The sequence below is a fragment of the Sarcophilus harrisii genome, chromosome 5 (assembly GCF_902635505.1).
Source record: "Sarcophilus harrisii chromosome 5, mSarHar1.11, whole genome shotgun sequence".
Taxonomy (NCBI): Eukaryota; Metazoa; Chordata; class Mammalia; order Dasyuromorphia; family Dasyuridae; genus Sarcophilus; species Sarcophilus harrisii.
The window spans coordinates 114,374,486-114,619,324 of record NC_045430.1 but is presented as its reverse complement, the minus strand read 5'-3'; the positions used below and the strand labels follow the sequence as shown (position 1 = coordinate 114,619,324).

At 33.8% G+C, this 244,839-nt stretch overlaps 1 protein-coding gene across 29 annotated transcripts; it reads right to left on the bottom strand.

The window, feature by feature from the left end:
* Window positions 1–36,474: 36,474 nt before the first annotated feature.
* On the bottom strand, window positions 36,475–228,931 carry PLEKHA5 (pleckstrin homology domain containing A5). Of its 29 annotated transcripts, none has more exons than XM_031938383.1 (31): window positions 228,418–228,541; window positions 228,181–228,260; window positions 225,110–225,167; window positions 157,636–157,719; window positions 147,933–148,053; window positions 135,593–135,697; window positions 133,324–133,396; window positions 121,179–121,279; window positions 119,550–119,665; window positions 119,204–119,221; window positions 111,978–112,445; window positions 98,750–99,215; window positions 97,426–97,509; window positions 92,940–93,059; window positions 92,059–92,112; window positions 84,489–84,569; window positions 79,940–80,002; window positions 77,902–77,982; window positions 77,612–77,761; window positions 73,843–73,944; window positions 72,243–72,354; window positions 71,968–72,014; window positions 70,902–71,090; window positions 70,021–70,138; window positions 67,853–67,971; window positions 59,252–59,461; window positions 57,831–57,989; window positions 49,254–49,381; window positions 48,651–48,796; window positions 46,827–46,931; window positions 36,476–37,340 (listed from the first exon to the last, which is right to left on the bottom strand). In XM_031938383.1, exons 1-30 carry the CDS (start codon window positions 228,507–228,509, stop codon window positions 46,837–46,839), a joined length of 3,840 nt encoding a protein of 1,279 aa, XP_031794243.1. In that variant the 5' UTR covers window positions 228,510–228,541; the 3' UTR covers window positions 36,476–37,340; window positions 46,827–46,836. The 29 variants fall into 29 exon arrangements, 27 of the variants coding, with proteins under 27 accessions (XP_031794245.1, XP_031794259.1, XP_031794243.1 ...); XM_031938381.1 differs by having other exon boundaries at window positions 46,847–46,931; XM_031938385.1 differs by lacking the exon at window positions 46,827–46,931 and having other exon boundaries at window positions 36,475–37,340.
* Between the last annotated feature and the right edge of the window lie 15,908 nt (window positions 228,932–244,839).

Below are 244,839 nucleotides of genomic sequence, written 5' to 3'. Positions count from 1 at the left end.
CCATAAATTTCCAAATGCCTGTAGGACAATTTAAACTGGATGTTCTCCAAAACCAATCAGTAGCCAGCTTTTGTTAAATTACCTTCTTAACAGTCTTGCATATGTCCACCCCTTTTTCTCCTCAGGCAAATGCACACAATCCTGGTGCATGCCCTCCCGACCCTAAGCCTGAACTATTTCACTAGTTTACAGGTTGAACTCCTTCCCTCAAATCCTTCTCTACTCCAGCCCAAAAGCCAACTTTTTAAAGTCTAGTTTTGACCTTGTAATCCCAGCCCACATACCTCTCCCCTCCCTACACACACACACTCAAACAACAGTTTGAGTTACTTCCAAGATCCAGTGTTTGACCCATTAAATCCTTTGTAATCTAGCCCTTTCCAGTCTCTGGAGCTAGTGACACTGGACCTTCTTGTACTTCAAACACTTCATCTTCCAACATATTCAAATATATACAGAGAGAGAGAGAAGTAACTAGGAAAAAATTTTGGTAAATACTCAAATTTAAGGGACAGGATTTTTTTTTTTAATAGAGAGAGAGAGAGAGAAGTAACTAGGAAAAAAATTTGATAAATACTCAAATTTAAGGGACAGGATTTTTTTTTTTAACTGCACGTCCCCAGGTGAAATCCTCTCATCTTTACTTCCTGACTTCCTGGTTTCCTTCATATCTCAGCTATTCTCCTCCCCCCCCCCCCTGCCCCCCATGCTAATTCCTTTCCTCCTGAGAATATTTCCAATTTATTCTATGTTATACCTCTTATTTGTACATAGTTGTTGACATGTTGTCTCTCCATTAGAGTATGTGCTCCTTAAGAGAAGGGACTTGTTTCAGCTTTTTTTCTATCCTCAATGCTTAGTACAATGCTAGGCACAAAATAGGTACTTAATAAATGCTTGTTGACTTTCACTTACCTACCATTGTTAGGTCATTTGGAAGTGGAATTTAAACTGAAATTCTAATAGTTTAAGTGAATAGCTTGGCATGCAAGAAGCAAAAGCTAACAATTTACATCATTGAAGGGAGCCGTTTCAAAGTATTTGAAAAGCATCCAAAGAGATGGGAAAATATGTAAGAGAATATATGGAAGTAATTATCAAGCTCAGTAACAATCATTTTAATAGATTTTATCATCACAATTTAATGTTTTTTATTTATATTCTCAAGGCATTCCTTTGAAATATTTGAAAAAACTGAGACTAAGATATTAAGCATCTTTCAGCTAAGTATCTGGAGGATTTGAATTTTTATCTTCCTATTATTCATTTATAATCTCAAAAAAAAAAAAACCCTGCTTTGACAGGAAGTGCCATTAGAGGTCTCAAGCTAATCTTCAGGTTATAGAAGCAGAAGCAGTATAATTAGATTTTGAAAGACAAATTCTTCTATATCTAGTTAAGATCTTTGTTCTTTCCCTTTCCCTAAATGGATTACCATATTGATTTAGGGGAAGAAGTCTATTTTCTTGAATAGCTTTTTTTTTTTTCCTTTTCTTTTTTGGGTATGGGGGAAGAGGAGGAAGGAGAAAGCAAGAATACTTGGAGTAAGTTGTTTTAGAAGGAATAAGTGGTTTTAGGGTAATGATTCTCCGAAATTAAGTGATTATTCATCTGGATTGATGAAGAAAACATTTTTTACCTCATCCTCAGCTGTGTAATTTATCATTTCAAAATTTTCCTATGCTCAAGAATCTTGTTATAAATCTTAGCCTTAAAATATTTTCTGGAGAAGACATGGACCCCTGCACAGGAGACTTCTCAGTTTGAACTTCTCTCAAGCAGAACAATGCTTAAGTTTAGAATAACAGCAAATTAATAGAAATCGTTTGTAGCAGACTTGTGCCTACAATGCAAAGTACCAACTTTTTTCTCTTTACAAAAATGAGGAAGTGAAAGCTCAACAAAAAGTATGATTTATGTGATTTATTCAATAAGCCTTTATTAAGTGTCTACTGTGTGAAAACTTTCTACAGAATTGTTTTCACTTCACTAACTTTTCAGTTGTTTTTTTTTTTAATGCCCTTAACCTACCACTATCTAAATAATACAAATAGTTTGTGAATCCCCAGAAATTTACTCTAGACTTAATGTGCTCTGTGGATTTCTTTACATTCAAAAGCTTCCAAGTCCCCAGTAATAGATGTTTTTTACAGACCGTATTTTTTAAAACCACAGCACATTTAATCAAAGAGCATAGCAACTGTGACAAATATTATGAAGGTAAAATAGTTGGCAGTCTAATCAATATGCAGGAGAGTGAGAAGTCAAAAACTTTTCAGAGAAAGAAGCAAGGTGGGAAAAAACAGGTTTGGGAGGAAAACTGATTAATTCAGTTTTGGATAGAATGAGTATTTGAACATGTGGGGAAATCCAAGTGGGGATGTCCATCAGGCACTGTACTGAAATTTAAAGGAGCCATTAGAATTGTATTTATAGTCTAGTCCTCAGTATATAAGTAATAAGTGAGCTCCTGAAAGTGAATAGGATCATGAAGAGGAAAAAATATATAAATATATAAGTAACTAGGAAAGAAATTTGAGAGATACCCAAACTTAAGGAAAAGGAATTTTTTTAATGAATTAGCAGAGAAAACAGTAGCAGTCAGACAGAAAAGCAAAAAAAAAAAAAAAAAAAAAATGTGGGAGAGGATAGAGTAATGTAATACTAGAAGAAAGATTATTAAAGAGAAAAGAGTGATCAGTGATATCACATATTGCAAAAATATACCAATAACAATGTAAGTTGAGAAAAGGTTATTGACTATAGTAATTACAAAGTTATTAATGTTTTTAACTGCTTTTTAAAAAATTTGTTGGCTTTTTACTTTTCTTTTAGTTGTATGCCCAAATCTGATCGTTGATATGTCAATGAAAGTATTTAGAAGTATTTTCACCAAAAGATAGGCTGCTTTTGCCATGTCCCAAAAGTTTTGATATTTTCCAGGGTTGTTGTGAAGATACAATAAAATAATATTTGAAAGCAAACCCAAGAACACTCTATAAACGCTAACTATTATTGTTGTTGGGGGCAGCTAGATGGTTCAGTACACAAGAGTGCTGGGCCTGGAGTTAGGAAGACTCATCAACCAGAATTCAAATCTGGCCTCTGGCCTCAAACACTTATCAGTTATTCGACCCTAGGCAAGTCACTTAACCCTATTTGTCACTATTCTTCATCTATAAATTAAGCTGGAAAAGGAAATGTCAGACCCTTCCATCATCTTTGCAGAAAATCCCAAATGGGATCACAAATTTGAACAAGACTGAAAATGACTTAACATTATTGTTTATTATTATTAAGAGGACCAATTTTATCTTTTGTAAGTAACTCTATCCTTTGTATGGTAAAGAATAGGTCCCCTATCATATAATTGTGAGAGCTATATGATACACACCTCTTCTAAATCACAAGGTAACATTTTCACTCTTTTTGTTGTTTGCTTGCATTTTGTTTCGCATTTTTTTCCCCTTTTTGATCTGATTTTTCTTGTGCAGCATGATAATTGTATAAATATGTATACATGTATTGGCTTTAACATATATTTTTTAATGTTTAACATATATTGGATTACTTGCTATCTAGGGAAGGGGGTGAGGGGAAGAAAGGGAAAAATTTGGAACACAAGATTTTGCAAGGATCAATGTTGAAAAATTATCCATGCATATGCTTTTGAACGAGATGAGGTGAGATCTTTCAAGACAGTTGTGAAAACTGAGTAAGGCTTCATCTATTTCAGAGTTGGAGTAGGCCTGAAGGATCAAGTCAAGGGTATACTTAAGTCCCCTCCCTGCTATCCCCTAAACTCATACTTAAGTCCCCTTGTTATCCTCCTATGATATCAGTGTCTTTCTGTTTAGGTCAAATATGGGCAACTATGTACTTATTGGAAAGCGTTGACCCTGCCCCCAATAGCGCTTCCTCCCTTCGATTGTCTGCTCCATGAGTGGGACACCCGATTCTCAAGAAGGTATAATAAACTTTGCTTTGCTTCTAGATATTTCCCCAGCTTTTTTTTTATTAAATGCTGTCTGAACCACACACTTTGAAAATAAAAAAACTATAATAAAAAAATAAAATTTAAAAAATAAATAATTTCTCAAAAAATATAATGTGTAGTATGACTTCTTTCTTTAAAAAATTTATGAATAGTATTATATTTTTCCAATTACATATCAAGATAGCTTTCAACATTCATTTTTGTAAAATTTTGAGTTCCAAATTTTTTCTCCCTCCTCCCTGCCCTAACTTTCTTCTTCCCAAGGCAGCAAGCAATCTGATATAGGTTATGCATGAACAATCATTTAAGACATGTTTTCATATAATCATGTTGTGAAAGAAAAATCAGAACAAAAGGGAAAAACCAGGAGAAAGAAAAAACAAACAATCCACATTCAGTCTCCATAGTTCTCTCACTGGATGTGGAACTGTGTTGGATCATTGTATTGCTTAGACTAGCTAAGTCAATCATAGTCTATCATCACATAATCTTGCTGTTGTAGTATGAATTCTTACAAAAATAAGACAAAAATATATTGTTAGAGTCTACATTTTAATCCATTCTGCTATCCTCTCTTTTATATATGAGTGCATACCATTCATGTTTATATTTATGATTGTTAATTGCTTGTCTTCTACTTTTTATACTCCAAAAGGAAGGAAGTTTAGGAAAGAAAGAATAATCAGCATTAATACTTTATAAATGAAGTTTGTATCAACATTGTACCCCAAAACATCAGAGAAATAGGGAACAATCATAAGGACAAAAAATATTTATAGCAGCGCTTTTTTTTTTGTAGCAAAAGAATTGGAGAAAGTAAATGCCCATCAATTAGAGAATAATGAAGCAAATTATAATAGATGAATGAAATAAAAATTATTATGCTGTAAGAAATTATGAAAGTGTCAGATTAAGAAGACTTTGGGAGAACTTGGATGAATTAAAGCAAAATATATTAAGCAAAACAATTTCTCAATTTAGCACTGGTTCTGGAATTAGAAAGACCTGAGTTAAGATTTCTCCTTAGAGACATGCTCCCTGTGTGACTCTAAAAAAGTCATGTTATCTCTATTTGTCTGACTTTTCTCATCTAAAAAATGATGACAATAGTAGCATCTACTCAGTATTATTGTGAGGATAAAATGAGATACTCTTGGTAAAGCACTTTGTAAACCTTAAAGTGCTATGTCAGTGCTAGTTATCATTTTGGCATTTAAAGAAAATGACTTACATGTGATAAATGTGATGAATAATCATAACTCTAGAAAAAGAGAGAAGATACAGGCAGAAAACTTTAGAAAAGTAGCAGCATGAGCAGCTCAATAGAGAGCAACCTGACATCACTAGAAAACATCTGTAACTACAATACTGGAGACAATAGTTTCCCTGACCATGCATGTTTCCCAGCATTTATGTTCCCCAAATGTGTCCCCTCCCCACTGATGGAAGAGGCAATCTATGGGAAGAATGTATTCCTGCATGTAAAAGGAAAATCTATCTTGTCACTTATTTTGCTACACTGTTTGATCAAATGCTTCTACTTTAAGTAAGATGTCCTTTCTTTGGCCTTTTCAGTCATGTTGCATCATGTTCAGTCATATTGAAGAAGGGACTCCGAAACTCTCTAAAACTCCTTGAAAGAGGTCCCTTCTTCAATATCCAACTCTTTGTAACCCCATGGTCCATAGCATACCAGGCCCTTGTATCCTTTAATATCTCTTAAAGTCTTCCCAGGGTCATGAGTGTTGCTTCTACTATTTATCTCATCCTCTGTTGACTCCTTTTCTTTTTACCTTAAGTCTTCCCAATAATATCAGGTTTTCGATAAGCCCCATCTTCTCATTATGTAGCCAGAGTATTTAAGCTTCAGCTTCAGTATTTTACTTTTCAATGAATTATCTAAATTAATTTCTTTGAATATTGACTGATTCAATCTCCTTGCTGTCCAAGGGAAAAATGGAATGGTAGATTTAAAGTTGGAGTAAACCTGAGAAGCCATCTAGTACTACTTCCTTACATAACAGAGATGGACATTGAGACTCAGACAAACTAAGTGACCCAAAATTAAACAGATACTAATAAACAGTTAACATTTGAACTCTGATCTTCCTGTTCCAAAAACAATGAATGCTCTTCTCATAACACACTAGGAAGGTGAAGATTAGGCAGGGCAGATGCAAACCTTGGTGATGTCTATTTCAATTTATTTTTATTATATTTATCCCCTGCCAACTCTCCCCTAAGAGTAGACAATTTAGTCCACTGAGTGCTGGCAAGAAGTGAGGAAGAATAGTAAGAGATGAGGTAGAAAAGATAAGTAGAAGCTAGAATGTGTAGACTTTTAGGCTCTTGAGATCCATTACAGGCTTTTGAAGAGATAAATATTCCTCATAGGAATTCATTAGAAAATTGTCCAATAGAAGAAATCATGTGAATGGATGGATCTCCATTTGCAATGTATTTCTGAAAACTTTGCTAGGCAGAATATTCAAGGATGAGAAATCTCAAGTGATACTTAGCTTGCTGAGGAAGAACAAAGAATAGTTTCACTTAATTGTTTGGTGGGAAATGAGGATGTCTAGGGGCAAGAGAGGAGGGCCTATCAATGCTGGATTCTTTGAGATGATAGTCTTGTTCAGCCCTGGGACCACATGAATTCATGTGGTCCCAGTATATCTCCCCATTTAATAAAGTATTAAATTGGTCTCTTAAAAAAGAAAGAAAGAGAGAGAGAGAGAGAGAGAGAGAGAGAGAGAGAGAGAGAGAGAGAGGAGGGCCTAGCAGATTTGGAAGCTAACATAAATCAAACAGAGTGGAGGTGAAATCTTGACAGGTCAGCTAACTGGAAAACAAAGGCTTGAGATGAAGGATCTCGGAGGTATAAAAGTTGAGCCAAAATAAACAGCTGGCCAGCATGGTACAGGACCTAGCCAAGGGACCTGGACATTAGTCATTTGATAATAGCAATGAGAAGGGAACTTGAATATAAATGTCTTTGAGAAGGGGTTATTGAAAAGGGTTAGAATGTAGGTAAATTTTTGTAGAAACTGGAGTTAACCTACAGCCTAAGTGTTGCATCAGTACTAGCAAAATGTAACAAGACCCAAGGGAGAACCCACACCTTGTTAGGTCACTGAGGTATGGGGAGGGGCAACATGAATAGCATTGACTAATATATGGAACAGTTTTGTCAGATTTGGTGTCATCCCTGTTCTATTGAAAAGGACTCCTAAGCAAATGCGATTAGCAAATAAATACACAGAGAACAGCTAAGCAGTGTTAAACATACTATATGAACCTGAGTTGAGCTCTGTCCTGACTTGTATGTGATGCATGTGGTCATGTAAATGCAGTATTTTTTTCCTTTTTTTTGGTCTCATATTGTTGTTTTTGGTACTGCAACAGGTTCTCTTTTGTCTACTTACATAAAACAGCACCAGCCTTAAGGTCGATTCGGTAGAGTCAGACTAGATTATGAAGGACTTTAAATGATAAGTGGAGAAAAGTTTATCTTTTTATCCTGGAAGCAACCAAAAAGCAATGAAGCTTCTTGAACAGGGAAGTAACAGTCGGACAAGGGTTTTCAGAGCATTAGTTAGCTCTTTAGAGGAAGAACTGGAGAGAGAAAAGGTCATAGACAAGAACCCAATTAGAAGGACATGGCAATAGTCCAGGCTAGAGATGATAAGAACCTGAACTAGACCAATGACTGAATAAAGATGGAAGAAATATTGTGGAGAGAGAACTGACTTTTCTTAGCAACTAGTTGATTGTATCTCATCATGAGAAGGCCCAGTTAAACTGCTTAATCCCTATTTATTTCAGTCTGATCTTCCTGTCTGCTCCACTTTCATTCTGGCTGCCTCACAAAAGTATTTTCCTATCTCCTACTCTCTCCTTTTTTAGTTCCCCTTTATGTTTTCATCTTCTCCTATCAGAATGTAAGCACAGTACCAGAAACAAAATAAGTACTTAAAAAATGCTTTATCCATTTATGTATTTCTCTATCTGTCTACCTATCTATCATCTGGGGATGACTTGAATTAACTAATAAGCCTTTTGTGGGAAAGAATTCACACACACCCATATTGAACTTACACAAAGAAGGCCAATTGTATCAATTTTGTTGTCCTTTTTGCCCTGTGCCTTTTTCATCAACATATCAGAGGTCAGTAAAACTTATAAGATTTTTTTATATTTATTTGAATTTATAATTTATCAATGAATTTATAATAAGGAAACAGCCCTTTCTCCTAATCATGGAACTGTTAGTAGCTAACTTGGGAATTACATATATTTTCAAGCAAAGTGTCTAGGAAGAAAGTTCCTGAATTGCAATTTATAAAAGTTGCCTTCTAGTGAGAGAAGGGAAAGTTCCTAGGAAACACCACTCTTAGGACTGCTTTTACAGAAACTCCAAACTTGAGAGTTCCAGGTTTCTACAAAGAAAATGGGGATTTTTCCTGGATGATAGCAGTCTCTTAGGGAGAATAGGATTACAGAAGTGTTTCCTAGAGCTGGAAGAAGCAGAATGGAGGAGCAAAATATTAAACTTTGGCTTCTGCTGTTACCATGAGTTATTTGGATATTGAATCTAATAAAAGGGGGTTGACACTCCACTAATCCCAAATTTGCTTCCTTGCTTGCTTACTTTGCTTGGAAGGAGGGATGGCTGTGGAATTCAAACCCTTAGGGTAAGAAGCACAATGCCCAAATTCTGTATGCATGAGTGGGGTGAAAGTGGGACATGTTGCAGTGCTGACATGGATGAGAGGTTGCCCCTCTAACGATTTCAAATTTGTTTCCCTTTTGAAAAGAGTCCAAACCACAGCATAATATTATGCATGTGGAATACTGTATCAGGCACAAGGGTACATCTAGAACTCAATAAAGGCTTCTCTTATCTATGATATACATCCTTGACTTGTATGAAATTAGAGACTCTTTTACATCATTGCAGAATGAGACACAAGATATAATTGAGCTATTTTCAGAGATATTCCACAGGTTAAGGCAAAGCAGGTCAGTTATTTGGGAGGGCCTCCTCCCACTTTGAATCCAGTACATGTAAGTGGAGAATCAGAGCTGCAGACAGTGTCAAAAAGTGTTTTTAATTTTTTCTTTAAAGGAGCAATTGTGCTACCAAACATTTTTCTAATTTAACAATCTAATTCTCTACATTTAGAAGAATTGCACATATTTATATTATATTGCTTGCTTTCTCTCTAAGAAGAGAAGGAAAAAAATTTGAAACACAAGATTTTGCAAAGGTATTACTGCATATATTTAGAAAAATAAAAAGCTATTTTAAAAAAAAAAGAAAAAAGAATATATTCTCTTATAAATTCAAAGGCTCTAGCTTTTAATGATAAATTGAATTAATTTGTTTATTTTTACTTTCAAATCTTAAAAGACGCATCTGATAAATGTGAAAATATGTATAGAAGAGTTGCACATGTTCAACCTATATTGAATTACTTGCTGCCTAGAGAGAGGGGAGGTGGAGAGAGAGGGAGAAAAATATGGAACATAAGGTTTTGCAAGGGTGAATGTTGAAAACTATCTTTACATGTATTTTGAAAAATAAAAAGCTATTTTTTTAAAAGACATCTAAATTATTCAGAGTATGGGATGAGAAAGTAACAGACTAACTGGATACAATTCTGGAGAGTAGGAGAGCAGCCTTTTCTCAAAAGCAGAGCACTTCAGTGACATAAAGAAGCAGGAAAAAAAGCTTTCCTTTATTTTCACTACCCAAAAGGTTGATGCCTAAAAGTAGAAGCCATGTGGGGAAAATCTATCCTGTGTAAAAACAAAACAAAAGTTAGTTCTTAAAAAAAAGGAAAGAGAATTCCCTTCACTTTTTCTTTGCCTCAGCTTTGTGCTTGCCTCCGTATCTTTTTCTGTCATTTTAGGTGGAAATTAATCTGGTAGCTCAAACCTGGTTGTTTTCTTTTCTTTCTTTCTTTCTTTATTTAATTTTATTAAAGCTTTTTATTTTTCAAAACATATGCATGGGTAATTTTTCAACACTGACCCTTGCAAAACTTTCTGTTCCAAATTTTTCCTTCCTTCCTCCCACCCTCTCCCCTAGATGGCAGGTAGTCTAATACATATTAATATGTTAAAATATATGTTAAATCTGATATATGTATACTTATTTATACAGTTATCTTGCTGTACAAGAAAAATCGGATCAAGAAGAAAAAAAAAACTGAGAAAGAAAACAAAATGCAAACAAACATCAACAGAAAGAGTAAAAATGCTATGTGTGTTACACACTCAGTTCCCACAGTCCTTCCTCTGGGTGTGTATGGTTCTCTTCACTACTGAAAAATTGGAACTAAACTTGGTTGTTTTCAAAGGTCAGGAGAGTAAGCCTTTGGAAATCTGGGATCTTTGTCCATGACAGGTGTGGCAGCCAGCCCAGCCTCAGTGCACCAGGGATGGAGGGAGATACTGTCAAGACCCAACTTGTTTTTAGCCAGATGAGATTCATCAGGCATTGATGCTGTATTTGAACCTGAACTTGGTAGAATCAATGTTACAAAGAAACTTTCCACTTTCCTCAGGACAGAGATGGTATAGAGGAAAGTGTGCTGGTAAAATTAAAGGAATGTTTGTATTTTTGTTATTGCCATGTCCTTAAAATAAACATCCCTTTATAAAAGTTACTTGGTGTTAAATGGTTAAATAGAACTGGACCAGTAATCACTGGCAATTATCAGCTGTGGAAAGGCACAGCAGATAAGAGACGCCCAGAGTATCCCTAGAATTCTGAAGGGAAGGTTCTACAATTTTGTACTAGCATGATGACAGACTTAAGCATGTTCAATACACAGGAAATATAACCAAGTACTTAGGCTACTGGAACTTTTTATCTTACTGTATTTTACAAGGACAGTGACCTGATCTAAAGGAAAAGGAGCCAAGTTTTTTTAATATGAATGGTGCTACTCATAACAAATCTTTTTTACTATCCCTTACATGACTTAGAATAATTAAGTTCAAACCTTGTTTGCTTGCAGGAGGCAAATTGAAGGCCTCTAGAGAAAGCAAACATGAGCCAGAGAGACCCTCTGTATGAGGCAAATGTAAACCATTGGGAATCATAATTATTGAGAAAGTTCTGATTGAACTTGGCACCACGTTAGTGCAACTTTTTTTTTTTTTGGGGGGGGGGGCAGGTTAAAGGATATGGCTTATATGCCAAGTGAATAAATAGTATTTAAATGTTTAGGTTTTTCCCCTTCCTTTCCTTTTTTCCCCCTTTTCCTCTCCTCCTTTATTTCCTATTTGTTTTCTTCATTTTCCCCTTCCTTCTTTTTTTTATTTCCTTCTTGGTTGTTTTTAAATCATAAATATATGCTATAATCATGGTTGACTCAATTTTGTTTAATTAGCACCCAAGGGAAATAGGCCTAATATAATTTAGTAGATATCTATAACTGAGCTGACATGGCCTGAAGAGTACCATGAAATAAATACGTGGTTAAATAAAGGAGAGTTTTTGCTTTAATCTGCAAAAATTCCAAAAGAACTCTTCTTAAGGAAGGTTTTTTTTTTCGTTTAATGAAATATACAGATAACTGATGTTTCAAATTTCCCAAAAGGGATTAAAAATATTTTATTCTATTGTCCCTATAAACTATTAAAATATATTGAAAATTCCAGTAATTCAGTTTATAATATAGCAGAATAGATCAAGTAAGTAAGAATTATATCAAACATATATTAGAGAATATAAAAAGCATAGATTTCTGTCAAATCAACTTATATTTTGCTTCAAGTCTGTCTTTCCCTTTACACTCCAAAGCAGCAAGAAATTTGCTATATACATTAAAATAATAGCAACAACAACAACAACAAAAAAAAAAAAATGGAAAGATATCCCCTTAAGAAGAGTCTGACAAAAAAGGAGCAGAAGGCTGCAACACTGTCAGCCTTCCTATGTGATGAACTCCCCCTCTGGGCTCCATATGGCAGTGACTCCTGTAACTATAGGAAGAGAAAGCTGCTGGGATTATAAATAGGTGTGGTAGAGCCCTACCCAGAACCTCAAATAACTAAGTTTGTCCCCTTATTTAAAAAATATCTTTATAAAACTTTTAAACCTGTTTGTCATGTACTTTGACAACATCTATCAACTTTCTTTCTCCTTTTTCTCAAGGAAGTGTTTATCTTTCTCTGTCTCATAATGGGCCCAAATTAATTCTGTTAATATTGAATGGATTTATAATAAGGTACTTTCCAAATCTACCATGATCTATATTATACTCCCAAACATTCGTTTTAAGACTGATAATATGTGTCAAATGTTCATATATGTTCTTCATGTTTAACTTTGGGTTCAGAATGCCAGTAAATCTCTTGACACATACAACCCTAACTCTGTCATAATTACATAAAAATTCTTATCTTTCTAAAGGGATTCAGATTGAATCAGTCAAGCCACTCTCTTACAATTATTCTTTTATATTTCCTATTCTATAAACAAGTAAATAAAATAAGTGTTTTATATATTTGAATACAGTATTAGGATATAAGCTTATCTTCTGTATAGGATAAACTGAGTAAAGACCTCTCTGGGAATATGACCTTGAGGCTTTACAATAACAAGTTGAGCTATAGTTAAAAAAAAAAAAAAAAAAAAAAAAAGCTGCAAGTGTTGGACTAACTTGGATGAACATTTCCCTTCCTATTTCCTACCACCTCTTAATTAGCATTTAAATACTTGTTTTAAAGGTGATGATGGCTTTGGGAATTCAGGTAACAGAATTATCTTATCCAAGAATGTCTGCTTGTATAGCAGTTCTCTAGGATATTTTAATTAAGAGTTTGTTATTTACTAAAATTCGTTTGTTTCTGGGATAGACCTTCATGTTTAGAATGTTCCGATGTGGGGGCTTCTGGTCTATTTAATCTTATGTTTTGCAGTTTGTGCTTTGCACTTCTTTATTGACAACACTTGTCTGTTGGGAGTTGCCCTTTCTCATGAGATTCTAATAAATCCATTTTGCCTTCTTTACTTCAAGAGTATCTGATTGCTGTGATCCTTACTTTCCCACACACTTCTCTAGTCTTCCTGAAAGAATCTTCAGTATAGCTCTAGAAGCAGGCATGGATGACACTGATTTATATATATTTCATCCTGTTCTGATTCCCTTTTCTAAGTCTCTATATTTTGAAAGTTATTCATTCCTAATAGCTTGGACATTACAAATATTTGATATTATATCATCTATCTGGATAATAGTGGGAAATAGTTTATTCTGTGATAATGTTTATTGATTGCATTCTCAAATACATTTTGAGGTCTGTATTTATAGGATAGGAATTTGTTGCTTATTAGTCTATGAAAGATAAGAAGCTCCTGTTGTATAATTCTAGCCATACCATGTTAGGTTTAACGATGTTTCATTAAGTACTAAAATTTTGTAGCCTAGAGTTTGAAGTGTTTCATAATTTTTAGTATTTCTGTGAATAATCTGATTGATCATTCATTATAGAGCTTGTTAAGGATAACCTGTCTGTAATTTCTGGTGGTGGTAACCTGGCCCTGAAATGCCCTATTTATAATCCCCTTTGTTCCTATGAAAATACTTATAATTTGCCAACTTTTTTGATCCTTTTTGTTGACATATTTTTGGCTTGATTTATGTAGATTTTGCCCATAAGGGGCTTTTGATTCTATTTCTTGGATCCGAGCCATTTCATAGACTCCATCTGGAAGTACAACATTTTCAATTACATTTGAAATGCATTGTTGGTAGCTTTTATTATAGGCTAATGGAATGATCTTTTGTTGTTCAGTCATTTCATTCTCATCCAACTCTTTGTGACCCAATTTGGGGTTTTTTGGACAAAGATAATGGAATGGTTTACCATTTCCTTCTCTAGTTTATTTTACAAATGAGGAAATTGAGGCAAGCAGGATTAAACTTCTTGCCCAGGATCACAGGTTAGTAATTGTCTGAAGCTGGATTTGAACTTAGGTCTTCCTGCTTCCAACCTGTGCTCTATCAACTGTGCCACCTAGCTGCCCATAAGCAATATTCACTTGTTCCAAATGTTCTGTTGTATTTTGATGTGTTAATTATAAATCTGAGAATGGGTAGGCCTTTTTTTTTTTCCCAAGATAATTCATTGGTCCAACTTTCTTTAATGTTCTATTTAATTATGTTTAGGAGAAATGATAAAATCTGTAAAACCAGGCAGAATGATAATAGACTTAAGTGTTTCATTTCATGGCAGTTGCCCTTGACATTATTGTGTTGTGGGTATGTTTCAAAAACAAAACAATCTTCCATGTGTACATCAAGTGTTTCATTGTTTTCACTTTACTTGGGTCTTTATATATTTGGAGTACATGAAAATTCAATGTATGGGAGACTCAGTTAAAGTCTCTGTGACAATCAGTAAAGGCAATGTAGACATTATAGTTGTGTTTAGATATGCATGGATTGTGGATATAAGATTGTCTAGATAAAAAGTAGACAAGGATTGTAATTTAACACAGTAACAATCAATTAATGCTAAGAATAATTAATCAATATGCACTTATTAAACTTTTAATATGTTAAGTTCTAAGGCTACAAAGAAAAAGCCAAAAAGAGCCCCTGTCCATAAGGAGCTTACATTCCAGTGAGAGAAACCATGTATAAATACCTGTGTATATATATAAGATTCATATAAAGTAGTTACAAGGTAACTTTGGAGAAGAAAGCACTAGTGTTTGGGGTTCTGTGAATAGCCTTTTATAGAAGATACCACTTGAGCTGAGTCTCAAAGGAAGCCAGGAATTATAACCAGTAAAGCTGAAGGACGAGGGACAGTTGGTGCTAAGGTACAAAAATGAAAAATGGAGTGTTATATGTAAAAAACAGTATATTGAACAGTATTACTGTACCAAAAAGTATATGGAGGAGGCTAATGCATTTGAAGATTGAAAAGACAGGAAGGTTCCAGGTTGTCAAGACTTTTTAATGTCAACAGAAGAATATATTTGTAATATAAAAGAAGAAATGGTAATTTCCTTTCATGTATTTGTAATAGAGGTCTGGCACATCCCCAGCCTGTCTTAGACAGCATCTTAATGGTGAAGACTCTTGGAAGAAGATAGCATCTCTCCATATTGAGGACACTAGGGAACCGTTTCTGGGAGAATTGTGATAACATGAAAGTGCCTTGAAGAGACAGACTTTTGAGTGTGTGTAGACATTTTGAACTGATTTTAGTTGGCTAATCAAATGTTGCTCTTTAAAAAAAAAAAAAGTATTTTGAAAACGAATATGCCTCTCCCATAATCCCACATCCACTGAGCAATTTTTTTAAACTTGAAAAATAAAGCCTCATAAATACAGCTGCATAGTCCAGCAAATAAAAAAAGAGAAAGGAAGGAAAGAAGGAAGGAAGGGAGGAAGGAAGGAAGAAAAGGAAGAGAGGGAGGGAGGAAGGGAGGGAAAGAGAGAGGGAAGGAAGGAGAGAAGGAAGAAAAAGGGAGGGAGGGAGGAAGGAAAGAAAGAAAAGACGGAGGAAGGAAGGAAGGAAGAAACAAACAAAAAGGAAAGAAAAGGATGGACCTCATATTGGCTATATCCAAAAATATATCTCTTTCTGCATTTTAAATTCATCACTTTCCTGTCAGGAGATGAGTAACATTTTTTATCTTCATTCTTTTGGACTCATGGTTTCTCATTGAATTGATTAGAATACTAGAATCTTTCAAAATTGTATTTCTCTATAATGTTATCATGTTCTTGTATGTTCTCATAGTTGTTATCATGTTATCATCTTATAATATTATTATTATATTGTCACTTCAGTTTCATCAATCACAGAGGTTTTGCCAGTTTCCTCTGAAATTTTCTATTTCTTAATTTCTTATAGCACAATTAAAAATCCATTAGATTCATAAGCCACAACTTGTTTAGTCATTCCCTACTAAAAGATTACCTCCTTAATATTCAATTTTGAATTACCACAAAAAGAGCTGCTATAAATATTTTTGCATATATAAATTCTTTTCCTCTTTCTTTGAATTCTTTGGGGATATAGGTCATGTAGCACAAATGAGTCCAAAATTATGTATAATATGATAACTTTCTAGGTTATAATTAAAGCACAGTGAACAGTGTAACTCTTTTTCCAAAGTCTTGCCAACTTTTGTTATTTTCCTCTGGTCATCTTTTCCAGTCTGATGGATATAAAGAGAAACCTTTAGGTTGTTTTAATTTTTATTTCTAATTATTAGTGATTTAGAACATTTTTTCATATGATTGTTGATAGCTGTGATTTTTTCCTTGGAAAATTATCTATTCATATCGTTTGACTATTTATTATTTGGGAAATGAACCTTAATCATATACATTTGAATCAATTTCTTATACATCTTGGAAATGAGATCTTTTAGCTGGCTAAAACTTGTCCCATTGGAATTAATGAAAAAAAATCAAATGATGGTGGCTTAGCTGTACCAGATCTAAAATTATATTATAGAGCAGCAGTTACCAAAACTATTTTATTTGGGAAAGATTAGTTGATCAGTGGAATGGATTAGGTTCAAGGGAAAAACAGTCAACAAATATAGCAACCTAGTCTGTGACAAACCCAAAGATCCCACTTTTGGGATAAGAACACTGTTTGATAAAATTGTGGGAAAATTGGAAACAATATGGCGAAACTAGGATTGATCCAACTTAACAGACACCAAGATAAGGTCAAAATGGGTTCATGACCAATAAAGAATGAAATTATTAATAAATTAGAGGAACAGGATGTTTACCCCAGACCTGTGGAAGGGGAAGGTCTTTATGACAAAAGAACTAGAAATCATTACTGTCACAAAATAGAAAATTTCAATTATAAAATGAAAAGTTTTGTACAAAAAAACTAATGCAGAAAGATTAGAAGGAAAAAAACTGGGAAAAATTTTACAGTCAAAGGTTCTGATAAAGGCCTATTTCCAAAATATATAGAGAATTAACCTTAATTTATAAAAATCCTTCTCCAATTGAAAAAAGGTCAAAGGATATGAACAGACAATTTCGATGAAGAAATTGAAACTATTTCTAGTCATATGAAAAGATGCTCCAAGTCATTTTAATCAGAGAAATGCAAAAAACAACTCTAAGATACCACTACACACCTGTCAGATTGGCTAAGATGACAGGAAAAATAATAATTGTTGGGGGGATGTGGGAAAATGGGAATTGATTCATTGTTGGTGGAGTTGTGAACAATCCCCATTTTGAAGTAGTTTGGAACTATGTCAAAAGTTATCAAACGTGCATACCCTTTTGATCCAGAGGTTACTACTGGTTATATCCCGGATTATAAAGAAGGAAAGGGACCATTGCACGAATGTTTGGGGTTTTTGTAGTGGCTGAAACTGAAACTGAATGGATGTCCACAGTTGGAAATTGAATAAATTGTGGTATATGAAAATTATGGAAATTCTGTTCTGTAAGAAATGACCAACAGGATGATTTGAAAGGCCTGGAGAGACTTACAAACTGATGCTAATGAAATGAGCAGGACCAGGGAGATATTAATACTTCAAAATACTGATGATGACCAGTCCTGATGGATCACCATCCTCAGCAACAGATCAACCAAATCATTTAATGGACAGTAATGAACTGAACTAGCTATACCCAGAAAAGAACTCTGGGGAGATGACTAAAACCACACTTGAATTTATCCATATTTATACCCAATTTTTGATTTCCCTTCACAAGCTAATTGTACAATAATTCAGAGTCTGACTTTTTGTACACAAAATAATGTTGTGGTCAATACTTATTGTGTATCTAAGTTAATTTAAATATTTAACCACTGGTCATCCTGCCATTTAGGGAGGGGGGGGTGGGTAAGAGGTGAAAAATTAACAAGAGGTTTAAAATTGTTAATGCTGTAAAGTTACCCATGTTATATATCCTATATATATCCTGTAAATTAAAGGCTATTAAATAAAAAAAAAAAAAAAAAAAAAAAGAAATGTTAAAGTTCAAAAAAAAAAAAAAAGAAAGAAAAGATGCTCCAAGTCATTATTAATCAGAGAAATGCAAATTAAGAAACCTAAGATCCACTACACACCGTCAGATTGGCTAAGATGACAGGAAAAATAATGATGATTGTTGGGATGTGGGAAAACTGGGACATTGATTCATTGTTTGGAGTTGGGAACCGAATCCAACCATTTTGGAGAATTTGGAACTATGCTCAAAAAGTTATCAAACTGTGCATCCCTTTTGATCCACAGGATACTGGGATTATATCCCAAAGAGATTTAAAGAAGGGAAAGGGACCTGTATGCCGAATGTTTGTGGCAGCCCTTTTGTAGTGGCTAGAAACGAAACGAATGGGATGTCCATCAGTTGGAGAAATTGAATAAATTTGGATTGAAATTAGGAATATTACTGTTCTGTGAAATGACCAACAGGATGATTTAAAGGGCCTGAGGATTTAAAAACGATGCAAGGAAAGAGCAGGACCAGGAGATCATTATATCTTCAAAACAATACTAGATGATGACAGTCCTGATGGATCAGGGCCATCCTCACAACAGATCAACCAAATCATTTCTAATGGAGCAGAATGAACTGAACTATATACCCAGAAAAGAACTTGGGAGATGACTAAAACCACTACATTGAATTAGTCCCATTTTACACACCTGCTCTTTGATTTTTCCCACAAGCTAATTGTACAATAATTCAGAGTCTGATTCTTTTTTAAGCAAATAATGTTTTATGTATACTTATTGTGTATCTAAGTTATATTTAATATATTTAACATCTACTGGTTCCTGCCATTTAGGGAGGGGGGGGGTGGGGTAAGAGGGAAAAATTGGAAAAGAGGTTTGGCAATTGTTAATGCTTAAATTACCCATTATATATATCCTGTAAATTAAAGGCCAAAAAAAAAAAAAAAAAAAAAGAAATGACCAACAGGATAATTTCGAAAGGCCTGAGAGATTAATGAACGATGCTGAGTGAAATGAGCAGGACCAGAATCTTTTCTTAACAACAATACTATATGATGACCAGTTCTGATGGATCGGCCCTCCCTCAGCAAGGGATCAACCAAATTTTCTAATGGACATAATGAACTGAACTAGCTTGCCGAAAAAGAACCTGGGAATGACTAAAAAACCATTACATTAATTCCCAATCCCATATTTTACACCCATTTTTGATTTCCTTCACAAGCTAATTGTACAATATTTCAGAGTCGATTCTTTTCTACAGCAAAATAACATTTTGGTCAGGTATACTTATTGTGTATCTAATTTATATTTTAATATATTTAAATCTACTTATCCTGCCATCTAGGGGAGGGGGGTAAGAGGTGAAAAATTGGAACAAGAGGTTTAATTTTAATGCTTAAATTCCCATGTTATATCCAAATAAAAGGCTATTAAATAAAAAATAAAATAAAATAAAACTTGTCCCATTGGATAGCATTCCTTAGATTAGAAGCCTAAAAGAGAATCTGCTTCTAGACATAATTTATCTTAGTTTATTAGTGTAAAGACTCTGTTATCAGGAGGCATGTAAATATCCTCTTAATAGGCCATTGTGAATCTTATAATTGTATCTTAAACTATAGCCTGACTTAGTTTATCTATTAAATCTTTATGTACTTCTATTTCTTTAGGGAATTTATGAGATAACGATTGTTTAACAAAATTTGTTCAACTTTTATGACCTACATAAATATATTCTATGCCAAAAAAGTATTTTCTGCCTCTCTATTTTGTCTACAAAAAGGCTTGTTAGAATCCTAGTATTGGTTCAGAGATATGTGTCTACCTCCGGAACTTGTGTTTGAACAGAATAAAATTAAAATTTTTCCCTCTGTAAAAAAAGGAAGAAAAAAATGAGATCTCCTAGGAAAACTTGTTGCAAAGATTTTCTCCCCTATTTAATTTCTAATTATCCATTCTGATTTATTTGTGTAAAAACTTTACAATTTAAAATAATTAAAACTCTCCATTTTATCTTGCATGATCCTATCGCTTGTTTTGTCAAAATCTTTCCATCTTCCTAATTCTGAAAGGTAATTTCTCCCTTGTTCTCCTGGGATAGTTTCTAGTAATTTTGGTCAAATAGTGGATAAGAGGAATTTCCTTAACTGGCCACAGAGCAATTCAAAAAGTCTTTTTAGCTCCAGCTACCATCTCTTTTTTAAGTGCTTTTGGAGGAACTCTGCAACTAATAAATGTAGCAAAGCCTATGACCTTGTGAGTTTAAAAGGTCCAGAGGATTTCTTGGACATTCTATTGTTCCAACATTAAGATTTATAGACAATGTGAACTGATTCAACCATTCTGGAGAGCAATTTAAAACTATGCTCAAAGGGTTATCAAACTGTGCATATCCTTTGATCCAGCAGTGTTTCTACTGGGCTTATATCCCAAAGAGATCTTAGAGGAAAGGGACCTGTATGTGCAAGAATGTTTGTGGCAGCCCTCTTCGTAGTGGCCAGAAACTGGAAACTGAATGGATGCTCATCAATTGGAGAATGACTGAATAAGTTGTGGTATATGAATATTATGGAATATTATTGTTCGGTAAGAAATGATCAGCAGGATTATTTCAGAGAGGCCTGGAGAAAGTTATAGCAACTGATGCTGAGTGACATGAGATCATTGTACAGGGCAACAACATGATTATGCGATGATCAGTTCTCATGGATGTGGCTCTCTTCAACAATGAGAGGATCCGGACCAGTTCCAATGATCTTGTGAGGAAGAGAGCCATCTGCACCCAAATCGAGGACTTTGGGAATGAAGTGTGGATCACAACATAGCATTTTCACTTCTTTTGTGATTGTTTGCTTGAATTTTATTTTCTTTCTCATTTTTTTTCCTTTTGATCTGATTTTCTTGTGCAGCAAGATAATTGTATAAATATATATGCTTATATTGGATTTATATATATATATTTTTACCATGTTTAACATATGTTGGATTACTTGCCATCTAGGGGAGGAATAGGAAGAAGGGAGGGAAATTGAAATACAAGGTTTTTGCAAAGGTCAATATTGAAAAATTATATTTGCATAAGTTTTGAAAATAAAAAGCTTCAATAAAATAAAATAAAAATATTTGTAGCCAACACATCATTAATATCTCGAAGAACAAGGCATAACCATTAGAAGTGACCTTTGGCACTCCAACTCAGGGTAAATGAGAAAAGGATTCATCTGGCAATGGTATCACTTGCCATATATGAACTTGGTGGAAGCAGTAATAGGTAGAAGCTAAACTAGGGTAAGACTACACTTCCTAGAGACTTTTATGCAATAGGGGAGAGTATAATCTGAGGTTTTGGGGTAAAGATGTTTTTACTTTGTTTTTAGAAGTAAATTTTTCTTTGTAAAAGTTACCCAATGTTGAATAGTTGAATGGAACTGGAGCATTAATCACAGGAACCTCTAAATGGGAAGAAAACAGCTGGGGAATGGGGAGGTAGGAAGGGATTTAGAGGGAAAAAAAGCAAAATCCCTTGGGTTGTTGGAGCCCTGAGGGGATTGTGGGCTGCTTAGCTTTGGGAGAAATGACCAAAGCATATCAGAGTACATACTGATGCATATAGTTATAATAGTAAACTATCACTGTAAGTGATGAGATCCCAGGTAACTAAGTAGGATCTACAGAGAAAGCTAGAAGTACTGATGAGATTACTCCCTGAGATAATCAGGGCACTGATGAGAATCAGCTCAGCTTTTCAGTCCTATCCCTGTCAAAGTCCTTGGTAACCCCACTTTACTGTATTCAGTCAGAAAACCAAGTTACATTAAATCTCCAAGGTTAAATTTCCCCTGTAAATCTGTCCATGGCCTATGTCATCTTTGCTGAATGTCTTTTGGATTAGCCCGCTGGGGGATTCTGTTGATCCACTTGTTTTCTTTTATGTAATGAAGAATAATCCACAGAAAAAAAAAAATTTAATAAAGAAAATAGGATGTACACAGTAGATTTCTCAGTGGATAGCACACCTGGCCTAGAGTTAGGAAGACCTAAATTCAAGTCTAGCCTCAGACACTCATTAGTTGTTATGGCTCTGCAAAATCATATAATCTTGTTTGCCTCAGCTTCCTCATTTGTAAAATGAGTTTAAAAAGGAAATGGCTAAATTTTTCCAGTTTCTTAACCAAGAAAACCCCAGATGGGGTCATGAAGAGTTGGATATGACTGAACAACTAAAGAACAATAACAACAATATTTATTGAATATCTAACAGGACTAGCTATTGAACATAGAAGTTTTATTTTTTTAAATCTCTGTCTATTATTGGGGAAAAGAAGGAGGCCAAACTGAAGTAATATTCAGTTAATAGAATTTATTTAAAGGAAAAGGGAAAAGAAATTTGGAGGAGGGGTAGCAAATATCTTTAATTGTACTAATGCAACAAAATAGGCAGCAGCAGCAACAGTAGTTTTTGGTTTCAGTCTCTCTCTAGAGAGGAAATTAGGAAAGCTGATTTCAAAAATCTCATCTGCCCACATATTCCCGAAATGAAAGGCAGATTTTAGACCACAAACTTATAACTTCTGTGCTCTCAAATTCTATTTTCCACTTCTCTTCAGAAAACTCTTCTAAAAAGTCCCATTTCTAAAACACCATTCATTGGTAGACTACTTGGAAAGCACCTGCTTGGATATCTTATCACCATGTCAATGCAGGGTTACATATTTGATTCTAGAAGTAATAGGGAGTCACTGTAATTTATTAGGTAGTTGGGGAGAGAGCAACATGGTTATATCAACACTTTCAGGAAAATCACTTTGGCAGCTATGTGGAGTCTGGATTGGATTGAGGAGAAATTTGAGGTAAGGAGGTTGTTGCAATACGGATGAGAGGTAACGAGAACCTGAACTAAGGTGGTGACTGTGTGAATGAAAAGAATTGTAGGGATAAAAATGACATGGTTTGTAACTGATGTAATGCTTGAAAATGGGAGGCTGAAAATAACACCAAAGTTGTATACCTGAATGAAAGTATGGTAGTGCCTTTGATGGTAACAGGAAAATTCAGAAGAGCCATGACTTTGAATGGGGGGAAAATACTGAGTTCTATTTTTGGACATACAGACATGGAAATACAGGACAATTCAAAATATGAAAAGACAGTTGATGATGTAAATCAAGAGTTCAGGAAGATTAGAGCTGGATAGCTTGATCTGGGAGTCACAAAGCCAATAATTGAACCCTTGGGAGCTGATGAAATCACTGAGTGAGAGATTATAGAAAGAAAAGAGAGTTCAGGATAGAATGCTGAGGTACAGTCACTTTTAGTGAGTGTGTGACATATATGAAAATTCAACAAAAGAAAATTAAAAGAAGCTGTCACCCAAGTAGGAGGAAAATCAAAAGAAAACAGTTTAAAAAAAAAAGCAGAGAAGGGTTCCCATATGTGCAAAAATGTTTGTGGCAGTCCTTTTTGTAGTGGCAAGAAACTGGAAACTGACTGGATGCCCATCAGCTGGAAAATGGTTGAATAAGTTAAGATATATGAATGTTATGGAGTATTATTGTTCTATAAGAAATGATCAGTAGGATGATTTCAGAGAGGTCTGGAGAGTCTTACATGAATTGATGCTAAGTGAAGTGAGTAGAACCAGAACATTGTACATGGCAACAAGAAGATTATGTGATGATTAATCATATATACATATTTTTTAAATACAACCTTTGTGTAATAGAGACACATAGTTTCATATACAATCTTCTTTTCCTCTGCATAGGGAAATATTCATTTCTGTTAATGTTAGAATGACAAAAAATTTTTTAAACAATTCAAAGCATAGGGAGCAAGAAATATAAGCAACAAGAAATGAATCAAAAGATAGGCAGACAATTCCAATAGATTCTCTCCATCACAGAACATCTACATCCAGAGAGAGAACTATGGAGACTGAATGTGCATCACAACACAGTAATTTCACCCTTTTTCATTGTTGTTTGCTTGCTTGTTTTTGCTCTCTCATTTTTTCCCCCTTTTTAATCTGATTTTTCTTATGTAGCATGATAAATGTGAAAATATGTATAGAAGAATTGCATATATTTAACCTATATTAGATTAATTGCTGTCTAGGGGAGGAAGGGAGAAAAAATATGGAACACAAGTTTTTGCAAGGGTGAGTGTGGAAAACTAAATCTTTACATGTATTTTGAAAAATAAAAAAGCTATTACAAAAAAAAGGCAGAAATAAAAGTTATGAGAGGAGATTATGACAGTGGGGGCAGCCAGTAGGAAAAGATTGAAGGGATGGTATCAAAGGTAGAAATAGGGGAATTGGCCTTGGCAAAAAGAAGGGCCACGTCTTTATAAAAGATTGAAAAAAGGGGAAAATAGTGGAGGATATTATGGGGTAATATGAAACCTCATTTTCTCTCCAGCCATTCCCTCCACTTTTTCCAGTTTTGTTGTTACTGTTGAGGATCTCATCGTCTTCCACTCACTTAGGTTCACATCAGTTTAATGCATGACTTTTCACTTGCACTTGATCTACACATCCAATGAGTCAAGTTTGCCTTCATAACAGTTCATACACATGCTCTTTTTGCCTCTCACAGGTAACTTTCTGATTGGTCACTCTGCTTCAAGTCCCTATCCCATTCTATTCCATCTTCCAGTTAGCTGCCAAATTGATCTTGCTAAAACCCTGTTTCTCCCTCCCACACATATATATTCAAAAACTGCATTTTTCCTCTCAGGATTGAATATACAATCCTATTTGGCTTCTAAATTCCTTTGTAATCTGGTTCCTTCCGATCTTTCTACTCTTCTTAGAATCAAATATACAATCCTATTTGGCTTCTAAATTCCTTTGTAATCTGGCTCCTTTCTATCTTTCTATTCTTTTTACATACTCCTTCTTGAAGGTATTGTATGCTGGATAGGCTCTTTGCTGTTCCTGGAACTAGACACCTTATCTCCACCTATGTATTTTCATTGACTGGCTCTGGTGCCTGGAATCCTCTTCCTATCCCCACCTCCAGGCTTCCTTAACTTCCTAGGTTTCCTTCAGTTCTCAGCTAAAAATCCCCTCTTTCTGTAAGAAATCTCTCTGTCTCTCTTATTACCAGTATCTTTCCCTTCAGATTACCTGCAATTTATCCTGTAGATACCTTGTTTTTTACAGTTTTTCTTAAATTGTCTCCCTCTTTGGAAAATGAGGGCAGACCATGTTTTTGCTTTTTTTTTTTAATTTAAAAATTTAAAATTTAAAAACATTCATTTTCAAGGTAAGCTTACCATAATTGTTAATTCACATAGCAGCAAACATCTTAAATGAGAGGCAGAATGGAGTAGCTATTTTGATATTTAGGCAGCATTCCTTCAGAATGCTTAAAATACTGAATTGAACTTAAAATACTGAAATGAAGATACTATTATTTCAGAAAAAGTTTTCTATACTTGCCATAAGTCAAATTACTTATGATGACTTTTTCACTGGCTGTGGAACATGTCTTAATAAATACTTATTACCTAAGATTAGAAGGGAAGAAAAGGGAACTCCTGGTGATTTGCCTCAAATTTTTTTTTTATTATAGCTTTTTATTGAGAGAACATATGCATGGGTAATTTTTACAGCATTGTCCCTTGCCCTCACTTCTGTTCCAACTTTTCCCTTTCCTCTCTCTACTTCCTCCCCTAGATGGCATTGCCTTAATTTTTTTTGATGATATAAGAGCCAAGGTAGTCCTTAGTTGAGAGGGTGGGGTGAGGAGGTGCCCTGGTATTTTCAACAAAGAAAATGGAATAACTGTAAGAAATGGGAAGAAAACTGTAGCTTTGCTCAGGCTGATGGTAAAAGTAATCATCATTGCATTAATGTGACTAATTTGATAGCAACACATTTTTATTTATAAAATATATTTTAATTAACTATACAAAATATATCTAAATATCGACTTAGTTATTCATAAAACCTTCATTATTGGAGCAGCTAGGTGAGGCAGTACATAGAGCCCCAACCCTGAAGTCAGGAGGACCTGAGTTCAAATATGACCTCAGACATTTAACAGGTCCTAGCTGTGTGACCCTGGACAAGTTACTTAACCCCAGTTGCTTCAGCAAAACAAAACAAAACAAAAAAACCTTTATTATTATGTTTCTTGCAATATAATTTTGAAAAATATTTTAGAGCAGTATTCATATTTGGGAATTACAACTACAGTGTAGTGTATATATAACATTAGGATATTGGATACTCTTTGATTTTAATTTTATGATTAATTTTCAAATTAGAGAAATATTTGTCTAATAGACATAATACTCTCCCTCTGGTTGATTATCTCAGTTAAAATGTATACTTCCAGAAAGTCAAGTGCTAATGCGATTTTTTTTTTTAAATTTTGGCAGAGAATACACAAGCATTTTCTTTTAATTTATTTTTTACTTTTCCTAGATGATTTTATTATATTTTTAAATTAAAGCTTTTTATTTACAAAACATATCCATGGGTAATTTTTCAACATTGACCCTTGCAAAACTTTCTATTCCAAATTTTTTCCTCCTTTCCACCTTCCACCTCCCCTAGATGGCAAGTAGTCTAATATAGGTTAAACATGTTAAAATATATGTTAAGTCCAATATATATACATATACACACATATTTATAAAGTTATCTTGCTGCACAAGAAAAATCGGATCGAAAAAGAAAAAAAACACGAGAAGGAAAACAAAATGCAAGCAAACATCAACAGAAAGCATGAAAATGCTATGCTGTGGTCCACACTCAGTTTCCACAATCCTCTCTGGGTACAGATGACTCTCTTCATCACTGAACAAGTGGAACTGGCCTGAATCATCTCATTTTTGAAGAGAGCCATATCCCTCAGAATTAATCATCATATAGTCTCGTTGTTCCCATATATAATGTTCTGCTCAATTCACTTAGCATCAGTTCATGTAAGTCTCTCCAGGCTATTTTTATTATTTTTAATAGTTTTATATTTCCAAATACATGTAAAGATAGTTTTCAACATTCATTTTTGTAAAAGTTTGTGTATTAAATCTGTCCCCCTCCCTCCCTTACTTGCCTCCTTCCTATGATTGCAAGCAATCTGATTTAGGCTAAATATGTGCAATCCTTTTTAAGCATATTTCCATATTTGCTATGTTGTGCCAAACCTAATTTGACTTTGAAATATAGTCAATATGGTCTTACAGACTTCAAGGACAGGTACATCCTATCATAGAGGATTAGACTGCATTTCATGATGACTAAGAACATTTGGAATTTAATCAGATTGTGAAATCTGGAGCTACATAGTATTTAAATGATAATTTGATGATTATTCTTCTAGAGATAGGTACCTCTGCTGTAGGCTATTCAAAAGAGTTTTATAGCTTTTGTTTTTTTAAAGATCCAACTTTGTCAATGTTTAGTGATAAGGCTTATTTTTAGCCTTGGGCAAATGTCTTCAAGTCCTGCGAGTTTCTATGTCACTGAGATACTCATTTATATATATATATATATATATGCTTCAATATAATTTGAAAAGAGAGAGCAGGCTGACTGTATTAGGGACCTTTCCCCTGCTCAAAGAAAAAGATTAGTTTCTACAGTCTCCAAGCCAGAAAAACCTTATGGCTAATAGTGATGGATGCCTTTCAGGAGGAAATGTGCAAAAGCTTTGCTGGAAAACCCACTTGTTGAGGATGTTATAATGGGAATTCTTTTCATTTGAGTTGTTCTAGATGGCCACTGGGGTCATTTTCAACTCTCAAATTCTGAGAGTGTGAGGTTTCTTGTTACCTAGGCCTGGGATTGGCTAACTGCCCTTATTGTTCTGTGCCTTCTCTCATCATTCTCACACTCACCACTTGATAACCACTAATGTGTTCTTTAAGAAGAAATTTGATCAGTGTACACAGTGGCATACAAAACGCTTGCAATAATTAATGTACACCATGTTATGTTTAACCTATATTGGATTACTTATTATGTTAGGGAGGGGATTGGTGAAGGAAGGGAGAAAAATTTGGAACACAATTATTTTGCAAAGGTGAATGTTGAAAAACTACCTTTGCATGTATTTGGAAAAATAAAATACTATTACTGAAAAGAAAGTACACCATGTTATCTTAGATAACCATAGTGTCCATTGCAATGATACCGCATTTTGTAAAAGAATAGTCATAGTTCCTTGTATTAGTAATCTGAATGGGATGGAATCACATTGTCTTGGTATTACAGAATCTACAATTGGAAAAAAAAGTGAACAGTTGTAAATTCTTTAGAGTTTTTTAATTACCTTTTTTTTTTCTTTTTAACAACCTGTCGTTTATGAAGACTTTTATTATTTTAAGGGGAAAACTATCTGGGACTGTGGTTTATCCTTAATTTTCCAAGAGATAATTTAGAACTAGAAGAAATAAGTAAGATTTAATTGAACAATTGTGGGGTAATATTAACATTAGAATCTCAGTGTGAAATGTACCCAAAGATTTAGAAGAGACTACCACTTGGGATAATTGAAACAAGCCAAATTTTTATGAAAAGGATCCAATTAAATGAGTTCAACCTGGGTTATGGAGAGCTCTCCAACAGTATTGTTCCAGACAGCCTGGGGAACTCATGGATAAGTGTATCTGTGATCCCTTCCTTTCCTATTTTGCCCCAGATTGCCCCAATAATCCTTTCAACTCTCTCTTCTATCTTCAATCTCTCCTAATCTTCTCCCTAAATTTACAAACAAACGTTTATCTTTCCCATTTTAAAAAAATCATCACATCACACCATCCCTGAAAACAGTCTTTTATCTCTCCTCTGGCTCACAATAGGTAGCTTCTAGGTAATGGTGCTCTCAGTAGAGTTTTAAGTCTGGAGTTAGGAAGATCTGAGTTGCTTATTGTCTGTGTGATCCTGGGCAAGTCACTTAACCTTTGTCTGCTTCACTTTAACTATAAAATTGTAAAAAATCTGTAAAAAGCTAGCACATTATCGAGTAATGAAATATTTTCAAAGTGCTTGGCACAAAGTGGGCGCCTATTTAATACTTGTTCCACTGGCCTGCCTTCCTTTTTGTGGCTAATCTTAAGAATGCCAGTATAATGTTCAATTGGACCTGCACTAAGGGGAGCAAATTATTTTATTTGGTAATTGATTCTCTTTTTTTTTTTTTTTTTTTTTTTTTAACAGTAGATGTTAAATATATTAAAATATAACTTAGATACATAGTAAGTATACATGACCAAAACATTATTTTGCTGTACAAAAAGAATCAGACTCTGAATTATTGTACAATTAGCTTGTGAAGGAAATCAAAAATGCAGGTGTGCATAAATATAGGGATTGGGAATTCAATGTAATGGTTTTTAGTCATCCCCCAGAGTTCTTTTTCTGGGTATAGCTGGTTCAGTTCATTACTGCTCCATTAGAAATGATTTGGTTGATCTTGTTGCTGAGGATGGCCTGATCCATCAGAACTGGTCATCATCTAGTATTGTTGTTGAAGTATATAATGATCTCCTGGTCCTGCTCATTTCACTCAGCATCAGTTCGTGTAAGTCTCTCCAGGCCTTTCTGAAATCATCCTGTTGGTCATTTCTTACAGAACAGTAATATTCCATAATTTTCATATACCACAATTTATTCAGCCATTCTCCAACTGATGGACATCCATTCAGTTTCCAGTTTCTAGCCACTACAAAAAGGGCTGCCACAAACATTCGTGCACATACAGGTCCCTTTCCCTTCTTTATAATCTCTTTGGGATATAATCCCAGTAGTAACACTGCTGGATCAAAGGGTATGCACAGTTTGATAACTTTTTGAGCATAGTTCCAAACTACTCTCCAAAATGGTTGGATTCGTTCACAACTCCACCAACAATGAATCAATGTCCCAGTTTTCCCACATCCCCTCCAACAATCATCATTATTTTTTCCTGTCATCAGCCAATCTGACAGGTGTGTAGTGGTATCTTAGAGTTGTCTTAATTTGCATTTCTCTGATTAATAATGACTTGGAGCATCTTTTCATATGACTAGAAATAGTTTCAATTTCTTCATCTGAGAATTGTCTGTTCATATCCTTTGACCATTTTTCAATTGGAGAATGGCTTGATTTTTTATAAATTAGAGTTAATTCTCTATATATTTTGGAAATGAGGCCTTTATCAGAACCTTTGACTGTAAAAATATTTTCCCAGTTTATTGCTTCCGTTCTAATCTTGTCTGCATTAGTTTTGTTTGTACAAACTTTTCAGTTTGGTATAATCGAAATTTTCTATTTTGTGATCAGTAATGATCTCTAGTTCTGCTTTGGTCATAAAGACCTTCCCCTTCCACAGGTCTGAGAGGTAAACTTTATATGCTTCTGTATATTTATCATATTCTTTATTTTTTGTAGTTCTGCTGTATATTATTACATTCACACACCATGTTTTGATGAACTATTCTCTATATGATGGGCATCTATTTTGTATTTAAGTTTTTGCTGTTATACACACAAAAATAAAGATGCCATAAATATTTTGATATATATTAAAGTTTTCTTTTTGTTAATGATATCCTAAGGGCATAGGCAGTGGAATCTTTGGGTCAAAGGATATTGCTATTTTAGCCACTTTATCTGCATCTATACTAATTGCCTTCCAGAATGGCTGTATTAATGTACACCTCTACCAACAATGTATTACGGTGCTTATCTTTCAACTTTTTCTCCAGCACTGACTAATCTCCTTTTCTGTCATCTTTTCTAATTTTCTGGGTGAAGTGAGATCTTGCCTCTCTTTTAATCCTTTCCTTTCCTTTTACCTTCTTGGGAATTGTCATACAGAACAGTTTTCCACTTTCAACTTTTCCCAAAACAATATATCTCTGCCTACCCTTTCAAGTTCCTGGATTTACCTTTTCTGTGCTACCTGACACACTGAGTGAGGAGGAAGAATGGGCAGTTTCCTTATTGTCACTTCTAGATCTTCTCTCCACTCCATTTACTCAACAAGCTGAGATTCATTCTGTCTGTTAATTACCCTAGTCATATTCGAATTAATGCTCATTTTCTTTCCTTTTTCCGGGAATTTGGCTCCTAGCTCACTATCTTTCTTTTCACCCAACTTCTGCGTCGTTCCCCCCCCCCCCCTTTTTAAAGTAAATAGTATTTTTTTTACTTATATAGTTTTTCAAAATTCATTTTTTAAAATAAAATTTTGAGTTTTAATTTTTTCTCTTTTTCTCCTCTCTTCTCTCCCCCAGATAGCAAGGAATCTGATCTAGTTTTATATATGTGCAGTCATGGTAAACATTTTTCTACATTAATTATGTTGTGAAAGAACAAAGAGAAAAAAATAAAACAAAGAAAGTGAAAATAGTACACTTTGCTCTGTATTCAGACTCCCATCAATTCTTTCCCTTGATGTAGATATAGCATTTTCCATCATTGGACTTTTGGAACTGTCTTAGATCATTATATTGCTGAGAAGAACTGTATCTATCATAATCTGCTGTTTCTGTGTACAGTGGTCTTCAAGTTCTGCTGACTTCATTCAGCATCAGTTCGTATGTTTCCAGGTTTTTCTGACATCTGCCTGCTCGTCATTTCATTTTTTTTTTCACTTAATAGTATTTTGTTTTCTTCAATTACATGTAAAAATAGTCTTAAACATTAATTTGTAAGATTTTAAATTCCAGATTTTTTCCCCTTCTCTTACATCTCCTCTCCCTAAGACAGCAAGTCATCTGATATAAGTTATATACATATATAATCATTTTAAACATATTTCCATATTAGTCATGTCGTGAAATAAGAATCAAAACAAAAGCAGTGAGGCCTGGAGAGACTTACATGAACTGATGCTAAATGAAATAAGTAGAAACAAGAGAATATAATACACGGCAACAATGAGATTATGTGATGATCAATTCTGATGGAAGTGGCTCTTTTCAACAATGAGAAGATTCAGGCCAGTTCCAATCATCTTGTGATGAGGAGAGCCATCTGCACCCAGAGAGAGGCCTGTGGGAACTGAGGGTGGTTCACAACATATTTTAGTTGTGGTTTGCTTGAATTTTATTTTCTTTCTCATTTTAAAAAAACTTTTTGATTTGATTTTTTTTCTTGTGCAGCAAAATAATTGTATAAATATATGTATGCATATATTGGATTTAACGTATATTTTACCATGTTTAACATATATTGAATTACTTTCCATCTAGGGAAGGGAGTAGAGGGAAGGAAGGGAAAATTTGGAACACAAAGTTTTGCAAAGGTCAATTTTGAAAAATTATCCATGCATATGTTTTGAAAATAAAAAGTTTTAATTAAAAAAACAAAACAAAAAAAATATACCCACCAAGGGAACAAGTATGGCACATGGTGTGAGTGGAAAAAATTGTGCTATTGGTCTTACAAAACTGCCAGCATCTTCTGGTGTTATCTCATTGCTCCCACTAGTCATTAGTGATGTACATTCTCTCTAAAGCTTGGGGCTTGTATGCCATTTCTCTTGAATACTTATTGCCCCTTCTTCATCTGATAAAGCTGCTGTTTGATGTTGCTTCACTAGTTCCATGATTACTGCTAGTTCTCACAGCTCCAATGGGCACACAGCTAGGCGTGAGGCTGGGTACTTTGTTCCAGCTAGAATGCTCCCCTAAAGTGCATACAAGGACACTTATGCACATCTAGGAATTTACAGTTTCATTTTGTGTTAGGCCGACTTGGATATAGGAGATGGAAAAGGCAGGAGGTGATTCTTCCTGGTATGTAAATATATATTGTAAATATATAGGTAAAAACAGCTGGGGCTGCAGGAAGCACAGTGATAAAGCAGTTCTTGGAATTGAAGGGAAATGATTGGATGAAGTATTTCTCAGTATTGAGTCACATGTTCCTGTTCCCAGAGCAGGGACCCTGGAGGGGTCATATGATCCTGGGATATAGTTGCAGGAAGTGATGTGACCTGTGGGAGGCAGCCAACATTAGTGACCATTGGTCAAGGATGGTTATGTCCAATGAGAAGGTTTGGGTCTTTTGCATTTAAGTCCTGGACAAGGTGGAAGCTGGCCAGATTCCAGGAGCACATGGAGGAGCTGGGATGGCTCCTAGGTGTGTCTGGACCTCTCTCTGCAGGAACTAAATGAACGCTTTCTCTTTGTACCTGAAGGTGTCTCTGATTAGTTAATTTGGGAAAGGAAATCTTACACACGTCCCACACAGAATTACAAAGATTCATCTTCATTTTTTTAAATCTAGCCTCAGATACTTCCTAGCTCTATGACCTTGGACAAGTCACTTAAACCTGTTTGCCTCAGTTCATGGTGTATAAAAAATGAGCTGGAGAAGAAAAGGATGAACCATTTCAGTATCTTTGCCGAGAAAACTCCAAGCAGGGTCACTGAGTTGGACGTGACTGGAATAACTGAACAACAGAATAATTACGTAGTTTATTTAGGACCTCAAAGAATAAATATCAATGTCTTTGAAAACTAACAATGAATTTTTAATTTTAAAAATATTTTTATTCTGTCTGAATCTGTGATTTAATTGACATGAATGATTCCTGGTGTACACATCATAAATAACTTAGAAAGAATCACTTAGGACTATTATCGCAGTATTTGTCAGGTAAGATTTGAATAACAAAGCTGGTTGGCCCTATATGTACTAACTATATCAGGCTGCCTCTCCAAAATTAAAAAATAAATGGCTATGTTTAATATTCTTTTTTTTAAAAAATACTTTATTTCATCAATTCTCAAATCCTTCAACTCCTTTACCTGCTGAGAAAATCGACAATATCAATTAAACATGTGAAATCTTGTAAAACATTTATTAGTCACATTGCCAAAAAGAGAAAGTGAAAAAAATTAGACTTCGATCTGCACTGATTCCAACAGTTCTCTCTGCAGATGGTTAAAATTTGGAATTGTTTTTGATCATTGTATAATCAAAGTAGTTAAGTCTTTCACAGTTGATCCATCATCTTTACAAAATTACTATTAATGTGTACAATGTTCTACTTCTGCTCATTTAAGTCTTCCCACATTTTTCTGAAGCCATCCTCCTTATAATTTCTTATAGCATAATAGTATTCCATTATGATCCTATGTCATAACTTGTTTAGCCTTTCCCCAACTGATAAGTAAATCCCTTCAGTTTCCAATTCTTTGCCATCACAGAAAAAGCTGCTCTATTTTTGTAAATACATGTCCTCTTCCTTTTCTTTTGATCTTTCAGGATATAGACCTACTAGTTCCAAATCTGCCCCAGCATTTTCCTTTCCTGCCAAATTAACCAATTTGATAGGCATGAGGAGGTATCTCATTCTTGTTTTAATGTGCATTTTTCCAATCAAAAGCCATTTAGAACATTTTCCCACAGACTATTGATAACTATTTCTACTTCATAGAACAAACATTTCTGCTTGTTTGTTCATATTCTCTGCTCATTCATCATTTGGGGAATGGCTCTTTATACAAATGACTCAAGTTCCCTATACATTTGAGAACCTAGTAATGAATCTTTAAAAAAAGTATACATTACCAATATCTTTTTAAAAAGCATACATTACCTAGAATTAAATTTTAGTTTTATTAAAAATTTCCTTGACAAGAATGAGTATTTAAATACATAAAAAAGGAAGAAAAATTTATAATTAAAATTCTAGATGTTCATTCCACCGTCACTCTGCCTCATATATATCCAGAGAAAATTCTTAAACAATTGTATTTAATGAAAGCAAAATATAACCAATTCCAGATTTTTGTAAAAAAAGAAAAAAAAAATGGTGTACTCTTCCCTTGAACTTATTTCATTTATATCATAGACTGAAACTGGTTTGTAAAATTACATTCTAATATGTAATGTAATTCAAACATTCTATTTACTTTAAATGTTCCTTCTAGCCCCTCTTAACATTTTTTGCCCTTAATTTCAATGTTCATGGTTTTAGAGACAAGAGTGTTCCAAAAGCCTTAGTGAAGTTTTAAGCTATTAAAGCACAAAGAAACTTTTGGGTTTTGAATTACTGATTACTGGATATTATTATTACAAAATCACAAAATTGATTATTACAAAATTGCAAAACTTCTATTTTTACTAAAAAAAAAAGCCTCCTCCCAGTCCCCCAGTACAAAGTTCAATTTACTTTTTATCTTGTGCATTTTATTTCTTGAAATAAAGCTCATTGTTTTTTAAACAAAGCTATTTCACTACACCTTAAAATCCAAAGCATTCTGACTTTCATTGATAGGTCAAGAATAGCCTCAACTGGCTTAAGTGCAAATAAGCCAGTTTTTTCTGTTCAGGCCAGAAATTCAGGTCTTCCTGGGGTCTTCCCCTCCTAAATGGCTACCTTTGTGATGGTAACTTGGGCTGTCTTTTTAAAATGTATAACTCCTTACTCTTTGAGTGGGCCAAGTGTCAAACTAGGAAAGACCTCTCTTGAAAGCCAAGGTCATCCAGTGGATTTCTGAGCCATCACCAGTCATGATCTTTGTCTTGTCCCTGGACTTTGACTGGGGAGGACCAAGTGAGGCACAGCTCTTAAATCTAATTCATCCCAAAGTCAAGGTCACCTTCGTATGTCAGTGGTCTTCTCTGAGAACAAAGGACAAACAACAGTACCCCTAAGTTTTAGACTTAGATGTCAGTAAGAATTAATTGGACTTGCATAGGGGGGAAATGGTTTTTTTTTAGCAAAAGGCCATTTTTATGCAGAAATTCAAAAGGAACAAATTTCCTTGTGTTTTGCCATCAATGTGAAATACAAAGGAAAGTTTAATAGCAGGCAGAATGTTAACTTCATTACTGAAGGATAAAAGAGTAGAGGAGGGGAGTTCTCAACCATTTTTGTAGTGCAGTGAAGCTTATGGATTTTTTTTTTCAATTTTTTTTGGCAATTTACATTCATAATCAAAGGAAATGTTAAATTTCAGGTAAAGATCACTGAAATAAGTATTTGTTTTACTTTATTTCAAGTTCACAGATGCTCTGAAATATATTCACAGCCTCCTTCAAGGTATAGGAAAACTCCAGGTCATGAATCTCTGGCACAGAATAAAAAAGATAGCATTCTTTAATAATGCCATTGACTATAAGAAATGGTCTGGGAAAAGATATGGCATCCCTGAAAATTTCCATGAGAAGGATATATTAAACTGAGTGATTGTTTAGACTCACAAACTTCAATGAGGTGATTCATTATTTTCCCTTTTAAAAACTGATAAAATTCAAACAGAATTGAGTAGGAAGAACAGAATAGAAAGCAATGCAGTTAAATCAAACAAGTATATAGAAGGTAGGAGACTTTGCATATAACTCTCTGCTTTGGATTAGCTGTGTATGCTGACATTTAACTTTGTTGAGCCCTGAGTTTCTTCATCAGTAAAATGGGGAGGCTGTCTAAAACATTTCTTTTGAGTTCCAACATTTCCCTTGTTGATTACCAATGCTATCATCATCTTTTTTCTTCAGTTTTAAATGGAGGGGAAAAAAATCAGTAACACAGATGTTTAAGAACATCAACATTTATTTAACATGATAGAAAAGAAATGAGATATGAACATTTGCATTTAAACAATAGTAACTTTATATACTTATATTGCATGTGCTCATTGTATAATATATACACAATGAACATAATTACATTTGTACACAAACTAAGTACTGGAATTGGAAACCTTATTGCTGTACACACCTACTCCAAAGAAGTAAAAGCCCAGTACCTCAAAATACCTACACTTTATTTATTTTTTAAGGAAAAATAGGCCATAACATTTGTGTATATACTGACAACAGTGTGGCAGTAACTGCTGACGCTGCAATGTGACTGAGTGCAATGTGACTGAGAAATAATTACAGCAAAAAACAGGACATTTCACTTAGCAATAATAAAATGGCACATTTTAAATACACACACATATATATAAGAATTTTACAAACCAAATGTGAAACAATGCATTAGAGTAGCCAAGAGAAAATAAGCTTCAATAGAGATGTGTAAAAAGGAACCAATTTCTAAAAAGTCAAAATCCAAATGTAAATCAACTTTGAATTAAGAAACATTTAAATCTGGAACACAGCAACTAAGCTATGGCTGTAGGCTACACATTAAAAAGCACCATTATTTATGTGCACTGAAATCATAGCAGCAAGCTGGTGTCATAATAGATAACCTTGATATTGTGGAGTGTACCTATGGGCCATTAAAGCTATTTTGGAATAAACATTTCCAGAAGTGATAAAATGATGCTCTGTGGCTAAAAGCATCTGAACTATGAATTTCATAGATTTAAGAGACTGTACAAATTCTTCTGACATTTCCATAGGTCCATATCCTTAACTATGAATTGTTTCAACAGAAGCTGTTGTAGCTAGAAAAGAAGAAAAGAAAATTAATTTTACCACCCACAAAATTAAAAGAATTAATGTTTCACATTTCTAACTGAGGAACATATACAGAAAAAAACATGTTTATATATAAGGCTGTTAAACTACTAAGACACAATAATAAATAAAAAATACTTGTTGATGAAGGATGTTATTGTCTTTTAGGGACACTCTCTTAACCAAGCCCAAAGTAACCATTCTCATGTATAGTTTGTTTGGCAATAATACTTGACCTCTTCCTGTCACATGAGTGTGTTAGTTGCGCTGAAATGACTAAATTAATAGGTCTTAAAGAGGTCTAAGTGGGATAGTTGAGACCTATGTAGCAGATGCCTAACAATAATTTGATAGACCAAATTAAAATATGTAACAATCTGCAAATAATTAACTATACAAGTGTCCTTTGCAAAATTTAACTAAATGCTGCCAAAGTCAAGAATTAAGAAAATAACATACATAGCCAAGAAAATACATTAAAATACCAAAAATTAGGATGACACCAGCAGAGAGACTAAATTATTGTTCTGTGATATCACTGTCCCTTTAAAGTAGTTGAAAATTAAAAAAGTATTGGCTGAATAACAAGATTTTATTCTCAAAATGGGTATAAAATATATAAAAATTTGCCATACATTGCTAGTTTTTCAACTAGTGAGTAGGTTTAGGGCTTGAATACATTTATTTTTTATTGTTTTTATTTAACCAATAATGTTAATTGTCTTTTAGGGACACTCTCTTACCAAGACTGAAGTAACTATTCTCATGTATAGTTTGTTTGGCAATAATACTTGATCTCTTCCTGTCACATGAGTGTGTTATTAGTTGCACTGAAATGACTAAATTAATAGGTCTTAAAGGTCTAAGTAGGATAGTTGAGACCTAAGTTATCAGATGCCTAACAATTATTTGATGGCTAAATATGAATTAGACAATAAAAAGAGTGCAGCTCTGGACAGCAAAGGAATAGAAACTAACAAAAGGGCTGTGCCGTGGTGCCATTTGAAGTCTATACAAATAACAAGCAAGAACAAAAAAGGGGTATTTGTTTCTGTGTTACTTACTGTGCTTAAGTAAAAATTATAAGCACCAGAAGACTAACACACAGTTAAACAATAATTTCTGGATCAAGGAGAATAGTCTGAAAATGGAAAACAAAGGCATTTGGCAAAATACCGAACTGCTGTAGATTCTGAAACAGAAGCCTGACTCACTCAATTTGTTTTTAAAAGAATAAAACAAATAGTAATGATAAGAGAGCTGCAGAGTTAAAACTTTTCCAAGTAGAAGAAAGAGTAAAACTTCAACCATCCCTACCTCTCTTATCTCCAAGCTTTTCCTACCTACTGGATTCTTTTCTACTGTCTTGAAACTTAAGTCTGTTCCCCCACCCCTCCCAGCCAAACTAAAACCAAACTCCTAAACTTAGAGCCTACCATCTTGTCAAGCCATCATCCTGTATCTAACTGCTCCTTTTCAGACTAACTCCTAAAATCAGTTGTCTACATTCACTTTTCTACTTCTCATCTTCTAACTCAGTCTTAAATCCTATGCAATCTTGCTCCCAACCTCATTATTTGAAACTGCTCATTCTAAACAAGACAATGACCTCTTAGTTAATTGCTCAATGCACTAGTTCTTACTCATTCTTTTGGACTTCTCTGCAGCATTTGACATTATTCACTCCCTTTTCTTTCTGGATACTCTCTCCTACTGTGATGATTTATGATTCTATTCTCTCTCTCTTTTTTTTAATAGCCTTTTATTTACAGGTTATATGTATGGGTAACTTTACAGCATTAACAATTGCCAAACCTCTTGTTCCAATTTTTCACCTCTTACCCCCCCACCCCCTTCCCCCAGATGGCAGGATGACCAGTAGATGTTAAATATATTAAAATATATATACACAATTAAGTATACATGACCAAACCGTTATTTTGCTGTACAAAAAGAATCAGACTCTGAAATATTGTACAATTAGCTTGTGAAGGAAATCAAAAATGCAGGTGGGCATAAATATAGGGATTGGGAATTCAATGTAATGGTTTTTAGTCATCACCCAGAGTTCTTTCTCTGGGCGTAGCTGGTTCAGTTCATTACTGCTCCATTGGAACTGATTTGGTTCATCTCATTGCTGAGGATAGCCAGGTCCATCAGAACTGGTCATCATATAGTATTGTTGTTGAAATATATAATGATCTCCTGGTCCTGCTCATTTCATTCAGCATCAGTTATGATTCTATTCTCTTCTGCATTTCCTCCTACCTAGCTAGAGCTAGTCCTGATCAGTCTCCATTGCCATCTGATTGGCTATGTATCTCCATTCTGGAGCCTCTTTATATTGTCCTTTGGTGACCTCATGAATACTATAAGTTTAATTATCATCTTTGTGCAAATGAACTGGAGATATATCCAGGTTTAGTCTCCTAGCATCTAGGATACCAAATGTTTACCAAACTTCCCCTCTCTATTGAAAGTACAGATGAGGTCCAGGGTTGTTAGTCAGAATTACTATAATCTGAAATAAGCAGGGAGGAGCACTGATAGGATTCTAAATGGATCTTTTTTTATTTTGATAAGGCCTTTTATTCAAGTGGACCTTTATCCACCTGGGTGGAGATTTCTGGTAGAATTATTATTAGAATGTCTAGCATTGACAAAACCATCATACATCCAGTTACTGTATCCAATCAGAAAGCCAAATTATGCTGTCCTCAAACTCCCTGATAAAGACCTACTCTCCCAGGAGTTGTAAGGGACATTAGATGTTATCTGGTTTAAATGGTTCATTTTACAAGAGGAACTTGAAAGAGGGGTTTGGCTAAGGTGATATAAGAGATTTGGGGTGAAACAGTAGATTCACCACTGGAACCCACCTAAATACCCAGATTCCCCACCTTGTAATCTATGATTTTGAACTTGTACTGATGAAGAATGTATGCATAAGGGCTGTTCCCTCCTTTAAGAATGAGATCACATTAATTTTGATAAGACTTAGCTTTCCTCAGCAATATAATCATTTAAGAAAATTCCAAAAGTCTCACTAAGGAAAATGCTATCCACTCCAGGGAAAGAATTATGGAATCTGAATGCAAATCAAAGTATACTATTTTCACTCTTTTTTGTTTTCTCTTTCCTGTGTTTTCCTTTTGCTATGATTCTTTCACAACATGAATAATGTGGAAATGTTTAATACGATTGTATATGTATAACCTTTTATCAAAATACAACTGAACTCCCAAAGATCTTGTAAAGAAGAGAGCCACAACTCAAGAGAGGCCTATAGGAACTGAGTGTAGATCACAACATAGCATTTTCACTTCTTTTGTTGTTGTTTGCTTGAATTTTATTTTCTCTATTTTTTTTCCCTTTTTGATCTGCTTTTCTTGTGCAAGATAATGGTACAAATATGTATGCTTATACTGGATTTGCATATATTTTTACCATGTTTAACATATATGGGGTAAAGGAGAGAAGATCTATTTTACTGTAATTCTTTTGCTAACTGTTTTAGAGTGCTAAATTCCTTTTAGTGTTAGCTGGCCAGTCTAATAGAACTTTTCTAACAGAATAATCTCCATTACATTCTTTATAATTTATTCAGCCATTACTCATATTTCCTTAGTTTCTAACTGTTCTTTATCACTCAAAAAAAAGCTCCTAAAATTATTTTTTAGATATATAGGTTTCCTTTAGTCTCTTTGAAACATAAACCTGTAAGTGGTATCACTGGGTCTAAAAGTATGCAGTTTACTAACTTTGGCATTACAGTTCCAAATTATCTTCAAGAATGGGAGGAACAGTTTATTAGTTCAATTAATGTATTAATGTACCTGTTTTGTGGCTTACTTGATGGCTTAATTCTCCACCCACCAAGCCAAACACAACTCTGTTAGGGAACTTGTCCTTTCCCTTAACTGCTAAAACCATTTTTCCTTGATAAAAACCCTAATGGATTTAGCCCACTCTTAGCAGCATAATAAAATCAGCCACTTAGAGGATGCCTAAATCTACAAATTCTTTTTTTGAGACAAGGGATCATAACCCCAATATGTTTTGGGGGGTATTACCTTGTATTCCATCATTTTGGTGGCCTTAGTATGGGGAGAGTCTGATTGTACCCTATATCCTCAACACTATTTCTATCTTCCAGATGCCTATGTTGGATTTATTCAGGACTCACTTTCCCTTACTTCACCTATCCAATTAATCCCAAATACTGTCATTTCTATCTCCATAATTTTAGTAGGCACTGATTTGCCTACTGCTGATCTAGATTACTATAAAATACTCCCTGTTAATCTTTCTTCATTCTAACTCATCCTCTTTTCTTCTGCTAAAGTAATTTTCATTAAATGCAGATTTGAGTATGACACTTCTATGTTCAATAAACATTAGAAATTCCATACTGTCTCTAGTATAAAACATTGACTCAAACTCCTCTGTTAACCATGTAAAGTCTTTTGCAACTTGGTCCAACTTACATTTCCAGCTTCATTATACACTAGTTCCCTCTCACCTCCCCCCATACTCTGATCTAGTCAAATTGACCTTGTCTCTATGCCCTCCCCCAAATTGCAAAGTACTTATTTTTTTTTTATGTTCACTCTTTATGTACAAAGAATGTTCCCCCTGACATGTATATAAAATAAAAGATGTTCCAAAAAGTCTAACTGAAGTCCAAAGTTTAAAAACTTAATTCATTATGCTAACTTAATTATTAACTATATAACTCATACTTAAAAGACTATTTAAAATGTAAATTCTTGAGAATAGGAAATATTTTACTCTTTATATCCACAGGGTCAGGTATAAAATATACCTAAATACAGTACCAAATATTAGGGCATCTGGATACTGAAAACAAAATTCAGAAAAGAACAGAGATTTTGTTCTGAACTTTTCCAGAAGACACAAAACAAGAAAAACAATACAAAGAAAACAACTTAAGATTTGTCAACAACATGATTAGCAAAATCCCAATATATTACTTAATATTGTTTTTGCAATTTAATAAACCTAAAAGCTAATTTAGAAGCCAGATATTAGAGGACAGCTACAACTTTTTTTTCTGTTTTTAAAATAATTTTCTTGGCAGGTAATTTCCTAAGCATTTGTAAGCTGCCCTGCCCTGTCCCCCCAAATATGAAAATACGTGCATCACATTACAACAAAAAATAAGTTAAAAAACCCACTCATGAAATGTCAGTTACTAAGAACTTTAGTGAGCATTTAGTCTAACAATTTATTTTGCACATAAGGAATTTCAGACAATTTCAAGGTCAAATTGTCAATGAGTGGTAGAGCTAACACTGAGTACAAAGCTCCTGATTACTGGTGTAGTACTCTCCCCTAAAGGTAACCATTTTTTTTGTTTTCATCATTTTCACTGTAATCCAAGACTGACTGCTATGGCCTCTTAGATAAATTTCTTTGGGAATTATTTTGATGATTTTTGATATCATATCACATCATTTCATTCAATTTAATTCAATAGATATATAGTAAGCCTTTGATATGTACAAGGCACTTGAACTAGCTGGGACAAAAATTGAGAAAAAAAAAAAACACAAAAGACATTAACACCAAAATATCCATAGCAGTATGTATTATTTGTTATTAAAACTGGAATGCCTCAACTGTAAACTATTATGTCATAAGAAATAACTACTATGACAAACACAAAGCAATGAACTTATATGAAGTGATAAAGAGTGGAGAAATATATTTTTCTTAAAATCTTGTCAAAATTGATATGTGTATATATATATATATATATATATATATATATATATATATTCATTATGAGGAACTCTGGGGAAATATTGAGGCATTTAGTTCATTTGTGTTGTTCTCCTTTTATTTCTTTAAATAAAGAAAGGGGGATATATATATAAATTATTATAGCTTTTTATTTACAAAACATATGCAGGGGTAATTTTTCAACAGTGACCTTTGCAAAACCTTCTGTTCCCATTTTTCCTCTCCTTCCCCCACTCCCTCCCCTAGATGGAAGGTAGTCCAATACATGCTAAATATGTTAAAGCATATGTTAACTGTACTATATATATGCTTAACTATATATATATGTATATTAATATATGTATGTTAACTGTAATATATATATGCATATATTGTATTTATCTTGCTGCACAAGAGAAATCAGACCTAGAAAGAAGGCAAAAAAACCTGAGAAGGAAAACAAAAATGCAAGCAAATAGCAACAGAAAGAGTAGAAATGCTATGTTGTGGTCCACACTCATTTCTCATAGTTCTCTCTCTGGGTGTAGCTGATTCTCTTCATTACTGGACAACTGGAACTGGTTTGATTCATCTCATTGTTCAAGAGAGCCATGTGCATCAGAATTGATAAAAAATTGGCATATATATATATATATATTTTTTTTAATAGTATTTAATTTTTCTAAATACATGTAAAGATAGTTTTCAACATTCATTTTTGTGAAACTGTTTTTCTCCCTTCCTTCTTTACCTCCCCCTCTACAAGACAGCTAGAAACCTGAAATAGGTGAAATATCTGCAATTCTTTTAAACATATTTCCATATTTGTTATGTTTAGATACCTGATTTCATCAAAGGCACATACATTCTCTGTACCACTTCCCTACTTCTTCCTATAAATTCTTCATGGGAGGTCCCCATCATACATCTTTCTGATGACCAGCTTTATGTTGCTCTTTTCAGATAAAATGGCAATGTGTTACATACAGGCTTCTTACCCCCACTAAGCACTTCTTTATTACGTAGCTAGTAGCTATATAGTAATAACTAAATGTCAGGCACTGGGCTAAATGCTCTCCAAATATTATCTCAGCTGATCTTCACAGCAGCTCTAGGAGGAGGAAATGGGGCCAGAAGGGGTAGAAAGGCTTCCCAGAGGACACAGCTGATCAGGGTCTCAAGTCTTCTTGACCTTCTCAATGTTCCTCTCATGGTGCCACCTAGTGGCTAACCAGAGAGTACAGCAATTTATTACTTATCACTATATATATAGATTGATTGGAAGACAGATGTTCAAAAATAAAACCCCCAAAACTAGGCCTTTTATTTCAGGGAGAATCAAGGGCAATCCAGCCCATCAACATTCTTCTATTAAATTCTAGGTCCAGTTTACCATCCATCTTTAGGGTCTGTCCAAATTGGATAGCCAATTGACTGGTTCATAGAATTTTTTTTTTTTTTTTTTTTTTTTGGGTTCATAGAATTTTAAAGTGGAGGTGAGACAAAAAGATATCCTTTATATACTGTGCTTTTCCCATGTGAATAGTTAGTTAGGCTGAACTTTTAGGCCCAGAGTTCAGAGAGATCCCAGTTTAAAAGCTGCAACAGGCTCTTTCCTGCATGCTGTTTGTACTCCCCTCTCTTTCCCTCCAATTATTATCCTTTGATTGGCTTCTTTTTCCACAACAGTAAAATAGAGATAACAGAACTTGCCCCTCAGGGTGGTGAGATAAAACATATAACTTGCATTTGTAAGAATCTCATTTTGTGAGATAATGCTTATATAAGATAAAATAATAAGATAAACTATCTCACAAAATGGGTTAATACTAAACACTTTGCGAAACATATAACTGCTATTATTTTATTTTTATGGATATCATTTCAGGGGCCCTCTAATATTATGTTTGATGTTATTGACAAAATGTCTTATCTGCAAACATCTAGACAGTGGTTCTCAAAGTATGGTCTAGAGAATCCTGGGGATCTCTGAAACCCTTTTAGAGGGTCTACAAATTCAAAAATAGTTTTTATTTCCAATATGGTAAATGTCTATAAATATAATCCAGATAAATAAAAACTCTTTGGAGAGATCCTCAATAATTTTTAATAGGATAAAGATACTGAAAACAAAAGTTTGAGAACCACTGATCTGATTGGCTAAGATGACAGGAAAAAATAATGATGATTGTTGGAGGGGATGCGGGAAAACTGGGACATTGATGCATTGTTGGTGGAGTTGTGAACGAATCCAACCATTTTGGAGAGTAGTTTGGAACTATGCTCAAAAAGTTATCAAACTGTGCATACCCTTTGATCCAGCAGTGTTACTACTGGGATTATATCCCAAAGAGATTATAAAGAAGGGAAAGGGACCCACATGTGCAAAAATGTTTGTGGCAGCCCTTTTTGTAGTGGCTAAAAACTGGAAACTGAATGGATGTCCATCAGTTGGAGAATGGCTGAATAAATTGTGGTATATGAATATTATGGAATATTACTGTTCTGTAAGAAATGACCAACAGGATGATTTCAGAAAGGCCTGGAGAGACTTACATGAACTGATGCTGAGTGAAATGAGCAGGACCAGGAGATCATTATATACTTCAACAACAATACTATATGATGACCAGTTCTGATGGACCAGGCCATCCTCAGCAACGAGATCAACCAAATCATTTCCAATGGAGCAGTAATGAACTGAACCAGCTACGCCCAGAGAAAGATCTCTGGGAGATGACTAAAAACCATTACATTGAATTCCCAATCCCTATATTTATGCACAACTGCATTTTTGATTTCCTTCACAAACTAATTGTACAATATTTCAGAGTCTGATTCTTTTTGTACAGCAAAATAACGTTTTGGTCATGTATTAAAAAAAAAAAATAGAGAGAGAGAGAACCACTGATCTAGGGCCTTACCCATATAGCCAGAAGAAATTCTTCCATTTGGACTCTGCAGTGGACTTTTTACATGATGGCATCAAAAAGACTTGGGATGCATCTATCTCCCTGTTTTTTGCTTTGTTTAATAATCATTAACTCAAATTAATCTCTTTTGTTACTTCTTTTAAGAAATCTTATGTGATGTTAACATATGCATCAGAAACACCTTGTTGAAGAGACCCTTTAATGACTCATTTTGCTCTACTGAAACACATGCTTCCTTCCTCTCCTCCTCTAGTCAAACAATAAAGTGAGTGACTTGATTAAAGGGTTGTTTTTCCAAGATTACTTGGCAGCAATGTGAAGGACAAATTGGAGGGCCTTGGCAGACTGGTGGCAGAAAGACTAGTTAGGCAGCTATTAGAATAGCTTATATGAGAGAGCCCAAAACAGTGATTACAATACAAGTACAACGGAAAGGATGGGTGTGAGAAATCATCTTGGTGGGATAAGAATTAGGAGAATTTCTGAAATAGACAAGTGAGCAGAATGATTATGAATAATACAACTGCAAAGCTCAGGCCTCTCCAGGCTCCAAGCTCAGCCTTTGTCTTAATCTCCACTTGATGCTGATTATACAAAGATGGGAGGTCTGTTTATCCAACATCACTGGAAGCCTTAAAGATGGAAAGTTGTGGACTGACCCATGTAATATACCTATTCACTTTATCATCTTTTCTAAGTCACTCATGTACTATCCAGGCTAATATAGTAACATAACAGATGAACAGACAAGTACCTATGGCAACACAAGCAAAACAGGGGGAAAAAAGAACATACTTCTCTGTAACTATACACACATGAAATGTGATCCTTCTGTGAGTTGTGGTTGTGCTGATGGAACTGGTGATGTTGAAGGCTCAGGTGACTTGGGCAGATTTTTCACTGAAAACAACACACCAAGAAAATATGAGAAAATAAAAAACCTTTTACAATAGACCTAAAAAACAAACAAACAAACAAACAAAAAAAAAAAACCAAACATACAATAGACCTGTCGTCCTGGGACTCTGCTGAGATGGTAACAAATACAGTAAAAAAAAAAAAAACATAATACAAGGCCCTTCTGCTGTGTAGCTCTCACAGTGATATATAGCATAGTATATTGCACACAGTAGGTTCTTGATAATGTACACAGAATGGTTAAACAGAAATGAATAGATGTGTTTATTTGTTATTGCTACTGTCTAATTCAGGAACAAATTACTCAGATACTATGAAAGTTTTCATTAGAATCTTTGTTTCAAATTTTTCATTCTGGTAGTTTTCTAGACTTCTGATTGATAGCTAAATGAGTCACTCAAGTTCCAAATCTGTCTTGGATTTAATAAATTTTCTAGTTTGGTATATGGACAGACAAAGCAGAGGAGGAAAAATATTTCTTTTCCTAAACAATATTACATTGCTTTACATATATAGCTACATCTGAGATATGTAGTATCATACAGCAGATAAACTATTCAGGATTGGAGATCTGTGTTGTTATTTATATACTAGAATTGACAGTCATCGGCTGAGCAATTTCCATCAAGTAATGTCAAATCTTAGGGCCCTGGTTTCCTCATTTGAAAAATGGGGATAATAAGTTATAAGAGTAACCAATCTGCTGTGCAGACAAATGCAAGTACAGTGCTCTGAAAATGAAGGACAAACAACAACAGACAAGGAAACTTGTGAGAAGTAACATGATTTGCCAAGGGTCAATAAGGATGTGAGGCAAGACTCAAGCATGATCTTTTCTCACTCCAGGGGTAAAGCTCTTTTCACAATGACACCAAACTGCTGCCAGGCTGCAAATGTTGTAAACCCTTAAGGTTCTATAGAAACATGACTGGAGTGAGCTGTTTAGGACAAATTTCAGGAGCCAGTTAAAGGTGAAAAATTTGTAGAAGTTAACTCCCTGCTAAGAGAAGCAAATTAACTAGTGCAAATAACTTGCAGTCAGATCTAAGCAAAGTAATTCAATGTAAAAGACAATATTTTATGGTCTAACAAGAAAAAATCTTAGTACAAAATGTTCTATCTTAGAATGGTAGTGAATATAGGTAACTAGTAGAAAAGTGGCTTTGAGATTTCTAAGTGGCATAGGGTAAGGAACAGCAGTAGTATTGATGAGAAGATGTGGACTTATGGTCAAGGCTTAAACATCTATGTGTGATTTTGGACAAATCACACAGAGTCCCAGTTTCTTCATATGTAAACTGGGGATAATTCACTTATACCCCACAATGGGGAAGGATTTAAGGAAGTATATCCTACTTCTCTCTGGAAGTTTGAAAATTATCAGTCAGAAAAATATTGCCATAACAGGATAATACAGTAATTGTTGAGGTAAGCACTTATAGAGTCTTAATAGGCAGAGTCTTCTGCCTATTATGAATTCAGTCTTCAATTTTGGCAAGTTCATTTTGCACATTTTTTAGAGAACCATCTTCTTGTGATAAGTATCAAGAAGACCCATTTTGTAAGTAAAATTATGACTTTTTTTCAGTGAATGAAAATGTTGTTTATGTTTTTTTATCAAGGTCAAAAATAGAAAAATGATGAAAAAATTATATCAAGTATGAGAATGAGAATAAGAATAATACGCATAATGATACTTACCTGCTATTGCTTGATTTCCTCTTGAAATCTCAGCAGTTGATTCAAAAGAAATGATGTTCTCTTGTTGTTCATTGACACTGGTTATTTCCTTTTCTTCTGAGTTGATGTCCGGTTTATGATTTGTGATTAGACTCACAATTTGGGTGCTAATGAATATAGAGGGACATTTTAAAATTTGGTTCTAGATTATGTAATGAACATCTAAATACAACAACTGAACTTAAGATACTGATTATTTTTTCTTATGAGAGATTATGAAGTTAAATCTTATTCTTCTTTTCTGGAATTAAAGTATTTTTTTCAAAAGTTCAAAGCTGAAAAAAGAAGGGGGGTATTATATTTCTCTTCAAGAACATAAGTAAATTTATATTAGTTCATTTGAGTTAACAATAAAAAACATAATGAATAAAATTACCCAAAACAATTAAGAATCTAAATAAAAATAACCAAAAAACAAATCTCAATAAACACAACTTTTATAAGATATAAGTTAAAATGTTAACAATACAATTGATTTGGGGCAATGCTATTTTCATATGTGTAAATTAAAATTCTCTGGTTTCTGGCATCAGTAATTTTTCTAATAGTTAATTTTGTTTTTACCTGTATGAAATATCATCAGATATTTTTTCTCTATCCTTTTGTTTATCCATCATTTCTTCAGAATTTTCTTCTCTTGGCTCAGATTTAAATAGTGTGTCAGAGAATGAGTCATTATCAGTTTTCACTAACTACAAGACAAAAGTTAAAGTTCTTTCAAATCATTCTTAAATGTTTTCACAGATACATACAAAAAGTACGCTCCCACAATTAAAATTAGGACTATAATATATTGTCTTTGTGAAGTCACTGGTATCATGATGCTTTTTATAAGCTTTTCCAAAACACTGAACACTAATGGGGTACCAAGATTCTGGGCTCAATAATAACATTCCAAAATACATAATAGATTGTAAATTATGTCAGCATTCAGAAAGGGTATCATTATAAAGACCTCTCTTAGTCTGAATGTCTACATTTCAGAGTTACTTTGAGAGAGGCTGAAACTATATAATTTCAATATAGAGGTAGCATGAGGCACTAAGTGGTGCAGTGGATAGAGGACCAGCCCAGAAGTCAGGAGAACTGATTTCAAATCTGGTCTCAGACACTTAACACTTCTTAGTTGTGTGACCCTGGGTAAGTCACTTAACCCAATTGCCTCAGGGGGGAAAAAAAAAAAAAAAAAAAGCATGGTCAAGGGAATGTTTAAAAATATTAAATCCTGGTGCCAAGGTTTATTCATATATCTATAAGCTTATCTGAAAAGTTCTATAATCCCTAGGAATTTGAAGGAACATAGAAAACATTATTTCTCAGATATTGCTCAAATGAGTCCAAATATAATAGTTTATCCATTCAAGATTCATTCATCTACAGTAAGCATGTATTAAATGTTTATTATATACTAGTCTATGTGAGGCATTGGACATGCAATAAGTAGTTTAAACCCTACTAAGGGGGAACTCCAGAGATATCAAGGAAATCAAACACAAAATAAATAGAACAATGTAATTTCTGGAAGGAAGGCATTAACAAAAAGAGAGGGTGGAAACTGAGACAGTAACACATGAGTAAGACCGTTTAGGGACTCAAGGATTCCATTAGGTGGAGGCTAGGACAGTAGATCTGGGAAAGGAACATGCTTCTAAAGGCACAGAGAAGAGACGGACATGCTATATGGAGAAAAACAAATACCTACTTGGCTGAAAACTTAAGACAGTATAAAAGAGAGTAATGTGCAGTAAGCCTAGAAAGATGGGTTGGAGTCAAACTGGAACAGAACTAAGATGGCTGCATCAGTTTGGCAGCTCTGGGGAGAATTTTCTGAGAGGAAGAGGAGAGTAGTAAAGGAGGCCATGAAACAGTAGAGTGATTCTGAGTGGAGAGGAGGGGGCAAAATGGAATGCTCCTTCTGAATGCAGAATTGATAAGGCTATATGTGACTGGAACTGAAGGACAGAGAGGGAAGAATTGAGGATGACATTCAGATTATAAGACCAAGTAACTACAAGGCAGTGAGAGCATCACCAATTGACACTAGACAGAGTAGTCAACAAAGAAATAACAGTTAAGATGCACAAGAAATAAGTCAGTGGCCCTGGCCTCAGAAGTCTGTTTGCACATGGCTAATAAATAAGGTCAATTAGGAAAACTAAAAACAAGGAGGCAAATGAGACCTCATTAGCAATATTGAGAGTCAGAAGGATAAGCCCCATAAGTGTAACATAGCTCAAGAAGGGACTCCCTTATTCAACGGAAATGCTACCAGTAAAATGAGGACATGATAACAACCTATATTAAGATGAGATACTTATGTGAAGAAATTTAGGAATCAGAAGGAGGAAGTATGGTAGAGAGCATTTGCATAAAGATCTATGGAAGAAGAAATAGAAGGAATGTTATCATCAGAATATACTGAACACATGGACAGAAAGGAAATACTCGGATGGCAAATAGTTCACAAGTATGGCAGAGAAGCATGATGCATAAATATTAGGGGACTTGAGATAGCAGATTTTAAAAGGTTCAGAATTTTCATTATTCGGTGTCTATTTTGACTATTTCATGGTGTCAAGGAGATACTAGTGTACTGTATGTATTTGTTGCTGTACAAGTGAGATTAAACATCAGTCTTATTGTATATTGTATGTGGAATGTAAATCCCCATCTTGGAAAAATATTTCTCTTATGCAGAAGAAATATTCTATTAAGAAAAACAAGCATTTAGTCTGTTTATTTCCCTATCTCCTGAAAAAAAAGAAAAAGAAAAAATGTACAGAATTCATATAAAATAAACAAAACAAATTGCGATCTTGGTCACAACCAAAAATGTGCTTCCCATTCTAGCTATTGGTTTCCATAATATAAAGTGCTTTTATTCATTGTTCTTCTATAATAATGGTTGATCATTGCATTGCTTAGGGTTCGTAAATCTTTCAGAATTACTCATTTAAAAAATACTGATGTTATTCTCACTCTTTTTGTTGTTGTTTGCTTACATTTTATTTTCTTCATCATTTTCTTTTCTGGTTTGATTTGATTTTTCTTGTATAGCAAGATAATTGTATAAATATGTATGCATATTCTGATTTAACATTTTCTTTCTTTTTTTTTTTTAATAGCTTTTTATTTATAAGTTATATGTATGGGTAATTTTATTGCATTGACAATTGTCAAACCTTTTGTTCCAATTTTTCCCCTCCTTCCTCCCATCTCTTCCCCCAGATGGCAGGATGACCAGATGTTAAATATATTAAAGTATAAATTAGATACACAATAAGTATACATGGCCAAACCGTTATTTTGCTGTACAAAAAGAATCAGACTCTGAAATATTGTACAATTAGCTTGTGAAGGAAATCAAAAATGCAGGCAGGGAAAAATAGAGGGACTGGGAATTCAATGTAATGGTTCTTAGTCATCTCCCAGAGTTCTTTCCTTGGGTGTAGCTGGTTCAGTTCATTACTGCTCCACTGGAACTGATTTGGTTCATCTCATTGCTGAGGATGTACAGGTCCATCAGAATTGATCATCATATAGTATTGTTGTTGAAGTATATAATGATCTCCTGGCCCTGCTCGTTTTACTCAGCATCAGTTCAAGTAAGTCTCTCCAGGCCTTTCTGAAATCCTCCTGTTGGTAATTTCTTACCGAACAATAATATTCCATAACATTCATATACCACAATTTATTTAGCCATTCTCCAATTGATGGGCATCCACTCAGTTTCCAGTTTCTAGTCACTACGAAAAGGGCTGCCACAAACACTCGTGCACATACAGGCCCCTTTCCCTTCTTTAGTATCTCTTTGGGATGTAAGCCCAGTAGTAACACTGGTGGGTCAAAGGATACACACAGTTTGATAACTTTTTGAGCATAGTTCCAAATTGCTCTCCAGAATGGCTGGATGTATTGACAATCCCACTAACAATGTATTAATGTCCCTGTTTTCCCACATCCCTTCCAACATTCCCCATTATCTTTCCCTGTCATTCTAGCCAGTCTGACAGGTGTGTAGTGGTTAGATTTAACATTTTCTACCATGCTTAACATATACTGGACTACTTGCCATCTAGGGGAGGGAGGTGGCAGAAGAGGGGAGAAAACTGGAACACAAGGTTTTGCAAGGGCTAATGTTGCAGAATTATCCATGCATATGTTTTGAAAAATAAAAAGCTTTAATTAAAAAAAATATTGATGCTACATGTTTAACATATATTGGACCACTTGCTGGCTGGAGGAGGGGAGGGAAGGAAGGAAAAAAAATTCAGAACACAGGATTTTGTGGGGGTGAATGTAAAAAAAAGTGTGTGTGTGTGTGTGTATGTGTGTGTGTGTGTGTGTGTGGAAAATAAAAAGCTATAATTAGGAACAGCTAGATGGCACAATAGATAGAGTGCTGGCCCTGAAGTCAGGAGGCCCCTAGTTCAAATCTGGTTTCAGACACTTAATACTTACTAGCTGTGTGACCCTGGATACACTTATTCCCAGTTGCCTCAGCAAAAAACAAAAAAATAAATAAATAAATAAAAAGGCAGCAGCAGTTATAATTTTAAAAAAATTATAAAAAATTCCCAAGGGGAGAAAAATATTAATAGTCAATGTTGGAGGAATTATGGAATGATATAAGGTGACCACCATGTTTATTTATACTATGGCATAAATTGTTTTCTTGGTTCTGCTTACTTCACTCTGCATCAGTTTCTATGAGTTTTTCCAGTCTCAAAAAGATCTGCTATAAATATTTTTGCAGTGAGATTTGTTATCAATTTCCTTTCAACCTTGCCTGTCTCTTGTCTCTTTTGGGGAAGATAAAATGAGGAATTTTGTGGTGGTTTTGCTGGGGAGGCAGCCTTAGTCTCAGTTGCAATAAATAATTATTCCAAAATCTCAGCCAGCTGGTAAAATGCAAACGTTTATTTCTCCTTAGAAAATTAGCCCGGTTAGTTGATGCCTATCTCTCTGCCTGGCTCCAAGAGATCTTGTAGCTTTGTCCTTGGCTTCTGCCTCTGCTTTTTTCAGCCTCCAGTCAGCTCCGACTCGTGGCTTCTCAATATCTAGTCTGTGGCGAGTAATCTTTTCTTCCAGAGTGTTCTGTCTCCTGTCTCAGAGCCCTGTTGATGTTCCGGAGAAATTCTTCTTTTGTTCCAAGAGCTTCTTCCATATATATCATCTCCCAAAGGTTAACTCCTCCTTCTCGTGGCAGGGATTTTGGGTTATCTCCCAGAGTGCTCTCTGGTCCTAAGAACTTCAAGGGAGGTGTGAATTCAGACTAAGCCAGCCCTGAATTCTCCTGTGAACTCCATTGAGTACTTAGATACATATGAGCTCTAGGTGCGAACACAAGCATTGTTCAATCAGTTCCACTTGGTATCTTGTTTCAAGTTCTGGCCCAAAATAACTCTAAGATTAAATTAACTCCAATGTCTTTAACACTTTGTAAAGAAATGTCTTAACACTTTAGTAAAGATTCCAACAGAATTTACTGTCTACTTTTTAATAAAAGCAAATGATATGAAAAATATAGTCCTCTTTTTGGGTTCTATTGTGTATATGAAATGTTCTTCTTTCAAGGCATTTATGTTCAGAAAGGAATTAAATCAATTAATAAAAGAATATCGTATTACATGATTTTCTCTTATTTAGAATAATTGCTGCTAAATTTTATTTTGTATTTGAATCCTTTCCTTCTGGCTATTTGCAGTATTTTTGACTAAGAAGCTGTGGATTTGACTGACATTCCTGAGAAATCTTGTTTTGTTGATGTTTCAGGAGATGATCAGTGGAGACTATTTTTGCTTTTCCCTCTATTTTTAGTAAATAAAGACAATTTTTATTTCTGATTTTTTTTCATCACTATACTCCAGGAACCGAAGTTAAAAATCAAGAGGTCACATTCTAATAGGGGATGAAATGTAAAGGATAAATAAACAGAGGACAATCACATATAAATATAGTGTTTTCTTCTTTCAATGGGGGACATTAATGATGGGAAATATCAGGAAAGACATCTTTAAGGAGGTGGCTCTTCAAGCGAGCTATGCAGGGAGCTAGTTTCCAAGAGATAGAGGTGAGGAAGAAGAACTCCAGGTACTTGATATAACCTGTGCAAAGATACTAGAGATAAAATATTATATACTGACTTATTGTGTATCTAAGTTATATTTTTTTTTTTTTTAATTTACAGGATATATACATGGGTAACTTTACAGCATTAACAATTGCCAAACCTCTTGTTCCAATTTTTCACCTCTTACCCCCCCCCACCCCCTCCCCTAAATGGCAGGATGACCAGTAGATGTTAAATATATTAAAATATATTTAACATCTACTGGTCATCCTGCCATTTAGGGGAGGGGGTGGGGGTAAGAGGTGAAAAATTGGAACAAGAGGTTTGGCAATTGTTAATGCTGTAAAGTTACCCATGTATATATCCTGTAAATAAAAGGCTATTAAATTAAAAAAAAAAAAAAATTATATACTGGGTACAAGTAGGAAAGCCTGGTTGGAAATGAAGAGTACGTGTGGGAATAATACACATATAACACCTATCATCAGTCTGAGAAGATATACTGGAATGAAAGACTTTTAATTCTAAGAGAAGGGCTTATACTTTATCTTAAAGGCAATGAAAAACCCACAGAAGTTTCTTGACCAAGGAGTGAATACAGCAAGCTTTAGGAATATCAATTTAGCAGTTGTGAGGAGAACTGGATTTTAGAGGGGAGAGACCTATGCAAGAAAATCAATGAAAAGTCTACTGTAATAGTTCAGGGGGGAGGTGATGAGGGCCATGATTGGGTGGTTGAGGTCTAAGTGGAAAAATAGATGCAGAGATGTTAATGAGGCAAAATTAATGAGTGTTAGCTTCTAAATTTTAAGTTAACTCAAAATCAAGTTTAGGTTATAAATCTGAATGACTAGGAGAATATTGGTGACTGATAGAAACAGGAAAACAGCAGAAAGAGTAATTTTAGGAAATAATGATTCTGTTTCAGACATATTGAATTTGTTATGCATTTGGGACATCAAGGTAGAAATATCCTTCAAGGCAGTTGGTGACGAGTTGGAGGACAGGAGAGATTGCATATGGTAATATAAGAGATATTACATATAGATAGTAGTTGAATCCTGAACTTTTTAAGATCACCAAGAGAAAGTACAGGAAAAGGATCAGGATGGACTGATCCTAAATAGCCAGATCCTGATTCCTGTGAGTCAAACCTTGGTGGGTCTTACAGGAAACATCACTCAGAGTCAAGAAGACCTGCATTCAAATATCCCCTATTATACCAACTAATTATATGACCCTAGGAAAGTCTCTGAAACTAGAATTTGCAGAATAGATGCTATTCTCTATCAGTAGTGGGAATTCTTTAGACCAATGAGATCACAGATGTATGTGGTTAAAAACAATCCATAAATCAGCCCAGGCTATACAGTATTCAAAAGGAGGAGGACCCCAGGGTCCAACACTATAGCAAGGTTAAGAAAGATGAGAACTATACAAAGAAATTGGGTTAAGCAATAAAGAGATAAGTAATAAATTTCAACTGACTGGTGGTGTCAGAAGTCAGATTTTAAGGGGTTAGGAAGTTAAGAGGGGATGTAAAATAAGGGCATGGTAAGGGGTAGACAAAGAGAGAACAATAAGTAATTATAGATAGCTTTTTCTAGAAATTTAATTGAGAATAGGAGGGAGATATTACTTTCAGGAGACTACTGAGTTATATGAAGTATTATGTTTTTAATAGGTGTTTTTTTGTTTTTTTTTTTTTTTTTAAAGTAGCAGGGAAGGAGCCAATGGTTGAAAAAGCAAATGAAAATCGGGGAGAGAGAAAAAGATAGTTGGAAGGGACATAGGAGAGCATGGTCCAGGATAAAATTAATTAGGGATAAATATAAAGCTTTATATGACTAAAAAAAAATTGTCCATTTTACAAGTATAAGGTAGGGGAAAGAGATGGACAGAAGGTAGCTCTGAAAAAGAGCTACAAGTTTTAGTGGATTTCAAGCTTTTTATATGGTGGGATATGCCAGTCATGAAAACTAAAAACATCTTAGACTAGATTGTGATAGGGGAAATTATCAGGATTAATGGTCCTATTGTACTCTGCCTTGGTCAGAAACACATATATTCAATCTGGTATACCACAGTTTAAGAAGAGATCTTTTAGAAGAGAACAATTAGGAAGTGAAGAGCCTCCAGTTCATGCTATATGAAGAATAACAGAGCATATCTAGTGTGAAAAATAGAAGATTTCGGGAGGGTGAAATAGGCTTTTAAAAAAACTGAAGATAGGTATCACACAGAATAGAAAAATAGCCTGTTCTCTTTGGTTCCAGAGAACAAAAATACAGGTAGAAGTTCTAAAGAGACAAATTTTGGCTGATGTACAAAAATTTTTCCTAAAACATCAAACCTATCCAAAAGTAGAATAACTGATGTGAGAGACAGTTCTCATCATCAATTAAAGCTGGTAACCAATAGTCTAATGTGCAGTAAGGGAATGCTTGATCAATACAAAAAAGAAAGGAATAAGCATTTATTATATATCTATTACATGCTAGACACTGTGCAAGCATTTTATTAATCCTATCTCACTTGATCTTCATAAGATTAAATTATTATCCACATTTCACAATTGAGGAAACTGAGGCAGACAGATGTTAAAAAAAATTGCCCATGGTCACAAAGAAATTATATGGGGGCAGCTAGATGGTGCAGTGGATACAGCACCAGCCCTGAAGTCAGGAGGACCTGAGTTCAAATTTGACCTCAGACACTTACCAATTCCTAGTTGTTTGACTCTGGGCAAGTCACTTAACCCCAACTGCCTCAGCAAAAAAAAAAAATGAAGTGCTCTAACTGTACCACCCAGCTGCCTGGACTAGATGCCCAGTGAGGAGGGCCTCTTCCTGTGAAAGTTTTACTTTTTAATATTACAGTGTTTAAGTACAGGTTATAAAACAATAATTACTTCACCAATAAAATGAAAGCATGACAAAAGGGAGAAAACCAGAAAGGCTAAAATAAGGTAAGAGAAAGATAAGAAGCAAGGGAAAATAAAAATTGTCACTTTATATGTGCTTATATATATATTTTTTCTGAGTAGCCCTATTAAAATAATTGCATACCTCTTTACTGAAATCCTCATCCTGAGGGTCAACGGCAATATTTTCTTTTAGTTGAGCTACTTCTTCGGCAGAAATTTCAAGATTTGATTCAACATTGCTTTCTGTATTGATGTTCTCTGGTTTCTTAACAGTACTTGATATCAAATCATCCCTCTGATTCTGTGCAAAAAATTGAACATTTATAGATTTACAAGGAATATTACATACACACCTTGTCCAATCACATTGCAAGGCACATCTAAAACTTTCTTGACACATTTCTGGCTCACAAGACATATGTTTATTTGTTCTGAAATGAGCTCTCACTTCTGCCCAGAGACTATAATAAATGAGTAAAGAAACTAATGAAAATCAATCAGAAGAAATAATAGGAACAGTTCCTATTGTTTTTGTTTCAAGTTTTTAAATTTAGCTACTTTGGTGGCTGGTAGAAGTATTCAGACTTATTTAATTCCTACTCTAAAGAATAAAATCCTTGAGAATGGAAAAATAAGAATAGTCATTTGTATTAACGCATTACCTTAAGCCTTAAGGGACTGTTAGAAGGCCCGACTACAGTAAAAACAAAAACTTTGTTTTGTGGGCCTTTATATAAAGAAACTTCATAGCCCTGGGTGAGGGAGATAAAAGTCCTCAGCTACTGCATCTGGCCCGCAGGTCGTAGTTTGAGGACCCCTGCCTTAAGGTTTAGATCAACATAATTAGCCACTAGCAGCATCAACTTCTAGTAACAAAGGGAATGAAATTAATTATTATGATGATGGGGAATAACTTTAGGCTGATGATAAAGGCTAATTTGTTGTAATATTCAGGTGAAGCTACATTATGTGAAAACTTGAAACTCAAAACATCTGATATAAGCTATAGTAGGCTCATTTTACATTACAATTTACATTTTTGTGCCTAGGAGGAAAATACTCTAGAAGGTGAAAGTGAAAGTAAGAAATATAATAAAATTAGAAGATTAAAGAGGCAATAGCAATAATACAAAGTATTTGAAGTATTTGAAGGAAAGTAGGATATTTAGACATGGGAAAGGCCTTTTTCTGTCTTTTGCTACAACTTAGATGCAGGGAAAATAAGAATTCAGAGCAACCCACACCATGCTGGAGAGGGAAAAACAGGGGCAAAACATCAAAATTTGTATAGAATCTCAAATTTTCAAATTTTTTAGAAGTGCATTAACTCATAAAACATGCTAAAGAAAAACACAAAAAACCCAAAACAGTAGATGTAAAGGTAAAGGATCTGGGTTTGAGTTTTTATTGTACCACTTAGCCATTTCTGAGACTTTTTTTCCTTTATAAAATGAAGGGATATATATACCTAAAATTATGTCATATAGAATTATAATATTATAATGAACCACTCTGATCTACATGGATTAACATAACTATAATGAACAAAAAATTGTCATTTACCTGGGTCACCTTAAATGGATTATCTCTGCAAAGTGATGGACTCTGCAGGGGTGACTGGTCTGAAGCACCAATAACTGCTACTCCTCTTTTCTTCTCCCTTAGGCAAGCTTGTTGGCGTCTTTTTATTCTTTCCATTTGTTCCTCCAGAGTCATACGAGGTCGAGTACTTTCAGCCAAGCACAGCTGTTCCACTGCGCTTCTAGGCCTTTCCTTGAAATAAAATTTTTAAACATTAAAAAAAAGAGGCAAAACAGTTTTTTGAAAATCATAACTAAAATAAAAGATACTGCAAAGTGTGTTTCAGTTACATTTTTTCTGTTTAAAATAAGCTAGTTTTAGTATTTAATAACACTTGCTATAAGTTTGAATCAACGGGAGACAACTTTTAACCTGACAAAAATTTTTCTAGAGTATTAGTAAACAATTCAGATTAGAAGTAAGGATCTGAAAATTATCAAGGAGAAGTTTCTGACTTCCTGTTAATATACTTTTATTTTGTCAGCTTATAGGTGGAAATATCAGATATGTTTAGATGGCTTCCAAAATGCAGGTTTTATATTATTTGGTCCATTTTTAACTCCCAGAATGACCACTTATAATATTCAAGAAGACACAAAAAGTAGAAAGGTAAAGTGAAGGAACTTAATAAGAGCAAATGCACAAGAGATGAAGAAGTTTGAAAAATAAGTTTAATTTGCACTGAAGATAGGGAAATTTTAGCTGTTGCCTGGAAATACTGCTATTTTTGATCTTAGGATATATTATCTTCCTAGTAACACCATTGGTCTTAGGATACATTGTCATCCTAGTAACACCATAAATTTCATTTTCCCTTTAAGTACTACAAATGGAAAATAGTCTCTGAATCTCATATTGTACTTTTAACTGGTAACAACAAAATGACATTAACTACTCCATTGTTGCTGCATTTGTTAGGCCTAGAATAAAGCACTAAATAATTTCTATTAGATGTAAGAACTAATATAATGTTCATTAATTCTTCCCCCCGCCTTTTGATTCTTTTACATGCTGGGATAATTTTAAAACATAAGGCAAATTCTACATGTAGCAAAGATGCTTGAATATGCTAGTTTTAGAAAGAAAATGACAAGAGAAAGGAAAAGGTTTAATGGCATACATCTTCATATCAATGCCAGTCTTATTTTTATTTTTCTTATTTATTTATTTATATTATATTTTTTTATTTACAAGATATATGCATGGGTAATTTTTCAGCATTGACAATTGCAAAACTTTTTGTTCCAACTTTTCCCCTCCTTCCCCCCGACCCTTTCCCCCAGATGGCAGGTTGACCAATACATGTTAAATATGTTGAAGTATAAGTTAAATACAATATATGTATATATGTCCAAACAGTTATTTTATTGTACAAAAAGAATCAGACTTTGAAATAGTGTACAATTAGCCTGTGAAGGAAATAAAAAATGCAGGCGGACAAAAATACAGGGATTGGGATTCTATGTAGTGGTTCATAGTCATCTCCCAGAGTTCTTTCTCCGGGTGTAGCTGTTTCAATTCATTATTGCTCTATTGGAACTGATTTGGTTCATCTCATTGTTGAAGAGGACCACATCCATCAGAATTGATCATCATAATGATCTCCGGGTCCTGCTCATTTCACTCAGCATCAGTTCTTGTAAGTCTCTCCAGGCCTTTCTGAAATCATCCTGCTGGTCATTTCTTATAGAATAATAATATTCCATAACATTCATATAACACAAATTTATTCAGTCATTCTTCAATTTCCAGTTTCTGGACACTACAAAGAGGGCTGCTACAAACATTCTTCTTTGTCTCTTTCCCTTCTTTAAAATGTCTTTGGGATATAAGCCCAGTAGTAACACTGCTGGATCAAAGGGTATGCACAGTTTGATAATTTTTTGAGCATAGTTGGAACAATGCCAGTGTTTTTAAATAATGGCATTAGAGAAATACTTGAATACTTACTTTAATCATGACAATCCAATCGTGTTTCAGAAAAACATGACCATTTAAAATTTTATAGTGATTAAACAGTAATATGTAACATAGTTTAATAAGAGATTTAATTATACATGTTTTCAATTTTATTTTTCATAATTTTATGCTAGCATTACTGGAAAGAGATAACATCCCTTGTATAATGGTAGTATAATGAAGACCCTTTTCAGAATGTCAATGAATTGGCCTTGCAACTAAAAATGCTAGAAAAGGAACAAATTAACCCCCCCTCCCCAAACACTAAACTTGAAATTCTAAAAATAAAAGGAGAGATTAATAAAATTGAAAGTAAAAAAACTATCGAATTAATTAATAAAACTAAGAGTTGGTTCTATGAAAAAACCAACAAAATAGGTAAACCCTTAGTAAATCTGATTGAAAAAAGGAAAGAGGAAAATCAAATTGTTAGTCTTAAAAATGAAAAGGGAAAACTCACCACTATTAAAGAAAAATTAGAGCAATAACTTTACGCAATGTTATCCCAATAAATTTGATAACAAATGAAATGGAAGAATACCTTCAAAAATATAGCTTGCCCAGATTAACAGAGGAAGAAGTAAATTGGTTAAACAGTCCCATCTTAGAAAAAGAAATAGAACAACTCCCTAAGAAAAAAAATCCCCAGGATCAGATGGATTTACATGTGAATTCTATCAAACATCTAAGAACAATTAACTCCAATGCTATATAAACTATTTGACAAAACAGGGATTGAAGGAGTACTACAAAATTCCTTTTATGACACAGACATGGTACTGATATCTAAACCAGATAGGTTGAAAACAGAAAAAGAAAATTATAGACCAATTTCCCTAATGAATATTGATGCTAAAATCTTAAATAAAATATTAGCAAAAAGATTAGAGAAAATCATCCCTAGGATAATACACTATGACCAAGTAGGATTTATATCAGGAATGAAGGGCTGGTTCCATATTAGGAAAACTATTAGCATAACTGACTATATCAATAACCAAATTAACAAAAACCATATGATCATCTCAACAGATGCAGAAAAAGCATTTGATAAAATCCAACTTCCATTCCTAATAAAAACACTTGAGAGTATAGGAATAAATGGACTTTTCCTTAAAATAGCCAGGAGCATATATTTAAAACCATCAGTAAGCATCATATGTAATGGGGATAAACTGGAACCTTTCCCAATAAGATCAGGAGTAAAACAAGGTTGCCCACTATCACCATTATTATTCAATATTGTATTAGAAACGCTAGCCTCAGCAATGAGTCGAGAAAGAGATTAAAGGAATTAGAGTAGGTAATGAGGAAACCAAATTATCACTTTTTGCAGATGATATGATGGTATACTTAGAGAACCCCAGAGATTATACTAAAAAGCTATTAGAAATAATTCACAACTTTAGCAAAGTTGCAGGATACAAAATAAATACACATCCATCCTCAGCATTTTTAATACATCACCAACAAAATCCAACAGCAAGAGATACAAAGAGAAATTCTACTCAAAATAACTGTCAATAGCATAAAATATTTGGGAATCTATCTATCAAAGGAACTATATGAGCAAAATTAAAAACACTTTCCATACAAATAAAGTCAGATTTAAATAACTGGAAAAATATTAAGTGCTCTTGGATAGGCAGAGCGGATATAATAAAGATGACAATACTCCTTAAACTAATCTATTTATTTAGTGCTATACCAATCAGATTCCCAAGAAAATATTTTAATGATCTAGAAAAAATAACAACAAAATTCATATGGAAGAACAAAAGATTGAGAATTTCAAGGGAATTAATGAAAAAAAAAATCAAATGATGGTGGCCTAGCTGTACCTGATCTAACACTATATTATAAAGCCGTAGTCACCAAAACCATTTGGTATTGGCTAAGAAATAGATTAGTTGATCAGTGGAATAGGTTAGGTTCACAGGACAAAATAGTCAATAACTCTAGCAATCTAGTGTTTGACAAACCCAAAGATCCCAACTTTGGGGATAAGAATTCATTATTTGACAAAAACCGCTGGGAAAACTGGAAATTAGTATGGCAGAAATTAGGCATGGAGCTACACTTAACACCATATACCAAGAAAAGATCAAAATGGTTTCATGATTTAGGCATAAAGAATGAGATCCTAGATAAATTAGATAACATAGGATAGTTTATCTCTCAGACCTGTGAAGGAGGAAGAAATTTGTGACCAAAGAAGAACTAGAGATCATTATTGATCACAAAATAGAAAATTTTGATTATATCAAATTGCAAAGCTTTTGTACAAACAAAACTAATGCAGACAAGATTAGAAGGGAAACAATAACCTGGGAAAACATTTTTACAGGCAAAGGTTCTGATAAAAGCCTTATTTCCAAAATATATAGAGAATTGACTCTAATTTATAAGAAATCAAGCCATTCTCCAATTGATAAATGGTCAAAGGATATGAACAGACAATTTTCAGACAATGAAATTGAAACTATTTCCACTCATATGAAAGAGTATTCCAAATCACTATTCATCAGAGAAATGCAAATTAAGACAACTTTGAGATACCACTATACACCTGTCAGATTGGCTAAGATGACAGGAAAAAATAATGTTCAATGTGGGAGGGGATGTGGGAAAACTGGGACACTGATGCATTGTTGGTGGAATTGTGAACGAATCCAACCATTCTGGAGAGCAATCTAGAATTATGCCCAAAAAGTTATCAAACTGTGCATACCCTTTGATCCAGCAGTGCTACTACTGGGCTTATACTCTAAAGAGATACTAAAGAAGGGAAAGGGACCTGTATGTGCCAAAATGTTTGTGGCAGCCCTGTTTGTAGTGGTCAGAAACTGGAAAATGAATGGATGCCCATCAATTGGAAAATGGTTGGGTAAATTGTGGTTTATGAATGTTATGGAATATTATTGTTCTGTAAGAAATGACCAGCAGCATGAATACAGAGAGGCCTGGAAAGAACCAAGAGATCATTAAATACTTCTTTTTTTGTTTGTTTATTTTATTTTTTTTTATTTTAATAGCCTTTTATTTACAGGTAATATGTATGGGTAACTTTACAGCATTAACAATTGCCAAACCTCTTGTTCCAATTTTTCCTCTCCTTCCCACTCCCCTAGATGACAGGATGACCACTAGATGTTAAATATATTAAAGTATAAATTAGATATACAATAAGTATATAGATCATTATATACTTCAACAACAATATTGTATGAGGATGTATTCTGATGGAAGTGGATTTCTCCAACAAAGAGAAGATCTAATTCAGTTCCAACTGATCAATGATGGACAGAATCGGCTACACCCAGAGAAGGAACATTGGGAAATGAGTATAAACTGTTTGCATTTTTGTTTTCCTTCCCAGGTTATTTTTACCTTCTGAATCCAATTCTTCCTGTGCAACAAGAGAACTGTTCAGTTCTACACACATATATTATATCTAGGATATACTATTACATAGTTAATGTGTATAAGACTGCTTGCCCTCTAGGGGAGGGGGTTGAGGGAAGGAAGGAAAAAAATCAAAACAGAAGTGCGTGCAAGGGATAATGCTGTAAAAAAATTACCCATGCATATGTACTGTCAATAAGAAGTTATAATAAAAAAAAAAAAAACAGACACTATACACCTCTCAGATTGGCTAAGATGACATTAAAAGATAATGATGAATGTTGGAGGGGATGAGGGAAAACTGGGACACTGACGCATTGGTGAAGTTGTAAATGGATCCAACCATTCTGGAGAGCAATTTGGAAGTAGGCTCAAAAAGTTATCAAACTGTGCATATATCCTTTGATCCAGCAGTGTTAATACTGGGCTTATATCCCAAAAAGATCTTAAAGGAGGGAAAGGGACCTGTATGTGCAAGAATTTTTGTGGCAGCCTTTTTGTAGTAGCTATAAAATGGAAAGTAAGTGGATGCCCATCAGTTGGAGAATGGCTGAATAAATTATGGTATATGAATGTTATGGAATATTATTGTTCTCAGCTACGCCTAGAGAAAGAACTCTGGGAGATGACTAAAAACCATTACATTGAATTCCCAATCCCTATATTTATGCCTACCTGCATTTTTGATTTCCTTCACAAACTAATTGTACAATATTTCAGAGTCTGATTCTTTTTATACAGCAAAATAATGTTTTGGTCATGTATACTTATTGTGTATCTAATTTATATTTTAATGTATTTAACATCTACTGGTCATCCTGCCATCTAGGGAAGGGGGTGGGGGGTAAGAGGTGAAAAATTGGAACAAGAGGTTTGGCAATTGTTAACGCTGTAAAGTTACCCATGCATATAACCTGTAAATAAAAGGCTATTAAATTAAAAAAAAAAAAAAAGAATATTATTGTTTTGTAAGAAATGACCAGCAGGATGTATACAGAAAGGCTTGGAGAGACTTACATGAACTGATGCTGAGTGAAATGAGATTATTATACACTTCAAAAACAATACTATATGAGGATCAATTCTGATGGAAGTGGATATCTTCAGCAATGAGAAGATCCAATTCAGCTTCAATTGATCAGTGATGAACAGAACCAGCTACACCCAGAGAAAGAACACTGGGAAATGAATGTGGACTGCTTGCATTTTTGTTTTTCTTCACAGTTTATTTTTACCTTTCTAAAGGTATTTTCCTTTATCCTAAATAGTATTTTTCTTGTGCAACAAGAGAGTACACATATATTGTATTTAAGATATACTTTAACATGCTTAACATGTATGAGACTACCTGCCATCTAGGTGAGGGGGTAGAGGAAAGGAAGGAAAAAGTTGGAACAGAAGTAATTGCAAGGGACAATGCTGAAAAATTACCCATGCATATGTTCTGTCAATAAAAAGCTATAAAAAAAAGAAAAGAAAAGAAAAGAAAACATGTTTCCAGAAAAGAGTAACCAAGATGATAGAAGGATCAGAGACCATGACAAATAGAGGATTAATCAAAAGATCTATGTTTAGGCTGTAGGATGTTTACATTGGAAAAAAGGAGATTCACAGACATTATAACTCTTAAAGTATATAAAGAGCTGCGATGTGGAAGAGGAATTAAGACTTGTTTTTTACTTAGTTTAGAGCATAAAACTGGGATCAAAAAAAGGAAATATTTTAGTTTTAAGACTACCATAAAAATCAGAACTATTAAAAAGTATCATGAATTGCTTCAGAAGATTCCCTAATTATATCAAATCTTTCAATGAAATATAAATAAAAACTTGATGAGTTATTTTGTGGAAGGGATTCTTAGTGAGAATCAGGTTGACTAGAAGATGGCTTAAAAAAAAAAGCCATCTTCTTTTTTGGGGGTGGTGATGATGGTGGTGAGATTATAGGTTAAATTACTTGTCCAGGGTCACACAACTGTAAGTATTAAATTTCAGAAGCTGGATTTGAAATCAAGTTCTCTTGATTGCAGTGCCTATTTAGTTGTCTCCAGATTCTTTTCAATTCTTATAGTCTGTGACTATAAATCTATGATAACTTTCCTCTTTATGACAACACTTTTGAAAATAAACATTTTAAGATATCAGTTTAAAATTTTATTTAAATTTAAATATATTAAATATATTTAATAAAATATATATTATATATATAAATAAAATAATAAAAATATAATAAAATAAATAAAAATATATTTAAAATAAATATTTATTTATCCATAAATCTACATTATACATACCTGAACATGATTACACACACACATATATATAAAGAAATAAAATCTCAGCAATTACACAGACATCTCACCAATGTCAGAATCTATCTTAAAAAGGCAATTCAGATATAATTCCCAGCAAGTAGAGTTAAGTGACTTGCCCAGGGTCACACAGCAAGGGAATATTAAGTGTCTGAGGCCAGATTTCCTCAGGTCTTCCTGACTTCAGGATTGGTGCTCTATCCACTGTGCCACCTCACTGCCCCTCAGATATAATTTTAAATCTATAGTTTTATAACAGTCTTAATTAGAACTCCAATAATTGAAACAAAGTAATTTACAATCATATACTTTTTTTTTTATATAACAAAAGTATTACTGAGTATTAAGAGTGCTGCTTCTGAGGGAAGGCTTACATTCTAGTATGAACCTGGTGCTTTGGAAGGCTCTAGGGGCCTTGGAATTATCAAACAATGGGCCTCCCTAGAGTTATTGGCATACCCATCAGTTCACAGGGATTCCGAGGTAGGTTATCTACTCTGCAAACCCCTAGGTCTTGGGGAATTTTCTTTCTACCAATTTATTCTGCAGATATTTAGAATGGTTAGTGTTTAGATTGGACTTCTAAGAATGGCCACTGGAAAAAGCTATTTTTTACCTCAGATGAACTATCATTAGTCATGAAAGCCTCAAGGAGATCTAACTTGGCCTCAAGATACAGACCACAGTATATGGTAGCAATCAGATATTGGGAGGCTTACATTCCCTTGAATGGTTATGGATCAACTATAATTCAGAAATACCTAAGGATATCTTTTTTTAAATTAAGAATGATGTGCTCTAGCTTGAGTATACATGAAAAAATTTCTCCATGCAGAAACTTAATTTTGTATGAGAAAGGAAAATATTTCTTTTTGTGAATTTTTTTCTGTTAATTATTTTTTAAATACCGTTCTTGTATCAATCATCTTCTTAGTTTTCCTCAAGGTTACAAAAGAGGCTATTGTTGATGACTCAGGTGTTGGTGATTTGGTTCTAGGTGGTACAACTCCAATAGGAAAATGTGAACCTAAAAAAAAACCCCAAAAAACAAAAAAATAACAGTAATTCCCATAAAGCAACTGTCATAAATGTTGACATTTTTCTTTTTAACAATATAATTTCTTTTTCTTTTAAAACAGGCAATGCCAGATCTGGCAGAAAAAAATTCAAGAAAAATGTAGTAGTAGCACACTAATTTTATCTATTTCATTAGCCAATGATACTGATATAGCTGGTTCCATTAATGGGAAAAAAATCTGAAGTCTTATCTCTCTTTATATTAAATGGATTAAATTAGGATTTCTGATTAAAAGACAGTTAATGAATTTTAAAATAAGCAGGTAAGACCTACCATCATTACTACTTCTTATTTTGAAGAACATCAATTACATAATAAAAGTATCAATTAACACTTATACATACATATTAAACTTTAAAAAATGCTTTCCAAATTATTAGATATTGCCTTATTTTATCCTCAAAAAAACTCTTTAAGGCAGTCTAAACAGTAAGCTATCTACTGCTTATATATAGAATTTGAAACACAAAAAGTTGTGATTCTCTTTATTCACATTTGGCATGGTCTGTCTGGAATTTGGGAGAAATGAGGAAACAGATCTTGAGTTAAGGGATCCCTAAGTCCTCTGTAGCCCAGGACTTAAATGAAATCTATCAATGGACTAATCATTCATTAAATCATTAGAAACTCAATAAAGTTGGATAAATGTCACTCTCTCTGCATTTTGGACGTTCTTGTACTTTCTACAAGTGCAGGATCAGAAGACTATTTCACGGAGAAACACAACTAATCTTTAAAATAACCTGAAATTGTTACTAATTTTTTTTTGATTACTGTTTTTTGAGTTAAGTGATTTTGAAGTTGGGGAGTAGAATTGTATACATATATCCTATTATTTAGAATCAACTTATATTGTGTAAGGAACATCTCCAGAACACTAAAGACTCGAATTCTTATTTGGTCATGGACTCTTTTAGCATTCTGGTAAAAACAACTGATTCCTGAACAGGATAATGCTTTTAAATAATAAATTAAATACTAAGTGTTATAAAGGAAACCATTTAGACAGTTACCAAAAATATTAAAACAACAAAATCATGGACTTTTAAAACCTGTTACTCTGTGGATCCCAATTCAAAAAACTCTATAATCTAGAACAGAACTATCAACCTGAGGGCAGCAATTTAAATTTATGTTAAATCTTGCAATTTTAAATGGGACTATGCTTATTTAAAAACCAATCTCACTGAAAGCTATAGCACCTCAAATTTTGAGCTTAATTTAGTACCTTCACTGGTCTTATATTCTCAGACCCTGCATCTCTTTGGATTTTGAATAGATTGAATTGAAAATGGGAAGAATGAAGATATCTATCTATCTTTCTTTTTTTGCTGAGGCAGTTGGGGTTAAGTGACTTGCCCAGGGTCACACAATTAGGAAGTGTTAAGTGTTAGACACCAGATTTGAACTCAGGTCCTCCTGACTTCAGGGCTGGTGCTCTCTCCACTGTGCCACCTAGCTGCCCTTTTTCTTTCTTTTTTTGAAACATGGGAAACTACTAAATGAGTGTTATTTGGTATTAGACACCTCAGAATGGATTATTATAATTGCATAGGAGATGGAAGCAAGAATGAGATAGGGTATAAATATGCAATTTTTTTCATACTTTACTTTGTGTAGATCTTTTACTTCTATAGGAAAAAAGAGAAAAAGAAGGCAGTCATTTTAACACTGCAAAAGAGATTACTTGGGAATTTGAAATATGCCATCTTATTTCCCCATTTATTTCAGTGTCCTTTCTAAAAATATTCTTATATCTAGAGACCCGAAGATGCTAAACAAATAAATGTTTTACACAAGAGAATAGAAAAATATTTAAAATAACTTCTAAAACTAGTCCTAAAACTAAGTACATTGAGTTTAGAATTTTGAAGATTATAGATTTGTAACTAACTGTGAAAGACAATATCTGTGAAAGATAAGTGGTATCAGGATTAATAAACTTTCATTAGTACTGGAAATTACATGGACATTAATGTATAAAAATTAAAAGCTGACCTTTAGTTACAGAATCTATCTCTGAAACAGGTTCAGACTTTTCTTCTCCATTAGATTCATCAACTTCTGCTACGGTTGTTAATTCTGGTTCACTCTTGTAAAGTCTATAATCAGGACCCTTTAAAGTAAGGGAAAAAAGTAAAATAAAAGTAACTAAATTTTCCCCAAGTGCTGTTAATTTATTAAATCTCAAGTTAAATTTGTTAAATGAGATTGCTAATCCTCCCTGTCCAGATCAAAACTTTAAAATATATATTTTTCACCATGACCACCCACTGTTTGCCATAACAAAAATTGTAAGAACAGTGATTGAATTGTATTAAATTACCAGATACTATATGCTAGATTCCCATATAACCAAAATTCTTTTGGTTTGTTTTGTCCCTCAATGGTTTATATTTATAAATATTTATATTTGTATTTCCTTTCTTCCCTGATGTATTCTCCTTGCTTATTAAACTTAGTTTTACAGACTAAATATCCAAATCTTGACCTCAATTATTCTGGCAGGAATTCTGCTCCCATTTTCTTGTCTAAGGACAAAAAAAAAATCAACAGACATAATCCCTGTGTCCCACATTAGTCTATTTTAAATTTGGCCTCTTCATGACATATAAAATAACATTAACTAACACTTTTCTGGCCTCTTCATGACATATAAAATAACATTAAATAACATAAAATAATTTTGAATACATTAACAAAAATTTTAAATGGGGGAGGAGGGAAAACATATATGAAAATGATAACATGAAAAGCAACAAAAAGTATTGTCCAAAACAATACAAAATAATTCTTCAATGGTAAGAGAAAATGATTATGAAAAAAAAATCAAGAAGAAATTTATGATGTAAAATTCTGTGGCAATTTTAGCCACTTACACAGTGAGAGCCATTTCTTGGATATCCTTGAACTTGGTAAATCTTCTTTTCTTCTGGCAGATGTACTGGGGCCCTGCTATAACAGAGCAAGGAGCTGCTATCACTGGGCAGAGGGGGGATTATGGGAGGCTGCTCTGTAAAGTCATAGGACCAAGGAAGTGGAGGACGAGGTGGGACTACTTCCTCTTCCTAAAGATTGTAGAATAGTCACCTTATTTAGATGAGGATATTGCGTTGAGTATCTAACAAAGTTTTCAATAGCATATTAGCTTTAAAAATATATACTATCTCATCAACTTTACATAATGAAAGGAACATTGTAAAAATCACATGTAAAGAAAACAAAAAAGTTCATTATATTCATTAAGTCAAATAAAGTTTGATGCAGTATTTAGGCATGCTTTGGATTACTAAATTTAGCACTTTTTGAATTAGAATTTAAAATTCTATGATAAATCCAAAGCAATACTGTATATAAAAGTGTTGCTATTTAGATATGAGAACAGTAGGGAAAAGTTTTAGTTTAAAACTCCATAAAATGTTATATTTACATTTAGATTTTAAAAAGAAATAATGCTAAGAATTTCCCACTCCCCACTGGAATCAAAATTGAAAGCTATTTTAATATTGTTTAATCATGTTGACAGTATCTCTTTATAGTTAATTTTTTTTAATGTCATGCATAAAATACAACTGAATCAAACCTCCTAAAATACAAGTGTCTACCATACAAGAGTGAAATTCAGTACATTTAGATGATCAGGAAGAAGAAAAATCCTACCTTTTAAATTCTGACATGTATGAACTAACCTAGATTTAATTGTTCCAGGTACAGATTGGGGGAGTGGAAAGGGAACTCAGTTGTTACAAATAAGAAATCATCAATGTAGCTTTAAACATTACTCTTGCAATACCCTTGTAACTTCAAGATAATACAGTAATAGGAACAGAACATTCATAAATCTATTAAAAATATTTTTGTTAAAATATGGGAAATATTTACTCATTCTTTATGGTTAGAAACACATGGATTTGCATTTAGAAATTCAAACAGTAAACACCTTACCTCATTTTTGTACTTAACTGAAGAAAAAGTCTTTGATCCTATGATACCTATTAAAATAATTTTTAAAAATTACAATGTATCAGAATGTAAAACTAAGTACAAAATCTGTCTGAATCTAGAGAAAAAACAAAATGTCATGCTACCTTTTTCCTTACATTTATTCATATTTGTGCTTCTAGTGACTTTTGCCAACTCAATTAATGAAATATAATTACATGTTTCATTTATTTTAGATGTAACTGGACAGCTAATAAAAGATAAAAGAAATCTCTTACCAGCTTCTGTGGTGCCTCGTTGCTGTTTATGTTTACTCAAACCTTCCATGACATCCTGAATTCTCCAAAGTTCTTTCTGAATCTGTGCACGCTGAATTCCTGCTGACTCCGTCTATTAATTATGATATTATGCATTAATTCATAAACAAGAAACTAAAAATTAAAATGTTAATAAATACCTGATGATGAAAAATAAACAACATTAGAGATGTATTAAAACTTAAAAAGACAATTTTATCATCTCTCTCGGGTTGGCAAAAAGTAGTACAAGAATGGTCAAGTATTTCAGCTATCTCTGGTGAATGATCCATAGTATTATTCATATGCCATAGCTTTGGATTCTGCATGCCATCTTTTATGACGATAGGAAGACACACTACAGACTATAATGAGTGGAAATACATTGTATTCAAAGAAAAAAAACAAAAACTAAATTTTTCTTACTTTCTTTTTTTAAAATGGGGGGGAAGGAGGGGCGGAGATAGGTGGCACAGTGGATAGAGCACCAGTTCTGAAGGGCTGACCTGAGTTCAAATGTGACCTCAGACATTCAACATTTCCTAGCTGTGTGACCCTGGGCAAGTCACTTAACCCCAACTGCCTCAGCAAAAACAAAACACCCCCCCCACCACCACCACCATGGTAATATAGGATTAACTTTTTAAGTTCAAAACATGATGAGACATGCAACTGAAAAAAAACACATTCAGGAAATCCAACCGTTCCAAAAATCTTGACTGTGACTGAGAACTGGGGAGGAAAATGAAAAAGTTATAGTACCTGCCCTCAAAGTATTTACATTCTAGAGATAATAAATACATGTAGACAAATACATTTCAAGAGGAATAAGCACTAATAAATTCTGGGATATTGAAGGAAATCAGGAACAGGCCTGAGAAGGAGGATATATGTGATTTCTTTTACTTGCAAGGCAAATATTCACTGGCTCTTATTTCAAACTTATTGTCACTTTGTTTAGTCTGCTTCTACTATTATATCAGGTAAAGACACACATGGGCAGATTTAAAATTCAACCACAAACAAATGCTCATTAAATAAAAGATGACATGAGAGAAGTACATTTTAAGCTTTAAAGAATGACTTCTTTAGGGATATTTTGATAAGTTTGTGGTTAATTTAGACCTTGGGAGTGGGGAAGTCTAGATGTGTAGCTTTATCATACTTTAGGTCTTTTTTTCTTTTCTTTTCTTTCTTTCTTTTTTTTTTTTTTTTTTTTTGCAGTTTTAAGCATCTACCCATACCAATTTAATAGTAGCAACAACAACAATAACAAAAAACAATGAATTTATATTCTACTTGGAGTTCTCTTGATATTAATATTTTTGTTAAGTAGAAATGCAATATAATAGAGAACTGATGCCGCACCTCTTACTAGAGTGTTTTACAATGGCCTCTAGTGAAAAGAAAATCAATTCTGACATGACTTTTACAAAATTCATTTTTTGGTGCATGGGGGAACAAGGAGAAGAAGAAGTAGTTCATTTTGGACTTGATCTCTTATCATATATTAATCTGAAGTTATTTGATATCAAAGTATAATCAGAAGGCCAAAGAAGAATTTGAGATTAACATTTTGTACCTGAACTTCACCAAGTCGATCCAACTGTTCTTGCATTTGGTTCCTTGTAATTGTTACATCATATTCTAATTTGTCATATTCTCGCCATGCTCTTTCTAGTTCCTGAAAACATGATAAACAGCATTTATTAATTTAATAGGGAAATTCATGTTCTTATGATATTGCCTCTAAATATAAAGATTAGTTGAACTTCTTTTATGAACCTCACAGAATATTATGGTATTAAGCGGATAAAAGGTGTTATTCAATCAAATTTCAGTTGTGTCTGAGGCTTTACCAAGAAAAGATACTAGAATGGTTTGTCATTTCTTTCTCCAGCTAATTTTACAGATGAGGAAATTGATGCAAGCAGAGTTAAGGATTTGTCCAATGTTACATGGCTAACAAATGTTTGAAGTCAGAAAGATGAGTTTTCATTGGAACAAGAGGTTTGGCAATTGTTAATGCTGTAAAGTTACCCATGTATATATCCTGTAAATAAAAGGCTATTAAATAAAAAAAATAAATAAAAAAAAAAGAAAGATGAGTTTTCCTCATTTTTTAGGCACTGAAGTTCCTTAAGAAGTATGAACATAGGTGATAGGTATAATGGGAAAAGATCTAAGTGAATGAATGAGAAGTCAAAGTAAAAGATCAAAACAGGTTTTAAAAAGGCAAAAACTTAACACTTAACTGTCTGTCTTTGATGAGCTCATGAATTCAAATAAATTCATTATTAAGATGACTCTAAAATCTGCCTATTTAGCCCTTATCTTTCTTGCGTTCCAGTCCTTTATGGTCACTACCTATTTGATAAGCCACCTGGATTTTTCCAACTAAATGCATCTTTCTCTTCAATTTCCCTTTTTCTTTTAAAGGTATTATTGCCATGTACCAATTGGTTGTCAAATTTTATTCTACCATCACCTCATTTATTAATCTATATACTTTCTTGCTTTCTTACTGATCTCCTTCCTTCCAGACTCTTTCCTCCATTAGTCAATCAGTAAGTATTTCTTAATCTATCACTAACTGCCAGGCAAGGTGGTAAGTACCAGGAATTAAAGAGAGAGGGGGGGGGGGGGGGGGGAGAGAAAAGGAGGGAGAGAGAAACAGACAGGCAAGACACACAGACACAGAGACAGAGACAAAGAGAGAAACACACAAAGAGATACATAAACACAGATACAGAGAGAGGCAGAGACAGAGAGACACAGAGAGAAAAGAGGAAAAGAGAGAGAAAGAGGGAGAGAGAGAGTGAGAGTGTGTGTATGTATGTTTCTGCCATGGAGGAGCTTGCATTCTAATGTGGGTAGACAAAACGAAAGGAAGTGAAAGGAAGGGAGGGATAGGGAGGATTTCCCAATGTAGGGCAATACAATTTGAAGGGGAATGAAACTAGGATTGATTTCTCACCATAAACTGGGGCTTCTGAGAAGAATCAGTCAATCAGAAGGAAAAAGTACTCTGAAGCAGAAAGTACTTGAGTATGAGAAGTAGTACAAAGGAAAAGGAAACTCACTTTTTAAGCATTTTCCCCCACAATGGGAGATTCTGTCATTTCAGCTGTCTGAAAATTTCAGTTTCATTGAGTATCTTTAGCTTATAACCTCCCTGGCAGAAAGGAACCTCAATCTTCTGGAAACATGGCATATACAATGATTTATGAGACTTCCTGGAGCTTCTTAAAGTGGGATTAATTGGGAGATGGGTTTGTCAAAGGAGGAGCAGTAAATAGGACAAAAAGATAAAGCACAGTGTCTGTTTGAACGTGTTAACTATAAGGTTGAAACTGGAAAGGGAGGAATGAAGTCAGAAGTAATGACCTAAAAAACTACTGAAATTTGAGGGAATGAATATCACATTGGTTCTTTTCTTTTCTTTTTTTTGCCTGAGGCAATTGGGGTTAAATGACTTGCTCAGGGTCACACAGCTAGGAGGTGTTAAGTGTCTGAGGCCAAATTTGAACTCAGGCCCTCTTGACTTCAGGGCTAGTGCTGTATCCACTGCACCATCTAGGTGCCCCCAATCAGGATAAGTTTAAACTTCTCCCAAATTCCAGTTCCACAGCTCCAATTACGCTTGCAAGGCACAACTTCACAGAAGGTTACATTAGTATCTAACATTCATTTTTAACTCTATTCCTAGCCTTGTTTTAAACTTCTCTATTTCTGTTAGAAGTACTGTAGAAACACCTGTCAGACTGGCTAGAATGACAGGGAAAGACAATGTGGAATGTTGGAGGGGATGTGGGAAAACTGGGACACTTAATACATTGTTGGTGGAACTGTGAATACATCCAACCATTCTGGAGAGCAATTGGAACTATGCTCAAAAAGTTATCAAACTGTGCATACCCTTTAATCCAGCAGTGTTACTACTGAGCTTATATTCCAAAGAGATCATAAAGAAGGGAAAGGGACCTGAATGTGCATGAATGTTTGTGGCAGCCCTCTTTGTAGTGGCCAGAAACTGGAAACTGAGTGGATGCCCATCAATTGGAGAATGGCTAAATACATTGTGGTATATGAATGTTATGGAATATTATTGTTTGGTAAAAAATGACCAACAGGAGGATTTCAGAAAGGCCTGGAGAGACTTACTTGAACTGATGCTGAGTGAAATGAGCAGGGCCAGGAGATCATTATATACTTCAACAACAATACTATATGATGATCAATTCTGATGGACCTGGCCATCCTCAGCAATGAGATGAACCAAATCAATTCCAATGGAGCAGTAATGAACTAAACCAGCTATGCCCAGAGAAAGTACTCTGGGAGATGACTAAAAACCATTACCTTGAATTCCCAATCCTTATATTTTTGCCCACCTACATTTTTGATTTCCTTCACGGGCTAATTGTTCAATATTTCAGAGTCTGATTCTTTTTGTACAGCAAAATAACAGTTTGTTCATGTATACTTATTGTGTATCTAATTTATATTTTAATATATTTAACATCTACTAGTCATCCTGCCATCTGGGGGAGGGGGTGGGGGGAAGGAGGGGAAAATTGGAACAAGAGGTTTGGCAATTGTCAATGCTGTAAAGTTACCAATACATATAACCTGTAAATAAAAGGCTATTAAAATAAAAAAAAAAAAGTACTGTAGAAGAGAAAAGGCTGGTCAAGAGTACTGAATACAACAGAGACCACTTTAACTGATTATTAGATTAATTAAGAAATGTGCTCAGGAAACAAGACCAAGAGTTTCCTAAGCAATGTGCTTAAGGTCTAAAGAATATGGCAGTTACATGTAAATATACTCTCAAGATTTGATGCTGTTAAGTTTGGGGCTCAGTCAAGAACTCTGGTTTTATTACTTTTCCAAGATAATTATAGAAAAATTATTAGAAACTTCCAGACAATAAATAATTAAGTTAAACTATGAAATTTTTTCTTCAGAATTGTAAACTGGCGATGTACAAATTTTGCTTAATATGTTTATTTTAGCTAGAATTAGCTAGCAATGGAATCACATCAAAATCTACTAATATTTAATTGTGTTGAGAAATGTGCCACATAATATATTCCTATTAAAATGTTACTTTCAAAGTCTATATGCTTATCTTTTGGTAATTATTTTGCCAAAATAATATACATTATTGATTTTAAGATTTAAAATTTATTCTTAATTGTTCCAAGATAATGTTTATTAATGTCATGCAATTTAATATTTGCTTCTTATGCTAAAGAATGAATATTTCAATTTTAAGTAAAAAAAAAAAAAAAACTAAGAAAAATCAAAACCTCAATGATTTTTACAAGGAAAAAAAACCTACTTACCGCTGTAGCTCGAGACAGTTCTCGGCATGTGCTAAGTAGTCCATTCTGTAAATCGTCCCTTTGCAAAACTACATTCTGAATGGCTGCTGGATTATCTGCATTCATCTCTATTTCTTGGCTGGCTGATAGCAAAGCTTGCTCAAGCATGTACTAGTATAATAAAAAAACTAATTTTAATGTTCTGAATTACTGAATATATATATATATATATATATTTTATTTCAGTTATTGTCCTGATAAAAATAAAATAAAATAACATCAATTTTAGGTAATAAACATAATCGCCCTACTTTCTCCTTGTGAAGCTGTTGAAGTTTCTCTTCCAATGCATGTACCACTTTATCTTGTTCACATAATCTGCTTAGTTTGGCCTAGGTTAATAAAAGAAAATTTCTATGGTTAGTAATACTTTTCAATATTTTCCATTTTGGCTTTAAGAGCAGACAACATAAATTTAAAATAATCATTTAATTTTTAATTAAATGATTAAAATGAACATGATCTATAATTAAAATAAAACACAGGAAAAAGACTAAATAGACACTTCAAACTCAACATTTTCCCAGATATATCAAGGCATCAGAAAGCCATCACTCAGAAAGATTTGGGTCTCAAGCCTGCCTTTGACATATATTGAGAAATATCTTAGGTAATTCTTTAAGATTGGAAGCTGCAAAACAGTTATAAGTCTGCTTTGGTAGAGAAGTTTACTCATAGGAAGTTCCCTACACCAAATGTAAATGGTGGTTTGGATTAAAAGAATTGTCTGCAAAGATGAGGCTACATACATTTCAGTGGATAAAGCCAACCTTGGCATCAGGAAAATCTAGGTTCAAGTTTCTGTTTCTCAGATATATTAGCTGTGTGCTTGTGGGCGAGTTATAAACTTATCAGTGCCCTTAAGTACAATGCGACTGTGATTTAAACACTAGATGCTTAATCTTATGAAAAAACAGGTACAACACTTTGCCGGTAATATATAACCCAGACGCACCTTCCCCCCAAAATCTATGGAGGCAAAAAGCTAACCAAAAATTGTAATAATAACTAGGATATATAACTTTAAATTACACTTCATTACATAACATTAGGGTAAATACAAATTATGCAAATATAAATATAATGAAGTATACATTCACCTATCACTATAATTACTCATTTAAATGTGGTTAATTTCAATTTTTTTGTTTTAAAATATCAAGCATTTTATATAATCCTTACTACAAAAACACTACTTGAATTTGATTCCCATTAATTCCTCATAAATTCTAAGGAAAAATTTTAAACACAGAATTATTTTTAATAAAAATAAGAGCTACAGAAATTAGCCATCAGTTCACATATTTTATTAGTTTTAGCCTTAGGTTATAATCTAGAACACAGTTTTAATTTATTCACTGTAATCATATGGAAAATGTTAGAAGCCACTTTAAACTTTGTCAAAATAAATTTGTCAAAATGAAATTTTGACATTACTTGAAAATCCAAGTTAAAGCTCTGGGGAAAATTTTTAAGTATCAAAATATATTTGCTCTGATGTCTCATAACCCAACCTTAGACATAACACAAATAAAGAAAAATATCTCAAATCTTTAACTTCTTACACTTAAAATTATTAAATGATAAAGTAAAGCTTTGGTGCAAAGGTAAAAATCAAATACTTTGCTATTTACCATAGAAAATATTAACAAAACCCTCAAAGAAACTCTGATAACTTATAAAACATATATTTGGAAGTAAATAGAGAAAATAAGGCAAGATAGAAAATACAATGGACTGGGAATCAGATTTGTGTTATACTCTCAATTCTGCCTTTAATTAGTGGTGTGACCTTAAGCAAGATATTCTGTCCGAGACTCTCAGTTCAAATTTAATCATCTCTAAAATAAGCTATATTATTCTGTTACTCAGGATGCTTGATTAGAACAAAGTTATGGAATAAACACTTAAGAACTAAATTGCAAAGACAGAGTAGCAATTTGGGGATCTTAGAGGCGAGGATTACCAGTCTAAATCTGGGATCCAAAAGGGATTATAATGGTAATGGAATTTGAAAAATGGAATATCTCCAATTTTTTTCTTCTCCCAATTTGAAAATGTTATTTGATAAAGCTTTATACTCTTAGTAAAGAGGAAATCTCTGAATATTGTCCTTATTGACTAAATAAGGCATGCAAAGATTTAAGACAAGAAAATAGTGAAAAGGCTAATTTTCAACAATCTATAACAATTCTTTTTACTGGGGAGGCCTTTCTGTGCTTATGTAAAATGCTCTTGCATGACAAATATGGCAAAAACATCAGTGATAAATGTCATAATGATACTTACATCAATATCCACCTCTTCAGATCTGTACTTGTACAATGTACCTCTATACTCATCTTGTGATAGCTATAAGGAAGAATACTATTGTCATAAAAACAACTTCAAAAATACAAGAATGAAAGTGTTCAGTTGGTAGTTAACAGTTAAAACACATTAAATCATTTACATGACCAGTAACAATTTATGGTAAGACAGATTCTGATTTTATTGGACAAACATTTATCAAGTATGGATTGCTTCAAAAAGGAAAACATATGTAAAATTAATAATTAAATATCTTCATATGACCTTTAATTTAACATAATCTTGAAGTTGTTTATTAGGCATGTTTACTATCTCACAAAATAAGAAAAACATAATCATAGTAAAGAACTAAAATTTCAATCAGGTTTAATGATTTCATTGTTGAACATGCATTTTATATATACATATTCATAAATGCTGTACTTTACATTTTAATATAATTTTGTGTGTAAAATGAATCTAATATCTATTTTGTAAATATGCCAGAAATATAAGGAAGGAAGTGGATTATTTTAATTTAAAGAAAATATTGACTCTTATCCCTTGTTAATCTTTAAGATTCAGAAGGTAGAGAGTCTAAAATTTCTTTATATATTTTGTATTTTACTGTAAGTGCCGTATTAGCTTAGTTTTAAGGAATTGCACATTTAGATTTTTTTCCCCCTTTTTAAAAAAATTTTTAAGTGGTTCTCACTAATATATATATATATATATATATATATATATATATATATATATATATATATATATTTGCTCAGAGTCACACAGCTAGGAAGTGTTAAGTGCTTCAGGGCTGGTATTCTATCTACTATACCACCTAGCTGCCCCTCACCATAATACTTTTGCACAAAAAAGTCCTTATATCCAGCAGGATTAAAAAAAAACAAACCTAAATATCATTTCTTATCAAATGTAATTTTTTCAAGATTTCTACAATATGTAAGTACACAAAAGAACAGGTGATAGTCTATGAAGGGATGGCTTAATATCTCATTAATCTTTTTGAATTACCCATCTTAGTGGAATTATGTTTTGACTATGAAGCACAACTGAATTCTGCTACAAGTAACAAAGTTACACACACACACACACACACACACACACACGAAACCATGTGTGTATGTCAATATTATAATAAAAGACAATGAATTGTAATGAAAAGAGCACTTGGAATTAGAAGACCAGTTCTACCACTTCTTAATTTTTATGTTTCCACACTTGAAAAATGGGCAATACTTGTAGTACTTCTCCACAAAGTAAATGTGAGATTCAAATAGGATAATGATATGTAGACTATTTTATGTTACATAAACACAATGTAATTAACATAACTTTATATGACATCTACCATAGTATCAGTTGATATTGACATTTAACCTAGTAATGTTTGAAATGTCAGACTACTTTTATTTAAACTCAAGGATTAGTGGGAAGCTAAACAAATACACATATAAATTCATATATGTGTATATTTATAAACATTTCTAAACACTATAATTTTTAAAAATTGAAGTGTTTCATTTTAAGGTACTACTTAAGAATTATCTGCAAGTGCATTTTGTGATAATTTAAAGGTAGGTACAGTTATATTAAGTCATGAAGTAATCTATATTTTAAAATGAAGTTAATTCTTTCTGGATATACTTTAAAAATCATCTTACCTTTAACTTATTTTGAAAAACTCTAAAATGCAGAAAACATTTATTCTAAAAGCTTGATGATATTTTAAATATCAAATGTTTAACTACATATAAGGTATAATTCTGAGTTACTAAAATCTGATAAAACCTTCAGAAGTAAACATGATTAGTGAAAACTTTCTAGGAAAAAACTTTAAAGGACCTCTCTATCTATAATTGTATATTATAGTTTTGAAATCATATTTTGGTTAGAAAACATCTTTAATAAAAACTGTCATTTAAATTAAATGAATTAAAACCAATTCATAACACTAAACTGTAGCCTTGCCATAAATGAGAAAATTACATAATGAATGAAAAATATTACTGCCTGCATAATTAATTCTGAGTAATCTGAGTTTTCTTATTACACAGAAAGGAAGGCAAACAAAGGAATCTTAGATAAAGCAAGGAACTAAGCAGCTTTGGAATGTAATTTTAAAGAAAATATGTCATAGAATTACCAAAAAAAAAAAAAAGTTCTTCATATATTTCTACCATGCTTGACATATATTGGACTACTTGTCATCGTGGGGAGTGGGTGGAGGAAGAGGAGGGAAAATTGGAACACAAGGTTTGGCAAGAGTTAATGTTGAAAAATTATCCATACACATGTTTTGAAAACAAAAAGCTTTCATATATTTTTTTTAAAATTCTGTTTGACATTTGATGATACTGATGAAGATGTATATAGTAGATCTATAGAGAGCAAGCTTTGGATCCAGGAATACTTGGAGTCAAATCCTGGCTCTGACATACTAAGCTATGTGACCAAAGGCAAGTGAGATACTCTTTTCAGTAACCTAGACAACATTCTAAGACTATAAAAGTTGCAAATCTTCATTGGTGGAGGTATCCACCAATCCAACAAGCTCAAAACTAATGAAATACAAGTTTTGTACTACCAAAAAAAAATCTAGGATGCTTATTATGAGTGAGAGTGTAAGCTACTATCAGAAAAGCAAATAAAAATAAATATAAGCTTTCAGGGTGAGTTATGGGGAAAGAAAACAAAAATAGGATCTCAAGAGGATAGTCAAATTTCAATGGCCACAAATTCAGCCTTTGAGAAATATATTCTAAAATATTTATATTTCTCAAAACTCCTCAGTGTTAATATTAAATTCTTTTTGGCCTGTGAGGTACACAATATTAAGATTGATTTCTTTTCCTAGAATGTTAGACTGGGTATGTATGGCTAATGAGATCAACTATTGAGTTTTTACCTTGTCTCTAAAGTACCTGTAATACTAAATAGATAATAACCTTTTCCCATTCCCCTTCAAAAATATCTGTTTGCCCATTTACATAAAATTATGTTCTTTTAATAGTTCTTTCTGAATTTAAGCTATAGTACTAGAGATTATATTATGTATCATATTATAGTATATGACTTGATGAGGATTCTAATCCAGAAGAGGATTCAAATGATTTTTGCTTTATCAAATCTATATCTGGCTCATATTATGAATTTTTACACATGCACACACACACCCTCTTATATTATGAATTTTTACATACACACCCCCCCCCTCTGTCCCCATATCTTTCTCTTCCTCCCTTCTTTCCTTCTGCCCTGAAACACATCTCCCAATACAACAAATAATCCTTCCTATATTTAAAATGCACAGAAACAGAAAACCCCCCAAGTTTTTCTATAGAAAGGATATATACTAATATATATACGTAAAATATTTTCAATATTAATATTTTCATAGTGCAAGTCTTTGAAGATGACAAAGGTTTTTTTTAAATTGGTAGCTTTCTCACTAAGAATAAAAAAATATTTCTTTGCTTTGAAAGTAAGCTTGTTTTAATATTAAATGCTTTAATTTTTATTGTGAATTATATATAATTTTGTACTAAATTGGAAATTTTATATTTCAATATAGAAATTACAGGTTTTTTTTTTAAAAATAGTTTCACTTTTTAATATTGATCAATATTTTCTTTTATTTTTAAAGCTTTTAACAAGTTATTATTAGTACTATTTTAATAGGTAATTTTAAGTGAATTATTACCAGAAATATCCTAATGTACTTTTGAAAATCTGGTTACTTTAAAAATTATGCAATGTACAACAAAATTTGAATATAAGTTGGTAGAATACTTATTTTTTTGTAGATCTGTGATTAACCATATTTCTAAGGCTAAGTCTTCTACTCCCAAGAGATACATACATAAATATATACACATGCACACACGCATGTTATGTATGTGAAAAATATGACAAATGGAAAGAACTATTTGGAGAATTACCTGAGAACAACAGGAACATGAGAAAAAAGTAACCCCACTTTTTTCCCCCACCAGAAAGTTAACTCAAAATTTTACTACATTTTATAACATTTTCTTCTTCATATTTAAAAATATTTTGATTTAATCTTCAGAATTAAGAACTAGATAAGACAAAACCCAGCAAGTTGTGGGCTAAATAAAATGATTAAGAAATAGATTAAAACTAAGAACCAACTATCTAGAAACACCCTTCTTAAAATTACTTCTGAAATGTTTTTGCATTGATAGAGACAAATGAAAATTCATTAAAAATTTTACTACAGACCTGTAATACACATGATTTGTCAAATATGTTAGACAAAATACTTTAGGGAAAAGACAGACTTCATATTCAACAGCAAAAACGTTCAGCAAAGCCATGCTCACAATCCCGCAGCATTTCATAAAGCATGGATGATTTGTGGCTTTTCAAACAAAACAAAACAAAAAAAAAAAAAAAAATAAGAAAAAAAAACATTAATGTTATGAGTAAATCTGGGGAACAACCAAAACTGTCACTGAGGGAGTTTTGCAGATGATAAAGCAGTATCATTCACTATCCAAGACCTTACTTGCTGGTACAGTTGGGGTCTTAGCGCCGAGTTCTCAATCATAGTGTGAACCATGGTGATTAAAGGTTCATTTTCTTTCATCTATTTCAAATCAGGAGGAGCATACAGCAAACATCAGTTTACAGCATGGCTAGATTTGAAAGACGACACTGTAAATATAGCCTCTACTTGAATGTCTTCCTAACAGTGTAGTAAGTCACACCCAAGTGTTAAAAGATAATAAGGATAAAAAGCATTTTAACTAAGTAACAAATGGTAACTAATAATATAATTGAAAAAACTGTATTATTTTCTAATGTAAACTTGATAACTGTAATTACGTTTCATAAAAATTGTACAATCAATAGTAAATTATAAATCAAAGCATCTATGAACTTATAAAGTAATTTTAAGTAACTCAGTATCATGCTATTAAAATCTTCCAAATAAATTATAATGAAAAGATAGCAAAGTCAGTCTCTAATAAACTACAATATGTTCCTCAGCATACCTTATTGTCTAGAGTAATACATTATTGCTATTTTGATTCAATATATTATATGATAAATGTATTTTGTTTATAAAATGTAAGATATATTTCAAGGCTAAATATACATGCATAACTAAAATCTGCAATATGTTGTGCTTTGTTTATTCTTCAGATAAAAGTCTTAAAAAAGAATGCTACCTTTTAATCAGTTTTATGTTTAGCATAGTTGCCCATGTTTAGTGTTAAAATAAAATTTATTTTTGTTGAACGGAGTATGAACCATCAATTACTATCATTTTAATGATAGTTTCATTCAATAGATTTACAACCTAGGAATTTTGAGATTACAATGCCAATTCAAAGTTTAATTATGTTTTAAGGTTTAAATCAACAACTATTGGTTGGATCTATAGGTAAAATATCTTCTATGTGTGTTTGCTTCTAGAAGGTAAAGGTAGCTATATTAATGTGATGATTGGGATCAAGTCTTATTTATATACAAATGGGCTTATTTTAAAGTTAAAATTATACATCAATATGTATTTAGTTTTATCATTATCTTTCCCTATGAATGTGCCTGCCATAAAAATAATTATTACTCTGGATTACTCCAAATGTAGCTTGGAAATAAGTTACTTTTTGGGGAGGGAAGACATACAAGCAGAATGCATACTCTATTGATTTCTATGTGGAGGAAGAAGTAGAATTCAATTCATTCAAGTAGAACAAAATAAATGCTGGATGCTCTATTTCTGTTGTCTGAGGAGCAAAATGGCTAGAGTTGGAAAGATTCACTATTAGGATGGACAAAGGGTTAGAAAGATTTTAACAACAGCAACTCTTTAAAGACTATTTACTATTTTTCAGGTCGAAGGAGGAACCATATTAATAAAGTCATGGTTTCTTGATGCAATAGATTTAAGAATTTTTCTGGCAAAACTTGAGGGACAAAAGCTTTTCTAATTTACAAAAATTCAAGTTTTCTTTTTCTACCTTCTAGCCCACAAAGAAATGCTAGTAATTTTACAATAATTGTGACAATGATATAACCAACTTAAAGCAAAAACAAAAACAAAAACTCCAACCTCAATATTGATATCCATTTGCTTTAATCTAGCAATACCACTATTAGATCTGTATCCCTAAGAATTCAAAGAAAAAGGGAAAAGATCTGTTTATACAAAAATATTTATAGCATCTTTTTGTGATGGCAAAGAACTAGAAATTAAGAGGATGCCCATCAATTGGAGAACTGCTAAACAAGAAATGATGAGCAGGATGGTGTTAGGAGAATCTGATAAGAATTATATGAACTGATAAAGAGTAGTAGAGTGAGCAGTCAAAAGGAAAATGTACAGAAAAATAGCAATTTTCTAAGGAAGATCGACTTTGAAAGACTTAGTTACTTTGATCAAGACAATGAAGATAATTCCAAAGGATTCATGACAAAAAGTGCTATCCACTTCCAGATGAACTCTGAATGCAGACTGAAGCATTTTTTCAAAATGTTCTCTATTTTTTCCTTTTTTTAAGGATCTGTGTTTTTTTTCAAAGCATAGTTAATATAGAAATATGTTTTGTATGACTTCACATGTATGCTCTCTCAAGGAGGATGAAGTAGAAGGCAAGTGAGAGAATCTGGAATTCAAATTTTATCTTTATTATATTTACTTGCCTAATCCAAGAGCATTTAATATTTTTCCAGTTAGTTAGATCAGACTTAATTTGTGTGGCAAGTGTTTTGTAGTTTTGCTCATAAAGTTTCTGATTTTCCCTTGGCAGACAGATTCCTAAATATTTTATACTATCAGTAGTTACTTTAAATGGAATTTCTCTTTGTAACTCTGACTGTGGGATTTTGTTAGTGATATATAAGAATGCTGATGACTTAGGTGGGTTTATTTTATAACCAGCAACTTTGCTAAAATTGTGGATTATTTCTAATAGCTTTTTAGTAGAATCTCTGGGGTTCTCTAAGTATACCATCATATCATCAGCAAAGAGTGATAATTTGGTTTCCTCATTGCCTATTCTTATGGAATTCAAATTTTAAAAGAATGTCAAAAATTTTTTACATGTAATTGAGAAATATCTAATAAAATAAAACACATTGAAAAATATTGATATCAGTTTGACATTTTCATATCAGATTGATATATCAAAAACACAAGTCAGTTAAATGGAATTAAGTTACTCTTCTCAATTTTCCTTAGAAAAGAAACAATTTCCAATGCTAATTTCCTTTAAAAAATAATTCTACTTTCAAGAAGATATTAATGATTTTAACTAAAACAAACTGATAAGTAAATGAAATCAGGGTAGATAAAATCCTTCTCAGAGTGAAGAAGTGATAAGTATGTTACATAGAGAAGTGAAAGGGCAGACATTGATACAACTGTGTCTTAAAAATAGACTACAAGCTTAAGGAGAAAGAAATTGCTTGCCCTCCCAAGAATGATATATAGCAAAACTATAAAAATTACTAAATGATTATCCAGTTATTGTTTGTCCTTTGTTTTCAAAGAGGATCTATGACATCATGGATGACATCCTGACTTCTGTGTAAACTCTATAAGTCAGAGTTGCACTATCTTCAGCCTCACTTTCTCCTCCAGAGTCACTGAAATTCAGTGGCAAGACAAAAGTCAAGACTGGTGATGACCCTGAAGAATCAATAATGACCTTGATGTCTTTGATGTCTGACCAAGCTTGAAACTCTAAATGCTCCACAGTCACTGCTCCAAGCCCCTTCACTGCTGATGGAATAAATTGTTCTCATCTGCCCATTCTGTTGGGGGTAGTCTCACATGGCTGGGTAGACACTTCCCTATCTCACCAGTCTATTGTTGCTTACCCATTAATTTAGGGTAAGTTTCCAAGATATAAGAGAGAAACCCTCTAGACTTATGAAGAGATAAAAGGGGGCAGCTAGGTGGTACAATGGCTAGAGAACAAACCCTGAAGTCAGGAGGGTATGAGTTCAAATCTGGTCTCAGACACTTAACATTTCTTAGTTGTGTGACCCTGGGCAAGTCACTTAACCCCAATTGGCTCAGCAAAAAAAAAAAAAAAAGAAAAAAAGAAGATGACAGCCACCTTGTTTTGGTGAATCATGTGGGCATAAATGGTGCTTGTAGAAGGAATCTAAAAAGTATTTCTAATGGTCATGATGTCTTAGGCAATAAAGACCCTAAGGGTACAAGTTTTTTTCAAAAAGGCAAGCAATGAAAAAGGGAAAAAAATTTGGAAGGTTAACTAAGAAGGTTGTATGTGAGCATAGATTTGATCATCTTTCTTAATCAGTTCACAATATAAGAGTGAAAGATTCCTGGCCAGAGGAGGAATATGTAAACAAAATGTTTAAAGACACATAGATGGACTTATAAATCAAATAAAAAAAAAGGATAGGTACTACATAAACAGTAGACACACACAAAAAAAGAACTGTAGTTGAGAGAACAAGAAATTCATAGAAGCTAAAAAGAAAAAAGTCAGTAGTAAAACCCATGGTTTAAGTGTCCATACATAAATGTTCTAAGTTTCAGGAACAAACATGATGGTCCTAATGCAAGGAAGTAAAATTGCCCTTATGGGTCTTGTTGTTACTTAAGAATAAGGTTATGGCTGAAAAATTACTCTGGATTGACACTGTGTATTCAAAAGAAACAGGATATGGAAAAGGTGGAAGGGTAGTATTGTTTACTAAGAAGCTATACTCATGTGAGGAAATCCAAGAAAAAGGAAAAAGTATCATGGAGAGTTTTTCAGAAAAAAGATAAAGAGAAAAAAAAAAAGGTTGTTTTTTTTGTTTTGCTTTTAAATCATTGCAGTATATTACAGACCATATGATCAGAAAGAGGAAATAGATGAGAATGGTGAACATCACAGATATGGCAAAAAGATATATTATAGTGATAAGGGAACTTTACCTAGATTTCTTCTGGAACTGTCAAAAACAGAAAAGCTAATTACTTTTGATTCACATTAATGACCACTTCCTCACTCAAAATAATAAATGCTTTTTCATTCCAACACTTATTCTTTCATTCAAATGGTTAGCCTGAAAATGCTGCCATGGAGGATGGAATATAACTACACACGTTACATGAGCATACTGGCAGGAGAGCACCAGGGTGCAGATATATATTGTATGAGAAGGGATAGCCAGAGATGCAGTGTGTTTTGGGAGAAGCCTTATCTCTCTGAGTGGCAAAATGCAGAAGGTATATTAGAGGGTAAAGTTTAAGATGAAGTAAAGTTTACTAACAATAGAATAGAGGATCCAAGGAGCATAATAAAAAGAGCAAGAACATATAGACTAGTAATTAAGAGTAAAAGGTGGATATCAAATATGATAATGATGTCATTATTACAAATGGATAAGTTAAGGGTAAGTGGTTAGGGGAGGTAGGTTGTTTTTGTTTTTTTTTTTGAAGGAAAGATGGTGCTAAGTTTTAGATATAAGTAAATTGTGATGCCAATTATACATCCAGGTAGAAATTTCTAGTAGGTAGCAAGAATTGGAGCTGTGATCAGAGATGTGGGATAGCTGTAAGGTTTAATGAAAAGAGAATGGGATTCAAGGAAGAAAAAGGCTGAAACTCCCTTACCCCCTTTATATATCAGTTATATATATCCTTACATATCAATCTAGTAATAGAAGAACTTTTTGTGGTAGCAAAGAGTTAGGAAAAAAAAGTATTGTTCATCAACTGAGAAATAGTCAAAAAAATATCTAAAACTACACATATATGAAAAATTTAGAGAAGTACAGAAAGACTTAAGTGATACAAAGTAAGCAGAAGGTAGGGGAAACTTCCCTTCCCGTGCTCACGTAAATGGGAAGAAAGTAACTGCTATCTAATTACAATGACCAAACTTTGGACCCACTGAAGAATCAAGAATATGTACCTCACTTTTTTCACTGAAGTGGAAAACTAAAAAGGCAGAATTCTACATATACTGTCAGATACAATATGTTGATTAGATTAAAAAAATTTCTTTCAAAATCTGTGTTAAAATAGGAAAGCCTTACTGAAGAGGAAGCATATATTCAGAAATTAATGTGATCTACAATAAGGTATCAAATAAAACAAATAAAGGAAAGATAATGAATGCAATTTAAGCAAAGGAAGAAAGTTTAGATCCCAGGTTTGCTTGTATGACCTTAAATCCCCATCTCTTCCCTGGCCTCATTTTCTCCTGCAAAATGAGGAAAGAGATTAGACTAAATTGTAGAGATCTCTAAAGCCACTTCTGTTTTTAAAATTCTAAAACTGCAAGGTCCTATAGATATAAATACATATTCATGTAAAGATAACTAAAGCCTTGGAAGTAAAGGAGATTGTCAAGAAAGAGACTGTTACTATTTGAAACTAACTTGAAGGGAAGTTTCAATGGAGTACTTATACAACTATCCTCAGTAATGTTCAACATTTTAAACAAAGTACTGGATGAATGCATAAATATCATGTTTATTAAATTTTCAGGTGACAAAGCTGAGAGCTGGTTAACATTTTCAGTGACAAATTAAGGATTCAAAATGTTTTTGGCACCCTATGATCTGAATCCTAACAAGGTACTTTAGAGAAAAAATAAAATCTTACATATCAACCTCACAAATTTAAGATGGTAAGTCAATATTACTGTCAAGACATAAAGCATGGGTAGATACTAGTTCATATGAAAAAAGATCTGGGGGGGAAAGTCTTGCATTATGATCTTCATATTCAATGATTCATATTGGATGATCAGCTGATAAGATTGCCAAAAAGTGTAATACAATCATAGGCTACAGCAAGTAACGCACAATGGCTAGAAAAAGGGAGGTGATAGTGCCAATGTACTTTGCCCAGGCCAGAGATTTGTAAATAAGAAAATATAGAATGTGAAGAAAAAGATTCAAGATCTAGGTTTATCTTACTACTTAAATGATCTCAAGGTAACTTTAAATATATATCCCTACTACTATCATCGCCTTAAAAAACATCTAATTTTTTCCATGCTTAATTGCTATTTTAAAACAATTTATTCTGAATATAAATCTTTTCTCTGTGTAGAATATTAAGTCAAAGTTTTTATTTTCCCTTTAGGTCACTTTACTTAGCTAATATTTTTACCAATAATGTTTTAGAATGCTGAAACTATAGTTAAATTTCAAGATCGTCAGCTCCCAAATTGACAATTTTTAGTAACAAATGTCAGAAATACTATTTTCTAGACCATTTAGATTGGTAAAACACAGCTTTTACTATAAAAATCTCAGAGTAAATATTCAAAAATTAGCATTTTTAATGACCACAAATAAAATTATTAGATATAAAATACTCTTTTTTGTTTTTTGTGGCACAAAATACTTTTTATTAAATAAATTAACTTATTTTGTTCCCAATGGAACAACGTAATTTAGTTTTCTAGATTTTCTTCATTAATATTTTTTTAACACATGCTTCACTGCTTTTCATAAAGCATTTTAAAATTTAAGATATTAAAAAAATAAAATAAGCACAACTTTCAGTTCACACTGTATTAACAACACATTTCCTGAAAGATTATGCTCAAATAAATTTTGTTTGAAAATGGACTAAAACATTATAAATACTTTAGTATCTTTAATATTAAAATGTGCTTAATAATGAATTTGAATATTGCCAATAAGCTACACAGAAGACCCTTCTTGTGATATTCCCTAATTTCTACAATTGCCTTTATTTTGATTAAATACAAGCTGATACAAAATCACTTGCTAAAGTAAAGAAGGGGAGATGGTGTGATGATGATTCTATACATCCCATTATAAAATAGACTAAATTGGGGATGGAGAAATTAAAGAAGGCACTCTCCGCAAAAATATTCCATATGTATTTCATATAGTAAAGATTCCTTTCAATAAGTTCCATTTAGAAACATCTTTTAGGATTGCTTATTCTATTTTAAAAATAATATTCTAAAATTCTAATAGTAGAACAGTCCCTAAGAACCCAATCCTTCCTAAAACACCACTTAAAATCTGAGGAGGTCCTTTTTTTATGCTTCTAAAATATACCCTGCATATCAAAATGTCTTAAGCACTAACAAGCAAGAAAATTCCAGAAATCCCACCTGATGATCCAAGTATAGGGTGTTCTTTTGAAGATGATGTGAAAGAATCTCATTCTAGTAGATGCCAGTCAAACAGAAAAAGGACAGGGACAGAAAGTCAGGACAGGAATCATAAAAAAGTCAATTTCTTTTAAAATAGGAAAATGACAGTTTACTTTTTTACTAAAATTAGAGTACATTATCATTTTCATACAAGTTTCCACATGTATTGTATAATGTGCAAGATGTGACATGCAAAAGCTGCAAATTACATCTAAACATAAAATTACATCTAAACAAATACATGTTTAAATTGAACAAGAAAAATATTAAATGAGTCCAACTAATAAGCTATCAGTTTTAAGTTTTAACATGAAAACAGAAATTTTTTTCTGAAATATATTACTTGTTAAACATATACATAGTCAAGAACATCCATAAAAAATTTCCATGACTTGTCAAATCAAAAGAAAGAGCTATGAACCCTTTGAGAATTTGGCCATATAATAATTTACTTTTTATAAAAAAAATTTTATATCTTGAAATGGAAAGATGAAATAGAAGGTACGATTAAGAATTTTTTTTACTCAACACCTTCTTTTCTAATCACTACAGTATCTCTCCTTTAAAAATTAAATGTGAAATATAATATAGTACATCTCTCAAGCCTATTATTAAATGTGATTTCAGAAAATCTGGTTTGTATCCTATTTGTATTTTGTTTTGACATAATAAATAAATCAACAGGGCTCAGAGCTCAAAAGGTTAATAGCAGGAAATGATGTTTATCACAGTGCTAGCAATATGCTTGGCAACAATGGCAATGTAGAAAATGTGATTAATAAGTGGTTCAAAATTAGTGATGATGATAGGTGATACATATTAATTACTTTATAGCTGACCTTTGGACAGTGGGCCTCAAGTTTGAGTTGCATTAGTTGTGCTAATGTATTTTCCCGGATACTACTCAGTTCAGCTTGCTGCCGTCTCAGCTTTATTAGCAGCAGTGTGAGCTCCTCTGGCTGAAGGAGTGTAATTTAAGAATCCAAATAGTGGAAAACATTAATTATTTTTTTAAATGACAGTTACTTATACCAAGATTTCTTGGAAAGTTTCCTTTTGTGGTCAACAAGCTGAAATATCAATCATAGTACCTAGATAATATAGGTATTACTTAAATGAATACATGTGTATATACATATATAAAATAATAGAAATAGCATTACTTTTTAAGTTACCAAAAAATACCATTATAAAACAGTATCAGAAACTTCACCTACAAAAGCTCTCTTCTCAAAGCAATGGAGAGGGTATTTCAATATTACATATACCATGCACAGGTGCTGAGAAAATACAGGCCTACAATAAAAATTAAAAAGATTTACAGTGAGGATGGGCTAAACATTGAACTGAGCATAAAAGGCTTAGTTCACTGTATTAAAGATTTCCTGTAAGATAGTGTCTAGTTCAGTGGGAAGAACACTGGGCTTAAGACTATGGGTTCAAATCTTGTCTCTGACACTTTCTGCTTGTGTGACTTTGGGAAAGTCATTTATAAGCCATAGGCTTTATTTATACAAACCCAAAGTAATTTGATTAAATATGACCCAGAGGCCTCTTAATATTTTAGGTCTGTGATCCTATGAATAAATGATATCACATCACATAATATTTCACATAATGAAAAAGTTCTTGGGTGATTAAAAAAATTATTTTACAGTGTAGAAAGCAAATGAAAAGATAAAATTTACATTTTTAATGTTCTTAATTAATGCTTTCACTACATTTTCCAAATTTAACATTCTAATGATCTTTAAAATGAAAATACTGCCTTTCACTGGCAGAAGTATCTAGTACAAATATGTATACTGCCACGTACACACATGGAAAACGTAAGATCTTAAAGTTTTCTTCAATATACATAGATGGAACATTTTATCATGAGTTTCCAAGGGAACATTCTCATACTGTTTTTCTCTCAGAGAAATGTAGGAAGGTATAATCCTTGGCAGTTGTATATAGAATAATGATTTTAACAGTGATTCTAAAACTATACTACGCTTTAATAAAAACAAACAAAAAAATTGGGCTAGAGCAAAGAAAGAATATTCTCTCTCTTACCATAAGGTACTTTTATATCTTGTAGAAACAAATTGTGCAAAATTGGCAAAATACACATGGGGTTTTCAGTAGTGACACAGAATTTTCTGTTTAAGGTCTTATTTTGTTTTCTGATGTCAAAACATAATCTTTTTTTTTTTTAAGTTTCTTTTTACTATTTATTCTCTATCCCAAAACAGTTCTTTGAGAATAACCATTTCCAGATAACTGGAATATCAATAAGAATTAACAAATTTTGGTGGGAGAACAGCAGAACAGATAAAGTTGGCCAAGTTCCTCATGTACATAAAGGATCTCAAAAGTTTAAGTGAAATCTTAAGCTGTAATAGTGTACCACGGGCATAGTTAAAAGTTTTAATTACTTTAAAATGCACTAAGACTTTTGGGATACACCATATACTCTTCTGAACCAACATATTCCTCAAAACAGCCATCTAAACTAAAGAATTCCCAAGTAGTATTCCAAAAACTCTTAGGACTTTCATATGCTAGGATAGCCTACAGATTATGCCAATGAGGAAGGAAAGAAGGTAGGTTATGAGAGTTTTATATTAAAAGAAAAAAGAAAAAGGGAAAGCAAATAATTTTGGAATAAGAAATAAAAGGAACAATCTTAGATATATGAGGAACACTCTGTTCGACTAAGAAGATGAAAAACAAACTTTGATGAAAAGTTTAGTCCCATATAACATTTAACTAGAAGATAACATTAAAGTCAATGATAAAGGCAATTCTTACTGGAAAAAGAACTGTTGGCAAATCCCTTTATCTTAAATGCCCACCAGAGGGAGCAAGGAGTATTAACTTCAATAAATGAATAATAGATACAAGAAAATCATACTTCAAAAGATGTAAAGCCCTCAGGATTGAGAAACATTAGGGTCCTTGAAGAGAATTTATAAAGGTTCACAGAAATAAGTTCACATAAAGAGTAAATATTAGGAACAGAATTCAAAATTAGGTTATCTTTATTTAATAGAGTTGGACAGGGCATTTCAACATGCTATTTTTAACCAATCATTTATAAGGACCGTTCAATTGTTCTCAAAAATGACTCCTACCCACCCATTTCAGCCTCATGGTCTTTTTAAAAGCAACAGACATGCTTCTGCACTTCTGAACATATGTGTTCACAGCTTAGCAGGAGTTGTATAATATAATGACATGGTTAACCACAGAATGGGTTTTCATCAAGGCAATGAGTATGGTGGGGTATCCTGAACCTGAGAGAAACTGAATCAGTAATGACTGTAACCACTATCTAGACATGTAACTGCAAGGAAATCAGTATCTCTCCAGGTATCAGCTGCTATATATTTAAACTGAGGAAGTTGAACAAGACAATCTCAAGATTTCTCCAAATTCAATTTTAAAAATAGGCATGATTCTATTGGTCTTGACTGCCAAAATGCTTTTGTTAGCATATAAAACATTAATAAACAAGTTAAAATTGAGTTTTCTGAGAAAAGCACCAAAAACTAGATAGTAGAATGAATAGTGAAAAAGGAATTTAAATGATGAAAAATAATTTCTTTTGAACAAAACGGTCATTGATATCTAACAAAAAATTTTCAAAGAAATTGTTATGTATGCTGAATATTAAAGCTCCTAAAATAATGCAGCTTTCACAATTATTGAATAAAAAAATGTTATTTGTCTTCTAGGAAGGTTGTAAATGCAGAAAACCATGAATATTTATGAAGATAAATATTACACATATACAGATATTTATTTTTTAGAGACCTCAAGATTTTTTCATGATATTTTTTACTGAAGTTTCTTTCTTTCTTTTTTTTGTAAATGCAATTGGGATTAAGTGACTTACTCACAGCCACACAGCTGGTAAGTGTCTGAAGGCTAGACTCCAGGGCTGGTGCTTGGTACTTTTTATTTTCAAAACTATTTAATATGATTGTTTTCAGAAGTGGTCCAGCAGATAGCAAATAATTCATAGCTATGTAAATAACATGAGTCATATATTAGGTAAGAGTTACAAAGCTTCTAAGTGTCAGAGGTAGGATTTGAATTAAATAATAAAAAAAATAGCTGATATTATAGTACTTATGGTATGTAAAGCTCTTTATAAATATAACTTTATACTCACAACAATCCTAAGAGGTGGTGTTATTATTACCTCCATTTTAGAGATGCTAAAGCAGACAGGGGGTGACCAACTTGCTCAGAATAACACAGTTTCTAAGTGACATATGCGAGATTTGAAATCAGGCCTCCCTGATTCTGGATCCAGTGTTCTATCCATTGAGTCACTTAACTGTCCTTTAATCTAAGGCCAACACTCTTATCCAGTATCCCCAAATTCCTTCATGTGTGATAAATATTATTCTTAATGGAAATAATTCTATATATTTATAAAAATTCCAGAATTTGGACATAAGACTGTTTAAAATTTATGTATTATGTTTAAATCTTGCACATTAACTATGGACATACCACAAATGAAATTATTTAAGTGAATACCTATTTTGCTTGTAATAGAGACCTTACTATATAGACATAGAACACAATTATTTATTATATTCTGGAGCTTGCTGTCTGCCTATACAAGCATGCTTCTCACAGAAATAAAATATACTTCATATGAAGTATATAGCTTCAGAATCAGTAAGATCTGGGTTCAGACCCCATTTTTAACATAACAGATGTGTGACCCTGAACAAGTCACTTAATCTCTCCGTGTCTAAGGCAATTCTCTGTAAGATTACAAATGAGGGAGCAGTTGCTGACATTTCTAGATTCCTATGTTGATGACACTGCAAGTCTCTCCAGAACCTCAACCCAAAATTAATGATCCTCTTGCAATTCTCTAATACACTTAATCTATATAAAATAACAAGCATAATTCATATAAACAAACTTGTAAAATACAGCAAAAATACAATAAAGTGGTAATGTTTATTATTTTTGGCTTATGGAATTTTAGCTTATTACATTATGTCTTTAAAGATGATAAAAACCAAGTTGTTAAAATGTAGCTACAGTTGTAGAATACTATATATTTAGATACTGAATACAGTTTGAATCCTGGTTTTGTAGTCGAGTCACATACTTAAAATAACATTTAATATATGACATATAAATCATTTTCAAAAAAACTTGCAATTCTTCCCTAAAAGTAACTATTTTGTTGCAATACACCTCTAAGAATGAAAAAAAAAAGAAAAAGAAAAAAAAATAATGCCATCTGTACTTTTATTGTTATATATCATTCTTAGATAAAATATGATGTGCCAAAAAATTTCAGCTCACCGTCTTGCCCTGGAGGCTTTGGGGATTAACTGGCTGTAAAGTCAAGCCTGCTGGCATCGACCTTCGATCTGGTACAAAAACATGCTAGAGAAATAAAGGAACAATATAACCCCTGTGTTGAGTTGTGTTTCTGTAGTTTTTCGGGGGGGGGGGGGGGGTAAGGGGAGGAGAGAGGAGGGGAGCGGGAAATAGAGGAGCGCAGAGGGTGTCAAGGTCAGTCATTCAAAATGTTAAGTAGAGTTACACTGTAAAAACATTTGAAATTATTCATCGTGTTGGTGAAAGGAGCCAGATACTAAGCCAATTTTTGTTAATTCAAAACCCAGATGCTCAATACAGGCTAATTCTACTACTTCTATTTAATATAAGGATTATGGTTTGGTGGAATTTTTGATGCAGACATTTAGTCTGCTGGGAACTGGAGAGAAACCACTAATTCACCTCACACAGGCTGCTCAAACACCAGTTAGTTAAGTTCTGCTTAGTAATACAAAGAACACAGAGATGTATATAGTATAAACTTAGAGCAGATAAACCTTATTTAACATGATTTGACCCAAGAGAAAATTAATCGACTTTACCAAAGAAAGATTTATTGATAAAAATATGATAGAATGAAATGGGAATGTCTTATGAAATCTTCTGGGAGCTACTTAAAAAAAAATTTAGATATATGCTTTAAGTAAGTATACTTTTAGATGAACAAGAAAATATTAAATGTTCAAAACTGCTAGAGAGCAAATCAAAATCAGAATAAATAAAAATCAGAATAAAATATTTTTAAAAACCTAGTGAAACTGTGACCATGACTTGGGCTAGGGAAGACTGATTTATTGTGCTTAATCTGACTTGTGGTATATATATTTTTGTAAAATACAGAGTTTTAGTCTGAGGTCTTAAAAGTCCTTCTGAAAGTAAAAATACTGACTACTTAAAAAGGTAAATACTTGTGCTGATATTAAGTTTCAAAATCTTATATAGTAGTGAAATGCACACATTTCAACACATTCAGTATGATCAATAATTGGAGATTAATCAGTATAAACTCCTTGTAGACAGGGACCATTTTCACTTTTATTTTTCTCTGACACCTCTTGTTGATTTGGGTGCCATAATTTGTGCCATTCATAAAACCATACAAAGGGCTGTTACCAAATATATATTCTCCAAAGAACTTTCCTTGTGATCCTAGGGGATAAACTTTCTACCCTGAGTTTGATATTGACTTTGGAACTTTAACCAAAGCAATGGAGCATTACATATGCAAATAAAACTCAGAATATTTAAATTAGTAAATTAAATATATACTTAGTGATTATTTTACCTTTGGGTGATGTGCTTTGTGCCTGCGATCCACTGTTATATCTCCTCTCTGTATTGGTGAAGAGACTTCGGATCTGTAAGTTCGTTGAGGAGAATATCCTTGATAAGCAGCTATTGAACCATGGGAAGGTGATGTAGGAATAGAGTGCATTGTTTGGTCAGAAATATTAATCATAGTTTTAGGACTGTTTAAAGTGCTATGTCTAGTGAGAGTATTTTGCTTATTGTAGTACTGACGTTGCTGCCATTCATAGAGCTGCCACATTGTGTCATCTCTCATGGATCTCCGTTTTTCTTCTGGTGGTAGTCCCATTGTCCTGTCATGAACTGATGGGGTGATGCTGCATATGCTCTCGGGTCTTGTCTTGCTATTTCTTGGGAGAGTTCTGTAGCCTTCAGGATAGCGAGGGACAACATGTGTTCTGTGGCTTGGCATATTTCTTGGTAATGTCTGGTAAGATATCACACTGAAAAAAAATTTAAATTTAAGAATGATAAATTCAATTTATAAACTGGAATGTATTAATTATTACTTTAGTTAACTTCAACTTTGTTACTCCATATAAGACTGAAATATAACACAAAGAAAAATTATAAATTACAACTAAAATTCATTTTAATTTATTCAGAAATATCCTATAACTTAATTCAATTCACCTATAACTACAAATAACATTATAATAAAATCTGATGGATGTGTTTTGTTTTTTATAACATAAACATTTACAGAACACTCCTACACTGTGAGAATTCTCTTATAATAAAGTAAAATGGCTAAGTAAAATTAATAGTATAGTAACCTCATCTGAAAGAGCACCCCTCATTTCCCATTTGTCATCTTTAAAAAAATATATATATATATATTTTTTCCTCTCCTCCCTATCACTAGAAAAAAAAGTAAATTTCTTGAAATAAATATGTATAATCAAGTAAAACATCCCTGAAATTTGTCCACAGAGTTTAAAGACCTTGGATTAGAACAGTAGCTTTTTTTCCTGTACCTTTTTCCTGTTACAGTATAGAATGCATGGGCCCATTTTAATATGCCTATTTATTTTGCCTGAAATAACTTTCAGGTATTAATGGTCACTTGTCCCAACAGTCCCATTGCATCCAGATCCCCAAGAAGATAAAGTTAATTTCAGAATAATTCAAACAGACTACTTATTAAATAGGAACTAGACTTACTACATGATGAAGCTTCTCTTTAACTGGGGCAGCTGGGTGGTACAGTGGATGGAGTACTCAGTTCTGGAATTAGGAAGACCTGAGTTCAAATTCAGCTTCAAGATATTTACTAATCGTGTAACCTTGAGCAACTTTGTTTGCCTAACTTTCCTATTCTATAAAATGGAAATAGGGTTATTGTGAGGATCAAATGAGATAATAATTGTAAAGTGCTCAGGATAGTGCCTAGCACATAATAATGTTATATAATTGTAAGCGATTAATATTGAAATACTGTTGAAAAATACATTGATGTCATGAGAGTACTTATGAGGTACTTTAGTAGATTGCTGAATCAATCTGAGTCTCAGTGACCAATAGGGACAAAACAGGTTAGGGAGATTTAACCTCACAAAACTGAAAATATAAGAGATTTTGTTTGACAATTTCCTTCTCAATATAAGTTCAATCATACTCCTATCTTTGTAGTTCTAGTGTCCACTTTATTATGTAACAGAAATACCATTTAATTATCAGAATAAAAATATTGCCTTTTAGCAAAGGCAAATTAAAGTATATGTCATTTCTTAATATGTCAGAATTGGGGAAACCATTGGAAATACAAGTGCAGGCCTAACATTTTTAGAACTTTTCCATGCAGATTTGTACATGTGTGAGAAAGTGTCAGCTTGTCTGGGGATCATTATTTAGAAAATTTAGGTCACTATTTAGGTGTATGCTGCTAATTATTGATTGTGTCAATGGAATTGTTGTTCAATGTGTTATTGATTCTAGTACCAAAAAAGCCTTGTGAAAATATACACTACGAAACAGCAAAATAGCATAAAATAAAATTACACTTTATAAACAACAACAATAACAACAACAAAGAAAATATAAATAGCCGCTCCCAACTGGTTAGCCTCAGAAGTAATTCTGGGATAGATTTTTAGACCATTCAATTTGAGACTGGCTAGTATTACTGACTATGTGAACTGACAATTGTGGAACAAAAATATGGAGAAATATTATCAGAGAAAGAAGTTTTAATGTACCCAAGCAAAAACAATCAAATGATCCCTGAAAGTTATCCTTATGGCTCTGTCTTATGAATTAATGAAAACACATTTATTAAAAGATTACTGTGTGTTATGTGTTAGGAATACAAATAGAAAAAAATGACAGTACCTACTCATAATGAGCTCATACTCTAATTAAGGAGATAACTCCATATAGAAAAGTTCAGCTGCGGTGGAGACAGAAAGGTCCTTAAGATCCAACAGCAAAGTAGATAGTAGAGCCCAGGGTTCCTTAAGAGTGTACTAGTGGATTATATGGGACCTGAAGGGTAGAGCAGCAGTGAAGGCAGAAAAAACTAGAGGACTATCTTTTCAAAGGCACTTTTCTTCAAAGCTCTATGAAAATTTTAATTGTATTTTATTCATATTATTTATTTTTTGGTATAGAGACATCTGAAGTCATGAGTATTAATTTCTTATCCTCTTCATCAATAGTTAATATACTCCTACCATTTATACATTCCCCACCTCAATTACCCTGAATTCAAAAATGTTCAAAAACTGCTCACTACCCCTTATTGCCCATTCTTATTTCTACCTACCTTGACTTAAACTCTCCAACATCCCACTTCGTACCCTAAAGCCAGTCACTGATAAAACTTGCTTTCATCTTAAATCTTTTCTTTTCTCATTCTTTTCAACCTCAGTTTCTCAGACCAGCTCCCTCCTAAGATCACAAATGTGTTGATCACTCTTTCCAATCCTTTTTCTCATTTCCCTCTGATTCTTTGGCGGGAGAGCTGCACTATTGCTTTCCACTTACAAACTCACTCTTTGCCACTAACATCTGAGAATTTCTTCTCCTTTTGGTTTCAATCAATCCACATAAAACACTTAGTGAGAATTCTGGTAGGTATTGATGACCAGTCTTCAAGACACTTTTCTTAGTAAGTCCAGTCCTTGATGGAGTGTTTCTCTCCTCGACTCCTGACCTTATATTATGGGACTTCAACATGCCTGAGCTTCCTTATTTCCTATGACCCATTCATCTACTTCACCTCAGTTACAGATATGGTCATGCCCAATTCATGAACTCTCAAAGTCTTTCTGATCACAACCTGCTGTCATTCCACCTTTTCTGGCTGTCTTGCAATTCCAAATCCAGTCCTTAATTATCATCGTGACCTCCAGTCTTTTGATCCTTTAGCTCTTTTCCAGGCCACCAGCTGAGAAATGTAGTCACCCCTAGCTACACTTTCTTCCCTTATTCATTTTGACACCTCAGTGAACTGGTTCAACTCTTACATTATGATTTTCTTTTGGATCTGCTTTCATAGTATCCTATCACTAATCTTGTCTTTCTGAGCTTTAGTTCTCAGTTACTCCCACCATTTGCATCTTCTACCTTGACTTCTAAACAAAGTTAAAGAGAATCAGAAAACTGAGCTGAGTGGATCTACAACAAATTTTTGTTAACTAATCTCAAGGTTTATGTGAAAATATTAGAAAGAGTAAGAATTAATGGACTGAAATATAACTATCTAAAACCAAGGGCAAGGAAGACAGCCAAAATAATGCAGTCTATTTCTTCCTACAATTATCTAAGAAAATGCTGGTCACAGTAGTGTTTGGGAACTCAAAGGAGAAATTGCAGTGGATGATCTATCTAGGTCAAGATCATGAATATGATCTATATGCAAATAACACAGGCAAGAAGTATGGCACATGGGTAACCTGGGATCATAGATTATGCTTTCGGAGCACTGAACTATGTCAACAGTATAGGATACCCAGAGTTGATCAAAGACTCAGCCTAAACTTGAAATAATAAGAGATTTGTCTCTCAGGAGTCAGGTATGTAGACCCAAGTCTAGAGCTCTGAGCTATGCCTGACATACAGAGATGCCTGGGATCTCTCTTGGATACAGTCCACAGCTCCAAGCACAGAGTTGCCCAGAGTAGATCACAAATTTATTTTTCTTTCTAGGAAAGCAGTTGGAGGGGCAGATTAAATGATCATTGATTCAGGTCCAAAAGATCTTCCAGTTAGGCCACCAATGACAATTTGTTCAAATCCCTGGAAAAACAGCTAAGCAAGGAGAATAAAAGAGCTTTGGAACCAGCAATATTCTAAGACACAAATCCAATAGGGGAAAATTACCCCAAATTACCCAAAGAAGCAAAATCACAAAGAAAAACATGACTTACTCATAAGATCAAATATAAATGCTATAAGAAATGATGTTAAGTGTTAAAAAAAATGATAACATAAGTGAAATGAGAATAGACAAAGAAATGGAAAAAAAGAAATGAGAGTTTGGAATGAGAATTAAAAGTATTTTGCAAGAGGTACAAAATCTAACCCAAATTACAGTTTCTTTTAGAATTAGAACAGATCTCTGTAAGAAATGACCAACAGGATGATTTCAGAAAGGCCTGGAGAGACTTACACGAACTGATGCTGAGTGAAATGAGCAGGACCAGGAGATCATTATATACTTCAACAACAATACTAGATGATGACCAGTTCTGATGGATCAGGCCATCCTCAGCAACGAGATCAACCAAATCATTTCTAATGGAGCAGTAATGAACTGAACTAGCTATGCCCAGAAAAATAACTCTGGGAGATGACTAAAAACCATTACATTAAATTCCCAATCCCTATATTTATGCACACATGCATTTTTGATTTCCTTCACAAGCTAATTGTACAATAATTCAGAGCCTGATTCTTTTTGTACAGCAAAATAATGTTTTGGTCATGTATTACTTATTGTGTATCTAATTTATATTTTAATATATTTAACATCTACTGGTCATCCTGCCATCTAGGGGAGGGGGTGGGGGGGTAAGAGGTGAAAAATTGGAACAAGAGGTTTGGCAATTGTTAATGCTGTAAAGTTACCCATGTTTATATCCTGTAAATAAAAGGCTATTAAATAAAAAAAAAAAATAGAATTAGAACAGATCAAACAGAATTAATGACATCATGAAATATTAAAACAAAATCAAAAGACAAAAAAAAAAAAAAAACAAACCGACACCAGAATATATTTCACAAAATAATAAGATATCTCATATAAAAAACCCTAACATGGAAAACAGATAAAAAAGAGCTATTTAAGAAGTCACAATGATATAGACTTGAAACCAAAAATATCTAATATTTAACAACTGAACTTTTAACAAAATAGAGCTCCCAAACATTTTGACTTTGAAATAAAAATACAGAAGTAAAGAAAAACAGAAAAAAGCTAAATAAAATGAGCAGTTGGAAGACAATTTTATAGGGATGAAGTGATACAAGCAAGTGTTAAGAATTGTAATATCAACAGTGATCAAAGAAAACAAATAAATAGAGAGTTTGGATATGATTTTTGCTACATTTTGATGACCTTAAAAAGAAGGAATAGAATGTATTTGTAAAATCAGGGGGTGTAAGCAGAGGTCTAAAATAAGGAAAGGATAGAGGAACACTCATAATGACCTGATGCTACATAAAGTGAGCAAAATGGAAGAATTTTATGTCTAATATTTTCCCCTGCAATTACATTAAAACAAATTTTTTCATTCAGTTTTTTAAAAATTGAGTCCCAAATTTCTTTCTTTTCCATCTTCCCTCCCCAAATGGTAAGCAGTTTTATATGAAATTATGCAAAACATATTTCCATATTAATCATGTTGTGAAAGAAAACAGACCAAAAAAGAACAAAAACAAAAGAATAACATGAAAAAAATTAAGAAAATGAAAAATTGTACACTTTAAACTATATTCAGACTACCAGTTCTTTCTCTGGAAGCGGACAGCATTTTTATCATGAATCCTCTGGAATTATCTAGGCAACTGTAATATTGAGATAATTAAAAAATATATCAACACTGCAAAAACAACCAATTTTGAAAATCTTAAGGAAATATGAACAATTCAATTATCTATCACAGTTTCAAAGGACTGATATCTCAAAGAGAGGTGATGGATTCTATATATAGAGGCACACATTTTTGGACATACACAAAGTAGGAATGTGATTTACTTTGCTCTGCATATTTACTGCTAACATTTACTTTTTTTTTTTTAATTAAAGCTTTTTATTTTCATAATATATACATGGATACTTTTCAACATTCACTGCTGCAAAACCTTGTGTTCCAAATTTTTTCCCTCCTTTCCCCCACCTCCTCCCTTATGACAGCAAGTAATCTAATGTTTAAAATGTGCAATTCTTCTATACATATTTCCACAAATATCATGCTGCACACATTTACTTATTTTTCCCCTCATGGAAAGGGAATCACAGAGAGCAGACAGATGTTTGTTAACTGAAAAAATATATGATTAAAAAAGAAAAACAAAACAAAACAAAACAAATAATCAGCTTTAATGGAAAAATTAGAAGCCTTTCTAATAAAATCTTTTCAATAAAGATGGGTCTGATATCTACAGCAATATTATTTGTTATAGTTCTGGAAATACAAACTAAAGTTTTATACAGACAAAAGAAATTGAAAAAATAAGTATAGGCAAAGAATAATGAAATTATTGATTTTTGCAGATAATATGCTAGTTTCCTCAGTCTTTCCTAGAAATTCAATAAAAAAATTACTAGAAACAATAATCTTAGTAAAAGTAGGATACGTTTACAGAAATCAGTCTTTCTGTGCATTACCAATAAAAACAGTTATAAAAGAAATAGTCATAATTGAAACATTATAATATAATAAATGATAACAAAAGGAAGGTGAGTAGCTTATTAGACCAGAAATCAGTTATATCCTTATAAAACAACCTGGTTTGGGTTACAAATTAGAAAAGAATGCCAGAGGGAGAGACCAAGAACACAATATCTAAAAGCAAATGAATACAGAGAATATTGTTCAATAATTCCAAAGAGTTCATACTCCTGATACACAGACTGCCAGAAATTAGATTTAGATAAAAAACTCACAATGTATGAATGCCTGCATTTAAACTCCAAATGAATATATGACCTAGATCTAAAAGGTCAACTCCATTAGTGGAAGTGGGAAGTAGTTACCATTCATAGTTATAGAAAGGAGAATCTATCTTTTTTTTTTTTTTTAATTTCAATAGTATTTTATTTTCCCAATGACGTGTAAAGATTTTGTAAGATTTTGAATTCCAATTTTTTTCTCCCTCCCTCCTTTACTTCCTCAAGACAGCAAGCAATCTGATATAGATTTATACATATACAATCATTTAAAAAATATTTTCCTATTAGTCATGTTGTGAAAGAAAAATTAAAACAAAAGGGAAAAAGCATGAGAAAAAAAGCAAACAACAACAACAAAAGGGTGAAAATAATATGCTTTGATATATAATCAGTCTCCATAGTTCTCTCTCTGGTCGCAAATGGCATTTTATATTCCTAGTCTAAGTGGATTAAGTATTGCTGAAAAGAGCTAAGTCTATTGTAGCTGATCATCACATAATCTTGTTGTTATTAGGTACAATGTTCTCCTAGTCTGCTTACTTCACTCAGTATTTAGTTCATGTAAGTCTTTCCAGGTTTTTCTGAAATCAGCCTGCTTATCATTTCTTATAGAACAATAATATTCCATCACATTTATATATTGTAACCAATTCAGTCATTTCCCAATTGATGAGCACCCACTCAATTAAGGAAAAATTATCACTACCAAAAAGGGATAGAGAGGATTGCAGGCAATAATATGAGTAATTTTGATTATAAAAAATTGAAAAGATCTTGCTGAACTATCAAACCCTATAATCAATCTTTTCTGGTCTCCAAAATCTTGATAAGAATACACACCTTTCAGAAGCACAATTATCCTCGATGAAAGATTGATACAGGGAGCAGAAAAACTTATACAAACCTTATTTGGTAGCAAACCATATATTTATGGCTCATAGTCAATTGAAAAATACAGAGGATAGAAGACCCAATTATGCTATAATTTATTTGCTGACTAAAAGAAAATACTGGCTTCATTAATGCAAAATTCTATTTTGAATGTCTTTATCCAAGAAGATTTTTTTCATCTGTACATTAAAATAATACAATATTCCACGAAAGATATATAATAGCAGTATCTCCATGGAAATTAAAAAAAATTATACAACATATTAAAGGAAAATAGCAATATATCAAACAAAATTTATAGGATATATGAGGAGTTTAGATTTGTAAAGTATATAAAGAATAGTTGAAAAGCATTCTCATTCTACAATTAAAAGTTCAAATCACATGAAGAAATTTTCAAAAAAGAAAACACAAGTTCTTAAATCATTATAATAATGCTTGACCATATCATCACTAAAGTGGTACAAATTAAAACAAACCAGAGGTATGGATTGACATCCAAATATAGTTATAAATTATATTCTACTAAAAGAAGGTATTCCTTTACCAAGGGCTCTCTGGACCACTGAAGATACAATGAGATTTGTTCCAAAACAACAGCAACATTCCAAATTAAAAGAAAAACAAAAATATAATCCAGTTTCTGGCACACCATAAAATTAACAAAGCTTGTCAAACTCACTTCAACTAAGACTGAAGTTATGGACGAGAAGGATGATTATGACCATAACAAGAATCAGAAAAAGTAAGGAAGGTGGAGGATTTTGAGGGACAAATACTGAGTTCCTTTTGAACTTGTAGAATTGAAGATGCCTATGGATATACATACAAGGACAGGCAGGTGGCACAGGATAGAACAGTGGGCTTGGAATCAGAAAGATTCATCTTTAGAAGTTCAAATTTGGCCTCAGCTACTTATTAGATGTGGGAACTTGGGGAAGTCACTTAATCCTGTTTTCTTGGTTCTGCATCTGTAAAATGAACTGGAGAGGGAAATGGCAAGCAAACCCATTCCTGTATCTTTGCCAAGAAAATCATAAAAAGGGATCAGCCATGACTGAAAAACAATTAAACAATAATAAAACATTATACATAGTTAGAAATGTCCAACAGGCAGTTGGTAAAAGGAACTGAGAGCTTAGGAAAGTTTCTAAGCAAACAACTTGTTATTAATAAAGGACTTATTCTTAAATCAGCTATTTGTATCATTAAATCATTTGTATAGTTAGACCACCAACTTATTGGAGCAAAGAACAAAATTATTACAAGTCAGAAAAATAATATGGCGTATAATTATAAAACAACTCTAACTTGACCTATTTAAATTATCAAAACTGAAAAATAGGAAATTGACATTGGAAAATATTTCTATATTGATCACATATATTCTGAAAATTTCTTTGCATGCTTTGAACTGTTAATTGTAGAATATGAATGCCTTTCAACTATTCTTTATGCACTTCACAAATCTAAACTCCTCATATATCCTATAAATATTTTGTTTGAACTATTGCTTTTTTCCTTTAATAACACAATTAAGTCCAACTGTCATGACAAGGTAGTGAAAAGAGCTTTTTATGCTTTAGTCAGAAAACACCTGACTTGCCAAGTGAAGAAATTTGGCAGCCAGGACAATAATGGTTTAACAGTATTTAAACAATTTTAGAAAAGAATGGTGAAAAGTCATCAGTATTACTTCAAGATCAAAAGAAGCAGTAAAGGGAAAAACCAAGTTAAAGATATCTAGAAAACAATAACTATGACTAAATTGAATTCATAACTTTACTAAGATGATTCAACACACGGAAAATGAGACAGTCCACATAAACATCAAATTTCAATATAAAAAAACATGACCAAAACAAAGCACTTATAAAAATCCTAAAAAGAACAGACAAAAGGCCTTTCTTTAATATAATTAAATACATATATTTAAAACAAAAGTTAGCACCATTTCTAATGGAGGAACACTAGAAGCATCTCCTGTGCAAACAAGAATAAAGCAAAGATCTCTCTACGCACCCCAATTATTTGACATAGTTTAAAAAATATTAGCTTTAAAAATAATACAAGAAAAATATTGTTAATGGTAACACTAGCAAAGGAGACAGAAAAAATCTCTATATTTGGATGACAAGATGCTATATGAGGAGAAGCCCAAGAAACTAGCAAAGAAACTAGTAGTATAATAGTAGACAAAACCAAGTAGCAATTTATAAAATAAACTCATAAAAATTATTATCATTTCTGTATATTTTTAACAAAGAAGAAATAATAGAAATTTCTTTAAATAAAATCACAGAATGTGTAAAATATCTGGGAATTCACCTACCAAAAAAAAAAAACAAGATTTCTATAAATAAAAAAATTACATATTAGACATATTAATGCTCATGGTTAGGTCATGCTAATATAATATTGGATTAATAATGGAATATGCTTTAGAAAAACAAAAAAGGAATAAAATTCATTTGGAAGAACACAAGGCTTACAAAAGAAATAAGAAAAAAGTACCAATAAAAGGAGTATAGCATTACTAGATCTTAAACTACATTATAATGTAGCAGTCATGAAAACTATGTAGCATTGATTAGAAACAGTAAAGTAAATCAATAGGAAAGACCAGATCAGTCAGTAACTAATCCCAAAATAGCTCAGTGATTAGCCAACCCAAGAACATAAATTATGTGGAGAAAGATTTCCTTTTTGCCAAGGACTGGTGGGAAAACTGGAAAACAGTTTGTCAGAGATTAGGTTTAGTATTAGTGACACATATCATATGCCACAATATGCTTCAAATAATAAGGCAAACTTTCGAAAAAGAGCAATGAAAAAAGAACAAGACAAAGTACAATTCACAGCTACGGTTAGAAAAAATTCTTAACTAAATAAGAGATACAAGAAATAATAATTAAAAAAAAGAAATCAACTATACAAAATTTTAAAAGTTCTTACACAAATAAATCAACGTATTAGAAATAAAACAATAAAATCAACAAAATTGGAAACTCTTGAGTGAGAAAATATTTAGACAAAATATCTTCTCTAAAAAAACCTGATGCTCAGAATGTACAGAGAACTGATCAAAATGCATAAAAACAACAAAAGCTGCTACCAAATAGACAAATGGTCAAAGGACATTAACAAAATGTTTTCAAAACAAGAATTGCACAGTATAAAATGATCACATGAAAACATATATCAAATCATTAAGAATTTTAAAAAGATACAAATTAATACAAATTTGCGGTTTCTCCTCACATTCAACAAAATGGGAAATATGACAAAATATATAAGACATTTGACAAACCTGAATTAGTTCACCCAATCTGATAAGCAACTTGGTATTATGCCACAAAAGGAAAGTCCAAGGAGACTTAACTAAGTAAAGCCACTTCAATCAAGCATATTCAAGAAAGAAAAGTGAAAGAGGAGAAAGGACATTCTCCTGCCTTCCTCTTTGCCTCAAAAGATGGTCAACATCTTCAGAGATTACTATAAAAAACTCTTCATATCACTTAAGACAGTAGAACTAGAACTTTTGATCTCAAACATTATAGTATTGAATTCAATTTAGAGAAAGTTAGAATGATATTGAGTAAAACAAAGCAACTGTACTAAATCAAATTTATAAAGGAGGTCTGTACTCAAATAATACTTTGTGTGAGGCTTTATTTCAGATGCTGAGGGCAAAATGAATTATTTCTGACCTTAAGACCTTTCTGACCATTGGGCAAAAACCCATGTACACAAATAAATAAATGCAAACTATGCATAAAATTTTAAAAAAAATTTGGGAGGGATTGAAAAGATTAGCTAAAGGGAAAAGAGATCATGTAGGATGACACTTGAGATAAGCTTTGAAGGAAACCAGAGGAAAACCAATTTGGAGTGTACTGAGGTTAATGGCATCTCCCAAATCTGTTCTTTTTTCATTACTAGTCAGTCAGGCTGTTTCAATAATATTCTATTTGTTTTTCCTTCTTCTGGTCTCTGCCTTGTCCAATTTATGCTCCACATTGGTGTACAAATAATCTTCGTAAAATAAAGGTCTGACCATGCTACTACTTTGGGCAAATGACTCGAGTGACTATTGTGGATAGGATAGGATAAAATACAAATTTCTCAGATTAGCATTAAAGTTTCACATGGCCTATACAATTCTTTTGTGAAGTAGCATGAAATAGTGAGTAGAATATGATAGAAGGGTGGACTTGGAGTCAGTAAGATCTGAGTTCAAATCCTGCCTCAGATCTTTACTAGCTGCGTCAACTAGGAAATTAATTTAACTTCTCTGTGACTTAATTTTTTCATTTGTAAAATGAAGGCACTGAAGCATAATATACAGATATGCATAAAATAGAAACGAAGGATTATTACTGGGAGAGAAAGAAGCATTAACAACTGGAAGAGGATGTAAAGATTCTAAAAGCCAGATGGCAGAAGGAAAAATTTTCCAATTAAAGGCACAAGCTTGTTCAAAGGGATATAGATGAAGGATAGGATGTTGTGTACTGGGAATTCCAAGTAAGCCAGTCTGCTGGGCATCTGGAGTAAATGAGAGGGTATAATGTGAAACCAATAAGGGAAAACAGATGTTAGCAAGATTGTGAAGGGTTTTAAATTCCAAATAGGAATTTGCACTTTATCTAGAAGCAAGAAGTCACCATGCTCCTTGAGTCAGGGAGTGATATGACCAGGCTTGTGCTTTAAGAATATCAGTTTGACAGGTATGTAGAAGATGGTTTGGTTTGTCTGGCTCTAGAAGGGGTTCTAGGTGGTACAGTGAAAAGAGTGCTGGGTCTGGAGTCAGAAAGACAAATCTTTGTGAGTTCAAATCTGGCCTCAACTACTTAACCAGCTGTGTGATCCTAGACAGGTCACATAACCATCTGTTTCCTTATCTATAAAATGATTTGGAGAAAACAATGGCAAACCATAGTATTTTTGCAAAAAAAAAAAAAAAAAAAAAAATTCCAAATGGGGTCACAAAAAGTTGGACACAACTGAAAACTACTGAACAAGTCTCACTTTTTGTTACCAGATAGGTTTATAACAGATCATGAAATGAATACAACTCATATTGGTATGGAAAGTATAACATTTTAAATATTTGTAAATTTTACTAAAGAATCTTGCTGGGATAAAAATTATCTGACCAAATGGAGAATTCATAAAAATATAATAGGAAACTTACCCCCTAGTCTCCTCCTCATGACCTTTGCCCTTCTGGATCTTAATCCACTGCTCCAGTTGCAACATCGAATTAGTTCTCTGTATAACTCTATCAGACTCGATATGAATTGGCATAGTATTATGATGACTTCCACTTCTAAGGTCTGAAAGGCTAACGTTGACTGCTTTAGTATCTGAACCATTGGTCTGAGATGGCCTGTAGCGTCCGGGCTGATTTGTGTTGGTTGTTAAACTCTCATATTCAGAAGGCAAAGAATTCAATTTTACACTATTAATTTTTGTTAAAGGTCTATCTTGACCATCCTTCTGAAATCCATATTTTTCAGCTTCTAAGGCCCTTTTCTCTTCATTTTTTCTTATTTCTTTCTTTTTCTGGTTGCTTTGTGTCTCTGGTTTAATTAGCACCCTATGGTTGGAAATATTATTGACTTCTCTAGTTGGTACCTTCTCAGATGTTATTTTATCCACTCTGAAAGCAAAAAAAAAAAATTATAGGTGATTTAGTAAAAGCAGATAAAATAATAAATAGTATTATTGTTGATATGAGGTTCAAATTAAATAATTTAGTGAACTATTTAACAAACCTTTATGTGTTATATAAATGTAAGTTATCATCATTATTTTTTCCCTAAACATGCTCTAGGAAAAAAACAACTAAAATCACTTTTGATAGATACATGATTATAACTTGTGGTGATAGTGGTGGGAAGTATTCATGGGAGAGGAGAATTCACAGTGGATAACAAATGTGCATAAATGGAATTATATTAAAATATAAGTACAACATAGTAATGCTTTTATTACAACAATGGTAAGAATGTTATACCCAACTTCAAAAAATGCAGAAAATTTGGATGAAAAATGTTTAGAATCAACAAAAATGGTTAAAAAAATTGGACTGAGACTAGTGAGAAAAGATGAAAAAAAAAATTATGGAATAGTTTACAGAATTTAATGAACAACATTTTTAATTTCTAAAGATGATAAAACAAAGGGGAATGACGTTAACATGTGGCAAAATTATTTTGTGTTTACTTGGCTGTAAAAGTAATATTTTAGAAAATGTTTGGAAAATTATTTACTAATGGAGACTGTGTTAGCCTTCATCCTCCTCCCCCAGAGTAATCATTCATTTTTCTAGTGCTGTTTCCTGTGTTTTTAATTACCCAGAAAACTTATATTCCATGTTTTTCCTTCAATTTATATTATTGGAAGTTACTTAGAATTATTAATTACTTAATTATTTATAATTATCATTTTAAAACCTTTCGTTTCTTGATTGAAAACTTTGATTATGCTGATGTCTAATTTATGCCAAACATTTTCATCTTTTTTTTTTTTTTTAATTTTTTTTTTTTTTTTTTATTTAATAGCCTTTAATTTACAGGATATATACATGGGTAACTTTACAGCATTAACAATTGCCAAACCTCTTGTTCCAATTTTTCACCTCTTACCCCCCCCCCACCCCCTCCCCTAGATGGCAGGATGACCAGTAGATGTTAAATATATTAAAATATAACTTAGATACACAATAAGTATACATGACCAAAACATTATTTTGCTGTACAAAAAGAATCAGACTCTGAATTATTGTACAATTAGCTTGTGAAGGAAATCAAAAATGCAGGTGTGCATAAATATAGGGATTGGGAATTCAATGTAATGGTTTTTAGTCATCTCCCAGAGTTCTTTTTCTGGGCATAGCTAGTTCAGTTCATTACTGCTCCATTAGAAATGATTTGGTTGATCTCGTTGCTGAGGATGGCCTGATCCATCAGAACTGGTCATCATCTAGTATTGTTGTTGAAGTATATAATGATCTCCTGGTCCTGCTCATTTCACTCAGCATCAGTTCGTGTAAGTCTCTCCAGGCCTTTCTGAAATCATCCTGTTGGTCATTTCTTACAGAACAGTAATATTCCATAATTTTCATATACCACAATTTATTCAGCCATTCTCCAACTGATGGACATCCATTCAGTTTCCAGTTTCTAGCCACTACAAAAAGGGCTGCCACAAACATTCGTGCACATACAGGTCCCTTTCCCTTCTTTATAATCTCTTTGGGATATAATCCCAGTAGTAACACTGCTGGATCAAAGGGTATGCACAGTTTGATAACTTTTTGAGCATAGTTCCAAACTACTCTCCAAAATGGTTGGATTCGTTCACAACTCCACCAACAATGCATCAATGTCCCAGTTTTCCCGCATCCCCTCCAACAATCATCATTATTTTTTCCTGTCATCTTAGCCAATCTGACAGGTGTGTAGTGGTATCTTAGAGTTGTCTTAATTTGCATTTCTCTGATTAATAATGACTTGGAGCATCTTTTCATATGACTAGAAATAGTTTCAATTTCTTCATCTGAGAATTGTCTGTTCATATCCTTTGACCATTTTTCAATTGGAGAATGGCTTGATTTTTTATAAATTAGAGTTAATTCTCTATATATTTTGGAAATGAGGCCTTTATCAGAACCTTTGACTGTAAAAATATTTTCCCAGTTTATTGCTTCCCTTCTAATCTTGTCTGCATTAGTTTTGTTTGTACAAAAACTTTTCAGTTTGGTATAATCGAAATTTTCTATTTTGTGATCAGTAATGATCTCTAGTTCTGCTTTGGTCATAAAGACCTTCCCCTTCCACAGGTCTGAGAGGTAAACTATCCTATGTTCCTCTAATTTATTAATAATTTCATTCTTTATGCCTAGGTCATGAACCCATTTTGACCTTATCTTGGTGTACGGCGTTAAGTATGGATCAATGCCTAGTTTCTGCCATATTAGTTTCCAATTTTCCCAGCAATTTTTATCAAACAGTAAGTTCTTATCCCAAAAGCTGGGATCTTTGGGTGTGTCAAAGACTAGGTTGCTATATTTGTTGACTGTTTTATCCCTTGAACCTAATCTATTCCACTGATCAACTAATCTATTCCTTAGCCAATACCAAATAGTTTTGGTAACTGCTGCTCTATAATATAGTTTTAGATCTGGTACAGCTAAGCCACCATCATTTGATTTTTTTTTCATTAATTCCCTTGAAATTCTTGACCTTTTGTTTTTCCATATGAACTTTGTTGTTATTTTTTCTAGGTCATTAAAATAGTTTTTTGGGAGTCTGATTGGTATAGCGCTAAATAAATAGATTAGTTTAGGTAATATTGTCATCTTTATTATATTTGCTCGCCCTATCCAAGAGCATTTAATATTTTTCCAATTGGTTAGATCAGACTTAATTTGTGTGAAAAGTGGTCTGTAATTTTGCTCATAAAGTTTCTGATTTTCCCTTGGCAGATAGATTCCTAAATATTTTATATTATCAGTAGTTACTTTAAATGGAATTTCTCTTTGTAACTCTGAAAAACATTTTCATCTTTTAGAAGATGCTAAATATAGCAGATTTCTCATTAAGACAGTTTTTTTTCTTTTCTTAGATACTAAGTGTATCCTTCACTTTAAATTTAAGTGTTCAATTTATGCCATATGGTTTTTCAAATTCCAATATACTTAGTGGGAAAAGAGTTTAGGCTTTTTTAAATGTCAGGGTATTTATGTGATGCAATGGCAGAAAATGGTATTTTTACAAACAAAATAGAAGGGTAATATTACAAAAATTCAGGGAAGCATTTATGTTGGCAAGCAAGCTAATGCTCTTTTAAAATATTATTTTCTTTAGTGGTTCTGCTTCTTGAAAACTGTGTGTTAAAAGTCAGAAAGATGTCTTGTATGTGTTTTCCAGGCTACCTGAATATTTAAATATCTGCATTATTGTAATATACCATGTAATACTGTAAATATTTATTATGTAAGTAAAAAAAATTCTCAAAATTACACACACTGACTTATCTTTAAAAAAAAATGAATGGAACAAAGACACTAAAACAAACAAAAGTATTTTAAAATGTAAGTTCTAATTTAAGACTGAACTTAGTCATAATCACAGCAACCAAAGGAAGGATGGGAAATCAGTTAGAATTAGAAATTATTTACACAAGACAATTTACCCATTACTGGCCAAAGAAGTTTCAAATTTAAAAGAAAATATCATGCTCTAACTGGTATCCTTGTTTCCGTTCACTTTTTTTCCTTTAAAGTCAACCTGCATGATGTGGCCAAATTTATTTCCCTAATCCTTAGGCTGAATCATATACCTCTATTTAAAAAAAAAAATCCTTCATTATCTTCTTATTGTCTGTAAGGTAAAATGCAAACTTCAAACTGGCAAATAGAGATGTCCAAAATATAATTATATACAGCCATTTGATCCTGATTTTCTGTTCCTCTTCTTGCTCTCTAGGTACTAACCAAACTAGATTCTTAGCTTTCTCTTGATTTTATATTCTTGTCCTCCCTCTGTGATTTTAGAAAATGAGCATCATATAAAGGTCTCATTTCCAAAATATATAGAGAATTGACTCTAATTTATAAGAAATCAAGCCATTCTCCAATTGATAAATGGTCAAAGGATATGAACAGACAATTCTCAAAGAAATTGAAACTTTCTAGCCATATGAAAAGATGCTCCAAGTCATTATTAATCAGAGAAATGCAAATAAGACAACTCTGAGATACCACTACACACCTGTCAGATTGGCTAGAATGACAGGGAAAGATACTGCGGAATGCTGGAGGGGATGTGGGAAAACAGGGACACTTAATACATTGTTGGTGGAACTGTGAATACATCCAACCATTCTGGAGAGCAATTTGGAACTATGCTCAAAAAGTTATCAAACTCTGCATATCCTTTGACCCATCAGTGTTACTACTGGGTTTATATCCCAAAGAGATCTTAAAGGAAAGGGACTTGTATGTGCAAGAATGTTTGTGGCAGCCCTCTTTGTAGTGGCCAGGAAATGTAAACTGAGTAGATGCCCATCAATTGGAGAATGGCTGAATAAACTGTGGTATATGAATATTATGGAATATTATTGTTCGCTAAGAAATGACCAACAGGATGATTTCAGAAAGGCCTGGAGAGACTTAAATGAACTGATGCTGAGTGAAATGAGCAGGACCAGGAGATAATTATATACTTCAGCAACAATACTATATGATAATCAGTTCTGATGTACCTCCATCTTCAGCAAGGAGATGAACCAAATCAGTTCCAATGGAGCAGGAATGAACTGAACCAGCTCACACCCAGCAAAAGAACTCTGGGAGATGACTATGAACCATTACATAGAATTCCCAATTCCTATATTTTTGTCCACCTGCATTTTTTAATTTCCTTCACAGGCTAATGGTACACTATTTCAGAGTCTGATCCTTTTTGTACAGCAAAATAACGGTTTGGACATGTATACTTATTTTATATTTAATTTATACTTTAACATATTTAACATGTATTGGTCATCCTGCCATCCAGGGGAGGGGGTGAGGGGAAGGAGGGGAAAAATTGTAACAAAAGGTTTGGCAATTGTCAATGCTGTAAAATTACCCATGCATGTAACTTGTAAATAAAAAGCTATTAATTTAAAAAAAAAAAAAGAAAAAGAAAATGAGCATCATATCTGAAATTTTTCCACATCTTCCTTTAAAATCCTTTTCTTTAATGGTTCAGATTATTTATGTATCATTTCTTTATTAAACATTTTCTTATCATCCCAGCTAAAAATTGCATCTCTCCTTCCTTATATATTCTGGGCAGAATATCTCTTGGTTCTTATCACAATCTACATTATAGTATACTTTTTCTGCAAATGTTTTAGCTACTATTTCCAACACTGTAATGTAATCTTTAATGCCTTGTATGAGTAGTAGGTGATTAATAAATTATGGCTTAATTATTTTATGCTTAACATATTTGTTGTATAAAGCATATATTCAATTTGTGTTTATGTACTAATTAAAAAATATTTATACATATCATGGGTTTTCTTCAAATTATTTCTTCCCTAATATATTTTCTTTTCTTTTCTTTCTTTCTTTCGAAAATTCTTTATTGGGAATAAGTACAATTTGGAATGAATTATAGCTAGCTTCTCTCCAGTCTTATATGTTCTTAGCATGAGCCATAAGGTGAAGAAAACAAAAACCTTAGGGGTGGATTTGAAAACAACTCCACCCTCCTGGATGTCCTTCTACAACTCTTGAAATTTGCGCTGGGTAACAGAATGTAAAAAAGGGAAATGAGCTGATCCAGAATATTATTCAATTTGAGGTGCCACATTCTTAGAAGGGCAACTGAGGAGTTCAAGCTTCTCTTTCTGTCAATGTTTTTTTTTTACCTATACCATATTGTTGCTATTGTACAAACTGGTCTCCTAGTTCTTACTTCAGTCTGTAACAATCCATATCTTTCTCCAAAACCAACTTCTTGGTTATTTCTTAAGGCATAATAATATTGCAATGCATTCACATATCGTAATTTGTTCAGTCATTCCCCAATTGTTATGCACCTCTTACTTTCTGATTCTTTGCCACAACAAAAAACCCTACTATAATATTTTTGTATCTATGAGTCTTTCCCTTCTCTTTCTTTCTATGATCTCTTTGGGGCACAGACATAATAATATCATGGAGTTGCAAAAGATATACATAGCTTAGTGACATTTTGGGAATAATTCCAAATTGCATTCCAAAATGACTACCAGTAACAATATACTGTTGGTGTAACCACCAACAGGGCATTAATGTGTCTGTTTCCTTTTTTTTTTTTCTTTTCTTTTTTTTAAATTAAGGCTTTTTATTTACAAAGCATATGCATGGGTAATTTTTCTAACATTGAACCTTGCAAATCCTTTTGTTCCAAAACTTCCCCTTCCCCCCCAATATATTTTCAAAAGAGTTTTATTTAATTTATGGAGTTTAAGAAACAGATTTTCCTCCTATCACTTCTCAAATTGTAGACTAAAGTGAATTATAATTTCAAGTTTAAACAAATGAGATAGGAAGCATTTTAAAAATAATTTGTTTGGCATTCTATGTGTATGTGATCGCATATGAAACCACTATATACTGAAAGAAAAGAAATTATGAGGAAAAAAATTTTAAAAATTCATGAACTTAAAAAAACTGACAAATATTACTTAGATGTGTCATGAAAACACTTGATATTAAAATCACAAGCAAAAATTAAGCAATTTACCTTTCATGTAATCAAATTACATGAAAAAAATAATTCCCTTTTGGGGATTTTAATCCCCAATTAAAAGAAATTATCTTGATGAAAAACATCTGAGTAGAATTTTATTTGTAACAACTAAAAATTTACTTACCTGAAATTAAAGGTAATTCTGAAAGAAGAAAAAACATTGAAGTTTGAACATTAGGAGCCTGGACTCATCTCTAGTATACTGACAGGTGAAAATGAGTCAATAGGAAAGATGGGAGGAGAGATCAAGAAAAGTTCTCAAGGATGGTAAGCTGGCATTAAGAACTGAGAAAATCTACTAATCCTCATCAACTGAGGACATAGATTTCCTATGACAAAGATGAAGCTATAAGGCCCTTGCACACAGATACACATGCACACAGAAGCAAATACAATTATAGGGATACTTATTCAAATGAATGGAAGAAAACACAGACTGAGAATCTGCTATTTCTCCTGTGTGCATTTACCTTTTGACAGGTTCTGTCTGTACAAGTGCAGCATCTAGCATGGCTTTCATCCACAATTCCATTTCCTTTCCTGTATCAGTGCAGAAATAATAGGTCCGCATGTTTGGATGGGCAGCCTAATTGGAGATGACATGGCCATTTAAAATAAAAACATGAGGATCTGGTAAAAGAAAAACAGGGGGAAAATGTTAAAAGTTTTTTTCATCTAGCTTCCTTTTATTTTCTTTAAAATCTAAATTGTCTATTAACAACAGAAAGTTTATTTTTATTTCAGGAAGAAATTAATATTACTTTTAAGATAATGCATTTACTTTTTTACCTTGTTTATTTTATATTTTCAATAAAAAAGTAAATATGTGAAAATATAAAAGTATTAGGTTAAAGGGAAGTAGAAATTAAGTAGATGGGTTATAATCTGAATCTAGCCTGAGCAAATTTTATTGCTGGTTGAGGACGTCACTTCTATTTATCTCAAAGAACACTCACTCACTCTGGGATAGCCAGCAATCCAGTGGCAGATTAAATTGAGATTCAAATTTCCTAACATTCTTCCTTTCTTTAAGCAATTTTACTCAGTCATGAACAGTTCTCCTTAGAACAAGTTGTTTTAAGGCAGATGGTTTTATTTCAAGCAGTCTGTGAACTTGATTGGAAAAATGCATCTTTATTTTCAATAACTTCTAACTGAAATTTACTATTTCCTTCAATTAGGAATGTAGGCAACAAGTGTAGGGATCCATATCTTTGCCCAATCACCAAAGGCATCCATGACACAAAAAGATTAAGATCAAAGTGAAGCAATGGAGAGAAATATAAATAATTCAGGTTATATGTATATTGGGGATTTGTTTCCTTTTCAGGCTTGGAATTTAGTGAAGGGAAGATTTATCAATTAATTGGATACATTTATAATGCTAGGAAGTCAAATTTAAAAAATTAAAACCCAAACTTAGTCTGGGAACTTAGGTTTTTTTATTTTATTTTTTACAACAATCAAATTAATTGGGAAAGCTCTTTATTTTGGGTTTAACAAAACAGTTGTGTATGAAACTAGCAATTGTAAACTCTATCTTAATGCATATAAAATTTGAACAAAACTTTTGAGAAATAAAGTAAGTGATATCAAGATTGAATTCTGACTTACCATTTTGATATGCAGTAATATGTAGCTCAAAGGCTTCTGAGATTGTTGAGAGGCTCATAATTCCAAATAAGCAAATAAAACATTGGAGAGAATTTGAAGCATAAATTATTGTTCTTATCATGAAGATACAAAATATACAAAAAACTTTAAGAAATGAATATTTAAAACTATATGAAAAAGGGTATTTTAAAAAATTAATATTTCTAAATTTCAACATAATGCCAAGTAAACACTTGATATTAAGTTCTGGATTTTGAATAAATAGTTAATCTTCAATGATTAACTTTCTTAAATTGTTATCCTGAAAACTGAATTTTCCTATAATAATGTATTTAAATATTATATTCAGTAGTTAATACAAATCTTTGTGGTAACTATATTTTCTAAAAAAAGAAGAAAAAGAAACAAAAAAATTATCCCCAAATTTTATTTTTCTAATAAAAATCCAAAAACAGAGCATAAAGCATGTATAATATATTCCTTACCTTAAAAGCATGTTTGCGATTAATGTGATCTTCAGAGGTAAGCATGGCTATTTGAAAACTAGGTAAGAGAATGCTTCCCAGTATACCTTCTTCTTTTTCATCTAAAATATATTTAATCAAAATTAAAAATGTTTCCCTACAACAAGGTTCTTCTCAAAATAGTTTAACACATATATTTATATATAACAAAAGCATATGCATATACATCTAAAGATTTAATTAAAAATAGATATTTAAAGACATACACATATATAAAATATTTAATAATTATATTAATTATATCCAAAAAGACATGTCCTTTTTTTCTAATAATTTAAAAGCTTAATGGAAATTCTATAAGATATTGGAGGACTCCATGGTTTAGTGGAAACAGTACTGGGTTTAAGAATAAGGGCCTTAATTTGAGTCCTAATTTTGGTATGTAACATTGAATACATGTCACTTATTCTCTAGACTTCAGTTCCTTCACCTGAAAAACAAAGAAGCTAGATTAAGTAACTGAATCTCCAATCCCCTTTCCAACTCTAAATCTATCAGAATATTATTCATTTAGGTAGAGAACCTATGTCATTATCTTTGCAATAGCCTTTAAATTTAAAGGTTTTCTGTGCTCCAAGTTAAAGTGAGGATCCCTGATTGTTGTTCCATGATAGCTGAATTTTCTGAATTCTTGTAGCATCTTTTCTTTGATGGGAAAAATGTGGAATTGGGCTACAAGGGTATTCCTGAAAAGCTTCATCTGGCAGTTTCTTTCAGGAAGTGATTCCTAGATTCCTTCTATTTTCACCTTGTCTTATGAGTTCTCAGTAAAGTAGACAATTTCCATCTGTGATTTCTTCAGAGACAGTATCTACCATTTATGGTGGAATAGTGGTTTTCAGGTAGTTTAATGATTCTTAGATTATCCCTCCTTAATCTGTTTTCCTGGTCAGCTGTTTTGACAAGTGATATTTTATATTTTCTTCTGGGTTTTCAGTCTTTCAATTTTATTCAGATATTTCTTATTTTCTTGTAGAGTCACTGACTTAGTTTGATACAATCTAATTTTGAAAGTCATTTGAATAAACTTTGCAACTCCTAAATCAAGCTGTTTGCTTTCCCTCCCAAATGTTTTCTCGATGGATCAGATTAAGAAGGGATCTTTAAACTTAATTTGGAACATGGATTCCTTTGGCCGTAAAGTAAATTGCTTTTAAATGTACATAATAAAGTATGTAGGGTTACAAAAGAAGTCAACTTGATCATCATCTATGAAAGACTTGATTCTTCTCAGTGGTTCAGTGATCCAAAACAATTCCAACAGACTTTGGACAGAAAAAGCCATCTGAATCCAAAAAAAGAACTAAGGAGACTAAATGAAAACAACACATTCTATGTTCACTTTTTTTTTTCTTTTTTCTAACTCTCCCAGTCTTTTCCTTTTGCTCTGATTTTCTCTCTCAACATGATTCATAAAGCAATGTGTATTAAAAATAAATTTACTAAAAAAAAAAACCCAAAAAATCAGCCATCAAAACCTTTTTTTTAAATTTAAGAACTGTACATTAAGAATTCTTGCTTTAGAGTTCTAATTCTGTTCATCTGATCACTTTTAAATTCTTGCTTCATTTCTTCCTATCAGAATTAGCACATCTGCAAATTTTTGGGGGCTTTGTTTATAGATATGATGTGTAGTTATTATCTTCTGGCTTTTGATCTGGGCTCCTTAAACTAATATTTATAATATTTATTTATCAATAGAGATTAAACATTTATTAAAGGTCTCCTACATTTTATCTACTATGCTAAACACTGGAATTACAAAGAAAGTAGAAGACAGTTCCTGATCTCAAGAAACTTATAGCCTAATTGGTGAGAACACCATGAAAACTATACGAACTGAACGCAGAATAAAATGAAGATAATAAATAAAAGGAAGACCAGAATAAAAAAAGATAACGAAAGACTTCTTGTCTAAGTTCTGTGAACTTCTAGAAGAAATTGTATGGTTTTATTCGGTCCTGAATTGCATTATCTGGAATCCTTCCACCACTTATCACAATGTCTGGCACATAATAGGTGCTTAATAAACATTTATTTATTTATGATATTTTAATTTATTATTATGATTAATCATTGTAATTATTATGATTGCTTCCTTCTGATAAAGAGTGATATATTTTTCAAGGACTCCAAGTGTGGCTTTAGATTATACCTGTGATATTCTGATTCAGAGTATGGTTAGATCATCACCATCCTATTTTGATCCACTCAGACTCCAGACCCTCATATGTCAGAGTGACAAGCTGCAAATTTTGGGTGTTCACACTCTCATTTTCCCATCCCAAGTATCCAGTTGTAGAATGCAGATTTCCCTAGTTTGTGCTTGGTCAGTGTGCTGGAAAGCTTCTATGAGCCATGATCATGGGCTATTTCTTTTGTTGGACTTCTTCCTTAGTTTCTAGGGGCTTCTGGCAATCCCTGCACAGATCTGGGTTGGAAATATGAACTACTTAGTCTGGTACTCTTTTAAAAATTACAACTAGAGGTATTGAGAGTTAGGGTATTATGTTCCCTCAGTCTGTCATAATATGTATGTCTCCAAAGCAATTTCCCTAAAGTTCAAATAAGTCCAGGCATCTCTCCTCCTCCAGCAACTTCCAAGGATCACATATAAACTCCAAATATGATGTTTGCTATTTAAAGCCTTTCACAATCTTGATCTAACCTACCTTCCTAGTCTAATGATGCATTCCTTCCCTCTGCTTACACTATTATCCAGCAAAACTGGCCTTCTTATCGTTTTTCACATTGAAGATTTCACTTCCCAAAGGCAGACAACCTCAGACTCACAAAATCATAGTGTCTCATCTCTGCTTAGCTAAGCTAAGCCGAGGCTTGTCTCCCATGCCAGGAATGCACTTTCTCCTCATCTTTCTCTCAGAACCCCTCACTTCCCTCAAGACAAAGCTTAAACACCATGTTCTAGAGGAAATTTTTTCTGACCCATTATTTTGTAAGCATTTGCCTCCTCTGGTTAAAGAGGGATTATTTTATTTTACTCTTTGAATTCCCTCAAGCACTGTGCTTAGCACATTAACAAGGTCTTAAAAAGTTTGATGATTAATTGTATTTACCACAGTACCTACACACATTGTCTTGAACATACTGAGCATATTAAATGCTCAATAAATGTTCAATATAAATCAAAATATGGGCCCAGTCCTACATTAACACTGTTTCATTTCAAAACAACACAACATTGTTTTATAATTACACCATTAATATATTATAATGAGAATCAGTTTTGGAATCACAAAGTAGTTTAATCTTTTAGTGCTTCAGGCAGCTCTTTAAGACTCTTAAGTTGCAGAAAAGGTACCAAATTACACTGAAAGTTTCCTCAGTTGGAACCAAAAAAATTGGACATCTGGTTGGAAAAAAAAAAATCAAGAGCATTAAGCAAATTCTAAACTAATGTAACATAAAACTTCTAACATCCTTCTGGACAGCAACTGGCTTTCCTCTGGCCTGTCTGTCCTCCAAACAATGGAGTTTTAATATCTTTCTGTGTCACAGAAACAGAAAAACAAGATATTTATTATATTGCTGAATTCATCATGACACACAGAATATGTAACTGTGAATACATTTTCAACAACAATATTGTTATTCTTTCCTACATAATCATGACTTTTAAGTCTGATGAAATAATACTCTTTCAGGAAACAAGGAATAAGATTCTAGAGCAAACTAATAGAAAACAATCATAAACATAGAACAAATACAGTTAATTTTGGTATTATTTGTATCTACACATATCTGCTATCAAGAAATACAAGATGTTGGTTAAATTTGTTTTTCAGCATAGCAATATCTGGAAATGCAAGTTAGCAAATATGAATATTATGTTAAGAAATGTGACACAGAAAACTACCAACAGCTTGTCTAAAATTTATTTACTTTCTATTGTTCCAGTGGCTAAAATTTCCAAAGAACATGAGGGAAAGGAGGGAGAAGAAAGCTGAAGTTCGGTGACAATTAATTTCTCATAGTTCACCAAAAAACCCAAAAAACAAAAACAAACAAAAAAACAATCAAAAGTCCAATGACAAAACGTCTTCCAATGTGCTCTGTTTGTAAATATACACAAGTGTAGGTCATCAGCTAGAATTTTCTTTTTTAAAACATTTTATTTTTTATTCTGAACTTAAGAAATAAAAGAAGCATTTCCATAGCAAAGTGGGATAGAAAACAAAGGCTTACACTTAAAATTGCAGATCCCTTATGTACAACATACTATTCCTTTTCAAATAAGTAACAAAAATATGTGACTCTTCCCCTTTTCCCCAACTTGGAGATGGCTACCACCAGATAGAAACAAATCTGCATGAGAATATATATATATATATAAACATACACACATACATGCCAGTTTTGTTTCCCTGGATTCAAATAGCACTGTTCTTCATAACATCTTTGTGGTCAATTTGTGTATTTATAATGTAAATTTATAAGATATATTTACATGAGTACATGTAAACATATAATTTTACTTTTATTCATAATATACTTATATATATTTATATACTCATAATGTTATAACTACACATTATAACTCTATATAATGTTCTCTTGGTTCTGCACATTTTTTCTCTTCATTATTTCATGGAGATCTCTCCATGCTTTTCTGAAATCAATGAGCTCATCATTTCTTATAGCATAGTAACATTCTATTTAGCCATTCCTCAGTTGACAAGCAACCTCTGCAATTGCTAGTTCTTTGCCACCACAAAAAGAGTTCCTATTACAACACAGATTTTATTTTCATGTTCCTTAATCATTTTGGGGAACAGACCTGATAGCGGTATTGCTGAGTAAAAGAATATAGGCAGTTTACTAACTCTTTGGGCATAATTTCAATCTCTCTTTAAAATGGCTGGATCTACCAACAATTAAAGTCCCATTCCCTCCCCAATTTTTCAGTTTTCTCTTCTATCATTTTAGCTAATTTTAATGAAATATCTCAAAGTTGTTTTAATTTGCAAGTCTCACCTCTATAAGGATTTAGAGCATTTTTATATGACTACAAATTGTTTTGATTTCATCGGTAAACTGTCTGTTTATATCCTTTGATCATTTGTCCATTGGGGAGCAACTTGCACTCTTATAAATTTGGTAAAGTTCTTTATATATTTGAGATATAAGACCTTTAACTTGGGAACTATCTATAAAAAAACTCTATTTTTTGCTTTCCTTTTGGTCTTGGCTACATTTGTCTTATTAGTACAAACCATTTTTAATTTAATATAATCATTTATCCCATTTTACATCTTACAATACTCTCTTTTTTTGTACATAAATTGTTCTCCTATCCACATGTCATATATATATATATATATATATAAAATGTGCTCCATGTTCTTCAAATTGTTTTGTAATAATCTCCCTTTATATCTAGGTCATATAGTCATTTTGACCTTACCTTGGTAAATAATGTTAAGATATTGGTTCTATACCCAATTTCTTCCAGTCTGCTTTTCATCCCAAAATTTTTTACCAAATAATGAATTCTTATCCTCCAAATTTAGGTCCATACTTGTCAAATACTAGGTTACTATATTTGTTTACTGTGGGAGATCACATATCTATTCTATTTCACTGATCTATCTTTTCATTTCTTAGCTAGGATCAGATAGTTTTAATAACTACAGTCTTGTTATATAGTTTAAGATCTCATACTGCCTCCTTCCTTTATATTCTTTCTACTAGTTCCTTTGATATTTTTGACCTTTTGTTATTATTTTTATAGCTCTATAAAATATTTTTTTTGGTATATATAATTGGGTTTGAAATTGATTATATACATTAACTTAAATAAATTGTCACTTTTGGTTATATTGGTCCTACTTATTTATAAACAATGAATATTTATCCATTTATTTAAATTTGATTTATGTTTGTATTTGTTTTTGTTCATATACAACCTGGGTTTGTTTTGGTAAGTATATTCCCAGGTTATTTTGTACTGGTTAGAGTAATTTTAAAGGGAGTTATCTCTAGCTATCTCTTCCTAAAGGATTTTGCTGCTGATATATTTTGATTAACTTTTTAGTTGAGTCTTTAAGATTTTCCAAATACATCATCATATCTTCTACAAAAAAGGGATACTTTTATTACTTCATTTACTATTCTGATTCCTTCAATTCTTTTTTTCCCTCCTCTTATTACTATTTCTAGAATTTCCAGTACAATATTGAATAATATTGGTGAAAGTGGACATTTTTGTTTCATACCTGATCTTACTGAGAAGGCTTCTAGTTTATCACCATTACAAATAATGTTTGCTTGTAGTTTTTAAAAAAACACCGAAAAGCAGCTGAACACTTAACAGACTTATTAACAATCTAGATCAGGAATTGAAATGTTGGAAAACATCTGCTTTCTTTGTAAACTAGGTACATGGAATGTTGTGATGGTTTGGCTTATTAACCTTTTATTTGTCATCAGGAAGTTCTCAAAAGATAGGAGAGAGAGAAATTAACAGGAAAAGGGTACAACATTAAAAACAAAAGGCATCAACAAAAATTTTAAAGCAAAATATTAAAACAAAGTACAATATTTTTGTCTAACAGTGATAAGAATAAATTAGCTGGAATTTACATATGACTTTGAGATACATCTTCCTGAGTTCTTATCTTCAGATACTTCCACCTGTATTACTCTGGGCAAGTCACTGAACCTTGTTTGCCTCCGTTTCCTTATCATAAACAACCACAATAGCTAAGATTTTCATTATTGTTGCAGGAAATAGAATTAGGCAAAATTTTTATTTTAGAGGATTAAAAATCATAGTTAATACAATTAGATTTTGGATTAGAGAAAATTATCAAAATAATCAGCACAGGGAGCTACCAATTATAAGATTCTGAATTCTGGCTCAGTGTAAACACTATGTGAGAGTAAAATAAGAAACACTGGTTTTGGAATTCACGGGAGCTGTTGGAATACATGAGAGCCACCTGACAGTGGCTGCTGAAGATCCAATCCAGAATGGGATCTCCTTTTGTGAGAGTATGATACAAGGAGAGGCAGTTGATGTTCTCTGACTGAGAGGCCTTTGCACTGTCTGACCTATCTCCTCTTCCCTCTGCCTCCAATTTATCTCATTCCCAGTCCACAACACCTGTGTCAGCAAAGGCTGCCTTGCAACTCCTTCAGATATTATGATTCGCAGCTGTGGAGGCTCTTGGAGAACTGACCTGTCCTTTAATAAATTGGAATGTATCAACATCTTAACAAGAAATTGCTGTTTCAAAAATCCAAGTATTTCAGACCTAATCATGGTTTCATAAAGCTTGTGGAAAAATACAATACCTATAATTATGACTTTATGTTAAATATATAAAATAGGAAGGATATTTTAATATATGTAAATATAAAATCAATAACCAAAGTTTTATGATAAATACAAATTATAAGATAGAAAGGTGAGTACTTATGTTAATATTGTTCAGGGTCAGAGTGATATTAAGATCTAAAGAGATATTTTCCACAGCCAATGGATGTTCTCTCTATTGTGACATTGCCTCCATTTTGTATTACAAATGAAAGGAATTTTCATTTTCTATTGGAAAATATTAACAGTCAGCCCTTAAGTGCTTTTATGCATGTCTTGAAGTTTATATTCTGTACTTCATATTACTAACTTTATAGTTTGATTTGTAAAGTATAACTGTAAGTCATCTGAATACAACTATTTCATATACATGTTTATAATTATGTTGTTCCACAGGATCAAGGATTTTTGACCAGTTTAACATGGCTTTAAATATTTCATTATAATACTATATGAGGATATATTCTAATGGAAGTGGATTTATTCGACAAAGAGATCTAATTCAGTTTCAATTGATCAAGGATGGACAGAAACAGTTACACCCAAAGAAAGAACACTGGGTCTGAATCCAATTCTCCCTGTGCAACAAGAAAACTGTTTGGATCTGCACACATACATTGTATCTAGGATATACTAGGACATATTCAACATATATATAGGACTGCTTGCCATCTAGGGGGGGTGGAGGGGTGGGAGGGAAAAATCGGAACAGAAGTGAGTGCAAGGCAATGTTTGTGGCAGCCCTTTTGTAGTGGTAAAACTGAAACTGAATGGATGTCCATCAGTTGAGAATGGTTAATAAATTGTGGTATATGAAAATTATGGAAATTACTGTTCTGTAAGAAATGACCAACAGGATGATTTCAGAAAGGCCTGGAGACTTTAACAAACTGATGCTGAGTGAAATGAGCAGGACCAGGAGATCATTATATACTTAACAAATATCTAGATGATGACCAGTTCTGATGGATCAAGGCCATCCTCAGAACAGATCAACCAAACATTTCTAATGGAGCAGTAATGAACTGAGCTAGCTATGCCCAGAAAAATAACTCTGGAGATGACTAAAACCATTACATTAAATTCAATCCCTATATTTATGCACACATGCATTTTTGATTTCCTTCACAAGCTAATTGTCAATAATTCAGAGTCTGATTTTTTTGTACAGCAAAATAATGTTTTGTCATGTATACTTATTGTGTATCTAAGTTAATTTTAATATATTTAACATCTACTGGTCATCCTGCCATCTAGGTAGAGGTGAAAATTGGAACAAGAGGTTTGGCAATTGTTAATGCTGTAAAGTTACCATGTATAAATTAAATAAAAAGGCTATTAAATAAAAATAAAAAAAAAAAAAAAAAAAAGAAGTGAGTGCAAGGGATAATGTTGTAAAAAAAAAAAATGAACCTGGCATGGGTTCTGTCAATAAAAAGTTACTATAATAATAACAAAATAAATAAAGAAAGAAAGAAAGAACACTGGGAAATGAATGTAAACTGCTTGCATTTTTGTTTTTCTTCCCAGGTTATTTTTAATCTTCTGAATCCAATTCTTCCTGTGCAACAAGAGAATTGTTCAGTTCTGCACACATATATTGTATCTAGGATACATTGTGACATATTTAACTTGTATAGATAGGACTGCTTGCCATCTGGGGGAGGGGGTGAAGGGAGGGAGGGGAAAAGTCGGAACAGAAGTGAGTGCAAGGGTTGTAAAAAAAAATTACCCAGGTATAGTCTCTGTCAATAAAAAATTATAATTTAAAAAAAAAAAAAGAGAGAGAGAAAAAATATTTCATTATACTAAAAAACCAAACCAACCTGAACAAAAACCAAGAGTCAGGATATAAGATTACCACAATAGCAAAAAAGCTTGCAATTTTGTATTTATATAAACGCTTTGCTTTCAATTAGAAAAAAAAAATTTATGACTAGTTATTTTTTTCTTTTACATTACAGCTCCCTACTAACCCTTCTTTTACTCTATGCAGGAAAAAAAGAGTAAAGCAAAACCTACCATATCTGCCAGTGTATTTGGTTCAAATTAAAAACAAAAGAAAACAAAACAAGAAAAACACCTCTCTACATTGGAGGCTCATTATGAAGTATCTTTGCTAGAGAGCAGAATTTTGCACATGGTGGTTTTGGACCTAATCAGGGACTGTGAGAAATACCAAAAGGTCTCTTACTATGAAGCATTTATATGAGGCTGTTTTATATGAAGCAGCACTGACCCCACAAAAACATAAGAGTGCCAAATGAGATTCCTGGGTTCTTTACATTAATATTCCTTTTATAAATTTGGGATTAATGAAATCAGGTTAGTAAAGTGAGATTTATTAAATTGGGATATTTAGAAGCAAATATATTTTTATTTTTCTGGCTAGCGAGGGCTTGCCAGTTCAAGGGCTGCTTCTGAATGTTTGGTGTCCATCTCATTCATCTGACTTTACCTGTAGCTCTAAGAAGCCCTAACATATTTAATGGTCACACTCCAGTTTACCACCCTGGCAGACAGATTAAAAATCAGGTTGAAAAGACAAGATCTAACTTAGTTTCAATTGATCAAGGATGGACAGAAGCAGCTACATCCAAAGAAAGAACACTAGGAAATGAATGTAAACTGCTTGCATTTTTGTTCTTCCCAGGTTATTGATACCTTCTAAATCCAATTCTCCCTGAGCAACAAGAAAACTGTTCGGTTCTGCACACATAAAAAAAAAAAAAAAAAAAAAAATCAGGTTGAGGATAACTGGCAGACCTCAAAGCAGTCTGTAAGTTAGAGGGATGTTTATTCTAGAGACTTTCTTTGGTGGAATGGATTGATGAAAACCATCTGTTATAAGGGCCATAAAGGTACCTAAAGCAGATATTGTGGAGTGTCAAGATCATTCACTGCATTCTGAATTTTGTTCTGTTCCTGGACTTTGAAGATTCAAGAAAAGAGAGTGAGGTTGATTATTTCCCTTTCTTCTTTTGAGATTCATCTTGAACATGAAACCTTTTCTAATCTTTCACAACTACTGGTGTTTTACATCCCCAAATTACAAAATTCATTTTGTATATGCTTATATACATGATACAGCTACACAATAAAGTGGATGGAGAGCTGAGCCAATATTCAGGAAGATCGATTTGAGATCTTGAAAGGTTCAAATCAGGTAATATTTTTTAAAGTATTTAGCACATAGGAAATCACACACATACACACACACACACACAAGCAATGATGGTGTTGGCTAATGCTGCTGAGAGAAAGCAACATCCACGATTGTTGAATGCTTATTTTCCTAGTTATGTTCCTGATATGTAGTATGTACTTAATAAATATTTTTCAAGTTCTGGATTAAATTGGGAATGCTACATTTTGTAAAGGACACCGATAAAAGGTAGAACATATCCAGGAGCCTAAATAGTATGGTGAAGGATCTAAATATGTGGCTAAAGGAAGATTGTGGAAGAAACTAAGGATTTTTGCCTGAAAAGACAGTCTTAAAGGTATCTCACGTGGAAGAGACTTCTACATGGCCCTGGGAGGTACAAAGAGGACCATAGATAGAAGCTGAAAAGAGACCAATTTAGACTTATTCAACAACTTTCAGGTGACTTTCCTTTAAGGAAAATTTAGGGCTATCCAGAAGTAGAATGAGTTGCCTCAGAATGTCATACATAGTTCCAAAGATTTAGAACTGATAAACCATAATTATCCCAATCATAATTTCTATCATCTAACCCCCTTGATATACATATAACAAATTCCCCCAGGCTCAAGGTCTTCAAGCCAAGGCTTGAGCAATGAATGAATGTATGAATCAACCAATTAATTAATCAAAAAGCATTTAGTAATACGTGCCAGATATGATTTAAGTGTTGGAATTACTATTCTAAAAAATATTGAACCCAGGAACTATATGAACACAATACCAAAACATTTTCCACACAAATAATCAGATCTAAACAACTGGAAAAATATCAATTGCTCAAAAATAGGCTGAACTAATATAATAAAAAATAACAATTCTACCTAAATTACTTGCTCAATGCCATACCAATCAGACTACCAAAAATTATTTTATATCACTAGGAAAAAATAATAACAAAACTCATCTGGAAGAATAAATAATCAACAATATCAAGGGAATTAATGAGAAAAAATGCAAAGGAAGGTAGCCTAGTTGTACTTACTGGACCTAAAACTGTATTATTTTAAAAAATAATATAAAATATATTATGAAGACATCAAAACCATTTGGTACTGGCTAAGAAACAGAATGGTGGAACAATGGAATAGATTAAGTACAAAAGATACAATAGTCATTGACTATATATAGTTAATCTATTGTTTGATAAACCCAAAGACTCCAATGATAACATTCAAAAACAGCCCTTGGATTGGCATAATTGATATAAGAACTCACAATTTGACAAAAGTGATGGGAAAACTGGAAAACAGTATGGTAGAAAGTAGGCATAGGAATGCTGCAGAATGGATTCTTGTTCTTTTATGCTGAATAAGTTGTTCTCTGAGGTGCCATCTACGTCCAAGATTCTATGACTTTGAACCATGCATTAACAGGAAAAAAATAGCAAAATATTGCTATTAAAAATATTTTTTCTTTTTCTTACAACATTTCTTTAGAGTCAAAGATTTTCTGAGTTAAACAAGAGAATATCTGCTCCAATACTATCAATTTATGGAACAAAAATTAGAGGGGAATCTAGTCGAGGTGAAACAACAGACTCTGGACTTCTGGATACTCACCTCTATAATAGAAGAGGCACAGGTCAGAAAGCACAAACCAGCGTTTCTTCCACAGCTTCATACCAGTGCTATCCTGCATTAAATTAGCATGTTTTCAGAATAACTCTCATTTCCAACAATTTAAGATGACTTCTGATACATTTATAATACTCAGAACCATAAACTTAAAGCTCAAAAACAAAGAAAATTCCATAATGAATTATACATGATCCTTAAAACAACAACAACAACAAAAAAACTAAGCTGACGTTTAATATATAGTTTTGTCATTAAAGAATCCCACAGTCAGAAGTTTTCCCAAGCCTACTGAACTCTGAAGTAACTTATATAAAGAAAATGGTATTATTAAGCAATTTTAAATACATTCTTTTGGGCATGATTACTGGCTGGCAAGAGGATAATAAGCAATATGTGCTTTCTGGCAATCTAGAAATACTAAGTTGCTAATACACAATAGGAACAATATAACTATTTAAATCATACCTATAGATAATGGAATTTGAAATGATAGTGAAGAGTATCCTGATGTGGAACAAATTCTATCAACACTATTTTAAAAACATAATTTCTGATCAACATTTGCTCAGTTGAAAGAACAGGTTTACCATCTGGCAACACATGTTTTGCCTGAATGAAGTTCATAAAAATGTATCAATCTTACACAGAATTATGCATTTCCTTCTTAAAAAAAAAAAAAAGCCACAAAACCTACATATTGTAAATGGCAAAACCAAAGAGAAAGAATATACACTGACCCTTCAGAGAACTTATCCTTCAAAAAAAACAACAAATTTTAAATGAATTTAAGAATATAACTATTAAATAATTTCCTTGTTACTATAACCATTTAAAAACAATTCTGAAATTAAAGCAATTAATTGGTTATTTGGAACTATCTTGAGCAAATTAAAAATTGTCAAGTCACCTAATAGGCTCTGAATAGTCATTTAGCACATTTACTACAGTTTGTACAGAAAACCACTTGTACTATCAAATAAAGGGCATACATGATAAACATATACATATAATAAGATCTTACTCATCCATTAAACTCAGCAATCTTATGCAGGGCTGAAAACTAACAAATGAACCTTAAAAACTGACCAGTTAAAAAAGAGCTTCTATGTGTTAACATTCATATACTTTAATTAGAGAAAAGTCATTCAGGCCTTTTTATTTAAACACAATTATGACAATTCATTATTTACTCTTCTAGTGAAAGAGAAGAATGGCAAATAATATGTTTGTATAAAAGTGTGTTGTGTGTGTATTCAAGGGCTGTTATTTCACTGGTAATCCTGCCGGGGGCAGGAGGGGGGAGGGGCACACCAATGAAAGTGAGCACCTTTTCTGAAATTCTAAAGTATAGAAGTAGTTACCAAAAGAATTCATTTATATTGTAATATGTATCAGAGATAGAATTTGAACTTCCTGACTTCAAGGTCAGCTTTCCATTTCACTCTCTCTCCAATTGTGCTGATAAAGAAAATATACTTCAATATTCAATTCAATATTCAACCAATATTCAAATATATTCAATATACTTCAACATACCATGAAATCACCACTGTACCATTATTTCCTAATTATAATATTCATACCATGTAGTTAACTCCATTTAAGAAGGCAGTAAAACAAATGCTGAACCAAAACAATAATACATAGTGTAAAAAAAATTTTTTTTAGCAATATTAAAAAATACTTTTGAGTACCTAAAATTAATTTCTGTGTACTCTCCATTTGTAGAGGGAGTTAACTGATTGTTGTCCTTTGTCCTCAAAGAGGACCAAAATGACATCTCTAAATGTTGGAGTTGGGCACAAACATGAAGAGGAAGTACCTACTCAAGATGACTCATGTTAAATATTTTGACAATCAATTTGTCAAAGCTGAAGTGAAATTGTATATAGGCACAAGTACACATATATGCTTAGATATTTACAGAAGAGAATAGGACCTTAGGCACATTTTTCTTGAGGTATAAGAATTTCTGAATTAAATTTATACCCTAACGAGGTAATTCTGATACATTTATCTTTACATCTTCCAAAACAAATTAATTTTCATCTTTTATTCTCTTCCATAAAAAAACCCTCAAAGTAGACTCAATTTTAAAATGATGAAAATTCTGTTATAATTTTCATTGTTTCTCTAATAGACTTGACAATCGGAAATCAAGAAAAGATAACCTCTGCAAACTTCAAATTTCATTTTTACACCCATAAGATTCAATGTTTCACCTAATATTGCATAAAAAATTAAAAAGTACCTGTTTGTAAAGCCAACCTCGTCTGACAACAGGTGCATTGGGATTCCTTTTAATTGAGTTTGATCTCTTTCCAAAATTATGAACTTTTTTTGAAGACCGTGAAGACTAAATGGAATGAAAAGTTAGAAAATGAAATGGATACCGATGTGATCAAAACATTACTCTATGATTATGAGAAATTTTCATTTATTTTGTAGCTTGTTTAGTGCCTAACACATTGTTTCGCATATGGCAAACATCCTAAATGTTCAATGAATTTAAATAAAGTACTAGAGAAAATATTTTACAAAATATTTTTTAAATCTTGGAAAAATGACACGTGAATAAAAGTTCTTACTGATTGGAAAGATAGAGTAGTAAAATAAAGAATATGGGATATGAACTATTAAGAAAATTTGAACCAGAACCTTGGCTCAGCTAAGTTACCACTGATGTGATTAGGGGAAAACAGTTAACTTTTCCGGGTCTCAAATTCCTCATCTGTAATATTCAAGGTCTCTTTCAACTCTAAATCTATGATTTCATGGCAGTGGATTTTCATGAGACTTATAATATGGAAAAATTTTAATCTCTTCCTCTTTTTAAAGAATTACAATGAAGATTCGGTTGTATACCAAATATTTTTCTCAAGTATGAAAAAACTGTTTTAAAAAAGTCATTAAAATTTTGACAGTTCAGATAACTTGCTAAATCACTCTAAGTTGCTGAGTGAAATGAGCAGGACCAGAAGATAATTATTTACTTCAACAACAATACTATATGATGATCAATTCTGATGGATGTGGCCCACTTCAACAATGAGATGAACCAAATCAGTTCCAATAGAGCAGTAATGAACTGAACCAGCTATACCTAGAGAAAGAACTCTGGAAGATGACTGTGAACCACTACTTAGAATTTCCAATTCCTCTATTTTTGTCTGCCTGCATTTTTGATTTCCTTCACAGGCTAATTGTACACTATTTCAAAGTCCGACTCTTTTTATACAGCAAAATAACTGTTTGGACATGTACACATATATTGTATTTAACTTATACTTTAACATACTTAACATGTATTGGTCAACCTGCCATCTGGGAGAAAGGGTGAGGGGAGGGAAAAAGTTGGAACAAAAGGATTTGCAACTGTCAATGCTGAAAAATTACCTATGCATATATTTGTAAATAAAAAGCTATATTAAAAAAAAATCCCTCTAAGTTAAATCAACCTATACTTTAATTATAAGGACTTTCAAAAGTGAGGTACAGGGGAGAATAGTAAAAAAAATTTTAAAACAGCATACAAACAAAATAAATTCAAGGTCTGAATACTATAAAAGATGTGAAAACTACACATATAGATATACATATGTGTGTGTGTGTGATGAATAATTTAAGAAAAGATTTTAAAGATCTTATGTATAGTGAGCAACAAATATCACCAAAAATAAAACTGAGTATGTTCTGAAAGATAAGAAATGACTAGTTACTTCAATAAGTAATCATTTCTGAATTAACTGTCTGGGTATAATTATACCATTAACTTTCCACAACAAAGATCAAAATAATTGCTAACAAATTAGAATAAAGAATAAAAAAATATAAAGAAAGGGCATAAAATTAAAAGAACTTCAACAGGATCTATTTACACAAGCTATCGAGATGGGGAAAAAAGGGATATTGTAAAAGAGGTCACCATTTCCTAAGGTGTTTCAGTCACCTCAAAGAGGATAATGAAAGAGGCCAGAAACCAATATAATCAGCAAATATTTGCTCTATTTGCTAAGTGGAAAGAGAAGATTGCCAAGGGTCATACTAGTGAGATACAGAACTTGTTATCAGGAGTAAAACGTTGAGTGAGAGATCATCAATAATATCTCACAAAACAGTAAAAAAAAAAAAAAAGTGGAGGAAAAAAAATGAAGTATAAAGGTTGATGAGCCAAATCATTCTTAATGCATTTAAGAAATTGGAAGACAAAAAGGAGGGAAACAATCTGTCAAGATTTTTATAGCACCCCTCCCCCCCCAATCAAAGACCGTGAAATCACATTTGGCCCTTAACATTACAGTTTTGTTGAGAAAACACCATAGAATTATAGATATTTTAGTGGAAAGAATTTTAGAAGTCATATAGTCCATTTACAGTTGTGAACGAGACCCTAAAAGACTGAGGAACATATCTGTCACACCTGTAAAGTGATAAAAACAACATCTTAATTGAGATATGCTAACTCTAAAATCTAACTCTTTCCAGTTTGATTAGACTAAGCATACACCAAGGAAGTCTTTTGAGATTGTTGAAGATTCTCAGCAATTCTGGGAATGGTAAAGAAAGTGAATAATTTTGGAGGAAAAAAAAAGTCTCATCATTACTATCAAAGAAAACTGAGACAATGTGAATAATTATCAGCCTGTGCTTGTATTTTCCTATATCTATAAACTTAATAAGAAAAATTTCTTCATCATTATAAGCCACCTTTAATGAAGGAAGGATATGGCTTTTCTATACTAGATCACAGCTTTTTATGAGGGGATGGGAGAGGATGATAATTAGGGTTACGTTAACTTGCCCAGGGTTACAGTTAGTAAGTATTAAGTGTCCGAGGTCACATCTGAACTTGGGTACTCCTGACTGCAGGGCCAGTGCTCTATCCACTATGCCAACTAGCTGCCCCCAGACCATAGCTTTAAATTAACACTTGACTGAAAGATAGAAAGAATAAATGATCACATTGTAATTATTGTTTGTTGACTATGAAAAAACAAAACAAACCACATTTGATTGGGTAGAGTAAAATGATGTTCTCCTTTTAAGAATCAATATTTACTACATATAACATATATAATTTAAAATTAATTATATTAATAATGAATATTAAGAATTTTCAAGATCTTTGAAAGACCTAATATAGAAAACTCTATTAACTTCTTTTTAAAAATATCAACAAGGCCATATGTTCCTTAAATTTGCCACTGTCCCAGAACTTCAAGTAAAGAATTATGATGGGAAAAAAATTCTTAATGAACAGTGAGAACCCGAGATTTTTCTACTTGTGGATATCACAAACTTTCATAGGATTACCTAAATGAGACCCTCAAATACTCAAAAGAAACCACACCTTAACTTTCCACACAGAAGAAGAAAGTGAGGCAAACAGGGTAAAGTGACTTGCCCAGGGTCACACAGCTAGTAAAGGCCACATGTGAATTCAGAAAGATGACTCAGGCTCAGCCCTCTATTCACGGAGTCTTCAAGTGTCAAAGTGTATGGGGAGACTGTGGGTATATAGGTTGAATAAAAATGCCTGGATTTAAATTCTGGATTCTGGCATTTAAGGGTTATGTGAATCCTCTTGAATAAATAATTTAATTTCTCTTAAACTCATCCTCATCCCTTAAAGAGCTTTTTTATAAATTTTACAAGCATTTCCTGGGCACCTGCCCCATGCGTGGAACTATACAAGATGAAGATACAAAGATAAAAGCAAAAAAAGCTTCTGTCCTTAAGCAATTAATTTACCTAGGGAGCAGAATATGTACACAAGTTAACTGAGAAGATAATTTAATTTTTAAAAAATTTTCTTTTCTTTCTTTTTTTTTGCAGAGCCAATTGGGCTTAAGTGACTTGCTCAGGGTCACACAGCCAGAAGGTGTTAAGTGTCTGAGGCCAGATTTGAACTCAGGTTCTCCTGATGTCAGGGCTGGTGCTCTATCCATTGTGCCACTTAGCTGCCTCAAGAAGATAATTTGAAAAAGGCCAAAGTATTAACAAATGGGGGCCTCACAGTTGCACCTTGATGTTGGGTTTGAAGGAACACCTGGATAAAAGTTCAGGAGGGAAGCAGAGCAGAATGCACAGAATTAAGTATGTAAAATGAGTCTGACTGTGAAGACTTCAAATGCCAAGCCAAGGAACAAGTGGCCAATGAAAGCACAGTCATGGTCAGATTGGTGTTTCCAGGAAGATGACTGTAACAGCTGTGGAAGATAGATTTAAAAGAATAAGAGACAAACATTCAAGAGACCAATCAGGAGGCCTGTCAATTACCTAAGCAAGATGAGATGATGGCCTATATTAAGAGTAGGGACTAGCCAGAGCTAAGAGGATGCTGAGCTTGTGAAGAAGAATTGCCAGATGCTGAACAATAACTGCCTGCAGAGGAGACCAAAGGGAAACCCCAGTTGACTGAGAAGTCTGCATGAAGTGTGAGAACATGAGAACACAAGGAGTTCTGTCGTTTTCTACATATTGCACTTGATGGGCACCTATACAGTGCTTTACAAACAGCTCCTTTTGTCTCCCCAGACTCCTAAAGTTGGTGCCAGGTTGCATGAAGTGTCCCAGAAGATGTAGTTCCCCGTTTTCCCACCCAGCTAGACTTATTTGGGACTTGTTTCTTCACCACATGCTTGCACAAAGCACTGCCCCTCCATCTCTCCATAAAGAACAAAATCAAAACCCAACCACCACCACTGCCACCTACACATATTTTCAGCTGACTTTTGAGTGTCATTTACGCCATCAGACCATCAGCCTGAGGATAAGAACTATCTTGATGTGTCCATTTGTACTCTATGTTCTTAGCAGAACTCTGTGCCTGGCACGAAGTAGACACTTAGTGTTTAGTGTGTTATCTATAAAATTTACAGATGAGGAAAACGGAGGCAGAAAGGTTGCCTGGGCCAATACTGCTAGTATGTAACTTCCTGACTCCAGCTGCCTTGCACCACTCAGCTGCCTAGATAGGCACTGTTATGGGAAAAGAGGGTGACAGAGCTGGGAATCACCTCCATATGTCATATACTCCAAATGATAATTGAATCTGAGAGTTTTGGGGCAGTGGATACACTGCACATAACAGTGGATGGTAACTGACCTGGCAAAGGAAACTGAATCAAGATGAGCATCTCTCCAAACTATTATCTTAGGAAGTGGAGACACTCAGAAAAATTACTCAAGGACACACAAAACACAAGCATGTATCAAAGGGAACCTTGAACCTAGATTTTCCTGGTTCTGTTCATTATGCTATTTCTTCTCTATAAGTTACATACACGTATACAAACAAGATACATATAGAATGATGGAAGAATATAGATAGGATAGAATAGATGGAAGGTACTCCCAGAGAAGAAGGCAGAGGATGCTAATCAAATAGTAGACCAGAGTATTTGAAGGGATGTATATAATTAAGTTTCTAAATAAAAGGAGTAGAGAGGAAGACTGAACTCATTAAAAAATTAGGAAGCCTTATCTGAGAGATAGGAATTAACTGCAACAAAGTTCCAGGATTGGTGACATAGAGTGAATAGAAAGAGATATTGAATCTGAAAGGAGGAAAATTTGCTGAGTGGTGGAAGAAGACAGTATGGAACTGACAATAAGAAACAAGGAGTTTGTAACTCCTCTTAAAGAATGCAGTGGCTCTAGATTTTATAAGTGGATAAAAAAAAGTAAACTGATTGCATTGGGTAATTGAACAGAATGTAATTTCAAGTTTCACATCCCCATGGGAAAAATATTAAATTCAATTTGTTTCTACTTCAATGTATTCCCCCCCCCCTCACTCCAACATCAGTCATCTCCTCTGATAATCAAGAAGAAAAGAAAACCCAGCTAAGCAATAAAAACAAGCTTAACAAAATACTTAAATATTATATGCAGCGTTCTATGTTCAGTCATCCACCTTTGTAAAGAAGAGTGAAAGGCTGTTTTAAAAAAACAAAACAACAACCAACCAAACAAACAAAAACTTCATCAACATTGTGCCAGTGATTTTATATGGCTACCAAGAATAGGATACCACATCCTCCAAAGAATTAAAGTTTTAGATCAATCAAAGGATAATGGAAAAACATATGTGGTACTTGAATAGATTGAAGCATATTTCTAAGAAAGAATGGATATGAAAAAACAGTACAAAGAATGTTATCAGAAAAATGGGCCCTAAAAAAGGAGATGAGTTGGTCATGAAGCAAGAATAAATGATCATTAATGAGCAGGACCAGGAGATCATCATACACTTCAAGAACAATACTATATGATGACCAGTTCTGATGGACCTGGCCATCCTCAGCAAGGAGATCAACCAAATCATTTCCAATGGAGTAGTAATGAACTGAACCAGCTACGCCCAGAGAAAGAACTCTGGGAGACGACTAAAAACCATTACATTGAATTCCCAATCCCTATATTTATGCCCACCTGCATTTTTGATTTCCTTCACAAGCTAATTGTACAGTATTTCAGAGTCTGATTCTTTTTGTACAGCAAAATAACGGTTTGGTCATGTATACTTATTGTGTATTTAATTTATATTTTAATATATTTAATATCTACTGGTCATCCTACCATCTGGGGGAGAGAGTGGGGGGTAAGAGGTGAAAAATTGGAACAAGAGGTTTGGCAATTGTTAATGCTGTAAAGTTACCCATGCATATAACCTGTAAATAAAAGGCTATTAAATAAATAAATAAAAATATCAGAAAAATACTAACAGAAAAAAAAAAAGAATAAATGATCACTGATGGAAAGTCCATATGCTACTGACGTAATGGAATTTTTAAGAAAACAGAAATTTCCCAACTGCCTGGGAAAGATTTATGATAGGATAGAAGGCAACCAACTGAATCATGCCTTCTCATCCTGTGGAACTCAGCTAAACCACTGGAGGGAGCACCTTTATCATGTCATAGATCTTTTAAAGTACTGAAGTAATGGCAGAATCAGGTTATATTTTAACGACAAAATATTTTTCTACTTGCTGTTCAAACAATTGAGAATTTAAAGAAGAAATAAACAGAACCAAACAAAGCTGCAAAGAAAAATGGATGATTATGCTTTTGGCTCTTTATCAATGAAAATATTTTTCAAGCAAGAAAGCTATAAAAATTCAGAATCAGCATAATTAATATTAGAAAATTTGAAGACCTTATAACACAATCAAAAGAGGACAGAAGAGATCTTCTTTAAAGTCTACTAGTCTTTCTCAAGCTTTATTAAAAAGGTTAACCAATTTATATGTATATTATTTATTAATGCTTTAAAAAAAAACCTATGTAAATCAATGCATGCTATGTTCACTTCTATTCCTCCCCCCCTTCTCCATTGGTCTTTATCTTTTGTTCTGATTTTTCTCTCCCAACATGATTCATAAAGCAAAGTATATTAAAAATAAAATTTAAAAAACCTAATTAAGAATATATCATAACCTTATTTATAATATTAAACTTTAACACTTATTTATATAAACTTTTAATATGCTAGGCAAAGCTATTTCTTCATTAAGACAATCTTAGTTTCCACTATACTTCACTAACATTTTCTTAAAATACCAATTTCATTAATAAGGATGATCAATTGTGGGAAATAATTAAGATATATTATGCAATGGAAGTAGAAACTATTTTTGTATAATTTTTAAAATGCTTTGGAGTAATTATTAATAATGTGTAAAGTTCATCTTATATAACTCTCATCATTTTATAGCATCTTCTCTGTGCCTAATCTAGTTCCTATGGGAGTTTGTTATTGCATTTTTAAGACCCACAAATGCTCAAGAAAAGTCTGAAATTTCCATATTCTTGAGTTCTCCTATTATTTCACTTCAAAAACCAACCAATAATTTTATGAGTCATTTAATGAAAATTGACTTTGTGTAAACTTTTAAGGGTTGGAAGGAATATTGCTAAATAGTTCGCTTTATTTAAAACAATACATATTTTAACTAAAGTTCTAAATCCCAGCCACTTTTTTCATGAATTCCTTTCCTGCTCCTTAACATCCAAAAACACTAACATTATCTCACTCCTCTCTCTCTCTCTCTCTCTCAAGAATCACCATTCATTCAGTGGAGGGCAAAGATATGACAAGGACTCAATTCAGTAAATAACATGCTATCTCCTTATTAAAAACAATAAAAGTTTTAAAAACTGAAATGGGGATGCTATCTGCTAAAAACTTCCCATTTCAAGATCATTTTCTTTCTCTTCTCCTTCCTTCTTCAAGTTCTGCTTTAGCTTCTTGACCACTGGTTCAATTTTTTCATTTGAAAACTGTCACTGTCGTATTTTCCATTTTCTCTTGACATTTCAGTATCAACTTTTTCAGCAGCAAGTTTATTAACACCCATGATTTTATTCAGCATTTTAACTAAAGTCAGCACTTCCTTTAAATCATTGCTCTTTCTTTGTAGTTTTAATTTCAACACAGTTGCATCATTATTATTCTAGATGCATGTGACTTTTTGTCCTCTGTAATTATGACTAGGGCTACTCTGATATAGCTGGAAACAAGAATTTTCACCCCAGTCAATGTATAGTGAACAGCAAAGTAATGTTTCCCTTTAAACTGAATATAAGCTTTGTTTGAAATCACAGTGGGATAACCAACTGCTTATAAGCAATAGTTTACACATACAACAATAGACATTTTTGATCAATAAGTTTTAAGTTCATTATCTAGAGAGCATCAGAAATTGTGTCTATAAATTACCATTGATCAGAGAAATGCAAATTAAGACAGCTCTGAGATACCATCACACACCTGTCAGATTGGTTAAGATGACAGGAAAAGATAATGATGAATGTTGGAGGGGATGTGGGAAAACTGGGACACTAATACATTGTTGGTGGAATTGTGAACTGACCCAACCATTCTGGAGAGCAATATGGAAGTATGGTCAAAGGGCTACCAAACCATGCATACCCTTTGATCCAGCAATGTTTCATCCCAAAAAGATCTTTAAAAAGGGAAAAGGACCCACATGTGCAAAAATGTAGCAGCCCTTGGAAACTGAGTGGCTGTCCATTAGTTGAGGAATGGCTTAATAAGCTATGGCATATGAATATTATGGAATAATACTGTTCTATAAGAAACGACCAGCAGAATGATTACAGAGAGGTCTGGAGAGATTTGCATGTACTGATGTTAAGTAAAGTGAGCAGAACAATGAGATCACTGTACACAATAGCAAGATTACATGATGATCAATTGCGCAGGACTTGGCTTTTTTCAACAATGAGATGATTCAGGCCAGTTCCAATAGACTTATGATGGAGAAAGCCATCTACATCCAGAAAGAAGCCTTAGGAGACTACATGTTTTCACAACATGGTATTTTCACCTTTCTTCTTGGTTTTTGCTTTTTGTTTTCTTTCTCATCTTTTTCCTTTTTGATCTGACTTTTCTTGTACAGCATGATAATTGTGGAAATATGTATAGAAGAATTGGACACATTTAACATACCGGATTACTTGCCATCTAGGGGAGGAGGTGGGGAGAAGGAAAAGAGAAAATATTTGGAATACAAGGTTTTACAAGGGTGAGTGTTGAAAATAAAAAAGCTAAAAAAGAAATAAAGAAAAGATCATTAAAAAAAAAAAAAAAAAAAAAAGGAAATTGTGTCTGACATACTGATCTTGTCTATCTTTTCAGGAAAAAATATTACCAAGAAGGTTAAAGATGTTATGGGTTCTATTCAACTAACAAAACTCAGTCATTAGCTAAAATTTTCAAATATGTCCAATGGCTAACACTGATTATATAATTAATGTGGTATATAAATGACTTTCCTGTGAAAACATTGGTTTTGGCTCTATAATCTGACAAATTTTTAATATATTATTTGGTTGTAAGATTCTCAGGGAATTGTTATAATCAAAATTTTCTATTTTGTAGTCAATAGTGATCTCTAGTTCTTCTTTGGTCATAAATTCCTTCCTCTTCCACAGATCTAAGAGGTAAACTATCCTATGCTCTTCCAATTTATGGGGATTGTTTCTTCTGTTGATACTCTCCCCCAAACAAACAAACAAAAAAAACCAGAAAAAAATGTCAAGATTTCTCTCTTCCCCACCAAGGGACAAAGGTGAAAATCAAGTACTAAATAAAAGAGTATAAATGGCAACACGTTCCCCAATAATACTTGGAGTAAACAAAATATATATAGGAAAGGTCTATGTTGGCAGGGGAAGTGATAAGTACTTATTTTTGAAAGGAAATTGAGGAAAAAAACGACTATAAATCTATGCCTACTTTTCCAACTTTGCAAAAAATTTCATGACGATAACCTATAAATGTATTAAAGACATCACTGAAAAAGACATGAGAAAGGTACAGAAATGTTTTTGCAAACACTCTTCTACAGAAGATATTATGGCATTGTACACAGAAAACTGGGCTTGCAATCAAGAAGACAGATACAAATTCTACTTTCTGACAATTATAAGCTATGAAACTGGGCAATTATCAACTAATATATCAATAAATTGCTTTTATCTACTTTGGTGAAATGAGTTCTCTATGAAAATGATAGATCTTTTGTATATCCACTTCTTCTCCAGAATACAACTGACTGAATTTATGAGGATGCCAGCTATTACTTTGCTTATTGAGCATATATTAAAGGAACATTTGATTCAGTACAGCAAAATGTTCCTTTGCAAATTCTTCTATGCATCCATCTCAATAGCAAAATAATCTTCCTTGATGATGTAATAACAGAGATAATTGTTTGATTATCCACTGCTTATTGAAATAATTCAAGGGAAAAAACAGATGTATTTTACCAAAGGTGTTTGTTTCTTATATTATAGCTTTTTCCAGAAGAGAGATGTTAAACTTGAGGCCCTAACCAAATTAATTTGTAACTGGAAAACAGTTAACAAGTTAAAAAAACAATGCAAAATAAATAATGTAAATTTTTGGTTTTCTAAGCCAACATGCAGCCCACAGAAATCCCCTTCTACATGAGTTTGACACTGCTCTAGAGGACTGAAATGATTACATCAAATTTGTAATCTCTTAAATGAAATCCATAATTACTCAATAAAAAACCTAAAACAATAGTGGATGGAAAATGTCTCTTGTTCATACTGTGATATATAGCTGTATAATCAATTTATAGAATTAATCCTTTAGTAAATACAACTTCAACAGATATTTTGGGAACACAATGAATTGGCCCCAAAACCAAGATAAAAGATTAGAGTGAGCTGGATTGTATTTGGGAAAATGTATAGCGCTTTCAGTGATCTAAAACATCTTCCTGGAAAAAGGGACTCATGCTTTTAAAATCAATGCTCTTCTCATTGCTGCTGTATGGATTCCATTCTTGGAATTCCATACTCTCTGAAGAATTATGACTGAAGGTCATTCAAAGGGCAATAGAGACACAGTGTGGGTGTGGGTCATCTGCAATGATGACCAACAAAGAACTGGTTAGGAGAAGCCAAATAAAGGACATCATGGAGAGATACACTCTCAGAAAAGGAAGTGGGCAGGTCATTTAATGAGACTCAGGTGTAAGCTGATCCACAGCTCCTTAGCTGCAAACCAATCTCAAGATAATTATAGGACAACTTCTAGCACACTGGGTAGATCCTTTAAAAAATTATGGGAAGATATGGACCAATCACACAAGATAAGAAGATTAGACAGTGGACATTAGATGCAGAGAAGGGAGTGCCCATATAAGTGGATTAAAGATACATTGAAGCACCATTAAAAGAATTTTTTTTTTTTTACCATTAAAAACATGACACAATTCCTATCTTTGATGAGTTACTACTCATCCACTTATCCACATATGTATCCATACTTATCCACACAATTAATACTGTTTATATGTAAATATTTGGCAAAACAGAAGAAATCTTACTAGTTATTTGGTCAAAACCTTCATTTGACAGTTGTAAAAAGAAAATTTAAATGATTGTCCCAAGGTTACATTGCTAGTTTGTGGCAAAACTGGGATTAAAGACCACATTTTTTGACTTTTACTTCAACATTCTTTCCATTAGACCATGCTGAAAATGATGAATTAAATAAAATTTTGCTAGAGATCATCATAAAAGAATTACAAAAGACAGCAGTTTTACGTATTCATTTAACTAAACCACAATGATGTCAGAAAAAAATTACACTAATCTTAAACAAGTATAGAAGTACTCATCTCTTATTCAGCAATAAGAATTCTGTGATACAGATTATAGGTTTGTCAAAGAAAAAGATACAGAAATATGGTTAGTCTCTAATTTATCTCTTCTAAAAATCTGGAACTAAATCATTTCTTTATAGTAAACACAAATTAATTCCTGCCTTCTAAAAGAAATCATAATAGCAAAACTTTAAACATATTTATTTATATACAAATTTACATTAAAACTTCATACTACCAGGACATTATAAATATTCAAATCGTACTATATTTTAGTTTCTTGTTGTCTTCAAGTGTTCATAAGAACTATTTAATTGTGAATTCTAATTATTCTTAATATGGTATTTCTAGTTACATAAAAATATGCTGTGAAACAACAATGAGCTTTGCTAACCAATAATTAACAGAAAGTATAACTTACTCTGCCCACAGGGCTCACTGGATGCACTGCATAATCTGAAGTCAAATTATAGTTAGCAGCTTCATTTATCATGCTTATGGGTCGTTCCTTCTTTTCTTCAGAGGTCATAGCTGTAGCAGTCCTGAAAATACAATATGCCAAAGTACTAGAACTTGCTGTGTATGGAGATAACTTGTTAATGAAAGTTTCCTACTTGTGGCAATGTAGCCTGCTTTTTCAAACTTTTGAGGCATTGGCTATTGTGCTTATAAGATTTAATCATTCCCATCTAGCTTAATGGACTTTTTACGACCATAATGACACATTCTATCAAGAACTGACTTAATTCTTGATTTGAATATTGTGCACCCTCCACCCCCAAAAGTATTTGTAAATTGAGGTTTGGCAGTACCACTTTTCTCAGTAAGTAGGCCATGTGAGATATCTAAGACTCAAAAATAATTATTAGATACAATTTAAATTAATGAAAGCTGAAATAGAACTTGTCTGAAAAAAATCACTATTGTCAGTACACAAGATGGCCTTCTCCTATGATGTATCTTATTAAGCAACATAGTCTCCTTTTCCTTCTTTCTGTTCTCTTTTTTTCTTCTTGCCACTTCTCCTTTTCTATAATGTGCTTCTTATTTCCCATGCTGTGAAGCAGAAAAGCCTTCTATACAACATTTTTTCCTTTTTGGTGATGTAACAAAAGATTACTTATCCTAGGCATGCTTTGTCTGGTAGTTCAAAATGGCATGACCACTCTACCACCATCCCTATACAATTCCCTTAATGCTGATGCATTTCTCAATCTGAATACCTCTAGAGCAGAGGATCTGGGTTAATTATAGTGAATAGAGCAGAAAGAATACAGAGAACATACATTAAGAAGTAAAAATCTTATGAACAATAACAATCATATTTTAGATTGAAATTACCCTGTAAGGCTCCACACAAAATAAATATATGCTATACTGAAACATACATGTCGCTTTGGAAATTATTTTACATATTTAAATATGATACTAAGAAAAGTCTTAATATCAAAGATCAGATTTAAATTTTATCATGACATTCACTCACCTGTAAAAGTTGAAAAGCAAGAAATGAAAAGTCCCCTATACCATCAAAATAGTTGTCTCAATTTCTATGAACAAAAGTTTGTTGTTAACTTTATTCAAAGGAAAAAGTCCCTCAGAAACTCATTCAGAAAGTGTTTACTCTTGATTATAGACACAGTTGTGACAAGCTTAGCTATTTGGTTTGCCAGCCAACAGCAGATTAGGAATGGTAAATTAGAAGTGTGGGGGAGCTACTATTAATAACAGGCACAATGGCCTCAGAGATCAAATGAGCTGCATCCTTGTATATTAAAAGATTGATTGATGAACTACTGTCAGTGATTCCTGAAAGATCACAGAGAATGAGCTGTCATAGGATCAGGGATGGAAACAAGTTCATGTTTTTAAAAAGAAAGAAAGAGTCTGTAAATTAGAGGTGTATGAACTTGATTTTGACTGCTGGTGAAATGATAGACTATTATTTTTGAAAAGTTACTGAATATGTAATATCTAGAAAAAAATCATTAAGAGTGAGCACACTTTTGGTAAAAATAGGCCATGCCAGCCTATTAAATTTCTTTGTTGCAAGGATTACTAAGCTGAAAGAAGAAGGATGTAGTCAATATGATTTACCTAAATTTTAGCCACACATGCTAAAGGCTTTCCTACCATTCTTGTTGAAAAGATGGGAAGCAATGGGCTAGTCAAAAAATAATTAGAGAGATTTTTAAACAAGTTGATTCACAGGATCCAAAGGATGGTCATTAATACTTTGATGATAACTTGGAAAGATGATCCAGAAACTTTGTGCTTGATCTTATGCTATTCAACATTTTCATCTATGATTTAAATAAAGGCTGAGATCATACATTTTCAAATTTTGAGATCTGAGGTTTCTTGTACAGCATGATAAATGTAGAAATATGTTTAGAAAAATAGCACATTTTGAACCTATATTGAATCTATATATTATTGCTCTCTAGGTGAGGAGGATGGGAAGAGGGAAGGTTTTGCAAGGATGAATGTTGAAAACGATATTTGCATATATTTTGAAAAATTAAAGCTAATACTATACATAAAAAAGGGACAAATGTCAGAGACTAGGTCGATGAAAGACTCAATGCACTTTGCTTTGGTCAGACTACATTTGGAGTATTGTGTTAAGATCTAAGTGCCACATTTTAGTAAGGACGCTGATAAATTAAACATTAAAAGGATAATAAAAAAACCTAGCTTCATTCTATATAAAAATGGAACTGGGAAGGTTTATCCGAGAAGACAAAAACTTGGGGAAAGAGAGAATATGATAGCTATTTCCAAATATTTGAGGGGTTATCCCCTAAAGGGGGCAGCCTTGTTCCATTTTATCCCCCAGAGGGCACAAATGGGAGCAATAGGTAAAATCTGAGGAGATGCAAATTTAGACTTGATGTAAAGAAAAATTTATGGACTATCTAGGCCCCATCATTTTAAGTTTTTAATGAAAGGTGATGATTAATTCAAAATCATGTTGTAGGGAGGATTTTTGTTCTATGTTATTAGATTCAATCTAGCACTGGGAGTAAATGTGCCTTTCTGTTTCTTTCAACACAGAAATTCTAAAATTCTGACATAATAAACAAAACTCTATAGTAAAGGAATTTAATAAAAGACATTGTGAGACTACACCATATAGTCCATGAAGATACCATATTCCATCAAGTATTGATCACAGATATTTAAAAAGCTGACCAAAGAAACATAAACATAAATATAAATTCTTTAAAATTCATTCTATAGGATAACAAAGGGGTTATCCATTTTAGGAAAACAAGTTTCATTAAAATGGTTTTTTAAAAAATTGGTCTTAATAAAGATTTGAACCATCATCCAGTCCAATATCTTTATTTTATATATCTAGGAAATAAAGTCTTAGGAAGTTAAGGAACTTGCCAAAGATTACTCAGGTAGTAACTGAAAGAACTAGGAAGTAAACAGTTACTCTATTAACTCCTAACTCAATATTCTTTCCATTACATCAAGCTGAAGAGTAAGTTTCAGGGGTACAGAAAACTCATTTGTATGAACTAATTTCATCCCTTTAAAAAACCAAAACAAATAAAAAACTCTGAACAAAAGCATTGTCTGTATTTCCTGGGTCATATAACTGGTACAAATTCATACTTAACCTTTATTCCAATATTAATAAAAATGTTTTAGATTTTTTTAAAAAGGAGTTTGATGTAATTTTAACAAAATTTCATATTGGTCAGATTATAGATCTCAAAATAACAACAAATATTAAATTAAGCAATCACTCCATACTACTAGTGCTTTAGTTAAGATATAATGCTGAGAGGCAGCTGCTGAGATTTGAAATGGTATCAACCTCCTAAAAGGACAATAATTTCTTTTTAATAAAGTTTAAAAGTGTGTAATGGGCAAGAGTCCTTTGTAAGTAATTAATAAAGCAACTACACCGTGAATCAAAGGAAGAATTACGTATTGGGAATAAAAGAAAAATTAGAGCAAAAGATAAAAGATAAGAAAACAAATGTATAAAACAGAATCAATTGAAGGGCTCAAGGTAAGTATGAAATAAAGAGTAAAAAGGCAACCCAATTCACTTTTTACTTATATATTATAATACATATATACTTTTATAGTAATATATATTACAATACAGACATATATTAAAAGTAAACTTTTAAAAAACCATACTTTATGGAACTAGATTTGTTTAATATTCCATTCATATATTACAGAATCCTAGAGTTGTAAATGACAGCAGTAGCCACTTGGTTCAACCCTAAAGAAGATTCTACCCTGCAACACATCTGAAAAAGTATCCTGCATTTCTTTAAAGACTTCCAGTGAAGTCTTTTTTTCCCCCCTTTCTTGTGTTTTCCCCCACTTTTCCCTAATTTTTCTTGCATATGAAAAATATGGCAATATGTTTAAAAGGATTGCACATATTTAACCTATATCAGATTGTTTGCTGTTTTGGGAAGGAGGGAGGAGGTAAAGGAAGGAGGAAGAAAAAATTTAAAAACAAAATCTTACAAAAATGAATGCTGAAAACTATCTATATATGTATTTGGAAAAAGACTTCCAGTTAAGAGGAAACTTGTGTTTCTCAAGGCAACTCTCCTTTTTTACCTATCCATAATTCTTAACTGTAAGAAAGTTACATTAGATATACATTTCTCTTTTTGTAATTTAACTTCTACATACCATTTCTAATTTTTCCTCCAGGGCCCAAACAGAACAGAATTACCAATCCTTCTCCTTCCAATCCTTCTTCCTCATGATCCACCTTAGTATACTTAATAGATACAATGCTCACCTTCAAATCTAAGTCTTCAATTCCCTAAGCTAACTGGTGACAGCTTTTCCAAATAATTTTTCATAGAGGATCATTACAAAATATTTTTCTATTCTAAGTGTTCTCCTCTGGTGACTCTTCATCTTACCAATGCTTTTTCCTAAAATGTAGAACCTGAAATTGAATAGGAGAGGGCACAGAGAGGATCCTCCCCAGTGCTGGACATTATGCTTCACTTAATTCAGCTTTAGATCACTTATTTCCTTCAGTTTCTGTTACTGAAATTAGTTTTCTAAATTCAGTATCTATTAAAGGTTTGCACATTGCTATACACAAATCATTCATGAAAAGATTTTTAAATGCACAGGGCTAATAACTCATTGAGTTGCCTCTTGAAGAACTTCTAAGCTTATACCAATTAATACTCAGGGTATTGAAATTAACCTAACTGAATTATCAACTAACTAACCTACAGCTCTGTATCTTTTCCACAAATGGTATCCACTGATGTTATACTCCAACCCACTTTGGTTTCTGGGAATATTCACATAAATATATCTTTCAAATATACAAAAATTACCCTATCACATTTCTTTTGAATAAACTATACCATTCCAGTCATTGGTATTATCCCATCCAAATCTCAACAATGCCAATAATAATTTTAGGTTAACTTAAATGTATTCCCTTGAATTTTGATCCTTAATTCTTGTTTGTTAGCCATACTTTGTTTAGTTTTTTGTGTGAATACTTTGTGTACATCAAAATACAAAGTCATGGAATTTTACCGATTCCTTTTTTGGTTTTTGCCCCTGTTAACTTCTATGTGCTTCAACTGTTCTTAAATAGTTTTTCCTTCCTTGTAGCTATTCCTCAAGATTATCAAGCTTGGTAGATATGTCTAAGTCATTCTCTTTCTCTTCATTATTCTTCAGTTTAAAACTCTTTTGATTAGGTTTATACAATATATATATATTTTTGTTAGGTGCATTTCAGACCTGGTATATGCTTTATACTTATATATTTTAAGCCAAAAACTGTTCTTCTCAAATATCCTGTCATTTCCAAAATTAGCTTTTTATTGTTACAAGGGATGAAAAGACTGATAAGAAAAATGTGTGCCTAAGAACTTCAATTTCCTGTTTGATTCTTCTAGAAGAATAATTTGTGCTCACAGAAATCATATTTGGTTGTAGTCATCTGTCTTGAGAAGATTTGATGGAATATTGAATAAATATCCCTGGAAGATAGCAGATCTCTCTATTAATACCACCAGGAGGGTAAAAAACTTGCCTTCTGAAACTTTCTAGATGATTTCTTATGTGACAGCACCTGTAGTTTTACATTGTCATTCCCTGAACAAATAATTTGCTTCCATCTCAGAACAACGTTTCCTCCATGTAAAGAAAGCCTCAATTTTTTCCCCTTTTGCTCTAATTGTTCACAATTCTTTAACAGCTCTTCCCTTTCTTCTCTACATGATATTCTTGCCTTCTTTCATTTGTCCTATTACTTGGCCAGTCTTATCCACTAAGACCTAGAAAAATTTGCCTTTCATATTTTTTACTTTTTTCCTGCTTGCATCTTAAGCACCCACACTTTGTGGCTTCTGTCCTCCATTAATAATGTCTATCCAGTACATGATTTGTGAGGCAAAATGGATAGAGCACTGAGCCACAAATTAGGAAGAACTGAGTTCAAATATGATCTCAGCTACACTAGTTATGTGACTTTGGCAAGTCATACGTTACTGTGCCTCAGTTTTTTCAATTGCAAAAAGAGGGTAACAGAACCTACCTCTTCCAGGGTTATTGTGAGGATCAAATGAGACTTTATTCATCAAGTAATTAGCAGAGTGCCAGGACTATACTATGTACTTCATGCTTTTCCCCTTTCTTCTTATCATTTCAAAATCAATATGACCAACACAGAACTCAGTACCTTTTCTCCAAAACCCATTCTTTCCCCAAATTAGGATAATATTAAAGTTCCTATTCACAATCCCCATGGAAATGAGTAGTTCCAAATTAAAAATCCCTGCTTTAGAACCTCTTTAGCACTTGATCACTTTGACAAACATTCCAAATTTCCTTTCCTTCCTCTTATCTGTTTATCTAATTTGTCTTACTAATGATATTCTCGGTTCTCCTTCAGTTGTCTGTCTTAACTCTCTTTAGTCTCTTCCCTTTTATAAAAGAGGAAAAGGTTCTCTCTACGGTCTTTCAGCTGGATTCCTCTTCTACAGCTAGTTGTTCTTTCTCCTTAAGATTTCTCCAATTTATTTTCCTGAAAATCAAACTTTGGCTTTCTTTACAATTCTAAAGTCCTGGTATCAAACACATAGTGTCCAGCAATATTGCTGACTGCCACTCAAAGCTGATTAAGATGTAATTGGAATATGTTTAATAAAACAAATAAAAATGTAACAGATAATATTACACATTAAAATCCACATTGATCCTTATGTTTGGATTGATGGCTTCTGTTTTTGAGTTTGACAGTACTGACCTAAGGCATTTCTAAAATGTCTCCTATTAATTCTTCAATTCAAATATTTCTTTTTAAATCATGTAAAGTTAATTTCTTTTTAAAATCACAAAGGGCCAGGCCCATATTTCATAGGCATATTACCAAAGAATTCCTTCCAAATTGTCCTCAAAACCATTAACAATAACCATTTGAGTTCAGCTCTTTGAACACATTTCAACATGTTTACAATGTCTAAAGAAATTCTACCAAATACTTTTGTAAAATGTAAATACTCTACTGAATTAATTATAGAAAATGATAATAATCATTTTTAAAAAGCTACTCAGCTCTTTTTGTGTACTTAACAAATAAAAATGGAAGAATAGATCAAATCATAGGGAAAAAATAGATAAGCAAGCATCAGACATCATCAAACTTAATAACAGATGTTTGATAAGCCTGAGAACATAAAACATTTGAAGAAAAAACTATTTTCCAAGAATTACTGAGAAAATGGGAAAGTGGTCTGGTAGAAATTAGAACTACCCCAAAATGTTGTATAGTTCATGCTCAAAATCTAATCATGCCACAAATTTTTTTTTCTTTTTTTTAGGAAAATTAGATTGGAACTTTTTTTACTACTAAGGCTAGCAAACCTGAGAACCAGGTCAAAAGAAGGGGAGTGGGAATGAAGCAAAACTGGATAATTTTCATTGCATCACATTTAAAAGTTTTTGCATGAATAAATAAATTTCACAATATGAAGGAAAATCATGATTTCCTTAGTACAGCTAATCCCCTCGACCAATTTAAGCTAGCAACTTCGATGCAACTTAATCTTAGAGTTTTCCTGGGACACTAGGTAAAAGCACACTTGTGGAGGGTTACAGAACTGGCATGTGATTGATCTGGGATTTAATCTTAGGTCTTCATGATTCTAAAGTATGCCTTGCATCTACTGCATGGTGCTGACTCTTTCATTAAAGCAATGGTGGTGGTGTTTTTTTTTTTTTCCTGTCCCAAGGCAAATGTACTTTTTAAACTCTCACTACTGTTTTTTTAAAACACTTGCCACGCATAAAATTAAATTTGTTTACTATTTTTTAGTAAAACTTTCTTGGTTACTGCTACCACCAGGCTTTTGTGGTGGAGGACAAGAAATTACAAAATCAGAGAGGCTGAGGGTTGGGTTGGGATTAAGCAGATCTTTTTTATATACTTGTTCATGAAGTCAAATCAAAGTTGTAACATAGCTTTCCTGGATACAAACAATACTGATAAAATTGAGAGGCAGGGAAAGTGTGATGTTAATAAAATTTCATCACAACTCCCTCTTTTGTATAAAAAAGAAGAACAAAATAGACAATCAGGATAATAAGAAACAATCTCACATTTTTTCTCTCTGTTCTTTCCTATTTTGATACTTTTCCCTATCTTCTTATACTTTCCTTTCACAATTTATTCTCATATAACTTTCTAATTTACAATAACACAGACACAATTTGAAAGCACTCCTAGTTTTCCACAATAACTCAAAATGCTGTTTAAGACAGAAGGTAAAGTGAACAACTTATTAAAAGATTTTCATCAAAATATTCATAGAGAGAAATAACCCCTACTAAGCAGATGATACAACAAAGTCAAAGACAATGAAAAGTAAGCGCAACCAAAAGAGTAATATATACAATGACTACAATAATGTAAAGGAAAATAATACTGAATGAGAGCAGAATCAGTGTAATGACCAATCTTGACTTTAGATGAATGATGATTAAACATACTTCCTTTCTTTAGTAGAAAGATGGTCAGATCACACTGTATTAGACATGGTTACTGTGTTGGTTTGTTTGGCTTAATTGTATTTCTTTATCATAATGGATAATTCTTATTGCAGAACATAAGGAAATAATAGAAATGTTTGAAAAAAAGAGAAGGAAAGAAGGAAAACTTGAGGCAAAAGTTTTGGTGTTTAAAAGGATATATTTTAATTACTTGAACAACTCACTCTTCCAAAATAAGGTACAAAAAAAGAATTCCTTCCCATCCTAAAAATTATTCTTAAATATTCACTAAGCATCTGCAAGGGCATGTACTAAGTGCAGCACAATTTGGCCTGGTTTACTTTGATTGTGGACAATTATGTTGTCTTTGGTAATCTGTTAAAATATGAATTTCTTTAATAGAGAACATAGGGAAATCAAATATGATTTTAGGGAAATAGTTTGCATGCAAAAAAAAAAAAACAAACCAAAAACCAACCCACTTAGACATATAAATCACTTTAGATCTGATGTCTTCATTGCAAATAAGCCAACTGCTATGCAAGAGATACCAAATGTCTAAATCTAATTAGAAGGAACTTTAAAAATAAATCAAAATAGTTCAAAAAAACAACTCTATAAATTTTGGGATTTAAAAAATTTCATAACATCTTTCCATTCTCACTGCTACCATCTTAGTATAAATGACATTTTAAATCCTAATCTTTTTCTTCCTGACCTAAAAGAATCTTAATCTTTTTAGATCCTTCATGGATCACAGTGTTAGCACAGTTAGCTATTAATAAATGTTTGTTGAACTGAAGGTTATCAGTTAAATGTTAGTACAACAAACCAAGGACTTACCCCTTTTATTAGTTAAAACAATTTATAAAATCTCAGCCTTCATGATAAAATCTTTGAAGGTCCTTGTGCTATTCCAAAGAAATCAAACAAAGTCATTAGTGTTTGGCAGTTTCACCTGAATACAAATATTCAGGATGGCAAATTTTACTAGAAGAATCTTGCTATAAATATAAATAAAAGCTTCATTCTCTAATAATTTTAATCTTAAAAAAGAAGTGATGAATTAAGAAAATAAGCATTTCATAATAAATTCTTGTACTTACTGTTCATTTACAACAAAAATACAGTTGTCTTGTGATGGTTGTCCAGTAACTGGATGCTTGCAGGTCACCTTCCGTTCATTATGACTATAAGAAGCACAGAAGAAAAACAGAATTTTATATTCTGAAATTTTGTCCATAAGTGGTGCCTGTTCTACCTTTTCCCTCATATGGGACCGAAAATTAGCAAATGTGCATAATAGAATCAATTTCCTATAGAAAGTGGCAGTTTTCATGGAAATCATGGATTTCTCAAAGAGGAAGAAAATAATCTTTATTTTTTATGTTAGTTTTAAATCAAATATTTAGAGAATGAATAGCCTTCTTCTGGTCAAGAAAAGTAGTACAATGTCATTTCCTACACAACACAGGATAGGGGAAAAAAGCCTATTCAAAGTATATCTCGTAATTAAAATTCTTGGTTATATTTTCAAATCTATTACATTCCTCTGACGGTGAGAACATCTATGTAATATATGAACTATTTCCTGTCCTTTTTCTGTCAATTTTAAGACTTTATTTTGTTCAAGAAAGATATGGTGGGGATGGTGGTGCGGTGGATAGAACACTAGTGCTGAAGTCAGGAGAATCTGAGTTTAAATCTGATCTCAGATACTTAACACTTCCTAGCTGTGTGACCCTGGGCAAGTCACTTAACCCCAATTGCCTCCGTAAAAAAAAAAGAACAGACAAGGTATTCTCCCGTGAACTTCAAACACCACTATACTGCCTCAAAAACCATTTTTAGTTAGATCACACACAAATTATCTATCCATTTATCTATTTCTGTGTATACACACATAAATATCAATTTATCCCTCATTGAAATTTAATAAGCAGCTTCAAAATCTAGCTTAACTTCTTCTGGTAAGGCATTCTTATCATTCCTAAGTTCAGTGATAAGTTTAAGATTTTATTGCCCGTGATTTTCACTGTTTCTTCCTGTGTCCCTCAGTCACTGAACTGTCACATAACCCGGCTCTTATCCGACCTTATAAACTTTAATGGTGTCCTGAAAGGCTTTCTGTTGGTCTCTCAGTTGATGGTTTTTGGTACAAAACAACACGTCCCCCCAAACAACAACAAACCTCCCAATCTTCCTGCATCTAAAATCCGTTGTCTTTTCAGCCTGGTTACTTTGGTCCTTAAGGATTGTGCTTTTTTTTTTTTTTTTTTTTAAATCATGATACTCCTTCAGTTTTGCCTGGAGATCTTTAAAAACCATTATTTCTGCAGAATTGGGCCTCACGCAACCATTTGCAAAAACCTTCATCTTACTTTCCCTGGTCCCAAACCTGGGCTTACCTGATGGTCTCACTTTACCTTTGTCATATATATAGTTATGAAATTGTCTCGTGGAAGGGCTGGGCTCTCACTCCCCGACAGGAAGTGTATATTGGGGGAACTCTAGGTATGGGGACCAAAAGGTCCGGGGGACCTCAGAGAAGTGGGACTCCACTCAAGGCTCCTTGGGCTCCAGCAGGGCTGAGAAGAGCTCCTGGGGGGTGGGGGAGGGCTCAAGGCCTTTACTCTCCACTAACCTCGCCCCACCCCCCACCCTTTCCAAACTGGCTGGCGGAACCTCACCCCACAAAAATGTAGTTTAAAAACTGCTAGAATACTTTCAAATGATTAGGCCTTCAATTAAAACGCGAATACAGCCATTAATAAAACGTTCATTTCCTTAAATTTCCTACCTTTGGGTAGAATTTTAGAGTACCGCTAAAAAATTTGCAAGTGAAGTAAAAAATGTGAATCTGTAGGTAAAATAATTTATTCAAACAAGGTAAACTGTATTTGAAATAATAGTTCTATATTTATAACAAAGCAAAGGAAAAATTACCAAACCACAAGCAATGATATAAGGTAGGAATGTAGCTCAGTGTCTATTTCTCAAGCATGATGTTGCATATTCATGCAACCATGTGAAGAAACTATAAAATTGGTTCCTGGTTAGTAGAATATAGGTTTCTTGAGGGCAAGGGACTAGTCATTCTTATTTTAGTATCCTCAGTATCCAGCACACAGTGCTTGATATAAAAGAGATAGTTAATCTCTTGATGAACAAAATTGGATATTTAATTTCATTTTTAAAAAAATTATAACTTTTTATTAACAGAACCCAGGCCTGGGTAATTTTTTACAACATTATCCCTTGCATACACTTCTGTTTCAACTTTTCCCTTCCTTCCCTCGACCTCCTCCCTTAGATGTCAGGCAGTCTTATATATGTTAAATTTGTTATAGTATATCCTAGATATAATATATGTGTGTAGAACCATATAGTTCTCTGGTTGTACAAGAAGAATTGGATTCAGAAGGTAAAAATAACCTGGGAAGAGAAACAAAAATGCAAGTAGTCCACATTTATTTCCCAGTGTTCTTTCTCTGGGTGTAGCTGCTTCTGTCCATCATTGCACAACTGGAACTTAATTAAATCTTCTCTTTGTCGAAGAAATCCACTTCCATCAGAATACATCCTCATACAGTATCGTTGTTGAAGTATATAATGATCTCCTGGTCCTGCTCATTTCACTCAGCATCAGTTCATGTAAGTCTCTCCAAGCTTCTCTGTATTCATCCTGCTGGTCATTTCTTACAGAACAATAATATTCCATAACATTCAGATACCACAGTTTATCCAACCATTCTCCAATTGATGGACATCCATTCATTTTCCAGTTTCTAGCCACTACAAAAAGGGCTGCCACAAATATTTTGGCACACACAGGTCCCTTTCCCTTCTTTAGTATTTCTTTGGGGATATAAACTCAGTAGAAACACTGCTGGATCAAAGGGTTTGCACAGTTTGATGAATTTTGGGGCATAATTCCAAATTGCTCTACAGAATAGTTGGATTCGTTCACAGTTCCACCAACAATGCATCAGTATTCCAGTTTTCCTGCATCCCCTCCAACATTCATCATTATCTTCTTCTGTCATCTTAGCCAATTTGACAGGTGTGTAGTGGTATCTCAGAGTTGCCTTAATTTGCATTTCTTTGATCGATAGTTATTTGATCCTTTCATATGAGTAGAAATAGTTTCAATTTCATCATCTGAAAATTGTCTCTTCATATCCTTTGACCATTTGTCAATTGGAGAATGGCTTGATTTCGTATAAATTAAAGTCAATTCTCTATATATTTTGGAAATGAGGCCTTTATCAGAACCTGTAACTGTAAAACTTAACTTCATTCTTTATAGAAAACTTCAATCCACATTCCAAATGTCTTGTAAGTATTCTAGACTGCTGAAGGAACTTTGGTACTAAGTTTATTAAGACATAATATTAAAATCTAAAAATTAATCAACCAACAAATATTTATTAGGCATCTACAATGAATCCACTGTACAAGAAGTAGTTTAAAAGAAAAAACAAAACTAAACCATTCTGCTACTCCAGGAACCTGCACAGCCCAAATTGTTGCTTTTGAACTGGGAATGGGAGACTAGATTGATGACCCAGAAAGAGAGAGTGAAGCAGCACAATTTAGCTACAAATCTAATTAAAGAACAAGTCAAGACATCATCCATATGCTTATATCCCAAAGAGATTTTAAAGGAAAGGGACCCACATGCACAAAAATGTTTGTAGCAGCCCTTTTTGTAGTGGCAAGAAACTGGATACTGAATGGATGCCCATCAGCTGGAGAATGGCTGAGTAAGTTATGATGTTATGAGTGTTATGGAATATGATTGTTCTATAACAAATTATCAAGATGATTTTAGAAAGGCCTGGAGAGACTTACATGAGCTTATGATAAGAGAAATGAGCAGAACCAAGAGATCATTGTACACAACAACATCAATATTATATAATGATCAATTCTGATGGATATGACTCTTTTCAATAATGAGATGATTGAGGCCAGTGACACTTGTGACATTGATCTTGTGACAAAGAGAGCCATCTACACCCAGAGAGAGGTCTGTGGGGACTGAATGTAGATTACAACATAACATTCTCTCTTTTTGTTGTTTGCTTACATTTTGTTTTCTTATTCATTTACTTTTTTTTTTTTGATGATTTTTCTTGTGCAGCAAGAGAATTGTTTAAATGTTTATACATATTGAATTTAACATATATTTTTCTTTTGCTAAGGCAATTGGGGTTAAGTGACATGTCCAGGGTCATATAGCTAAGAAATGTTAAGTGTTTGAGACCAAATTTGAACTCAGTTCCTCCTGACTTCAGGGATGGTTCTCTATCCATTGTACTACCTAGCTGCCCCGGATTTAACATATATTTTAACATGTTTAACATATATTGGATTGCCTGCCACCCAGGCAAAGGGGTGGGGGGAAAGAGGAGAAAATCTAAAACACAAGACTATGCAAGCAAGGGTCAATACTGTCAAATTATTTGTGCATTTTGAAAATAAAAAAGCTTTATAATTTTTTTTTTTAAAAAGACATCTAATATTATTTTACCTCAACATCACAATGCTACTGGTCTTCTTGCAAAACAAAGGATGAACAATTTGTATCAATATTTAAAGATACTCTAATCAAAGAGAGGAAATGACATTTAGGCCTTATTTTCTGTAACAAAATGTCATTACAGCACAATAAACATATTTATATTTATACTGTAATACAATTAACAAGAATCACCAATTGGGGGCGGGTGTGGGGGAAAGGGAGAAAGGAGAGAAAACACTACTGCCCCTTTAGCTAGCTATTACATAATAATTACTTGCTCTTATCAACAGAAAACACATGCCTAAGTACTCAAGCACAACCAATAAATAAAAGAAATAAATGACACAAACAACTGCTTTGTCTTTGAAGCTGAAGAAGACCAAGAAAATTCATCCGGGCTGACAGGGTTGTTACCCATCCATGAATATAATAGCAGAATGATGTCACATACTAACATAGTATTGTTTTTGAAATAAGGAGATATTTTCCAGGAAAAATTGAACGAATATTTAATTGCACATAGGAATGTCAGTTAACATCATGAATTTGATATTCATCATTTCAAAGCAAGAATTTTACATACTACAAAAATACTTCAGACAATTATTACATATTCCCTAAAAAACTTAGTTACCTTAGAGACAATTAAAATCTGATACAAACTACCCCAAAGTGAACATCTTGTTAAAGAGCTATATTTGTGAAGTATGCTTTATAAAAGTTTAAACATCTGTTGAAATGTAATTGGATCCTGCATAATACTGATGCTAATTTGGTGAACTATAATAAAAATTATAAAAATGGTTATAGCAAAGGATTTTGTTACTTTGTAAAATTTAGTGATACTTAATAAGAAAGTAAACACAGCATATTTTAAAAGATGTTAAACTTACATATGTTTGGAGAAAAGTCTAAATATATTTATCTTTCCTTAAACCACCATTAAATCAAGAGAAGGGGATTTATTATTCTAAATGGAAAAACTTGATATTTGAATTTTTAAAAATTGAATCATTAAGTTTCCAGAATTGTGCCAGGTTGCAAAGGGCTCACCAACTCTACCCTCAAGACTAGGCTTCTTTTAAAGGTAATAACTTGGCCAACATTCACTAATCTCCCAAGATTAATGTCAATGTTATCTTTAACCCCCTATTCTTATTCCTCCCACAATCCAATAAATTGGTAGATCTTGTGATTTATTTCTCCTTAATATCATTTCCAAGTAAGCACAAATAGCCATCACTAAAGTTCAAGCTCTGATCATTTTCTGCCTCAACTACTATAATACTTTCCCATTTGGTCTCCCTCTTTCAAATCTCTCCTTAGTCTAAACCATACAGCTGTAAAATTGTTTTTTTCAAAAGCACGGCTTAAGCCACTCAACAAACACTACATGTCTGACACTTCGGAATCAATACATCTACAATACATCTACAAACTCTGTGATTCCTTTGTACAGCCTGTTCCCCATCCCTAAATCGCATTCCCTTCTGACTTTGGCCTCTTGGAATCCCTGCTTTCCTTTAAGACTGTTCAGATCATACCAGTTGAAGTTAAATAAAAATTTGCTGCTTTGAAATTGGAGGCCACAAAAGAAATTCTTTCAATAGAGATATATCAAGGATTCTGAAATATAGAATTTTTATCAAAATATTTATCTATACAACATGTGCACACACACTCTAGAACAGTAGTCACTAAGGTGGAGGCACCAATCCAGTAGATCTCCAAGAGGTGTATAGTCAATTAATTAGAAAGTAGGAAGATGGGTCCCATTCCTCCTTATCCATAACAGCAAAACAGGAAGTTTATAAGTTTCTCTCTCTCTCTTTTTTTTTTTTTTTGCTGAGGCAATTACCTTGTCCAGGGTCACACAGCTAGAAAGTGTTAAGTGTCTGAGGTCAAATTTGAACTCAGGTTCTCCTGACTTCAAGGCTGATGCTCTATCCACTGCGCTGCCTAGCTGTCCCAACAGGAAGTTTATCTCAAAAACAACCACCCCAAGCCTTCACAATTCTACCCTCTCATACTCCCCTCTAAGAACCAGGCCATTAAGGAAATTATAATCTATAAACCAATGTGTGCATAGTGGCTGTTTCACAGATTCCACTGGAAAAATTCTTTTCCATGAAGCATAACCACCCTGTGTGCCAAAGATCATCTCTCTGCTGTGGAACATGACCTTGAAGGAAGCAATTTCTGCCCTCCAGTCCAATGACTGGAAAGCAATATCACCTCTCTCTACTCCAGCTTTGGAGTGCAACCAGTATTACATGTACCATTACATTATCTTTCACATAAAACCTGCCCTTCTTCCACACATCTCTGTTTCTGTCAATGGTACCACCATTCTGCTTACCCAGGTTCACAACATCAATTTAGTCTCTATTTTTCACTTTTAATCTCCTTAAATATTCAAGCTCTTAGACATGACAATATAGCTATACAGGGGATGGGATGGGGTGGTTTAAAAATATTTTTCCCATGGCATTCATAATCAAAAAAAAATTGGAGATGACTATCTTACAGGATTAGAGTTTAGAGTTTTGATTTAAATTTTTTAGTTTGCTTCTACACTCCTCACCACATTCCCATGCTTTTACACATGCATGATCTTCTTGAACATGAATCTGTGGTTTAGATTTATATAAAATAATAATGGCATCAATTTTTTGTTATGACTGTTTTATACGATGATTTTCTACAGTTCAGCTTCTCTGGATGCACTTCACTACAGACTGCTAAATCAGAAACTACAGTATTTGTAACCAGCCTGCATTTCTTGAAAGTGTCCTCCAGTTTTTTCCTTACCTTGTGCCCAAATGCCAAGAGTTTTTCCTATTATAAGAATGAAAATTTAGGGTGCTGTAGTTCCCTCAAAACTTGTAACTTTATTAATCTTCATCACTATTTCTAAAATAAAAATTCATTCAAATATGTAGATAGAGCTCTTAGGATGCAGAATTTGTAGTGTTTTGTTTTATGCTGAAACAGAACTGATTGGAGTATTAGTGTATGTTTATTAGTTATTAGTGATATTATTTACCTTCTTCATGCTAGTAGCTTTCTGAATAAGCTAATTTTTCCTTCTCATAATGATTTGTATATTTTAGCTACAAACAAAGTATGTGTCTATGTGTGTGCTTGTATATGTGAGAGAGAGAATAAAAGAGAGAGAAAGGGGGGGAAGGAGAGAGAAAGAAGGAGAGAGAGAGAGAGAATGAATGAGAGAATAATCCTATAATCTTTGAGAGAAACATTGGCTTGGGTCATGTGGAAATTTCTAGGCTCTGGCAAATCATCATGTAATATTTAAATGAATATACACTGGTATATTAAGAGTTAATTTTGTTCAGATAAAGAAGTATGAGATACCTTGGAAGTCAGAAGTTTCTCAATCTGTCTGAAAGAGTACCTGTCAACATTTTCTTTGAGAATAAAGTGGCCTTCATGAATTTTCATGATATTTTAATGGCAATTTGGTGGCCTTGTGGACATGCTAATTAGAAATGATTAAATATTATGGATTTCACATTAGTTGAAACTAAAGACTATGTGGATTTTGTGTATTTCTACCACAAATGCTTATTGCCTATAATTTCATTTTGATCCTGATTAAGGTGTTTATGTTGATGAATCAGTAATCCATTATATAAAGGGAAAGCATGTTACCAATCAACTTGTTAGAGTATTCTCCTCTATCCCTTACCTAATTCCAGCACATCAGAATGTTTAAATCAATTCAGGAAAATGATTGCCGAGAAAGGGGGGGAATCTTATCCTTTAAAGGCAATTGGCAAAATGTCAAAAATCTTTCCCTCATTATTCTGCTTTTCCCTTTTGAAAAGAAAGCTTCCCATCTTTTAAATCATATACGTATCTTTTCCTTTGGAGAGAGGAGTAGAAACATTTTCTCAACTATTCTCCAGGGTCAAGCTTGATCATTAAAATTACACAGAACTGAGTTTCTTAATTTAAAAATAATTAATACCAAATAATCTTAAAGATTACTATTAATTATAATGTAGTTTGAGGCATCTTTTTTTTTTTTTTTTTTTAATTTTTCATTATTTCCTGAAATGTCTGACTTTTGTTCCTGAGGTAGGGGAGTCATTTGCTAAGGCAACCACAGGAGATGATGAACTGAAAGATAGAGAACATCAATCTTTCACAACTTGAGTTTTATTAAGTTGCTAAGTTTGTATGGTCCATGAATGAGTTTACAAATATCCAAATTGGCCCTTGACAGAAAAAAAAGGTTCCCCATCCCTTTTTTAGACCATAGGGCTGGCTATGAAAAGCCTTGGGGAAAAAAAAAAGTATATAACATTAATAAAACAGAACTCTCTGACATTCATCCTCATCACCAAGTGAAGCTGCTCTTACCAATGAACTCCTAATTGCCAAATCCAATCACATCCTTTTAGTCTTTATCCTTATTGTACCTCTTCACCTTGAATTTGTGAAGATGATTTTTTATATCCAAAGATAAGATCTTCATATTCATCAATACTAAATGTCATCTTTCTGGATTTAATCCAAAATTTTATTCTCTCAAGATCTGTTGTGTACTGATTGTGTGTATGATCTGACCATTTAGTAGTCAGGGAATAAATGTCAAAATTAATACCAATTTAGAAGGACAAAAATGAAAATATAACATTACACACAATCAAAATATTTCCAACATGAACTATAGGAGTCCAAAAATTGGGAAATGGATAAAAGTAATGATATTAACTTTGATTGTAACTACTGCTTAGAGAAATTTAGCTGATAAGAACACTGCTACAACAAAGTCCAAGAAACTACTTTAGCAAGCAACAAATGACCTCCTGGTCAAACATAATGGGCATTCAAAATCAAGAATCCAGAAATATAACTAGGTTATGGAAAATCTGATCTGAGACCCAACTAAAAACAATCACAACAGCTAGAAACAAACTGTCTGGATTTCCTAAAGCTATAGTTCTCATAATTTAAACTACTGACTTCTAATGTTTAGATATGACTGCTTAAAAAAAAAAAAAGATAAAATCAACAGGAAGGAAGAGTGGGAGAAAGAAAGAAAAAGGAAAAAAGAGGACACTTGTAAAAAAGAGGCAGGTTTTTACAGATTATTTTCCATAGCAATTCATATTGTTGAATGGAAAATGCGGACACTGTAATAAACTCCTGCATTTCCCTTTTGCTATACACACAAACGTGCGCGCATGAGCAATTCAGTATAATATAACACAGTTTTTTATCTTTTCCAAAAGGATAGCTTTCATGTATATATTAAGATGAAGAAAAATTTCCTGACAGATGAGCTAATTATCATCAATCCTTTTACAATCAATACCAAGCAAGACAGAAAACATGAGGACATATCCTTAATAAAAGGGTTCTACACAAATTCAAAAGGAAGGATTTTCTACAGAGACAGAGATTATATTCAGTTTCTCCTCTTTGGAATGATATTGTGATCACATCAAGCTTTTGATTAGTTGTTTCCTTCAATGAGGTTCATGATCATTCATATAAGATTAGCCTAGCATCACATAAAGGAAAACCATCAGAGATAAAGAATAACCACTGGCCAGAATATGATTATATTTAAATTAGTCCAACTTTTCATATATCTAAGATAAAACTTGAGGATCAACAATGAAATGGGAACAGAACCGAAGAGTAGGAAGAAAGCAGATTGTACTACATTTAGGAAATTTCACAGTACTTCAGAAAATTCCCATTTCTTCAATATTAATATTCTCTGGATGGTGCTATATGTCTATGAATTATAAAACACCATGATTCACAGATAATGAAAATTACAAGTGATCCAAAGGGCAACAGAGGGTTTAAGTTGGATGTAATGTACTTCCAACAATAAAATTGTTGAAATAAGAAATATTATGAAGATATAATTAAGTGGAGTGAAAATAACACAATAAGAAAAAATAATAAAATGAAACATTAAAATGACCAAATGATTCTAAATAAAAAAGAGGAAAATTTACTTCTCTATTATTATTAGGTAAGAAAATGTGAGGATGGAATTGGATATAGTTGGTATCTCAAGTTGATTTTAATTTTCCCCTTTTGTAAAAAGATTTACTGAATGGACTGAGGAGAAGAAAATTAGGAAATAATTAATACAAAAAAAGTGATCACTAAAATCTTTTTTAAAAAAACATCCTGGGGCAGCTAGGTGGTGCAGTGGCTAGAGCACCAGCTTTTTAGTCAGGAGGACCTGAGTTCAAATTTGACCTCAGACACTTAACACTGGCCTCAGACACTTAACACTTCCTAGCTATGTGACCTTGGGCAGGTCACTTAACCCCAAATGCCTCAGCAAAAAAAAAAAAAAAAAAAAAAAAAAGTTCTAATAGTGTTCTGTACCTGCACAAATACATACACACCCCTACCCCCATTAAAGAAATGAAATAGTTAGAAAAGCAGATGGAGTGGTCATGTCAAAAGAGCATTTGAATTTGTTGTTCCAAGGTAGAGTCTATTTTGTTTTGAAAAGCCTATCCTTGGAAGAGATTAAAAATTGTATTAATTCACAATTATTAGGGCTTGTAAGATGCAAGAACTCAATATGAGAACTAAACTCTCTGATTCAAAATAGGATCCCTTAGATCAGAAGTTCTCAATCTGGAGGCATAAAGTCTGATCTTTTTATAAATCAAAATGCTGCAGGATAGAGGAGAGAAGAAAGTAAAACCTGTTATTTTCTAATATAAGCTTGGACTCTGCTATGTCTTCATTTATTAAAATTCCAAGTAATGTTTTATGCCCTAAAAAAAAAAAAAGACAGACCAATAAACAAGTTTTAGCTGATGTGGAATTTTTAAGGATCGCATCAAGTTAGGATTTTCACTAGTAAGCAAAAATTAAAAATAAATATTAACTTTCCCCATACATACAATCCTATAAAAAAAAGGGGGGGGGGAGGGAAGAAAAGAAAAGGTTAATATACTAAATATTATTTAGTCACTCCAAATTTTTAATGAAATTGTTTGAAGAGCTGTTAGCATGCCATAAAACCTTAATAAGTTAAGCTACTAAGGAAACAGACACAATAAATTTAAGTTTGCATATAATCCTCAGACCACATCTTAACCAGGAGTTATAATTTCCTCTTCTACTACTCTTCCCCTCTAAAAGACCTAAAAGATAAACAAATACCTTTGGTTTTGAATTATCAGGCCCTGAATAATAATTAAGATGGCCTTATTTTAAGTTATTTATGGTAAAGTTATAGTAAAAAAGGAGGAAAAATTACCAAACATCTGCAACTGTCTTCCATTTTATCAGTTCTGTACATTGGTTCATCAGAGGACCCCGTTCTCTGAGTATTGGGTCTCCAATGGATTCCCCCTAGGAAAAGGGAAATGAAAGCTCTTAAGGGCAGCTTACAAGGAAAAAGGGTAACTAAATGGCCAATGGGACAGAGAATGATCATAGGAAGGGCAAGAGATTAGAAATGGACTCCATAATTTGTGACAAAAGATAATTTCTACTATGGGGGTCTACTTGGTAAGACACAACAGGGAGAGAAAAAGAACAATAGGCTAAAATCTGCTACTTCGGAAGTTTTAATTCTATGAGGAATACAAAGAGATTAAAGAATAAAATAGACCATAAATCAGAGAATAAATCTTCAGAATAGCAAAACAAAACAAAACAAAACAAAAAAACCCCAAACCCTAAATTAATAAAAGTGGCTAGAGGATAGGAGATTAAAAAAAAAAAAAAAAAAAGCTAGATAAACAAAAGAAAAAGGAATAAACAATTTAAAGAAAATACCTAAAATAGGAAAAAGTTGACACTTTTTTGGGGGGAGAGGTTGAGGGGGCAAAAAAAAAAAAAAAAAAAACAGTGGAAGGAAGGCTATATTAATGTTGTTTAAACAAAACTAATCACAGGAACAATTAACTGACAAAAGGAAAAAAGAAATAAAAACCATTTTAGAAAAATTAAGAGTCAACCAAAGAACAATCAAGAAATTACGATCAACTATCAACCAACAAAAGTGGTATAAAAGGCATTATCATAAGATCAGCAAAGAAAATAGGTCAGTAATGTGCTAAATAAACAAAGTTTACCAGTGCTCCAGGGATAGGGATTCAAATCCAGGAAATCTCCCCTTGCAGCATTCCCAAGGGAGATGTATCATTGGCTCAGACTGACCACAAATACAGCCTGTCCAAATTGGCTTTATTGTTGCTTTTTCAATCTACACTTCAGCTCTGATCTCAATATCTCGACCTTGGTCTCTATTAAGCCTAGAATCCATATCCTTTCTTCTCCTCCACAATGGAAGAGCCTTCACGATTCTTTCTATATGAAGGCTTTCCTATTGCCCAAATGGTTTCTGCTGCCATCTTCCCTACATTACATTATATTTATTTTGTAATGGATTCATGCTGTCTGCCCAGAAGAATGTGAGTTCCATAAGTGCAAGGATTCTTTCATTTCTGTTTTTGTATCTTCAGCACCTAGCACAGTATTTGTTAATGAAGTGAAGAGAGTATATAGATGGATTAAAATTTTCATTTGAAGGCCTTCACAATTTAGATCTTGCCTAACTTATTTATTATACATGAATCTCCTTTACCTACTCTATTCTCTAGCCAAACTGGTCTACTTGCTATCCCCCCAGACACAGTATTTATGCCCGAAATACAGCAACTATTTGATTGGTTAAATTGGAAGAGGGATACTCCAGATATACTTCACAAAGTATATTGTGCCTTAGTCTTTATAATTCTTCACGACATAAAATGAAATAATCTAATGACAAACCATAAATCAACTTTATAGCATCATATTAACGTATTACTATTCTAAAATGCTGGCAGATCATTTATCACATTCAGTGTGTAGAGATGCAAATGGATTACACAAATCTAGTCACCTGATTCCTTTTCAGCTAACACCTCCCCTTTTCAGAATTATATTAAATATATTTATATATGTACAGTCACCTTACTAACATATGCCACTGTTAGGTATGCAAAAGTAGAAATGATTTCAGGAAGTCTTTGTGAGCCTAGCTGTTGAAAATAACTAACAATTAGCATATCTTGTCACCTGGTATCACACAAAATACCTCAAAATGTTTACATATATTGCAAACCTGACTTTACATGTACTAATAAATGAACTTTTTTCAAATAAACGATTTAATGTTTTTCTATAGAACCTTGAAATTTCTTTAAAAAAAAAAAAGGCTGTTTAAATTAGACTGAAAAATTCACTTAAGCAAAAATGTCATGAGGATTAAAGATAGCAACTTTATCTCTAATCAATGTTCAACATAAAATCAGTTGTCCACTTAAAATTTGTTTTGTTTTTTTTAACCTGTCACAGAACTCTTCTCCCCAAAACTTAAGATGTGAAGAAACTGAGGATTCCTGTTGTTACAATAAAAACATTATGGATAAGGAATACTAAAGAAATAAACAAATGTTCTTACTAGAAATAATCAATATAATTTATCTTCACTGACAATTTAAGAAAAAAGAGAAATGTTTGTGTTTCAAGTTTGTATCATACTTAACATGAAAGAAAATAAATTGCTTAATTTTATTTAACTTAAAATTCATTTAAATCAAAACAATACTTTATCATCAACAAAGTACTTTATAATTTGTAAAGCACATTCATATTATCTAATTTGGCATCATATCTGTAAGTGAAGGCTTTATAAGGATCTAAAATCTATACTTGAAACAACACCATTTAAAACTATTTTATGCAAATGAATATAAAATTTATCTTTCATATATTATTACTATTAACCCACTGAAAGTCATGTTAAGATAATATGGTATAATATTGGCCTTCTGAAAATCTAACAGCAAAATTGCCTTAAAATTGAACTTTTTTTGAGAAAAGAAAATACAAGAAAAAAGAAAGAGTTGCTTATTTTGACAAATCAAATTTAATTGGCACATAATCCTAATTACACTTATGACAGATAAGGAAATACAATTTCTACAGCAAACTAAGGAGCATAGTAACATTTCTGTACTCATTGATTACAAATGTACTGAAAATATTTGTTAGAAGAGGAAATTTCAGATGGCTAAAATACTCTTCCTTCAGTTCTCTTACAATGCAGACAATATAAACTTCCAGCTTAGTATAAAAGTGGGGGAAAAAGTAAAAATACAACCTTTCTATAAATCTATAATTATCCTTAAAGCAATGGGGGAGGGAAGAATTCATTAACTTACCAAATATAATCTTGGTATAAAACGAGTATTCAAACTCAAGATATTCTTTATCCTGTAGTTTGCCAGACAAACTGAAAACTGTGGTACACCGATGGAAAAAAGAGAGTGTAATGATCTCTGCCTGCTCAGTTATACTCAAAGGACACAGGATATTTTATATGAGCATGCTCAGTATCTAATTTAAAAAGCTTGGTACTTTATCTCAGCATGTGATGGCCTATTTCCAAGAAAACTGAGAGAGCTGTAAATCCAATCTAAAATAATTTGCTGCATTAAACAAAACTGGGCCACCAAATATTGATTTTTTTTGCTTCATGGTTTTTGTGGTTCATGTAGCATGATATGGCTGGAAACTATTATTTATAATTTTATTGAAAATCCTTAGCTTTCAATATTTTTTCAAATATATAATTATGAATAGGCAACAATTTTAACGAATTGGAAACTTAACAACCTCCCTCCCCCCCAAATCTACAAGACTAACATAAGCAATGTTTTATATTTTACTGTCCTGCACCTCTTGAAAAGGGAAAAAAAATTAAGCACACTATTGTTCTATAACAATATATAACTTAACCCATAAACATTTATTCAAGATCACACTTTACATTCCAGGTCTCAGTTCTTCATCGAGAAAATGAAGGAGTTGGGCAAATAACCTTTAACCGCCCCCCCCAACTCAAAAATCATATTAAAACATTTAAAAGTATTTTTTATACTAGCCTTTTATATCATAAGGTATCTCATTTAGAAATTCACTAAATAAAATACACCAATATAAATACATACTACTACTCTGCAGATTCATCTTGATTTTGCAGACCACCCATTCATTACACTCCCAATCTCTATGATACTGACTTGCCAACCCCCTGAAAAGAATCCTCTTAACTCTTCCTGTCTCAACCTCATTCTATGCAACAGACCCCTCTCATGTCTCACTTGGTCTGTAATTCCCACTCAGTAATTGGCAAACTTCTCTCCATCCTGTGCTGGTTTAATCTTAACTTATACTTTTGGCTCTTTCTGTCATGCCTCAACAAACTGGTCCAGGAAGGCAGTAGAAATATTTAGCTTTGGTTATATCATTTTAAGACTCTCTCTTTTCTGCCTTTCCTTAGCAACCTGTCTTTTGAAATCCATTCTATTAAAATGAAGCTTGAAACCATCTTCCTTTCTAAAAAAGTTCAGTACTTGCCCCCAGTCTTTCTCTTCAACTCCCACTGTTGCCCCCCTATCATGGTACTTCCATATGCCTCAAATCAGTAACAAGTAGGGCAACAAGTATTTATTCAGGGCCTACTGTGTGCTGGGAAACAACCAAAAAATGCTCCCTGCTCTCAGGGAGCTCATAGTCTTATGGGGGGAAAAAACACGTGAAAATGGATAATATTATACAGGGTAAACTAGAAATAATCTTTCAGAAAAAGACCTGAGATTATGGAAGGCTCAAATTCCTTGACTTCACCAACACACAATAAAAACATGCTTAATCTTGCCACCACCCATAAATGTTCCTCTTGCATTTCAAAATCTCTGAAGTATTCTTATTTGGTTGTACTTAAGAACATTCAATCTTATCCTGAGCCTTAACTCTGCTAAATTCATTCTTCTACACCACAGTATTTTCTGTTTCTGGCTCCTACTTTCACTTCACTTTCCTCACTTCCCCATTTCAACCCTGTAATTAACCAAATCAACTCTATGCCATCCTGGACTGCAGAATCCTTTGTTTCCTTATCTTACTTCTGCTCATGCATTCTAAATTTAAACCTTTTATTTGAGTAAGTTACATAATAAAAGGAGTCCACTACAAATTCATGGTATCAGTTAATCAAAAAGTATCGATTAAGTTTTCCCCTCCCCCCCACCCCCACAATATGTGTTGGAGATAGAAGTACAAAAAATGAAACCAACCTTGTTAGTAGCAAGGAGCTTCCATTGTAGCAGAGGAGATAAGTATGTGTATAAACATATACAGTTTAAGTATAAAGTGAATAAATACAAATATAGTAATTTAAAGTTACTTGCAGTTGGGGGGGGGGGGTGTCAGGAAAGGTTTCATACAGAATATGGTTTCTGTGCCGCATCTTATTAAAAGAGGTGGGGTGAAAGGAGGCAAGGATGGAGTACACTACTAGAATGTGGAAGAGCCAGTGAAAAAACCAAGGAAGATGGAGAGTGAAAGGATGATTGGGGGAGGTGCAGGAGCAGACAACAGCAGAACTGCAGAGTATAAGGGCAGGGTATGACAGTGGGTAGGTGGGAAGAGAATCATGTCCAATGAGGTTAGAATCATAAGGCTTTAAAAAGCAAGATGAGGCTACATTTTATCCTAGAGGAAATATGAAGCCTCTGTAATTGATTGCTATGAGAAAGTCACATAGACCTGCACTTCAGGGAAGTTACACATACCTATGGTTTCAATCTATTTGTGTAGGCAAGTATGTGTGCATGCATGTGTCTGTGATCTGCAAAGAGATGGGACTTAAACCCATGAGAGCTCATAAAGTTACCAAACGAGGAAATACCTAAAGTACAGAATTAGGAATGATATGGATGAGCTCAGCAAAAAAGACTTCCTCCCAGAAGTGGTTAATAAGAGAATAACCAGGATAAAGTAGTATAAAGCCAACAGAGGAAAGAATATCCACAAGGTAAAAGTAGTCAAGGTAACACAAGAGAGAGCAGAAAAAATAATCAAATTTGGCAATTAAGAGATTATTAAGAGAAATAAGTTTTGGTTGAACAACAAGGTTTGAAGCCCAAACACCAGGGTTATCTACTTTCTTATCTAGATTCTTTAAAAATGCTATCTATAATCATTACTTCCCCTCCTCCCATTTAATCTCCAAACTTACCCAGCAATCTTATCTTTGAACTAGGACATCCAGAATCCAACTCACAGTGAGACTGCACCAACAGACCCAAGGACACAACAAAATTCCATTATACTTGGGTAAAAGCCTACCTAGCTCCAAAACGCCAGCTTGTTTACAGCACCTCAAGAGTAAAAATCTGTCAGGAGCTTGTGCAACCCAGAAGGGCCAGTGCTATAAAGTTCTGAATTGCCAGTATTGGATCAGAGAATTAAGGAAGATTTGGAGAGGGACAGGTCACCAGGAGAGAAATGTGATTTTACAGAATACTTCAGTAAATCGGAAAGAGTTTCCAACAGGGCTCTTCTGATCATCCAAAAGTCAAGTAAAAGCTACAAGCTAAATCCTCAATTCAAATGCCTTACTGATGAGGACAATACAGCCTCGCCCTGGAGAGCATCTGCATTAAAATGTTCCTTTCAGATGCTCACCTTTTTGGATGCAAACCCATCCCAAGTATGTCCCTTTCAGATGTAAAACCTATGCACCTTTTGGATGCAAACCCATCCCAAGTACTTCCTTTCGAATGCAAAAACCCAAATTGTTTTGTTTCTGTATATAAGTAAGCTCCAGAAAATGTCTCCTTGCAATTCTCTGATATTGCCCACTAAGAGAACATCTTAGTGTCTTTCTCTCTTTAATAAAGTGCCTTTTCTTATCATAGCCTTTTGTGTAGCATTTCTCGCTGCGAACCCGCCAAAACTTGGTGTTTTGGAGAACTAGGAGACCAACCCATATTCCTGCCACGATACATACCTCATCATTTGGTGGCCCGTACGGGGATTTCTTTTAACTGAGGTAAGAAGCCCATTATAATTTCTTCTATAGCGGGGGGCAGCTCTGGTTACCCCGGGTTAGAACCTAAGCTGCTGACAGACTCAGGGAGTCGATTAAGAGGAAATTAGTCGCCTACAAGACGTTGTAGGGATGAAATCCTGGTTTTTTGTTGTTGTTTGTTTGTTTGTTTGTTTTTTTTTGGAAGAATTGTCTTCTTACAAGAGGGCCTTTCGTTGACACCTTTCTTGAGACATCTAGAAAGGTTACGCTATAGAATCATAAAGTTGTTTGGGCTTGTGGCAAAAATGGGTCAGTTTCTCTCCTCCATCCCTAAAGATTCTCCATTGGGCTATCTCTTGAGAAATAAGAACAAATTTAGTATAAAAGACTTAAAATCGAAAAGGCTTATCTATTACTGTAATTCTGTTTGGCCTCACTATAAGTTAGACAAACATGAGACATGGCCAATTAATGGCTCTATCAATTTCACCATTATTAGAGAATTGGACTTGTTTTGCAAGAAACAAGAAAGATGGATGGAAATTCCTTATGTTCAGGCCTTCATAGCCCTTTCCCAGAATCCTAAAGCATTGTTAACTTGCAGGATGTTGCTGGCTAAGTCTGTTGTGGAAGAAATAGAGAAAGAAGCTGATCCTCTGAATGACTCTCTCCTTCCTACTTCTTTAGAGGTGCAGGGAGCATCTGCCCCATCTTGCGGCCCTCCGCAGGTTGCTCCTAAATCGCCTCCAAAGCCACCTCCTTACCAGACGGAGGACCCAGGATCCCACACTACTCAACCTATCCCTCCTTCCCCTCCCGAGGTTAGCCCTTCTCGGACAAGAAGAGGCACTACCTTCTCTTCCCGCTCTCTCCCACCTCCTCCTCCTCTACCACCTCCTCCGGCCACTCTGGCCCTAAGCCTTCACCCTCCTACCCCTCTCCCCCAGAGCCTGACCACATCACAGCTGTGGCTCAGGACTCTGGTTTGGGGACCTCTTCTAATCTTTTCCCCCTAAAGGAAGTGGCCAGTCCTGGGGGGGGGGGGGGGGAACGCTTAGAGTGCAGGTGCCCTTTTCTATGTTGGATCTTTCCCAGATTAAGGAGAAACTGGGCAGATATTCTGAAGATCCCACTAGGTTTACTGAGGGGTTTAGAGCTGTTACTCTCCAGTATGATCTGTCCTGGGGAGATGTTAACATCCTTCTCTCTACTTGTTGTACCATAGAGGAGAAAAGGAGGATCTGGGACCTGGCCCAGAAGTTTGGAGACGAGTTGGCCGTCACCTCCCCCGGTAGATATCAAGCAGGGGCTGCAGCAGTACCTGTTGTAGACCCTAGGTGGAACTATCAGCAGGGGAGCGAGGATAGAGAAAAAAGGGATCATTTCCTAACCTGCCCCATTGAGGGTATGAAAAAGGGGATTAAAAAACAGGTGAATTACGATAAGCTTAGAGAAATCACCCAAGCAGCTGATGAGAATCCCGCTTTATTTCAGGGACGCCTCGTAGAAGCCATTAGGAAATATACTAACCTAGATCCCACTTCTTTAGAGGGGACTGCTGTCCTCGGCATGCATTTTATTAGCCAGTCTTCCCCAGATATCAGACGGAAGCTGCAGAAACTGGAATTAGTCCCCCAGACTCCAATGAATCAATTAGTGGAAATCGCCTTTGGGGTGTTTAATAACAGGGATGAGGAGGAGGACCGAAAAGTCAGAGCCAGGAACAGAGAACACGCCCAGTCTCTGGCTGTCACCATTTCCAAGGGCCCCCAAAGCTTGTGCTTTAAGTGCAATCAGCCTGGCCATTGGGCGAAAAAATGCCCTCAGAGGAACCAGCCGCCAGGCCCTTACCCCAGGTACAAATGGGAAGGACACCGGAAGAGCGACTGCCCAGAGAAGGGGAGAACCACGGCCTCCAGCCTCGCCCTCCAGGCCTCTCCAGGCCAGGACTGACGGGGCCCTGGGCTTGGCCATGGACCCCCTACCTCCATCATCGAAGCCGAGCCTAGGGTAACCTTGGACGTAGGAGGTACGCCAGTCTCTTTTCTCTTTGACACCGGGGCTTCTTTCTCCGTTCTGCTGGAGCATTCGGGTCCTACTCGTCCCTCCCCCCATAAGGTAATGGGAATTGAAGGGAAAATTAGACATTGCTTAGAAACTCTCCCCTTGCCTTGTCGGTTCAGGGACCTGTTGTTTCCACATTCATTTTTAATTATCCCTTCCTGTCCCAGCCCTTTGATGGGTAGGGACTTGATGATGAAACTGGGAGCCCAATTCTCTCTGGTGAGGCCTCCAGATAATCTCTGTGCACTTCTCTCCAGACCTCCCCACATTCCCTGTGAAATCTGGGGGGAAATAGACTCTTCCGTGTGGGACCAGGGCATCCCTGGGAGAGCCACGCATGCCACTCCAGCCCTTATTAGACTAAGGGATCCTAGTGTATTTCCTCATAGGCACCAATACCCAATTAAGCGGGAAGATAGGATAGGGCTGCAGCCTTTAATCGACAAGTTTCTTAAATTCAAACTCCTGATTCCCTGCAACTCCCCTTGTAATACTCCAATTCTTTCTGTCAGAAAGCCCAACGGAGATTACCGGCTAGTGCAGGATCTTAGGGCGATTAATGAAGCGGTTATACCAATCCATCCCATAGTAGCCAACCCGTATACAATTCTCGCACAAATTCCAGGGAATACACAATGGTTTTCCACCCTGGACCTTAAAGATGCCTTTTTCTGTATCCCTCTACATGAGGACTCGAGATTCCTTTTTGCCTTCTAATGGGCTAAGCCAGGGGAACTTCCCCATCAACTAACTTGGACTGTGTTGCCCCAGGGCTTCTGGGACAGCCCACATTTATTCGGCCAAGCCCTAGCTAAAGATCTTCGGGACCTTAATCTGTCCAGCAGCAGCCTTGTACAATATGTGGATGATATATTACTTTGCAGCCCAACCAGAGAGGAGTCTCTGATAGCGGCCACAAAGACCTTAAACTTTCTAGCCTCGAGGGGGTACAGGGTCTCCCTGCCAAAGGCCCACATTGCCTGCCAGTCAGTTAAATATTTGGGTCACAATCTCACCCCCACCTCTCGATCTCTAACTGAGGAGAGGAAACAGGTTATTTTAAGCCTCCCAGATCCTGCCTCAAAAAGGCAACTAAGAACCTTCCTTGGAATGGCTGGTTTCTGCAGGATCTGGATTCCTAATTTTGGGATTATTGCCAGGCCCCTCTATGATTCTATTCAAGGTCCTGATAACCTTCCTCTTGAATGGGGACCGGAACAAGTCAAAGCTTTTAAAACCCTGAAAGCCAAACTGATCTCTGCTCCTGCTCTTGCCCTGCCTAACTTACAGAAACCTTTCACTCTGTATGTAGATGAGAGGCATGGACAGGCATTGGGTGTCCTTACTCAGCTTCTAGGGCCTGACCCCAGACCCGTGGCTTATTTTTCAAAGAAACTGGACTCTGTCTCCCTAGGGTGGCCTTCCTGTCTCAGAGCAGTGGCTGCCACAGCCCTGTTAATTGAGGAAGCCTCCAAACTGACCCTGGGTCAGACATTAGAGGTTTTAACCCCCCACAGAGTCCAAAGCATTTTAGAAGCCAAAGGGCATCAGTGGCTCTCAAGTGGGAGGCTTACTAAGTACCAGGCTCTCCTGCTGGATACCCCGGACCTGTCCCTCCAAGTCTGTTGTACCTTAAATCCTGCCACTCTTCTCCCTGACATCTCTCAATCGGAAGAGATTGTCCATAATTGTGAGGAAGTTATAGATTCTGTCTACTTTAGTAGACCCACTGTGGAGGCCAAACCATTGCCTCCTGGCACCTCTGCACAGAAATCAGAGCTCATAGCATTAACCAGAGCATTAGAACTTGGGAAGGGGATGAGAGTCAACATATACACGGACTCCAAATATGCTTTCCATATCTTACATGCTCATGGAGCTATTTGGAAAGAAAGGGGTTTGTTGACAGCAAAAAACTCTCCCATTAAACATGCGGGAGAAATTATGCACCTATTGCAAGCTGTCCATGAACCGAGAGAGGTCTCGGTCATATTCTGTAAAGGGCACCGGAGGGGAGATTCATTTCAAGCAACCAGGAGACTGCTTCAGAATCTAACCTCAGGTACCGTCTGTGCACCTAAAGGATATGCCTTCCTCTGCAAAGTAAGTTCCCCATGCCCCTCCATCACCTCTCAGAGGCCTATTAAGAGAAATGCATCTGATTGGAACCCACTCCCACCTGTGATTCTCTCCACCCGGTGCTTGACACCCTTCAAACACTATGGGTCTTGCACCTTAGGCCACTTGATTACCCCTTTCACTATATACAATGCCAGTGCCCCAAAGGCAGCCCCCATTCCCCTGAGGAGACATAAACGGGGATTTTGGGAAAACACTCTGTGGTACTTGAAGAAAGGGGCCGGGATTTTATTTCCTTGGGTTGGATATTTAGAGCATGAAAGCATTCTCTCCAACCTGACAGCCACAATCCACCAGTTTGCCAACGAAACTCATTCCTTGAGAGAGATTCAGGAATCTCTTGACTCGTAGGCTAATATGGTTTTGGATAATCGCATGGCTTTAGATTATCTTCTTGCCTACAGCGGAGGTGTCTGTGCTCTAGTCAACAGCTCTTGCTGTATGTATATTAATAACTCAAGGAAAATTGAGTTGCGCACAGAGAGAATCTTACAGAAGGCTGCCTGGATGCAAGACATCCATGAGCAGTTTCTTACACCCCCCAAGTCCACTGGGTGGGATTCCTGGATATGGTCCCTACTGGCACCTATACTAACCCCTCTTCTGATTATTATCCTTCTGCTCATATTTGGTCCTTGCGTTTTCAAATTGCTCGTGAGATTTGTTTCTTCTAGGCTACAAGCTGCAAACTTTCAACTTCTCCTGCAACCCCGGAACCCTGAAATAACTGAAACACCAGCTTCGCATCCACTGGACACTATGGCTGCCTCCTTCAGATCTCGCTTCTCTCCTCCAAGCACCACTTCCCCTTCTTCCCTCCTTTAGGTTGAGCTCTACACCCATCCCCAGCAGGAAGTAGATACAGAAGACTAGAGACCACCGACACTTTTCCAAAAGAATTTGTGTTTAGTGCTTGAGGGGGGAGATGATGAGGACAATACAGCCTCGCCCTGGAGAGCATCTGCATTAAAATGTTCCTTTCAGATGCTCACCTTTTTGGATGCAAACCCATCCCAAGTATGTCCCTTTCAGATGTAAAACCTATGCACCTTTTGGATGCAAACCCATCCCAAGTACGTTCCTTTTGAATGCAAAAACCCAAATTGTTTTGTTTCTGTATATAAGTAAGCTCCAGAAAATGTCTCCTTGCAATTCTCTGATATTGCCCACTAAGAGAACATCTTAGTGTCTTTCTCTCTTTAATAAAGTGCCTTTTCTTATCATAGCCTTTTGTGTAGCATTTCTCGCTGCGAACCCGCCATAACTTGGTGTTTTGGAGAACTAGGAGACCAACCCATATTCCTGCCACGATCCATACCTCATCATTACTATATGATTACAAAACACAATAAGCAACAAGGGAAATCCCATTCCAAATAACAAAATGCATAAGGTATCTGAGGATAAACATCACAATTCATAAGACTTGTATAGTTTCAAGCACAAAAAAACTTCTTCAATGAATAAGGAACAATTTAAATGAATATTCAGTGTTCATGGCTAGGCTGTGCCAATCTAATAAAAATATTAATACTAGCAAAGATAAGGATACTTTATAAATAAGAACAAATTCACTTGAAAAAATGAAAAGATTTAGAATGCCAAAGGAAATTTTGAAGTATAACAAGGACAAAAGGAGAATAGCACTTCCAGATCTCAAACAATTATTATAAAGCAGTAATCGTAAAAAATAATTTGGTATTACTTTAAAAATAGTGACATAGATTAGTGGAACAGCCTAGGCAAGGGAGATTCAGAAATAATATAACATAATAAATCAGTATTTGATAAAGAGGAAAACAAATTACATTGGGAAAAAACTACCTATATGTTAAAAATTGGTTCAGGAAAACTTGGAAGTAGTCTGGAATAATTAAGACATACTTTAAAGATCATATAAAAATTTTAAAGAGAAACACATCATAATACTTCTTATAGTTATGGGTAGGAGATGAATTCCTGATCAAATGAGATAAAAGCAATTACAAAAGATAAAATCTCTGATTACTTGAAACTGAAAGGTTTTGGCATATACAACATTAATTTATCTAGGATAAAAAGGGATGTGGTCAAGAATCTTTTTTCTTATAAGGACTTGATATCCAAGATTGTAATGTTCTTCTCTAAAATATACTGTTCTCTGGGAGCAGATTTCTTGGGGGGGCTTCTGGAGGCAGTTCAGTGTAATAATCACCTCAAATGCAGCCAGGTATTAAAGTCCAAATACTTTATTGTCCCCTTCAAAATAGCCCAGTTAGCTTTCTTAGAGGCTTATCTCTCTCCTTGGTTCGGAGAGCTCTTGCCACTAAAGTCCTTTGTCTCTTCCACTTTCAGCCTCTAGCTCCCTCCGAATCTCTAGCCAGCACAAAGGTGGGATATGGAATGAATCTGACTCTGCCTCCTGCCTCCGAGAGTGGGCTTGTAGGCTTCCCAAAGTGCATCCTGGTTGAGGCTCCTAGCTTATATATGCTCTTTTAAAGGTGTGAATCTTGTGGAATTTTTAATAAGTACTATATATAGAGAACTGTTAAGCACCTTGCTGAACAACCATTGTCTATCAATTCCACTGACTTAGCACCTTGTAAGAATCATAACACAAGATATGTAAAAATTAATAAATAATAAATATAAAACTAGTAGCCATTCCTCAATAGATAAATGATCAAAGGATTTTTACAGTTTTCACAAAGAATTGTAAAGTATTCACAACCAAGTAAAAAAAAGTTTCAAATTACTAACGAGAATTAAGCACAAATGTAAACATCATCATACCCTGAAAATTGACCCAAAAAAGACCAAAAAATAGCAAGAGGATTGTGGAAAGTTAAGCACACTAATACATTGTTGGGGGAATTGTGAAATGATACAACCAATTTGTAATTATACAAATGATGTGACTCTTTGATTCAGATTCTCCATTATTGGGTTTATATCTCAAGGAAGTCATCAATAAGAAAAAAGTCTCTACATGCTTAAAAATATTTAAAACAAAAATTTTCCTTGGTATAGTTAAGAATTCAAAACAAAGTCCAAGAGCTGGGGAATATGTAAACAAATTGTGGTACATAGATGCAATGAAGTATTATTGTGCTAGAAGAAATGGTGTATAATAAATAAGAGACATATGGAAAGATCTATATGAATCGATACAGAGCAAAATAAGAGGAGCCAAGAAAATAATATTCACAGCTACAGCAATGTAAATGGAAAGGACAATGACACCAGAAAAAACTACAAAGTTCAAATAGTACTCAAATGAAAATACATGAGAAAATACTCAAGAAACTACCTTACATGGAAGTGAGAAGTCCATAGGTGTTATACAGTGTCCATGATTATCGATTTTTCCCCCCAATGTATTAATCAGTTATGCTAACTTTTTATTTCCTTTTTTAAAGAGTATTATTTCTTATGAAATTGCTCTGAGACGGAAAGGGAAGTATGATCTAAAAAAAACAGAAAATATCAATTAAAAACTTAGTTTTCAAAAAACCCAAAACCAAAAAAAAAAAATAAATAAATAAAGAAAGAAAAGAATGTTATTTTGCAGCTGTATATAAGATAAGAAAGACTGTAATGCTGGAAAGAAAATGACTTTAATAAGGAGACTATAGCAATAGTCCAGGAGTCTGAAGGCGATGATTATGAAAGGTGAGGGGGTTGAAGCAACTAGATTTAGCAAATGATTAGATTATATAAAAGTGAATGAAGATTCAAAAAAATGACTCATACAATAAAACCGGATACTCTAGACCCAGTGAGGAAAAGGGTAGTTTTAAAATAAAGAAAATGAGCTTTGTTTTGGACTAGTTTAATTCAATGCCCTTGAGACATGCAAAGTTAGAGGTAAGTGAGTAGAACTTCAGAGAAAGAAAATGACTCGATAAGTATACTTGGGAATTATCTGCAAAGAGATGATAATTAAGTCTAAGTGATTTAATGACAGTTTGAGACAAGGGTATGGGTCTTGGTTCTGAGATACAACTATACCAAGAGAACAGGATCCAGCAAAGGAAAATGAGAATGATTAGTCAAGCAGGTAATAAAAAATAGCAGAATAGGGTTAGAACTGGGTCAGGAAAACCCAGAATGAAGACAATAATCATAAAGGGTGTAGGAGGAGAGATGTCAACAACACCAAAAGCTGCAGAGGCCAAGCAGGATGACAACTACTATAGGCCAACCTTAACCTAGGCCAGTCCAAGGATGCAGGGTTGGAATTAGAATGCAATGAGATGCTGTGGACTGTAAAGTGTAATAAAAATAACTTTACTGCTAACAAGAGATTAAAAGAATACAAGTTCTAAAGTTTAAAAATATACTGGCTTAGATGAAATATTACTCCCTTTACCTCTAAGTTACCACAGCAACTAAATACTTAAGGCAGGAAGACTTGCTTTCCCACTCAGCTGAGCTCCTGTACTAGCTCCCCCAAATTGGGTTTTTCATGCCTTATGCCAATGTCAGCTACCTTTAGATATAGTAATTGTGAGAAATGCTTTGCAAACCTGAAATCACTATACAAATGTCAGGTTTCGTTGATCCTTACTTTTATTCCTGTTAAAATACAGAAACAATATATAGATATTAAAAAGAGGAAAAATTAAGGTTTGATATAAGATAAAGTATTTCAATAAATAGGATTACCCAAAAGCAGAACTGGCTGCCTTAGAAATTGTCAGGTACTCTCTAACTAGCGATTTCTACAAAAAGACCGAATCAACTACTTTGGGTATATATTAGGGAAAGAATTTTTTGAGATTTTTTTTGTAGATCTGTAACAGATTTTTTTTTTTTTAAATTAAAGCTTTTATTTTTCAAAACATATGTGTGGACAATTATTCAACATTAGCCCTTGCAAAACTCTATGTTCCGATTCCTCCTCCCCTTTTCCCCCACACCCTCTCTCCTAGATGGCAAGTAGTCCAATATATATTAAACATGGTAGAAATATACATGCAACAGACTTTTATCAAATTGTTGAGTAATACAGTATCATGTTATAATAGGAAGAATGACAACATTAAAATCAACAGACTAAGTTAGAATTCCAGCTTCAACACTTACCAATTATGTGAAAATAGGCAAGTCATTTAACATGTATCAGTTTTCTCACCTATAAAACAGGAATTATAACACTTGCACTATCTTGTAGAGAATTATAAAGAAAGGTGATATACTCTTGAAGTTGTTAACCTTTCTTGCATAATGTTGCAAATTAGACTCAAAGTTATACAGCTCCCACTTTTCTACTTATTTGTCTATGGTAATAGTATTCTAACCCACTTTTGTTAACCCTTCAGAAGAAAAACAATAAATTTTTTAAAAAAAATATCTCCATCACTAAAAGGCAAATTCTATTCGAATCATCACATCCTTGGGAATAGAAGATGTTGGTGTAGTAGGTCAAACAAAAGGAACATTCCAAGAGAAGACCTATGTGCTTAATTAACACAATGCTTATAACTGAGTAGAGGTTTCATAAATGCTTGTTGACTTGATTTGATTTTGATTTTAGGGTTGAGACAATTTCATACTCAAAATTAGCAAAATGATGTCGGGTAATGATATCCAAAATAAATTACAATTTCCTTTCATTTTAAGTCAGATTAAACGTAATAATTGGATTTCTTTTACTGAAAACTAAAAGCAAATATGTTATCTCCATTCATAGTATAAAGACATCTATATATCAAATGTAGTTCCCCCATAAAATTAATATACTCTAGATATTTTATCAGTATTAATGTAGATACTTAAAATGCATGTATGAGATTTCCCCTTCTATTTTAGGTTTGTCCTATGGGATTCTATAACACAACCCAGGTTTAAAAAAAATTTTTTTTTTAAATAACTAAGCTGTTTCTTTCTATTCTTGCCCACAGGGAACAGATGAAAAGTAAATAGCTATTTTTGGCTGATCCAAATGTAAAGATAAAGTGCCCTCATCTGGCCAAAATAAAATCAACACTATGGCTACTATACAGATTTCCCAGCTTCTAGAACTAGAATTTAAGTAAATAAATTTAAATTTCAAAAATAAATAGAAAGTCAATGTTATAAAACTTTTTGCTACTTTAATATAAAATATATTTAACAATAAAGTAAACAATTATCTGCTAAATAATCTTGTTCTAACTAGTCAAAAATACTCTAAATTGCTACTAAATGATCTCTAATTTTGCAAATTCTGAAATACAAAATTTAGTGGAATTTTCCCATCACTAAGTTTGAGTGAACTATATATTCATTTATGAGAAAAAAAAAATCTCAGAAAATAGAGTAATCTGCTTGCTTTTTTGTTTTGGTTAAAAAACAAGGTTATTACTGTAGCAATTTATTTTCCTATATTTTAAAGTACAGTGTGGACTTTTCTCAAAGACTTCCAGCAAACTACAGGTGCTGCCAAGTTTAAACATTCTGGAACACACAAACAGTACATCCTCTTAGCTAATGATGTCCCTTTTTAAAAAGGCTATTCTAACTAGCTATTTATGTAGAGGGAAACACATCATGATTAGAACAGTCATATGAGCTGGATACTACTAAAATATCTAAACAATAGCAGCAAAACAAAGTTTCCTTATTTGGAAGTTCACTATACCAATGAAATCAAAAGTCGTTTTACTATACCCATCCAAATAGTTCTCCCCTCTACCTCTTCTTTTTTAACCAACAAGGAAGGAAAGAGAGTATGGGAAAGCTGGGTGTTTTGGTCCTTTCCAGGTCTAGATCTCTCATCTGTAGATATTATGATCTATGAACTGTTTTTATCTGTATATGTGTTATTTCTTACCAGTAGACATTCACCTTGAAGGTAGAGATATTTTTGTTTTTGTATATATGGATTCCTATTACATCTCTGCCACTGTAAATGTTTAACTTAATGATATTAAGTCTCCTAATATACAGACATCTTATTGTGAAAGTTCATGTATAGATAATTAAAATATTCCTACCTCAATTTTCTTATCTGAAAAATAAGAATAATAATATCTTAACTCCCACGGTTGCTCTCAGGGTTAAATGAAATATTTGTAAATTGCTTAGCAAAGTGCCTAGCATATAATAGTTCTTTAATAAATATGTATTTCTTGCTTCCCTCTCTTCTGTAAAGAAATGATAATTAGTTTCCTATTTTTCTATAGTTCCCTTATTCCTCCTAATTTAATTCTTTGTCCTCATTAAAATCTCTAGGACTACTACCCCGTTCAAGTTCTTTCAGTCTACCACTCCTACTTTGGTCTCTCTTTCCTCTCAACAGTCAATCTTGGAGAAATTCAGTTCAAAGATGTCCTCTCCTATAATCTTAACTCCAGTGCTACTTTGCACCATACAATATTCAAGCCCAGTCAATTTCTGACTCTACATTTAATACTCTCCCCAAATATTCACATATTTCAGCCCCTATTACCAAGGAGCTGAAATGCAATCTTCATGCATGGCAAAATTTTTATTGTTGCCTATCTATTCTATTTCTCATGACAGCTGTTCTATAATGTCTTTGTAAAAAATCCCAAATCACCCTCTACCTTGGAATATCTTAAAGAGATGTGCCAAAAAAGTTTTAGAGTTAGAAGGCTCACTAAGAGTCATTAATTTGAATATGTACCTCAAAAGGAAATATAAATCCCAAAGTGATCATCTGCACTGATCAGAATTCTGTAGTTTTGCAGTTATTAAATAAGAGAATTCTGTAGTTTTGTAATTTTAAATAAACATAAATTATCACTTTTCACAGCATCTGTTCATAAGCCCTTCCATTTTTTGGGCAAATTCGTTATATTTACCATTTCTTATAGCACAATAATATTTCATGATGTTTCTTTACCACAATTTATTAAATATTCTCCAAATGATGGAAAACTAGTTTGTTTCCAATTCTTTAGTACCACAAAAAGTGCTGAGTTCCTTCTACTTTTACTTTTTTGGGGATTAAACCCCCACTAATGATATCACTATATTAAATGATATACATAATTTAGTGATTTTGGGACATGTGATTTGAATTGCTTTCCAGAATAGATGAACCACTTTAGGCTTCTACTCAAAAAGCATTCACGTGTGCCTCTTCTTTTGCAACCCTTCCAATAATTGCCATTTCACCTTTGCCAATGAGTATGAGGTTGAATCTGAGTTGTTTTAATTTGCATTTTTTTAAGAGACTTGGGGCCTTTTTTTATAAAGTTGTTTATAGCTTAGATTTTTTTCCATCGAGAAATACCTCTTGCTATGCTTTTACTGCTTACATGTTATATTTGAATCATTTCCTATATAAATCATGGATATCATTCCTCTAAAGAAATTAGCAACAAAGATATTTTTCTCCAGGTAACTGTTTCCCTACCTTAACTGATAGTGATTTCTCTGTGGAATCTGCACCAAATTTGTGGTAGGCAGAATCCACAGTGATTTTACTCATAAAAGATTTTCAATTTTCTGTAATTAAAACTGTCAGTTTTCATTATTAATTGATTGGCCTGACAGATGCTTGAGAGCAGGGTTTTATTGCTGTTTTTTTACACCTTTCTATCCCTAGCACTTAGAATAGTGTATGGCACACAGCAGGTACTTAGATTATAATACTCCTGGGGATAAGCAGGAAGAGTACTGAGGATCATCTCAGCTTTAAGTGAGTTTATCTTTAAACAGGTCTTTTGTTTAAGTGAACACACAGTACCATCCCAGGTGGAGGTCTTTAGAAAACTCACCTCACTGTATCTGAACAGAAAGCCCAATTATGATGCCAAAGCTACGAGGCTACATTTCCCTTATAAAACATCTATTCAAGATGTAGATCTTTGCCAAATCCGATTTAGAGTTAGCCCACTATGGTACCTTGGCTTTAAGTATCTTTGTACTCGCCCCCTCCCTACCACTACTTTATAGCACCTTTCTCCTTGTTATAGCTAACTCTTTTAGGGTGCCAAATCCCTTTTTGGGTTGGTCTACCAATAAATGATGTAATCCTCTTCCCCTTTTGGAGTTAGTCTGCTAAACTTCAGTATGGATTGAGCTTGCCAAGTACTCCCACTTCTTGGCATCTTCCCTTTAATGGCTTCTTTCTCCTGATTAATTGTGAGTTCAACAAGGGAACTTGTTTTCCCCTTATTAATTGTTAAAACCCATTTCTTTGCTAACTTCTGGATGTTAATTCACATAATAAAGAGCACTTCTCTGAACCTTTGATGGAAGCCCATGACATAATTTCTTTATATTGTGAACTGAATCTGTTAGGTAACTTTTGTGCAATGTTTTTTTTATAATGGATTGCTCTCCTGAATCTATAATATTTATCACTCTTGGTGCTTACTTTACCTCTTCACCAAGTCCCAGTATGAAAAACTTCTACTGAAACACAAGTCATCTATCATGACTCATTTCCTCGAATGTATAAGTTGACAGAATCAAAATTTAGGACTTCTACCTACCACAATCTGGTGCAGATTCCACAGATGGAGTCACCATCCATCTATAGGTGGACCCTGTTAGGAAGGAAGCTCTCCTTTACTTCCTCCAGGAACAGAAAGTGCTACTGTATTCTACCCTGGTCACATTACAACTGGAACATCATCTTCAGGTCTGGGTACCACTGTTTGGAAAGGACATTGAAAAGTGGGAGAGAATCATGAGAGGGCAACCAAGATAATTTCTTGAGGATGTGCTACATGAGGATAAGTTGAAGGATCTCAGGATGTTTAGCCTGAAGAATAAAAAATTCATAAGTGACATAATTGACTTTAAAGTATTTTATAGTTTGTTAGGTACAAAAGGGATCAAATTTGTTTGACTTGACAACAATAACCTTGCCTGACAAGGGACGTATGGCCTCACTACTCCTCAAATTATTCTGCCAGTCTTATCTTCATCTGAGAGGAGTGGAATCCAGTCAGATTAGAAGACATGTCTAATTTAGTGTAGGCAAGGTCACACTGGATCAATATCAGACCCCCTTTTCTGAGACTAGTTAGCACCCCTTCTTGGTCCTAGCCAATAGTATTTGTTTTCTAGGAGAATTTCCATTAATAAAATAGTTTTAAAAGAATTCTGATCTCCTGAACAGTACTGGAGAAGGAATTTGATATAAGTTAAAAGATCACAAAATGATACACTCTTCCAAAAAAAAAAAAGCCCTCTAAATGTATTTGATTAGAACTAACAGTTCACATCAAGCTTCCTGATATAAAAACGTGATGAAGAGGAATGTCACCAGATACATCAAGTTTCACAAAACACAGGGGACAATATTGTCAACAGAATTGCAGATCTGGCTCATCTGTAGATAGAATTTTCCTTAGAGGGAAAGTAGGTGATTTATCAAAAACATGCCCACCACAAGATGGGGACATGTGACTTTCGATTATTAGAAGGATGATAATGAGGTTGTTTTAAAAGTTCATTCTAGCTTGCAAAGATACTTATCTACCTGAGACTGGTATGAAGCATGGAAATTTCAGTTGAGTGTGACAGTGACAAATCTCAAATCAAATCTCATGGTTAAATGGGTTGACTGATTTGAAAGATATTGTACTGGTACACTCAAAAGGAATTCATAACCAATTAAATATGTGGAAGAAAAAAAGAAAACATTGTAACACTAAGAGTTAAAACATTTGAGTTTGGTGAATGAAAAGGTCACTAACTATAAGAGCTATGTCAAAAGAACAAATAGGTTGAGGAGTTAAAATCATCAAATCCAGAAAATTTGTATGCTAGAATATTTATATAACACTCAACTGTGACTGCCAAACTATTCATTATCAGGAAACTCTGTAAGATCATGGAGAAGTATTTTAATAATGAAAAAAAATTATGTTCCAATTTTCAAAAAAAGGAAGAGAATGGAATCTGCTCTCTATTGTATTTATTTTTCCAATTATACAAAAAGATAGTTTTTGTAAGATTGAGTTTTAATTTTTTCTTCCTCTTTCCTTTACATCTCTTATCCCCAAGACTGCAAGCAATCTAATAGAGATTATACATGTTACAATCATGGAATCTGCCCTCTAGAGATCATTGACTATGTCCAAATTCCAAAATCAATTAAAGGGAAGATAATATAAAAAAAGGAGCTGTAATCAAAATCAGCCAACAAGATTTCACCAAATCATGAAAAACAAATCTCATTTCGTTTTTGACAGATATAGCTGGATAACACTGTAAATTTTCTTTAAAAAACAAAAAAACAAAACTGATAAAGTCTCATTTGTTCTTAGGGCTAAAATAGGAAGATGTGATAGACTAAAGAAACAAGTCTCTTAATGTTACTTACAATTTTGTTTTGCACAAATTCTTCTCGTGCTGCTTACCTCACTTTGTATCAGTTCAAAACTTCTCACAATTCTCTGAAATAATCTCTTTTAATATAACTATTCTAATACATTCACATATCACAAATTCTTCAACCATCCCTCAAGTGATGAGCATCACTTTAGGTGCCAATTCTTTTCCTTTTTCCATCCCATTCTCTTTCAGGGATACTTAGTGTTTGACTATTCTCACTTGTATTACCTTCTCTATGTAGAACTATCTCCTCTTATCCCTATTGATTTCTCTGTTAAGCATGCTGTGTTTTTACCCCAAACTATTTATGTATTCAAATTTTTTTTGTTTTAGATAATAAGAATAAGGTTCCTCAACTACCCTCTTACCCTGCTCCTTCTTTTACTTTTGTCTATACTTAAAATGTTTCCCTCTCCATTATGAAAGGAAATTCTACTCACTTCTTCCTCCTTTCAATAGTAATGAATTTCTTTTACCTTTCCTTCTTTTTATCTTTGTAAAACTTACAAGATATAACCAATCCACATTCTGGGGGTTCTGTTTTGCTTATTTAACTTTCTCAGTACCCTTTGAAGACATTAAAGTTCTGAAGGGACAAATTTCTTCTCACCCTTACCCGATTAAAATGTAAAAAAAAAAAAAAAGCATCACCACAGAGCTCCTTCCAAATGATCAAAACATTTAACTTTTGAGGTCTCTGTTGTGTTTATTTTTCAAAGTTTTTACTCAGCTAATGATTAAAGCTCCATTTTCATTTGGCAAGATTTCACTGAGTTTTGCAGGGCAAGCTATGTTTGGTTGTAACTTCTTATCTTCTGAACCAAATCTCTCATCTGGGGTAGAAGCTGCTGGGTTTTAGGTGATCCTGACTGGTTTTTTGGTACTGGAATGGTGTTTTTCTGGATGCATGCAGTACTTCTTTTCAGCATGAAAACTCTAAAGTAACTCTTGATCTGGAATATGATTTTTCTGGGGTTTTCCTTTTTAGAGTTTCATTTAGGAGGTGATTGGTAGATTCTTTCTGCCTCTAACAAACTCTGTATACAATAGGTTTAAGGAATTTTCATATAAGATTTCTTGAATATTCTCTCTAGGCTGTGTTTTCTTTATCATGGGTTTCAGTGAGCCCAGTAATTTTTAATTTGTGTCTTCTCCTGTTTGCAAAGTCAGATGTTTGTATTAACAGATTCAATCTTTTAATGTTCCATAGTTTGTTCTCTGGTGAAGTCATTAATTTCTTTTTGGTCTCTGAGGAGACTATAATTTGGGTAGGTTTATTCTTTTTAATTTGAAGCTATTAATTCTCTTTCCAATGCTATTTTCCAGGGCTTTTATTATTATTATTATTATTATTACCTCTCAATTTCTTCTAGATAATCTAGAACAGAACAATGGATCTAAAGCTAAAGACTCTTAGTATTTGTGTGACACTGAGCAAACTGCTTAACTGCTGTTTTGCCTTAGTTTCCTCATCTGCAAAATTAAGATAATATAAGCACTTGCCTCATAGGATTGTTATAGGAACCATATGCTCTATTTGTAAAGTGCTTAGCCCAGTACCTGGCACATGGTAGATACAATAAAACTTTTATCATCTTGCCTTCCTTGCTCATTGATTAAGTACTTAAATGTACTATATTTTTATTTACCCAATTACATTTAATCTGGTTCAGTTTTTCACGTGCCTTATTGATGCTGGAAGAGAACTGGACACTTCTGCTCTACAGCGTCTTAGGATGGGTTTCTAACCATGGAAGGTCATCAGTTCCTGTTTCAAACAAGTCATGACAAATCTTTAACCAGTCTGGGTGTATCAGAATAGGGGTGGCTTGTTTGTCCATTTCTTTACTGTGGCCATGAGCTTCTGTATGGCTTTGAGTTGTTTGTGGGCAGATGAAGTCACTGTAATCTGCCTCTGATCATTTCTTGATCATTACTGGTCTGGGACAATTTCTAGGTTTTTTGCTTTTGTAGATAAAAAGAAACTGGTGAATTCTGTCTCAGTTTAAGAAGACATTTTGGCCAGTAGCCCCAAGTAATTTTTTAAAAGTTAATTTGGCATTTGGTAAATAATGTTGTCTAAATCTTTTGACAAGAAAAAGTTTTTTTTCCCCCTACAATCAATCTTCCTCTCCCTTGCCACTACTATCAGCCTAGTCCAGGGGAATACAACATTTTATATATATATATACACGTTTTTATCCAAGAATATATGCTAATTCTTTCATTTTAAGAAATAGGAGCTAAAAGTCCATACTAACACTTTCATGAAGGGATACTGCATTAATATTCATAGTTAGAAGACCAAAAAAAACCCCAAACACCCTACTATATTTCTGAAAAGTAAGATTTCAAGCTTGCAACAAACCTCCTATTATAATGATGGACATTAAAATGGAAACTTCCATCAGAAATAAGAGACCCTAAACAGCAACTTCTTGATCTTAACTAAGTTACCTAATATATGTAAGGCATATGATAAATGTTAAATTGCTAAACTATAGAAATCCTTCATCCTATGTTGTATTAAAGAGATCTGTAATTCAAAAGAATTTGCCAAAAACTAAACAAGAACTTCTGACTACCCCAAAAAACTACAGCATTGTGTTTGCTAGGATTATCTTTTAAATCTTAAAAAGACTTCAATTCCAAGTATATAATAGATAGCTAAGTCTCAATCATTTAAAATGAGGTGTTTTGAATTTCAACTTTGAGACCACATCCCTGATCCCAGGAAGAGCCATTTATTTGCACATCAAGTTGTTTTGGAAAGATTCATGTGAATTAAGATTATCTTTTTTTTTTTTTTTTTTTCCTGAAGGAAATAGTGTTCTTGGCTTTGTTTTGAAGTTGGCTCCCACACATCCTCAATTCTGGCTAATTTTCAAATGGACACATGTCGTAAATCCTCTAAGTGCTAAAAAGTTTTTGTCTAGATATGAGCCATCTGCATCTTCTTAGCATGTCAATATTTCAATATATGCTAAAGAAATAGTAATATTTTGATAACTTAAGGTACAATATATAAAAAAGGGCCTTTGTAGTGTTTTTAGATTCAGCTACGGTTACCATTACTAGAGAGAGCTAGATTCTGGCCTACTATTAAGATTAGCTGTGGTAAGAGATAACCAGGTTTCTAAAAAGCTTCTTAATGATTGTTCAACCAGTTGGATGAGTTGAAATTGATGGTATTACTTGATTTATGCTACATTCTATTATTCTTCTAGAACAGAATTTCTTAACTTTGTTTTGTATCAGGCAACCAACCCTTTGAAAGTCTTGGGAAAGCCTTCCTCCTTGGAATATTTTTAAGTAATTGCAGTAAACTAGAAAAGGAAGTAGAGACTACAAAGACTCTTTTGCTTCAAAAAGAACAGGTAATATCCTAACTGAGAAATATCACGCCTTAAAAAAATTAGAGAATGCTCATGTCGGGGAGGGAATGGAGGAAAGGGAAGGAAAAAAATAGAACACAGGGTTTTGTAGGGATGAATGTTGAAAATTATCCATGTATATATTTTGAAAATAAAAAGCTATAATTAAAAAAAAGAAAAAAATTAGAGATGAAAGAACTACTTTTCATAATTATAGTGAAGAGCAAAATTTTGATCCAAACAGACAGCAAAGTGGTAAAAAAGACTGAAGACAGGAAGATAAAGAGTTCAAATCTGGTCTCAGGCACTTCCAAGCAAAATAAAATTGATAGGGTAAGAACAGAAAGTGGGGGTGAGGATGAATTTCTGTATGAAACAGCTTTAACAAAACTGTACAATATAACAAATAGATAAGATCAAGAAAAATTTCCCAGAGAGATTAGTTGTCAAAGAATAGGATCATATTCAAATGGGGAATCACAAACTATCACCCAATAAATGCAAACTTAATGAAAGAAATGCAAAGTGTTGCAAATTTGACATTTCATTCAAAATTCATAAGCCTGGCAAAGATAATAAAAGATACAGTTTATATTATACAGGCTAACGGAAGATAGGCACACAAATATACTATTAGTGGACCTATGAATTGGAACAGACGATTCTGGAAAAACAAATCATTCATTATTTGTAGACCCAAAGGTCCCATTACTATACATGCAAAAAACCAAGCAGGAAAAGACAAAAATAAAGACTCTATATGTATCAAAATATTCAGAGTATAAATTTTTGTGGTATTGTAAGGAAAACAAAAATTCAAGCCATTTCCCCACAAACTAGAATATGAACTAAAATGGTATATAAATGAACATAATGGAATGTTAATATGATATAAGAAACAATGAGTAGGAAGAATTCAGAGATATACAGGAAGACATTAACTGATACAAAGAAAAAGTCAGAATCAAGAGAAAAACACAGAACATGACTACAATAATATAAATGAAAATAACAAAAATAAAAGAAAAACTGAGTAATATACTCATGACCAATCTTAATCATTAGCCCTGAACATATGATAAAAAGAAACCTCTCTACCTTGCGTGGAGAGCTGAGTGGACAATGAACGTGGAATTCTGTTTCTTTCATCAGAATTAAAGATTATAGTAATTCTTTTTCTGATTTTTCTTTAATGCAAAGGACAATTCAAGGGCATCCTACAAAAAGGATAATGGCATTCCCTCAAAAGATCATGATACATACACAAAAGTTAATAACATTTTCCTATTAAAAATATGTCATACCACACTGGCTAAGTTACTAAACTGATAGATGGGGAACGCAATAGAATGTGTCCTAGATTTCGATAACAACAAAAGTTTATCAAGCTGTTCTGACAGAAAAAGGCAAAGAGGTGTGGGCTTGAACAAAGCTGCTTAAACTGTGGGTCACATCCCCATATGGGGTCATGTAAAAATTTGGCAGTTGTAAAAGGTATCAAAAATTCTGTGAAGATTTAATTCTTTTTATTAAAAATGCACATTTATCTCATTTAGTATGCAAATCTGCTTGTCTTTAATAAATTGGTAAAATTATATAGATACTAAAGAATTATTTTAAATAAATTTTTTCATGACTTACTATCAGTAAATGTTTGATTTGTATACCTATATTATTATAGACCTATATATATCCTAGTCTGGTAAAAATTTCTCAGGGGTGGGGAGTGTTTAAAGAGTGGAAAAAGCTTGTCAATAGTAGAAGGGGATTCCAGAAGAGATTAACTGCCTAGAACCAAAGAGTATTCATTAAAGGTTGGATGTAAACCTGACAAGTCTTTGAGAAAATGGCTTCAGAGATCTAAATGTGGTCCTATGCTATTTAACACTTCTGTCAATGACTTGGTCTTAAAAACAGATGGCAAACTTTTAAAATTTACTGATGATATGAAACTGAGAAGGATAAATAACACACTGAATAAATCAGAAACAAAAATATCTCGACAAGCTAAAATCATCATCTCAAATATTTAATTATAAAAGTTAAGTCTTATATTTAGTTTCAAAGAACCAACTTCACAGTACAAGATGGAAGATGGACAGTCAGACAACAATTTGATCAAGATCTATACAAACTTGGTAATTCTATAATGATAGCTTCAAAAGCTGACTGCAATCCTGGACTGCATTATGAGATGGATAGCTTCCACGTATACCAAAGCAATAATCCTTTTGTACTCTTATCTGTTTATATCATATTTGGAGTATTTTGTTTGGTTTTGGACTATACTTCTTCAGCCACCTGTCAAAAAGGTAGATTTCAAAAAGGGTAATGAGAAGCCAAGACAGTAGAGCAGCAAGAGTCAGTACTACAAGATCGCCCCACTCCCAACCCTAGCTAGAACTTAACACAGATTCAGAAAATGCAATAGACTGAATCCTGATGGGGAAAAAGTAACAAGCCCTGGTCATGTAAGACAAGAAAAGAGAGGTCTTGGTCTCTGAAGATTGGATCTGGTCAGGAGTCCACTGGGTAGAACACTCTAGTTCAGAGAGAGGTTGTGCAATTGGTCAAGAAGGGGTCCTAGATCCATTCTGAATAGCTGGCAACTGAGAGCTTTTTTGCTCAGCCTCCAATTCTGGATTACTTTCAAGGTAGAATGAGAAGCGGGCCTTTTCCCATGATTAGCATTGGAGTAGGGAGCAGCCCCGAGCTGTATACCTAGGAATGAGAAGAAAGCACCAGTTCAAAAATAAACAAATATTTATGGAGCACTTATGTGCTAGGAACTGTACTAAACCCTAGAGAATATAATATTTAGAGAGAGTCCCCAGCTTAAAAGAGTTTACAATCTAAAGAAAGAAGATAATCCACAAAAAGAATTTAGAAATGGGGGAGGAAGGAGATACTGGGCAAGGTGAGGGCATTTTATCAGGTGGAGCCAAAACCAAGCAGAGAGCTTAAAAGTCCATTAAGGAAAACTGGGTAAAGTTTGATGCTCTACCCTCCAGCCCTCCAATTATAGAACAAGAAGACTGAGGATAATGGGAAGGTGAAGAGTATAGAAAGGGCAATTAGCAGCAGCTCGATAAGATTTGGAGTGATCAGTAGACCCCTTCATAGAATTCTGAAGTGGAATAATAGGGCAGAACAAAAGAAAGCCTGGAGTTTAGTCACTCTGAACCTGCTGGCTACTTTATTGAAGCTGAATTCAGTAGTAGTCAACAGTCTCAGACCCAAGACCAGTTCAAGAACTTTTGAGAGCACTGATGAAGGAAATAGCATCCCAACTTTGCTCTGGAAGCACTGAATGCTTGCAGTTCTCTCAACCAAGGGGGGCCTGAAGATCCCAGAATAACACAATATTTGACTTCAAGAAATTAGCAAGAGGGACTAGACATTCCCTCTGGAAATGCTAAGAGCCTGACCCTAATTTCAAGGCTGAAATAGAAAAATCAGCAAACAAACCAGAAGAAAATCCCACCACAAAAAGCTATTATGGTGACAAAGATCTTCAAAATGCAAACCAGAAGAATGACTTTAAAAAAATGATAAAGCCAAGTCTCAAAGATAAACACAGTGTTATGCACAAATTCAAAGGAAACTCCTGGAAGAAATAAAGCAAGAGTTTAGAATTGTTTTTGTAAATAAAATGAGTGTATTAGAGAGAAAACTTGGAAATGAAAAGAGAATTATAAGAAAAAGAACCAAGAACCAATAGCTTAGCCACAGAAACATAAAATTTAGCTCAAATATCAAACTCCTTGAAAATTAAAAGTGACTAAATATAAACTAATGACTCCATAAGACAACATGAAATTGAGACAATTAAAATAAAACTGAGACAAAAAAAATTGAGAAAATTAAAATTGAGACAAACTAAAAAAAAAAAAAAAAAAAAAAAAAAAGGATGGAGTAAAACTTATGTTCAGCTGAAGCAAAAGTGTTGAGGTATGGGAATAGGGGGAGAGGTCCCCTCTGCTTGGAGCTTCAGGTCCAATACGAAAGAATTCTCAAACTCTGAAATCTGTGGCAAAAAAGGATTTTTATTGTTCATTGAGAAGGAGGTTCTCTTAGTGGGCAAAATTCCTAATTAAGAATTTGGCAAAGGTGTGTTAACAGAACCCTGGTTATATGGGCAAATGTTGGCCTAGGGCTGGGAGCTTTCTGGGCTAATCAATAAAGGACCATCAGACAGAGATCTCCAATTAAATAAAATCTTAACTGGGAGTTTGAAGGCTTTTTCTCAGAGTCTGGGAATTCCCTGAAGGGGATCTGGACCACCCCCAAAATGGAGGGTGAATTGGCCAGGATCTCTGATAAAATGAATCTACTTGGGAAGGGATTGCCTGGGAAGGTATGGTTTTTCCAGGGAAGAGCCTGAGATCCCAATTACCCTTCTTTTACAGGTTAAAGGGGATACAGTTTTAGGGTTCACTCCTATCAAAAGGGGATAGGGATATAAATCATGATCCTTAGACAACACAACAAAAAAAAATGTAAAAGAAATAAACAAGAAGCATACATTTTGATGAAAGATATCAGTGATAATGAAATAATAGTAATACTAAACATAAAAAAGTCAAATGGCATATATATGAATATTTTAAAGAAAAGTTAAATAAGTATCGGAAATAGTAAAAAAGTGGGGAAACTCAATTTATCCCCTTCAGACCTAAGTGAATCTAACCAAAAATTAAACAAAAAGTAAAGGACAGTAATAAAATTTTAGGAAAGTAAGCTATCATAAACCTATGGCAAGATTAATCAATGAAAACAGAAAGGAGTGTATCTATTTTTTTTTTTTAGCTGTGGTTGTTAACCTCACAAAAGTTGACTCTATTTTAGGGCATAAAAATCTCAACAAATGAAGAAAATCAAAAATACAAAAGGTATATTTAAGTACCACAATTCAATAAAATTATATTCAATAAAAGTCTCCTTAAGTAAAAGTAAAAATTTAATTAGTGATCATCATTAAGGATGGGTGGATCAAAGATGGTGTCACAGAAGTTATTCAATAATTTTATTCAAGATAATGATAACAAAGAAAGGGCATACAAAATACACCAAAGCTATACATAGAAGAAAATCAACTCCCCTCCCCAAACTAAACAAAACAAAACAAAAAAAAAACAAAAAAAGCACATTAATAAATTGGAATGCAATTAATAACAACAATAACAATTAATAATGATGGAAAGAAATCTATAGAAAGCAAACCCAGAGTAGATTCTAAAAAGTAGGGTCCCTGCACGAGCCCACTTCGCACTATAAGTGCTTTCTATCCTTTAGAAGAGGTCAAATCAAAAATGTTACCCCAAACCTGATTGATGCTTAGGCAAAAAGTTCCAACTAATAAAGGTCTCAGGTTTTCCAGTTGCCCTCACCCAGCATCTTGAATACCACCCCACATGCTTAGCTATATATTTTTCTTTAGTTATTTAATTTTCCCCCATTTTAACATTTGTTTTTAAAACTTTTGAATTCCAGATTCTTTCTCCCCACCCTCACCCCCATTGAGAAGGTACATGTGAAGTCATGCAAAGCATTTCCATAATAGTCATGTTGAGGAAAAAACAAAACAAACAAAACTACAGATTCCCCTCCACCAAAAAAAAAAAAAAAAAAAAAACTCAAGAAAAATAAAATTTTAAAAGTATGCTTCAATCTGTGTTCAGATACAATTAGTTCTTTCTCTGAGTATAGATAGCATTTTTCATTTATAAGTCCTTCAGAGTTGTCTTGGATCATTGCATTGTTGAGAATAGTCAAGTCATTCACACCTGGTGCTCTTACAACATCCTTCTTACTTTGTATTTAGTATATTTCACTTTGTATGTACTCCATCATAATCACACTACAAATTGTTTAGCCATTCCACAATCGATGAGTACCCTCTCAAATTCCAGTTTTTTTCCTTGAGAGACAAGAGCTTCTATAAATATTTTTGTACACATTATGTCCTTTTCCTTTTTTAAAATTTATCCTTTTTTTTTTTTGTCCTTTTCCTTTTTAAAAAATCTTTTAGGATATATATGTGGTAGGGGTATTATTAAGTCAAAGGGCAAGCATGGTTTTTATAACCCTTTAGGAATACTTCCAAATTGCTCTAAAGAATGGCTAAATCAGTTCACAATTCTAATAATGTATTAATGACTCATTTTTCCCACATTCCCTCCAGCATTGGTCATTTTTTGTTTTTGAGCCGACAGCCAACCTACATTTCTCTAATCAATAGTGAGTTAGAGTACTTTTTTAAAATATGACTATAAATAGTTCTGATTACTTTATCTGAAAACTGTCAATATCTTTTGATCATTAATCAGTGGGGGAATGGCTATGATTTTTATAAATTTCACTCGGTTACATATATTTGAGAACTGAAGCTTTTATTAGAGAAACTTTCTCTCTAAGAATTAGACAAAAAATTTGATGTGGTAAGCATCAAATAGAGTTGTTAAAAATAATAATATTCTGATAGGAAATAATTTTTTGCTGATGTGGAAATCATAACTGTATCACCTATCAGTGTACAAAGATCAAAATTTGTACAAGAATAATAAAAATGAGAAAAAGATATGAAATGCAACAAAAACAACCTTAACTTTATCCATTTAAAACTTACCAATTTATAAGCTTCTGGTAAATGTGAAAGTGACAATAAGGATTCCTGTTATCTAAAGAATTGTAGATCAATTGCCATAAGGAAACAGACCATAAAAATGCAAAAACTATTTCTCTCACCAGACCTTTGATCTCTTTCTAAGTATAAGAGCAATACTTATTTAGAGTACAAATTTAAAGAAGTAACAAGAAAAAGGTGGAAGATTATGAGCAAAACATGAGAACAACTATGAGGAAAACAAGTTTATAGAAAGCTTAACAAGAGACTCAAGCAAAGAAATGCTATAGGCACTTAAAAATGAAATTTGAAAGAAGAGATGGGAAAATATAAAGTATTTCCATTTTTCAAAAAAAAAAAAAAATCAACCATCAATTTATAATGGAGCCACCAAATTTAGATAACAAGAATTTTAGGTGTGCTATATGAAAAACAAAAGGGTACTGGCTGAGATGCGAAGAGCAGGTAAACCATACATGAGATTCCCTACTGATAGAATAAAAATTTTTAGCCTGAAGATACCCTACTCCTTTAAGTATATAAAAAGAAAAAGGATGCCAAAGGCATGGAAAAATATCTTAGATCTTACTATTATCCAAAAAAGGTACCTGCAGAAATATCAATAATCAACTCAAATATCTACTTTTCTATTTCTAAAAGTTTTACAAGAGTAATCTACATTTGCACTGAAGGCATCTTTGATAGATACAAAATGGAAAGAGCCAACATTTCATAAACTTTTATTTTAGATCAGGCTAAAGTTTTACAGTTATACAATGACTAAAAGGTAAATAGAATACACGATCCTATTTGACTATTGTAAAAATTTGACCTAGTAGGATAAAACACTATCTTAAAAGAATTTCTCTAATAAGGCTGTCACTCATATATAGGCTCATACAAATTTGCTTGAAAGGTGCAAAGATGAATTGATCCAATGATCCATTGAATATAAAGCAAGGCATGAATAATGGAGGCTTTTGATCAGTTTACCAGAGACATTTGTCACTATTGCGTAAGAGGTCCAATACAGACTCCAAATGGAAAAAGAATTCCTTTTATATGGTAAGGTTCTTCAGGTATGTTCTTGTTTACAGATAATGTGCTGAATGCATCTAATTGTGTTAATAGGCTTTTTAAATATGGTCCAAGGGAGAGTTAACTGTCTACATGGAAAAAAGCAAGCAAATGAAGAATGTGTATCGTCAAGACTGACAGGCAAAGTTGGGTGATATCCTGGGCATTACTTGCTGTGCCAGGCCATCAGCCCTTAGGAACTAATTAGGCTACACAGTGTTGGTGATTTAAAGCATAGATAGCTCCTGAACATGAAAAATAGGAAAAGGGATAGGCTAAGTGCACTAAGGTCTGCTTTTTAGAAACTTCTATATAAACCAATGCTAAGAAGGGAGAATAGTTTTTCAAACCTAACAGATTTTTGTTTTTATTTAAGAGTAAGCAGTTGTCATTGACCTAGCTATGTCCTTACTTGTACTTGTAAAAAAAAAAAAAAAAAAAAAAAATATATATATATATATATATATATAATATTTGCTGTGCATATTTAATAAAAAGTTAGTTATTATCCAAAAACTATTTCAATTATTTTCTTTAAAAATTATTTGGAAAGCATGTATCTGCCTCATGGATATATAATCCTTTCAGATCCTGAACTTGCACCTGAGACCAGTGTATAGCTTGGCCTAAGGAATTTGTTAGTCAATAGAGTATTATGAGATTGAAAATGGGATTGTGGCTTTCTAGGATGGGGGCTAGCAGTCATGAAGAAAGCATTACTGGGGTGCCCAACATTAATTCCAAGAAATTTTGGCCTCTGGGATAAATTTCTCCAGTGATAAATTTCTCCAGTGATAAACACTAGAGCAAAGACCCAGAAGATTTGGGGGACTGGTTCTGATGGAGAAGGAACAAGATGGCAAAAAAAAAAATAAAAATCACACCTCTATGTTATTCCTTGCCAATTATTAATTACTACTGAGAAGCGATTGCCTGAATAGGGGAAGAGAGGTTAGGTTCCAACCCTAGACTTATTTTGTCCCAAGAAATTTGAGCTATTGCAAATGAAGTTCAATTTGGGAATTTGTGGTAGAGGTAGGCTGTTTATATACAAATAAAGAAAGAATAACTTCCTGACCCAGATCCTCCCATTCTTCTGGGTTCCAACCTGACATCCCAAATTGGCATATGAAAGATAAACCCAATAGCTATGTCAAGACACATTCTGCCACGGGACAGTGAATTGAAAGAAATTGAGAAATATTCAGAAAAGGTAATAAACTGCTTGCAGGCTAAACATTCTCTAAAAAGAAGGCTTATGGGCTTGGCTGGTTTTTTATGAGCAATGAGTGAACACTGGTTAGTTACTGACACTGATTTCATAAATTTGGGGAATTCACTGAGGATCCCCATTACAAGGTTGTTTTAATACCATTTACTGTAGGGATAAGAGTTTTACCTCTGTTCTTATGGTTTCTGGATGGAAATCAGGCAGGCTCAGCTCCCTCAATTCCCTGCCCTTACTGCTTCAATTCAGGATGGTCTTCATTATGTGAATGAGTTGGGGATCTTTGACTGGCTTTACAATCCTGATTGAGTGAACAAGCTCCTATTCCCACAGAGGTTTAAAGCTCAGCTCTTAAAGGATACTTATTCTTTGTGGAAAGTTGTTTGCTATAAGTCTTTCCTATTTGTTATTTTTCAGATTAGATGGACATAATTCTGAAGTCTAGAATATTAAAGCTTCTTGAGGGCAGGAATTATACTTTGCCTCTTTTTGTATCTCCAGTGCTCAGCACAGTAATTACTGCATACTAGGAACTTAATAATATGTTTATTGATTGATTGAACCTAGAATGGATATCCTTAAAATTAAGCAGGTCTTGAGGGAGTCACAGATAAGGAGATTGTTGGCCACCAGCCCTTAGCAGCTTGACTAGATAGTAATATTAATCTAAATATTAGAAGATATTTCTTCTACTTCCCATGGATTCTGATTTCATGGATTTTAAAGAGCCATCAGAGTGAGGATAAGATCTCCAAATTCATCCAATTTTTTTTAAACAATTAGTACTGGGAGGACCCATGCCTGAATAACAGTTTATTGGGCAGAAGAAAGTGTTGACACTCTAAAAGGCCAAATACTCAAAGGAAGCCACGTGATCTTGATCACTAAAGGCACCAATCAGATTAGAAATAGAATCCTCCTGGAAATAGGAGGTTTTGTGAGAGTTACTACAATGGGCAGAAAGAATACCATCTCAATAAAGTTGGGATGACAATTGGTAATACATACCAAAAGGTAAATCAGCCTCAATTTATGGTAAAAATGGATTTGTTGTAATCTGGCAGGAGGAATGGAGATTCCCATCTGGAGATGGGAAGCAACCCTATTTGAGGGTGCTGTTTAATCAGATCCATCTATTAGAGTGAGGAAAATTTATTAGTTTTGGTAAATTGAGTGGCTTCTAATAAATTTACCAAAACTATGTCATACTGTTAGCAAAAGTAGAGCCATCTCCCTAGAGGCATTCCTGAGATGTTCATTCTCACAGGAGACATGAATTTTAGTAATGTGGCAGGAACCAGCAACGTGCCACACACAGGCCCATCAGTACCAAAACCTTCTCATGGAGAAGTTACCGAACTCCTTGGAGGTAAGCTACTTCCCCTGGCCCTTTCGGCTTTGGCCACTTCAACACTTGCCTGGAAGGATTTGGACACTTGGATCATACCTCAATATGGTTACATATACAATATGGCATTACATACACTCATTACAAACTTAGTGTTAAACGTTGTTCTCCAACTAGCCCCGCTCAGTTCTAATAAGTCCTTGATGGATTGGGAGAATTCAGACCATCCTCCTAGTGCAAGAGTTGTTATCTTTGTGTCTGTTAATTTATTTGATATTGTTTAACATATATTGGAATACTTGCCATCTAGGGAAGGGGGTGGAGGGGAAGAAGGGGGAAATTTGGAACAGGTTTTGCAAGGGTCAATGTTGAAAAATTATCCGTGCATGTGTTTTGAAAATAAAGAGCTAGGTGGCGCAGTGGATAGAGCACCAGCCCTGAAGTCAGGAGGACCGGAGTTCAAATTTTATCTCAGACACTTAACACTTCCTAGCTGTGTGATTCTGGGCAAATCACTTTAACCTCAAATGCCTCAAAACCCAGAAAAAGCTGTCCAAAAAAAAAAAAAAAAGAAAAAGAAAGAAAGAAAAAGAAAACAAAAAGTTTTAATAAAAAAATTTTTTTTGATGTTTTGAAAATGAACCTTTTAAATTGGTTTTCACTAAATTCATTTAAAAACAATGCATAAAGAAATGTGTATTTTTAAAAATTAATATACATGTATAACCAGAAAAAATAAAACAATTAATTTTCAAAAATAAATGAAGCCAATAATTCTGAGACGGGGTTGACAGACTTCACCAGCCTGCCAAAGAAATCTATGACATAAAAAAGGTTCAGAAGCTTTGTCCTTGCTGAGCTCTCAATAAGCTGGGTAGGTAAGAGGTTGGCTGGTAAATCAGGAAAATGTTGCTTGACTGATCCTTCTACATATAAGAGAAAATGTCAAGGGCTAGGCCAGAGGACTTCCAGAGGAACTTGAGAATCACTACATTTTCAAAAACAGAGTAATTCTACTCAACCAGGAATGAATGCATCTCTGCTGTGAGGAAGAGTTGCAGCCAAACTCCTGGAGGAAATGAGACAAGGGAAGGGGGAGGGAGATATCTTAAGTCAAGAGATGAGTTTCTAAGTAAGGGCATTATAAAAGCTTAGTTTATGCCTCTGGATACAAATCTGCAACTATGTTGGAGTAAATATGTCCTTCAAGTCCAATTTCTGGTTATCTCCACCTGGTGCCATCCATGTAGTATTATAAATCGAGTGCTAGACCTGAAGTTAGGAAGATTTGAGTTCAAATCCTATCTCAAGATATAGTTACTAGCTCTGTAACCTTGAGGAAATCATGTAACTTTCTCTCGGCCCTGTTTTCCTGACCCTATAAAGCAGAAGTCACTGTCACAGCTATTTGATGGAGTTACTGTGAAGATAATAGAGATAGTCAAAGAACATTAGCATATATATATATATATATATATATTATTGACACAACCCAGCAAAAGCTGAAAAAGAATTTTCATTCAAAATAATTACAAAACACTTAAAATATCTGGGCACTGACCTAATGACACATTAAGAATTTACGTGAATACAACTGTAAAACTTGATAAAAATAAAGGAATGCTTAAGTAACTGAAGAAATAGTAACTATGTCAACATAATAGATGATTCTATCTAAATTAATTTACAAATTTAGTTTTATACTAAAACTATCATTTTAGCATCATAGAACTAGGAAAACAATTACAAGATTTAACTAAATAACAAACAGTCAAGATCATGAAAGAAAATAATGAGAGATGAGAGGGGGATAGTAAGAATAAAAAAAGGACTAGCAGTACTAAATCTCAAATTAAACTATAAATCAGTATTCAAAAGCTATGTGATACTGGATCAAAAACAAAAGCTGATCAATAGAAGAGACTATGTAAACAAGAAATAAAAACAAGTAAACCTATTTGCACAGTGTTCAATAAACTCAAAGACATCATCAATCAGTCTGAGGCAAAGGCTCCTTATTCAGCAAAAACTGCCAGGAAAACTTCAAGGCACTTTGACAGAAATTAGGTTTAGACCAACATTAGACTCACAAAATATAGTTAGAAAAATTAGAATAGAAAGATAAAGAGATATTTCACACTATGCCTAGGAGAAAAATTTTCAACTAAAGAGAAAAAGGGCAAGTCAATAAGCATTATTTAATTTCCTACTATGTGCCAGGCAATAAAGTTAAATCTGGAGATACAAAAAAAGGCAAAAACCATTAATGCAGTTAAAATAGGAGGGAAATAACATCTATGCTGCAAATTTCCTTGGCAGCTACTCCCCAATATATAAGCAGTCAAGACATAGTAGTAGTCATTTCTCAAGGGAAAAAAGAAAAGCAAACAAGCTTATGAAAAATGTTCTAAATCAGTAATAAGAAAAATGCAAATGACAACAACTCTGAGATTCAACCTCACATCCAATAGACTGGTAAAGATGAAAATGCAATTCTTGGAATGACTCTGGGAGAAGTCACACTTTTGCCCTATGAATTGAACTATAAAGTAGCTCAATAATTCTGGAAAGCAATTTCAAATTATACCCAAGTCACCAAATTGTACATACTTTTTTTAGTTTATAACATTCATTTTATTTTTAAAAAATAAGCTTTTTATTTTTCAAAATGTATGCAAAGATAGTTTTCAACACTCACTCTTGCAAAACCTTCTTGTTCCAAATTTTTCTCTCTCCCTTCCCTGAACAGCAAGTAATACAATATAGGTTAAACATACTTCCACATTTATTGTGCTGCACAAGAAAAAATTAGATCAGAAGGGGAAAAAAAGATGAAAGAAAAAAAATAAACAAACAAACAACAACAACAAAAGTGAAAATACTATGCTTTGATCCACATTTAGTCTCCCTGATTCTCTCTCTGGATGCAAATGGCTCTTTCCATCAAAAATCTTTTAGAATTGCCTTGAAATATTGTTGAAAAGAGCCAAGTCCATCACAGTTGATCATCACGTAATCTTATTTATTTGTGCATATCTTTTGATAACATGATCCCACTACTAGGAATATATCCTTTTTTTTTTTTTTAAAATAATTATAACTTTTTATTGACAGCACCCATGCCTGGGTAATTTTTTACAACATTATCCCTTGCACTCACTTCTGTTCTGATTTTTCCCCTCCCTCCCTCCATCTCCTCCCCCAGATGGCAAGCAGTCCTATACATGTTAAATATGTCACAGTATATCCTAGATACAATATATGTGTGCAGAACTGAACAGTTCTCTTGTTGCACAGGGAGAATTGGATTCAGAAGGTAAAAATAACCTGGGAAGAAAAACAACAATGCAAACAGTTTACATTCATAGGAATATATCCTGAAGACCACTCCCCAAAAGAAAAGACACAAGAACTGATAGCAGCATTACATAATGAAGTACTAAGTACTATAAGAAATGGCAAATAACAGATTTAGAAAAAGTTAGAAAGACATGTATGAAGTATGCAAATGAATTTTTATGACTATAATAATGTAGGGAAAACAAACATGAAAGGCTACAGAACTTTGATCATTGCGGTAATAAGTCATGGCTTTAAGAACAATGATGAAATGTGTTATACTTCTACAGAGGTGATGGATTCAAGGTGGAATCATATTTTCAGACATAGATAATGAATTGACTTGCTTTTTAAAATTTTGTTTACTTATTACAAGGCAGTCTAAGGTATGGCAGATGGAGGAATTAGTGGATACATGATGCAAAACAAAGTGATTTTGTTAATATTATGGTAAACTTAATATACTTAGAAATAAACTATGTAAGTTTTATGGTTTCCTACTTAATTCTTTTGTTGTTTACATGCTGAAATGTTGACATTTACTAGGTTTACAATAAAAACTAAGTTTTAAATACTCATACAAAAGGAAAATAAAGATCTATGACTGAAAAGGGTGGTCCAGTCATATGGCAAGAGCAAGGGGTAATTGAAAGAATACATGCTCCATTGGTAAATATGCAACATAAAAAAACAAAACAAAACAAAACAAAAAAACCTAGTGGAAAGTCATCAGCACATTGAATGGACACCTTCTACCAAAAGCAGGTTAGATTTATGGGAGTCCATGTATTTCAGAAACCAAATAATCAGCAAACATGGATGAGTTTTGATCTGTATTACTGGAAGAAATCCTCACATCAATGATCAAAGAAAATATTGCTGAAAACACTACTTACTTCCCACACTGTGGGAATGTGTAGAATACATCTTTTAATGTATTCTAATCAATTATATGTAATCATCACATTATAACATATTACAAACCTTTGTATATCTATGAAATTTCTCCCTACTAGACTATAAATTCCTTGAATATAAGAATTGTGTCTTACTTCATTCACCTTTGTAGCCTTAATATTTATTTGCTTAGTACAGTAAATTACAAAAATACAGTATTTTGTTTGAGGAACGGAGGTATGGTATTATTCAAATACACGATTCTGGTCAAATGCTAAAAAAAAATGAATGGCATTCCAGATTTTTATATTGGAAAAAATTACATTCTTTATTATCCAGAATCTTCCCAAAGAAGGAAAAACTTATTTCCAAAAGTGCTAAGGGAAAAATAATGAAGATCTGGAAGATCTGGCTCTGGATTCTGGGGACCTAGATTTAAAATCTGGCTTCTACTATTATAACATATGTGACCCTGGAAAAAAAGTTAGTTACTCTTAGGAGGTTGAATTACACAATCTCCAAGATCCTTTCCGGTTAGAGATTTATAATATTGTGCTACAAATGTAGCCTTTCTGTGGATAAAAAAAAAAAAATTTAACAAATCTATTTTTCAAAAAGTCTAGGCCTGAAAGTAGAAATTTCTAAACATTTTAAAGAAAATTATTCTTTTTAAGAGAAAAAATGACAACTTTAGGAGAGATTATATATATACATGCACATAAATTCTTTATGAGGTGAGGGCATTTACAATTAAAATTACTTTGGGATGTGTGGTGTTAACATTTTTAACACTGATAGTAGTAATAATAGCAAACATGGTACGAAAGGAAATATTTTGCAGGGTGAGAAGTCAAAAAAAATCTACTGGAAGCTGGTCTGAAAAGCTGGTCTCAGACACTCCCTTACCACATGACTGAACAAAGTTACACTCTCTAGCTTTAATTTTCTTATAAATAAAATAAATACAGTAATAGTGTCTAAATCACAGTATTGTTTCAAGGATCAAATGAGAAAATATAGAGTATTCCAAAAGTTTTAGTGCAGTTTTAAGTTATTAAAGCTTTTAGATAAGTACTTTAAGTTGCTTGGCCATAAGCTAGAGTTTATAAGCAAAATCTATACTAACCCTATACTAAATCTTTTGTGATACCTTGTATCTGGTCAAGCATCTTAGAGTACTATCTAAATGTCAGCTATTATTATTTGTAAAAGACAAGGCAGAGAGGGATTTAGTCAACACACTGAACAACAGCCAAAACAGGAGGCCCCAGTTTAATAAGATTACCTCTTAATAGGGAAAAAACAAACTCATCATAAGAACAACATAGGAGAAAGTATGGCTTAGTTTATGTGCAAAAGATTTGGGGCTTTAGTGGCTTACAAGATAAAAAAAAAAAAAAAGTTAATTAAGCTGCATTAAAAAAATTAATTAAGCATCATTAAGCTACACTAAGAATCTGTCCATAAAAGGGAGATGATAAGATGCCTTGATCAGGCTACCTACCTTTGTCTAAGAGGTGAAAGGCTAAGAAGGACAATGATGAACTGGAGAGCAACCAGTGAACTGTTTTCAAAAGAGTAAGGATAATGGACACATGCTGTATAAGTTCTACCTGAAGGACAAAGAATGTTTTAGCATGAAAAAGACTACTTGGGGAGCAGGGTGCGGGGAAATGGAAGAAATTTCGTCCCATACTTACTTACACATTTCTACTTGAAAATAAAAGAAAATTTAAATTCATAAGAGTAAATTTTAAGTTTGTAGAAATAACCAAACATTTCAACAGAGAATGTTTTGATAATCTATTCTGAAAAATGGGAGAGGCAAGAATTGATAGTGTAACTAAAGATAGAGAATATATTATATCATAAAATTATTATATTATACTATATTTTATTTTAATACATTATAGTATTATCTATATTATAATATATTGTATCATTTACATTATAATATTATGTTATAACATCATCTCATTTGATCCATTCAATAACCCTGTAAGGTGGATGCTATCATTATTATTTTATAGTTTAAGGAAACTGAGGAAGACAGACTTGCCCAGAATCATATAGCTAGTTAAGTGTCTTGAGACCAGATTTGAAATCAAATAATTAAAAGGTAACATATACTTCATAACTTATATCCATAGTGCTTTAATGGGTGTAAGCACATCCTTCATAAGAAACTGAGGAAGAGACAGTCACAGGTCCATGAATATTACTTATATATAAAGTCTGAATTCATATTTATGGATTCTAGTCTGCATATTCTTTCTATTTCATCAACTTGATTCTCTGCAGTGTGGAATAAGATTCCATTTCTTTCAAGGTCAATATTTTTAGGATTCATCTCTTTTCAAGAAATCTACAAATGTGTATTTACCCACATATCACATTACTGAATAACAGCTTTTCAAACACTTGCTAATAACTCCATTGAAATTCCTGCTTCTTGGTGAGGGAGCAATGTTCTAATGTTCTCTTTCCATTTTGAAGAAGAGAGTTAGCTATAATTTTTGTGCTATGATGTTCATCAAGATTTTTATTTAGACCCCAAAAATGTACTCTCTGAAAAGGATAATTTAGAGCACCCAAATCAAAGACAGAAAATATGCTTGTTATAAACAGAATAAAACTTCTGAGCATACTAGGAAAAAAAAGTAAATGATGAATAAGTTATACCTCAAGTTCAAAAACTGGTGAATGCCAAACATCCCGGTAATATTCAGAAGACACAGGTAGCAAGAATTTTCTTATGTTTTTGTTTACATAAACAGAAAGACCCTCAACGTCATGTTATACATTACTCATATGAATATATGCTTCAATACGGATTTGTTAATGACAGTAGTAATGTAAGGTGTTTTCATTCTAATGTTATAGCCTATTTTTAATTTTGTCTTAAGTATCATAAAAATACACTGGAATTTCACTAATTCTGTTCTCCACAGAACAGAATTCAATTATGGATCTCTTCCAAGACAGTTTGTGGGAAGGTTCAGTGTGATGTATAGAGGTAGAAAAATGGTGAGGAGGGCAAAGGGAAACAGTAGGGAGAAAATACTAAAAAGTACAATGTTGGAAATTATAACTACAAGCTACAAGCATAGTAGTCAAAGTTAAAAATGGATTTTCACAAAGATTATATAAACACCTAGAAATTTAAACCACTAGAGGAAAAAAAGCTGTAAGTAGAAAAATAGACCAAACAAAAATAATGACTCCTTGAAACACAATACTAGAACAAAGTCAAAAGATAGAAACATGTAGGAAAATCTTATCTTAGCACAAAAGACCAGGAAAATAGGTCAAGAAGAAAAAATTTAATAATTAGACTCCCTAAAAACAATAATATAAAAACATCTGAATACTGTTTCAAGAAATCATAAATGAAAAATGTCCAGATCTATTATAGGAAAAGAAGAATCCACAATCATCTCCTGACAGAAACCCCAAAAGGCCAGTCACAAGAATTCCACAGTCCAAATGTAGAGTTTTCATATCAAAGAGCAGAAGTAGTCATTCAGATATGAAGAAACCACAGTCAATACACCACACAAAACCTGGCAGCCTCAACCTCAGATGAAAGATACTGAAATCTAATGTTTCAGAAGGCAAAAGGTTCAACAATGTCTTATGCTCAAAAACTATAAAGTAAGAAAATAGAGCATAATGCTACAAAGGGGGGGGGGGGGAATTGAGATTTAATAGAATAGAGGGCTTTCAAGCATTTTTTACTTAAAGATCAGAGCCAAGTAGGAACTTTGAATTAGAAATACAAGCATTAAGAGAAATTTTGCAAGGTAAAATTTCTGATATTTGCAAACACTGTTGATGATGGTAGTGCTAGTATTTTAATTAGGGAAGGGAGAAAAGAAATAAGTGTCTCTCTTAAAAACAATAATATCTTTTACTGTAAGAAATGCCAAAAAAATATGATTTCAGAGAATTCTGGGAAAAGTTTTATGAATTGATGCTAAGTAAAGTAAGCAGAATCAGGACAATCTGTAGAACAATACTTAAAAAACAAAAAAACTTTTGAAAAATCTAAGAACTGTGATCAAATGAGCAACTCTAGAACATTTATGATGAAGCAAGTTGGCCACTTCCTGGACTTAAGGTTAACAGTCAGACATGCCTACCATATGGGTTTGTTGTGCTTTGATTATGTTTATTTGTTCCAAGGGCTTTGTAAGAAATAAAAAGTGAAAGAAATAAAAGAAAAGTGAAAAACTAAAAAAGTAAAACATCTGGTGATATTATCCCTATATAAATACAATTTTAACCATTGAATCAATACTGTAATTTGGATAACAAATGTTTCACTGTTTAAAATCTTTTGGAATCTAACAAACATTACAAAATTAAAAATGAAAATGACTATTTCTTCCCAAAAGAATGTTCTGAAATTTTTTTGAAAGAAGTTTTAACATTTTCATTAGTTCTAATTACTTAAATTTAAATTTGCTTTTTAAAAATCAGAGCTTTTTTAGAAAAAAAATGTTTTTCCCTATACATTGAGAAAAAAAATCACATCCACAATACTGCACCATCATTCCCAGCACATAACAGCTTGTTATTTTTTCACAATTACATAAAAGATATATGTACTAGGGGAGAGAGGAGAATGAGCATTTATATAGTGCCTCCTATGTGGCACTTTTATTAATCTAATTTTCCCCCAATTTGACTTTTACAATCCTGTAAAGTAGGTGCTATTACTATCCCTATTTTACAGTTAACGTATCTGAGGCAAACATTTGCCCAAAATCGCATCACTATGAAGTATTGGAGACTACATTTGAACTCAGACCTTCCTGATTATATCCACTGCTCTACCAGCTGTCTCTGAGAATGGAGAAGGAACAAGCAACAGGAGAAATGCAAGGACAGAGCAAGTAACCTGCTTTTGAACTTGAAAAACTTTTTTCAAAATATTACAGAGTATTTTTGTACTCAATCTAAAAATATGATTTCCTTTATAAATGTCTCTGACTTTCATATAACCTGATGTGGTGAAAATAAAGCCACCTACTAAACTGACATGCTTACACAAGATAATAATGCCAAGTGAAACCCCCAGTTTCAGAAACTAGCTAGGAATTCAAGTGCTGATTCATTCTAATCCCAGAAAGAGAAGTGGGAGGGGTTTGAATGTAAAAGTCATCCAAAAAAATCTTGCTAACCCTTGTGATCCAAAAGTCAATTAAGCACCAAGTTCCAAAGAGAGGTCTGCATAATATTACTGTCAGGAGGCAGTAACAACTATAAAAAGACAAGATAATTAAGATATTACTCATTTCTTTTCAAAGAAAGTTATCTTCCCAAAAAGCAGATGTTTTCTATCCTTGGGAAAAGGAGCTTTTCCATTTCTGTGCCTCGGTGACACATTAATTTTTTTATATAAAAATATGTTAAATCAACATAAAATTAAAACACAAGGACTTCCAAAGATTGTGTTTACAATGACTTTGCAAAAAGGGCAAGTAGGGGGAAGAGAAGCAATGGCAGATAAGGAAGGCATGGACTCTAAATTGCAATACAAGTAAAAATCAATTAAATGCATAGGAGTAAAGGCCACTATCCATTTCTAGGTGAGTAGAAGGAAAAAACCAAAGGAAAAATGATGGAATTAAAAGAGTACGGCTCAAAAAATAATTTTGCACTTGAATTCAAAGACCTTGGAGATTGTGTTTTTCAGTCTCTGCAGCAGGATAAAAGCAAAAATTGAGTTAACAATTTATAACTGACTCTAAGAATGACTTGTAGATTTTTAGTTTTAAGATCTGAAATATACAAATGATGCAATCTCATTAAGAGATGGAGTGCAACAAATAAGGGCTGGGGGGAAATGTTATGGGCCTGGCATTATAAACCTAATCACAAGGACTTTTTAACTGAAAGAATAAGAAGAAAGCTTTGTTACATATTCATCCAGTTAGATAACAGAAAGTAAGTACAATAAATTAAGAACACAAGTTGAGATAACCAGAAATTCATAGGAGACAAAATACAGGAAGGGAACCAGCTAAAGTCATGGCTTCATATGTCTATATGAGGATTCATGAAAAAGCCTAGCATGAATAAAAACAATTGAACAACAACAAAAGAGGGAAGTAAAAGGAAATAAGACAATATAAGGCAGGTGGAAATAAGAGTGTGGAAGATTTATGAGTTACAATTTTATTCAATAGGAAATAAGAAACCACAAGTTTTTGATTGACACAATCAGAATGGTTGGTACAATAGGAAGATTTCTTTGGTGATAACATCACCAAAGTTGTACTGCAGAGACATGAAGCCTATTAGAAAGCAATGTAAGTTATATGGGAGGGGGAAAGAGAGCAATACTGAGGAAAAATTTGATGCTGTAAAAAAAAAAAAAAAAAAAAAAATCAATAAAACTTAATAAGAGCTTAACTGGGAGTTAGAGACAGTGAGCAAAAGTACATATAGGTTAAGACAAAAGCTACAGGCTGCAGCCTCCATAGTTCAATTAGACTGAAGAGGTAACTAAACCAACAAGGGCAGAAATGGGCAAACATTTTTGGTAAGGGAATATTTGGAGCGAACAGTGAGAAAAGAAAGGCTGAAGTATGAAAACCTCTGACAAGCCTATATAAATAGTGTTAGAAAGGAGAGGGGGGAAAAGATGACATTTAAAAGCAGTTCAACTTTCTTTCAAATCTCCCTCACCTCAGGAACTTCACCGATTCCTCACTGTCCCTTACCCCATATAGCCAATCAATTCCGAGTCTTGTCATTTCTATTCACATTTTTCATACCTTTCTCCTTAGTTCACACCCTGATCACCTTACCTTAACTATTGCCATAGCTTCCTAATTGATCTATGCTTCAAATTTTCTCCTTCCAATACACCTGTCAATACAACATCATTATAAAGTGATGTTCCCAAAGCATAGTTCTGATCATGAATGACCATGTCACTCACCTATGCAATAAACTCCAACAGCAGACTACCATCTCCAGAATCAAGTACAAACTCCTTTGGCATTTGAACCCTTTCACATTCCTAGTGATGTATTTCTGATTCCATCTGACTCTACTGTTTTCCTTGTATTTATTTATTTTCTTATTTATATATGTAAATTTCTTGAGGTCAGAAGTTATTTCATTTTTGGCTTATATCCCCAGTAGGGTAGTTCAGTACCTTTCACATAATGTTTAATTATGTCTTTCATCTTCACACACTCAAATAATCCCTATGCCTAGGATGCAAATCTCAACTTATCAGAAATCTTACCTTTCTTGAAAGCTGCTGAGATAACTACTACTCACAAAGCCTTTTCTAATCCTCCAATTTATCCAATGCCCTGCTCCTCTACTCAAGTGTAAACACTTCTCCCTTTTTTCAGTCTCCCAACATAGCACCATGTTTGCACATAGTAAAAATGTACTGAATAGTAAATATTTATTGTTACTGAAATAATCGGCAGGGAGCTTTACCTAGCTTGACAGAAAACTTTCATTAATCTGATGTGGAGCTTCGTTAATCTGAAATTTGACATCTTAGAACAATCTAAAATTAAAGAGGTATTTGTGCTTAATCTCAAAATCAGAAGTAGTATAGGAAATCCTGTGTGACTAGTTAGGCAAGTTTGTCTGTTCTCTTTGAAATAAGCTAGAACTTCTGATACAACAAAGACACACCCCAATTGTTTATTATGGGACTTTCTGATTTGTTTTTCTGATTTGTGATAAAATATCTTCCAATGAGCAATAAAAATTACTTAAAATCTTTTGTGAATGACCCAGTTTAAATTCTAGCAACACTCGACAACTCCCCATTGCCAAAATTATAGCCTTTTTTTTCCTTATTTTATCTCCTTGCTCTAACTTCCTTTATTTTTTTTCCTTTCTTTTTATCTGTATTCTCTAACCTATCTCCACTTTTACCTAATCCTACTGATAGCATTCAATAATCAAGAATCACCAACTTCTGACTTAGTAGAATATGCTTTCAATAAAGCTCTATAGACATTTTAAAGACATCAATGTCCCTGGCACCCAACACAGTATCTGATCAGCAAGTGTTGATTAAGACAAAACATTTTTGGAGGGAGTTTTAAAAATTCTATTCTATAAAATCTTATTATTAACAGCCTTACTAGTACATGCCATCTTTTCAACTGCTAGTAATTAAAATGATCATCAGAACAGTAAAATGAAAGACACTATATAAAACTAATTTAAATTTTTATTTTTTATTTTTCCCAGTTATATGTAAAAACATTTTTTGTGGTTATATATGTACATTCATTTTTTTTTTACATATTTCCATGTGATTCATGTTGGGAGAGAAAAATCAGAACAAAAGAGAAAAAAAGTGAAAATAGTACATACTAATCTACCTACATTCAGTCTCCACAATTCTCTCTCTGGATGTGGATAGCATTTTCCATTCAAAGTTTATTGGGATTACTTTGGATCACTGAAATGCTGAGGAGAAGCAAGTCCATTACAGTTGATCATTGCACAATACTGTTGTTGCTGTATACGATGCTTTCTGGTTCTGCTTGCTTCACTCAGCATCAGTTCATGTAAATCCTCTCAGGTCTTTCTAAAATCAGCCCGTTCATCATTTTTTATAGAACAATAGTATTCCATTACTTTTATATACCATAACTTCACTATATTAAATTAGAGGAAAATTACCTTCCCTAACATTAGGACTTCAGAACTAAGACAATTTATATTTTTAAAGGCTCTAAAATAAAGACATTAAACTTCCCAGCTCAGCAAAAACAAATAAAAAATGAAATCCAATTCTGATGTCAAATACAAACCCAGCTTTTAGTTTTGCATATATTTAATAGTTACCTATGTACAAAAGGCATACAGGACCATACAGTTAGCTTTAGAATGACCTCAGAGGTCATTTAGTTCAACTTCATTTAATAGGTATGGAAAGTGAAAACAAATAAAACTCAAAGTAAAACATAGGCAAGTCCCTTCTCACTCCAAATCCTACTCTTTTGGTACTATACCAATTTTTCTAAAAAGTAAAAACTTTAATTTCTGCCAGAATTATTTTTCCCCCTAAAACTGCAAAGAAAGCATTTTAAATATCTGTGCAGAATTTTCTAAAATTTAAAAAAAATATATATTTGTACCTAAATTTAATGTGTATCAAATGCCTACCAAGTGGTACAAAGTATGCCACAGCTGTGTGGCACAATGGATGGAGTTACTCAACTGGAAGTCACTAAGAGCTGACTTCAAAAGTGACCTCAGATACCATGTGACCCACGACAAATCATTTTTCTTCTCTCAGACTCAGTTTCCTCATCTATAAAATAAGGATGATGATAATAATAGCACCTACTTCTCCAAGTTGTTGTGAAGATCAAATAAAATAAGTAATACACTTTGCAAATCTTGAAGTACTATGTAAATGCTAGCTGGCTATTACCTCATGGAAAGTACTATTTGTCATTTATGGAACTACAAAAATAAAGAACACTGTCAGAATCAAAGAACACTAAACTGGAAGGAACCTGAGAGAGGACGAAATTCTTCTTTTTTTTTGCTGAGGCAAATGGGGTTAAATGACTTGCCCAATGTCACACAGCTAGGGAGTGGCTGAGGCCGAATTTGAACTCAGGTCTTCCTGACTTCAGAGCAGGTGCTCTATCCACTGGGCCACCCAGCTGTCCCCCAAGGAAGAAGTTTTAATTCAATCCACATCTGACCAAGGAGTCTTTGATATAAACTAGATCACAAAGTTCCTTCCTCACAGCAACCTCCAAAGACAGCCCAGTTTCATTGTTGATTAACCCTATATGCAAGGCTTTTCTTAATGGAAACCTAAATCCCACCCCCCTTCTGATTAGCCCTATTTGCAAGGTTTTTCTTAATGGAAACCTAAATCCCACCTCCTTCTAATGGTAGATCTACACTCTGGATGGCAAAGACTCCAAGCCTAAAAATTCTAATCTTATTCCCTATTTCTTGACTGATAACAATGTTTGAAGTACTTCAAAACAGACATCACAGCTCTCTCAAATTATCTCCATGTTAAACATTCCAAGATCCTTCAAATAATTCTTATGATATGGTTTCCATTCTCCTTACTACGTTGGTCACTATCCTCTGGCAACTCTCTAGTGTGTCAATGTCCTTTCACTTAAAGGATAAATACACATCGCAGGTTATCTGTGCAAGCACATCTTTTTGTGAATCACAGATAAAATGTTAAACATTATGAGCCTAAAACAAATCACCGAGGCACTATGAAAAACCTCTTTTCATACCAACATCAAACCAGTAATGACTCTTCTTGAGGTATAATCACTCATCAAAGGCAACTCTACTAGATGAATCTCATAAACCATAGCTTCCTATCTTGTTTCCAAGAATAGTATTAATCTTCATCAAATGCTTTTTAAAAATCTAGGCAAATTATATCTATAGTAGTTCCTTGGACACATACACACATACACACACACACACACACCTATTAGAAAAGGAAATCAGATTAACATGATGGGAGCTGTTTTTGAGAAAGTCATGTTGCTTTTGTGACTATTGCTTCTTTTTCAGTATTCACTGTTTTTTTTTTTTTAAATAGTTTTATATTCATTTTCTATTACCTGTTCTTCCTTCTATCCTTTTGTACATAACTTAAAAAAAAATCCAAGATGGATAATATGTTTATGTCTTGTCTCCCCCAACTAAGCTGTAAACTTCTTGAGTCAAGGACTAATTATTTCATTATATCCAATAAAGTAATAGATCTGAAAGCATTCCAAGTAAGTATAAAATTTTGTATAAATGCAAATGTTATATAACATCATATTAATCTTTCCTAAAACACTTTATTATCCTTAAATTAGTGACAGGGTAGTGTGAAACCTAAGAATTAAATTGGATTATATTTCAGTATAGTTATATTGAAATGAAACCTTACATAAAAGTAAAATGCTGTGCTATTATCATTTTGTAAAATTTTAACTTGATGCTAAAAAAGCAATTATTTGCATAGTGCTGAATTATTCTACCAACTGTTGTTCATTACAACTTATAAGAATACTTTTGAGATTTTGTTGTTAGTATTCTACGTTAACTATGTCAAAGCCATGATGCAGCAAAGGAGATTGGATGACACATCATGACACATTTGATGACCAGTCATTATAAGATGAATAAACTGCCTTTTCCATAAGTAAGCAGTATTTCTAAATGCTTTGTTAATTTCAAACATGATGGATTAGCTTCTACAACTTAAGCCAAGTCATATGGCCAAGAATAAGAATACAGAATATTTAAAACTATACACCACAAGTTATGATCCTCTCTTACAATAAAAATTGCTATAATGACAATTTTCTTTTCTAAAGACACATGAAAGAAATTAAAAGTAAATTGTACTTCATTGTGAGGGGAAACTATATAAGCAGAATCTAAACTGTGTAGTAAAATAAAAAAGAGAGGGCATTAAAAAGCATTAACTTTCTTTGGTGAAATTTTTAAAATAAAAGACTTATAGATTGTCTGCAATTATTACCTTTTTCTAAACTTCTTTAAAACTTGACACTCATTATTTAATGACTGCTTTTTCAGACAGAGAATTCAACTATCAAATCCATCTAACTGAACTATCGTTTAGCTCATATTTCTTATTCAAAAGGGTAATACATTTCTTTTCTAAAAAATTCAAGGAAACTATATATGGGTGTACATGATGTGTGTGAACAGGCCGCAACTTCTGGCCAAGGTACAACTTTGAAAAATAATGTGTCATCAAGACATCGTATGAGAGAAGATGGGCCAATACCATGCAAGAGAAAGGAATGACAGGGAGACAGTGATACTAGTACCCAGCAATGTTGAAACAAAGCAAAGAGGGCTTCCAGAAAGCTGACTGGACATCCTACATAGATGAAATGCATCATTTGAAAGCATGCAATCTGCACCACTGGGGGAACTCCAATTGATGAGATCACAGATCCACTTGAGAACATCATCTAAAACATATCAAGAGTCAATATGGCACCACAGAAAGTTCTGTGTGAGCCTGGGTAAGGAATTTAATCAGTGTTCCTCAGTCTCACTTGTAAAATGGGCAATCAATGAACCTTAAGAAAAGAATGAGTAATTCAGGCTGACTGAGCAAACATTATTAATTATTATAATAATTATCAATATTCGAGACACAATGGCCATCAAAAGCCAGTTTGGTTAATTGGGAACAGATCATGCCATCCTAAATTTATTTTCCTTTTTTTCAAAAGAGCTACCAGACAGGCAGGTAAGCAATGAAAGCATAAGATTGCTTATATACATTTATATGATGCTTTAATGCTCTGTGAAATGTTATATATTACCCCCTTGATATTCAAAGCAACTTATTTTCATGTCAAGGACATTCTTATTATATTTTCAGTTTGAGTTTCAACTTTCCATTAGCTACTGTTGTTTTATAATTTCAAAACCAAAGAGTATTCTCCTATGGCAGAGAAAAATTCTCCCATACTGCAATATTGCATCATCAATATGGGTATTCTGTCCAACAACACAGATTACAAATCATCCCAGCCTGCTCATCAAGTCCACATCCTTCCAAAGGCTTGTAATTGTTTAGCCCCCTACTGGATATTCTGAAGGCCTTTCTAGTATTCTCTTGATAGTTGTAGAATAACAATGGAGTGTCCAATCTATCCAACCATCTGATTCCTTCTGACTTGATGAACAATCTATTTCTTTTCAACATATAATTTTCTGATGACATCTTCTGCATCTCTCCTTCTCTACTGTCTGTCAATTACCCCAAACACCTGTCCTAACCCTTATATGTGCCTCCTATTTGTTTTTGTGGTTTTTCTTCTGGTTGTACATATATGTATATTTGTGTATCAAAAGCCATCTTATTAGTTTCCTTTTGGATTTTTTTCACTCCTGAATATTTAAGCTATTATACTGTTGTATTTTTCTAACTTGGGATATGATGGGGGTTTTCTCCCTTTTCCTTTTCATTTTAGAATCTATTTAATTAGATTTGCAAGACGACTTCAGTAATACACTCTTACTTGCCCTTGTTAAGGAACTGTTAACCCAGACCAATTACAGTATATCATCTCTGTATTTTTGAGAGCCAGTCCAGAAATTTAGAGAATAAAACACAATTGATCATGCAGAGAGTACTTTAAGCTTTCAAAAGCATCTTACATACATTTTATCTGAATTCAGAAGCATCTTACACATGTCTTATCTGAATTCAGAAATAATACTATGAAGCTGATAATGCAGATATTATCATTATCATTTTACATAGGAAGAAACAGCCTCAAAATGGAGAAATGACTTGCTTATGGCAATACAGCAAGCATTGCAGGCCAAAATTTTAATTTTGGCCTTGACCGATTGCTCTTTGCACTATACCAAAATGCATCTCTTCAAAGGGTTTTAAAGAGTAAATTGCCAACTTAAAAAAAAAAAAACACCCACAATTTCTTAAATATTATCAGCAATAACAGCATTATATTTTCATATAGCTATTTTTAAATGTAAATCTTTTAAAAATTACAATAATGTTAGGATTTCTTGTGTAGGTACCATTCATTAAAATTTCAGGTAGAAGAACCTGAATTCAACTCCAGCTTCACATACTAAAACATCAATCTGCTTCAGTTTTCTCAACAGCAAAATAGGGATAATAATAGTACAATTTCTCAGAGTAATTGTAAGGATCAAGTGAGGTAATATTTACACAGTGCCTAGTATAAAGTAGGAGCTTCATAAATGCTTATTTCATTTTTTTAATCCTATATGCCACCTGAGAACCTATTAGAATTCTGTCCTTGTCAATTATTACCTGTAAGAACAAGTTCCACACCCACCCTCAACTCTCAGTTTCTTCATTCATAAAATGAAACAGATGAGCTAGATGTTTGAGGTTTCTTCCAACACACCAAATCTATGATTTTATAATCCAAAATACAGTGGTTTCTACCACTTAAATTTCTCCAGACAAATAATATATTCTTTCATCATATATTAAGATTCTCACTGAAAAATAGTACATAAAAGAAATTCACTATTCCTTTCCATGTCAACAAACCTGTTTTAACATTACCTAAAACCAGCACTAGGAAATAACATAGAAACTCTATACTCCTAACTAGTATTACTTCTTGAGTCAATAATGATGAGACAGAGAATATCTCCCCCCACCATGAATTCATTTGTAATAGTAGCTCCCTAAATTTGTGAAAGGAGAGAAAATTCCAGAGCAAGACCAATTTATGAACCTGCTTGCTACCTTACTTCATTTTTCATCCCATTCCCACCCATTCTAACAAAAGCAAGCATTCTTAACAATTCACACAATAGATGCCATCCAAAATACAATTCCATTTTGATAAGTTCAGACACTTAAAAGTAATGAGCTCTCCATATATGCCAAGTTACAGTACAATAAGAATAAAGTTCATGAAATCACTATAGCAACATTACATAGCTAATTGCAAATTCTCAACAAGATCTGCTGGTCATAGAAATCAACTTAAAACGAGGGCATACTAGTAAATTTGGCCCAGAATATAAAACAAAACAAAACAAAACAAAAAGAACAAAACACACCCAAACTTCAAGTTCTACTCATTTCAACAATGTCTAAATTCATGATTAACTAAAATTAGCTGAAAGATTAAGAATTAAACAAAACAGTTTTAATGGCAAGACTACTCACCTTTCCTTCTGAATCCTATTCTTTTTTTAAATAAATGTCATGCAAAGCAAACAATTCTCAGTCATTCAATTGTGTGAATTATTCAGTATTTTCCCCTTCCCTAGGTTTTTTTGGGGGGATGGAGAGGTTGGTTCAGAACAATGATTCACTGAAATAGGGAACTATTCCAACAGATAGTAACTACATGACCACCCAAATCAACAACTTTTCTATAACTTAAGTCTTACAGATGTGGTTGGGGCTTTGACAGGTTAAATGATGGTAATTCAAGTTTAGGAAGGCTTGATGAATTGAGTCACTTGCCCAAGGTCAAACATCCAGTATGTGTCAGAGAAAGGAAGGGCTCAAACCCAGGTCATCTCAGAGTCAGAGCCTGATCCTCTATTCCTACATCAGAGTACAGAGGAAGGGGATTTAAATATATCTGGAAAACACTTAATAACAAAAATCAGGATATAATAGACTGAAAAATAATATTAATATGTGGTTTTCTAAGGTCTGTAGGAAAGCATAGTATGTCCTTTTCAATGAATTTAATACCAGTGAGATACACCATGCATGCTGCCTCTCACACAACCTTTACTCTCTTACTGGGCCTGTTTACTGCTCATCATTACCTTCAGAAGAAACCTGGGAAATAAATTCAAGTCGATTGCTTTTTCTTAAACAACACCACTGTTACCACTTGGGAGATGCATTATTTGTGGAATGAACGATCCACTCCCATAGATACAGATCCCATAGATGCCCTCAGTGATATCAACAGAATATTAATAACAAATACTAAAGTTCTAAATGCAATGGTTTATACTTTAGATGGATGAAATGTTTATATATTTTTTCTATCTGGAAGCCCCTACTGTTCAAGACAGTACTTGAACTGTCACATTTTCTCAATAAGATGCTATTTGGCAATTTTACAGAATACCTCAATCGTCTTGTTTTGATCAAATTCCAAATGAATAAATGATGAATAAATGAAAAAATACTACCGTTTTTTGTAAATTTAAATATGCAAAAAGTACATTAATGATAATAAGCAAAACAACAATATGAAGTGTCAAAAAAATAAACAACTTACTTTATATAATATCTTGCTCCTTCAAAAGTATATGCTTCTTCCCAACCAGTAGGCAAATCTAAAACACACACACAAATTAATGTAATTTCAGTTAGAAAAACAAATTCAAATCAATATTAGTTTTCATGATCAACTTTTCTTATTAAGAGTGTTTCTAAGCTGGAAAGAGGTTTAACTAATATTGAACATTAAGAATAATAGTCTTCTTACTTGGCTATTTTTCAACACTTCAAGAACTAGAGTTTCATCCATTAAGTATAATGATTCTGATCACAACTCACCCATGCCTTTGTAGTTTGTCTTCATGAGCTGCTGTGGCCAAAAATATTCATCACTTAATGATCAAAATGCCGGTAACTAGCTTCTTTAAACTTAACTAGGCTGGTCCTCTTATGACACACAATTCATCAACATATAACAGATTGACATTATATAATCAGACTCCAATTTGGCTATTAATTTAGTTATTAGTTTAAACAAAGTACTGCATCTGTTTCATTAACTAGAAAACTAATCACAGATCAAAGCTAATTATCTAAACCAATTATTCCTAAGATTTAGGTATGAAGGGGAATGACAGAAAAGGAGCTCACCCAAATAGCAATAGCCATTTACTGAAATGGCTTAGAAAAAAGTTCCCACCAAATCCTACATACCACCTTCCTCTTGGATATATTAATCTCTACTTTTCTTATTTAGGACATAACCTTAAGGAAGAACTTTTTGAGAACTATATTTAAAGATAAAGAAATCTGACACTGCATAAATTTAAAAATGTATATTTCCTGGTTTTGACTTTTCCAGAGATGTAGAGTTCGTTCCAAGATGAAGACATTCCTAATATACCTTAAACATATGTCAGGCAAACTATAGAAACATGATGTATTACGTGCTATTTGTTAATAACATCTGGTTAGATTTACTTATAACCTCTTCTTGACAAAAAGAGACTGATTTGAGTCTAAAGTCAGTCAAGGAAAAGAAAATGACACGAGAAAAAATTAAAATAGATATCCTACAATAGTGGAACGGATTTTTCACTATGTGCTGTTTATGACAAAGGGGGGGGACTAGACATTACTTTTATTGTGTGATTATGTATCTTTGCCCCTCATACACATTCTATTCCTATTTGCTGTTCCCTGTATACAACATTTCAATTACCACTTTAGTATCTTCACAAATAGAGACCTCCTTCTATGCCAAAATTACTTGAACTCACCTTTAGCATTTAGAACCTCTAGCTTTTCAACTACATAATAAAAGGCTTTCCCTAGTTTCATCCAGTTTTAGCTAGCATACTTTCCCACAAAATCAGCCTGTATATATCTTCAATGTATTTTTAATTTTTTTTCCCCATTGCTTCCTATCCAATAAAGTGTAAACCTCTTGAGAATTCATGGACTGTTTTCGCCGGTCTTGACATCCCCATCACCTGACACAAGACAAATCTCCAAAAGTAGAATCCCACTTTATTTCGGTGCTTTTCCTTTAAAGATCATAATATATTGTGTTTTATTAAATGAATTTCTTGATATCCAAAAAAGCAGAGGCACAAAACTGATGTATGTACACCGAAAGACAACATAAGATACCCTAAAGTTATAGGCCATCAGGGTCTTAAGAGTATTAGTCAGAAAACCTAAAAACTCAACCCCATCATGGCTATTACTAAACTTTCCTTTTTTCTATTCTCTTCCTCCTCCACCTTTCTGCAAATTTAATGAGATTAGTCACTAAACTGAACACATTTCTTAAACGTTCTTCTTGGCGACTTATTTCAAATAATGACAACTAATAACAAACTAGTGGAGGATAGCAAACTAAATCTCCCACCTACAGCACGCATTGTTCAAGCTTTTGGAACTCTCTCATGATGGAGCCAGAGAGAAAACATGCAACATTCTCTAAGACAAACAAGTTTCACTCGTGTAAACAAAGAATGACAAAGGAAAGCCGAAGCAGCATTTTTGCTACAGCCCCCCCCCCCCCTTTAACTCACACCTTCGTATTTAAACAAACCTGTTCCACGGATACATCCCCGAGCCCCCCGTATCCCCCCAAAGCGGACGCTTGCCCACTCGTGCTGTCGAGTTTCCAGAGTAACGTCTGCTACCCCTGTGCCAGTGCTGGGGAATTTCAATCTAGATCTCCCGCATCTGCAGCTTGCAACAATCCTCCTCCAGCTCCAGAGGCTGACTCCTGGGAGGAGGCGGCGGCGGCGGAGGTAGGAGAGAAATGGGCACGCTTTTCTCAGCTATTCTGTCGCAGAAAAAAGCACAGCCTCCCGCAGCTCCTCTCCTCCCCCTTAGCTGCAATCACCTACGCCTAATCCCACCTTTAAGAAGCAGAGGGCATAACAGCGGCTAGGGAGGCAGAGTATGAACCCATTGCCTGGGTTAAGGGACGCAGAAAGGACTTATTAAAATGTGGATCTAAGGATGAGTGGGAAATAGGGGACTCAGCGGGCACGGGTAGTTTGTCTGCAGGGTTCCAGGGGGAGTCGGGCTCCGGGAGCGACGCCGAGCCCCAAGGCGGGGAGGGGAGGCAGGGTCCGCGCAGGGCTAGGGGAGTCTCCGCGGCGAGCAGTGACAGCAGGATAGGGGGCAGCATTAGAAGGGGCTGCGGGCGGGGGAAGGAGGCCGGCGGCGATGCTTAGGGGCTTCCGAGCCTAAGAGTGGGCAGATAATCGGGTGGCGCTGCGCCAAGAGGGACACGCACCAAGTTCGGGCACCTCTCGGAGAGCCCCTCAGACTGTAGGGATGGGGCTCTCACCGGATCCTGCCTCCCCGCGGGGGAGTGGCCGTAGCTCCCGTGCAGGTGGCTTACAAACCGGGGCGGGGACGGGGAGAGACTGGGGGACGGGGAGAGACTGGGGGACGGGGAGAGACTGGGGGACGGGGAGAGACTGGGGGACGGAGAGAGACTGGGGGACGGGGAGAGACTGGGGGACGGGGAGAGACTGGGGTCCGGCTTTCTGGGAGGCGCGGGACGGAGAGAGGAGGCATCCGTGCACAAGCACACGCACACGCCGCCGGGGCCGGGGAAAGGGGTCAGGATTGAACAGTTACCTGGGCTCTGCCTCCGATGCCCGGTGACCACGGCCTCTCCCGTGACGGGGTGCAGCCAGGTGGTGCTCTTCGCCTCCTCACTGCAGGAAGGGAGACAGACGCCAAAGTGAGAGGGGCGAGGGGAGGGAGGGAAGGGCGCTCGCTGCAGGGGGGCCGCGCGTTTCCCTGCCTTTCCCCCCTCCGTCCCCCCATGCCCGCCCACCCCTGCGCCTCCTCCAGCCTTCCCGGGATCTTTACTTGATGAAAAACACGCGGCCGCCTTTGGTGATCCCGTAAGTCCAGGTCGGGGGCAAGGAGCAGATCCACTCCAGGTTCAGATCAGCCGCCATGTCTGATCCCGAGCCGCCGCCGCCGCCGCCGCCGCCGCCGCCGCCGCCGCCGCCTTCTCCTGCGGCCCGCAGCGCAGGCGAAGGAGGGAAGGAAGAGGAAAGAGGGAGGGAGACCCACAGGGAGCGAGCACGGCCACGAGGCGCGCCCCCGGCACGCCGCCCCCTCCCGCTCCTCCTCCTCCAGCACCGCGCCCGGGCGCGGGGCCGGCGCTCGGGCTGGGCTGGGCTGCGGCGGAGTCCGGACCCGGGGCGGGGGCGCGTCACCGCCCCCTGACGTTCCCGTCTAGCGCCGAGGCCCTCCTGCCCCCCCCTCCCCCGGCCCTTTCCGGGGGAGGGGCGCAAGCCCGGCAGCCGCGCCCCCAGCCTGTCCACACCTCCTCCCTCCCACTCGGAATGTTCCGGGATCTACTGGGGAGAGAAAAAAAAATCTCCGTCCTGGATCCCCGGTCCGGGCTCTGTCCTTCGGCGCCTTCACCCCGGTGACTGGAGAGAAGCAAGCCCAAGCTGCCTGGCGCTTCGCTATTTAAGACCAATCGCCCCTTTGGAGAGAGAGCCTGATGTTAATAGTTATTGGGAGGCCAAGGGTTTTTTTCTTGGTTAAGTACAGCTTTTTGTTTTGTTTTGTTTTGTTTTGTTTTAAAAGCCAGGAAAGCTTTGTGTGTCTGTGCCAGATAATCAAAGGCTACGTTAGCAATTGAAATCTATGAAAAGATGCGTAGTCTCGAGACTCAGAAGACAAGTTTCTCTCGTCTTTCCCCAAAACCTCCTTACCTGGCATACTTTTTAAAATGGAATTTCCTTCTTTCCCAACACCACAAAGATTGCCTCTCTTTGTCTCTGCCTATCCGGCAAACAGTGTTTGCAATCACCTGAGCTTCTTTGTCCCAAGCCCGAGATGAGTCGTTGCAAACTGCTGCTCGGGGTTCAAGAATGGTAGTACGGCTGGATAGCCAGAGGACAGGTTTCTTGGGATTACTTCAGGGTACCTCAGAAACATTTTTTTTTTTCTTATTCTTCACAATAACTAAAGGGTGTGGATCATTTCACCTCGATTTAAAGAAACTAGGACAAAAGCAGGTTACGTGGCTTGGCCGGAGTCACCTCCAGTCCACGAGATGGATGGAGCTCGAACGAAATCACGTGTTGCGTGCTTTTTCATCTGTGCCCTAATCCTTGTAATTTATGGTTCAGGATCTCGGCTCTGGGCTCATAAAGACCAAATCCAATCTTTGAGCCTTCTCTACAACAATAGTCTGTAATACTTAGCCCCTGTCTTGGGTAACCCTTGGGAACATGAGAAATTTGGCTCCTGTTTCTCAAAAGACATCACTTTCTGAGCTCTTTCTCCCTTCTGTTGTCAGGGTGCTAACAATCTTAACAAAGAACATGTTTATGAAAGAACCAAATAATAACAACAGATAATGTTTACAAGCTCTTCTTTTTCGGGAAGTTCTCTCTTGAAACCCTAAGCGTCTTCTCTCCCCAAAACTTACCCGAATCTCACAATCTAGCACTTAACTGTTAAAGCTTCAGTTTAATGACAGGTTTTTCTTGATGCGCTTTGCCTACTTGTTTCTGGGGTTCCTCAGCTTGTTCCTTTCTGAGGATCATGTCTCTTCTCTACAGTCAGCATCAGTTCTATGTCAGCAATCTAACTAATCCTAGCAGGCTCTTGCTCCCCAGGGCTTCTCCTCCAGCAGTGCAGTTAATTTTGCCTGCTGGTTCCTTCTCCTCCTGGGCAAAAAAACCTTCACTGAGCACCCTGGAGCTCCATTTCTCTCCGGGAGCCAATTGGTAGAAGAAATATGGTTTACAAATGGGAGACAGAGCAACAACTCCTTTAATGATTCAGGGAAGAAACATTCTCCAGAGCCTTCCAGCATTTCTTTTCATAGGTATGGAAGGGGAATCCTCAGCTGCTCAGTGGGGAAAACTCATGCATCAGCCCCATTAGGAAGTTTACTTTCCTCATTCTACTACCTATTAGGAGAAACTCTTTCTATATTCCTTACATTCATAAGACTATTATATCTATAGCAGAAAAGAATCCATCCTTTCCAATCATTGTTATAGATATCTGTCCACTTCTGGACAGAATGGGAGGAGGGAAACACACACATTTTAATCCCCTCCCTCTTTTTTGTCTTCTGAATTTTCTTCTTTCATTTTACTATTTTCTCTTAGAGCAATTGCTTTTCAAAATTTCATCTCCAGACCAGTCCATGGAAGAGAGAGGGAGGAATGGGCTCTTTTCATTCATCAATCAATTAAGTGCCTATATGGGCTATGCCTTGGGGATACAAAAAGAAGCAAAGGGCAGTTCCCACCTTCAAGGAATTTATAATCTAAAATGATGGGAAGGGGGAAGGGACACACAACATGCAAACAAATATCTACAAAGCAAGCTACATAAAGGATAGATAGAAAAATAATTAGATGAAAAAAAGGCACTGGAAGTTAAAGGAGCCTGGGAAGGCTTTCTCCAGAAAGTGGGAATCAAATGAATTGAAGAAATGATAACGTATGGTCTTGGGTTTGAATATTGGCTCTGCCACTCTGGGAGTTGACTAAAAACCATTACATTGAATTCCCAATCCCTATATTTATGCACACCTGCATTTTTGATTTCCTTCACAAGCTAATTGTACAATAATTCAGAGTCTGATTCTTTTTGTACAGCAAAATAATGTTTTGGTCATGTATACTTATTGTGTATCTAAGTTATATTTTAATATATTTAACATCTACTGGTCATCCTGCCATTTAGGGGAGGGGGTGGGGGGGTAAGAGGTGAAAAATTGGAACAAGAGGTTTGGCAATTGTTAATGCTGTAAAGTTACCCATGTATATATCCTGTAAATAAAAGGCTATTAAATAAAAAAATAAATAAATAAATAAAATAAAATATATCACCCAGAAATGGAAAAAAAAAAAAAAAAAAAAAAAAAAAGAATATTGGCTCTGCCACTAATTAAATACATGACTTTAGGCAAATCATTTACCCTCTCTAGAATTTAGTTTCTTCATTTAAAAAAAAAGGGCGGGGGGGAAATAAATCTGGATATAGCATAGAAGGAGAAGAGAAGAGTAGTGGTAGCTGCTGATTCTCTTCTCAGGAGTACTGAGGGGGCTGTTTGTTAGCCTGATAAGAAAGGGATATTTTCTTCCTGAGGAATTAAACCAAAATATGTTAGAGAAGCCCTTAAGACTTATCAAAATAGATGACAAACAGCCTATTTCTTCTTAAAACTGATAAGAATGTATTTTTCAAATACCTTGCTAATCTGATCAAAAACAGGCAATTCAACTAATAAGGATAAGGGAAATACTAGATTGTCTATATATCCCCAAGTTTGATGCTATAGAGAGGAGCCATCCCCCAAAAAATTTCTGAAGCATTAACCCAGAAATTCATAGGACAGTATCCAAGAAAAGAGCCAGTAGTAATACCCATGACCTCAACTGTGTCTATATACAAATATCCAAAGTTTAGGCAATAATCATGAGGAACTAAAGGACATAATGAAAGAAAAGGGGGAGAAGAAAGAATTTGACTTCAATACAGGAAGACTTGGTGGATTGAAACCCATGACTGGATTGTGACTCTAGCTGAATATACTTTATTTATAAGAAAAAAGATAAATAAAAGAGGAGGGGAAGTTAACATGTAAAGAAATTCAGAAGCCAAGAGGAGGTGGAGGAGAGGATGGCACATAAGAGATTCTGATTGAATTTCAATGGAGGCAGAAACAGAAATGATTTTATCACTGGACAGAAAGAAGAAATTGATCAGGAGTTTGTGAAACAAATCATAAACCTGGAATAATATAACAGTGACAGAAGACTTTAATTATCCAGAAATCTGGAGGTCTCTCTCTGTCAAAGGCAGAGCACCTAATAATTTTTAAGCTTGTCTTAACTAGTTTCATCCTTCAAAAGGCAGAAGAACCAGTGGGGGGAAATTCTATTCTAGATCTGATTGACCTTAATGGAGGGATTGAGATATGAATGATGGGAATTGGGAAATATTACCATTTTCTCCTAGAATTTCTGCTAGAGACAAAGAAGAAATATGGACATATCCTGACCTGAAATTTGAGAAAAGTAGATTTCAGGGAGTTCAGAGGAGATAGGATCCCATAACCAAAATGCTCTAGGTAAAGTCAGCCCAGTAGAAATGAGGGATGCTCAAGAAAAAAATTCTGAAGACACAAAGGAATACTATTCCACCAGAAGGATCTGAATTCAAATATGATCTCAGTAACTTACTAGCTGTGTCAACCTTGACAAGTCACTTTACCCCAATTGCCTCAAAAAAAAAATTATTCCAGTGAAGAAGGAAAAAAGGGGATTAGAATACACCATTTATATAGATATCTATATCTATATATATACAGATATATATATCTGTATATATATATATATATATATATTTTTTTTTTTTTTTGCTGAGCCAATTGGGGTTAAGTGACTTTCCCAGGGTCACACACTTAGAAAATGTTAAGTGTCTGAGATCAGATTTGAACTTAGATCTTCCTGACTTTAGGGCTGGTGCTCTATCCACTGTACTATCTAGCTGCCCCTGTCTTATATTTTTAAGAGAAATGTATAGAAGGTGGTAATCAAAGTTGAGTTAGCAGAATGATTATGAGAGTGTAGCAGGATACTTCAGATATTTAGCTAAGGATGGAAAATGAAGATAAAGATAACAAAAAGGGATTTTTAAAAAGTTAAATTAGAATAAAAATAAGTATCAAAGATGTATGGAATAGAACTTTTATTAGAATAAATCATTTGTCATGAATGATCATTTATTAAGTGCCTACTACTGCTGTGTTTTAGGAAAGCAATTTCTGGTTCCAAGTGATGTGTTTAGGGTTCAGTCATGTGAAGAATTCACAATGGTCATTCTCTTTGGCAAAAGGTAGGTTTATTTAGAAGACAAACTAAGAGATACAATAGACACCAAGAATGGAAAATATGAAATGAAGTTGGGAGAGCATAAGGAAATTTTTAACAATTAATGATGGAAAAGATAAGTTTCCTAGTGGAATTCATAATTAAGTGTGAGAAAGGGAATACCCCTTGAGGTTAGAGCACATGCCCTTAGTTGACTGGCTAAATCCTAAAAGGAATTTGGCACTCCAAAAGAGTTAGCTATTAGAAGGAGAAAAGAATAGAGGTATGGTCAAGGATAAGAGAAGAGATAACACCTAACTTGGGGGAGGAAAGGGGAAAGTCTCTATGAAGAAGAATGTCATGGAGGAATGACCTAAAAGAAGTTCAGTAAAAATGGCTTGAGTCATGGACGTATTTATAGGGAAAATTTAACCTCAGGAGTTTGACCTAACTTGGATGGGACTATGAAGCTAAATTGATCATTATCAGTGCCTTTCCCTTACTGCCCCAGGGAGCAATTTCATCAACACTCCAGTCCCTCTCTGTCAACTGCACAGTTACTCAGGACCTCATCACTATTATAGGCCATCATGCTAAACTCTGAGAAAATATGAAAAACGAAGTATGAAACATATGGAAAAAGAAAGAGAATTTTTACCCTTAAAATGCTTATATTCTATTTGGAGGGGGAAGACTATTGTCAATAAAGAGGAGGTAAGACTGTTAAATTAGTCCTTATTTTGTTTCTGTTTTCTCTGCATAAGGGAATGATAGAGCAAAAATGACAACCAGGAGTTGATTCTGAAGATAAAAAGATTGTAAGAGATCATCTGGCTCACCTTAATAAATTCAAGTCAGTTGGCCAAAAAGAACTGAATCCTTAGGTCCCCAAAGAACTGGAGCCTTTCTTAGTGATATATGAAAGATTATGGAAAATGGAAAGATAACGCAAAATTGGAGAATAAATGTCAAAATTTTTAGAAAAGAGAACAATCTGCCAATTGTATTTCTGGAAATAGAATTTCTTTGGTTCCTAGGAAGATTCTAGATGGATCATTGAAGAAATGGTTAGCAAATATCAGTTTAAAAGCATTTATTAAATAATTATACATATATTCAAATATTTATACACATACGTATATACATAAATGTGCATGTGGGTATAAATACATATATATATATGTATATATACATATATACACACGCAAATATGGATATAAAAGTAAAGGAAGATTAGGAAAGGATTCTTTTGGAAATTGGGACTTAGGCCAGGATTTAAAAGAAGCCAATGAAATTAGGAAGAAAGATGAGGCGTAAGAGAGTTCTAGGCAAAGAAGCCAATTAGGAGGAATGCATAGCATTGTGTGCAAAAGAGCAAAAAGATCATTGTCATTAGATCTCAGAGTATGTGAAAAAGAATAATGTATAAGAAGGGACCAGTTTATGAAGGTCTTTAAAAGTCAAATTGAGGGTCTTATATTTGATGAGGTAATAGGAAACCACTACAGTTGATTGAATGGGTGGATGATAGTTAGACTTCTGTTTTAGAAAGATCAATTTTACAGCTGAATGAAGGATGGATTGGAGAAGAAAGAGACTTGAGATAGGGAGATTGATTTGAAGGCTATGGCAATAGTCCACGCATGAAGTGATGAGGGTGATTGTGTTAGAAGAGAGAAGGAACCATATTAAAGAGATGTAACAAAGGCAGAAATGACAGAACTTGACAACTGAACAACTATGGAGGTTGAGGACAGATGTGAAAGGTGAGTAGACTGGGAGGATAATGGTACCCTTAATGAAATATAGAAAATAGGAAGAGGAGAAGAGAGGAAGAGTAGGGTAAATATTGAGTATGATTTTGGACATAGTGCATTTAAAATGTCTGCAGGCCATCCAGTTCAAGACATTCTAAATTGGAGATGCAATAATAAGGTTAATAGATCTGAGAATCATCTACTTTGAGATGATAAATAAAACCATGGGAGCTGATAAAGTCATGGAGTACAGTAATTTAGACACAAGAGGGAAAAGAAAAGAAGGTACAGGACTGAGCCTTGAGGGACTCCCATGATTAGGAGTAACCTAGATGAAATTCCAGCAAAGGAGATTAAGAAGGAGTGATCAGGCAAGTAGGAGGGGAATCAGGAGAGAATGTGTCCCAAAAACCTAGAGAAGTAAGTATCAAGAAGAAGAAGCTGATCAACAGGATCAAAATATGTTAAAGGGTAAAAATAATGAGGTGTGAAAAAAAAAAAAGGCCATTAGATCTGGCAATTAAGATATTAGTAACTTTGGAGAGAGCAGTTTTGGTGATACAAAGCAATAATACAAAGAATTAGGAAAAGAGTAAGAACAAAACTAGTGGGGGCATCTAGTGTAGGTAGTCTTTTTAAGGAGTTTAGCCAAGAAAAGAAGGAGCTAGAAAGGATAATAGATAGTTCAAGTGAAAAGTTTTTGAAAAAGGGGGAGACATGAAGACACATGGGCATGTTTGTAGAGAAGTAGTAATTACAAAGAGCCAGCATGATTCATCCAGAACAGGTAATGCCAGATTAGCTTTATTTGGCAAGGTTATTAAATTGGTACATGAAGGGATTACTCTTGATATTGTTTACTTAGATTTTACAGACATTTTAATAAATTATCTTATATCATTTTTATATAAAACAAGTGGTGTCAAACAAATAGAATTGGATCCCTGCTGAAGCATATTGCCTTAGAAAAATACAAATGAACATTTTGTATGTTGCACTGTATTTTTATTTATTTTGTTAAACATTTCCCAATTATATTTTTCTTTGAGCCTCACTCAGTGGTTTTATTGGCTTCCATAATTTGACATTTATGGTGCAGGGAACAAAGTGGACTAGACAATAACATAATCGAAAAAATTCAGAACTGGTTAAGTAGCCTGACTTGAGTGATTGTCAGTGGTTCAGTGGCAATGTGGGGAAGAGTCTCAAATAGAGTACCTCCAGGATCTGTGTTTGACTCTGTGTTGTTTAACATTTTGTGAAAGATACAGATAAAGGTATAGTCTATATGCTGATTAAATTTGCATAGGATAGGGCAGCTAGATGGCTGAGTAGATAGAGCATCAGCTGTCAAGTTAGGAGGTCCTGAGTTCAAATCTAACCTCAGAAACTTAACACTTATTAGCTGTGACCTTGGGCAAGTCACTTAATCTCAATTGCCTCATAAAAAAATTCATAGGATAATAAGCTGGGAGATATAGCTAACACCCTCGATGTCAAATTCAGAAATCATAAAAATCTGACAGACTAGAACATTGGGCTGAATCTAATATGATGACACTCAATAGAGAGAAATATAGAGTCTTAACACTTGGGTACAAAAAATATCAAAAGTAAAATATGGGAGAGGCATGAATAAACATCTTTTGTTTTTTAAAAACCTTGGGGTTTTATATATGTGGTTATATTATAAGCTATATATGAGTCATTAATGCAACAGACAAAAAAAAAGCTAATGTGATTATCTGAAGTTTAATCATTCAGTTGGGTATAGAAATTTATCTTACTCTATAAAAAAAGTAGGAGAAAAGGGAAAGAAAAGAAAGGGCTAGATAGAAGGGAAGGCAGAAACACTAGGGAAAAGAGGTGAGAGAAGGGGGAGAGTGATAGAAGGTAGGGCAGGTAGAGGATGGGGACTAAGGACAGTGGGGAAAGAGAGAACAAAAGTATATAGAGGGAAGAAAATAGGATGGAGGGAAATATAGAGCTGGTAATCATAACTGTGAATAGGAATGGGAAGAATTCTCCCATAAAACAAAAGTGAATAGCAGAGTAGATTAAAAAACAGATTCCCACAATAAAAAAAAGAAAAGCTACTGTGATTTTGAACCACATTAGAGTGCATATCTTTCAGGAATAGGGAGGTAACAATTCTATTTCTATTTTGCCCTCATCAGACCTCACTCTTGAGAGTTAGCAGGGAATCAACAACCATTTACATAACCCAAAAAGGATCATACCAGTTCACTTCTGGACATCACAATTTTAAAGGACACTGATAAATTGGAGAGCATCCAGAGAGAAAAACAATCATGATGATGAAGGGCACCGAGTCCTTGTCATGTAAAGATTGGTTGAAGAAACTAAGCATGGAGTGAAGGAATTAGCTTGAAGAAAAGAATACTCATGAATAATATAATAGCTGTTTTCAGGTATTTAAAAGGGAGGGGTGTTATCATATTAAAGAGAGATTAGATTTTTTATGTTTGACCCCAGAGTGCAGAACAGGGAGCATTGGATGGCTGACATATGGTATGCAGTAGTAAATGCATGTTGATTAAATGAAGAATTGATATTGATTAAATTATTGATTCAATGAATGCATCAAAATAGCAAAGGGGCAAATTTAGGCTTAACATCAGAGCAAATTTCCTAAAAGTTCAAGTTGTCTAAAAGTGAAATAGGTTCTCTCTCCTTGGAATCTTCAAGCAGAAACCAGGCACCTCTTTGTTGGGTAAATTGTAATATAGTTCCTTGTTATACTATATTTCAAAATATAAAGTAAATAAAATAAATGCATTGTTAATTTGGTAACATTATACCTATAAATACACAGGACTGTAGTTATATTTAACAAAAAATATTTACTTATGAAGAAAGTATCCTCTTCTGAAGAAGCCAGAGGTCACTAATGGCACAATATATGAGGTTCCTGGAATCAGGAAGACCCGAGTTCAAATCTAAACTAGATTCATAACAACTGGATAAATCACTTAATTCCTGTTTGCCTCAGTCTCCTCATCTATAAAACAGGGATAATAATAACAGCACTTACTCCAGGTTGTTGTGTGGATTGGTGAAACAATATTTGTAAAAAGCACTTAGCCTAATACAAAGTAGGCACTATATAAATGCTTATTCTCTTCACCTTCCCTTTCCATCTTCTTTATGTGTACCATATTTAGTACATAAAAGACTTTTATTAGCAATTGTTATTACATTCATTTTGAAAGGTGCAATCTTGTGTAGGATAAAACTTAAATTAGGCAACAGAGAAAAGAGCCAGACAAACAGAGAATAATGGCTGGGACCTAGCCTTGACATCCAGTTCTCCTAGTTCTTATTCTGGGAGGCAACAATGCTCTTTACAAAGTTTGCCAGATCCCTATGTCAGCATCTTTCTGTAGGTGTCCGTAACTATCCATCTTAAATAGCTGTTGTGGATAAAATTACTATGTTTGTACACCAAAGAGATCAAAGAATGAGGAAAAGGACCTAACTATACAAAAACATTTATAGCAATAATTTTCATAATGGCTTCCAAGTGGAAATTGAGAGGATACAAGCAATTGGGTAATGGTTGAACAAGTATGTTTGAATATGTCACATGTATTTGTGTGTACATACAGAAATATATGTATATTATGTATGTATTCTATGTATGTGTATGTATATATACACAGAGACAATACATATAAATACACATGCATAAACATACACACCCATAGAATCTTGTTGTGTTTTAAGAACTGATAAAGGATACAGTTTTATAGTAATCTAGGATTTGGTTGACCTAATATAGAATGAAATAAGCAGAAGCAGGAAAATAATTTATATAAAAACAGCAGTATTATATAGACAAGAAATTTTGAAAAGCTGTAGAACTCTGACCAACTGTGATTCCAGAGGACTATTGATGAAGCATGTTAACTACTTCTTGAAGAAGCATCTCAAAATGACAAAGGCAGTTTAGGAATTTGTTTTACTTGTCTACTTGTAAATTTGTAAAAGGATTTTTTTTTCCCAGTTGGGGTGAGTAGATGGGTAGGGCAGCTGGAAGGAAAAGTTGAATTTTTGTTCATTGAAAAAATGAAATAACATTTCTGGCAGTGCTGTGCTGAGAAATAAAACTCTCAGGGTGACCCACATTCCCAGTGTTCATTTACTTGTCTTGGAGAGAAACAGTACACTCAAGACTGCCTGAATTTTCTGTTTGTATAGATCTAGTGCTGAGAATCCCCAGTAACCAAGAACTGCTGCTGGGGATGCTAATCTAGCACTGGGCTATAAATGATTTGTACTTTGCTCTCACTGAGTTGCAAAGACAAGTGTTTAAATAAACCTGAACCAAAACCGGTAGCACTCCCCAGGAAACAGTTGTGAGGTGTTCAGCTTTAGGAAATGGACACTTGTTACTTAATTTAAGTCTTTGTTATTTAACTTCTATTCTGTTTTAAATAAAGGTCCTTTGCTTTACTCTGAGGCCTGGTGATTTGATCCAGAGTTTGATCAGGGGTGATTCAGAGGCACTGTCTGGATCTGAATCCATTTTTTACTGACTCCAAATCCAGCATGCTTCTCACTGAATAGTGCTGCCTCCTCAAAGGCCCAGCTGCTACATTTCCAATACATAAAGGAAGATATAAAACACAAAATACATAACCATTTAAACAAACGTCTACTAAAAATGATGACTAAACTGAATGCAATAGCTTCCATGTATAATTTCAGTAAAATTTTAATTACTAGCTCTAACTTTTAGGAAAACTGGATGAGAAAAACATAACATGCAAAAATTTTAAATATTTCTAATTTTGAGCTAAGAAAGGCAGCCTGATACATTGGGGTTTATTGTATCCCCTTGTTGTCCATTAATTTTGAATAAATTCTTGTTTCTTCTAATTTTTTCCTCTATTGGCTCTTAAAATTTTGTCTTAGTAATTCAGATTTTTCTTTTAGAACACATAGATATTTGTTAAGTCATTCAGACCCAGACAATGTGTCTAATCTGTTTTTTTTTTTACATAATTTCACTCTACTAGATTGTTCAGTTCATATGACATGATCTTCCTTTGTGAATTGCTTTATCCTGTAACTACTGATACTTCTTTTAAAAAAGAAGCTTGAAAGAATGATCTAAAAAAATAAATGGCACTTGATAGCTAGATAGAATACAATTCTTCAAAAATTTATAATTTTAAAAAATGAAGAATAAAGAAGGAAATTCAGTTGAAGACTTCTTAAAATGAATTTAAAGGAAAAAGAACAAGGTGACATTTTAAAAACAAAAGAAGTTCTTCCTTTAAAAGGGAATGACATAAAATATTGTCCATAGGAACTAGCATTCTGTGAAAAAGGGCATTGTGAAGAGATTAGGGGTATAGGACAGTATCTACTATTAAAAAACAAATTACTTCATGTACATTGTTAGTTTTTGTAAGACAAAAATGCTTATTTCTTTAGAGTGACAGTAAAAATACTTTGGATATATAATGTTTGTCACAAGTAAGTGATAAACTAAAGAATTTTATGAAGACATAATGATTATAATTTTCTTGTGGACCAACTCTGGAACATAAAGGACATGGAAGATACTAGATAGTATCATGCAAAATGGAAGATCAAGTTAGCTGTATGAACCTCTAGGCCAAGAAAGTAGAGATTGAGGAGTTAAGATGGCCAAGAAAATGATATTTTATTTAAAAAATTTTTGTTAGAGATATTTTTCAATATACAAATAGTCTGGCAAGGAATAATTCTAAGGACCAGAATCTTAATAACCAGGGTACTATCATTTATCTTAGATTGTATCAGCATGTCCAACCTTGCATTTGGACACATTTCCTCTAAAATAGCAATAACAATTTTGTAACTACTGCTGATGCTAGATCTAAGCATGACCTGTGAGATTTTATAGATATTTTTTTGAGAATGGGTCCAAAAGCAAAAACTGTTGGTTTCTGGCTGATTCCCAACCATTATCAATAGTTGCATTTCTATAGTACTTTGAAGTACATAAAGGCAAGGGAATACTAAATAAGGCAATCTCACTCAGGCTTTCAAGAGAAAATTGTTATATTTTCATTGTGAACTTTGGAAAGCAGCAAAAAATAAAAAATAGAGGTTGAATTAATTGTTGTCAAGACTTAAGGAAGTGATGGAGAAAATTTTATTAATGCAAATTAAACTTAAAAGTAATTAGTGGATACATTTCTCTGTTCCCATCCCCCACCCCAGGAAAGCCAATTTGTATTGACCAGTATACTACTGCCTTTGAGATATATAGTAAAAGAATTGTTAACTTCATCTAATGGAAACTAAAAGAGGTGCTCTTGGAAGGGGCAGGCTCCATATTTGTCCAATGTCACTCAAGCAAGCAGTCAGGGTTGGACTGTGGAGTCAGAACTTGAACACAACTTTTCAGAATCCAAATCCAATGTGCCTTCCTCTATATTATAATCTCTTTACAATGAGAGAAATATTTATAGGTGGAGAGAGGACAGATTGGCTCTTTATTGTTGGAAATTCATTGAATTTTGATTAGAAGCACTGGTCAGAATACAGTTATCATGCTATTAATATAACCATTATCTCCAATTTAAACAAAGAGATTAATTCACTGTCTTTTGATTTCATACTGAAGCTTGAGAATCTATCTGCCAACATGAGAAGTAAGGTACACTAAAGACCATTAAATACCAAGCAAACTACTTTCTTTGGACCCATTTGATCACAGGGGAGATTTGAGGTCTGATTCTAACCTTTGGTAGCCTAGTACTGAAAGGATTTTTTCCTTTAGTATATGTTGGAAAATTCTAAGTGGCCTATTTTCCATCCTCTAGCCCCTCGATAGCAGAAGGGAGACAAAAAATGTATCAATTTTAAAAAAAGAGCTTTCATCTTATTTAATTTTTTTTGTCTCTGACTCTCCAGGTAACATCATGTGACTCCAATTAGGGGCAGGGATGGATGGTTTTTTTTTTTTTTCTCTCCCCTAGTATCAGAGCAAACTTAACCATATGGCAATTAATGAAGGGATCACATATAGGTGAACTTGCAAAGGAGTTCTTGGCTGTTTTTACATTCTTAATATTTTCCTCTTTCTAGTAATAGTAGGAAGAGTGTTTTTAAGTGGATGTGTCTGTTATTGGAAGTGGCTTTGTGAATACCAAAGGTCTGGAGCTCCTGGGTCCGATAAGAGTATGACAGAATTAGAAGTACATAAGCAGAAGAGCTGGAAGTTCAATAGAAGCTTGGGTTTAGAGTAGAATGATAATGCAGAACTTTGTTAACATGTAAACTGCTTACTCAGCTATCCCACAAATGCTCACTTTTTGATGAAAGTTAAGTATTGGCTTAGTAGTTTTTAACAATTGTTATAAGTTGTTGCTGAATCCTTTTCTGTTGATAAATATATGCAATTCTTTTCCTTTTTGTGCATAGGAATAATTACTTGCCCTATATCGAGTACCTTTTTTTTTTTTTTTTAATCTTTCTCTGCTTTTCTCCCCTGCTGTTTGAGAAGGTACTGCATTTGAACCATATTGCTAATTGTTAAAAAATTATTTTCCACTTGGTACCATAGAATCATTCAATCATTCAGCAAGAATTTAATAAGAACTTACTATGGGTCAAGCACTATGATGAATGCTAAGATACAAAGAAAGACAGTCTCTTTATGGAGTTCTTATTCTATTGGAAGGGGAACAACATGCAAATAACTATGAGCATACCCTATAGATGGGAAGACACTAGCAATAAGGGGGACTATGAAAGGCTTCTTGCAGAAAGTGAACTTTGAGCTGAGTTTTGAAGGAAGCCAAGGAAGCCAGGAGGAAAAAGAATACAGAAAATGACCAGTGAAAGGCACAGGTCTGGGAGACACTATTGAGTGCAAGGAATAGCAGGAAGGTGAGTATTTCAGTATTGTAAAGTATATGGAGAAGAGAAGGTGCAAAAAATGCCTGAAAAATAAGAAGCAGTCTGGATGTAAAGGGTTTTCAAAGAGTATTTGCTATTTGATCCTAGAGGTAATAGAGAACCAATGAAGTTAGCTAGGACAGTGACATCGTCAAATGTGGGTATTTAGCAGATCACTTCAATAATAGAGTGAAGAATATATTGGAGGGGGGAGTGACTTGAGAGAAAAAAAAATCATCATGTTATTATAAGAATCTAGGTGAGAAGTAAGAGAAGACCTGCTCCAGAGTCTCATGGCTGTATAAATAAAGAGAAGAGCACATATGTGAGAGATGTCATGAAGGGAGAAGCAACAAAACATGGCAACAAATTGGGATACATGGGATGAGTAGAGATGACATTAAGTTGTCCAGTCTGGGACTGAGAGTTCCTGGACAGTAATGAGAAAGCCAGGAACAGAGGAAGGTTTCAGAGTAAAGATATAATGAATTCTGTTTTAGACATGTTGAAATGAGATATCAACAAGACGTCCAGTTCAAGATGTCCCATAGGTAATGATGATGTGATATAGAGGGAGAAAAGAATTTTCAGTGTGAACATTTATATCTCAGAAATCAGCAATCACTACATTTCAGGGCTTGATTTATCATTTTGTTGATTACCTAGATTTAAGAAACTTGTAAATAATGTAGATTAAACTTAAAAGTGTGCACTTGTGCTTTTGTTAAACATTTCTGGCACACACTTATACCACTTTATTTCAGCAGAAGTACAGCAAAAGGCTCAGGGAATGAAGCCATCACCTAGATTGAAGGTCTGGTTTTATTGGATGAGGATGACGATGAGGGGGATAATAACTGGCATTTGTATAAGTTTGAAGAATGTTTCATATCCATTATCTCACTGAAGCTCCACAACACCCTCCAGGACAGATCTCTGGGAGCTACCTCAGTTAGTAGGTATGTTTTGGAGGAAGATTCAACAAAAGAGTTTGAATAATGGTCAGATAGGTAGGAGGAGAATCAGGAGAGAACAGGTATCATGAAAACCTAGAGAGAAGATGGTCAATGGTCTCAAAGGATACAGAGAGATAAAAAAAAAAAAAATGAGGATTGAGCAAAGGCTGTTAGATTTGGTTATTAAGAGATCATTGGTAACTTTGGGAAAAGCAGTTTCATTTTAATGATGAAGGCTAATCCCTCTAATTAAAGAAAGATTCCTTAAGAACTGAACTCTGTTCAAACTGCATGCCTGGATAAGAATTGGAAATGATGTATCATCCCAGCTCTAGTGAGCCCAGCAAAAATTTCTTAAGGTTAAAGAGTAATTAAGGGAAAGAATAAAAATGACAAAACTTTTTGAAGGTGATCATATTTGAAACTTTGATAGGGTTGACTCTTCCAAATTACCTCCCTTCCCTTACTATGTCTAAGACCCTACTCCTTCTTCACTAATGTATTTATTTCCTAACCTAACCACCTCCCTTTTTCTCCTTTACCTTTTCCCCAGTATAACATGAAGTAAATCAAATATCAGAGAATAGAGAGAGGCAGTGGATACTAGTATTTCCCAACTCAACTATCCTGGTAAAATATTTTATTCTCTACTGTGTATCTTTCTGCCATTTGTAACTTTAGTTCAATGATTTTCAATGTCTCTGAGTGTGAAACCATGACCTGGGAGGAGAGAACCAAGGATAAGAAGAACAAATATGCAGACAGAAAAAGTATAGTCAGTTAAAATGAAAAAATCTT

Excerpts from the sequence above, each read along its gene's own strand:
- PLEKHA5 (XM_031938381.1), bottom strand. The coding sequence starts at position 228,509 with ATGGCGGCTGATCTGAACCTGGAGTGGATCTGCTCCTTGCCCCCGACC. Across the intron at positions 70,139-70,901 it reads CAAGAAATGGCTCTCACTGT|GGTCCTGATTATAGACTTTA; the intron begins GTAAGTGGCTAA and ends CTTACTTTAAAG. Across the intron at positions 46,932-48,650 it reads AGGAAATCAAGCAATAGCAG|TGAAAAATCTGCCCAAGTCA; the intron begins GTAAGTATCATT and ends TGTTGTTTTCAG.